Genomic DNA, 288358 nt, shown 5'->3' with positions numbered 1-288358 from the left:
CTGATTAGGATATCAGTCCCTGGTGACGCCCTATTGCTTCTCCAAAAAACCCCAGCTAAAAATAAAAGTTCATAACGGGACGTGACAGTGTGAATAGATTCAGCATTGCTGAATGGGTATGAGTTTTTGCGCACAGAGAGAGAGAGAGCGAGAGAGAGAGCGAGAGAGAGAGAGAGAATGGCTGCGATTTCATTGGGCTACGTGATTGAGAGTGTGTCCTTAAGGAGGGCGGGGAAGGGAGAGAAATCCAAGTGACGTCCTGCTCGACGGCTACGCTTAAAAGCTGCGAGTCGACCTCCTTTACTTTCAGTGGTCAACCAGCCAGCACCGAAGGAGGTAGACAGCGCCAGGCGTCGTAGCTACTGCGCAGACCCGTATCGACAGGCTTCTCAGAGCGGGGACAATAAGCCGAGCGAAAGATGGTCTAGACCGGGATTACTGAGGCAAAAAAATACCGAATGCTGTAACGGTATATTCACCGACGAGAGAGCTCCAGGCTCGCTTAGTTTTCGTCTCCACTCCCGTCTCCTCTTTGAGAGATACGTTCCCATGCGATTCTTCAGACTCACATTTAAGTGTTTCGTGGATTGTTTTTGAAGGTGCTGTCTAGCTCGGTGTTTTTCTTTTCGTGAGCGTGTCTCATTTTATTTCTCATTTTCGTTTCCTTAATTTTATGAGCCGATTCTGAATTCCAGTTGCCCTTTCCCTAACGCGATCCGCGGCAGTCTTTTGTCAGCATTCTCACCGCTGGGCATTTGACTTTAAAAAAAAAATATATATAAAATATATGTATAATTCCGTCGACTAATAAAACCACATACTCATACGAGAGCAAGGATCCAATCGTCTATACATTTGGGGATCGCCGCCCGAAAAACGAAAGGACATTCTGGTGCCCTTTCTTGGGGGTGAAACTGAACTGAGAAAAATTAGAGGACTGTACTATCTGGGATAAAATTTATATTACTAACTGATCTCGTCAGTGGCTTTATCTTTTCCCAGAGTTTTTAAGAACTGTGAGGGTTCTTTGTTTACAAGTGGATGGCTGGGATGGAGAAATCCGCTCTGAATAGCGACTGCTGCGCTGTGAATCTGGTCCTCGGAGAGGAGAAGAAGGGCCACCTCATCCCCAACGGAAATGGGCACCAGGGCGTGAACGGGAACCTGGTTGGAGGTGCAGGGGCTGGCGCAGCTGGGGGTGCACCTGGAGCCATGCCCCCAGTGGACAAAGTTGGGTACCCCGAGCGAGAGACTTGGACCCGGCAGATGGATTTTATCATGTCCTGCGTGGGATTTGCAGTAGGGCTGGGCAACGTGTGGCGTTTCCCCTACCTCTGCTATAAGAACGGTGGCGGTAAGTGTAGTTTTCCCTGCCCGTTTTCACCCAAAACCCCTTTCCATTGGCTGTGTCGCTGTGATAACTAACACGGGTACTAAGCCCGACTTTACGTTTCCATATACGACTTTTGGTAAGCTGCCCGTCCGTCTGTTTCCTTTGGGAGACACGGCGAGGAAAGGAATCCTTGACTTGAGACAGTTTTCAGGTAATTAAGAAGTACCGTGCGGACGTCAGACCGTGTGTTGTGACGTCACGGTAGAGGGTTTAACGCCTTCCTTGGCTGATTTACTCGGGTGGGAAAATAAAGAGCGCAATTTCTGTTGCATCAAGAAATTGGTTGTCAATTTTCATCTAAATCATCGATTTCAAAGAATGATATAGGCAAATAAGAGTGAAACACGGAGCCATATATATATAGGTTCGCTGATTAATTTAAACCTGTTATTCTGCTGTAAACCCTACCAAATATGTATCGCCAAATAGGAAAATCAAAAGTCGACGTAGGCTCTAGCCGGAGGCAATACTGACCGTTTTTACGCACAGGCATTTGCCTTCTGTAGCGGAGAATCACCCCCGTCGCCTAGTTAAGTGCGTACCCGACACCGGCTGCCATTAACTGGTCGTCAACCGCCACTTTATCCCCAGAGGTTGTATTTACTTATTTATGGTCTGCGTTCACGTCCATCTGTGCTTTCGAATCGTCGGTGCATCAGCGCTTGGATGTCAGTCCTTCACTTACGTGTCACCATAGCCCTCCCATTTTTTTTTCCGCTGTTCACAGCCTACTCGCTCATTGCTGCGCAGAAGCGCAAATATAGGCTATATCTTCTCACCATCCTCGCGATTCCGTTTGCGTAAAGCAGTTCTTTAATAATCGAGCTGTCAAAGCTGCAGCAAATACTGAAATATTTTCAATATAAGCGAGCTGCAACGTAAATGCAGTGCCGGTTATTCGCCGGTCATTGTGTGCATAATGCCGGTTGGAAGAGGCGATCAGAACATTACCGGAGCACCAGCAGCAATCACAGTTTTCCATAATAGTTGCTTAAATCTTATTGAGATTTAGTATTTCGGTCGAAAGAGTGGAAACCATTTTGTTCTAAAATATGTTTTTGTCCCTCTGGTAATCTCAATGGCCAAGTCTCTTTCCTACAGCTCTTGCCACTTCAGCCATAGCAGTGGAGTGCAAAACTACATAGCTACATGAGCAATGACTTGTGAACAGGAGGTGTCGCTCACCCTTGCCTCTGTTCTGACCAACCAATCAGAAAATGTTTTAACTTTAACATTATTTTACGATTGACTAGAATAAATACAATTTTATTTGTATAGCGCTTTTTACAAAGGAAGAAGCCTCCGGGCAGGGTGCTGCATGTGCCGCTGGCGGCCAACGGCTAATTGCAAAAAAATCTGATTGCCTAATACATGCGTAGCAAATAAACGGGAGACTGAGAGTAGCCTACGTAGAAGTGTGACGACGCGCGAGGCGTGCTCGCTCCTGGAAGCTTAACTGATATTTCAAATATTGATATTGCCCACCCTGTCAATGCATTCTAGAACCACCCTTGCTCGTGAAGACATACCTCCAAAGTAAACGTTATTCTGACGTTCAGATTTGCGAATCTGAAATGTATATGAACCCGTTAACTCGTGTGCCTCAGTAAGCATCCTAGCGGTGGGGGTAATGCTATACCCTGTTATATAATTACCCTTGGATTGCTGTAGAAACAATAATATTAGAAAATGCAGCATGTTGAAGATGAATGGATGTTTACCACGATTACTTTATGTATTTCATATTCATTTATGTGCATTCATGAGATATATGCAATACTTTATAATGTTGTAGCAACCCGACTGTTTTTTTTAAATTGATTCATTCAAATGAAGTGATCGGTTTTCATATTTGGGTGGTAGCCTATATAGTCAGATGGTTTTGTACAGCTACAACTGAGATTAGTGCATGGTAGCCACATTTTCTCTCTCTCCAGGTGCCGAGCCACATTTAGAAATCAATTGTCTGAGTGTTTTATACAGAAACACTGCTTATACTGCTTATAAATTAATAGTGAGGGGAAATTTAGGAAGTGTTTAAGAAGTTCTTCAAATAACATAAAAGGTTTATGTGATAATAAACCACAGTACCCACCACATGTAGCCTTCATGACTATATCAACAATGAGAAATTTCCAGTTAGTGTAGGAGGGACATAGTCATGGGCAGATGTATTGTGGTATGTGGTAAATGTGACTGTAGATGATATATAAAGGTAGGCTAAATGTCCTCGTGAAGAGGTGTGTTCATGTGTTTTGGTCTATAAAATCCTGTTGAAATTGATTGTCTTACTACCTTTTAGGTGTGTAGCTAACTTTGTGAATTTCCATTCAGCACAATTAATTACTTTCTCATGACGAAATCCGCCAATGCAGCTTTAGTTTAAAATTTCATTGAAAATAGATCATTAGCATTAAAACACAACTGAGAAAACAGGATGTGTTGCTGTTGTTTCATGTCTGCAGATTGGTAGCAGCATGATTTCCTTACATAAATGACCTTGTACAGTTCTGTTTTAAATACAGACATTGGTGGTAATCACCAGCACTAGATTCATTATTATTCACTAATGAGAATGAACACATGTCAATGAATCATTCCTGGTCATCTGATTCTTTATTTATTTATTTAAAATTCCTGCATCAGATTCACGTGTCTCATGAAAGCTTGGAATAGTTTATTGTATGTGGGCGAATGAGGAAGCTGTCTCCTCCAGTGAGGATGAGCAACGGTTAAAACGAACAGGCTGAGTGAGCGTTGATTAGCCTGGCAAAAATCAAAGGTCTTGTACAAATGAAACCACCAGCGAGTACAGCGCTGGATCTTGGTTTAGCAGCAGACTATCTTGGGTGACCTTTTCCACACTTATTCTCCGCGGTGTAGAGTTGCTGTACCAGGACACTGTCCTTGCCAAAAGGTCTGGAATCCCCAAATCTTGGTTCTAAGCACTTGTGACCTTGTGGGAGGCCGCCTTTCACCAGTTCTGTGAAAAGGCAGAAATCCAGTAAGGCCAAACGGTTTTTTATTATATATGGTTTGATCATGATTTATGACCTGCTCAACCATGGTTCAGGTTTCAAGCAGCCTCTTTGGCACTGACAGTTTGTCAGAACCCCAGTAAATCATAGGCAAGCTTAGTTTAAAAAATAAATAAATACATTTATTTTTTAAAAACCTAATAGCTGAAATGTAATACCTGAATAAGGAGCTGGCATGTGTTCTAAACAAATACCCTTTACCGAAGTCCAGCCATATAAACTTGACTCCTACATTGTAAACCTACAACTAAACTCTGTTTGTCATATGATCAAATATTTCTCTGATGAGTGAATGCTGATTGTTAGGTGGTGGATATTTTCACTGAAAACAGCACAGGCTCCTTTTGATAGCTTTCCGATGTATTTGTAGTTATAGCCCATTATATAACTTGCTTATCTATGCTTCTATAAATGGTTAAACAGCGTCCACTATGGAATGATTATTTTTCTAAGGCAACCTAATTTTATGGAGGCCAACAAAGTACCTGTCCATCAAATGTTTGAAAGGAACAATGAACAAAGAAAGCTGCCGTTTATTTATAAAGTTAAGATAAACATAGGTGAAATGCTATATTCCACAGAGTCCCCTGTCTAAAATTTCTGTTGTACCTCGATGCTCTTTCTGTTTTGTTTTATTTGGCCTGAAAACAACATTCTCTCTGCTGTCTGGCTTGCCACGTACGGGGCGCGAGACCGAAATTGCTTTTCTGTCTGTTTGTCTTGACCGGTCATTTGCTGGATTTTCTTTCTGTCCTTAATTCAAGCCAGTTGTGTTAAGCTGAATCATGTTTTTTTTAAAGGTGTACAGTTGTTGTCAGTCAAAAAGGAAAGATTTATATTTTCTAGCATAAGATCTGTTTGTTGCCATTCTGAAATATTGCGCAGTTGATATGTTAGGTTCCCTCAATCTTTTTATAAAGATTTAAATGAATGCAAATGTTAAAATTTTTCGTAACAGATCATTTTGGTGAGTTGGTGTTAAACGGTTTGAAGAAAAAAAAAGGCCTAAAATTAGCATTTAGTTGTAATTCAAAGTTGAGGACATGTGTTTGATTGAATCCAGCCCATTATGTTTAAAATGATATTGCCAGAGAGGGATGGATGGCTTTCGTTTCAGCTAAAGGTCCAGCAGCGGGATACCTGAGCCTGATTTCGGGGGAGATTTTCCTTTCTCTGTGGTGGGCCTGTTGATATAGTCACTGTTCTGGTCGAAAGGAGCCCCTGTTCCCATAATCCAAAATTACACGTCCCCCTTCACTGCGTCGCCCTTGTGTCCCTGGTGAAGCAGAAGAGTGATTTGGCCCAGGTGTGGGGCTTTTAACTGACTCTAACCCTAACCCAACAGCGGGCGAAAAGGGGGCAGGAATGCCAGCTGGTGGGAAACGGTATGAGGCAAACATCAATCCTCTGGAACTCTATCACTTGTTCGCTCAAAAAAAAAAAAAAAAGCTGGTAACCCGGCAACCCCGGCAGGCACTGACCTAACGCCAGAGTTTGACAAGAGGCCTCCGGAGAAGAGCGTCTTCTCCGCGAGAATGCTTGCTTTACCCCCCAGGGAGCGCGGGTCTAAGGTAACACGGAGAGAGAGAGAGAGAGAGAGAGAGAGAGAGAGAGAGAGAGAGAGAGAGAGCGAGAGAGAGAGAGAGGTTTAGGTAACCGGTTCGAGGGAGACGTCTCTGCCGCTCGAGGCTGCCAAGCTCGGTTGGTTGTCCTTTTGTGCGTGTTTGTGTACGTTCCCCAGGGGGTCACCGAGAGAGGCTCGGCCAAATCAAATCAAGTTACCCGGGGGTTGAAAAGGTCCCGTTCGCACAGGGAACAGAGGGACATGACATTGAATCATGCGATGCCCACGGGTGGCGCCCCGCAGTCCTACATTTCTGACCTTATGAAAGTGCAATTCGGCTTCCCCTGGGGCGACCGCCTGTCCCCCTCGCTTTGTCTCGTCGTAATGAAGAGCCTCATTTCCACTGTTCGTGTTGGTCCCTCAGGCGTCTAAGTTTACGGTATTCCAGTTTCGCTCCCTGGACACCATCTTCATAATCGCTGGCAGTGCTGGCATTTAACGGACTCTCTGATCCAGAGCGGCTTACTCATCTGCTGACGTCCAGAGCAACTTACTCACCTGCTGAGGTGCAGAGCAACTTACTCATCTGCTGAGGTCCAGAGCAACTTACTCACCTGCTGGGAACCAGAGCGGCTTGTACAGCTTTTTTACATACTATCCATATACACAGCTGGATGTATGCTGAAGCGCAATGCTGGCTAAGTGCTTCGACTTTGCTCAAGGGCACAACAGCAGTGTCCTACCTGGGAGTCAAACCGGCAACCTTCCAGTTGCTAGTTCCCCAACAATTAAACTGCACTGTTGCCCTTCATAGATTCCCCCTGGCATATTTGGAGCTCATTATGATATGAACCTCCTGATCTTACAGTATGCTGGGCGGTCGGAGGCAAGCTCAAAGCCTGGTCCAGGTCCGTAGTTTTTATATACAGACTGCTACCTTGATAAGCAGGCAGAAAAAACACATAATCTGGCTAAATGAAAATAAAAATAAATAAGCATTAGTCCTGCTCAGTCTCAGCGCAGTTATCAGTCTGTCTCATTTGAGTCCAGCCAACAGTGCCAGTAGAAGATTTTTTTCAGGAAGTTTCTGCGCAGCTAGTTTTCATTCTGAGGGGAAAATGAATGAAGGGGGGAGTCCATGGGTGTAGCTGCCAAACCAGTGCAAATAAAATTAAGCCTACGGTGGACACAATTTCCCAATTCCACTAAAAGGATGTGAGGACTAACGCTCCACAGCAACCTGCCAAGACGTCATGAATTATTCAGCCGAACAGATTAAATATATACACACAAAAAAAAAACCTCTTACTCACTCAAGTGTACTTTCTGTCAACTTGGAACTTTAATGCTAGCCGACAGTTTTTTTTTTTTTTTTTTTTTTTTTTTTTGTCAAGCTTGAGGACAGTTTGCAGACAGGACAGGTGAATCTTCAACTTATTTGACCCCCGCTCAACACCGAAGACCTCTCGTAATTGCATTTAACATAGAAACTAGTCTGCAACCCTTCGACTTCTGTGCCCTTACCTGTACCAACAGGTATGCAAATCAGCCGTACTTTTTGGCATGGCTGATTTGCCTTTTGCCATCCTCTAATAATACCACATTTCTAATGAAATGTTAAAAAGACATTGTGAGTAGTAGTTTGAAATGGTAAATTCAAATGTCACTATGTAAATAATATATATTATTGATGTCTGTAATTGAACACTTTGCCTACCCCTCAACCTACCCCCTATGTAGGTAATATCTTGATATTGACATTGTACAGTTTCCATTTCTCTGTTTGTTTACAGTGGATTTTACTTCTCGTTGCATTTGTTTCAACGCCCTTTATAGATCCGGTTGGTGAACTGTTCATTTCTCTCGTAACTGAACAGCTCGAGCAGCAGGCATGATAACCATGCTTACGACAGGAAGTTGTCACCATAACATCTTCCTGTATAGCAATTACAGCCTGCAGGTAATAGGCAGTAGCAGCTGCATTAGAAACACTGAAAGTCCGATACATTGGCTAAGTGTCACATTGGATTGTAATTAGTGAACCCATGGGTATTGGTCTGTGTGAATTCCTGTGCAGAAGTGCACGTCCATTTATATACTGTTTATATACTGTTTGGCATGCAAGTTTCCAAAGTCTGGCCCCTTAAATTGCACCAACCCGTATTTGGGCCTGAGTTGGGTTAATTTGCATTCATTCTGATTTTTTATGGTGAGCTTTTCAATCAGTCTGGCCACACGATACACCGTTTGACAGTGTTAAAACTCACTGCTCTATCGCTGTAAACTATTTTACGGGTGGGGTATTTGATGAAAACTTCAATCAATGGACCTCAATCAATGAATTAGTAAACTAGTTAGCTAATGTATTTATTTGCCAACAATGCAGAATGCTCATTTTTGGCGGTATTGTCATCAAATTTGGCACTCACTAATATCACTACACTTAAGACAAGTTACTCACACTTTTCAGCCGAACACTTGTAATATAACACTCATGGAAATTGCGGACTTGCTAGTTTCACGCTAGTGAGATAAAAAAATATATAAGCACACGCGTTCACACCAAGACTCCTCAGCTTACCGACCCGAGATACTACCTGTTCTCCTCACCTGCATTCCTCCCTAACTAGCCCTGGGGAAGTGGTGAGCAACGAAACAAACAAACAAACAACCAACAGAAACTAGTCAGCCCATGGAGGCACTCCCAAATTCTTTGGCCTCACATCAGCCAATACGCCCAAAGGGCTAGAAACCACAAACCGTAAAATCAAAACAAAAAAAGGACTAATGAACAGTTCGAGCAGCAGAGGAAATCTGCAAAGCTCCCGGAAAAGAAATACAGACAATAATTAGGCCACCTTATTTAATGCGCACAATAGCAATCAACAAAACATTTCCTTTTAATTTACAAAATATCAAAATGCTCAAGCTTTATGTAATCCATCATTAAAATGAGGCATACCTTAAGCGTGGGGACCAAACAAACACTCCCCCCGCATACACGGACACCCTTCCACACCAGCGCTATTACTGAAAAATGCACGATCAAAACCTAACGATGGTTCTCCGTTCTCCAACAAACATTCACATCTTAAACCCATTCCATCTTGAGTTTGAGATAGGGCGACATAGCTCAGGAGGTAAGACCGATTGTCTGGCAGTCGGAGGGTTGCCGGTTCAAACCCCGCCCTGGGCATGTCGAAGTGTCCTTGAGCAAGACACCTAACCCCTAACTGCTCTGGCGAATGAGAGGCATCAATTGTAAAGCGCTTTGGATAAAAGCGCTATATAAATGCAGTCCATTTACCATAGATTAAAACTTTACAAAACCTTGCTCACCTGTTGTAGCACTGCAATCTTCCGGCTACTACAACAAGACCGCTGCTAGATAGTTTGCTCCTGCACTGAGCAAAACGGCAACGAACAATTTCGATTGTTCACTACACCTTCTTCCAACGCCAACGAGAGTGTGTGCACCTGTCCTCTCGTCCGGGCTGGAACCAAAGTGCTTCCCCCAATGATATGATTCCCCCCCATTCCAATTTATACCGGCCGCTGCATCAGGTGCCACCCGCTACAGAAAATTTTGGTAAAGGACGTGCACCCCCCCCCCCCCCCCCCCCCCTTGGCTCAAAAGCTCAGGTGGACTCTCTCTCTGCAGGTTCAGAGCTGTGTACCTGCGTGGATCCTGCTCTGCAGAGGCAATGCTTCTCTGCTTTTGAGGCCCTTAGTGTCTTAAAATTTGCCCAATAGGTTTGATGCTTGAGGAATTTTATGGGTTTTTTTTTCCCACCTTGCTAGCCTTTGAGGGGGTTGTCTTAAGATCTCTGCAGTTCTTATTAGTTAGGAGCATGTGTACCTCCAGACAGGCGTCACTTGTGTGGCAGTGAAGTCCACCAAAATGCTCATTCAGCTCCTTTTATCAGCCGACATCACAGTGCAAGTTGGGACAGATCCTGGGCCTAGGTCCTACAACAGTATCAGTGACCGAACCACAGGAATAACTTGATTAACCTGTATCAAAGCTATGGCATTTACTCACATTACTTTACAGCCAGCTTCAACAAGAATTAGAGGGAAGTGGTTGGCGATCACAAACACACCAAGAACAATTGGAGAGAAAAAAAACTCCACTATATGGCATATTTAATTGCCTCGGGCAAAAAGAGGCATAAACCATGCCTTATGTCTCTGTGTTTGTATGGTGAACCCACTGGGCAGTGTGTGTGTGTGTGTGTTTGGTCACCTGTCTGAGGTGAAATGCTTTTTTTTTGTTTTTTTGTGTGAGTATCACATGCTCCCCTCCGTCTCTCTGCTTCATTCATCATGGGCAGGATCACAGGCAGCTCCTGCTTCTCTTTTTTTTATTATTTATTTAAAAACTATTTTTAGGGCTTTTTCAGCTTTATTGGACGCTGCAGTGCGTGGAGAGATGGGAGGAACGGGGGATGGAGGGAGGGAGGGAGAGAGAGAGAGAGAGAGAGAGAGATACACACACGTGATGGAGGTTGCGTGGTCGGATTCGTGCTGCCGATGACGTCGCAGCACGTGGACAATGCTCTGCAGGCTACGCCACAAAACAACCCCTCCCCCCCACCCCCCCCACCCCACCCCCCCTCCCCTCCTCCCGGCCCTCGCTTCTCTGAGCTTGTTCGTCGGCCGCAGGTAGAGCGCAGAGCGAGCGCAGGCGCTCTGATTTACGGGCTCTGCAGCGAGAGCGAGAGCGAGAGCGAGCGCGAGCCCTCTGACTGTCATTGGCGGCGGAGGCACCGCAGTGTGCGCCACCGTGCCCCCTGACCACCGCTTCCTGGTCCGGCTCCGCTCGGAGCAAAGCACCATGGGACGCGAGGAGAAATGCTCCCTGTTTTATAATCTGTGCGTTGTACAGTATGTACAGGTATGCGGCCTGTATCATCCAAGAGAACATCTGTGATTTAATTAGCCTTGTACACCATTTAGTAACAGATTGCACTGTGATATGACACGTATGTGCACAGATATGTACACATGTTCTGATCACATATTGATATATAGTGTCCATATGGACCTGACACCAATGATGTTTGACACTTAAAGGCTATCAACCAATTCTGGAGCTGCACTTCTGCTCTGTTTTGTATCAGATTTTTGATTTTTTTGCTCGCTTCTGAGCCGCAGACATGACATCTGTATGGTTATGACAGAAAATATTATTTTTAAAATTTCTGTGTGTGAGTGAGTGGCAGAAAGAGCCAAAAAGAGAGCAAGAGAGAAAGAAACATAGCTAATTATCATCTATGTTCAGTTACAATTTAAAATCGTGAACAGGGTCATCCTATTATGAAGTAATTGCTGTGTATTCATTTTTTCAGTTTTTTACGGTAATTCCCTTGATTGTTTCGCAGGTGATACGATCCTCTCTTCCCCAACCCTCCCACTCTATCTTTATCTGGTCCATCTCCGGGGGCGGACAATGCGGGCATTGTGCACGGTGGCTACACCAGGCCCTGGGCGTGAGAAAGAATGTGGTCCAGGGATTCTGGGGTTAATTTTGGCCCGCTGCCCCGGGTGACATCAGTGCCTCGCCCCCACGTGACTTGCCGATTAAGAAGACCGTCCCGTTAATCTTATAATCTCTGCCCCCCCCCCCCCCCCCAACTCTGGCTGGGACCCAGGGTGCTTCAGGGTTCAGGGAGGAAATAGAGTAACTCAGCCCCCGGGAGAAATCCCTGACTGACTGCCACTTATGATCCACTCAACACAAACTACAGTTTTATTGCCATCTCTTTTTTCCACACACTTATCCCTGATGATGTATGCCGGATGTATGTGTGTGTTTTGACTGCCCAACAGGAAATGAGGTCAGATGAATTGACTTTGCTGGCGCTGGGAAAAGCCACGGCAGTGCATTATCCACTCTATTAGACTCGGATCTGATAGGTCTATCGGCAGAACATCTGCTTCACAGATTCCCCCAGACACACTCCAAATGTCGCACCATAATTATCCTGGCAAATAAATTAAGGGACTTAATTTAAGGGGCATACTTAAATCATCTTTTGTCGCCTCGAATTTTATTGGTCAATTGAGCCTGATTGTTCATTGTCAGCCCGCGGTCCAGTGGTAGCCTAACGGTAACGTCTGGAGGACTAGAGGCGTAACGCCACATCACTTCGTAGTGTACGCGAGGTAAATAAACGAATGGCGGTTTTTTTTTTTCTCCCAGCAGTGGCTGGCACGTGCTGGTTGTGAGGCAGCATCCCCACGTGCGCTAATGCCGGCGGGTGTGTATTTATAGTAACAGCGGCAGAAAGTCTAATCGGGGCCGACCCAGCTTTGACAGCGTTTTCAGGTCGGTTATAGAAAGGCCCAAAAGACTCTGCTGATCGGTTGAGAGGATGATGATGACGATGATGATGATGATGACGATGTCGCTGCTTGAGCCCGCGTCAGCCGCGGAGCACGCTGCCGCTCAGCCTCGGCTGTCGGACCTCCCGTCCATCCAAAACGAACGAGTTTTTACCTCTGACTTGGCCTGAAATAGCGCTCTCAGCGTCTGCCCCAGGTCGCCTGCATCCCAAGATCCGATATTCCCACGAGTTATGGAATTTTTATCCCCCTGCATGAGGTTTCTGATCGTGTCATAACTTTTCAGAAATAATACAAAAAAGTGATTTTCAATCACATTTTACATTGTTATATTATATGTGTCCACTTAATAGTATTGTTTCTAAAATATTTTCAAAATTGCAACCGGTTGATTTTAAAGTTTTTAAATATTTATGTTCTAAACATTTGCTTGTTTTCATTAAATTGTAGGCTACATTATCTGAACTGTGTGTATCAAACATCTAAATGTTCTCTTGTATATAGTATTGTGAAATTGTGACCAGGCTTTTTATCAATGACATGGCTTCCCTGTGTGTTTACATTTTTTTTAATGTTGGGGGGGAGGAGGAATGTTGCAGCTTTGAGAGAACAGCTTGTCAGCCATCTTTTGCTCTTTTCGGAATACCTCGGAGGCAGTGATGTCTACTGATGTTTCACCTCGAAAGGAGGCAAATGATCTGTGTACTGCCGCTGAAATGGAGGGAGTTCTGCCTCCGCAATCTCAGATAACTAGGCTATTTAATTACAAGGTTGAGCAGAGTTCCGGGTAGCGGTAGAGGACGGACTCTCTTTTTCCCTCCGCGCTTCGGTCACGATGCAGCGAGCATCCATCCACTGCGGCGTCTGTGCCAGGGCATCTGACTCACCAGCGTGTCGTCAGCGTGTTTAGTTGTCCATTTACTGTGCGCGGCGGCGGTCATGCGCTCTCTCATACGTCATCTGCGGCGATTGCCACGGTGCATTCTCTCTGTAAATGTAAATGAACCGCAGTTTTTTTTTCTTCTCGTCAGTCCCACAGAACTTTGTACATGTACGCGGTGCTTTTGCTGTAATTAACAGCACTTTCCTAAGTGAGCTATTGATGCTCACAAAGTGATTTACCAGGTTCACTCAGGAAATTACAACACTAGGTTTGCTCGTTTTAATTAGGCCTACCACAGGTTGGTAACTGGGAAAAATAATTGTGCTCATATAGTGTGCAGTACAGGCAATGCACTGAATGTTAATTGCTATTCATGTGTCTTCCAAGTATCTCTCGCTACGTCTCAGGGCATGTCATCCCAGGGCACGATTTTACTGCTTGATTGCTTGAAACAAATTAAACCGTTATTCACTAAATATCCAGGACTTGACCACATCCTTCAGTGGTAAATATTTATTGAAGCTGCCACAATATTTGGTTCTTCATAACAAGAGTAGAGCATAGTAGCATCCCCAAGGTTGGCATGCGCATTGGAATTGAAGATAAGTCTAATTATATTTAACTGCAACGTGGGCTATGTAATCTTGCTTTTTGTACCATTAACTGAACATGTTGACGGTTAAGAAACATTGCATGCTAACGGCTTCACCAAATGCCTTTTCACAGTTGTAGTTACGAGACCCTTTGGTCCTTTTCTTGTTTTATGAGTATAAACGTGTATTTTAATGACACATATGTATAGGTCTCCTACCAGAAAATGTGAAAGAGATTGTTTTCAATCAGCCTTCCATGCTGCAGTCCACTAGTATGTGTGTGTGTGTGTGTGCGCGCGCGCGCGCGCGTGCGTGTGTTGTGGACTATTCTGTGATAGAGAAAATCATGTTCACATAGACATCATATGGATCGCTTATGAATATGAGCATTAGCTCGGTCTTTGTTCCACTCGCCAGACTATTTCAAGCTCGCAGTGCTTTTAAGGAAAAAAAATAATCCAGTTCCGTTCCATCTGAAAGGCATCTTCAAGGTTAGGAGCCTTGTCAGTCCGTCGCCATATATGGCTTAGTGTGCCGTCTATTCAGCTAACAACCGCGATTCACCGGCAGAAAAAATAATCATGCTTCAGTTCCAGCCTCTTAGCAGCAGACGTCCTTGCTGCTGTGCATCCATGTTTTTTTTTCCAGTCTCCTGTTGCAGAGGGACAGGATGCTCCCTCCAGCCTGCAAGAGCCTTTGTTATGCAACGGAAGGGCACTTTGAATAGTCCGGTCTCTTCGCTCTTGGGGGCCATCTTTGCCAGCCCGATGGACGCGGGTGACGTCAACTGGAATTCATTCAGTGCGGCACATTTGTTCACTGGATTATCTGCAAGATTGACGCTGGCCGTCACTAGCGAGAAAAAAAACGATCCTGTCCCCTCCCACCGGCCCGCCCCCCCCCCCCCCCCCCCCCCCCTCCTCCTCCTCCTCCTCCTCCTCCTCCTCCTGTCAGTTTGAAACCGCTCAGCCGCGGAGTTTATCGCCAGCGACGGACAGGGCTCTCTGTGCTTCTCCGAAGCTCGTGCGATGGCGACGGCCATGGCTGTTAGATTGAGTGTTAATAAGGACACGCATCGTTGGGGGCAGGGGAGCATTGGGGAATGCACGTTTTACATAACACAGCCTTGGTGCTGGACGGAAAATACCTACGTTTCTCAGTTCGGATCAGTACCTTCATTTGATTTGAGATTTATTATTATTATTATTATTATTATTATTATTATTTTGGAGAACAGATGTTTGATGTGCTTGCCATCTGAAATGTGGTCTGAATAAGAGGTTAAATAAGAGAAGAAAATAAAATGAAATCATAAATATTTTAACATCTAAAATACTAAAGAACCAAATCTTTGCTATTCCTTAGGGTCAGTGTTTATGTTTTTATACAAGAAGTTTGGTCTCTCTTTTGGCTGTTTGTGTGGCCCTGGCTCTATATATGTTCAAGAATGGCTGAAAACATCACAGGGTCCATATCAAGAGTACTGAGAAAAATGCTTCATTGCCTCAGGCCTAATATTAGCAAAACAACCGAAGTATTCCCCTGATCTTGATTAACAGGAAGAAGATGGGATGGGATATAACACACGGTATGTGTGACGCGAGATCAGTCCGTTTGCTGGTTCTGTTCCCATCTCGCTCGTACCTGTTAATCTCTACATCTCATCACCGACGAACGCTATCGCACTTCCTGTACGCTTGTGTTGTAGGTGAACCGTGCCTTTCCACTGAATTCTTTCCCTCCTTTTTTTTTTTTGTTTTTTCTGTTCCAGGGGTGTTCCTCATTCCCTACATGTTGATCGTGTTCGCGGGGGGCATCCCCATTTTCTTCCTGGAGATTGCCCTGGGGCAGTTCATGAAAGCTGGAAGCATCAACGTGTGGAACATCGCGCCTCTCTTTAAAGGTACTTTAAAGCTTCCCAAAATGTTAAAATGGTGGCCTTGGGTATACATTTGGGGGGGGGGGGGGGGGCTGCTATCTCCGTCTTTCCAGCATTTCCATCTGTTTAAAAAAAAAAAAAAAACTAGCATGGACATATAGAGTAGAAAATGTATGTACATTCTTTTGTGGTTCACTGATCCTCTCGGAAGCTTAACACAACACAACACAATTTTTTTTTTTTTACAGATAATTTGATTGTGCGTGTTTCAGATGTGATAAAAAAATAAAAAATACCGACTTGATTTAGTGACTTTGATGCTTGAGCTGTGTAGAGACAGCCATGCTGCACGTATTGTAATATTCACAGAATTGTATGGGAGCTAATCCACTCTCCACCTGCTTCATCCGACAAATCCAAGCATCATATTCTGAGATATTTCACATCAAAGGGTCACGTCAGCTTTGCTCTCATCCAGACTTGAGGCCTTATGTAATGACTCACTTTTTTCCCACAATCCCCTAAACATTCAATTAATTTCACTACTTCTGTTGCCTCACTGCGAGTACATGGCTTTAACCCTCCTGTTGTCCCACCGGGTCAAAATGACTCCAGCCTGAGTTTTAACAGCAGTGAAATCCCCGCAATGTTTCAGCATGAAAATTGTTTACCTTGCCTGGTGTAACCTTCCTATCTGAAAGTTAAACATTGGCCTTTTTTATATTCTTAAGAATGCGACACACCATCAAGACACAAAGATTGTCTTATGAGCCTTTTCTTTAACCTTGCAGTTATGAAATCATTTGAAATCAAGTGAATAATAATGTGCAATCAAGTCTAACTGGGTAATCATATGATAGCATACAGTATAATTGAGTAACTAGGCAGGAAATGTAATTATATAGAAGAAAACAAAGTGATTTATTGTTTAACAAAATTTCTGCCTGTAAAATTATAAAAACATTGCACAGTAGGTTCCATTTTCTTGCATACATTTTACAGATTCAGTAATGTATTTGCCACTACTACTCTGTCGTGTTAATATGGAGGGCCATCAAACTTATCAAATTTATGATCTCAAACTGCATTTACTGGCATAGTACATTTCATTAGCCATTTGTACAGAAGCAGGTATTTTCTTTAACTACAGAACGCATAATTCAAGGAGTGATACAACATGTCATATAGCAATGTCTTATTCCGCATAAAACAAACACACACATCTGTAATGAAACTGAAACGACACTGTAACCACACAGACAACGTGAGTTCATATTTTAAAAAATCCAGTGTGTGAAACGTGTTCCTGTGTAATTTTTGTCCAATTGTCCTTTTTTGTTGATTTGGCAATGTTGGCGAAAACAAAGAATTCCCCCGTCATGACATTGCACAAGATGGAAATCACAAGTTGTTTTCCGTGTAAATGGGAGTGAACATAACATAATAAGATTCTGATATCCTTATCAGCCAGTGCTGTGAGTCACAGCCATGCTATCAATGAATTATGGGTAAGACTAACTTGGCCGGCATCATGTGACTGAATACTCACACAGTCTTCCATCACATTCAGGTTCACTGCCCTCTTCCATTATATGAGGGAGCACATATAATTATGCATACATGCACACACACACGTACACACATACACACACACACACGCACACACACACGCACACAGTGCTTTTTTAAAATATATAGTCATATGTAGTTAATGATACAAAAATGTACAGCTCAATAATTAGGTGAGCTCAATAAAAATTTTTCGCAGCTAGCTTTGGTATATGATAGGCTACACAATTCCTTATCCCCCTTTGACTTTTAGTTTGCTTCAAGCCACCAATCACAGCTGCAGTCTGAACACCAACAAGTTCTTCCAAAGAAATAAAAATTTCCTGCTCCAAATCTAGGACAATGGAAAGCCACATTGTCCTATTTTCAGTTTTGCAGGAAAAAAAATCTAGCAGAAGTAAATTATACTCTTGACACATTTGAAAAATAAATGAGGCAAGATTTAAACTTCCAGAAATCTTACTGCTAATTCAGTTATTTCTAATTTTATAAAATCTAAATTATTTTGGTAGAAGTAGAATATTAATTGCAGAGGTTGTAATCAGCATAAAACCTAAAGGGATGCATTTAATGGTTAGATTATTGGTGTAATCACTGTAATCTCTTCATTAATTTAATTTTGTTTATTTATTTTTTTTCACTTTCAGGTCTGGGGTATGCCTCGATGGTTATAGTGTTTTTCTGTAACACTTACTATATCATGGTGTTGGCCTGGGGTTTCTACTACTTCATCAAGTCCTTCAATGCGACTCTGCCCTGGTCTACTTGCAACAACCCATGGAACACCGAGAGCTGCATCGAGATCTTCCGGCACGACGACTGCCTGAACGGCACCATCGGCAACTCCAGCTTCGGCAACCTGACCTGCGAGGAGCTGGCCGACGGCCGGTCGCCCATCATCGAGTTCTGGGAGTGAGTAAACTATTCGCACGTCGCTCGCTTCGCACCAAAAATCACCACGTAGCGCGTGGCTGTGGTTTTTTTTTTTTTTGTTCGTTTGTTTTTTTCGTTTCTGTTCTTGTTTCTTTTTGTTCTTAACCAATGGTCATGGACTGGCGCACTTCCAAGTGAAGCAGATGCAGTTATTAGGTCACGGTGCACTTCAAACTGCACTGTGTGTTTCACAAAGTCAATAAGTCTCAACATATAGCCCTGGGGTATCTTATGGTCATTTTATCTGAAAGAGGCATCAGGTCATTAATTGCCTAAATTTGACGAAGTTTTAGCCGCTCTTGGCTTAAAAAAGATACTGGCTGATAATACTGGCCAAATGCCCTCTAACAAAGCAGTGGCATCAGTAGAAACACTGGCATTTAAGTCTTAGTAGCAGAGTAACTTCGTTCATTTTTAGTTTTTCTTTTTTTAGTTGAATCTAGTTCAGCAGTTGTCTGGCATCCGGAAGGTTGTCGGTTCGGTCCCCAGTCTTCTGAGTGTGTCGAAGTGTCCTTGACCTAGACAGCTAACCCCCAATTGCTCCCAACGAGCTGGTCTGCGCCTTGCATGGCTGCCTTGATCTCTGTGAGTGTGTTGAGTGTGTTGAGTGTGTTGAGTGTGTTGAGTGAAAATGGGTGAATGAGAGGCACTGCCTTGATCTCTGTGAGTGTGTTGAGTGTGTTGAGTGAAAATGGGTGAATGAGAGGCACTCTCTTTGTGCAGTTGCACTATGTAAATGCAGTCCATTTACCATTTGAACATTTGTCCTCTTGTCCTTACGAGCCCTGGAGTCTGTTTTAAAATAGCCTGCGTCCAGTCAGGCGTTTCGTCTTAATTGGCGCACGTGATGGCTGGCAGTTAACTTGACCGGCAAAACATCACGGCAGTTTGACCCTTGGTTGTAGTATTGAGCTGCGGGGCTCAGGGGTTGTGGACTGGTGAAGTAAAGCTATCCAAAGCGGTTCTTTAACAGAGCTTTATATATTAACCTTGGTGCACGGTGGTGGAGAACTCAGGGCATTAATGAATGGACTGTGGTTGCAATGTATTGTGGAAAGGATTGCATCATTTGGAAAGGTCGCCATCTCAACTGCACAATGAGTGCAAATGGTTGATCGTTACACTGGACAACCTTCACAAAAAGGGAACCTAAATATATTTAGTATATTTAACGTGTTCTTCTGTATATTCGAGGCCAGCGGTTATACGATGCAATGTGCAAAAGGAATAACCTCACCATCCTAAAACATGTTCCCCTCTTCCCCCCCCCCCCTGCTCCACAGGAATAAGGTTCTGAACATTTCCGACGGGCTGGATCAGCCCGGCGTCATTAACTGGGAGCTGATGCTATGTCTGCTGGCCACCTGGGTTATGGTGTACTTCTGCGTGTGGAAGGGAGTGAAGTCAACAGGCAAGGTAAAATGTCATAACCCCCCCTAACCCCCCCCTCGGCCCCGCCCCACGGCAAGCTTAGCGGAGCTGATCCTTGTCTTGGGGGGGGGTGTGCTATGTGAAAGGTGAAAAGCTGCTCTAGAGTCACATGTGTGCCGAGCAGGTCCTCAAATGTCCCTTCTATAACTGCCTTTACGTTACGTAAGGAGCCGCCCTGGGACTTTCATGTAGCAGAGAGTGACTGCGCGACTGCTATGCGCTTACATACCGACTGCTTAAGGATTCCTCTCCCACGATGGTCAGCCTCATTGGAATTCTCATCTCATTACGTAACTTTTAAATGCGGCTGTCCTTTAATTTAATTTAATTTTTTTCAAGCTAAATTTCTAATGTGCGTAGACGGAAAAAAGAAGGCGGAACAGAGCTGTAGCGTGTAAACATGAGAGAAACGGCGTGGAAAGGCTGCAGCCTTCTGGGCAATGTCACGAGACTGTGGTCGACATCAGACATTACATTACAGGCATTTAGCGGACGCTCTTATCCAGAGCGACATTCGCAGCATTGACCTTGCATCCATTTACGCTGCATCCATTCATACAGCTGGGTATATACTGAAGCAATGCAGGTTAAGTACCTTGCTCAAGGGTACAACCGCAGTGTCCTACCTAGGATTTGAACCGGCAACCTTTTTCGGTTTACAAGACCAGTTCCTCACCCACTGTACTACAGTACACTGCCGCCCACGGTTGACGCCGAGAGTTTTTGAAAAGAGAGAGAGGTTTTTTTTTGTCGAATGCTTTCGAGCGTTGTTTTATTTTATATTTTATGTATTTATTTATTTTAGAATTTTAGATTTTGCCGACAGGCGAGCTCCTGAGGCAGCGTGACTCGCTTAACCTTGCGTGACTCACACTGTGCCTTCTCTCCGCGCTACAGCAGCGGAACAGTGAGGAGGCAGGGGGTAACCATGGCAACGTCGGTTTTAGTGTGTGTGTGTGTGTGTGTGGGGGCGGGGGGGGGGGGGGGAGGTGTGGCCGTAGAGCATTACGCAGTATCCCTGTCACGCTGCTGGACTCTGATTGGTGGGCTGAGGGAGGCGGACTGCAGTGCGACGTGACAGGACGCTCGTTGGAGAAGACAACGGGCCCTTTTTTTTCCCTGCTGTGGAGGCGGAGTTAAAATCCTGGGCCAAAGATATGAGATATCAGTATTTATTCAAAAGCCCTCAGTTATATTTTAGCCATTATAACAAAGGCGATCATAGAAGGAGGCTATAATGGTGAACCGTAGAGATCGTAGGACAGAAATATAATTCAGAAGTGTAACATTCTGTCAGTTTATCTGATTGTGTCTCATTTCTAACCACTTTCACTTATTGAGATAGGAAACGGTCTTAGTCTCTCCAAACAAATTCTTATGCTAAAAAAAATCAAGCAGACATATTTGTTTAAATGTGGTAGTGAAGGTCATCGTGATTCAGATTTAATATATCCCCGATGTTTGAATGCCGGGTCCTTTAGCAGAGGCTAACAGCTTTATCTTAATTCATTCTCTCTGTTAAGTGCTTTGCCCTTGACTTTGACCAAGAGTTTCGACCAAGTGCTTCTATGTCTTGCACAACATGAGTTTGGCAAAAAAAAACAGATTTCCTAGGCCTTTCCCCTTTTTCGTTGTATAAATGGCAACAAGTTTAGATCAAACCACAAAGAATGAGGAAGAGGTCCGTGCGACCCTTCACTGGCGTAACATAACATACTGACAGGAACAGGCCATGCAGCCCAACAATGCTCAACATTTTCCTGACCAAATTAGTGCTCTGATTTACAGCCTAGACATTACATTACATTACATTACATTACAGGCATTTGGCAGACGCTCTTATCCAGAGCGACGTACAACAAAGTGTATAACCATAACCAGGAACAAGTATGACGAAACCCCTAGAGAGAAGTACCGGTCCAAGTACAGTAGACGGTATCTAACACCGCATTAAGCCCGGTCTCAGAAATCCCCAACCGAATGCGCATGCGCAACTGAACATGGAACTGCGCAGTTTCCATACTCTTATTTTGAATCCTCAGCGAGGTCTCTTTCTGCGTAGCCAATCAGCACGCTGTTAACCGTATCGGACGGGATCGTGTAATTCTCACTGCGCGTGATCTGGGAAATTCTGCACGATCGCGGGCAAATGCACGCGCCCCCCCCCCCCCCCCCCCCCCCAGTACGCTGACTTAAAATGGCTTTATTCAAAACGGGAATGAAGAGCAAAATGGCTTCTAAAGTCCTTCTCAGCCGAGAGTATTCATGTCCGTTTGGACCTTGGAAATTGTAATTAATTGCAGTTAATTGTGGTTAATTGTAATGAATCGTAGCTGGTGTCTGTGCGTTGGGGGAGAAAGTCATAAATATTCGAGGGAGGGGGGCGAGCGTGATATTTCATCTCCGGATTCCTCTGTACTCGGTTGAGATTTAATTTCATGCTACACTGCCTTTCTCATGCTCCATTAGATGTAGTTCTATCGCATTATATGTATTTTGTTTTTATTTACTTATTGATTTTGATGGTCGGTGCCCACCCTGTCCCTGTTGGTTTTTTTTATTTTATAAAGTGATGTTTTGTTGACAGTTGTGAGGAAATATATAAGTGATTCATGAACTGTTACTTTATATGTTGGTGAAAAAATACTTGAGGCTGTCTCCACTTACATTTTTTTTTTTCCTCTGAATGTGTCATGTGTCCCCCTCAAGATTGGCATGTGAGAGCTTGGCTTCAAAGACCAGAATGCGTCACTCCGTAGCCGTCAATCAATTTGGGGGATACCGTCAACCGCCCCCCGAAATAGCTCCCCCCCCCCCCCCCCGTTTCATAACAAATTGAGCTAAATAACGGATCAGCTACAACCTGCACTTTGTGTCCAAACGCTTGTTCCAACTGCAGATACTACAGAGCACATGATACCATGAATGCAACTGGAGAAAGGTCACCGTAATATCCACGCGTAGTCCCCCCCCCCCCCAAAAAATGCTTATTGGGCTTACGTCAGTTATTGCCTGAGGACATACTCAGTCTAGTACAAAAATCAAGACATTATCAGCCGTGATTTTTTAAAATGTCTACACATATTACCACCATTTTGATGAAACGGCATTTGCGAAAACAGAGCACTAGGTGTCTCCATTCGTCCTCAGAAAGCTTCATCGTCCTATAATAATATCGGCGCGCAATATGTGTGGTGTTGGGCGTTTTAAACAAAACAAAAAAAAAAAGATGACCTTTTAGTTTGATTTATGTTCTTCCCGTCTAGTTCCCTAGTGTAATCCCGTTTGTGTTGGTATTAATCAGTTTATCCTTCAGGGTCCGAGCTGAACTATGCGGTTGTTCCCTGCACTTGGAACGGTACTTATCTCTAGGGTTTTTCGACACACTTGTCCCTGGTTGTGGTTATACACTTTGTTGTACGTTGCTCTGGATAAGAGCGTCTGCCAAATGCCTGTAATGTAATGTAATGCAATGTAATGTAATCTCTCTCTTTTAACACCACTGTGAGCATAATCAAGGCTAGACGACAGGGTGGGGAAGACGCATATATTACATTACATTACATTACATTACAGGCATTTGGCAGACGCTCTTATCCAGAGCGACGTACAACAAAGTGTATAACCATAACCAGGAACAAGTATGACGAAAACCCCTAGAGAGAAGTACCGTTCCAAGTGCAGGGAACAACCGCATAGTTCAGCTTGGACCCTGAAGGTTAAACTGATTGACACAAACGAGAACAGCAACAACGCAGTCCGTGGAAAAAATACAAGCAGTAGTTAAGACGGGTGCATTAACTAAGTCACCTACGAAACAGCTACCTGGTTACAACCCTGAGCTTGCAGTCACGCAGGTGCAGGACGGCAGAACGATTGCAGAGGAAAGCGGGTCTTAAAGTGCGAACGGGAGGCTTGTAAAGGCAGGTGGATGAGGTTACGGGAGGCGGAGACTCCTTCTGAGGATCACAGGATATGACAACGCTGCCGGGGCATGACTTTGCTCGTGTCACGCTAGGAGGTGTGAATGATGAGAGGAAACCAGAGTAATGAGGCTTTTTTTTTTTTTTTTTTTTTTTTTTGCTTTCCAATTAACGGACGTGGAAAAAGAAAATCGGTGGCCTAGGTTTATCCAGGGCGAAATTTCTGTCTATGTTGAGGAGGCATTGTCCTATTAAAATGTAGAGAGAGAGAGAGTGAAGTCAAGTAAATTAGGTAAATATAAAATCTAGCAATCAAGCTTAAGTCATTCCGTGTTGTTATCTTTGTGGACCAGATTACAAAAGTGCAAAGTTCAATGCTTTGAAATGCTCTGTAGATTAGATTGGGACTTCCATTTTAGTCCTTATCAGTGCCTGTCAGATTATCGCAAGCGTAACAAAGACTTGATGAATAAATAAAGTTGAATATGATGGTGCTCAGTATGTGACTTGCCTGAATACAGCCCTTGTGTTAAATGGGGTAATGCGTGTGTTTGCACGTGTTTGTGTACAAACTCTCGTCTTTTTGCAGATTTTTGCAGCTAAACTGTGTTCTGCGTAACAGAGTTATGTTAAGTGATATATGTTGTGTAAGTGATATACTGTGTGTATGCTGTCCATACACTCTCACACTGATACTGACACGTACACACACACGCACACACATATACGCACCTCACACACACACACACACACTCTTGCACACACACACACACACATACACACACACACACACTCGTGCACACACACACACACACACACACACATATATATACACATACACACACACACACAAACACCTAACCATTGCAGTGGATTGAGAGATTTAATCCCTCTGTCTCCCTCTGTCACCCCCCCCCCACCATCCCTGCCCCCCTCCCCCCACCCCACCCTATCCAGATTGTGTACTTCACCGCCACCTTCCCCTACGTGGTGCTGATTATCCTGTTAGTGAGGGGCGTCACTCTGCCCGGGGCCTATGATGGGATCATGTACTACATTAAGCCCGATTGGTCGAAGCTCGGCGAGGCTCAGGTAGGTTTGCCCGAACGGCACGCTGCTGATGTGGCGTCAGGAGCTCGGACTGGGGCACTGCCTGTTCAGACTGATGAGCCTGGCTGGCAGTGGCCTGCTGCTCCCCTTACACTTTGTGTAACGAGCCCAAGCTCGTCAGCTCGCCAGCACTTTCAATCAGCGAAAAGTTTGCCATCAGCTGCGTTGGAGAAATAAATATCGGATGTGTTTAACGTGTCACAGATGTGTACATTGTCCTGATTGGTCTGGTGCTTAACGTAAGGCACACAGCCACTTGGTAGGGTGCGGTTATTCCCATAGCTCTGCAAGCAGTACAGCTGAATCTATGATTTCCGTTAGCGTGTAACCTTTATGTTTGTGTTTATATGTTAACCACCTAAGACCCAGAAATTCATTTTTGTCCCCTGTAGGGGACATGTGTTTCTGATCTTAATCACCACAACCATATATTGTACTATACTGAAACCTGCACTACAAGGTACATTCAATACAAATAACATAAATTAATATTTTTGAGAAAATATTTTCACAGTAACACGTTTTTGTCATTCAAGACAATTTACAGTTGTATTTTGTATCACTAAATGGAAGCACTCAGAAGGTTAATATGCTGATGCTGTTCTCTTTGTGCTAGGTGTGGATTGATGCCGGCACACAGATTTTCTTCTCATACGCCATTGGTCTTGGCGCCCTCACTGCGCTTGGCAGCTATAACAGATTCAACAATGATTGCTATAAGTAGGTACCGCACTCAGTAACACCTGTCAATCAATGTCTGTTTGCACATCAGGAAATTATAAATAGTGTTATGTCCAGATGATTGTCCATAGAAAAATATTGACTTACACTGCGCAGACTAGTGGGGAATCTGTGATGTGTTCGTTGTACTGCGTGTCACGAACCAACTTGGGGATGGGGGGTGTGAGCTGGCAGTCACTTCATTGTTCTCCCAATCGAAACCATGCCAGTACAGTTGAAAACCGTTGTCTTGACAGAAGTTGTTGGAAAAATGAGGATTTGCAACCCTGCTGAAAATTCCAGTTTAACCCAGCTGAAGCCAGTCAAGCTGGTTTAAGATGTGTTTTCATCACTTCTGGCTGACTTTGTTTCCTGGTTGATGAGCTGTTCACCAGCTGAGTAGCCCATGGTCAGCTAGTCCACAAGTTTGGCCACCAGGTTACTCTACCAGCTATAATCAGCTTTGAGCAGCCACAGACCAGTTATGACCAGTAGCAGATCAGCTGTGAGCAGCTAGAAGTGTCAAAAATACATCTTAAACCATCTTGGAATCCCAGCTGGTCTTAACTGGATTTTTCAGCTGGGAAAGAAACACATCAAAGTTACTTTTACATTCAACAACTCAGGCCAGCACTGTCATGCATATTACTCTTGGTTAACTGAACATTTAACTTGGAACCAAACGCTAGACAGTTTCACAATTCACATTGCAGTATGTTGGAGTTGGGAAAGTCCAGCAGTCGTATGATTTGTTTGCAAAGAAAAAACTATACCTAGCATTCATTTGTAGGTTTTTTTTTTGTTAACAGTTTATTGATTTTAATACCCCAACCCCATCCCTAGAACAGGAAGGGCGAATAGAGGACACACACAAAAAAAAAATCAGCAATCCGTCCCTGCAAACCGACAACTAGCATAATCCAAGCTGCAATTGTGTCACATTGAGCTCTGTGAATTCTCGCTGTGGTTTTATTTATTTATTTATTTATTTATTTATTTATTTATTTATTTATTTATTTATTTTAAATTGTTAAGTTGAATCTGAGGTCAGATGTTGATGGAACCCAGGTCGTTGTGTCTCCTGCTCTGTCCCATCGATTCGTCGCTCACGTTGTTTTAACGCTGTCTCTCCGTAGGGATGCGTTTATGCTAGCTATGATCAACAGCGGCACCAGCTTCTTCGCTGGTTTCGTGGTCTTCGCTATTTTGGGGTTCATGGCATCGGAGCAAGGGGTGGACATCTCCAAAGTGGCCGAATCAGGTAATTGGACGAGCACCTCCCCCGCTACAAATAAACCCCAGGCCTATTGTCTGTAGTGAGGGTATCTTGGAGTGGCGAATGTATCACACATCTCCACCCTAGGTTATCAGTGTCACATGTGTTATCCGGGAAATGTCCCCATTACGTTGGAATAACTTAAAAAATCAAGGTGGACAGATAAAGCATTTATGGTCAGACTGAGGACCCTGAAGTAGCTGATCAATTATTTACAAGATCAGGACGCTACTTGTCCTAATGAACACAAACGATTGTGTAATATATGACGCACAGTCCGTATAAAATGCAAACAGATCAGCTTTTTCCATCACGTTAATTACAGCTAGCTGTAATCTTCTGAAGAAATTCTTACATTGTTATTTTCTGATTGACTAGAACCCAATAGCCCCGAACTCAGAGCAGAGATGTTTCTCTTAAATAATTCAGACGAAATTTTGTTGTACCTGGTCCATATCCATGCGCTCATTTAAGCTGTGTCTGTCCGATGCTGAGCGTAGCCCATTAGCCATCACATGCACTGGAGGAATAGGAAGCCATAAAAATAGCTGGATGTTTGCCACAGAGCGATCTAGCAGTTCGCTTGAGATCAAAATGCATTGCAGTGGCTGCCCGAGATGAGTGTATTTTGAGTAAACATGCTTTTCAATATGTCAATATGTTGCATTGTAATAATATTCTATTTTAGTATTTCAGACCTAAGAGCTGTCCTCAGTGAAATTGATTGAACTGCATGATTTAGCTTTTTGATGATCAAGAGACAATGTTGTTTTTTTTTAAATTGTGTACATCTACACGTTTGTTTTTATAATTGTTCTTAGTATTGTCGCTGCTTTTAATCATTTGCTTTTAGTAAGGTTGATATGATCACTTTACTGTAATAGTATTGGTTGAACGATTGAATGTGTGCATGTGTCAGAAGGTCATACCTGTGAAATTACCCTGATATACTGTATATATATATATATCAGTATCAGACTTGTTTTTGTGCTTGCATAAAAATTCAGGAAATTTCACGGCTCAAAATGTAATGGAGAGAACGTTGAAGAATTTGTGATGCTTTTCTGTTTTCAACTGTAAATGAGCATATATGGAAAGTGTGTGTGTGTGTTTGTGTGTTTATGTGTGTTTGGTGTGTGTGTGTGTATGTATGTATGTGTTTGTTTGTTTGTCTGTCTGTGTGTTTGTGTGTGTGTGTGTGTGTGTGTGTGAGAGAGCGAGAGAGAGAGAGAGAGAGAGAGAGAGCGAGAGAGAGAGAGAGAGAGAGAGAGAGCAAGAGAGCGAGAGAGCGAGAGCGAGCGAGAGTAAGAGAGAGAGAATTGGGTGGGGGTGCTCGTGGTGGTGAAAGCATGAAAATTTAAATATTAACCAGAACTTATATAGAATATGCTAAAATATCTAAATGTCTGTAGTGGACTTGGAATGTTGACGTGAAGTACTTCTACCTTACAAGTATTTTATTTGTAGAAAGAATGTCTGGTAGCATGCATCATAGGCCTGCACCTAATGAATTGCATGATCGAAAGGAGTTTTCTTGCATGAGAATCAATGAGATCTTTCACACATCTCAAATAAAATTATATATATCCTGACACAAAGTAGATACAGCATTTATGAGTAATTTGTAATATTTCGTAAAAAAAAAGGAAAAAAAACGTAACTGATAGTTTGATCTTGGTTTGCATCCACTGGTATTTCAGTTGGCTATGCAAACAGAATTGTGTGCGTTTGTCTTCGTGTAGTTTTGGTTGTTTTGGCAGGTTACTTCTAAACCCTAACGCCAGCTGTGTTTCAAATTTTGCTGTTTACACAAGAGTGCCAAAGTTATTAAAAGGTACTTGAAAGGCAGCGACACAATTGGCCACTCATCTTACTTCATCAGTAAAAGAGAATTCTTCAGGCAAATATCCAGCATTTAACTATTCGCATTAAACCTTGCCTTCGCTAAACTGATAATATAAAGAGATCTACTTCAGAGACAGTTTATATTTAAATATCATTCTATAATCAATAGTTTATATCTCTAGAACTCTTTGGTAAACATTTGCATGAGGCTGGAATGAGCATGTTGTTTTGAGCTAATGTTTGACTTTGTTTGAGGTCCCTGTTTAATACTCCATCCACTTACCCTACCTGTTACACCTTTTCCCCAAGCACATGTACGATGTGTTCACAAACAAATGCACATCTGTTTTTAAACCACAACTTTTATATTTAAGTTAATTTCAAACATAGAGGGGAGGCAGTAATTCACACTGAAAACTCACATTGGATATATAATCCATGCTTAGTGTTTCTGACATGATTCTGAAATTTTAATGACACACATCATGATACGTCTGTAGCCGAACTGTTATTGTTTGTATTTTCCATTATTTTCATTCATTGATTCAGTGAAATACACACGTAGTGTTCCTGCTGAATGCTGAACACAGCATTTTGAGTATTTCTGTGAGTGGGGCCTCAAGGACATTAGGAAATTAGCTTCTAGATTTTAAGGATGCATCTCAGTGGGGAACAAATTTAAGTCATAGGCCTGAATGTCATTAGTATCTGTCATTCATTATGACTTATAATTTTAATGGGTTTTCTTCACAAAGTGGCAGTCACCAAAATTAATGACATTTTTAAGGATAAATAACTAATATATTTTTTTTGCATTTTTTTCTGTGAATTTGAGTTTTGGACAAATGATGATTGAATCCTGGCTATTTTTAAAAACATTCCTTCATGCTGTTGATAGATGTACGGCCATAGAAAAAGCATGCATATATGTGTGTAGGGATTTTATCACAGCCTGAATTTGATGCAAATTTTTCAAATATATATTTTTCAGATTACAATAATATAATAGTTCATACATTAGTATCCTTTCCTCTTGCAAGGTTTGTATTCTTTTGTGTTGATTGTAATGGGAGTATTGGATGTCTCATTTCAAATTAGTCTATTGAAATTATTTGTTTCTGGTTTTATGTTAACTGGGAGCTGCAGTCAGTGCATAAGAATAATTTTAAGGGAACTTGTCCAGTCCATCCTGCGGTGGTCTTCAGTGTAGATCTTATGACCTGGTAACCAATCCGGACTGTCCTGGTGTCAGCAGCCTCACGTGGCAACCAATCAGTGGGCGTAGCAATAACCAGACCTGGGTCAAATACACATTTGTTTTGGATTTTAAACACAATGCTTGACTGAGCTTGTCTGGTGTATTGGAACCTATGAAGTCCTCTCAGAAGCTGCAAACCCCACCTTCTGGTCTGATTGACAGGCTCAGTTTCACCAGGCAAGATCAACGGAGCACAGAAAAGGATTTGAATCCTAAACAAATACCCATTTGGCCCCAGGTCTGGCATTATCTCATGGAAGCAGGGCTTCAGTCTGCAGGGTGTTCCTTGTTTCATTGCGTAAGAGCAACTCCCATGGCCAGTATAAAGGCCTGCAATCTGCCTGCACCAGCCTTGCACGAAACTTGCTCTCTTGATGCGGTGGATGTGCTCAGCTGGTAGATCACAGGATGTTTAAAGGAGCAGCAAACGGCTGCACATGCTCTGTAGGAGAGCATTTGTCTGTTGATGGATGGTGCCATGGCAATGAGACAGGCCTGAGAGATTTGATTGGCTATTTCAAATTGGGAGGAAATCATTTTGGATGTAAAAATTAGTAAATGAATTAATTTGCTATTGCCCAGACTAGTATGAAGTTAATCCAGTTCTGTCATCTCAATAACACGTCAGTCATCCCTATTTTCACAACTAATTCTGCTAAACAAATGTAAAAGAGGAGTCCTGTATGTTTTAGCATCCAGGTTGTATTAATGAGTGAGTGGTGGTTTGTATGTTAATCGTTTATATGAATTTATATGAGTTTGTATGACACCTTGCATTACAAATGAAGCCCCATGATTTCATCTGTGGCTATAAATGAAGGATGTAATAGTGATATATTATATTATGTTATATTATATTATATTATATTATATTATATTATATTATATTATATTATATTATATTATGTATTAATTTCTCAAATATTATGGTATCTTATGGAATATTTTTCATGTGCAAAAATTCTGAGGATCGCTTGAAGCAGATATCAGAAATATCAGTTTGATTCCAATAGTTTGTTTTAGTTAATTGATTTGATTGTCTGACAGGCTCAGAGCAATAGACTATGTGTTATTGGACACATTTCAGTTCAGTTCAATTTCATTTTACTTATGCATATCACTTTAGACAGAGGCACTGTCGCCAAGACGCTTCATAGTGTAAAAACAATTGATAACAGACCGTTTCAGATATTCTTTAGAGCATAAAAGGCATTATAAAATGACAAACCATTATAAAGCAGTATAAAATTGGATATTGGATACAGGCGACAGGGAAACGCAGTGCCATCAGGGATAAAGCATGACAGAAAAATAAATAACATCACTGTGTGTCGAGGCCAGTCAGACCTGGAGGGAAGATTACATTTATGCATTGTCGCTTATGTGAGAATTATTATCACTTGATTCATCTGAATCCTATTGTTTACGTTTGGTAGCATTTCAGTGGCTGGTGCCAGGAAAAAAACAAAAATCGCGTCGAGCAGATTTGCAAGATTGGAGTTTTGGGACAGATTGCTCAGTCATACAGACACAGACCGTTTCCAGAAATCATTGAAATGTGTTCATTTTTTAAAAATTAGTTTTTATTATTGGGATTGAACATATGCAGCACATATATTTTTTTACAAATTGCACTGTGCTCAAAATGATTATGTGGGGGAATTGATGGTTGTGTGTATGTACACGTGTGTGTGTTTGTGTGTGCGGGTGTGTCTGCGTGTGTGGGTGGGTGTGAGTGTGTGAGTGGTGTTTGTGCATCTGCATGAGCCAGCGCATGCAAGTGTGTGCGTTCATGCACACTTATGTGTGTGTGTGTGTGTGTGCGCAGGTGTGTATATCTGTGTGTGTTTGAGTAGTGTGCTTATGTGTAAGGCTTAGTTGTATACAAGGTATGTGTTTGTTTTGAAATACTTGAAGATTACATGGGTGTTCAGTTGTGTGTCTGTGTGTGTGTGTGTGTGTGGTGTGTGCATGTTTGAATGTAGTGGAACAGTGAAATCAAAAAAATTAGGTCTGGTCATTTATTTTATTTCATTTTTTGTAGGCTTCTACAACTATTCTACTTTAACAGACTATTGTTTTTTTTTTAAAATACATTTTTAAAACTTTTTTATATAACAGTAGCATTGTTTAAGGCAAAATTTATTTTGTATTATTTAAGTAGACAGCCTTTTATTTTTCCTTTCAGAGTCAATGCCAAAAAAAAGTCCCCCTGTGACTTCATACAGTTGTTTATCCTTTTAACAGGGTTTTTATGTTCTTCAGTCCTATTTTATACCTGACTTGTGATTCATATCTATTCATTTTATTTAATATCTCTATATATCTATATTTTTAATTTATTTAAATATTAATTTAAGGATTATTTAACCAGGAATTTTGCCTCTTGAGATGTGCACATCTCGCTTGCAAGAGGGGTCCTGGAGCAGACTACTGCAGCAGGTAAACCTCTGTTACCTAATGATGGCATTCACACCTTTAATACAGCCCGAGAACCCTGCATCTATGGACCCACAAAGAGATCAGCGGACAGGCCTTCACAAATATATACATGGGCAAGAATTTAGGATCAGGAGCAGACTCAGACTCAAACTGAAAAGTCTAACGGTACTAAACCACCAAGAATATATATATATATATTTTTTTTAAAACAATAATACATAGAACTAACTCGCGTACTAATATTGCATGCACGCTGCAGAGATACCTCACAGATACTGAACATTTTAAATCCTCGGACCCGGTTTCAGACCGGTTTGGCATACCTGAGCTGGTTATGATGAGGAAAGAGTATGCACATTAATTTTCTAAATGCCTGTGCGGTCTCGCTGTTTTCCTCTTTCAAAGGCCTATCTTTGATTTGTGTGTTAAGTAGAGCGATTTCTGCCAAGTTTTTTTTATTTCATCTTGCTTTACTTACTTTTAACTTAAAAACCTCCTCACTCAAAATTCTGACATCCCCCATACTAAATTAACCTTCCTATGCCTGTAAGCAGTAGACTATCTTTGCTGATTTGGGAATGGTCTCTGCTTCCATAACAAAGGTCACCGATAATAAATCTTTTGGGTGTTCTCTCTCTCATATACCTTCTTGGTGAAACTGTGAAGCATTTAGGTTGTTATAGTAGATTAAACAGTTATGAATTTCTGGGAGTTTTTTTTTGTACATACCTTTTTTTTTGTTTTATTTGAATTTGAATTTAAGTTTGAACTTTGCAGTAATTAGCCTTAAACTACTCTGGCAGTAAACTCATTAATTACATCTGAACTGTTCATCTCTATTGTCCAAACTCTGGCTTCACTGTTCAGTGAGTAAAAAATAAATAAAAATAAAAAATAAAAAAACAGATCAGTGAGTGAAAAAAAAACTGATACGTTTTTTGATATTTAGTTCTTTCCAGAGATCACCAAGCATATAATTTAGTGACAAAGTAGTACTGTATGTTCAAAGGTAATTGTAGTTTAACAAAAAAAGGCATTTTTGTAAGCCATAGATAGAGGACACATTTAGGTGTTGGATTTTTTCCATCCGTGCGAAAGTATTGAAACATGAAATTGAACCTTGTGCCTGTTTCAAATTTAACTGTTGCTAATATCTCAAGTTCTCAAAATTCAAGTTCGGATTGAGTTGAGAAAGTTAAAATACGATAATCTCTCTTCTCCTGCCAAAATGGAGAATATCAGTTTGATAAATTTAAGCTAGCACAGTTTGAACTTGGTCTTCCTCAGACTACTTTCGAGAGCGAACCATAACAGCCTACAATAGGGGTAGGATTATGTTGTGTCATTCAGTTGATTCAATAATTTTTTTTTTTTTTTTTAACTTTTTGTATCTTGGAAACCCCAGATGGTTCCATTTGTTGAAATTCGGTGCTACTCAATAACTGACAATAGTCTGGGCGTCATTGCCTGATTTACTTTACAGACTGAAAATACAAACAATAACAAGTTAGCAGCCAAGTGGGCACACATTTTGAAATTCCAGCACTGCCCACACACACACACACACACAAACACACAAACACACACACACACACACACACACACCTACCCAGTAGCTCACCGATGTACAGGGACAGGTCACACAAGCCCTTAACAATAACTGACTAACCTGCCTGACTCCTGTGTGGGTGAGATGCACAGATTTACATCAGTCACCAAAAAAAAGAAAAAAAAAACGAGCGAAGGGAGGGAAACGAAAAGAAAAGAACATTAAAAAATAAAAATAAAAAAGCGCACAGCCCCCCGTCGCCTGTCACCTCCGCTTCCGCACGATAGGCGCCTCTGGTGCTTCCCCTGTGTCTCTCTCTCTCTCTCTCTCTCTCTATCGTTCTTTCTCACTCTCTCTCGCGCTCTCTCTCTCTCACTCTCTGTCTCTATCTGTGCAGTGCGTATGTGTGTCTGTGTGTGTCTGTGTCCAGGACCCCCCCCCCCCCCCCCCCCTCACACCGTACACACACCCCGCCCTCCGCCCTCCGCCCTCCCCCTCCCCCCCCCTCCCCCCCCCCCCCCCCTTACACCCCCCCGGCCAGGCTGCGACGCTGGCGCCTCTCTCACCCTCGGCTCTCTCCTCCGCAGGACCCGGCTTGGCGTTCATCGCCTACCCCAAAGCCGTGTCGATGATGCCCGTCGCGCCCCTCTGGGCAGCTCTCTTCTTCTTCATGCTCCTCCTCCTGGGGCTCGACAGTCAGGTACCGGACCGCCACGCCCAACACCCTCTTTCGTTTTTTATGTTGATTGATTGATTGATTGATCGATTGATTGATTGATTGACTGACTCAGTGATTGCCCCATGGCCCTGACCAGGATAAGCTGCTTAGATAATGGATGGGATGGGATGGATGGATGGATGATTGATTGATTGATTGATTGATTGATTGATTGATTGACTCAGTGATTGCCCCATGGCCCTGACCAGGATAAGCTGGTTAGATAATGAATGGGATGGGATGGATGGATGGATGATTGATTGATTGATTGATTGATTGATTGATTGATTGATTGATTGATTGATTGATTGATTGATTGATTGATTGATTGATTGATTGATTGATTGATTGACTCAGTGATTGCCCCATGGCCCTGACCAGGATAGGCTGGTTAGATAATGGATGGGATGGGATGGGATGGATGATTGATTGATTTTATCTGACATATTAAAAAAAATATTCATAGGGTTGGTAGCCCCTTAGGCAACAATATACCATATGCATAGTTAAATTATCGAGGAAAGACACAATATTTGTTGTTATTTCCACTGTGGTCCTCCTTGTTATCGGTTCCATTAAAATGTCGCCCTCCTCTCCCGCTCTTTAGAAGGCTTGCAGCCGGATGTCGGTTTTAACTTCTCTCTCTCCTCTCCCTCCTCATCCTCAGTTCGTTGGGGTCGAAGGTTTTGTAACAGGGATCCTGGATCTTTTTCCTGGAAAGTATTACATGCGCTATAGGCGTGAAATCGCCGTGGCGATCTGCTGTTCAATGTGCTTCATTATTGATATTTCCATGGTTACGCAGGTGAGATTTCTTTTTCGTGGACGAATTTTTCTAAAGACTGAATGATTGATTGGTTTTTCTGGTGTTTGTTGTACGGTGACAAAAAGACGTGTATGGTTCAAAGACACAGCACAATGCAAAAATAGGTCAAAACATCTCCATAAATTAAACACTACGTTGTTTAGCAAATATACTTTGCCTCTCATAACTAAACTGTCTTCTGTTTGGAGGGTAACATATTTTCTTTGCATGCTGTGAAACCTGCTTATACCATGCTTATACACCCTTGTGTATATTTCTATCAAAGTTTTTAGGTAGCTGTTCATTCTGACCACTCTTTGTGACCAGCGGCCTCATTTATAAATGGATTTATGGATTTAAACTTAAACATAATTTTAAGATAATTTCCCATGTTGTTATTTATATTTAGTTATTTATAAAAAAATAACTGGGACTGACAAAGACCATTGAGGCCATTTTATGAATGAGGCCCAGTTACTGACCATGCTTTCATTAAATGGACTGGAGTATATTGGACCGTACCATTGTGTTTTCCCAGGGTGGGATGTACGTCTTCCAACTCTTTGACTACTATTCGGCCAGTGGTATGACCCTCCTCTGGCAGACGTTCTGGGAGTGCATGGTGATTTCCTGGGTTTATGGTGCGTGAACTTCTTTTTTTATTTTTTATTTTATCATTTTATCATCTCTTCTAACTCTGACGTTCCCCTCCCCCTAGCAGCCAAATCACGGCGGTAAATGACTTTATTGCAAACGTCGTTTTACGCAGTCATAATTTAATAAGTTGCATTTAAATCATAGTAGGTTCTTCGTTGTCTCATAAACAGCAATAGGCAAACCGTAGGGCCCCATAAGACATTGAAATTCGATTTAAAATGGCTTTGTACTTTATCACACCTGTCTAGTTTATGAAACACGAAGCAATTGCCACTCAATAAAAAAATCCTTCCGAACACCATAAAAACACAATAAAAAAAAAATACTACAGTCTTTCAATAGACCCATCATTGAGCTATCAAACAGAATATCAACATGATCTTTGATCTTAAACATCCTCAAGCTCTGCATAGACTTAACCATCCATCCTTACAACGTGCTAGCTTCGGGCTCCGTACGCCTTCACGGATCGACTGATAAGGACTGGCGTGCGTTGATGCGCTGTTGACTGTGACTGAGGCCGTGCCTGGTGGCGGTCACTCCAATGACTCTCTGGCCATCTTTCTCCAGGTGCTGACAGATTCATGGATGACATTGCTCGCATGATCGGCTACAGGCCATTCCCCTGGATGAAGTGGTGCTGGTCCTTTATCACTCCATGCGTGTGCATGGTGAGCCGCGCTGGCACCACGCGTGTCACTCCTGACGTCTTCTTCGCCGGGCTCGTTTCCAACTTTAAGCTTAAGCTTTTGATCTTTAAATTTAAAAAAATAATAAAATTTGTCCCATTCAACTAGGAGGACATTGACTGCTGTAATGAAGCTTTGAGCCATTTTGGTCCACGATTTTTATTTGATAGGATATTGCACATTAGTCTCCCATTTGATATAGGTGTTCACCACAAACACCGGTTTGGCCTTATATAACAAATAAGAATTCTTCGTTTTTCTTATTTGTTGTTAACATTCAAATGAATAGAAAGACTATTGATTCGTTTGTTTCAGTTGACGCTAAAATGTCAGTTGTCAATGCTGATTTTGTCTCTGAAAAATAGGTTACGATTTAAATTTTTATAGGTTTCCTTTGTGGTTTCAAGGAAACTGAATGTTTTTTTTTTTTCCTGTTTCTTTCCAAAGGGCATCTTCCTGTTTCACCTTATGAACTACAAGCCTCTGACATACAACAACGAGTATGTGTACCCGTGGTGGGGCGAGGTGATTGGCTGGTGCATGGCTCTGTCTTCCATGCTATGTATCCCCGTCAGCCTGGTCTACAAGCTGTTCAGGGCCAAGGGGACCTTCAAAGAGGTCTGTAAACTCCTCCCTCATCAGCCAATCAGATGCACATTACTGTGCTTCATCAGCCAATCAGACACACATTATTGTTCTTCATCAGCCAATCAGAAACACATTTATGTACTTCATCAGCCAATCAGAGACGAATTGTGCACTTCATCAGCCAATCAGACACACCTTTATGTGCTTCATCAGCCAATCAGACACCATCCATCTACCATCCCAGTCTGTTATCGGTTGACCTCCGGTTACTTCTGGTTTAGGGCCACAAAATTCCTGGAGCCAACTCTAAGCATTATAGTGTATTGTTCTGGACCTGCAGTTGTAGCCTAAAGGTTGCATCATACCCTTGAGCAAGGCTCTTAACCTGCACTGCTTCAGTAGATATCCAGCTGTATAAATGGTTACTGTGTAAAAATAGAGAGAGCTGGATAAATGCCTGTAATGTAAAATATTGATCTTCTCTTTGCTACTCAAAGAGAAGGACAAAACCTCTCAGAACAGAAATGATCATTGTAAGAACATACTGACAACCTCCTTCCCTCAAATGGAAGGTCCCTGACAACAATTCTCATGGTCACAGAAGAGACACGGTGGCCCACTAGTTCACACAGGCATGTTAGATTGATACACATTCATTTTACATTTAGGAAACATTTTCATTGAAAACAATTCTATATACAGCTTAACAATTCTGTACAATCGTGTGAACAGATGTGTGTGTATTAAGTAGTGTTCGGGTGAGTATGTAGACTTGCTCTGGCCTGCACCTGTCACAGAAAACAATGGGGATCTGCTATAGGGAAAACAGTGCTTAGCTTTTAAGAGAAACCCTAATGGGATTGCACTGTTCCAAATCCATATGTTGTACTACATAAAACTAGTAGTATAAGTAACTGGGTTATCAGAACTGTTATAAGTATGTTGTCATAAATTTTTTACTAGTTTTTTTTTTTGTAGTACTGCTCTTACAGGAAGTATAATGCAATGTTTTTTTCCCCCATGCATTCCATCTAAAGCTTTGATCCTTGAAGCCATGGTGAATTATTCATGTGTTGATGAGCGTGGTGCGTTCGCCGGTTCGGGTGGTAACGTGGTGTGATTCCAGGCCCTTTTTTTTTTTTCTCGTTTCTCCCCCCACAGCGCTGGGCCCACCTGACCAAGCCGGTGTGGGGTGCTCATCACCTGGAGTACATGGCCCCCGATGCCGACGTCAAGAGTCTGACCTCCCTCACCCCGGGGACCGAAGAGAACAAGGTCATCATCTTCGAGAGCGTTATGTAGGCACGACGGTCTGCAGGAGACTCGGGGTGTCCGCCCCTCCCCCCCCCCGAAACAAGCTGGCTGAGCCCTGGGGCCTAACCCCCCCCCCCCCGTTCCCATTTTCATCTCACGGCCTTCTCTGTGCTGTGGGCCTGTCCATCTCTACAGTCACAAACAGCACATCCTTGTAAATGAACAATTAGTGTGTGGTACCGTTTGAAATGTCATGTAAAGATCAACACCATGGTATCCATCAAATTAAAAAAAAAAATTTTTTTTAATTTTTAAATAATAAAAATGGAAACGAAATGGTTCTCTTGGTGCTGATGCTAGAAAAAGGAATCCAGCTAATGGCAGCAGATGCCCTTGTACTCCCCCCGTGATGAAACTAGAGTAACGACTCCCCCACTTAGCGCCCTACACCTCGACCTCCTGCTGAGCGCCCCCCCCCCCCGGCGCCCCGCCAGCTTGTCTCGGGAGGCGGAAGGCCACGCCACGCCTCGAGTCGGCCGTTGTTCGCTCGGTGGCTCCGCCTCTTCGTCCGACCGGAGCCGAACTAGGTCACCGCAGAATTCCCACAGGCTACCGCAGCGCAGGCTGGCGCAGTCACACATTAGCATGCTGCTCACAACTTTTTAAAGGACAAAAAATAACTTTCAACTACCTAATTTTAAAAAAGTTGTATTTTTACTATCGGCGCATAATAATACCCCATGATGCACTGCTTTTCAAGATCAGTTCTGTTGGCATAGTTTTGAAGAATTACACTCCTTTTTCATAAAATTTTTTTTAAAGTATATATGCAGCTCCATTAGTGCTTTCAGTGACTTGTCGACATCTTTGCAGCAAATCTGTGCGATTTCAAAATCAATTTCAAAATCAATCGTGCGTATGTACTGTACGCGTGTCTGTGTGCAGGTATTGACTTGCATCAGTTGAGCGATCGGTGTGTCAATAAGTTACGATTAGCAGTGTAAACCTCAGGCCTCACCACAATTAGGATATGGGTTTGATTCTTGAGACAATGGTTCCATGTTTGGCAATATCACTCATTTTTGGACGATATGATCTGAAACAATCTGATATGATCCTGCTAACACAATCCGGTTATGGTATACAACCAAAATTCAGTGCAAAAACTTATTGACGTCACACTGAACAGATGGAAAAAGACACTTGTGAGAGTGTCCAGTCGGAACCATAAACAATGAATGTTGGCATGGGGTGATTTTTTATGGATTTAGACATACCATTTATCATTCAAAGAAACTCTAAATAATATTCACAGGCCCACATGCTTTTCAATGAAATACAAAAAAAAAACAAATATTGCATATTACATAAACCATATTGAGGAGTTTTGAGGAGTTGAATAGCTGCCATTCAGTAAACATGAATATACATTGTTTTCCACCACGTGCATCAGGTCTTCATTAGTTATATATATATATATCGCTGATGTAAATATAAATCAGCAGCAATGATGATATAAAATTCAAGCTACACAGAACTGAATGGCAAAGTGTGGCAGTTGACACTCAGGCAAAGTCTATTTTCCAAAACACACTGGATTTAACAGTGAAGGATTACCATCATCCATTCAAATCAAAGTCCAGCTGGATTTTTTTCTATACCCAGTAGCACCCAGCACAAACATTACAATAATAACTTACATTTTGTTTATCACAATCAATATTACTACTCCGTCAAAGGCTATGTACTGGAGTAAGTGGATGGCTCATCAGCGTGCTATTACTTTTACGAGCCAATACAAAAGAAGAAATAGTATGGATAATGTAGTGAACTAATCATGAGCCATTTTGTTTGAGATACAGCCTTCCTTGATTTACATCATCCTTTGGAGGCGTACAGTAATGTAATTTGCTGCAGTATCTGCTGGCTTTTGTCGGATCTCAAACCGACGATATTTCAGTTGCCAAAAAAAAAATTCTGTTGCAGACACTTCTTTTGATGAATATATTTGAATATTGTTTGTCTTTGAATACGACAAACCTTAACGCTCTTGTAGACATAATGACGGTTACTTTCGTGTGCCAAATGGAACATTCCATCTCTGCTATATAAATCTATACCAGAGAAGGGTATTTTGTTGCCATAAAAACGATATATATACTTTAGCTGCCTCGTTTAGCCTCTCCAGTGTATTGCAAACAAATATGGGAGTTTAAAAATAAAAAATAAAATCTATTTTGAAAACAAGCAAGTTCTGGAGTTTAAGGCGGTGGTCCTGAACTGAGAATGAAAGAAAAAAGAAGTTTCATGAAAGAGTGCACTGGATTAAACGTGTGCCTGTCTGATTTGTTTTAACTTCTCTCATCTACCCCCAATGGGAAATGCATAAGAAATTAGTTGACCTGTTAGCCGCACGCATGCTTCTGTCTTTACCCAATTTCCATTTCCCACGGGAACGATCTTGTAATGCATAATCCCAGGTTTTTCAGTCCTCAGATGAATAGATAAATAAATAAATAAATACTCGTGCGTAAATACACGAAGTAGACAGGCGCCGACTTTTGGAAATTAGGGTGACCTTATGAAAAAAGAGGACGGAAACACGTGGGCATTACAAATGTAACACTAGGCTATTTGTTTATTTACATATGGTCTATAGAACGAGCACAGCCAAAGCGGACATTTTGTTTTTTAGTAATTTAGGTATCAACACGGACAGATATTTTCGGTCCTAAAAAAGAGTAAACGTCCAGGGAAAGTTAGGCCGTGTAGTCGGGCTAGATCAGGGGTCTCAAAAACTCCAGTCCTGGAGGGCCGCAATCGACAGCCGATTTAAGCCTTGGAAACAAGGTGTGCGGGAGTCTTTAGCCAATCAAGGGCTTAAACGAAGCGCTTGCGTTACAAGTGCCGGAACACAACGGAAACCAGCGGACGCAGCGTCCCTCCAGGATTTGAGTTTGAGATCCCTGGCCTAGATAAGCTTAAGGTACTTTGAAGGGGACAGTCACAGCCGACCGCACTGTCCTGGGGCAGTGATTTGGCCTGATTGATGAACACTGTAGAAATGGTTCTGTCCCTAACACAGGGTCCATTGTGGGTCCATAGATTTTTCTTTAACAGAACATTCTAGATTATTTTGCATCAACCATGGGCGGTAGATACCGAACTTTGCCTTTTTGTTGTTTTGTCTTAAATGGAACCCATTTGTCAAACAATGAATGGCCAAAAACTTTTACCAGAATACCTGAATACCTAAATATAGCCTGTGGGAATTCTGCCATTCACAGTGACATAGAAAACAGTCATCTCTCATTGTAACGTAGTGGAGAAAAAAAATACAGTTAGAATGTACTAGATCTTAATAACATAATGCTACAAACTACATTTGCACATTGTTGTAAGATAATTGCGCTAGCACTTTTAAAACTGTGTTAGAATATGACATTTCTTTTACTTTTATTTGTAAAATAAATCAGAGATTTATTTTGTGATGGCTTTTATTTCAATTATACACATATATATTATATATAAATGTCTGTGTGTTCTATTGTGAAAGCTGCAGTGTTATTTTGATGAAAATAAGGAAATGCACCATGCATTGCGTTGCAAGGCAGTATCTTAAGAAGGGAAGATTGAATTAACAGCACACTAAAAACCTTGGAATTCTTTCAAATAACAAGTGCTAATATTTTATGGATATTAGATTATTAATCTGTAATCAAGATTGCCTCACACCACCCAGAGCTTTTTTAAAATTATTTATCATGAAAAGATGCTTTACAGTCTGTAATCTACAGGGTTAAACACGTGACAGAAATTTTTACATTTCTGAAGGATATTCTTCCCTATGTTATGTCAGAAGTAATAAAAGTAAAATGGCTTTGACATTTAGTGATTTTGAAATTGTGGGTCCTTTGTTGTTTAAGAGAAAGGGCAACGCGTACATTCCCTCACAGTAACTTAGGGCAGCCTTCATTGTTGTTGTAGTCGTGAAATTCACAACTTAAGTGCCATTCATAAGTTTGATTATGAACCCTAATAACCATTGTGAGACAAGTTTTACAAAAACAAAAAAAAAGTGTTAAAAATATTTGCTGTTTTTACACATTGCAGCTAGGCTTCATGTTCATTTTTTACTGTGTATATTTTTACATACATTGCCCTTGTAGTCCAATCGCATAATAGCCTGGGTCGGTCAGCAGGTGTATGAATAACAGGATATTTTTATTATGTTAAATATATATATATATATAAAATTGTAATGTACATAACAAAAAGCATATGTATTGTGTCATTTTGTGGAGTACTGGCAAAAAATTTCTCAACAGTATGTCTTTCCTACAAAGGCTTGGTCCAATCAGGTTAAAACAAGAAATATACTTTATAACACAGTTATTTACATTTTAAAACTGATGTGGTATATGATCAATAATGTGTTCACAGATGAGACAAAACTGAGTTTGATCGAAACAGAAATTGTAAATGATTATTTTAAAGCTTTTGAAAGTTCTGAAATGTTACTGATTTTTCACTCATGAATGAAAGGTTTTGCAATATATGTTATAAATACAAAATATTTACGGAGATTTTTGATGTGTGCATAGTTTATGGTTTTGGAGCTTATTTTAGCTAGATTTAGTTGTGTTCTTCCACTAATGGTTTCTGCATGGCAATTATTTTAATTGATTGTTCTTATTGGTTAATGCTACTGCAGAAGACAAAGCCTCTACTATATAGAATCAACAGTGAATTTCTTTGTTTCCCCTCATGTAATTCCAGAGTAATGTGCTTATGATATAGTTCCACATAAATTAATTATTCATAAACTTAAGCAAAACACTGCATGTATATTCAAAATTTAGTAAAAAAAAAAAAATACATAAAATAAACTATGCAAGGCACTGTATCAAACACAGTTATAATAATAATCGCTCAGTCAGTTGAATTCTGAAACATGAATACTATTGACAGTTCCATTGCCTGGGAGGTAAAAAAATTAAAATAATATGAGGTTGGTTGCGTTGTGTGAAAATCTACACTGATACAGTAAATCTAAAACAGGTGTACGTCCAACAGCCAAAGCACTTGGGGGGGAAGAGGATACTGTTGAGAAAAGACACATTAACACTGTTGACCTCATACTTAACACACAATTAACTCATCATTGTGCATCAATACTTCTACCTTGTGAGATGTCTTCCATTCAAGCAATTTGGATTAGTGTTTAAGAGTAACAGTGATAGCTACGATTCCGTTGATGACACCAAGGGCTTCATGCTTAACCACCACTGTGTCTGTGTGCTGAAAATCCATTCAGATCAGAGTAACAAATGGCAATAAAGACTCTCAAACAATAACTGCCTGTCCTGTCCAGTGTGTGTGTGGTGTGCCCCTCAATAATCAATCCTGTCACTCACCTCACAACCCCCCCCCCCCTTCCCCCTCAATCACAGTTCTCACATGTAGTCTTAGCCCTTTAAGGTGTAACATCACACGTATGTGATTAGATTGTTTTTAGCCGAACATTCTAATGCTGATGTCACAATCAAAGTTACAAAACACCTACTTCAAATTTTGAAAAAACATAAAACCTACTCTTCAAGTGGTTAAATATTTGTCCTACATTGTGGATGTGAACATTTTCTGCACTTGCAATGGTTTATCTTGTTTATGTGGTACCCCTCCTTAAAAAAAACTTTTTTTTAGAAATACATTCCAAAACATTTTTAAATGCATTTATAAGAACTATTACACAAGGCATTATGTATTTCGAACAGAATGACACCAGGACGCATGGAGACCAATACAAGCCAGTATTTACAAGCAAGGATTCAAGTTACCCGTGTCCACAAGATATTATTAAAGAAAGCAACATCCTAGGGAATGTAGGTATTTATTTTGATATTTTGCACATTAGCTTGTGGGGAAATGTCATAAATGAGCAATTCTTTGTGGAATCAGTGTGGATTTCCAAGGAGTCTTTGGGGCTGGCCACAGTGGCGGTTCAAACCGGTTTTAACGGCAAACGCTCGGCGTGTCGGCGAGATGCAGCTGCCATATTAAGCCAACACTCCAGCATGCAAATGCTCGCTGGCTATGTTTAGCCCGCTCTCTCTCTCTCTCTCTCTCTCTCTCTCTGAGCGGGCCGGGCCGGGTTTATTTCGGTCGGGAGCCTGAGCGTTCGTACCGTATCTCGGCAGGACAGCTGCCTCCGCTCCTCTCGGACGCCTTCGCCAGCACCCGGCCCCATTGGCTTAGCTCCCCAGCGGTGACACGCGATACCATGTGACAAGGAGGGGGGGGCGGGGCTTACGAAACGGTACGAAATCTTCCCTGCAACTGACGCTAGACGCGTAGGTGGGGCTGGTGAACTTTCACCTTTCCTGATCTGGAGAGATGCAAGGTGAGGTTAGGGGTCAGGCCACATCTCAGCGGCGTGAACACGGAGAAGTAGTAAAGCGTTCGTTTATTTTCCCTTTTTTTTTAAAGATTTAGCTTAATGGTAATTAAGGTTACTTAACTTCAAGCAGAGGTTTGTGCTTACCCTCTGTAACGTGTTCAGGAGATTTTAGAAAATCTAATGTTGACATGCTTGTATAATAAATTATTTTATGAGACAATTGTCTAAAGAAAGCAAGAGAGAGAAATGAAATTTTCGGTTGGCAGCTCATTTCAAACGTCAGTTTCATTAGTAACAATGAAATGAAGGGGAATGATTTCACATACTTTGAGGGGATCAAAGAGATCAAAACGTTAAAAAGAAGCTTGATGTTTTGTCTTTTAACACAGCATTTTACAGTATATACAAATGCCTACACAAAAAAGATTTCTGGGTACATCCCTAGGTACACACAGGGTAGCAGGAATTGCAAATGTCCCAGTTTGGGTTCTGTTCCGAAATGGCTTTATATTTTCAGCCATTCTATTTTTAAGTTATTCAGGCCTGTTTTCCATTTTTGGGACTGCATCAGTTCAATGCTTGGGTAAGAGGTATTAATTACATTTTTTGTTTCTTCTGCACTTTTACACTGGAGTGGTTTTTGTATTTAACTTTTTATGGGAAAACACTAGTTTTGTTGTACTGGGGGTACCTTTTTATGCCAATTTTAAATTCAAGGGGTTATATCAGGGCTGCTCAACCATGTTCCTGGAGATGTACCGTCCTGTAGGTTTTCACTCCAGCTTTATCAAAGCCACACCTCATTCAACAGCTAGAGATCTTGAGCTGGTAATCAGTAGAATCAGACCTATCAATCAAATCAGGGCTGAAATGAAAACCTGCAGGATAGCAGATCTCCAGGGACAGGGCTGGGTTATGTTTGCCTTCTTGTCATATGACTCAGCTATGACTTCCATATCACTAAGAGTATACAAGGCGTTGGCCAAATGTGAATTTTTCCAGAGAAGCACAAAATGATTCAGCTTTGGACATCGTAGAATACAGACAAGCTCTATTCCCCCAGGCCAGGAATGGCCAATTCCGGTCAAGGAGTGCCGGTGTGTATGTAGGTTTTTTTGTTTCCACCAAGTACCCTGGTTAAATGAGCTAATTGGCTGTACACACCAACACGGGTTCACTTGTAGATTAGATCACAGTAAATCGCTTCATATAGGGATACAAGAACAGTCTGTGACTGTCATTTATGCGCTTATCAAGAAATGTAGAAGACGTAAATGTTAGGGTTGATTAAGTAATTGAGGCCAGAAGTTGGCATGGAAACCATAAACGGATAAGGCCCTTGTTGCCCAAGTCTGCCCTAGAGGTTACAATCCCAGCATTGCCATTTACATTACTGGAATGTTAGGCTTCTTCGGGAGAAGTCAGTTATACTTTGAAAATTAACTCCAGGAAAAAAAAAAAACAAAGTTGGATGCACCGAGTTCACACAAGGGTGGTTTCCAAGTACAGATACACAACATTTTAGGAAAACACATTCCAATCTCTCTCTGTTTTTACCACCTCACCAGTATTCCTCTGGCTACCATCCAGCTTTTGTGAAAACACTCTCACCTTATGCAATATTTGCAAATGGGAACACATTTGACAGTTACTTATGTTTCCTGGTAAGAAGGGATGTTCAACAGAAGGCCATCAACCCCTATCTGGCAGCACCTTGCATGCCGAGGCTAACACATGGAAACATATCCTTCAGCGCCCTATTGGTTAATTTGTGGACACTGACGCAAACATACACTCTAAATAAGTTTAAGGAAAAAATTATTGACTTAAACACATGTCGCTCTGCAACCCAGGAGAACATTGAGTCACCTCAATCTTTAATTTGAATAGTCAGAAAGGGTACTTTGTCCTACACAGCATGCACAGTTATTTCTGACATAATGTGGCTTCAGAGGGTAAATAATCCCTCTAAACATGAGAAGTAACAGCTTGTTAAAAATTCTATGACTGCAACTGTGGTTGGAACGAAAAGAGCACACACACACACCGGTCCCCCAGGACCGAGGTTGGGAACCAGTCACGTAGACCGTTTGTGGAATGGGCGAGGTGCAATAAGAGAAAACATTCATGGAGCCATAAGGACTGCACATTAACTAACACCCGATCTGTACCAGAGATGACCAAGCACTGGTCCAAGAATGCCGCACGGCACGCTGGTCTTGTTTTTAATCCAGTTTAGGAGAAAGACCATGTCTGAATAAACTTACTTGCCTACTAATAAGTACGCTAGTTGAGTACACTGGATGAACTAGATTTTCTCTGAACGTAGTGTACTTAAAAGTTGTCCAACTTATTAAATAATTTTGGATCATTCAGAAACTATTTGATGAAACATTTGATAAAGAAAGAGAAAGAGATTTGTGAAGGAAAGGAAATTAAAGGAAAATCATGTTTCACAGTCCCGTCAGGGGTGGGTTATTCTGGTTCTGAAGGGCGGGGTGTGTTTGTGTGTGTGTGGGTTTTTGTTCCCACCAGTTACCCTGGCTAAATGAGCCAATTGAGCCGTACACACCAACACTGGTTCACTTACAGATCGGATCAAAGGAAAATGTTTCATATCGGGACACGAACTGTCAATCATGCGCCTATAAAGAAATGCAGCTAAAATGTCAGGCGATGGTGTAAATGTCAGACGGCTAATCCAGTAATTAAGGCCAGAAGTTGAAGGAATGAAAACTCGAAACGGATCAGGCCCCTGCCGCTCACATCCGGGCTGTGTCACGGATAAAAACTTGGGAGACGTCTGGGGAGGGAAAACAATGAAAAGACATTCGCTTGCGTTCGCTTTATTCATTTCCTTTTAACAAACTCGCGTGAGAAGATAGGCCAACGGTGCATGCAACCAGAAAACAGAGATAAGGCCAAATCCAGATGCTCCCGTTATCTTTTTCCGGAAACTCCCCAAGTTGGAATTTTACCCTCACCACAAAAAAAAAAAAAAAAAAAAAAAAAAAAATGACAGGAGTTTGTTTTATGTGAATGATGACCCAGGGGTGAAAGGTCATCAAACACTACGACAGAGTGTACGATAGCCTTTGATTCTATTCAACCATATATATACGATTAGCGTGAACACTGGAGCACGACCAGGAGGAAAAGTAAATAAAAAGTAAAGTACATAAAGTAAAGAAATTACATTTCTAAAGGGGCACCAAAAGTAAGCACACAGTATACCAAAGCAATGCTACAAAACGGTCGAACCTTGGTTTAGCAGATGTAGCCTTTAGCGTCTGGATTTAGCCAATCAGAATCTTTCATTGAAAGGGTCCACTCTTGACTCAAGTGGTTTAGGAAAAAAAATGGGTGTTGGCCAATTCCCAGTTCTGGTATATTGCTGCATTTTAATTACGAAAAAATTCAAAAGATCACAGGTGCAGCAGATATGGCAGTACTGAGGGGGGGGGAGGGGGGGATTGCTGTCATTTATTTTTACTTTTTTCTTTTTTGTAACCAGGTGCTACAATACAATGAAAAATGACTTAACTAAATCCACAGCACTCAAATCAGACCAGGTCAGCCAGGCCCAAGCTTGCCTTCTTCAAGGCAGCTTCCCTAAATCCCAATGGAAATCCCTCAGTCCCCTACAGTGCTCCGCGTTTCGATCTGGATCTAGGAGGAGGAGTAACGCCAACCCCCTCGACCCCACTCCGGAACTCCAGGAGAGTTTTGCCTGTACAAGGTCTTCTGCGCGCTCGCTGCTGCTCCTCAACTGCACGCGCTCTCCGCAAGCCGCCCCATTCGGGTATGTACATAAAACACTCTGCGATACCGCCTGGGGAAGCCAAGGGACTATCGGATTTCAGAGCCGTCCTCCGGCCGTTGTGTGTCAGCCTGGAAGCGTACTTTCGCTTCGGTGCGTTTGTAAGCACAGAAATACCGACATAACCAGCCACCCCCCCCCCCCCCCCCCCCGCCCCCCCCCCCCCCCCCCCCCCCCCCACCCCGCCACCGCGTCCGCAAAGGAAGCGCTTATTGTAATGTTAGGCAACAAATTCACTCAACTCAAATTCACTTTTTTGCTATCCCGGGTTAAATACACCACGTTTTTTTATTTATTTATTTGACATGCAGTGAATCTCAAAACGTAATAGCTGGCTTATCGGCACAAAGTAAACATTCGATTGGAGTCGGTTACATTTCAGAACTTAGCGTGCCAGCTGGAACCAGTAATTGTTTTGAAATGTCAGACACCGAGACCGGTGCTCGTGTTGAGTTTCCTTATCCAGGCGCGGTGATTAAAATTCTGATTTACAGTGTGCCCCCACAGCCCGTATTGGATTATGCAGGCGCAGAGGTTTCAAACCAGAGGTAACCGGTACAAACCCGGTTCGAACGGACGCACAAAACGAGCTTTGGTTTCAGAGTACAATCGGGGCCTCAAACAAGGGACGGGAGAGCAGATCCATTTCAGTTCGGTAAACACCAGCGTCCCGCCGCATTATATACCCAGCTGTATCAATTATTTCACTAATAATGAGGAACTGATGTCAACCACTTTTAAGTAGTACTGTTACACAGAGGCAACCACTTCCTTTCAATTTCATTAAGTCAGTCAGTCAAATCATTTTAACGGAGCAATTAATTTCATACTCTGATATTCTCAACTTTCTGGTACTCAATACGAAAACGTCAAAACGACTGTATATGTCACGTCCAAGATATATATTTTTTTCAATATACACAAGACGACAGAACCAAAAAAAAAAACAAAAAAAACAAAGTGTGGCTTTCAGTGTGGAATAACTCAAAAGCAAACCAAAAACATAACATAAGCATTCAACCACCCCACCAAGGGCATGAACGAGATATATCTGCAAATGCCCCGCCCCCCCCCCATCACTCCCACTGTAAGAAGCTAACATTCTCTACAGTACATTACAGTGCTGAACCTGGAATATTTTCTTTTCTTCTGATGAGCACCCTGATGGTGACAAAATAACAAATTACACAGATCAATGCCCATCATTTCAAGATGTTCAGCAGTCACACACAAACCACAAGACAAATGTTCTACGTACAGAGTGTTCCTCACCAGTCAGAATGAATGCAGTGGCCCCCCCTATGGTCAATTCTGCATGCACTGGATCACATGACTCAGGTTCAGCAAACTCATACATTAAAACTGGACCATAACATCATCTCCGGTCATGAGATGAGTAGGGAAGAGGGTCAACTATGGTCCCTGTGTGGTCACACTTGAAAAATAACCGCGGTTTATACTCATAAACAGAACAAAAAAAAAGAACGAAAAGTCAATTACACACAATTGGTCAAGATACCGAATAAAGAACCTCTCCCAATTTCGAAGCAGATGGACGAAAATTCCGCTCAACTGCAGAATTCTGCTTCTAGTCAAACATGAGCCGAGAGACAATAGTATTCGTGAATTTCTTTTTGAATACCTTGCAAGTTTGACAACTTGGGAAATAAAAGGTGACAAACTTGTAAGGGAAGGGTGATTTACCCTACACATCCTACACCCCCAATTGGAAAATATGCAGAATGGGCCAGAGCCAATGGGAAGTGTGCATAATGGGTCACAGCCAATGGGAAGAGGGGCTTCTCCCGAAAGGCACCAATCAGGAATGAGCGTGTGCGTTGGGGATCCAGGCTTGTGCAGGTGCAGGTCGGCGATCGCTGTGGAGAACTCGGGGTCAGAGAACGATGCGCTTTCCCGCCTCAGTCTGTCTTCTTCTCCCTCGTACTGTCGTCCACGCTCGCCTGGAGAGAGAGGAACAAAAAAAATAAATGTGGATTTTGGAGTGGAGTCCCAAGGATTCTCTAAGGTAATGTACGTTAGTTCCTAAACCTTCGGAGGCCTTTAAAATGCTAAACAGTGCTACTCATAAAAGTTTGTGTTCTTTCGACTCTGCCACGGGGACATAATGTCATCATCCAAATATTGCACTACAAAATGGCCGCCGATGGGAAACATCATAATCAGAGTGAGACACTGAAACAAAGCGATTTCCCCTGGTGGCAGCAAGGCTGAGTACAGCACACGCGCAAACCGACCGGCTTCGCGTTCACCGGCAGACCAATAAAGGCCCGATACCAGACCGGCCATCATCCTGACCGGCCAATCAGGTGGTTCAAGGACCAAGACAGGCTCTCACAAAAACACGTGAGCGTAAATAAGCCAGGAGAACCACAACACAACATCGTCTGGCGTCTCAGCCCGGGCCCCCCGCACCGCCCCCCGTCCCCCCCCCCCGGTACGGGACACGCGGGAACACCACACCCGGCCCGCTGCACACGGCGTGTGCTGAGCGCTAGAAACACAACACCCGCCGTTCCGAGAAATAGTTGGAATAGCGCGCAATATTCCCTTTCAAAGGGCACGGAATGTTCGGCTTCCAAAGGTTCCGTCATGAAGATCCCCCCCCCACTCCCCACCCCACCCGCAACCTGACAGAAAGGGCACCCTAGCATGATTTGTCTGTCCCACGTATTTCATTCATTTAAGGGGATTTAAAGCCACCGCCTGCACTTTGGTTTTTTCGGGACATCCAATTCCCCCCCCCCCCCCCCCCCCCCCCCCCCCCCCCCCCCAAAAAAAAGACCTCTTGGAAATGCCGAAGACACCAAGAGGTGCTTTTGAATATTGGCAAATTTAGTTCTATGAATAACCCGCATGAGCTATCGGCAGGAAAACAAAAAAACAAAAACCTCACATTTGCAATACGAACCAAGAAGCCACACTAAACCAACATGAAGTAAAGCAACATAACCCCAAAATGACTAGAGTACGGAAAAACCTGTCAGTTGGCAGACTGAATTCGGCATAAAAATCCACAACCCTGCGGATGTGGTTATGATACACTGTTCCGGGGGGGGGGGGCGCTTGTCTAGTTGCATTGCACCATGGGAAGGCGCAGGCTACCTCACCTGACAGGTACGTATTCACCGTCCCCTTTTCGGGGCTGACAGATAGCCGAATCATGGAGATACTCGGCAAACACACACACACCGCCGTAATCGCGTGTAATCAGCTGAAGCTCCAAGTCCACATCATCGGCCGCTCGGACACCGCACGCCGAGAACCAACCTACTGAACCCCCAACAAGACACCGCTTCACCCTATTGGCACACGTGACCAGAGAGTGGCCCGCAGCGTTTTTGGATCACACCCTCACACTCGTGTGTGCGAGTGTTCAGCTTTTCCAGTTTCCAGTTTTTCCAGCTTCATTGCGAATAGTATAGCTGACGCTTCAGCGTGGCTGATGTTCTGCATCAGATAACGGGGATCCTAATAAAATCCTAAAAACCCTAGTATACACATCAATAAAAATATTTTCCATTGCAACCTTTTATTTATCTATTTATTTATTTTTTGGTGAAGAAAAACCAAAAATCTGAGCTTCGAGTCCCGGGTTGTACCCTTGAGCAAGGAGCTTAACCTGCATTGCGTCAGTATATATGCTGCTGTATAAATGGATGCAGTGTAAATGTTATGTAAAAGTTGTGTAAGTCGACCTGGATAAGATGCCTGTAATGTAATGTAATGTACAGTCTAAGTACACTGCATCCCCTACTCAATTAGATCTGTCCCCTCCATTGATTCCTTCAAGTCCAGGCTGAAAACATACTTCTATTCTGTAGCGTTCGGATCTTCCTGATGTGATTTCAGTGTGCCTATGCCTGTGATTTGTAGATTTGGGCCTATACGTGTGTTTTGATGCTTTTTACTCTGTGATTTTTACTCTGTGTTTCTGTTTTTATTCTGTGATTTGTTCTTACTTCGTGATTTTACCTGTCCGTACCGCATTTTTTCAATGTGGGTTGTATTTAAACGTGCTTTATTAATAAATTTGATTTGATCTGATTTAAGATTTCAGAGTTGTGTTTGCAGAGTAAGTACAATGTAAGTGTTGTTTGCAGTGTAAGTACAGTGTAAGTGCTGAGAGTTGTAAGTACAGTATAAGTGCTGTTTACAGTGTAAGTGTGGTTTACAGTGTAAGTACAATGTAAGTGTTGTTTACAGTGTAAGTGCAGTGTAAGTGTGGTTTACAGTGTAAGTACAATGTAAGTGTTGTTTACAGTGTAAGTGCAGTATAAGTGTTGTTTACAGTGTAAGTGTGGTTTACAGTGTAAGTACAATGTAAGTGTTGTTTACAGTGTAATTGCAGTGTAAGTGTGGTGTACAGTGTAAGTGTTGTTTACAGTGTAAGTACAGTGTAAGTGCTGAGAGTTGTAAGTGCAGCGTAAGTCTTGTTTACAGTGTAAGTACAGTGTAAGTGTTGTGTAAGTGCTGAGAGTTGTAAGTACAGTGTAAGTGTTGTTTACAGTGTAAGTACAGTGTACGTGCTGAGAGTTGTAAGTGCAGTGTAAGTGTTGTTTACAGTGTAAGTACAGTGTAAGTGCTGAGAGTTGTAAGTGCAGCATAAGTGTTGTTTACAGTGTAAGTGCTGAGAGTTGTAAGTACAGTGTAAGTGTTGTTTACAGTGTAAGTACAGTGTAAGTGTTGTGTAAGTGCTGAGAGTTGTAAGTGCAGCATAAGTGTTGTTTACAGTGTAAGTGCTGAGAGTTGTAAGTGCAGTGTAAGTGTTGTTTACAGTGTAAGTGTTGTGTACAGTGGAAGTACAGTGTAAGTGTTGTTTACAGTGTAAGTACAGTGTAAGTGTTGTGTAAGTGCTGAGAGTTGTAAGTGCAGTGTAAGTGTTGTTTACAGTGGAAGTACAGTGTAAGTGTTGTGTAAGTGCTGAGAGTTGTAAGTGCAGTGTAAGTGTTGTTTACAGTGTAAGTACAGTGTAAGTGTTGAGAGTAGTAAGTGCAGTGTAAGTGTTGTGTACAGTGTAAGTGCAGTGTAAGTGTTGTTTACAGTGTAAGTGTTGTGTAAGTGCTGAGAGTTGTAAGTGCAGTGTAAGTGTTGTGTACAGTGTAAGTGCTGAGAGTTGTAAGTGCAGTGTAAGTATTGTGTACAGTGTAAGTGCAGTGTAAGTGTTGTTTACAGTGTGAGTTGTTTGCGCGGCTGTAGTGGGGGTCTGACCTGCAGTTTGGCGTGCTCATCCAGCAGACGGTCATACTCCACCGTCAGGTTCTCCGCCTGTTTCCTCATGGCCTTCACATCACTGTCAGACTTGTGCAGGACTACAGACAGACAGACAGACAGAAAGACAGTTACAGAGGCAGACAGGCGCACACACACACGCACACATGCACACACACGCACACACGCATCACACACACGAGTACAAACGCATGCACGCACACACATGCACACGCAAGTACAAACACAGGCACGCACACACACACACACACACACACACACAAGCACAGCTAGGAGGAACGGCAGCACGCAGTTTGCCAGAAATAGCTGCGTTAACATTGCATGGCTTATTGCTTACATAAAATGTCCTATTTGTGTCAGACAAAAGCAGGGCAGGGAGAGAACTGCAGCTGCAGTGCTGCTGGGCCATCGTTCAGGGGATACAAATGCCGCATTGAGACTAGCACGGGACTAACACGGAATCCGGTTGTCACCAAGATTGTCCATTTTAGTATTTTTTATATTTTTTTTGTATTATGTAAGATTCTAAATCTTTTCATATTGGCTTCAGATGTCCTCATGGGACACTTGGTCACCTGTGTTTGATTGTAATGCACGTCCCAGGTGCACGGCTTGATTGAAGACCATGATTAGTAAATTCATTTAATCAGGTGTGGTAGTGCCTTTTGGCAAAACAAAACCCCCTGCACCCACACACCGGCCCTTTTCGGGTAAGACAGGACCCCCCCACCCCCTGGCTCTAAACAGTCAGCCCTGAAACTCAGGTCCCACGCTCGTCTTTTTAACAGGCCTAGAAACAGCTCACGGGGAGGGGGGGAGAAGGGGGGGGGGGGTTAAAGTTCACCTTTCTTGGTGGCGTCGAGCTCGTCCTTCAGCTTCTTCACCTCGGTCTTCAGCGTCTTGTTCTCCTCCTCCAGGCTCGCTCCGGGCTTCTTCCCGGCCTCGGGAACGTCGATGCCGGCGTCCCTCAGTTTCTACGGGGAGAGGGAGGGGACATTCCTGTGAGACGGACTCACCGATGACCCGCTGTGTCCACGAGGCTCTGAGTCACCAGGCAAACGAGCGAGCGCAGCCCACTGCGGTTTGGGAATCCAAATTTTTTCTTTCTTTCTTTTATTTTCTTTCCCCACAATTCGCGGTCAGCGTGCTGCGGAACCCGTGAACGTCTCTTAAACGCAATTAGTAATTCCACTAAACTGCAACTGCAATTCACGGTGAACGACGGCAAATAAACGTGTCCAAAATTGATCTGCCGACGGGTTTGCGAAATTAAGACCACAATGAGTCTTCGCTTATTTCCTCCTATTTCCACAAGTTTTGTTTTACAGTGTTACATTATATTGTTTCACAGATGGACATAGCCTGGGATGACAGGAATCTTCTATCACTGAAAAAATAATGACTGTTTGCTTTCAAATCACCCCATGCCTTTGCAACAATATTTGCTGGCCAAAAAAAGAAAAAAAAAGAAAAGGCACTTCCCCCACATGAACCAACTGCGAATAATTCAGAAATGCAGGTTATATACCCCAGAATGAGGGTAATTCGCTTTTTTTTTTGGTAGTTTTTAACATCACATCTGCCTGCAGATACGGAGTAGAGCCAAAAGCCCACTTCTAATTTATCCGTTAATGACTGTATGAAGCAGCAGCAGCAGCACAGTGATGAACTAAATATACTGATGGCAAATATACCGACGGTCCTCCCTAAGGATAAGGATCATGGGAACATGAGTTTGATGTAAGCAGTATATATATATACATATATGTAAATGTGATGCCCCCATAAGCATACGAACAGCCGCAGTCCCGGAAGCTCTACCTTTGAGCTACCCTAAGTCAAAGTCTAAAGGTAAACATGCCCAACCACGAGCGCATCCCACTTGCCACACTGCACGCCGAGTCTTGTACTTTTGGAATCACTGTCAGCATCGCAACCGGCAAACTTCACCCGATACCACCTCCCTCTTATCACGGGGACTTAACCATGACCTCAGCCCTCACGGGGACTTAACCATGACCTCAGCCCTCCGCGCTATCTGTAAGGTCACCAGTAACCGTGGCAACTGCGCTTTATCTTGCACTGTTCCCTGAACCCGGATTGACTACATATATTGCTAATATATGCCTATAGACTGCTTGTATATACTGTTATGCTCTGATGCGCGAGATGACTGCATGTGTTAACACAATATTAAAAAAAACAAAAAAAAAAACAACATATATTACTGTATCAAAGCGCAACATTTCGGGCATTGTCATTGGTTCCATGTATCCTGGCAACCGAGAGGAAAAGTTTCAGATTTCAAATCTACTTTAGTGATTGAAAGTTAAACATCAAATATGTCTATCTGGCTTTAAGGAAAGCAGGAAAATGTCCACCTGCTTTTGTTTTTCCTTGTTTTTTTTTCATTTTTTAATATATATGCCAATTATAAGGGCTGGACAGCCAGAATATCAAACCAGGATGCATTTTAGAATAAGCTGCTGTTCTGTTTCAGCGTGGTCCAGCAGCTCACACAGAAAGCACCTGCAAACACAGGTTGAGCCCCACGGTTCAAGAACTGAGCCGCAATGGTGCCATTACCCAAGCAGGTGCCTTACTTTAGGAGTCACTGCCAGAATCGCAACCTGCAAACTTCACCTGATATCACCTTCTCCTTATCGTGGGACCGAACTATGACCTCAGCACTTCACACTATCTGTAAGGTCACCAGTAACCGTGGCAACTGCGCTTTATCTGGTATTGCTCCCTGAACTTGGACTGACTACATGTTGGGCCTGTACCCTACTTACATATGCTGCAGCTGTATGCTGACAGCAAGTCTGAATACGTGTCCTCACTAAACCACTTCCAAATGTTCCTGAGCAGTGAGATTACTGCATGTGACTTAACACAATTACAAAAAACATAAATAAGAACATATACATATTATATAGCATTGTCTCACAGCACGAGATGTTGGCTATGGTCATTAGTTCATGCAGTTCGGCTGGAGAAGCATTATTTCGGGTCTACTCTAAGGATTGCAATTAAGTTATGAAATAAGTTTGACTGGCTTTAATGAAAGCATTTGTATTTGTTTTTATACACACACGCTTACTTAAAAGGGTTGGACAGCCAGAATATCAAACAAGGATACAAGTTGGAATCAGCAAGTTTGGGCTGATCCAGGTGCTCTTTGGGTAAGGGTACAGGCAAACGTAACCAAGAACAGGTGACGTTACAGAAGCTGATGGAAAAATGTATTTTGCTTCCACGTATCCAAGGCACTATAGATGAAATGGCAGAACTACTTTAAAAAGCCTTCATTATTACATCACGACAAACAACTGAAAAGAAGCATTTGGCACTAGCCCAAATGACTACAACAGCACTTTACAATGAAGGCAAGAACTCAGTCAACTCTTTGCCAGGCCATAAACTTGCGAATGATGTGAGGTCTGGCACGTACTGTAGTAAAAAACACCTTTATTGACATGTACTGCATTATGAAGGTAATGGAAGCGGCTGAACAAGCAAACACCTGAGCCAGCCAGAAGTGACACCGCTATCAGCTCTGGCTCCTGCAGGTAAACACGGAGAGCCAGGTTGGGTTTGATCTGCACCCACACCTGTATTACACACACGTCTCTGCAGGACTTTCAGCTCTGGCCCCTGCAGGTACACACGGACAGCCGGGTTGGGTTTGATCTGCACACACACACCTGTGCTACACACACACACACACGTCTCTGCAGGACTTTCAGCTCTGGCTCCTGCAGGTACACACGGACAGCCGGGTTGGGTTTGATCTGCACACACACACCTGTGCTACACACACACACACACGTCTCTGCAGGACTTTCAGCTCTGGCTCCTGCAGGTACACACGGACAGCCGGGTTGGGTTTGATCTGCACACACACACCTGTGCTACACACACACACACACGTCTCTGCAGGACTTTCAGCTCTCGCTCCTGCAGGTACACACGGACAGCCGGGTTGGGTTTGATCTGCACGCACACAGGTCATTCACGAGACAATTGCTGTCGGTTTAGACAAATCTTCGCTTCCAAATAAAGCGCGCACGTAGGCGTGTGCTCACATAAGCACACACGCGTACGCAGGCACATAAGCACGCACGCAGGCACACACACGCACGCAGGCACACAGGCACGCACGCAGGACTGCAAAGAAGAAAGCGAAGAATCCGCTTCGCAGCTCTCTGGCGTGCTCGGAGAGCTGGGGGCCCAGCGTGTCACATATGGAAATAATGGCGTTTAGATGAGAGGTGGATCGTTGCCTACTGTTAGCCAGATGTGCGGAAGGGCTTGGGACCCAAAGCTCAAATTCCAGAAAATGACAGTGGGCTCTGAAATTCATGAACTCACTGCATTTTCCCAGCAACAGGGAGGGTCTCGTTTCAAAGAAACTTACTGCGTTAACAACATGAATTTAACCAAATGTGCTCCTGAAACGGTGTTTAAACACATTTTGCTTTGCAGATGTTAGACCAGGATAGTGTTCATTGTTCTCGGCTAGAAATAGCTGTACAAAATAAGTAATTGTACCTTACTGAACCCGTGTTCAGCAGTTGTCTACGATCATGAAATGCACTTTTTGTACGTCGCTTTGGATAAAAGCGTCTGCCAAATGAATGTAATGTAATGCTTTGATACAAACATTTCCTTAAAAGCACACATTCTGAGGGTTTTTTTCATGGTATTGCACACTCACACAGCAGTTTCATTCAAGACGTACAAATAGAAAACGAACGTGAGCATGACAAGCGCACAGCCACTTGGGAGAATGGAAATGGGAATTCCGCTATTGCACACAATGGGAAACAACCCTGGCCAAACCTGACCTAATTGCATGTGATCGATCGAAAGTACTGTAATCAAATACATTGAACTGAAATGCAGTTGATATACCCCTTTTTACAACTGCCGGTCAACCAGTGATTCAAATAGATTTTGAAAATGAGAATTTTTTCCCATTTTCCCTCCCCCCCCCAAAACTCAGCTTTTGGAGGGAATCTCCTCGCTCTGGCAACCCTGACTACTACGTGACACTTAGCACTGCACCGCGTCCAAGTAGTTCAGTGTGACTCATCCGAGGTCATCCAGAGTGATATGAAACTGCCTTAGGGCTGCAGACGTCCTGAGGAACTCAGCCAGAACATGGACATGAACTCGCAACAGCACAAAGTAAAGATGCCGTCAGCAAAATGTTTTTATTCATTTTTTTTTTTTTTTTTAAAAGGGGAACGTCTGAGTGTTTGCCTTTCAGAGAAGAACAAAACTGTGGTTTTCCTCCAGGAATTCACACGGTCGTTGTATCTGGGACAGTTGGTGTGTGATTTTCCGGAGGGAGTGTTCTGTAACCAGACAAATACCTTAGCCTACTTAAGAAACAAAGAAGTTTATACAGCAACTGTTAGGCAGAGAACGATTTTCCCTTATCCAAGATCCCAGCAGACACCGTGAAATGTGCTTGCCTGCAACTTTTCTACAAGACGCACACAACTTGTATTTTTCTGCCCAGAAAGAGCACTAGAAGAGCACAGCTAGAGCACACTCAGACTTTGCCTCTCACAACGTTGATTAAGCATCCAAAATTAAACCACGTGCAAATTTACGCAGTCACTGACAGATCAGACTTTGTGACCAAAGTTTGCCACTGGACAAGGGTTTTATAAATATTTGGCCTTACGGTTGGAAAATCACCGTGGCGATGAGGCCGAACCAAAAAAAACAATTTTTATTTTTTTTTTAATCTGTTTTTTTTTTTGTCTTTTTTTTTCTCCAACCCCCAGGAGAATCCCGCCCTGTGACATCAGACAGTTCAGATATTGATTTTGACACGAGCCCTGATGCTTCTCACTGTGAAGCCGAGGGCTTTCGAAAGACCAGTCACCAGCTCCGTCTTCCTCTGAAAAACTGAGCTAATTTGTGTGGCTGCAGATCGACGGCCATCCCGGTCAGCAGGCACACGAGACCGTGCAGGGAATCGATGCCGGTTTTGGACAGCCATCGCTCGAGTGCAGTTAACCAGTCCCGGGCTTCGGGGAGCAGGCGTAAGGACTGGAGGACCCAGGTAACGGAAGACGGATCAACGTTTACGTCTTCAGAGCACACAACCAGACGCCGGCGGCCGGAGGCCTCTTGGTATTTACGGCGACTCAAGACCCACTCGAGCCTGAGTCAGGACCGCTCTCTCGCAGGTCATGTGACACGCGGCCAAGAATAGACTGAGCGGAGCTCGCCAACGCGTATTCCGTCACCAGTGGCACGGATCAATACACTGCAGCAAATAAAACCTCTCGTTATTCATGAAGGTTTCAGCCTACCGATTTATGAGTTCCTTTCAGAACTCCGGTCAGAAAGACGTCAACGTTTTTCTGTGATGACAAAGGGTTCCTTGACTAGTTTGAGGTACCCATCAGGGTTCCCAGACTCATGGGCTAAAGAGCCACAGGGGGTACCGGTTTCGGTCTTTCACCTCTAAATCAACAACCAGAACCATTTCAGACCCAAGAAACCAGGTGAGGAGAGATAACCTTGGTAATCTACCATTTTACCTGAGCAATCAGGTGCTGAGGAAGGTAAACCTGAACACCCAGTGGCTCTCCACAGTTAGGGTTAGTGTTAGACAACCTGCTTAACAGGATGAGGTCCGCCACAAATCAGTACCATCTATACAGAAGCTGCAACTGCACAAACTACTACAGGCCCACCAATCAACTAGGCTAATACCAACCAGTCAGCGGATTCTGAATCAACTTGATGGTCACTATAAAACTAACCACAATAAAGACCCACAATGCATTGCCCAATACCGGTGCCACTGTAGTATTAATCCTCAGTATCCTGCCAATATTATTCAAGAACTCAAGCAGACTTTTGAATAACTGAGTGTAAATAAATATACTTAGGCCTATATATAGATCACTTTTTTTCCCCCAATGTGGAAAGCCCAACTGTAGTCACGGGGCTTTCGTAACCACGGAAACGTCCCCTGCCAACCCGTGACAGAGCACAAAGGCATGTGTAGCTAGGCACCACTGTTCCTCACAACAGGACAGTCCAGCCAGCGGCCATAGCTTGTTTGTTAATGTCAAACTTAAGAATGCTCAACCTTGTTCCATAGCAACAACCCAGCTCTACTGTTTTTTTTTTTTTTTTAATCATTATTGGTGAAGATATCATTTAAACATTAGTCAGAATGACTAAAGTTCCACCCAAACACTTCTGCGGAAAGACAAAGGCTATTCGCTGAATAAAAACATCTGTTTAGTCGCTGGACTACATAGTCCTTCCCATAATCATTCGTTTTAAAACTTAATTACCATTCAACATTTACAAAATACGCCATCCAAAGTCCACTTGTTCACTCAAAGGATTCGTGACAGAGCATCGGCCATTCTGACCCGACCCGAACACAGCAGCATAACGTAGGCCTGGTGGAGGAGAGAATCTCAAATTTGCACGCTAGACGTGCGCAGTTGGCTGGTGTCGGGAGTTACACGCGTACACGCTATCGAGCACACGCGTGAAGCTGCATTAATCCCGTCATACAGTAACCCCTTCATACAGTAACCCTTCATACAGTAATCCCTTCATACAGTAACCCCTTCATACAGTAATCCCTTCATACAGTAACCCTTCATACAGTAATCCCTCCATACAGTAATCCCTCCATACAGTAATCCCTTCATACAGTAATCCCTTCATGCAGTAATCCCTTCATACACTAATCCCTTCATACACTAATCCCTTCATACACTAATCCCTCCATATAGTAATCCCTTCATACAGTAATCCCTCCATACAGTAATCCCTTCATACAGTAATCCCTCCATACAGTAATCCCTTCATACAGTAATCCCTTCATGCTGTAATCCCTTCACAGAACGCGCGAGGCCTTTCGGTCTATGAAGAGTTAAAATGGCCTCAGACCTGCAGAACTCTGCAGGAACCCTGATGGGAGGGTTGGTGTGAAAGAGATGGTTTTTAGAAGGCAGCGTTTGCTGAGCAGAGCGGAGCGAAACTCCGCCCCCCGCCCTTGTCCCTGCCCTCGCCCTCGCCCCGGGCCCTCACCCCCCCACCCAGGCCCTCACCCCCCCCGGGCCCTCACCTCCTGCAGCTTCTCGTTCTCCTCCATGTACCTCTTGGCGGCGTCGCTGGCGCCCTCCGCCTGCTTCCTGAAGGCCTCGTTGGACGCGATCATGGTGGCCTGCTGGGACAGGAGGGTGGCCAGGCGCCTCAGCAGCCTGGGGGGGGTGGGGGGGGGGGGGGGGAGGAGGAGGAAGAGGTCAGGTCTCATGGGTCAACCACTGCTTTGTCACCTCCTCCTTTCAACTTCATTGTCCCGAAGGACTGCCCTCTTCGAACAGAACTGCAAGGCCACTCTGACAGTTATGATAATAAATCAATGCCACTTTCCACACATATAGCTCACAACATACACATCATACGCAGTCCCTGCAAGCTCAGTTACAGACAGCCCACATCGATTACAGCTCCGTATGCATTCTCTGGGTAAAGCACCGAACAACCGTTTTGAGTTACAATGCGCAACAAAAAAATCTCTAATCTCCAGTTACATCATCGGGACGCCAAAGGTTTTTTTTGGCAACAGCTGACGGCAGACCTGCGCTGTAGTGGTGTTTACCAAAGGCCTCGGTGGAGGCCTCGAAGACCCCCTGCACCACCAGGGGTGAGACCGCTACCCCCCCCCCCCCCCCCCCCCCACCCCCAAAGAACACAGAGCTCCTCAGGCCCCTGTACCCCGGCCAAAAAGAGCGGGAAGGTTCGGGGAAGCAGAGCTTCGGTTACAGGCCAGCGCAGCGAGGGAGAGCACATCCCTCTTCCCAGAACTGGAACACCCGCCCTTTCTCCCTTCTCAGGCCAGGGCTGCGACTGGACGGGACAGGACGGGACGGGAGCGGACGCCAAAAAAGATAAATCACACGTGTGTACTCGCAGCCGGAATCACACTTACTTCTCGAAAAACAAGAGGCACGCGTCAGATGTACCGGACAGCAGCGAGGAGGGTACGTTTCGCGTAAACACTGCCAGGAAGGACACGCTGTTTTCGTCGAGCGCGTCCGACACGGCGACGAATGCCGGCCGGGCACACGTCAGGAAGCATCGTAGGACAGGGCGTCAGGGGGAACATTAAACATTAAGCTGAATACTGCAATCGTTTCGCTAGAATATTACCCAACTCGAGTCCTGACGTTGTCCTGTGTGCTGTACGCAGTGTGCTCACCCAGAAACAAACACGCATCCCGGTCTTACGCTTGCTTTGCCATTAACGGCAGAGCGACCGCTCGAAACCACAGCCGGACGTGTTCGGACGGTTCAGTCATTCATGACAGAACAATACGGATTTAACAAAAAAAAAAAAAACAACATGTTTTTAAATGCAGTCCTATAGACAGTATGGGGAGCTAGGAGTGACAGGTCATGTGACCGGCTGAGGAGCCAGGGGCCTGCTGGGGGCGAGTGTGACCCCCCCCGCACAGCTGCAAGGGACAGCGGGCGACAGGGCTCACGCGTGCCTGTGTGGTGACTCACTTGGGTCATTTCGGGGGAGCGGTGTGCTGGACCCGGGACTGCTCCTGCTCCCCCTCCCCCCACCCTCTGCAAGAACTCCTGGTTCCGTACGGGGGAGGGGGTTCCACGGGGTCTTTCGTTGGCGGGTGGCCGAAAAGGAGCCGCGTCTTTTTGGGCGTGGCGCCCACACCGCGAAGCAGCGCGAGCGCATGAGGCAATCAGTCAGCGCGGGCGTGTCACCGTGCATGAGCACACCGCGGGCCCGTAACCAGAGCCCGGAGGAACACGGCCACCTCTGTGGCATCCCCCCCGCGTTAAATATAACCGTCCGTTACCAGCGCCCCCGATCACATGTCAGCCAGGTCCGCTAACGCGCAGCTGTCCCCCTGCACCCCGAACTTGGCAAGGGGGGTTGGGGACAGTGGTAGCGCACGCGGCTATAGTAGCCACCCCGCAAGCTATTAATAAAGGGCCATTGAGAGGAATACGCCAGGGTCCCTGTTCGGAGAACGCAAGCAGGCAGGACACACACCTAGAGCCCGCTACACCCTTCCGCTGGCCTGGGGGGGGGGGGGGGGGGGGGGTGGGGGCTGCCCGCTGTCTTTCCACAGTCCCTGTGGAATCCACTCATTACATTAATGCAGCTTTCCAGTATGTTCCAGGTGACAAAAAAATAAATAAAATTATATCCAGAATAATCTGGGTCACAAAACCCTAATCGCGCCAATGCCAACGGGCCAGTGTTAACCGCGTCGATGCCAAGCAACCCATGCCAAGCGGGCCGATGCTAAGCGGGCTGATGCTAACCAGCCCAATGCTAACCAGGCCAATGCTAACCGGGCCCATGCTAACCGGGCCCATGCTAACCAGCCCAATGCTAACCAGGCCATTGCTAACCAGGCCAATGCTAACCAGGCCCATGCTAACCAGCCCAATGCTAACCGGGCCCATGCTAACCAGGCCAATGCTAACCGGGCCCATGCTAACCAGGCCATTGCTAACCAAGCCCATGCTAACCAGCCCATTGCTAACCGAGCCCATGCTAACCAGCCCAATGCTAACCAGGCCATTGCTAACCGAGCCCATGCTAACCAGCCCATTGCTAACCGAGCCCATGCTAACCAGCCCAATGCTAACCAGGCCATTGCTAACTGAGCCCATGCTAACCAGCCCAATGCTAACCATGCCCATGTTAATTGTGGGATGAAGCCAACACAGCATCACCCAGGGCAGGGTGGATACCCTGCCTCTTCACACCGCAGAAGGCCGTCATGTTCAAACAGGTGCCCGCAGCCTGTTAGCGCCACCTGTGTGCGTAGCGCCGCCGCCGCAGCGAGCGCACAGCTGAAGCGGCAGCTGGCTACCGCCATTCTGGAGGCCGCGCACGTTAGCCAGCGCTTCCACGAAGCCGCAGAGCAACATTAAGCAATCTCAGAATGTGCTGTGAACACAGTTGGGCCTGCCAAATTTAGAGAAGAAGAAATAATAATAAATAAATTAATTTAACTGCGGATGAAGTGGGGCTGTCCTCCTGGAAGCGGGTGATTTACAGTAGCGGGGGCCCCCCCCGGGAATCAGATACACCCCCCCCCCATGCCTGGCCAAGCGCAGAGAGAGGAAGAGCACCTGTCAGACGTTTGACTGGCATCCACTGCTGCGGTCCTGTGACCGTTACTCACGCACTGACACGTAAGAACGGTGTCGGGAATCATGACCCCCGTCCACCCACCCGCCGTGCCTCGCCCTGCTGTTATGTAACCACCCACAACTGGCCACGAGGCCGGAGGAGGGAGGGAGGAGCAGGGAGGAGGGAGGAGGATGGAGGAGGGAGGAGGCAGCAGGGAGGACAGTGGGACAGAGGAGGGAAGACAGAGGAGGCAGGAGAGAGGACAGAGGAGGCAGGAGAGAGAACAGAGGAGGGAGGACAGAGGAGGCAGGAGAGAGGACAGCGAAGGGAAGACAGAGGAGACAGGAGAGAGGACAGAGGAGGGAGCACAGAGGAGGGAGGAGGGAGGACAGAGGAGAGAGGAGGCAGGACAGAGGAGGGAGGAGGGAGGAGGCAGGACAGAGGAGGGAGGAGGGAGGAGGCAGGACAGAGGAGGGAGGAGGGAGGAGGCAGGACAGAGGAGGGAGGAGGGAGGAGGCAGCAGTCACTCACAGGCAGAGCAGCAGGGCGAAGCCAGCGATGTACTCGTTCCTCTGGGCTCTGAACAGCTTCATGTGAATGTGCTCCACGGCTGAGGGGTTGTTGTTCAGGTCCACCGTGTCCGTCACACTGTACTTCCTCACCTCCCTGACCGCATCTGCACAGGAGCACAGAGGCTCAGATACACAGACACAGACACAGACACAGACACGCACACGCACACGCACAGACGCAGGCACACACACAGACGCACGCGCACACACACAGACAGAGACACACACACACACACAGACACAGACACACACACATACACAGACACAGACACACATGCACACACACAGACGCACGCACACACACAAGCGCACACACAGACAGAGACACACACAGACACACACACACACACGGTAGGCCCAGGAGGGAATGGGGGGGTCATTTTGCTGTGCAGGGGAAGCATCTCCACACACTGCAGCATTTTGTCGGGGGGGGGGGGGGGGGGGTTGTTACCTGCACACCCGCAGCATCACACTGCACGATTATCTCTGTGCTTACAGGTGCGTGCCTGTCCTGACTTGCAGGACCGTGGAGGTTTATTAGCACACATTAAAAGTGCACAGCGCAGGAGCGGAGACGGGGTACGGCCTGGAGACGATGCTCAGCGCTAACACGCAAACGCAAGCCCACGCAACAGGGGGCCCCGCTCTCACCAATCAGCAGGAAGACCAGGATCCCCATGGCAACCATGAAGAAGGTGTTTCCGTACGTCCTGATGGCCGTCACCAAGCGAGACTTGAAGATCTTGCTCCATCTGACAAAAAAAAGAGAAAGGAAACGGTCCCGTTGCCGTGACAACGCAGGTACCCCACCCCCCCCCCCCCCCCCCCCCCCCAAAAAAAAAAAAAAAAAAAAAAACGTGCAAAGAACTGCAAGGAACATTTCATCTGAAAGACTCAGGGCTCCAGTGTCAGATGAGTGGAGCATCATTAATGCACAGCCCTGTGTTTATAATCATCCTTCCCAAAGCTGGATATACTGCATTGCCGATTGCGAGTATCAGTGATAAATGCGGCCATATTTTTAGACAGCACAGCCTGGGGCTGATTTATATCAGCCTACACCATAATCGTCAAGCGTGTAACTGGTTCCGCTAGCTTTGCCACAGCAAACGGAGCAGCGTGTTCCGCGCTCCAGCTTTCTATTTTTAACGCCTTACCTGTCGCTAAAAAAAAAACACCCTCAACAAAAACACAAACTGTAATCCAACCGATAATCAACCGATTATCTTTCACTTTCTAATGCCGTGCCGCGAAGGGTGAGCGGGATGAGGGGGGAGGGGTTTGGGGGTGTGGCCTGTGGATGGGCTGGGCGGGGCTGCGGGGGGGGGGGGGCGTGGCCTTACCTCTGGGGGGAGATGAAGGGCACGCAGAGCAGCAGTACGGCGAACACTTCGGCGTACAGGAAGGTGGCCACGGCCGTCCACTGGAGACTCATGCTGACCGTGAGAGGCTCTGTCAGGGAGAAGGCAGAGTACAGTGACGCAGGGCTCACCCACTCCTGCTCTCACGGACTCACACGACTGGCTTAGCCCCTTACATCACAAATGCGTGATCGGAACGTTCGTACCCGAACATTCTCATGCTGACGTCACAATCACTACCGGTAACTGAAAGCAGTGGAGTTCTAGAACACTGACTTAAAAACATTCCAAAAAAAAAAAAAAAACCTACTCTTCAAAGACCAGGAGACCAAAAGACAAAAACGCCATTCCAAAGAGCCACCATCCAACACTGCAAAAGCCTATTCAGTACTCCTTAAAATTAATTTAATACACTATCAAAACGTGTGAAATTGCAGGAGGGGTTGAGACTTCAACTTTTCATGTAGGCCTATATGCTACCACGTACCATCAGCTGCACAGACATAGTGCGATGCAGAATTAGGGCCAGTCTGCCAGTAAGACTACCCTCAATCTTACCATGATGAAAAAATGACATTATTAACCATTACAGTAACCATTAATAAAAACAATCTGGCAGGTTATCCATTGACAGAGAGCCTCCATCCAGTAACCCAAAGTTGAAAGATGAGTAACCAAAAGTGAAGACGCGATTCGCCGTTCTTGCGCAATGACCTCAGGTCAGACCTTACGGGGCACGAGTGAGGCTTCTGAAGGGTCTCAATCTCTCGAGCGTGATAGTGTATCTGCTTTAGACACAGAGAATCAGCTGGGGAACTGGGCGCATAACCGTGATTATACAGTTTCGAGGAGGGACATTTGCACCTTGAGCAAAGGGCATGACCCGACACAGCTTCAGGGGCTAATAATCAAGCTGTACCAACGGCAAATATGTCATATGCAAGCCATGCATGGCAATACATAGTCATTACATGTTTTATTTGCTTAACGGTCCAGGACAGAGGCTGTGTATCTGTTCTACATTACCAATACAAGTTACCAAGAGAATAGCACCTTCTCCTTGTTCGGGTCAACTTAATTCTATTTGTACAGCATGTTTTTATTTTTTATTTATTTTATTTTTTTACAGAGACAGCCACAAAGATGATTTACAAATGAAAAATTGCCAGAATTTGGCAAAAAAAAAACAAAAAACAGCTGTAAGCCCACAAAAAGCGAGTCACTGTTCAAAGAGGCACACAGTAAACTCTATACAGCAAACTCTGTACAGTAAACTCTATACAGCAAACTCTGTACAGTAAACTCTATATAGCAAACTCTGTCCAGTAAACTCTATACAGCAAACTCTGTACACTAAACTTGGTACAGTAAACTCTGTACATTAAACTTAATATAGTACCATGGGTCACCCATCCAGCACTGCGTCATATGGCATGCTGTAGATGAGTGATTATGACACAAGGTCTGTATTCATCATGCTGCTCACAGGCCGGTCAAACTCATCTGGGGTCACTATGTAAAATTCACCTCACCGGCACTCCAGCTGACGGGACTGTAACAGTGATGCAACAGTGCCACCTTCTGGTACTGAGGGGTACATGCACATGTCAAGCCCTAATATAAAAAGCTGCCATTGCATTGTACACTTGGGGAGGGGGGGGGGAGGATTTCACAAAGTAGGATTACTGAGTTACTTGGGTAAATTAGCTGAGTAAAACCCGGAACAGCTCTTTTTACTTCAGTCCATGTTCCAGACTTGGGTGGGTTCTGGATTTCACTCAGTGCCAGTTATCTAGTTTACTCAGTAATCCGGCCAAGTGAAATACCCCCCCAGGTGGAAGAAAAAATAAAAATCCACCTTCCCTCCCAGTCCCAGACCATCAAGCATAACATGAGCAGAGCAAAGAACTGGACCAATAGGCTCCTGCAGTCTACACACTGGCCCAGCCAACATACAGGATGGAGATGGAGGGAAAAATTAATATAAAATTATAATAATTATTATAATATTAATATGATATGATTTTATGAAGTCATATAATAGTCATGTAATATTACCACATAGAAAGCATAACCAAATTTTCCATAAACATACTGAACCTAAATTTTAAGGTGGATATTCATCATTTTGACGTCTAGGTCTGACCTCGTTTCTTGTTGAAAGTCAGTTCTCTTGATTTAGTTGAGTAATTAATTTATTATTATTTTACTATCATTTCGGATCCATAAAATTAAAACACATCTCTTCATTTTATGAAGATGGCAGGACCATTAAAAGTTAATTCCGCATTCAGCATAAACTCAGTAGAATTAGGTTTTTATAAATTAGGTTTTTTAGGCTTTGGGTAGTTTTAGGTTTTTGTATGCAAGTGCAAACCTAGAGGCGCACAAAAAGCAGTGATTAAAAAAGGTCTTGAGCAGGGCTCCCCAACCCTGAAAAACTACACAACGGTAGACCTCCAGGAACAGAGATGGGCAGCGCTGGTCTTCAGTAAAAAGCTCATATATCTCAATCCTGCCATGAAAAACTGGTTTTCAAAATACTAACAATAATTATTATTGTTGTTAGTGTCGTTATTATTATTCATTAATTCAAGGTGGGGCGTCAGACACTTGTTGAGTTTGGCCAGGCTCATTTGCTATACTGAGAACAGCAGGTTGTTAAAACTTGCTTTTTTTTCCAGTCGAGTCTCTGGCTGTGTGGAAAGCAAACATTGATTTTAGTCACTGTTTGCTTCATTTCCAAATGGAGTTTTAGATTATTTGCTTATGACAACAGTTGCATTGCATATGAAGCGTATGACAGTCAGTTGACTGCATTGGCTATTTTTCTATTCAGTCCTTTTTCTTTCTTTTTTTCGGAGACTGCTGTTTGTTAACGTTTCGTTTCAGACGTGGAGACCAGTAGAGTAACGGCTGAGACGGAGTGGAGCTGAGCTGTTTAGCGCGTTTATACCAGCCGCGGTCTCGCGCGGAGCGGCTTCTACAAACGATCTAATCCTTTGTCATGGGCGCCAAAAGGAAATAGCGCCGCACAGCGTCCGCTTCGCTCCTGGTGTAAATCAGGCAGAACAACTCCCTTTGGTCAGTCAGGCACTTTGATCCGTGGCAATCTGACAAAGGCTATAAATGGGAAAGTCCACAAACCCAAGCCTGCGATTGGACGATCCAGACTGAGGTGCAAAATGAAGGAAAATGATGTTGAAAGAGTAAAAAAAAAAAAAAAAAAAAAAAACGAGAATGAAAACTGAATCTGAGGTCATTACTTTCAACATTATAGGCCTCTTGAAAGCACATATTTTGATTTGGCATACTGGCAAAAAAAACAAAAAAAAAACCATGTATGCTGAAATACACTAATCATTTTAGTAAGGACACTGCTGTAATGCTTTCTTTCACATGAGTGCGTGATGATTATTTCCCTTCAAACCTGGGTTTTCAACAGGGGTCCACAGACAGCTGGACGTCCATGCAAAGTACCGCAGGGGGTCCCTCTCCAGAATTAATGTGCAGTGACTACATAACGACTCAATAGGAAAAGTAGAGTGTTGCCAAAGAATATTTTACGCAGATAAACTCCAGGCTGCGCAAACCAAGGAGCTCTTAAGGTAGGGTACTTACAGCGTCGCTGGAGGAATAGCCGAAAAGATATCAAGAATCCGACTTACTAGAAACTTCAGGCACAGTTGCGCGAAAGAAAATATTTTAAAAGCCTTTAATATAGCGACAGGCTATATCTGCAGATATTACGTTTTTTTTTTTTTTTTAAACCAACCGGTTTCAACCTCGCAGGGTCTTCATCAGGGTGTAAACTAAAGAATGACTCAAGATGAAAGGTTCAGGATAGGGATGAGCAAACAATCGATCACACGTGACAGGTAGGCATGGACTGTCAATCAATACCATGTGACAACGTGATGGGATATATAATGGAAAAAATAAATATGTATATAAAGAAAATAAAAGTGCAACTTCGATGTGTGTGACTGAAATATTTCAACAGATAAACCCTTTAACTTGTGGTAGGGTTTTCGCCTCTGCGCCTGGGTGTGGAGTCAGTCAGTCAGTGAATCAGAAAAAAGTTTAAGACCCCTGTTTTAAAGTAATCAATGCACAGGACCCAGTCTCGATAAACTGGACGAGACAACCGTCTGTGGCAACGCGATGCTGAGTCAGTAATCCCGTTTAAACTTCCAATCAGTACACATTCTAAATATATCAGATGCGATCATGCTGACCAGCGCCCACAACACTGCAGATCGGCTAGCCCACAACAAGGTCACAGGATGCTTTCTTTAGTCTTTTCTCCTTAGAAGAGAAACAGTCCTTGGTCGCAGATAAGACGCATGAAAGATCCTGTTAGCCAATCATCATTCCTGCATGACAGGATGACAATTGTTATTGTGTCACCAACAGGCAAAAAAGATGAAAGTAAAATGGTATAAATTTATTTAAAGCGAGATAAAATTCAGACCTTCACTTGCTGCATTAGGTGCGCGAGAAGGCCTATTCACAGCCATCGCTGGGATATGTAACTAGCTAGGCTGTAGAAAGACACGCAAAAATGTGATTGGTGCCAGGCCCCATATCTTCCACTGTAAATTACTTATTCGGCAAAAAAAACCGCATAAGTCAATGTTTCGGCTTTAAGCAGTCTTATTTACAAAGTAAATATTTGAAGAAAAACAGCAGTTGCAAGGAATGGCTGACGTTTAAAACACTGCATGCGCAAGAATGCTCGAACGCACAGCGGAGTTGGGCCGAATTACATTTACAATATTCCTGAAACCACGAACTGACTGCGCCTATGAAGGAATGTTAAATGAATACGCAATGTCCTTATGAGTGTCCTAGCTGTTAATGTTTTCAGTCATCTAGCTTGTCACTTAGCCATGAGTCCGGGATCTCGTTCATGGCTAATATATTAGTTTCCAACACCACCGAACGCATAATATGCATAACAACGCAGTTGAATTATATTTATAATGTTCCTGAAATTTCAAACCAGCCATCTAAGCCAGTCACCGCAAGCAAGTGCTAAATGAATACGCAATGTCCTCGAGACTGTCCAAGATGTTTAATATTTCCAGGAATCTATCTTATAAAGTTCCTTAATTCAAGCAGTGCCCAGATCTTGTTTTTAGATTTTATTTTCCCCAACACCACTGAACGTATAATAATACTGTGTAACGTTAATGTCTTCGGTTTGTAACCTACGCTAGCTAGCCAGTCAGGATAAAACGTGCTGACGCTTTAGCTATGCATTGCAAAGTCTTCCTATAACACACGCACCTATGTTAAAATCTAAACGTTTTCAGTTAGCTAGTCACAAGCTAACATGCATGCACAGCATCAAGCCATTTCTAAAACAATCAGGTATAGCAAGTAATTTAATCGTTAATACATCAGTTGTGGGTTCTAGCTAAACCCTTGTGCTACAAGCTATAAGTAACAGAACACACCCCTTTGAAACACCAATCCAGGCTATTTTAGTTTTAGCTACTTCGTTAAGATTAGCTAAAACAACGTTTGCGTTGAACTTATTGACCATTTGTATCAATTCACTACCACTTACTTTCGTTGCACACAGCAGATTATCCAGAAAAGAGAGCTAGATTGCGAAACCTCAAAATGATATTTCTTTTTCCCTTTCTTCTAGATACACTGTTACTTCCTGTTTTCAAAGCCAACTCATCACTGTCTGAACTTTCACCTCTGAAACCATAGACATATATACATAGACGCCGCATTGCCGCTTCGGCCATAGACACGAAACTACGACACCACAGAAACTAAAAGGGTAACAGTAGGCATATTGTTCAAGTTTCTGATATCAAATGGGGGAAAAAAACATCGGACGTACTTTTGCGGCTTGACCTGTATGAAACGTAGCTAATTTTCTAACGTCAATCTACAGTAGCGAAGAGTTAATAAAACTGGAAATGTAGTACATCATAGTGACCCCGAGGTGTCAAACTCTGTTTAGAAAATCTAGTGACTGAACCTGGAACATAATAATATTGCATGCAAAACCGTTGGTATTAAGATTCGAAGTGAGCAAACTGATCTCAGATCCGCTGACAGAACAACCAGCCATTCATAATCTTGTTCTACCCGGAGGCTCTTTCGTGATGCACAGGGAAAAACAAATTGAAAGGTGTTAGTGCTGCCTCTAAGTGGCCAGGAGGTGCCGGTGTTAAACCTTAAAATTCTCTACAATTCTTCAGAATTGAGACAAAATGTCTGTTTCTAACAACATCAGTTTGCATCTTAATTCGATCAAAATGAGGAATAGTTTTTATAGCTACCTCTCTTTGGTTGATCTCGTGAAAAAATACAGAAATATTTTCCCCATGATGGGGTTATGTTTAGGATTCTGTATGCTCAAGATCAACTCATAAAATGGAATTTTATTTTTTATTTTTACAGCACAGCAAATTTAGCTGATGTCGTACATTTCTGTTTTCTTCCATTACTATTCTGCTGTGTCTTGTGTTTAGTTTGCTAGGAATGCAATTTACTTGACTGGATCTGAGTCTCCATCTCCTGCAAATTAGCAAATTGGCTTAATAAGAGAGCTGTGGCAACATTTCATGGAAGTCACAAGATATTCCAAGAGGAAAATTTAAGTGAAATCTATTTAAAAACAGGAATGCACACACACACATCCCCCACAAAAAACTTCATAAATTATTTCTGCATGACAGAGGCAGGGTTCTGGCCTTCTACCTTGCTGCTACTTTTTTGTGCAAGGAATTTCAATGAAAATTATTTATGCTCATCCAATAATTTTGTGAACAAGTAAATTATTATTTAGGAGATCAGCCCATTTTTACAACTATATATTTTACTACAACAAATTAGGTGAAGTGATTGGCTGGATTGAAAACCTGCATACCCTCAGACCTCCATGGCACGCGACTGAGCACCGCTACTTAACCCAGAGATCTTCAGTCCTGGTCCTGGTGGGCCGCAGGGTCTGCTAGTTTTTATTGTTACTCGACACTTAATTGATCAATTAAAGAAGCTAACCTGGCTTCTTGGGTCCGAATTGGTTGCTGATATTAAGGTGAAAACAAAAAACAGCAGACCCTATGGCCTGCCAGTACCAAAAATGAAGATCACTGGCTAAACAAGTGGTCTTTGCAGATGAAACTATCGCAGGGGTCTGCAACTCCAGTCCTGGAGGGCCACTCCACGTGCTGGTTTTTGTTCCAACCAATTGCCTTAGTTTCAGTTTTCTGACAGCTCTATCAACATCACTGGTTCACTCCTGTACTTGAGCTCAGTGACATCTTTAGGATACACTTGCAGTCTACGGCTGTAGCTGGTGCTTATACAAACGTCCGATCAAAATATGATTGCCCTAATTAAATGATTAAGGGCAGAAGTCGGCACAAAATTGTAAAATGGATTGGTACTTGTTGCACACCCCTGAGCTATAGTTTTTATAAAAAAGTAAAAAATAAAATTAAATAAAAACTCAAGACACGAAACTTAAGGACTACATCCAGGTCAAAGCACAAACAACAGCGAGATTTTTAATGAAAAGTACATTTAATTGCATTATTCTAAACAAAGGTAACATAATAAGTACACTGTGTGAGTAAAGCAGAAGCCTGAAAAATGTTAGTGTGTAAAATTAAAATTCTTTGAACAGTAATGTACAGTACATGTGAAAGGGGGGGGAGGCACTCCTAGAGTTCAACATATCAACTCGACAAGGTAGTAAAGCTGTGAATTTCTGATTTGCAATACATTTTATATAAAAAAGCATTTCGGTCTACATCCTTTTTTAGTACCATATACCAACAGCGCAACTCTAAAATACTGCATATTAGAAAAATACATTTTTTACCTTGTCATTATTAATAAATATATTTGAAATGAAACTATTTTAGGGCTTTTGTAACTACTGTACAAGACCATACAAAAGCACCATACATAGAGCGTATCTGAAACATGTATAAAAACACACTTTTAATGTCTAAAATATAACGTCTATGATAATGTCAAAGACCGTAATCACATCAGCCAGTGCACAGATGCTTTTTACTCCTATCAACCATTTCAATGGAAAGGGAGACCTGACAATGCTGAGGACACACCAGGAACAGTACCGTCTTTAATCAGCCCCAAAATTGCTTGTTTTACCTTTGTTGTACAAATAGCGTTTTAGAAAGCCCTGGGTCAAATACATATTTGTTTTGGATTCAAACACTTTTCCAAGCTCGACTGTGCTTGTCTGGCGTATTGGAACCTATGAAATCCTCTCAAAAAGTGTAAACCCCGCCCCGCCACCTGGTCCTCTCGGCAGGCTCAACTGCACCAGGCAAGATCAATAGAGCACCGAAAAGGTTTTTTTAACAAATATGTATTTGACTCAGGTCTGGTTTAAGATAATGTTTTATCTTGCAGTGGGGTAGCTAGCAGGTAGCTAGAAGCAGCAGTGTTTCCTCAGGTATTGAAATGCATCGTGGTCCAGTGTAATTCACGATAACAACAGTGAAACATGGGACAATTATAGTTACTAGTGAGTAAAAGAAATGTCAAGTAGGCCATCTAATGAGCTTAAAAGTAGGGCTCAATGGACATGTTTACTATTAAAATATAAGCTGAAACCAACCCTAGGTTTGTATTTGTTGTACCTTACATGCAAACTAACTTTATTTACTCTGTAAATAAAAAATAAAAAGATTATATATAGGCCTGTAAATGAATCAGAACACAAAATTATAGCTAAATACTGGCTTGGCTGAATGGTTTACCAATACACTGTCAGTTAAATAACAAATAAGTCATATATAAAGCAATAGCATTTTCTGTAAAAAAAAAAAATTGGAATTCATTATAACACAGACATTACAGTCAACTGTCATTACATATTTTAAAGTGTGTCAGTTCTGTGTCAAAATTCATAAGGCAGCATAAAAATCCAAAAATACTTTTACACCTAAATGGGTTACAAAAGGAGTTTTGTTTTTTTTAAATATGTAAACAAAACAGAGTCCAAGGTCTTACGAAACTCTGTCAATCTCTGGCAGTCAAAACAAACAAGCAAACAAAAAAAAAAAAAATCACATATCAATGGATTCAATGCCTAATTTTGTCCATCTGTGTATTAGAGGTTAGTTATTAAATTATTAGTCACACATAATAATGACAAATTGTTTTTGTTACACCGTCCACGTTACACCGCATGAACCTTGAATGTTGATGTACACATTTGGATTCACAATTACTTAAAAAGGCGGTATGTGACTTCTGATGAATTCCTTTCAACCCTTTGGCGCGGGAGAGGAATGCCGGAGGACGAATCCGGATCCGACGCCACGTTCAGAAAGAACCCCAGAACGGCGTCAACACCCTTTTTCCTTCCCTTGGAACCTACGGAAGAACAAACACAAACACACAAACCGGGCAGTCAGTCGTTACACATCCTGCGCACAATGCGACAGCACAAGAGCAGTTCTCTGAAGTGAAATAAAATCCTGCTAATCCTCTTCATAAATGTGTTGTGTGAGGGAAAAGTGAATCCACCATTAAGCAAGTGTTCGCATTTTCAAACAATGCACAAGCTGTGGTTCAACCCATTCAGCCACAAGGCAGGACCCGACCAGTGTCACCGGCCTGCTAAAATGAAGTCGGCCTACGTTAATAGACTCGTAAAGGTTACTTTCTCGTCTTTCAAGCAAAACTCTCTTTTCCGCGGGTCAAATTCCAAGCTTGTCATGTAGACAATGTGACTGAAACAGGTTTAACTGGACTGGGTAGAAAATTGGGTGTTAGCCGTGTGAAGGAACTGTCAAGTGTTGGAAAACTACGGACGCTCCACATCCACAATAATTCAGCAGGTGCACTTACAGTCTCTGTGCTGTTGGTGGTGAAGCCTTAAATCCTTATAAACCCTCCTGATGATAATGTTTATTTTTTAGGACCAGGACGTGCCTAATTTTTTCCTGACTTGTAAACACTGTTGCTGAAGGTCATAAACATTGTCTAAAGTCTAGAACAGGGGTCCCCCCACCCTGGGCCCCAGTGTCTGCTGGTGTTATTTTTCACCTTAAAATCACCAGTTCAGACCCCAGAAACCAGCAGAGGTGAGTTAACTGTGTAAACAACCAGTCTAACTGAGCAATTTGGTTCTGAAAAGCAAATTAAGTTGGAAGGAACACCCTCTTTGGTTGTATGAATTTCCGAAGCATCCACTGCAAATACAGTCACTTACAAACTGAACATCACACAAAAAAAACAGAGAAATCTTCTTTTCTTCCTAGTAGGTTAACAACATACATACAGTATACTATGATACCAACTATAATAACATCCCACTATTAAAAGTCAGACACACACTTATTTTTTTAAATGAAAAATAAAATATTTAATTTAAAAACATACCAAAGAAATAACATTCGCTCTGTAAATGAAACACATAGAACAGAAAGTACTTAAAAAAAAACAAATCCATTCAGTACAAATAACACCTTGCTTTAGTGTTGAAAATGAGTAAAGAAAAAAGAATAGCCACAGGAATTATCAAATCATCAATAAACACGTGCATTCAAAAATGTAAGCATGGCATTAGGGCTAGCCGTACTATAGATTATGATAGGAAAGTTTAACATTGTTTAGCCAAATTATTTCTAAGACGTAATACCCAGGACATTCTCAGCTGTCTTCAAGATGTTCACAATCACATATTTAACAGAAATGCAGTCAGACAGTTTTTGGGTGTGGAGACACGGTATGCATCCTTACACCTGAGCAGCCCCAACCCTGTTCATCGAGATCAACCTGCCTGCAGGTTTTCACCACAACCATAATGTGGCACACCAGGTCAGGTTATGAAATTAACATTGTGGCTGGTAAGATTTTCTACTCTAGCAGCCATTTTGGCAGGTAACCAACCAGGTTGTGTTATACTGGGAAAGGTGATGTGGCTGGAAAAATGTTGAAAAATTGCCGGTGAACTTTTTTTAGAATCCACATGCCACTCTGGCCAGTGGGTTGTGATAAGTGAATTTCATGCCCTACTCAATTCGACTAATTATCAACTCAAAAACATCTGGCTGTTGACTGAGGTGTGGCTTTGTTAGAGTTGGAGAGAAAACCTACAGGACAGTAGATTTCCAGGAAAAGTTTGGCAGCCCTGCTCTAGTTGCTGAATGAGGTGTGCCTTGCTAGGGCTGGAGTGTAAACATACAGGACAGTAGATTTCCAGGAAGAGTTTGGCAGCCCTGCTCTAGTTGCTGAATGAGATGTACTTTGCTAGAGTTGGAGTGAAAACCTACAGGATGGTAGATCTCCAGACACAGGGTTGGGCAGCCCTGCTCTAGCTGCTGCATGAGATGTTCTTTGCAAGAGCTGGAGTGAAAACCTACAGGATTAGGCAGCGGGGGGGTTACACCACTACTTCCACTGTTTCCCTGCCCTGTGCCTTGACGAGTCACATCTACTTTTTAACCATCTGTCTGAACGTAGCCACCAGCCACCTGGCAGCCAGTCTGTTGTCCATGTCTTACAACTCATCAACCAAAGCTGAGGAAATGGCTTTTTGAGGACTGAACGCTATTTATTAACCATCCGCTGCACCGCTGACACTTTCTGGGCATCACAGAACCTCATTTTCATTCTGTCACGCATCACATTTATCAGTGGAGCAAGTGACTGACACTTGGGCTTCACCCAAGAGAGTATTCAGGTTACTCCTTGGCTGAATGGTGACAGTTACTGCTCAACACCATCAGTGATACGTACATCAGAACCCACAAGCCAGAAGACAACGCTAACGCCCAGCAATCACTGAACACTGATGTCTTTGGGCACTCCGAGTAGACCCCCCCCATCGGGACCAGGAACAGTCGGGCAAGGAGCCAACCAATTTACTGCCAATAAGGACTAATAAACGAAAACGAGTGCAGACTATGCTGTATACAGGGTGATCATTTTCCATTCAAAAGCCTCGCTCCTCCAATAGTTCACTGAAACATTCTTGTTAAACAATGATGTACATGCCACCCCAAAAAAAAAAAGAAAAAACAAAATATAGGATTATAAGCACTTAAATAAGAATTTATGTTAAAATTCTCTTCACATGTTTACCGCACTACATTCAGTTTTTCCACAGAAAATAAGCGTTTGCCTTGAAGTTCGTATAAAAATCTGAAGGCTTTATTATGGTGTGCTACATAAAATCAAGAGAACATCTTTTTCAAAGCCTCAGCTGAATTGAGTAAATAGTCATCATTTTAATTCATATAGATCCTGCTAAACATACATTAAATAGTCCAGTATTTGGTCACATTAATCGATCTCACGACGTCTGCCCGTGGCAGGACGCATCTTTCACACACAGACTACGCATTGCAACCGCTGCCCCATAGCACATCTGCATTACTCCTTCACAACATTATTGTTCAATTTGTGCACTGAAATCAGTTAATCCCACATACAACTTTTTTTTTCTTTTTTTCTTTTTTTAAAAGGAAAACACATATCATTACAAATTACTTAGACCAAAAAAAAAAACAAACAAAAAAAAAACCCAAGAGAAAAGTTGGAAAGTTAAAAACCCCACTCCACGCCACCAACGCACAGCCCAAAAATCACCCCTTCCCCAAATGTTTTTAAGTGCATGACTGTCATGCACTTTCCAAACCCTACAGTAGCGTACACACACACACACACAAAGTACATTCATTCAGTTACTACTTGATTCAATTCCAGTCACGTATCAAAACCTTCTATTAATAAGCCGATTATGTTTGTACAGCAGCTGACTGATATGACATTATTTATGCGTGATGTAAAAATGTACTTTGCCTACGTGAGTTTCCAGTTACTACATAGAACTTTTTTCCCTTTTTTTAAACAACGAGACAGGTGTGAAACCCAGATTGTGTGTTGCTTTACTGTAGATCAGAGCTGAAAACTGTAACACAAAATTGCAAAAGAATCCTTTCAATTACAAATCAAGCCAAAGCATTTTTTCTCCTCCATCTAATATATACTTCTTTGATGTAGCATGTGATTTTAATATTTACAATGATTTTTTTTTAAAAAAAGGTAATTCCTTACACCTTCCTTTTTGTACAATTTTTGGGCACAAACAGCAACATAATGAATTTAATCAGTAAACAATGACTGATTACAGCCAGTAACACCTGTAAGCCGCCAATTACATGGAGACGCTGAATCCCTCCACCAAAAAAATTTAAAAAGTACAAACCGAAAAAATGGCTTTTTGTGAAATTCAAACAAAAACAACAATGACAGAACAGCAGCCTTTCACATATGATAACGCTAAAGCATTTACCAGACGGCAGCCACTCGACACCTCACTGAATTCACTTCACAGCTGAGGCCGTTATCCCAACGCCAGTTCCTCAACTGCCTAACCCACCCAGGGCCCCCAGGCCCTGCTAAAGCCAGAGAGGGAAGCGGATCGGCTTTTAGTTTTAACCGCAGAAGCAAGGAAAGTGAGGGGAAAAAAACAAGTGTCCCATGGTTCCTTCACACCTCCTCCAACCGCAGGCCTGCAATTTATCGATGCCGGGTTTCGCCGTGGATTCAGATACCCCTTCCCAAAAGAGCGTGATCGTACCGGCGCGTACTGCAGCGCTACCACACTAACTTAACATCCAACACCAGAGATCAGTCAGAAGAAAATTAACTGGAGGCCTTTGTGAATTCATACCCGTCACACCGGAGGGGGGGGAAATAAATGAAATATTAAACCGGTCAGTTTTCACCCGAGCAGAACCGTTTGGAATACACAACAGCGCTTGGCGTTATCGCTAATGACAGAGAGAGGCCCAGGGTGACCTGCCTCAGCGTACCGCTTCTGCTGGGATGAATCTTCTCCCATACATTTGGAGAGGGTTCACTTGACCCAACTTTCCATGGCCTGCCCTTGAACAAGTCCTCAGTAAGACTATTTCCACAGAAAGTGACATTTATCTGCCATCAGCCCGGGCTTCAGGGTTTTCCTAGGCTAGTTTTTGAAAGGGTTTCTAATTAATAGCTGCTTGCGTAGGGTGATGTTTAAAAAGACAATTAAAATAGGTACTTTCCCCACACAAATGCACATAAAGTTTTTCAAACCATATGAAAAGAGATCATCTTTTTTATACCTATACGTTTATACCCGTGTACTTTAAGAGTAATCTAATCCTGCAGGAACAATTCAGATTAACATCCGACCATGACAAGGCAAGTGTTACAAACATACAAGCAAAGGTGGATGTGAAATGGCATTGAAAAATTGATTAATAATAATGATGCAAAAGAAAATTGAACACCATTATACATCTATTATACTAGATACCATTTTGCTGTGGATAAACTTTTTATACCATAATCTAATGGACTTCATTCTTAGATGATCAAACAGGCCACTCAGTCCCAGAATATCTCCGGTGAGTTTGACAGGACTTTTTGGTTGAATTACAAAATGACGAATGACTGCAATGAAACTTTTTATTATTTTTTTTTATTTTATTGTTGGCCTCAGATGAATCAGCAGTTATGCTGCCGTTCCTTTAAAGTTATAGTATCCACACACTGCTCTTTCTCACAAAGCCAAAGATGGTGACTATGGGCAGGAATTTAAGATGGGGAATAAAAACCAAACCAAAACCCGATAGGCCTCAGAACACCTTATTGACATTTAAATCCCTCTGAAACTCAGGGCTTCTTACAGCCGAGCATACTTATCTAATCATCCTGTTTCCATAAAATCACCTGTCAGTGTAAATCTCCTTTGAGCACCCCACCACTAATTTAATCGATCCAATATAAAGAAGTAGGCTTCCATAATTTTTTACTTCATGTAAAAGAGTACCTTTCTAACTAAATATGTACTAAACCAAATTCTAAAACACCAATTTTTACATGCAAATACAAAAAAAAAAAAAAACTTTATGGACAAGCATAAACATTTACATACGCCCCTGACACTTTCTTTAAGTCATTAAAGCACTGATTTTAGGAAATACCATTTTTCAGTTACGCACACACCATCGTATGGAAATACATCGGCACAGATTAAACTAGGTTGAGAAAAGGCACAGCAGCATAATCATGTGATCTCCAAGGTCCATTGAGAGGCAGTATAATACTAGCCCCATGAACCTCCATTTTGTCTCCTCTACAGTGTGGATTGGATGCGAGGCAGTATAAAACTAGCCCCATGGACCTCCATTTTGTCTCCTCTACAGTGTGGTTTGGATGTGAGGCAGCATAAAACTAGCCCCATGGACCTCCATTTTGTCTCCTCTACAGTGTAGATTGGATGCGAGACAGTATAAAACTAGCCCCATGGACCTCCATTTTGTCTCCTCTACAGTGTGGTTAGGATGCGAGGCAGTATAAAACTAGCCCCATAGACCTCCATTTTGTGTCCTCCACAGTGTGGATTGGATGAGAGGGAAGTACAACCAAGCTGCCAGGATTAGATTTTCATCATTAAAATGTTAATTGGTGTTTTGTATTGAAGTGCAGTCCAAATTTGGTAACATTCCTAAAAACCCAGCTCCTAAGCGATACGACAATGCAGAAAACATGAGCTTGCAAATATGAGTCAACTGATATTTTTGAGCAATCATGAACACAGAATTTGAGTGTTTTTTTTTTTGTTGTTGTTGTAAATACCACAAAAAACATTATTACAGTGGATTATGTATTACATGGAGATAATAAATGAATGATAAGGAGCAAATGATTTAAAATTATCAGACTTATCTGAAAACTGTACTTGCCACTGAAACGTAGTTTTACCTCAGAGAGTAACAGCAAGAATGCTAAAAAATAACATTCTACTTCCATGAATTTTTGGTTACATGAACTTTACTATTTGATAATGCTGTGTCGACCACACTTCCTTTTTGAACAGAGGTCATGAAGTTAAAGTAAATGCCGGTGTTTTCAATGAAAGACAAATGGCATTTCAATTGATCTGGGCTATAAAATGTTATGTTAAGTTATCTCAGCGAACCAAGGTAATTATTTGCAATGCAAAGCATGTAACGTAATTATAATGACAATAAAATTTAAATGATTAAATCTGTGTATTTTCTTTTTGTATAAATCACTCGCATAATGGCTGTTTCTCACTTGTTCGATAAAGGAATGCCTTTCATTTTTTTTTAAAGTGTATTTTCACATTTTAATGCGACTGGGCTTTAGTCATGTGGGCAATAACTAAATAAATAAATAAACAAACAAAGGCCTAATTAACGGCAACTTGACTCCACAGCGATCACAAACAGCCGCGCCGAAGTTGTTTACGAACTCGTTCCACAGCGAATACCGCCAGAGACGTTTTATTTATACGAGCTGTTTTTTCATTTTTTAAATTTAATTTATTTAAAATTCCTCTCCTGGTAGTGCACCCTTGGGTTTTATCCCAAAAGAGGGTGAGGTGAAGCCCACTGAATATTTAAACACGCTGTCTGTTGCTACGATTTCTCAGTGGCTAGCCATTAAAAAAAAAAAATCAGACTGGAATTCACTAGTTGAAAACAAAAAATGAAAAAAAAAGAACAATTTTATGATATGAACAATCCAAACAGCTGCCTGACACCACTCGTTCTACAGAACACTCACACAGCATGGCGTGCCTCAGAATAAGATACAAGTTGATCCTTCATTAATCATCACACCTTCATCTCAAGTCTGTTTAAAATGTTGCCACGTGACATTCCCGGCCAGCTCTTCGGCATTAAACGTCTCGTTACAGTTAGGAACACATCACGGTGATCTGGAAATGCGGGAAAATATGGCTATTGATGTCATAATTAATATCACGTTAATAAAAGGCTGTCTAAACCAGTTATTCTTGAATATTAAAAAAATATGGTTCCATTTCAACGGCAGCAATAACTAGCTAGAAAGCCAGTTACATGTAGAGAACACCACTTCATTAGGCATCCCTGAATGCAATGCTTTACACAGACAGGACCAGGGGAACCCAAGATGTGCTTTTATATAGATTATCTTTGCTATAGGTCCATTTATGAACTACCCTACACATACTACCTTATGGCTGTAAGTTGAGCTCAAATGGCACAAACTGGAACGGTATCACTTTGCTTTAAATGAGGACTTCTACTCCTAGCAGCCATCTGCAGTTTAGCTATCAATGCAAAAAAATAAAATAAAAGAGGAATCAAGCTTCCACTATTGAGGAATTTGGATTTTTGTCATATATATTCATGCAATATCGGTCTATGGACTTGAGTAAAATAGTCCCCATTTACACACATCCTTCAGCTCTCACGTGCAGTAGCTGCACTGAAGTAGTTCAGTTGGGATTATAAATGTTGTGGCAACTTAGTGTATGTAATGTCTTAAATAGCAATGAAATGAGACAAAAACGGAAAGGGGGGGGGGGGGGGGTACATCATCGATGCAGAAACGCAGAACTGCAGACGACGTTCGGTACGTTGAGTTCTTAATAAGCTCTGATGCGTTTCGTGAAAATTAAGTAAGATATTAATAGCATTAGCAATAAGGCAAAGGATGCCATTTGCAATGATGTTAGTTTCTAGAGACTTACTGTATGTGTTGGTAAGGCATTCCAAAAATAAAAGAAAATAGAACATGTAATATTACTGCTCCCGGTAAGGACAATTTGTTTGACTTGTGTTCTAAATCATCAAACAAATGTGTTAAGGCAATCCTACAGATAAGTGTAGATGTGTGCAGGATCATGCGTTAGAAGAAATATCGAAAACAAAAGGCATTGAGCAGATTATGGTGACATTATGAAGCCACATGACTCGAAGACTTCATTCAGGCCTTCGTCTATGCATCTTCGTCCGATATCCCTCCGTAGAACCTCGTCATGATGCTTCCATTGGTAGTTTTTTTTTCCTTCTCCTTTTTTTTTTGATAATCAAAACTTATTGTGCGAACTTCATTGGCCAAACGCAAAGAAGGCATACAGGCCAAAACGGTGGTCTAGGCGCAGTGAAAAAGGGAGAGGTGCATTCTGGGAACAGTAGTCCAGAGGCTGAGGATCTTTCAATGGCTGTGGCTACAGAAGTGAAATACAAAGTCTCCATACCCTTCCTATTTATTTTCTTTTATATTTATATATATTAAATTAAAAATTGGTTTAGTTCAGAAAATAAAAAAAAGAAATGTTCAAAAGCAAAAAGACAAAGACGAAATGTCGAAAGAGGGGTTAGAATTAGTTCTCTGGGGGGGTGGGGGTGGGGGGGGGGGGGGTTGGGGGCAGGCGACAAGGATTTGAGGGACAGGAGACAGAAAAGACGACAGGCTTGTTCATTTCACCAGGACTGACTTGGGGAGGAAAGCGTCCGTCTCTGAGTCTCCATCACCGTTGGACAAGTGGCTCCGTGTGTGCGAGGAAGAGGAGGAGACGGAGGAGATGGAGGAGGAGGAGGAGGCCGCGAGGGAGGGCGCCGCCGCTTTGGGCAGACTGTACATGTAGACGGCCCCGATCACCATGCCCGCGCCCAGGGTGAACAGCAGGTCCACGTGGAAGCCGAAGAGGTAGACGGACGTCACCGTGGAGACGATGATGGAGAAGGAGGTGGCGAAGCCCTTGAGGATGTTGTCCGCGTACTTGACCACCACCGCCACCAGCAGGCCGCCGAAGGCCTGGTTGAAGATCACGCCCCACACCATGGGCGTGTAGCCGAACAGGAAGCCCTGCTGGGCGACGGCGGCGCCGTCGTTCCACCACAGTCCCAGGAGGCCCAGCAGCGTGCCGAAGAGGCCCAGCTGCACGTTCCGCAGCCAGACCGAGGCGGAGCTCCCCTTCAGGATGCGCTCGAAGTACACACCCGCAAAGCCGGACGACAGGCAGGACACCACCACCGCCACCAGGCCCTTGGCGTAGTTCTGGTTGGTGTTCAGGACGGTGGTCTCCTTCTGCTTGCCCTCCTGCTCCACCTGCACGATGGCCACGCCCGCGAACAGCAGCACCAGCGACACCCACTGCACCCGCGACAGGCTCTTGCGTAGCATGAGCACGGAGAACAGGGCCGTGGTCAGGATCTTCAGCTGGTACGTCACCTGGAGGGGAACAAACACCGCTATCTCACTCTGGAATGGGTGTACCTCACTCTAGAGAGGGTGTATCTCACTCTAGAGCGGGTGTATCTCACTCTAGAGCGGGTGTATCTCACTCTAGAGCGGGTGTATCTCACTCTAGAGCGGGTGTATCTCACTCTAGAGCGGGTGATTATCAGATGAACAGGAACGTGGCTGCAAGGGTCCCACTCCACGTGATGCAGCAAACATTTCTTTTCTCATAAGAGAAACTAGTTTTTATCCCATGATATATTTATCTTCTTTGGGGTAAAAAATTAAAAAAGGTTTTTCTTTTTTATAATTAAAAATTTGCAAACATGGTACATGGTACTTGTGCTCGTACACAAGTAAGAGCAGCCCATTAACCCTTTAACGTGTAAGATAACAAATATGTGATTAGAATGTCCTTAACTGAACGTTCTAATGCTGATGTCACAATCGCTCCTGGTTACTTGAAAGCAGTGGAGTTCTAGAACACCGACTGGCACCCTACAAAAAGGTCCGTTACAGCCTGAGGCGCCTCACCTGGAAGGTGGCAGCCGGTAGGTTGGAGATGGCCACGTACTGGAGATTGTTCTGCAGCGTGTAGATGAGCGACGGGACAGCCAGTTTCAGGGTGTCCCAGTACTGAATCGCGATGGAATCGTACAGCAGTCCAATAAAGTCCCTCACGTTCCCTTCAGTCACACAGGCGGAGAGAGAGAGAGAATCGGGGGATTAATACAGGTATTATCAATGGCAGCCACCGTTTAGGTGTGTGTGTCTGTCTTTGTCATTGTGTGCGAGTGTGTGTGTGTGTGTGTGTGTGTGTGTGCAAGTGTGTGTGTGAGTGTGTGTGTGTATGTGTGCAAGTGTGTGTGTGCATGTGTGTGTGTGTGTGTGTGTGCGCGCAGCCCAGTGTAAGCTGTCATATTGGGACTGCTGGCGTGGATGCTTAGATCAGGGCTGCCCAACCCTGTTCCTGGAGATCTACCATCCTGTAGGTTTTCATTTCAACTTTGGCACACCTGATGCTATCAAATAGCAGCTCAACGGGATCTCTAGCTGTTTAACAAGGTGTGTTTTGTTTTGTTAGGGCTGAATCAATAAATGACTACTTTTACAGTGCTACATAGCTACTTCTGCTACAGCGACTAGCACACAGACTGCGCCATACAGGCCAAAGTTTGACACAAACCAACATAAACCACCGCCAGAGTAAATGCAGCTGCTTGTCTGAGGGTATGCATTTAGGACGTAGTTCACCGCAGTGATGGGTATGAGAGACACTGCTTACAATATCAACACTTCTGGGGCAAACCCAAACATGACATGACAGGTCACGAATACAAAAATATGAAGCCAGAGGCCTGTATCATGAAACAGGATCACAGAGTTAGCTGGATAACTACGGCAAGTAAAACAAAGAACTGCTCTTTTTACTTCAGTTCATGTTCCATATTTGGGAGAGCTCCGGGTTTTCACTCAATGCAGTTATCCAGCTAACTAACTAATCCTGCTTCATGAAACAGGGCCCAGCATGACTGAGTTAGCTGGATAACTCCACTCAGTAACACCCGGAACCACTCTTTTTTACTTCAGTCCATATTCCATATTTGGGAGAGCCCCAGGTTTTAATCCGTGCAATTATGCAGCCAACTCAGTAATCCTGCTTTGTGAAATACCACCCCCCCCCCCCTCCCGCCACCCCACCACACCCCTCCTTCAAGACAGTCTGGATTGTTATTGGTGGGGGGCGTGTGCAATACATTCCAGCAACGCTTCACATTTCGATGCGATTACGCAACACACACCTCTCCTCTGGAGCAGAAGGATGAAGAGGCAGGTGAGCAGCTTGAGCACCTCCGCCATGACGACCGCCGACGTGGTGAAGAAGCGGTCGCCGGGCAACGTGCGCACGTAGCGGATGCTGAGGATGAGCGAGGCATTCTGGACCACCAGCACGGCCAGACTTATGTACTTCAGCTTGGTGTTACCTGTAACCGAGAAACACACCAAATCCCCTGTGAGCTTTGTGTTAACCTGTAGCCGAGAAACTCACCCAATCCCCTGTGAGCTTTGTGTTAACCTGTAGCCAAGAAACGCACCAGATCACTTCTTCTGTGACGCCTCAAAGGCACTCCTAGTTTGGGTGTCAGTGTAGTACAATAATGGGTAAGGAACTGGCTTTGCAACCTAAAGGTCACAGGTTCGATTGCCAGGTAGGACACAGCCGTTGTCCCCTTGAGCAAAGGTGCTTAACCTGCATTGGTTCAGTATATATCCAGCTGCATATATGGATACATGCATTGTAAAAAAATAAATAAAAAATAAAAGGTTTTGTATATTGCTCTGGATTAAAGAGCGCCTGCTGTATGTCAGTAATGTAATGTGCTCAAGAACTGATGTGAACCTTCGGGCCCAATACAGATTCTAATGCTGCTGTGCATCTACGCAAGTGTCAAGCATGAACCTAGCACATATCTGGGGAACTGAAAACTACAGGCTGTCTAAAAGAGCAACTGTGTGCACTCTTTCAAAAGGACACGCTCCTTCAGCTCACCACTCCCTTCGATTCCCACCACATTTCATTAACAAGTTCATCCTTCAGCCACATTCTCTATCCTTTTATTCCTTTATTATGTGCAGTACACCATAAAACCAGGTTACTGTCCTAAAGATCTGCATAAAAATAACAAGTGAATCCTTAAAACAGTTGGAAAACAATGGATCCCCTTATATATTGAGGGTGGGTTCATATCATAGGAAAAAAAACAGCTGTCTTTATTCTGAATTTCACAGGCATTCTACTTTGTATGAGAACAAACAATCACAGCTCGTGCTCCAGTGTTTACTTGAGCAATACCTGTGCCAGGACTACTAAAGGTAGCTTTGAGGCCAAATGCATATTTTGATATTCAATAGTGCACTTAAGATGCATGTAATTGTCAGGGAATACATATGCAAGGCACCATTGCAAGCAGATGACTTATCTTAGGATGAAACCAAAATGTCCAAATAAATCTTTCAGCACAACACGTAGAGCTGACGTTTTGAATACAAAACCTCCATCTCAAGTGAAAGGGCTCCTCGAAAAATCGCAAGATTTCTATTCTTTTAAAAATTCTGCCTGCATCTTTAAAACATGCACACATCTTTATATAGGCTATACTGACCACAGAAAATATATATATATATGGACTCAGTTTATGATGCTATATGAAGAACAAACTAAAGTTGGTCCTTCCGCTTATCAAATAAAACATAAATGATGAAAGCATTCGGAGTACGTTAGACTATAGCAGTTACACCTGTGCTTCGCCTTGGGTAAATATACCTGGCCAAATCATAAAGGTAGGCTCATTTCAGTACACGTCACCACTACCACCCCACATGCAAAATCACGGTGGAAGAAAAACCCCCCAAGGAACCGTTAAAGTCCCTTAAAAAACCACCAATAGCAACTCTGCTTTTACAACTTTCAGTAACTAACGTTAGTACTTGTCGATAAGCCAGTCTGCACTAGGATCTATTGCCAAGTACGCGACACTAGCTATCCTTTTTCCAACGAGCTTGCATTTCACAAATTGGTATCCTAACTTTTTGAACCAACAATCCTCGGGTTAACGATGCAACTGATGTTCCCTCATCCACAAGCATAGACGTTACTCAACACAATCCATCAACTTTAGAGAAATGTTCTCTAACAGGCCTAACGTTAATTTACCTAGGTAAATTAACCTAGCTACAATGAAGGGATAGTTACATATGGGAGATTGCATTTCACTTCATGCTTATTGCTGTCATTTTTATTAAGAGCAAAATGAAGTTGGGTAGCAAAGGATCCTTCTTGATTATTGGTTAGCATAACTAGCTGGCAGTGTATACAGCTCACTTGATCAAGGTGTACCAGTTATCCATCTATTCCCAGCGAATAACATCTAAAGACCCCACAAGCTGCAACGTTTACGCATTTTCTCGTATGGTTTAGCATTCAAAAATCACACCATGTAATGTTATGCATTTTCGTGGAGAGCCCACACAGACAGTAAACGTCAACCCATCCAACGTCAGCTTAGAAACAGCTAGCTATCTCTTGCTAGCCAGCTAGACAACGGTAATTATGTTGAGCAAAATAAAACAGACGATGGGTAAACCCTATCAAGAATTTTCGTTGAAGTTTGCTAAACAGACTGTTATCGAGCCGTCTTCACTTACCTTCACTCTGTCTACGTGCGGGTGTCTTGTCTTCCCCGACCCCCTTTCCTGGGCCTTGACTGCTCGCTGCCATGTTGGCATTAACGTTACGGTGCAGCGAGCAAGCTACCTCCTACCAGTTTCCGGATCTGAAGTAAACTCCCCCCCGAACAACCACGGTCAAGCCTGCATCGTCAGTTAACAGTCCTGTTTTTCGTGTTCTGAATTGCCCTCTACGCCATTCCTGGCTTCGTGGAGCACTGTCGACCGGGATCCAGTTAAGACAGCAGTGAGCTTTTAGATGTGACCAACACAACCATTTCCTTGTTTCGAACAGCTATGTTACACCAATGGCTACGTACAACATTATTGAGATCGGTGGTATAACTCCCAATGTTCCATCAACCCCCTCTAGGGGCGACGAAGCTGTGCGTTCTATTGGTGTAAGGGGGGAGCGCAATGCCATTGGTGGACGCTGTTAGGAATGCAACTCACAATGGGTTCATTGTGACATACATCAGTAAGAATACATTTCTTTTGCCTAGCGTGCCTATAGAAACTGAACTTTACATGTAGATTTCAGAGTAGTCATCTGGTTGAAGCGGTTTATGCCTTTTATTAAGCTGGCGTCATTTTTTATTTATTTTACCCATCTGTTTTGAACCATGCGAAACCAGGGATCCCGATGCATCCATAACTCAAAACCACGGGCGCGGAGTGTTATAAATCTAAAACTGTATGAGCCGAATTGAACGTCCAGCTGCAAAATAAAATGCGATTGTTTTCATTGCGCGCATCTAAGTAACTCAAAGTAAAATACTGTAAACACATTACCTGCTATCTATCCATCACCTCTGTAAGAACAACCACGGTGCTGATACAATTCATTTGAAACACAACTATATAGGGTATAGAAATAGTTAACATACCTATGACACACATGGTATTAATGGTTCTTGTTGATCAAATATGTATCAGTGGCTACATTTGTTTACCACAATCGACGTCTTCCGGAGCTTCTGTTATAAAGTTCAACCGTCCAAATTAAATGCTTGGGATAATTAGCCTTCGGTGAACAGTAGTCCCCACTGAGAAACGGGGACACTTTCGCAATGTTCACCAGCCCACGAAACTTAACGTATTACCTTCGTACTGGGTGTTGAAAAAACTCCACGCCTGCTTTCAGTGAACTGGATTTTCAAGTGTAAATCCTTCCTACGCCCTGTTGCTATTCGTGTCTGTTAATATATATATATAAATCACTTGAAACGTCCTTATCCGGACTACGATCCTATCTTTAATAGAAAAGTTGATTCCTTCTTCCGGAGGTTTAAGATCTTAGAAACATCACAGATGTTATATAACCTAGTTTACTACGCTAGTTTGTGGTTTAGACAGAAGTCAAAAGTTCCCAGGGAACATAACACACTCTCTGCTATATAAAGATAAGTGATTAATCCATTGTTCAAGCATGGTTCACTTAATCGAGCCATCTAATATTATATGTTTGTTTATATCCACACTATTCAAAGTGCATTAACATGTTTATCAATGAACATAATCAATTATTTTCATCCACCCCTCGAAGAAATACTACACCTTTTTCCAAGTTAATATTTCTCACCTTATTCACCACTCTTTCTCTGCTCAGAAGGCTTAGCCAATCATAATGCTATGTTCAAAACGACAAATAAAGTAATTTACCTTGACACAGAACATACTAGGAAAAACATACCAAAGAAATCAAATAAAAACGTTTTAGGCATTATCTTTATTTGTAAAGTGCTTGCTGCTTAATATCTTGCAGAAAATCGCAGTAGTGTAGTAGCTTTCAATGCTCGATAGTGATGTATATCCAGTCCATTTTATGCACATCCATTCCAGTGGGCTTCCACCTTTCATGCTTGAGAGTCTTTGCACGTGCCAAGAAATACTTGGAAATGTTCAGTTTAGTTATTATTTACCTGTAATATGAAGTTGTGTTCTTTGGTTCTTGTTAACCTATTGAGAGTAGAGGGTGGCATTAAGAGAGAAATACTGTTACTTTATTATACTTTGAGCAACAAGAGCGTGTCCTGCTTATTTGTGCTGCTTCCTGATGCTACGTTGTCACTGTGACAAACCAGGGTCAGAACTGCCACAAAAATACTTTCGAATTGTCAAATTTTCCTCATTATTTAGCAGTAACACAAAGTTGTTTGTTCTATGGTTTCATGTTATCGTTTATCCTTTTGAGAGTAGAAAATTACTGGAGATTTGTCATGTTACAAGTGGATACTCAAGGTGATATCTTTGTTTAACGGGAAACCCTGTATGCAATTGCATTGCTGTAGTGGTTTGCAATTAGGCTCCTGGTGTAGCTAATGATATGTATTATACTTTAGCTCATCATTAACAATAATCTCCAAAGAGAGGAGAAGGTAGTGGGGAAAATGTCAAAGAAAAATGAACCACAAAACAGTAGTGGCAGCAGTCTGATATGACCCTCAGGACCACATCCACATATGGCCCTGCCTAAACTGGTTTAAGCTGTGTTTTCAACACTCCTAGCTGATTTTAGCTGGTTGACCAGCTGTTCACCAGCTGACTAGCCTATATGGTCAGCTAGCCCATCAGGTGGACCACCAGCGTACTCTACCTGCTTTGTTGAGCTAGAGACCACTTTTGACCAACCACAGACCAGCTAGCAGTGCAGAAAACACAGCTTAACCCATCTTAAACCTGCTTGGAATCCCAGCTGGTCTTAGCTGGAATTTTCGGTATGGGTCTGCACACGATCCTGCTGCACAGCTCCATGCACAAGTGTGGGAGGGACAGACGTGGTTTGAGATGCACAACTGGTGATGTCACAAACTACACAAAATAATACTACTATTACTACTACTACTACTACTACTAATAATAATAATAATAATAATAAACATGTATACAGACTCTTGACCTGCACAATTCACAAATGTAAAAATGTTTTGCAATAGTGTGTCTATATATACAACTTGAAAGGAAAGAAGGTTCGCACACTCTGTTTACTCCAATGCAGATTTTTATCTCCAACGTTTCAGCAGCAAGCTGCCTTCGTCAGGGCTTCAGCACAGCAGTTCTCACACATACATATAAGTTACTGACATACTGGATGCACCTGTGAGACAGACAATCAAAATAGCGTGGTGTTTAAACACGAATCTACACACAGAGTTGCGAAAGACAGTCTATGGGAAGAAGAGAACAGTAGTAGCTTATTATTACTAGTTGTGTTCTCTTTTGATCACACAATGACATAAATTTTGAAAAACGTGGCTGTTGCATTGATAGCCATTCAGCCAATGACTGAACTCATTGAGAATGCTGTTGCAGGCATTCAAACGCATCATTGTTGTGCTTTCCTTTCTGATCCTGTGGCTATACATTTGCATCCGTCTACCTCTGCTCATATGCCCTTTTTTGGTGTGGTTCAGTCCTAACCTTGTGCAGGTTTGGATTTAGATGTGACCCCGATCACCTGTATGTTTTAAGAACATTTCTGGGATTTTTGCTAACAAGATTATCATTGTTCCTTTCAGAACTGGACATTCTAGTTTCTTAATTTATTACCCTGTGTAGTCAATAGCATTATTTGTAGGGTGTTATTATTATTATTATTATTATTATTATTATTATTTATCCTGAAAGTTCTTATACTGCTCATAGAGGATTTGGTATTGGTCTTCCGGAGACCATTTTACCAATAAGGGTACATTTCAACCAATCAGCAGTGAATCATTTAGTAGGATGCAAATCGCGTAGCGAGCTTGAAATGAATATCCATTGCAGAATGAACACGCCATGTCATCTCAAGCTCTACTGTTCTGAAATGGCATTTCATAAAAAGGAATTTTTTTATTTTAATGTTCATAAATTTTGAAATAAAAGTATGCCTTTTTTGTTGTTGAATGAACACTTTAGATATTAGAAAAACGTGTTTGTTCAGGGTCTTTAAAAACAAATTGTATGACAAGCACTGTTCAAGTGGCGTTATAACATTAATGTCACAAATGCTAAGACCAAGTTAGCAAACATTGTCCCATAAGCACTTGATGAAATTCCAATTCGTATACATCCCACGCGATGGCGCTGTTTAGCTGCGGTCGCACAACTAAAGCGAGGGGACGCAGTAAAATGAATGACTTAGTTATTTTCTGTTGCCGTTTTTTTTTTGCCTCACGTGCGTCCCCCCCGTCCCTCCCGCAATGTAGAGTACAACTTCCTTGGAATTAGTCACGTGAAATGTGGTATGACGCACTTCACTGGCTATAATCCAGGCTCTCGAACATTTCCACTTATCAATGCCCAAGGCACGTATGCCTACGTGCATATTTTCTTTCAACGCACATTCACTGGAAAACTAAAAATTCATTTTTTGCCCCCAGTTTTTTTCAGACATAGGTCACTATATGTGTGGGTCCACTGTTATTGTGGAACAGATAAATTAGCTAATTCTGAAGCGCAAAGAATATAAACTTGTGTTATCCTTTGGGGGTGATAGAAGCAGGAACAGAAATTAATTGAAGAAAAAAATCAATCTTTCAAATATTTTATTGACAAGTAGTTATTTTCTTTGAAACAATATTTTAATAAATAACGTATTCAATTTGTCTTTGCATTTAAATATAACATAAAATGTGACAATTGTCACATTACAACAAAACAATACATAAGTATTTACAACAAATAGAACTGTTCCAACCCTAGTGGGTAACTAGGATTACCTAAAATAGAAGAAGTACTGCAACATCATGTTGTTTTAACCCCATCTCCTTGACAACTGGTCAATATTGAAACGTGTGCAATTGTTTTCTTATTGAACAACAATTCAGGAAATACACTCTGAATAATTCAACCACTTTTCAACAAAAGAACACTTCTTTTTTCCTCCCAAAAAGATGGTATCAAATGGCAGGGTATTAGAAAAGTTATTTTAAGCATGTGTTGAAATCATGAGTGGATATTATAAACTGAACATCCAAACTGTACCTGTTTTAAGTACCTAATGTGGGCACTACAAAGCATTACAGCTAAACCCAGCGTTCAATGCTACTTCCCCACATGATATATTTAAACAGGTAAGTGGCCAGGAGAAAGTGAAAACAGAATTCGGTGAAAAACAGGGTACGTTTGGTCCAAAAGGTTCCTGCTTTCGCCAAAAAAGGAAACAAATAAATAAGCAAACGTAGGAGAGCCGGCTTTCAAAGGCAGACTGTGTTCTGGGGCCTGCTGACGCCGGGCTTCCTGAGGCAGACGAGGTTGTTTTTGGCTCTCTGGGTAAACATTCAGACTTAACCTGAGACACAGATTGAATAACTTGCTCAGTGTAAACAAAAAAAACACAACTAGTTGACTCAACATTTCTGGAGACAATGTACAGTTATGTTCGACTAAAATAAAAATCTGTACTAGGCTTCATTTTCCTGGTTCAGTGTGACTTTCAGAATTCCAGTTCACTGCTCCAGGCAACTTTGACGATTGTATCACCCGAGGATGAGTAGATGTGCCGAAACATGTAAAGTAAAGCACACGCACAAACACACACATCTATACATGTGAGGGACTCAGAAGCCAACTGCACGACCACGTCCCTTGTGAGAGTCCACATGGTTTTCCCCTCCATAACTCCACAGTGGGTGGCTTCAACGTCCCAAGATGCAGTTTGGCAACGACTCGATCTCAGGAGCTCTTTGGAGATGAAGGCTTTTCTGCCGTGTTCCTCTTGTGAGTGGACTTCCACCCATTATCAGGAGCAACGGAAATACGAGTCACTGTTCCCTCATAAAACTGAGGTACCAAACGCCACTGCTTCTAATAACCTGTAAAACCAGGTCTCCACATGGCAACGTACACAGATTCAGCTAATCCATATACCGGCCGTTTTCAGACTTCAGAAAACAGAAGAGAATACGGGAAACTTCAACATGCCCATTGCGCTACCAAGACTTAAATAAATAGATAGACCACCCTTGAAAATAAATAACTGCTCAGCAAATAAATAGAAAATATTAAGATTTAAATCCACAATGATGCATGTGGCCAAAGGAGTATTGTGTAATTCGACAATGGCTTAAACCCTTCAAACCTTTATCTTTAGAGTCTAGTTATTTCTAGTTGTTTTCAGATTTTGCAAAACTGCTGTTACAGTTGCAACTTCACCCCCCTATTCAAACACCACAAAGATCATCAACAGTAACTATTGCTGAAGCTTCAGACACTAAAACGATTTAAATTAAAGTATAAATATGTTCACTCAAGGGGGAGAGATGAGGTGGAGAGAACCAGTGCATTAATAAATCGGAGTTGGCAGTCGTAAATAAGGCATGTGAAGTTTCCCCCAGACCCTTTTCCTAAAAGCCCAAAGTTCACAGGCTCGACTGGCTGGGCATGCCGTCCCCTCCCTGCAGGTCCCCACAGTCGTCCGCTGCGGCCTCCATCCAGGGGTGGAGCAGGATCTGCTCCAGAGACGGCCGATCCTCTGGCCGGTAGGCCAGACACCAGCGAATCAGAGACTGGCATTCTGCGGGAGGAAAGAACAGCAGGGGCTCACTGGTCTGGCTCGTCGTGTGTGCATTATTCAGCAAGGCAAGCACAGGGTCATTCTGAGCAGCACTGTTCCTGCGCGCGCTCTCATAGGCAAAAAACGAAGATAACGAAGTGAAAGAGTCGCTTGAGACTCACCGCTGGAGACGCGCTTGGTGAAGCTGGGCTTGGCTTCCGCGATCTCGCCGTCCCGCTCGAAGGGGATGTCGCCGCACACCATGTCGAAGAGCAGCACGCCCAGCGACCACACCGTCAGCGGCCGCGCGTGGTAGCGGTGGTGCACGATCCACTCCGGGGGACTGTACACTCGAGTGCCTGCGCAGGGACAACAAGCGCGGCAACGTTAAGACACCGCAATGCGTAAGAGCACCGGGAAAACTGAACAGCTACGTTAGACACCGCAATGCGTAAGAGCACCGGGAAAACTGAACAGCCACGTTAGACACCGCAATGCGTAAGAGCACAGTACACAGAAAACTGTACACGCGTCTCTGTTCAATTACACATGAAGAGCACAGGGAGAACTGAACACGCGTCTCTGTTTAATCACACATGAACTGGTGTGAACATACAAACGCTGTTTCCCACTCTTTGGAAATAAGCAATTTAAGGTTTAAATAAATATGAGATGGACCGCTTTTCATGGTGCCCCTGGGCTAAAGATCTCACTCACCCTCAAAGTCTGTGTAGGCGGAGTCTTTGAGCAGAGCGCCGGAGCCAAAATCGATGATCTTGACGTCCCCGGTGCGGGTGTCCACCAGGACGTTCTCATCCTTTATGTCCCTGTGGACCACGCCCCTGGCTTGGCAGAACTGCAGAGCTTCCACTATCTGCCTCATGAACCTGAAAAACACAGCAGTCTGAGTATCACACAAGCTCACATGCTAACAGCACACAGCATCAACATACAACCTTACACCCTCTAACAGCACCAACACACAACCTTACACTCTCACAGCACACAACACAACACACAACCTTACACTCAGTAACAACACGCACCAACACACAACCTTACACTCTCTAACAGGGTTCTGTGCTACCATTTTTCTTTTTTCCTCAAGGGTTGAAAATTTTTTAAGCACCCTAGTAAACCCCAATTAGGAGATGTGCTCCTAAGTTAGCCAGTTTGCCAGTTAGCACACATCAGCTTTCAGGAGCAAATGCTCCTAAAATGGGAGCACTGCAGAGCCCTGTCTAAAATGTACTGCACCACTATTTCACTCTTTCGGGGGTGAAGATTCCCTGTTCCTGCAGGTTCAAGCCCATAGGCCCTAACCTCTGACTGACAGGCTACCGTACCTCTGGGCAAGAGGCTCCTCCAGCGCGCCGCGCTCCGTGATGAAGTCGAAGAGGTCCTGACAGGGCTGCGGCCTCTCGAACACGATCAGGAAGCCCTGGCCGGGGATCTCGAACCAGTCCAGCATCCGGATCACGCCGCGGTGCAGATGGCCAGCTCCCGCCCCGCCCCCCAGCTGCAGCAGCAGCGCGATCTCCATGGGAACCAGGTCGGCCTCGCCAGGCTGCAATAGACACAGGTTGTGTAAACACGATCAGCTGATTCGTTCAGTCTGTGACATTTAAGACGCTCTTTGCAATCTAGCCCGCTCAAACTGATAACATCAAGCTTCAGTGTCTTTTGAACTAGACTGGCTTTTTCCAACGGCGACTGAACTTTGTTTTAAATACCGTCAACAATGTTCTGTAGTACTGCAGTAGTTCAGTATTTGTATGCAAAACAAACTACATTTTAAGGATTTGTCTTCGCCGGATCGACACGAAAGCTACAAGGAAAAAGCCGTCGTGCAAATTTCCAGTTTGTTTTGAAAACCCCGCAACACGTCACTGCCACGTCACCAAGGATAGAAAAAATGGAAGCAGTTGGTATTGTTTTTAGTTTCCAGTAGGGGGGGTACAATGGATTATTATAATAAACCACGCTATTTCTGGGAGGGGGAGGCCCGATGCGGAATTTCCACATCGCTCTTTTTCACCGAGCGTCATCAACATTCTGGCACGTAGCCACGACTCCACGGACAGCTTGTAAACACAGATTAAGCAGCTAGCCAACTTTACGGGCATACAACGACAGATGAAACTGCAACGTTTCTTTAGTTACCATCATTATCATCATTATTAGCAATATTATTACCCCGCCTCCCCGCTAATTAAAATATAATCACTGTTTACGAATGAGCAATAATTTGAATGTTTGGAAGGTAGATAACTGTCTATAGTACGCTACAGTACTGTATACTAGAATAGACTATTAATATTAAAACGCATTTTAAAAATAAGGTGTTAGCTACTGTAGCGACCTATCGTTAGAGATGGCAACAGTCACAAGTAGTAGGCTACAGCAGCTGCAGAGTTCTTTAGCCACAACACAACTTACCAGTCGCGCCCATTGCTGTATCCTGTCACTAGAAATTTTCTTGATGGCCACCTATCAGAAGAAATAAAGTAACGTTAAAATTACAACGTGAACAGCATCTTTAGTATTCTTGTATTCTTTAGTTGATTTTCAAGACAGGTATGTAAAAAAAAACCACAAAGGTTATTCTATTAGTTTGCAATTAGCTACCTGCAAGCCGTCAGCGATGCGTTGTCCAGCGAAAACTGACCCGAAACCACCGCTTCCCAGCAGCGCACCAACATGATATAGTTTCTCAAATGGCTCCTTGGCTACGAAAATGAAAACATTTAGTTAGATACAGTAAATGCAGCTTGCCTGGTATACGCAGCATTAGTTTACCATAGCTAGACTATGTTATCGTTTACAGCAATGCTTGCTAGTTAGCACCCACTACTAGACTAAGTTACTGGTGCCCAGCTGTCCAGTTTGATCGCCAACGTTAGCGATACAGGAGGTTAAACATAACAACTTTCCATTTGGGCTACGGAGAATTGTCCGTTATTACAGTTAACGTAGACGGCTTCTTCTTACCAGGTTTTCCTCTAACGTCGTTAACTTGGTGCAAGTACAGGTCATCCATACGTTTGTCCAACATTTTCAAATCGAAGCTCAAAGAAGATCAATGTTATCCAAGAAAGACAGCAGTGATGTCGCAGTGAAAGCTTCAGTTCAAAATTAATAGTAGTCCATACCGAGGAGACACAAAATCTGTTGGAGAAAAAGCTAGATAAAATCCACACCGCGAATTGTTTCAACTGCGTTAGTAGACAAGCCTTCTCATCTGAACGGAGACTACTCGATTTTCCTTTCGTTCAAAGTTTGTTGGTGTTTTTAAGTTTACATGTGTAATCACGCCCCACTCGCACATCCGCCCAATCACCACTGACTTGCTTTGTGTATTTTGAACTTTATCCAATCAAAACGGAGCATGATTTAAATATTTAATGTTAACACCTACAATAGATACCTTTTCTCAGAATTTAACCGCTCAGTCAACGTTCCAGTAAATGAATGCGCTCTGGCGGGTTACTGCCTTGTGGTTTTTTTTAGCTTCTGCTTTCAACAGTTTCTCAAATAGGCTAACCTGGGTTTCCCGCGTTCGCAAACTGATAAAAATAAATTCACGTTAAACTAACATAAACTGTCGGTTGCATCCCAAAACGAATGTGACATGGCCGCTTTTTTTGGTTGTGTTATACTTTACGCTATTATGGTGGTCTAAATATCAAGTATATGGCTTAACATATCTAAGTCGGTAACATGTACAAGGACATTAGAAATTATAGCTATGGACATCGTGAATTTGCAAACGTGCTATGGACATTGTGAATTTGCAACGTCTGAGAGTTCAGCGTGGATAGAAACGATGGCATTTCAAATGGTTCTGAATCGTTCACTGCATTGAAACAAATTTACTTGCAACAACTTTTTTTTACAAAATCTTTTGACTGAAAACACTCATTCTAGTTTTTGCACCACATCACTTAGGGATTTGAAAATAACTGTATTACACAGTACTGTACCAACCACTTGGAAGGGCAAAGGGCATCACATTTTTTTTCTTCTTTTTTAAAAAAATATCATTTTTGTAACATTTTTGGATTGGCCTCAGTGCGATTTCCTCATAAAGAACAAAAAAAAAAAAAAAAACTGATTTAGACATCTAGATCGTAAGCCCCGTGCTACCCAGGGGTGCCATGGGGGGGGGGGGGGGGGGGGGGGGGGTGATGATAGTCATAGAATCATAGTTAGGATGATTCCAAGGGCCCTGACTGAAGGGGACCCACAGAAAATATTAGAACATAGGCTTTTCTGGGGTGGAGGGGGCCCAATGTGGGCTCTTTTCATGGGGCCCAGAATCCCTGGCGCTACCTCTGACAGTAGCCCAGTGAAATGCTGAAGCATTGCCGACGATGGGCGATCTGGACTGAAACATTGCGTACGAAACATGCCGTTGTACACGAAACACTTAACACGGCACCCGGCAATAAGCAGTCAAAATCTAATCATTCCCGACTGGAATGTTGAGTGATGTTATAATTAGAGTACATGGTGTGCATCCGAAGAAAGTCCTCTGTTCTGGTTCAGGTACATTACGCTCGGGGGAGGGGGAAAAATGTAGTTGGCTCCACAGAGCAAATTCTATGATACATACTATGTTTCAAATGACTGCAGACTACACAGTGACTGAATTATGGGCCTATTCATGTTTAAAAACCTCACAAATACTTACAACCACCACTCTGCACATAGTTCTATATATATATATGTTTTATAGCGTTTCACACAATTAAGAATACAATTTTGGTCAATTATTTACACGACTGGTTTTCTATTAATGGAACAGATTAAACAGGAAAAAGGTAAATAAATGAAAGTATGCATTTTTCTTCAGAAAGTTTTCTTTTTTATTCCAAGAAAAACAAGTATTTTTCATCCCAAAAAAGAGAAAATAAAATAAAACAAAATTATATTAATTAATCATTAAGAAGATAAGTATGACATTATTACAATTTTAATTCTTTCTTTTTTTTTTTTTTTGTATTTTCTATGATGATGTTCGTTGTGTTTATTTTAAACATGCACCTAAATAAGTCCAATGGTGGTCAAGGGTATTATAAAGGAAGGGGCTGGAGAGGCTGATTATGATGGTACTGTATAGACGTCGTGAAGAAGAGTCAGAGATGGAAAGATGGGAAGAGTAAAAGAGAAGATTGGAAGATATTTATGATGACTGAGAAAAAAATGAGTTTTTTTTCTGTTCTGTTACTTCCCAGTTGATTTAAAAAAAAATTTTTTTAAACCAACACCCCCATCCCCAATATCAACTACTGTCTGGGGAAGGTTCTCTGTGCATCGCGTTCTTTTTCATACTGTCGAGGTACTCTTGTTGTGAAACCGCCAAGACGGAAGCCAAAATCTCATCATCCTCCCAGTCCGTTAAGCCTAAAGCAAAGAAGAAGAAAAAAAAAAAGGACACAAATATGATTTCTGCAGTGAAAGAAGTAAACGTGCACATAAATTAGCACACAAAATACAACGATACAAAAGGGCGGGGGGGGGGCTGGTTCCGTTCGATCGAGTTGTGAAGATCGCCACCCACTACATCAACAAGGGATGCCCCCCTTCAAGATCCTTTTTTCCCTCGGCTTGTGTCATATTCAAATACTGGAACTGTTTGCATGCTCTTCGCCGACGCTTCTGCACCTGGCAAGTTTCAACACAAAGTCGGCTGTAATGTTTGAAACCGGCAGTTGTCTAGTGTGAAGCCAAAAAGCATTCCTTTTCACTTTCGCTCCACTTTTTTTTGCCACCGGTGGTCTTTCTTGTATAAAACCTAAATCACCCAATCACCTACTTTTATAGATTTCAACGCAAAGGTAATTGAGACATGTCTGTAGAAGCGATCAGTTCTGTCACGCGGCACTAGCCTACGCCAACATGGCATCCGCCTCCACTGTTAAGAACTGAGAAAATGACTCTCTCATTAGTTGAGCATCAAAGTGCACCTCATGTATTTTCTCAACCGGATTAAAGCAGGTTCAAGACTATAGTCTTACAAGTAACCTCTGATCCATTCCCCTCCGCAAACAGAAGACGACTTCACGTGAGCGCAGGTGTTCAAAATGGCCGACCGTCAGATGTGGTTCTGAAACCTGAAACGGGCAATTTGCCTGCCCTTGTGCGTTCCCGGAGAACGAACCGTCTTACCGAAGGCAGTGGGTGACATTTCCTGCATAATGGCGCGGTACTCCAGAGCGGGGTACAGAGACACGAGGGAAGAGGAAGTGGCTCTGTCCGGCCCCACGCACGACTGGCTGCTGGGACCTGCAAGACAGCGAGAGCACACTGGCGTCGGGCACACTGCAGCCAGCACAAACCCCGGGGTCCGCGCGTTACGCCCAACGTTTCTGCTCGATACGCACGTGATATGCCACTAGCCCTGTAAGGCGCAAGGTCACAAAAATGTGCTTCGAGTGCTCTAAACTGAACACTCTAATGCTGATGTACCAATCACGACTGGTAATTGGCGGCAGTGTAGCGTAATGGCTAAGGTGCTGGTCTTGTAACCGAAAGGTTGCAGGTTCGATTCCCCGGTAGGACGCTGCCGTTGTACCCTTGAGCAAGGTCCTTAACCTGCATTGCTCCAGTATATATCCAGCTGTATAATTGGATACAATGTAAGTCGCTCTGGATAAGAGCGTCTGCTAAATGCCTGTAATGTAATGTAATGCAATGTGATGCCATTGAAATCAACAAAGTTCTAGAACACTGAAATAGAATTATTTTGGGGGGACACCCCAAATCAAAGGGTTAAATGCTATACTTTTAAAACACTTGTTTATTTCCCGAAACTAGACAGACCTGGAGCACAGGGTGACGGGGGCTTGGGCATCATGAGGGCTGCCCCAGCCGGGGAGGGGGGCTTGGCAGCCGTGTCCGAGTGGGGAGGGTCCGGGTGTTCCGGCGAGGGGGCGGAGCTGCGTTGCCGGGGGGAACGGGCGCTCCAGTCCTCCAGACCGCTGGACGCGGCTGCGGTGGCTGAGCTGCAGGTGGCACTGGCCTTCCGGGGCTGAAAAATGGGGGGGGGGGATGGCATTAAGCCAAAGTCATGCTCCATGGCACGACACTTTTGACAAGCGTCGCTTGAAGAAAATGAAGACATCACACAACGTTTATACACTTTAGCCAAGGCCGACGGGGAGGGTTCTGTTGGTTCTATGGCAACAGGACAACAAAATCCTGACCATTTCTTTACATTTGCAAATGTTCCAATTACATAGCGCAACAAAGTACAACGGCACCTGCAATGTAAAACTGTAGAATTGCGCAACATTTTTTCCATTGCCATTTTTGTTGTACGACAGTTGTCGAGAGTGTCATGCGACAAGGTATAAATCCGGCCTAAAACACCCTATTCTACATCTGGGGACCTCAAAATAAGATTATTCAAACAAATACCAATTCCAGACACTTGTCTATGTTTATGTTTGCAAGAAGTAACTTTAAATTGACGTAACGCATGCATGTTATGTCCAAAGGTAAACGTTTATTATTGGGGGGGGGGGGGGGGGGGGGGAGGCTATTTTGACTACGCCTTCATATGCAACTCCAACACTACAGCTTTGGAAAAAGAATCCAGCAATGACTGGTGGAGGTGTTAAAACTGTTTTCCAAATATTATAAACACACGCTTGGACATAAACGCGTGTTCAAACCTCGGTTTATGTTTATTTCCAGCCTGCCCGCTGGTCAGCAGCTGTTGCTTGCGGTTTGTTTTGTATTCTCTCGGTGCATTTAAAAAAAGAAGCCCTGGTTTAAGGAAAGCTCAGCGCACAGTCTGACACACAGCGCGCCTAACTACAAACACAGACTCCCGCATTCACGCTGAGGCACGGGCAGGAAATGCCCAGAGGCACCAGCCCGTCGTGATCTCACTCTCTGCAATGTCTGCCTTTTGTTATTCGCGCTGCGTCTGCACAGCAAGGTACATCACAGCAGGCCTCCACCCAGCGCAGAGTGCCAGTCACCGTGCAGCGCTCCTCTTCCCTTTATTCTTACACTGCGTTTGTGTTCACACACATCTTTCAGTATCGCCTGCAATAAGTGAAGGAAACCAACAGCTTCCCATGTCCCTGGGGAGTGCTGTACATGCTCACTGCTACAGGCAGAATGCTGCTGCCCGCACGCAGCTCCATGTATCTGTATACACAAATATCAGATTTGCCATTTAAGAACGCAGGAAAATCCACGCAGAACCTGTATTCTCAAATTCAGACCAGCTCCGTTGATACCCAACGAGAATGGCTTGGCAGAACAGCTTTTGCTTTCGATAAACTATTTTGCTTTCATTTTCTATTTTGTTAAGATAACAAAATATAAAATGAATTATGTAATAGATTCCAGAGCCAGGACAATGCACTGATCATCACTAATATCTTACACAATATCTTACATAATATCATCACATTCTTTCTTCAGATAAAAGAAAAGGCAAAAAAACAAAGCTACATAGTATTTCTACAGGAATATTTCTGTGATTTGTATTCATCATGTATTAAATATTCAGTGTTAAACCTATAAAGCCAACTTATAAAGAAATAGCCAAACGTGAATATCTGTTGCTGTTTTTTCCCCTCCAAGATCTCAGACATGTACATTTAATTAGTTAAAACATAAAGTAGCTTCACAAACCTACAAACACCTACACTGATTGACTGTATTTATACTGGCAGTTTCTAAGGGCAAAATCTGTGTTGTTCAACTACGTTAACAGATGCCTGACTGTTCCCCGATACTTTGCCAATACTTCACATAACGATCAAAACTGACTTGTTACCAGCTATCTTTATAACATCCAGTCTTCCTTCAGACATTTCTTCTTACGTTTCCCCACCTCGACCGCCATTTTATTCATTTTGACTATCTCAATCGATTAACCATATCGTATTCTACACATGATTCAATTTAACGAGCGCGCAAAATACTACTACGCAAGGCCAACAGGGTCACCTGACCGAATGCCGGGTTCACATAAACTGGTGAGTTATAGGAATACCGCAGACTTCACAACCCTAACCAACACCATCACAGGCGGGCATGGTGACAATGTGCAGGTGTGACAATGTGCAATCTCGCAAAAGACCTGGTAACAGACTGTCAGTTTCTTTTTGATATTTTTTTACGCGCAAAAACGAAAATAAAACTAATATAATAATGAAACAAGGTAGACGAAGAGAACGTCGTTTTTTAACTGAAGTTGTGATATTCTCTGGCTAAATTAATTTCAGAAATTTCTGAAAAAGTGTTTTTTTTTTTTTTTAGTACATCGATGGAATCTTTTAAATGGCAGACATAAATAACTAAATTACAGACACCAAAAAAAAAAAAAGGAAAAAATCCTCAAAGAGGACAAACTTTCTCAGGCGGCAGGCGGAAGTGTCCATTAAAGGGGACGCTCGGGGCGGAGTTACGGGGAACCGGGCAGGCGCCGGAGCGAGCCGGCCGGCGGAACGTTCTGGAAGCCCTCACCTGCCGGGCCTGCTTCTCCTGGTCCTGCAGCCACTGCAGGTAGGACTCGCGCGCCACCTGCTCCTCGATGGCCTCGTTGGTGGCCTCCCAGTCGGTGGCCCTCTTCTTGTCCTCCAGCATCTGCTGCTCGATCCACGACTCCTCCGAGGTCTTGATGGCGTTCTTCATTAGCGACTGGTCTGCATACTGCTGGGAGCGGGAGAAAAAGGGCGGGGAGGGGGGGTCAGAGTGTAGCACAGTGGGTAAGGAACTGGGCTTGTAACCGAAAGGTCGGAGGTTCGATTCCCGGGTAGGACACTGGCGTTGTACCCTTGAGCGACATAGCTCAGGAGGTAAGACCGATTGTCTGGCAGTCGGAGGGTTGCCGGTTCAAACCCCGCCCTGGGCATGTCGAAGTGTCCTTGAGCAAGACACCTAACCCCTAACCCCTAACTGCTCTGGCGAATGAGAGGCATCAATTGTAAAGCGCTTTGGATAAAAGCGCTATATAAATGCAGTCCATTTACCATTTACTTAACCGAAATTGCTTCAGTATATATCCAGCTGTATAAATGGATACAATGTAAAATGCTATGTAAAAAAAGTTGTGTAAGTCGCTCTGGATAAGAGCGTCTGCTAAATGCCTGTAATGTAAAAAATGTAATGGGTCAACATGGAGCACGCGAACCCCGCTATTGGGTCCTCTGCCTTCACCAGTATGTACGCGCTGATGCATGGGGCACGGACACAGGAATGGGTCTGAGGTCATATCAAAAATAAAAAAGCGTCCACACGAACCTCTCCTCAGTGTTCATTCATGGGTAGCACTTTCACACCGATGTTCACATTTTAAAATAAACCCCATTACCCTGAGGTAACGCAGAGAAAGCCACCAGCTACAGACCGAGGACTTCATATAAAGTGTGTTTATGTTCATAGTTTTATGAGTGTGTGTTCTGTCCATAGAGTTTTATAAAGTGTGTGTTCTGTTCATAGGGTTTTACAAAGTGTGTTCTGTCCATAGAGAGTACCGTATAGACACAGAGGGAGATGCATCGCAGTATTCTGCATTCACTTCTTTTTGGAGAACCCATGGCGGTGCCACTGATGTGTCACAGCGAACACAGGAAAATGCTAAGGTCAAGTGAGGTCAGCGGTGTGTCGAAATGACCAGAAGTTGCAGTTCCAGCAGAACACTGAAAATAACATGCATTCCGATCGCTGCACTTCACCCGGTCCAGTGTCCACAGTGTAACAAATATTATTTTATTTTTATTTTTTCCCAAGGTGGAGTTTGTACTTTGGGGATGCTGAGCTTACGTTTTTTTTTTTGTTTTTTTTTATCGGGCCGAAACAGGTGAGCTCACCAGTTCACACGTCAAAATGATTTGGAAGAGAGCTCAACAAAGCAGATTTTTTAAAAATGCCACCGTTCGTCCCGTTGGTTCGTTTGTCTTTTTGTTTGTCCGGTAAGAAGACGACGTGTGAGAAGGAGATGCAGCGTCAGGTGACCGTGCCTCCTGTGCAGAAGCCCCAGCCAGAACGGCCTTGATGTCGTCGAAAGAAGCGGAGCTTCGGAAACGCGAAACACGCGTTGTGGCCCCGCTCCAAGCGCTCGCCTTATAGGTCTGCTTCTGACCTCTCTCAGCACATAAAAACAAGCTCTGTGGGATCATGGTCCAATAGCAGGACCCAAGGTAGGAAAAAAAAAAAAAAAAAAAAAAAAATCCCATATGCACATCCCAGTCTGTCTGTAGGTGCTGGAGTTATAGGGGAATTCACATGTAAAAAGAAGGAAAACCCCGTACACTACTTCAACAGCAGGAACCATCAGCGTCAAGGCCAAATAAAACACACCGTAGTAAGAATACAAAGAGGTGCCCAACCTTCAGGAAACTGAAGACCACATCAGTACTACCTCAACTGTAACCTGCTCAACCTATTTCACTTGCAGTGATAGATCCCCTATTACACTATTGTTACTATCTATTCTACCGCTCCTTTACACCGGGCTGGTCAGTGGAGGACGGGCTTTATAGCCGGGTTCCTCCCAATATATCTTCCCATCGGGGAGTTTTTTTTGTCATCGTCATTTGAGGGTTTTAATTTTTTCCTCAGGTGCTTGCTATTTTGGGGATTACTAATGCAGTGATTACTAGTGCAGTGTGATGTGTGCCTCCATGGTGGTTTTGGGGGCTTGCGTGCCTCCGTGGAGGTTCTGGGGGCTTGTTGAGCTGGTGCAGTGTGTCTCTCTCTCTCTCTCTCTCTCTCTCTCAGGGAACACTGAACGTCCTGGACTCCTGAACACCATGCCCACACAGCCTGTTCACAACGCCCGCCTCCCACTGTCACCAGACAAACAGGGAGCTAGCTACACACAACTGACCCCGATACGCACACACACACACGCAGTAACTCACACACACACACACACACACACACACACACACACAGCGTCACCATCCTTGGCAAACAGGGAGCTACACACAGCTGACCCCGATACACACACACACACACACACACACACACACACAGACAGACACAAACAAACACACACGTACCCAGACACACAGCGCCGCTGTCCTCAATAAGCACAACTCCCCGGCTCCGCAGATAAGATCAGGACTGCATTTCAGGCACAGAAAGTTCCAGAACGGCCACACTGGGACCTTTCTTTTTTGTTTTTTTTTGTTTGTTTTTTATCTTCGTGCCCGTTTTGAGTGCGGCAGCGTATTTGCGTTTTAATTGTTGTTTGCCTTATCGCCCGGACGAGGGACAATCTGTGAATGCTTAGGAAATGTGCTCATATAAAAAAAATAAAAAATAAAAAGGCCCTCGCTGTTCCTGGGCATGAGAGCGATAAGCAGTGGTTCCCTTTATGCCGAAATGACCCCGCCCTTTACGCATTTAAAACACTGCAGCTGTAATGCTGCGGCTGCATGATAAAGATGAATGAAGTCATTCTTTCACAGGGGGTTCTCGCTGTACCCCCGTCAAACAAACGCAGCTTTGGCGAAGCTGCAAAATACTCATGACTGAAGAATAACAGATTAATGGAACAGAATCAGCGGCTGTAAAGAGCCACGAAGAACAGCGACAGATCCATCCTTAAGGCCCCGAATGCTCTTTATAGAGAGTTATACGTAAAGGAGGTAAAGGAGCAGAACACAGCCGCGTGTGAGAGAAGGCCGCAGCGGGAGCGGGGGCAGTGTCCAGCGGCTAACGCTACGCTGAGCAGGAGCGGAGCAGGAGCAGAGCAGAGCAGGAGCGGAGCAGAAGCTGAGCAGGAGCGGAGCAGCAGCTGAGCAGCAGCTGAGCAGGAGCGGAGCAGGAGCGGAGCAGGAGCTGAGCAGGAGCGGAGCAGGAGCTGAGCAGGAGCGGAGCAGGAGCTGAGCAGCGCGTGACTCTGCGCTGGCCCACAGTGACATGCTGCTGCAGAGATAATTACGGAGCTGCCAGTTTGTTTTTCACTTCATTCAGACGATGAGGGATGAGCTGCTGCTGCAGGACAATAGAAGCCTGCTGCCCCAGGGGCCTGCTATACGGCTACAGAGATACACGGCTACACAGCTACACGGCAACTCCACACGGCTATACAGCTACAAGGCTACTCCACGCGGCTATACGGCTACAGAGATACACGGCTACACAGCTACACGGCTACTCCACGCGGCTATACGGCTACACAGCTACAAGGCTACTCCACGCGGCTATACGGCTACACTGCTACAAGGCTACTCCACGCGGCTATACGGCTACACTGCTACAAGGCTACTCCACACGGCTATACGGCTACACTGCTTCAAGGCTACTCTTCGCGGCTATACGGCTACACTGCTACAAGGCTACTCCACATGGCTACACGGCTACACTGCTACAAGGCTACTCCACACGGCTACACGGCTACAAGGCCACTCCACACGGCTACATGGCTACAGAGATACACGGCTACACGGCTACAAGGCTACTCCACACAGCTACAGAGATACACGGCTACAAGGCTACTCCACACGGCTACAGAGATACACGGCTACAAGGCCACTCCACATGGCTACAGAGATACACGGCTACAAGGCTACTCCACACGGCTACACAGCTACAGAGATAAACGGCTGCACAGCTACTCTACACAGCTACACGCCCACTCCACACGTCTGCTCTACACTAGGATTGTCACAATACTAGAATTTCTAACTTCGATACCAATACCCAGGAAAATATCGATATTCGATACCGTTTTCGATACCACGGGGAAAAAAATGACAACACACTAAGAGGCATAAAAAATATTTTTAATAAACACGGGAACAATATTTAAAAGTTGTCTGAGTCTGTGCGTTGTTAACAAACCAACTAGCCAACAGTTCGCAAGGCCGGGGTAGAGATGCATGCACAAAAGTAAAGCCCACATTTCTGGTCGGAAGGAGAAACACAGCTACTTTTAAACATTGTGAAAGGCTTGGATATCAACAGGTTATTGGATATGCGCAAATATCGCAACGCCGACGTTTTCAAGAAGGTGGTTGAACGAAAAAAAGGGGGAGGCTGTGTTCGCACGGTCGAACAAGTCCGCCACCGGTGGAAAACTGAAAAAATCCTATTTTGACGTGTAAAAATAGCCATGTAAACAGCTTAGTAGGAATATTGTCTTTTTCGGAATGAGGGCAAAAACCGGAATATTTTGTGCATGTAAACGTAGTCAGTGATGTTGAAACGGAAGCTGTCACTAACCTCTCGAAATTCCATATCGAGACTGGGGTGTCGGTCCTTCAGGTGCTTCGCCAAGTTTGATGTGCTACCGTGCTTCGTCGTCACCACTTCGTAGCACTGTTTGCATACAGGCCTATCGATATCCTTAAGCCTTTCCTTGTTCGTTTGCCTCATATGCAAAATGCTTCCAAACGGCACTTCCGCCGTTTTCCTTTTCGACCAAAACTGGTCGTGGAGGCTCTGCAGCACTTGCCATGTTGACAAGGCCCTTCCACACTGTTTTACTGACGACAACGCCGCTGACGGCTGCTGACTGTGCCGGTTTGCAGGGGTGCGGGGTGTGTATGTGTGTGCGGCTAGTGGAGGAGGCGGAGAAAGCGCCGTTGGTATCGACAGATTCGATACTGTTGCAAACGAGCATTGTACCCGTTTCAAATTTTTGGCATCGAGTAAGTATCGAAGTGTCGGTATTTTTGACAACCCTACTCTACACGGCTACACACCTACTCTACGCATTTATATGGCTACACAGCTGCATGTCTACTCCACACGTTTACAAGGCTACAGAGCAACATGGCTACACGTCTACTCTACATGGCTACACAGCTACAAGTCTCCATGGTTACACGCCGACACAGATACTCAGCTACGTGCCCACGAGGCCGCATGGCTACAGCACACACACACAAGGACAGGGGCCAGGCGACACCCTGACTGATTCGAGAAGAATGTCATTACACTCCGTTAACCTGACGCAGACTTATTTTAACTAGGCCTGAATAGTTTTGAAGTACATAGGCAATTACTGTGTGATGTATTCCAAATACGCGGAATACACGAAAGCCAAGGCAAATAACATTAAGAAGACGATTCACAGCTGCAAGTGCATGAAATGGTCTCATATATGTTTAAAAGCGTTCAAATCGAAGCTGAAATTTGACCACCAGTTTGACCGAATGAAGACAGATTCCTGAATGAAAGGAGGAGCAGAACGTAGAGATACAGAGTTCTCCGACTCTCGAGGGGCACCTCTAACATCTGCTGGGCTGCGTGTGGACCGTCACAGTGTGGTCATTAGGCACCTCCAGCACAAACAGGACAGATCGCCGCTAATGGGATCCTCCCGGGAGTCAGGGACGTGTGGAATGTTTCTCCTCTCCCAAGCCCCGCCCCCTGGCCCTTTGATGTCGGCCTGTCCTGGAAGGGGGACAGTCCAGGCCACGCTTTCCAGCCTTTCTGGCCTTTGATTGGACTAACAACTGTCGGCCTCTCTGCTAAACAAAAGCCACGGGCCCCTGAAGCTGAGCTCACAGACAACGGGGGGTATCCCGAAGGTGAGCTCACAGACAACGCAGGACCGTCCGAAGCTGAGCTCACAGACAGACAACGTGGGACCGTCCCGACTGGCTCCTTCTAAAGCCGCCAATCCAGAAGTCTGGGCGAAGCTGTCGCAGAGAAAAATACATGCTCCGTGCTACAGACAAAACATCGGAGCCACGCGATTTAAAAATGTACCCTTAAACGTCATAATCAAGGCTGGCATTCCGTCCTGAAAGCCCAGGCCTCAGACACGGTGTTTGGGCTGTTCTGCCTGGTGCACAGCTGCCCTTACACGTCATAATCAAGGCTGGCATTCCTCCTGAAGCCCAGGCCTCAGACGCGGTGTTTGGGCTGTCCTGCCCGGAGCACAGCTGCACATTAGTGATCCCAGCACCAGATTAACATCGGGCCTGTTCATAGGGCGAATGCAGAAACGATGCCCGGATGATGGTTACTGGGCTCGCTACGTCCATCGCTTAAACAGCTCCTCTCCGGTGACAGGCATTTCAGACCCGCAGCGCTAATGACAATACAGCCACCAGCTTCCACTGAACTGCCACTGAGCTGAGTGCTGTGAGCAGGGTGCTGTGAGCTGAGTGCTGTGAGCTGAGTGCTGTGAGCTGTGAGCTGTGTGCTGTGAGCTCCTGTGGGCTGTGAGCTGTGTGCTGTGAGCTCCTGTGGGCTGTGAGCTGTGTGCTGTGAGCTCCTGTGGGCTGTGAGCTGCGTGCTATGAGCTGTGAGCTGTGTGCTGTGAGCTGTTTGTGTGAGCTGTGAGCTGTGTGCTGTGAGCTGTGTGCTGTTTGTGTGAGCTGTGTGCTGTGAGCAGTGAGCTGTGAGCTGTGTGCTGTGTGCTGTGTGCTGTGAGCTGTGAGCTGTGAGCTATGAGCTGTGAGCTATGAGCTGTGTGATGAGTGCTGTGAGCTGTGTGCTCTGTACTGTGAGCTGTGTGCTGTGAGCTGTAGGCTGTGAGCTGTGTGCTGTGTGTGAGCTGTGTGCTGTGAGCTGAGAGCTGTGTGCTGAGAGCTGTGAGCTCCTGTGTGCTGTGTGCTGTGAGCTGTGTGCTGTGTGCTGTGTACTGAGTGCTGTGTGCTGTGTACTGTGAGCTGTGTGCTGTGAGCTGAGTGCTGTGTGCTCCTGTGAGCTGTGAGCTGAGAGCTGTGTGCTGTGTGCTGAGAGCTGTATGCTGTGTGCTCCTGTGGGCTGTGAGCTGTGTGCTGTGAGCTCCTGTGGGCTGTGAGCTGTGTGCTGTGAGCTCCTGTGGGCTGTGAGCTGCGTGCTATGAGCTGTGAGCTGTGTGCTGTGAGCTGTTTGTGTGAGCTGTGAGCTGTGTGCTGTGAGCTGTGTGCTGTTTGTGTGAGCTGTGTGCTGTGAGCAGTGAGCTGTGAGCTGTGTGCTGTGTGCTGTGTGCTGTGAGCTGTGAGCTATGAGCTGTGTGATGAGTGCTGTGAGCTGTGTGCTCTGTACTGTGAGCTGTGTGCTGTGAGCTGTAGGCTGTGAGCTGTGTGCTGTGTGTGAGCTGTGTGCTGTGAGCTGAGAGCTGTGTGCTGAGAGCTGTGAGCTCCTGTGTGCTGTGTGCTGTGAGCTGTGTGCTGTGTGCTGTGTACTGAGTGCTGTGTGCTGTGTACTGTGAGCTGTGTGCTGTGAGCTGAGTGCTGTGTGCTCCTGTGAGCTGTGAGCTGAGAGCTGTGTGCTGTGTGCTGAGAGCTGTATGCTGTGTGCTCCTGTGGGCTGTGAGCTGTGTGCTGTGAGCTCCTGTGGGCTGTGAGCTGTGTGCTGTGAGCTCCTGTGGGCTGTGAGCTGCGTGCTATGAGCTGTGAGCTGTGTGCTGTGAGCTGTTTGTGTGAGCTGTGAGCTGTGTGCTGTGAGCTGTGTGCTGTTTGTGTGAGCTGTGTGCTGTGTGCTGTGTGCTGTGAGCTGTGAGCTGTGAGCTATGAGCTGTGAGCTATGAGCTGTGTGATGAGTGCTGTGAGCTGTGTGCTCTGTACTGTGAGCTGTGTGCTGTGAGCTGTAGGCTGTGAGCTGTGTGCTGTGTGTGAGCTGTGTGCTGTGAGCTGAGAGCTGTGTGCTGAGAGCTCCTGTGTGCTGTGTGCTGTGAGCTGTGTGCTGTGTGCTGTGTACTGAGTGCTGTGTGCTGTGTACTGTGAGCTGTGTGCTGTGAGCTGAGTGCTGTGTGCTCCTGTGAGCTGTGAGCTGAGAGCTGTGTGCTGTGTGCTGAGAGCTGTATGCTGTGTGCTGAGAGCTATGTGCGTGCTCCTGTGTGCATGTCTCCCAGGTCCAGCTGGCTGACAGTGAAACGTGCTTGTGTACACAGTCGGGGCCACAATTACACACCACCGCTACACTTCAATCAGACAGACAGACAGGGGGTTAATGGGGTCGGATTAGTTTCTTTCACACCAAGTCACCAACCGCAACATCATAACAAATGGCCTCAGTCCTTCGCTTCAGCCTCCCTGCGTTGTCCCAGAGAGAAAAGGCCTCACATCTAACTCCACGAGGAGACTGCACTGTGTTATTAAGACGCTAGCCCATAGCTCTGAACCATTGTGTTTCTGTTTGGGTTCGCAGTCGTGTTGTGGACGTGCGTCCTGATGTAACGATTGTGTTTTTGTTTGGGTTCACAGTCGTGCTGTGGAAATGCATCCTGGTGTAACCATTGTGTTTTTGTTTGGGTTCACAGTCGTGCTGTGGAAATGCGTCCTGCTGTAACGACTGTGTTTGTGTTTGGGCTCTCACTCGTGTTATGGAAGTGTGTCCTGGCGTAGCGTGTTTTTGCAGGACGTCCCGTTCATGGTACCCACCCCTGGTTTGAAGGCCGGTAGTCCCAGCCCGACCCCGATGGTGGCTTTATTGGGGTTCACCACGGAGTTGTAGTGAATGTTGCGGTGGTAGCTGACCCTGATTGGCTCGTCGTTGTTCTGGTGGATGCCATGGAACGTGTTGATTGGTTCTGGAACATTTAAGACAGGAGGAAGGGGGTAATTGCAGATTTATAAACATCAAAAATGCTACTTTTCAGTTGTCTTGAAGAATAGACACAGTTACTGTTTTCAAGTTTTGAACTTGAGGCAGGATATTTGTTGAAACGTTTTATAAATTAATTAATTTAAATGTTATTGGCTTAAGCATGCTTTTGAATGCTTTAAGCTACTACTGTAAATTTTGCTCATGGCCAAAATAAAGGCCCATCTTCTGCTTTTTCTATTTGCTCTGCGAATTTAATGAACTTCACTACCTAGGGTACTCTAGGGTGAACACAAAAGCAATCCCTATTGGTCCAAAACTTCTGTACTTCAGTATTATTTAGGCAATTAATGTCTCAGTCAAAGGCTTCTCCATTACGAATTGGATGTACTTAAAAAATTGTATGTATTTAAAAGTGACTTCACCATTTTGCTTTTGACTATTTTGGGGGCATTTTATCGATCAGTCTGAAGACCCCTCCGCTCCTCTAACGGCGGGCAAAGTTCCCCGGGTGCCACACACCTGTACCGTACTGGTAAACCTCCACAGGCCGATTGTACATCTCAGCCATCGCCTGCATCTCAATGTGGTTCCCGTGACAGTTGTTTTTCCTCTTCCTGTTGATATATGTGGTGAAGTCTTCCGTCACATAATTTGAGAAGTAATCTGCGTTCTTCATCTGCGAATGAAACACACGTCCATGTTGTTTTCAGTCTGTTGTTGGCGTTGCTTTTCGGTCTTAAACAGCCAGGGAGCATTATTACTCTGGGCACAGGTCCCGAGGTTTCATAGCTGACTTTCGTTTTGATTGGCAGACGTAGAGAGATGACTCACCAGGTAATCCATACAGTGCTTTCGCACCACTTCGTGCATATCTTGGTCTCCATACACTTGATCGGCTGTGAACAGAACAAAGGAGGAAGAAGAATGAGGTCTTCAGTGCAAATTCTTACAACTGTCCAAAAACAAAGCTTTTCTTCAGTTTAAGGATATACAAGAGAGCAAGAGAGCAGTCATGGCATCTAATCATGGCAAGTCTGCACTTTGCAGTTTATGCATTTCAAAGTTTGCCACACGCTTGAAAATAGAGACTTCTGCAATGACTCTTCTTGATCTGACTGAGCAAAACATTTCCCTTATTAGGTCAACACCAAAAAGAAAGATGCAAAAACATTCACTGCCAAAGCTGTTCCTTGTAATATTTTTATTGAACCTTTATTTACCCAGGGTAGGTTCGCTGAGCACGGATGCTCTTTTGCGGGAACGCCCTGCTTCACACTCATACACATTCACACCTGGGAGCTGCCCAGCACAACCATAATCCTCTATTGTTGGCCACTGAGCAGCTCCACTGGAGGGAGAGAACATTTTTTAGCCAATTAAATCAGGGGATGAGATTAGGTGGCAAGTTTTTACCTGTAACTGTTGAGAACAATTCCATTCATGACAACACAGTTTCATTCTTTTCATTATTTATTTAATTTGTGCATCTGCCACTGCGGTTCAGTTGGATGCACTGTCCCTCTGTCCCACTGCCCCTCTGTCCCACTGTCCCCCTGCCCCCCTGCCCCTCTGCCCCTCTGTCCCTCTGTCCCCCTGCCCCTCTGCCCCTCTGTCCCTCTGTCCCTCTGCCCCTCAGCCCCTCTGCCCCTCTGTCCCCCTGCCCCTCAGCCCCTCTGTCCCCCTGCCCCTCAGCCCCTCTGCCCCTCTGTCCCCCTGCCCCTCTGCCCCTCTGTCCTCCTGCCCCTCTGTCCCCCTGCCCCTCTGTCCCCCTGCCCCTCAGCCCCTCTGTCCCCCTGCCCCTCAGCCCCTCTGCCCCTCTGTCCCCCTGCCCCTCTGCCCCTCTGTCCTCCTGCCCCTCTGTCCCCCTGTCCCTCTGTCCCACTGCCCCTCTGTCCCACTGTCCCCCTGCCCCTCTGTCCCTCAGCCCCTCTGTCCCCCTGCCCCTCTATCCGGCCCCTGTTTTTGTTTTCGGCCAATGAGTGGGTCACACTGACACGCATCGTGTCATCCAGGTGTGTTGCCGGGATACGCACCCTGATCCACATGTGGCCACTGAGCACAGGCCTGAGGCCACTGCTGCTGTGATGTTTACAGGGCTGCCGGAACAAAGGGCTGAGGCTGCCTGCCATTACACACTTCCTCTAACAGTCTACTGTCCAGTACAGTAAAACAAGGGATTCCGTTTAAAAAATTAAAGTGCAGTGTTATTTTTCCTTCTTTTATTTCTTTCCAATTATTATGTTTTCCATTTATTTCACCCAAATAAGTCAAATGAAACGGTGTAAAAATGTCTGCTTGTGTCTTTTTAATGCGTCAGGTCTTTTAGTGCCATGCATCATTGATCTGAGCTTGCCGTGGAGACTGTGAAACCGACGTTTCATTGCTGGAGTGGGTGCGAACCCAATGCCTCTTTGGTGACAACCACACGCACCATCTACACCGGTCCCTCTGTTGAGTCACCGACGATAACCGCAGATGTAAACAAGACCCGGCTCTGGCCCCTCCCTATTCTCTTCTGCCTCGGCCCCCACCTTCCTGAATCTGATATGCAAATGAGCGCCAACCTCAGCGCTCGGTTCCAGCAAGTCACATGATGCGGCAGCAACATCTTCTTAGAATTTCTTAGTCAATTTCCTCTTCTGCAGTATCGCCCAAACGTAGCGAGAAGAGTTAAAACGGAGGCCACAGAAGAAGAAAAAGAAAAAAAAACAAGCTTATCAACTGAGGACAGAAACCTCCACATTCTGTTTAGTTTTAAAACTCTCACTGTTGGGCTACTATGAATTTATTGACATGTGAATTTTAATTGACAATTTAAATTGAATTTTAATGAATTTAATTGTCTCCATGATCATAATGTGCCAGATATCAATCCCTTGAATGGGAACATTCCTATGTTAATTAATATACTACACGATTCTTTCACTGCAGACTGTTGGTGCCGCAGCAGCATTGTGAAAATTGAACATGCCCTACAGGTTCTGTTTGAACGAGCGCTGTGGGTGGCAACTTTCTCAGCTGTCCCGGGACCATGGCTCAGATATGGTTTGGGTTTCTCATGCAAATAGGGGAAAAGCCCCCGTGGCCGTCCAAGGGTGGGGTGGGGGGGTGCCGAAAATTCCAGCTTGTGCTTTTGCATTGGTATCACACTTCCATGCAAAAATGAAACTATAGGCACAAAGACAAGCGATGCAGTCACAGTATAATTAAAGTATAATTAGTATAATTAAATAACAAATGCACACAGGTACATTGGATTTTACTGAAAATAAGACTCTGTAGTTTGACACAAGGTGACAAGCGACACAATGGCAAGCTTGACTAATGGCTAACAGCATAAAGTACAGGTCTTATCATATATAACTTAACACAACAATTGTTTTCCACCAAGTAGTATATCAGTTAATTGACACAGACATATTTAGCATAATGACACACGTAATGACCATATTTTCACACAGTTAATGAGGATGACATGTAGGCAGAGTTTCTGTTCTGTGCGCTGATGTTGTTTTCATTCGACAGGTTCACCAGATGTGTGTTTGCCCAGGGACAAGAGGTGGGTTTTTCTCGGTCAGAAATTCCCCTTCTCTTTTTCACATCACTTTGACTCATCTGTTATTCTCATCCCTCTCTCTTCCCCCCCCGCCCTCCCCTGCCCTTTTCTGCCCAGGCTGCACACACCTGAAAGCCTGCACCTGTTCCGAGTGAAGTCATTTATGATCATAACGCGCATCAAGTCATCGCAGCAGAGACGCATGACCGACAGCTGCCTTTTTCCACAAATAAAGGTCAGCATTCACACGCGCTCCTGCTCCCGCTGGTGGGCTGCCACACTGCCACATCGGGCATCCGAGGCACAGCGAGCCTGATCAGAGCCGCTAGCCCTTCAGCGCGCCCGGGGAGAAAGAGGAAGAGGAAGAGGAAGGACTACTTTAAGCGCGACACGGCCAAGGCGTCAGCTTACCGCAGAAAAAAAAAAGAAAGGGTTTTCACGAGAAAAGAGAAGTGCAGAAGGCCACATGCCTGGAAAAGAGTCAACCGCAAGCTGCATCTACGACAGGGGAGAGACGGCGCCAAATAAAATGTCACTGATAAGCAGTAATCAAGTTTCTAAGAAAAGGGGCGGGGCCTTAGAGCTCCGCTGACGCAGGCAGTGAGCCAGAGTTCCGCCCGGTTGGCCTGCTCAAGGCTGATAAACAGGCCCAGCATCGGCCCACTGCAGCTCCGCTGTGGGGCTCAGTTACAGTCCACTGCAGCTCCGCCGTGGGGCTCGGTTACAGGCCCAGCATCGGCCCACTGCAGCTCCGCTGTGGGGCTCGGTTACAGGCCCAGCATTGGCCCACTGCAGCTCTGCCGTGGGGCTCGGTTACAGGCCCAGCATTGGCCCACTGCAGCTCCGCTGTGGGGCTCGTTTATAGCCCACTGCAGCTCTGCTGTGGGGCTCGGTTACAGGCCCAGCATCGGCCCACTGCAGCTCCGCTGTGGGGCTCGTTTATAGCCCACTGCAGCTCTGCTGTGGGGCTCGGTTACAGGCCACTGCAGCTCCGCTGTGGGGCTCGGTTACAGGCCATTGCAGCTCTGCCATGGGGCTCGGTTACAGGCAAAGCATCAGCTCCTCTCCAGCATTTTACGGCTTCTCCTTCGCTCTCCCAGGGCCTGTCCTAAAACCCTGCAACCCCCATTCACAAGTCACACACGACCCTTTCACCCTCTTTCTGAAATTCCAGACAACGTACTCCACTTCAATAGCAGAGCAAAGGAACACTGAAATACACTGCTTCGCATCAGACGTTATAATTCCCCATTGTGTGTGTGAGTGCGTGTGTGAGTGCGCGTGTGAGTGTGCGTGTGTGAGTGCGTGTGCGTGTGTGAGTGCGTGTGTGTGCGTGTCGGCTCCTTGGCCTGATAAAGTGATAAGAGAGGCAGCTTCCTTACTCTGGAAAGCACGCGGTTTAAGAACTCAGGGCCACGTGGAAACGCGTGGAGGCTCCCAGACTAACGTGCCCCCCCCACCCCCAGCACCTCTCCCCCCCAGTGAGACGGCAGACCGCGCCGGATGCAGGCTAGCTGCGCGAGGGCTACGCTCGGCTCCGTCGCCCTGCCACGCTGCGGTTTCTGAGCGACAGCCGTCGACTCGCGGGGTTGCCAGGGAGACGGCAGGAAGCGCTCTGTCGGCTGCCCATCCTGCCGGGTGCCCGTGACCCACATCTCACTGGCGCTCCACGAGCCGGTCCCCAAAACGAAAACAAAACGCGATATTCCCCGTGAACGCGCGGTCCCCTCCGCACTCTCCTCAGACCGGTCACAGTCCCCTCAGCTGTGCGGCAGCTCCTCCGCCGATGAACGCTGTCTGCCTTCCCGTCCGCACCTTCACCAGGAGACGACACGCTACGGTCACATCATTGCACTGCAGGGTCAAACTGATCCTGTCCTCCAGTCATTTTGCATGCTGTAGTAAGCACGTAATCCAATTTAAATACATGTAAGCCGCTACGTTCTCCAATTGCGTCCCATAACTTTGTCAGGAAGTGATAAGCTAGCATTTCTAGTTCTGGTTGCGGTTTTTACCCTTAAACTGATTGTTTTGTGTGCTGTAATAACTACGGGATTCAGGATTTGAATGCGTTTTTAGGCCTTTATGTAGCCGCTGCTCTCCAACTGTGTGCATGAATGGGTGAGCGCGACCGACGGGCTAGCTGCTATGTCACAGATCACCCCCTGACCTGGCCCGGTCCCCTACAGCCCAGACAGCGCCCGCCTCCCTGCAGCCGGTTTCAGCCGGCGTCATGGAAACCATCTTACGACAGCGCCAGACAGCGTGCCAGCACTGAACGAGACCAGCGGCAGGTCAGTGCGGTGAAAGGCCGAGCCAGACTAGGCCCGGGGCCCGTCAGCCAATCGGCACTCAGCCCTGCCCAGACGCGGGACGCCAGGGCAGAACGGAGAGAAAAAAAAAAACGCCGGCGGAAAGTCACCCAGGAGGCCGGGAGCCTGGGACCCTGACGCAGCCTGGAGCTCCAGATCCACCGCCCGGCTCCTCTAAACTGCTCTATACTCAATCACACCATATCAGTCCTCTGTTAGTCCTGTTTGCTTTCACCTCTGCTGTAACCTGCTTGACCCATTCTGTTTGCTGTGATAGATCCCTTGAAGCATTTCTGCCACATTCCATTCCACCGCTAACTTTACACCAGGCTGGCCAGTGGAGGATGGGCTCCCCCTCTATAGCCGGGTTCCTCTCCAGATTTCTTCCCATCGCCACCGTTTGAGGGTTTTCACCCCACTGGGAGTTTTTTTTTTTTACCTCATGTACCTGCTATTTGGGGATTCAGGCCTGGTGTTCGCTCTGTTCTTTTTGCTCTGATTCTTGTCTTGCTGCTCTGTAAAGCATCTGTGTGACAGTTCTCTATAAAAACGCTATACAAATAAAACAGAATGGAAATGAACTGAAAATAGTAAGACCGTGAAGGTACAAATCGATAAAAGTCATTGAGAGGTCCACATTCATTTCGAATTCATGTCTAGATAATGCTTCCAAAAAAAAAAATTTTTTTTTAAAAACCCCACAGCTTTTACACAAAAGTGTGTGAAAGGTCATTTACGCATTTCATAAGAGTGCCCGGCTTTTTTCACAATGAGACAGGGGTGACCGTCAGGATTTCTCAATGGGAGCGTTTGCACTGCCGTCTGTGTTTACAGGGGGGACCTTGGACAACCCAAACTGTTGTTCCCCCCAGCCCAGGCCGGGGCGAGACGAGGCCGTGGACTCGGGGGGGTATGTGGGTGAAAGGGAACTGGTTCAGTCACTCCCGGGACACAGTTCAAAATGCCGTCGCGTCTCAAAGCCCTTTGGCCAACTTCGGACCTGGCCACGGAGGGACCTGCTAAAAATACCCGTGTCTCTCTCATAGATTATTTCGAAGGTTTCAGAGATTATGGATTTACAGACAAGCCGGCCGCAACGCGATTGGCCGAAATATTCCGACGTTCTCCGTGAACGTTTGGTTCATCCCCCTCGATGACGTGGACCCGTTGGTAAGAGTTTGCTCTCCGCGTGTAATCCGGCGCAAAAACGCGGCAGGTCGAAGGTCGCGTTCGGCTTCGTCTCGAGGCGCTCGCGTCGGTTGGCGGTCAGCGTCGTTTGAGAAAGCCACGGCGCCGTGGCATTCCGGCCCGGGCGGATCGATTGGACGACGGCCCTCCTCGGAATGCGCTGACCGCCGCCGCCGACTCCGCCACCGGCCTCACAGCTCCGCTCTGCGTTTGCGAAACGCGACGCGACGCCCTGTTCTCTCCGCAGGTACACCGTTGTGCAAGAACGGGCAAAAAAAAAAAAAAAAAAGAAGCTTGCCGGTAAATACTAATTCAGTACGGCACACCACCATTAGCAGCTCTATCCTGCGCTGCACAGAGGCCTGTTTTATTTGAAAGCCAACTGTAGGCGTTAAAATTTGTTTCATGGATTTACGTTGAAACTGACGAGAACAGTTACGTGAACTCAAGTACTGTTTCCAAAAAAAAAAACAGCTAAACGGTGCCTTTTATTCGCTTCTGCTTCAAATGAGCAAATATTTTCCCATGTTTTTTTGGTTTTTTTTTGCTGTTGTTACCTAGTTTTTCCACATTTGACTGTGGAGTGATTCTCTTCAGAACACAAATGAAATCATTTAGTATTGCTGGAGGACCGTTCTGTCTCCACGCCTCACAGAAAGCGTTTTGTTTCGACTTAAGACCCCACAGCGTTCTGAGCACGCGGTGAGCTCACTTTTCAGTCCCTGGAGCTGCCCCCTACCCCCCCCCCCCCCCCCCACCCCACACCCCCCACCCCCTCCCCGTGCCTCCACAGCCGAGGAGCCAGAGAGACTCTGGTCGGGGTCGGGGGGGTTATGGGGGGGGGGGGATTAGGCAGGAGAATTCCCCTCTGTGAGAGTGCACGTGTGCCTGGGGATCAGCTGCTCTGACCACATGTGCACCCCCGTCCCCCCATACACACCGACCCCCCCCCCCCCCCGTCCCCCCCGTTTGGGTGGAGAGAGGCACAGGAGAACGTGTGGAGTTGTGTAGTCATCCACACACAACATGCTCCCCCTCACGTACGCTGGCTTCAGCCCAAAACTCACCACCAGGCCACGTATTCTGATCAAACTGATGATAAATATGCAGGAAACTAGTTTAAAATAAAGTCCCTAAAAGAAGATGACGGAAATAATTCTTGACTTTTCTTGTGTGTCATCAAAACTGTACTTTCAGATCATCTCTAAGTAAACCATGTGATAATGTGGATATATGCATATTTAAAACAATCAAACGCTACACAAAAAAATCACTTAATAAAATGTATGTAATAAAATAAAAAATTGCGCTTCTTTATGATACAGCACTAAGAAGGTGAACACATTTAGTTTGATATGACACTCAGCCCAGCAGCTCAGTGCACTGGCAGAAATCCAACAATAACTTAAAAAATAAATAAATAAAAAAATCAGTTTCGTTTTCCAATGTTGTTCATATCCACAGCCGCAGACAGAGCCAGAGGAGCGCTGTAGAGGAGCAAACAGCAGCTCTGATTGGCCGGGTGGAAAACATGAGCACCGCCCCGGAGTTTTCCCCTCCTGAAGCCTGCCTTAGCCTGCCCTAATGGGTAAATGGGGAAAGTGTTCTTCCAGCGCTGTGGAGAGCAATCCAGCAAAACCTCAACCTGCAAACATCAGCGCAGTATCCATTCTACACTGAGTGGAGAGGCACTTAAACAGTAGCAATGGAACCTGTATTGAGTAGTGGAGAAGGATGTTTGGGGGGGGGGGCTGGTAAAAGGGAGGTTTGGGGGGGGGGGGCTGGTAAAAGGGGGGTTTGGGAGGGGGGGTTGGGGGCGGTAAAAGGGAGGTTCGGGGGGGGGGGGGGGCTGGTAAAAGAGAGGTTAATACGAGCACATTCACACTGCCGCCCCCCCCCCCCCTCCCCCGGTCTTCATATAAGCAGCATTCTCTTTGTGGTGTGGGTGCACAGATTCTTCCCTGTGCCGTGTGTTTGTGTGTACGGGCTGCAATTATAATAATTAGCCTTCTTTAAGGTGGCAGTACAGAGATTCCCTTCAGAGAGAGAACTTTCCAGAAGGGGGCGTTCCCACGATGGCGAGGGAGGGGAGGGGAGAGGGGCAGACGGGCAGGAAAACACCCTGCGCCGCTCTGTCTCCACACTCCTCCGCCCGCCAGAAAAGAAAGGATGGAGCTCAGGAGTGTGTGATCCGGCGTGTGACCCAGCATGCATTGGGCCAGGCTCGCCGAATGCATTTGCTTTCTTTTTCCCTGCTCAGACAACACAGTTCATGTGTATTTTAACCCCGTGAAGAGGATTCTTATTTAGATTTAGAATGCTTTTTCAAAATTCCAAGTCAGTGTTCTAGAACGCCGCTGCTTTCAGTCACCAGTGGTGATGGTTAAGTCAGCTTCGGAATGTTAACAACATTCTAATTACATATCTGTGACCTCACACCTTAAAGGGTTAAAGGCACAGCCAGTGTATTGTAAATAAAAATACGATTCCGGTAAGGTAAAACGCATAATGAAACCAGCTGGGAACGAGAACGTGAATTCCTCATTCCAAGCAGTTTGTGACGAAACATTTTTGTTTACAGCAGATGAAGCTACGCGCACGTGCGAGAACAGGACCGCGCATTTACTGGACTGAACAAAGCGGTCGTTCCGTCATTAGCCTGCACCTTTGTTTCGCCTCAGAAAAGCCCTGTGAGAAAACTTCCTGGGGGAAAACAAAACAACACGGCCCCGTTTTATTTAAATGCAGCCCTGCTGGTTTTTGAGCGTCTGTAAACAAGGGTTATTGAATGCCGCTGGACTAGGAGAGAGTAATTATAGCATCACAGTGTGCTAACTGGTGTTTCACGTAAAATAAACAATACGTTAAAAAAACACCTTTAAACTAACTGAGCGGAGGACGATTCCCAAGGACTGTGGAATTTCCTCAAAGTCAGTCTGAGTTTCACACAACCATTATATTCAATGACCCCCCCCCCCCCCCCCCCCCAGGGCAGGAAACTAACTTTTTCATCCACCGGCCACTGTGACTCGGTGCGTCACAAAACACTGCAGCCAATTTCACCGTTTTACCAGACGGCATGATATTTAGAATAGAACAAGTCCTCTAAGTGATGGGTGGGTTACCTGCCAAAGCAGCTGGTAGAGCAGACAAACTCACCAGCCACAGGCAAAAATGCACCAGCACTCAGCTGGAGGCTGGTGCTCATTACCACCACCCCCCCCCCGCCCCCACCCCCACCCCCCCGGGACCCTCGGTAAATAACAACAGACAGTTTACGAAACCCAAAGGTGCTGCAGAAGAGTCTGTGCTGGGGAGGGGGCGGAGCCCATTCCAGCACGTCAGCGAGCCAATCAGACGCTTCGAAAGCAGCGAACGGGGCGGGGCCAAAGCGGTTCACTGCGCTGCGTTCCTGCAGACTCACGCGGGCGAAACCGGAACGAAGCGTCGCCGGGCTTCCGCCAGGCGCTCTCAGCCACCCCCGCGAGCGCCCAGGGGGGCAATCCTTCAGAGCGGAGAGTCCACATTCCGGCATACCGCGCGCGGGAACGAAGGGAGCGTAGAGAGACGCGCGAAAGAATGTCGGCCGCACCTTCGACCCTTCCGTGCGGCTCGCCTCCATTCCATCGCCCATTCCGGTCGTTCACCGGGAAGTGCGTCTGTTGACTTCGCGCTCGCAACCGTGCTTTTGTTATGACTGGGTGTGTGTCGTGCCAAAAAAAAACCAAAAAAAAAACTACCTTCAGTTTCCGCCTGCTGTTAACTCCAGTTTCGCTGGGTTTTAATCCAGTATCTCTAGGGGGATATACTTCGTAGAATTTACCAAAAGGAAAAAAAAGTGATATATATCGTATGACGTATTTTGGGTGATACAGAATATGTGTTTTGGGTAAAAAAACAGCCTTGGGGGAGTTTTTTTTTTTTTGACACTGATAAAGACGCACTTTAGTGGAAATGTAAAATTTGATATGCCGTATTTGTACGCAACGTACATTCCTTTATTCAACAAGGATGCTTCGGCTTGCCCGGGGCAGTGTCCTTACTGGTGACAACGATGTGGTGACAGGAACTTATTATCCAAAAAAACAAAAAAAAAACAAAAAAATGTGCGGGCCACACAGAGTGTAAACTGCACACTCATACGCAGAATGAACACACCCATCCCGTTTGGTGTGTTTTTACAGGAAGAAGACGAGCTCTGGTGAACATATTCCCACTTCCCCCTACTGTGTCACAGCGAGAGCTGAGTTTCCTTTAGCCACAGTTACATCACCAGCAGATCAGAGGAGCTTCCTCCCCAGGCCCACTGCACTGTGGCCGTGACATATGCCACGTACAACGCTACATACTAAATTACAGACGCATTCATCCATCTGCCTATCCATCTATTTATCTATCTGTCTATCAAATCAGATGCATTTATATATCTATCGATCCATCGATCTATCTGTTTATCTATTTACCAAATTACAGATGCATTTATTGATCCATTTATCTGTCTGTCTGTCTGTCCATCCATCTATCCATCTTCCTTCCATCCATCCATCCATCCATCCATCCATCATCCTGGCTCAAACAGACTTTTTGTTCCTAGAGAAGTACACCGTTTCTCTTTGCTTCCATTCTCTTCCACAGGTTGAAACCTCTCTGCAGCTTGCTACAGGGCAACTTTAATGATTTCTGCTTTCTCTCTTTCTGAAACAGTTTTTTTTTTTTGGAGTACAGTACTCTGGGGCCAGAGGGTCCATATGAACACACGTGCATGTCTTTCTTCAAGAGGATAATTGGCTGCTTCAAAGAGCTCAAAACACTAATGTCAGAAAGGTTAGGGCATCATGTTGCAGCAATGGTTAAAATTTTAGTTGGAGCCAGAATAAAACTGTAATTCACAACCAAGCGGACACATCAACTGGAGAGTATTGGAAACCGAGAGGGAGATTGCTGTATTGTATGTTTACTGTTTGAGGAGGTTACAAACGGGTTTGGTGATAACTGGAAGTTGTGGGATAAAAATATGGAATACTGAGATGGGCGATATTCGTTTTTTCATTCATGTTTTATGCTCAAAAGAAGAACTACTCATCAGATTATCTATCAATCCATCAATCCCCAGTAATCAGAGCAGACAGGCTATACGTTTGGAGAGAGGCTCAGGAATTCAAAGAAGCCGAAATCCTGTGAATCCTGTGACATTTCATAACAATGCAGTTACAAAACGAACTCCCACATGACACATGACTTGTGCAGAAGAGGATCACATGCAGCTCGCTGGAGTAACTAGTACTTACTCAACAGGGCGGAGAGCAGACAGAGGACTGGTTCGGCTCAACCCTTTACAACCATTCAGGAAACATGGTTATGCTGAAACTCTGAAACACCCGGTGTTAAGTAAGAGCGGGGGCCGGTATGGGCGGGAACACTCTCCGCAGTGTTAATTTTCTCCGCATACTTATTTCTGGATGATGTGACAGTGTTTCAGGGGAGAGTGCCGGAGCATTAGGAACGCAAGCTCACGTAAGGAGCACAAGCAGCACAGGCACACCCCCTGCTCCTGGCACAAGACCAAGACCAGCAGCTTCAGAGGCTACAGAGGGCCCCCCTCAGCACCTCAATACTTCCAACACTCAGTACCATAGCACAGCACCCACTCAGTACTGTCTACACACTCAGTACCTCAGTACAGCACCCACTCAGTACTGTCTACACACTCAGTACCTTAGTACAGCACCCACTCAGTACTGTCTACACACTCAGTACCTTAGTACAGCACCCACTCAGTACTGTCTACACACTCAGTGCCATAGTACAGCACCCACTCAGTACTGTCTACACACTCAGTACAGCACCCACTCAGTACTGCCTACACACTCAGTACCTCAGTATTGTCTACACTTAGTACCTTAATAATGTACCCACTCAGTACTGTCTACACACTCAGTACCTTAGTACAGCACCCACTCAGTACTGTCTACACACTCAGTACCTCAGTATTGTCTACACTTAGTACCTTAATAATGTACCCACTCAGTACTGTCTACACACTCAGTACCTTAGTACAGCACCCACTCAGTACTGTCTACACACTCAGTACCTCAGTATTGTCTACACTTAGTACCTTAATAATGTACCCACTCAGTACTGTCTACACGCTAGATATTTACCTAATAATAGTCTTCAGTCAAGACCTCAACAAGCGGAACCAGGTGTCCTAGTGCTGGGACAGGTGCTGGTACTGCATCCACACCGGCCCTTTATGGGATAAGGCTGGATAACCCTGCTCTGGGGGCAGCTCCAGACGGGACGAACACCGCACTCATCGGACAGCCAGAGCACTGACGCCTGCCGAGAACCCCCCAATCCACATCCCCCAGTGTCCACGGCGTGTGTGAAAGGAACATCACTCACTTCACAACTGGTTTGACTCTGGGTTTTTATGAGCGCCGATCAGAATGTCTTATCAGCAATAAGTGCTACAAAAAACAAATCTGTAGTCAGTGTTGTGATCTTACAACTAAGAAAATGGAAGCAAACTAAAGTTTGTTTTGCCATCTTAAAAATATATCTTGACTGGTTCAATGCTTAAGCTTAATAGGTTGTTAAATTAGCTGCGCACTTCAACCTGACCTAAATAGCCAAACCCAGGACATTATGACCGAAACCCAGCGTAGGGGGTGGATCCCCAAACCGGGACTCAGGAACGCGATTCAGGTCATTTGCACCGCGCTTCCTCTGCTTTTGCACGAGAGCCTGTTTGTTATTGGGGCTCACTTCCACCCGCGACCCAGAGCGGTGTAGCTCTGTGAACCAATGAGGAGACGGCGTTCTCCACAGAGACGCCGCAGAGGGCCCGGGTGGAGTAAACAGCGCGGGTTTGTGTCGTAGCGGGGCTGGGCGCTCGTACCTGGGTCAGGGCACTCCGCTCCCACGCCTGACCTTGTGTACGCAGCGCCGCGGCGGTCGGCGCGGCAACGACCCCAGCCCTGAACGCCATGCCACGCCACGCCGCCGTTTCCACGGCGACGGAGCGGCTCCCGATGCCGTCTCCCGCGCAGCGCGAGCGGAAGGGAACAGGGCCGGCCCGCCCCCGCCGCGGGCCGTACAGACGCGCCGCTGCGCCGCTTGTTTGTTTACACGGGGAGCCGCGCGCCTTTGAATGATTTTTGAATGATTTTTGAATGCGTTTAATGGTCCACACGCCTGGCCTCAGGCGACCGCACGAACCCGGCTCAACCTGCGCTGCCCAGGAACACCCGCTACCCGCTGCCTGCTGCCCAGGAACACATACCCGCTGCCCACTGCCCGCTGCCCAGGAACACATACCCACTGCCCACTGCCCGCTGCCCAGGAACACATACCCACTGCCCACTGCCCGCTGCCCAGGAACACATACCCACTGCCCAGGAACACATACCCGCTGCCTGCTGCCCAGGAACAGATACCCACTGCCCAGGAACACATACCCACTGCCCGCTGCCCGCTGCCCAGGAACACATACCTGCTGCCCAGGAACACATACCCGCTGCCCGCTGCCCAGGAACACATACCCACTGCCCGCTACCCGCTGCCCAGGAACACATACCCGCTGCCCGCTGCCCAGGAACAGATACCCGCTGCCCAGGAACACATACCCGCTACCTGCTGCCCGCTACCCGCTGCCTGCTGCCCAGGAACAGTCACCCGCTACCCGCTGCCCGGGAACACATACCCGCTACCCGCTGCCCAGGAACACATACCCGCTGCCCAGGAACACATACCCGCTGCCCGGGAACACATACCCGCTGCCCGCTACCCGCTGCCCAGGAACTGATACCTGCTGCCCGCTGCCCAGGAACAGATACCCGCTGCCCAGGAACACATACCCGCTACCCGCTGCCCAGGAACAGATACCCGCTACCCACTACCCCTCACTACACAGGGCTCACAGCCTCTCCTGCCCAAGAGCAGATACCCACTGCCCGCTGCCCACAGCCCACTGCCTGCTACCCACTGCCCCTCACTATGCACAGCTCACGCGAGTCTACACAGGGCCATCTGTACACTACTGGAGGCCTGAGGAAAAAGCCTTTTCCAGTCGAGCTGCATCCCACACAGGCGTGAGGGGGCCTGTGACAGGGGACCATGGGGGTTCTGATTAGGGACCAAGGGGGGGCTCTCGTGGTGGTTACATGAGGGTAACATGAGGGTTCTCATGGAGGTCGTGATTATGGACCACACCCCCCCAGGCAATCCTCTATGTCGCCTAAAACCGGCTCTGGGCCTACATCCGACTATTTCCATATGCGCTGCCTGTGACCCGCTGACCGGGCCGAGCCCAATGTAAATGACCCAGACCCGAAGAAAAAAAACGCATCACTTCACTTCCTGCCATCCCACCCCGCCTCCCACACCAATAACACACACAAATACGCCCTGCCTCCAAATCACCAAGTAACACACCAATAACAAAACACACAAACACACACTGCCGGGCCAGCTGCCCAGCCACACCTCCTCTGTGATCCTGAGCATTACACGCAATGCCGCCATTTCCTCACCATCAGGATCTCAACGAGCAACGAGGCTCCCTGTATACACGCACGCCTCATGTGCACGCGCACAGACCTTCTGTGCATTGGCCTGTGCTTACTGTGCGTACGAGACTCGATGTCCATGGCTGCGGATAACTGCTACGTAAAGACGACTGCCCCTTATCTGACCTGTGTTCTGCTTTTGTTCCACTGACCTTCGGTACGCACTTGCTGTACCTCGCTTTGGATCAAAGCGTCTGCCACATGAAATGTAATAATAACAACGTGCACGTACACATACGTAGCCTATAATTACATACATAACTGTGCCTGTATACAGTGTATATTATGTGCATGTATGAAGTGCTCTTGTAAGAGAGATAGCCACCCCCACCCCCGCACATATACATACATAGCCTACATACATGCATACGTATGTGAGCGTATATGTGCATGTATGTAGGGCTCTCGTAAGAGAGATAACCACCCCCACCCCCGCACATATACATACATAGCCTACATACATGCATACGTATGTGAGCGTATATGTGCATGTATATAGGGCTCTCGTAAGAGAGATAGTGCCCCCCCACCCCTGATGCCCCCCCCTCACCCCCCCCCCCCCACGGGCTGTTTTTCGGCGGAAATACGAAGGAAACGCAGGCCCCCCGGGAGGAAGGTGAGACCGCCACAGAGTGTGATGAGTAAAACTCAACGGCGGCCGACAGCCGGCAAAACCACAGCGGTGTCGCTGAAACTAAACTACCCACAATGCACCTCACCGCACTGCAGGGAAACTTACGGGAAATTAGCAGCCCTCCAAAACCCCGCCCCCCTGCGCCCCCCTCCCCCCCCCCCCCCACCACCACCACCACCACCACCATACCGCGTGTAAAATGACTATTCTCCTCAATGACCCCGCTGACATTTTCTCTGAAAAAATTCCACCGAAAAGACCACCGCATTTGCAAAAAAAAAAAAAAAAAAAAAAGAACAAAAAAAGAGAAGAAAGAGAGCGGTCTTAGGGGAAAAGGAGGAGATTGTTTGGTTTGTTCTTTTCGAGGCACTCGGTCGCACCGCCCTGACCTGCTGGAACCGGGCCGGGGCGTCAATGAATGACCAGGGCGAATAGACCCAGGGGAGTGTCAGAGTCCCCTTCGTGTCACACACTTGCCCCGATGCCAACTACCCCCCCCCCCCCCGCCCCCCAAAAAACGGCGTTTCATTCACAGAGCAGCCAGGTCCCTGGAGAAACACAACAGCCCCCAGTGTCTGCACGTGTGTGCCACAGCTTCAAAGCAAATGAAGCAAGCTTAACTAGCTGCCACCACCATTACTTACTCCACCAACAGAGATATCAGTACAGGACCAGTACTTTGACATTAGCACTGAATAGCCTATATGCTATTATACACTATTCATTATATTACCAAGTGACAAAATAAAACACTTTACTCAAAACATTTGGCATAAAGCTAACGTAACACTGTCATACAAGTGACGTCACAAGATGGCATAACAGATAATGTCAGTTTATATGTCAAACGACATAAAGCTTGTTGTATTTTCATCGGCAAAATGTCACGCAGTGCGTGTTATGTCGACATCATGTCAAAGGGTGAACTACAGTGTTACCAAATAAAACAATCGGCTCTTTGAAATTCACAGTCGAGTCCTCCGACAGACGCTTCCAGGCAAAGGGACTTTACAGAAACTCAGCTCTGGCTCGAGGCCTGTTTCTAAGCGCACGTGGCCCGTTCGACGGCAGCACGCGTTGGATTCGAACCCAAATCCCCCTCTGCGAAACGGGGTGCAGCGTTGCGGCGTACGAGCTCCCGCGCTCCGCGGGCAGACAGGTGCGGATTAAGGCGAGAGGGGCTCGGCTCCGGCGTCGCTACTGAAGGGCCGGGAAAAGGCCGATGCAAAGCGACACGATCCCCATGCAAACGGCTCCGGACCGGCCGAGAGAGCATGCAAATACTCTGCCTGCCTTCAATGCCCACGCCCGTCAGCTTTTCATTCATACAGCCTGTCTGCAGAATGAGCTGTCACCAGAGGCGCGTGCTTCACGTGAGAGAGTTCGTTTGTAGCCGTGTGTGTGTGTGTATATGGTGTGTGTGCGTGCGTGTGTGTATATAGTGTGTGTGTGTACTGTGTACAGCATGTGTGTGCGCATGTGTGTGTGTGTGTGCATGGGTGTGTGTATATATAGCGTGCGTGTGTGTATGTGTGAATAGTGTGTGTGCACATGCGTGTGTGTGTGCGCGGGTGTGTGTATATATAGTGTGTGTGTGTGTGTGTATAGTGTGCGTGTGTGTATGTGTGAATAGTGTGCGTGTGTGTATGTGTGAATAGTGTGTATGTATATAGTTTTGTGCGCGGGTGTGTGTATATATAGTGTGTGTGTGTATAGTGTGCGTGTGTGTATGTGTGAATAGTGTGTGTGTATATATAGTGTGTGTGCGTGTGTAGAGTCTGTGTGTGTGTGTGTGTGTGTGTAGAGTCTGTGTGTGTGTGTGTGTGTGTGTGGGTAGTGTGTGTATGTAGAGTCTGTGTGTGTGTGTGTGTGTGTGTAGAGTCTGTGTGTGTGTGTGTGTGTGTGTAGAGTCTGTGTGTGTGTGTGTGTGTGTGTATGTAGAGTCTGTGTGTGTGTGTGTGTGTGTGTGGGTAGTGTGTGTGCGCGTGCGTGTGTGTGTGCGCGCGGGTGTGTGTGTGGGTAGTGTGTGTGTGTTTTCACAGTGTTGTGAGACAGCCCCCTCAGGGAAAGGAAACCTGAGCGCACAGCGGAAAGTCCTCGCTGGCCTCCCTCCTGCGGAGCAGCCACGCTGCAGAGCTGATCGCCGCAGCCCAGGAGCAGCGCGAACGCCCCGCAGAACGGGAGCAGCTCGTCTCCCATTGGCCGAGGGGACGCGCGCGCCCTCTCTCACGGGCGTTCTGTGCCGACCCCGCCAGCAGAGCTTCCCCCACTTCCCCTCCTCTTCTGACCCCACGCTTTTTAAACACGTGTGTGTGTGTGGTCCTGGGAGTGGAACAAAACCCTTTGGAAGCCGGCTGTCTTTCACAAATAAGTTTCTTTTTTTGTTTTAGACTTCCTCAATACTCTGTACTCTACAGCCATGACACTGACATTGTAAAACACAGTAACATAAAACACATGGATGATGATGCCAGCTAAAGGAAAGGTGTTAGAAACGCAACAGAGGACCATTTAGAACATGAACTCTAACCTTCAATCGTGTGTTAGAGGCATTTCAGACATTTCAAAATGGCGCAGGTGGTCAGGCCAGGCACTGGGGGAGGATGGACCAGGCAGGTGACCTGCACACCTGGGTATGGAGGATTGAGGACCAGTCAGGTGGCCTACACACCTGACTATGGAGGACCAGGGACCAGGCAGGTGAGCTGCACACCTGGTTATGGAGGACCAGGGACCAGGCAGGTGAGCTGCACACCTGGTTATGGAGGACCAGGGACCAGGCAGGTGAGCTGCACACCTGGTTATGGAGGACCAGGGACCAGGCAGGTGAGCTGCACACCTGGTTATGGAGGACCAGAGACCAGGCAGGTGACCTGCACACCTGGTTATGGAGGACCAGGGACCAGGCAGGTGGCCTGCACACCTGGTTATGGAGGACCAGAGACCAGGCAGGTGACCTGCACACCTGGTTATGGAGGTCCAGGCACCAGGCAGGTGACCTGCACACCTGGGTATGGAGGTCTAGGCACCAGGCAGGTGGCCTGCACACCTGGTTATGGAGGACCAGAGACCAGGCAGGTGGCCTGCACACCTGGGTATGGAGGACCAGAGACCAGGCAGGTGACCTGCACACCTGGTTATGGAGGTCCAGGCACCAGGCCTCCTCCCCCGTCCAGCTCTTGCGTAACTCGGCCCTGGGCTGGCATTTCCGATTGTTACCGTGCAGATCGATTTCACGCCCTGGGAACCGAGAATGCGCCGGGTGCTGTTTCCACTGGGAACTGATGAAAGTGGGGCGCAGTAAATGGCACTCGCGTCCCCCGGGGGGGAAGGAGGGAGAACAGGGAGAGCCTGAAATGAGAAGCCGTTCTCACAGCCCCCCCCCCCCCCCCCACCCGTGTCCTGGGACAGAGGGGTGGGGGGGGAAGCTCGGCCACTATTGTCCCCAGACTGCATTCTCCAAACCAGGCCACCTCACAGCACATTAACCGCCTCAGGACTCAGGCTGTGGCAGAGGACTATGCTGGATAGAGAGCACAGAGGCTATGAGATGCCCTGCTGTAACCACAGGAAATGGCGCCATCTAGTGTGATTTTGCTGACATTACTGGTTGACTGAATTTTGAACAAAGAGGACATTTTAAAGGCACAGTACACCATACACAATGCCACCCAAGTACATGTTCGTTGCTTAAGAGCCAAGTACGTTAATTCCATAATTTGACTACGGTTTCCATGAAATCACTTTAAAGGGAAATTACACCCTCGATGAAATAATGAAACATTTTAATCCATGCTATTTCAACATTTCTGAAATACTATCATTCTGCAGAAAAAACTGGTAGAAAACATCTTTGTTGTTGCCCTCTAACGTTTGAAAAAGGATTTCTGCATCACGCTCTGGCCCCGCCCCAATTCTGATATCAGAGTACCACCTTGGAGGTACTAGTATGTCATGCAGATGTCATTCAAGACAGCCAGCCAGAGAATTGTTGCCGCCCAGAAAAATATGTCAGTTTACTTTTTAATGCGATGGAACACTGCCGAAACACGGCGGCCCCGTTCATAAACATTGTCATATTCCACCTCAACAGTCCACAAACAATATGTTCATGAAAACATTTGAGGTGAGAGGTGGCGAATCCCAATTCACGCGTGACGTGCAACGCCTAGTTCGATTGTGTTTCACGAGCCGGGTGCAGCTATGCCGTACAAATTCATTTGCATAACAGAATGCTTTATGCAAATGAGATGGACACACCCACTCCACCCAACCCAGTGTGCATTTTTCAAAACTGCAAAGTAGGCGGAGCCAAGCTGAAACAGTAAGTGCAATTACTCTTTAAAAAGTGTCCTGTAAGTTTAATTCTGGGCCTTGCTAAATGCTAAGTAGTTACTGATATTTCTGCTGCTATACATGGAGTATCTATCCATAAAACGCATCAATTTAAGCAAAAGTTCACAACATCACGTGTATATATTCGAGTGTAGCCAGGCCGCTAACCCAGGAGAGAAGGTCTTCACTCGTTTACTGACAGCTCAGAAAATACCCCCCCGACTCGGGGATTTCCTGAGAGGCATTCCAGAAAGGCAGGGGGAGACAACTCCGGTCCTGGAGGGCTAGTCCGTGTGCTGTTTTTTGTTCCAACCAATTACCTTAGTTTTAGTTTTCTGACGGCTCTGCAAACCATGCTGGTGCGCTCCTGTTCTTCAGTTCACAGTAAAATCATTAGGATACACTAGCAATCTGCATCTGTAGCTGGGACTTATACAAATATCAGATCAATATATAATTACGCCAATTAAATAATTAAGAGCAGAAGTTGGCACAAAATCCCGAAACGGACCGGCCCTTGTTGTGCAGCCCTGCAGTAAGGAAGCCCTGGGTCAGTGCTTGAAGCACTGACTGCAGTCGTCCAGTAGAGGGCGCTGTGTTTAAAAGCAGCGTGAAGTGCAGAGTGAGTTCACTGTGACACGGGCAGGCAGAGACAGCCCTGACCCCCCCCCCCTCGTGTCCGGAGTGTGAGAGCACGGCGAGCCCACCTACCGACTGCTCGGAAGAGGCACGCTCCGTCTTCTTTCATCTTCTTGATCACAAAGCCTTTCTTCTCCCCCAGGGCTTTCTCGAACCAGTGTTCCTGCTGCGGGAAAACAAAATGGCGCTTTAGAAAGAGGAGGAGGAGATGGGTGCGCAGGGAGGGGGGACGGGTTCACAGACCTCGGGGGGGCTCAGGTTACCCATTCATTCAGGCCGGGGCCGAGGGCAACGGGACGGACATTCTTCACTCAAATAACAGGCTTCTTTTACAGGACGTCCCATTAGAAACCCGCGCCCTAAAAAAAAAAAACCCCCTTCCACTCAAATTACACTTCAGTTTCACACAAAGGGCGTACAAATAAATAAAATACAATCATGTTATCAACATAATAACGTAATTTAGGATATTCCGTGTGGATGTGGATTTAAAAAATTCTCTTGACGTCTCCTGAATTTCCTGAAATTTCCCACAAAGAAACTCCATATGGAGGAAGGACACTGATGCAAATTTGAGACCTGGGTCACAAATACGTTTTGAGAAACATGCAACTTAAGTGCTCGTTTTGGGAATTCATGGCCAAGTGGGTGATTTTGAGCCATACGCTACTCCAATAACATTCTGCCATTATTATATTGCTCACAGGATGTTCAACACTATTATTAGCCTACATTGAAAGTCATTTTTATAGTCATTTATTAATCTTGTACACATTCTATGTATATAGTAAATATTTCAGAAATACTATTTTTAATGTTACTCATCTTTTCATCTGCTGTTCTATACCCTACACTGTGTAATGTTTAATTAAGCAGGATCACTAGCACTGCTAGCTACAGTCCATTTTGCGGGGAGGAAGGGGAGGTGAGTCAGGTGAAGCCCAGGGAGGGGTTGTTGGTGTGCTGGACACAGCGAATGAAGACACCCAGCCCCCCCCCCGCCCCAAGAAGAATGGCACCATAGGCGATGGTGTGGCCTATGCCCTGAACCAGCTCTGAGTGAAGAAAACCAATCACGTTTCTAAATGTAACATCACTCCCATTTTCTATTTTCTCTTGTACTGTTTTATGCTTTAAATTTTGTTACATTTAAAACAGATTTTATTTGCATTATCTGACGGCCCCCCCTCCCCACATAAAGTGGACTTATCTCAAAAAGTAACACAAACTCCACTCTGTGTCAGTACAAGAGCTCATAAAACATGTCAAATGATCAAAAATGGCACCAAGATGTTGTCGGTTACAGCGTACAGTTACAAAACGTACAGGCTCTTAATGGAGGTACGTGAAGAGCCAAAAAACGATTTACAAATTGGCACGTAGACTGCATGCTTCTCAGAAAACGTTCATATCCCAAATCTCAAATATGCATCAATATCCTTGCTCTATAGAAAGTTCATTCCTGGAAAATTCCACAAATGTCTGAGGCAGGGGAATTTTGCATCCCAATTCACACGCAACGCCCTGCAAATAAAATCCAATTATATGCAAAACATTTTTTAAGTTCCCAAATAATTACCAGAAAAACACCACGTCATGCACAATACAGTTGCAGTTCAGACTGGATAAGGCAGTAGAGTAACATGGTGGGTAAGCAACTGTGCTTGTAACCGAAAGGTCAAAGGTTCAATTCCTGGTAACGTAAATGCTAATGTAAAAGTTGTGTAAGTCGCCCTGGATACGAGCGTCTGCTAAATGCCTGTAATGTAACGTAGTGTAATGGATAAAAACACATAACACGGCTGTGAGTGTGAACGTATTCCCTTCCATAATGAATGCACAACTGCTGGACACCAAGCTCCCCGGTGATGTGCAGACAGACAGACAGACAGACAGACAGACAGACAGACAGCTCCCTCTCATTATCGAACCGCGAATGGAATCCATAACTGCGGCCCTATTCTGTTTCACAGGGTTCACACAGAAGGTATCGCCTCATAATTGCCCATGAAGGAGAAAAACTGCCATCGAGATGGCCTCAGCTGAGAGGCTGATGTTGTGGTGAAGAAGCCTTGGGCCACAGGGACCCTCCATCAGCCCCAGAAACAGGTCTCCTGGGCCACATAAAACCCTGAGCACCGTGGGTAAATTGCAGCCCTTCAAAGGCAACGCCTCCTCCTGTCACCAACACTGACCGGCGTGCGGAACACTTCAAAAGAACCTTATTTGATACTTTGCAGAGCACTGGTCATCGCAGTCTACTTTTTTTTTTTTTAATCTGAAATGCAAAGCGGACAGAATAAACCCCGCCCCCCCTTCATTCAAGAAACAGAAAGACACATGACATCTAGGCCAGTACAGAAAATGAGAGTGCTAGTAGCCAGAACACGGGGCATGGCTGCAGCTGGCGCTGCAGCTAGCCACCACACCAGCGTAGCATGCGTGGTCACCCGCTGCTGCGTGTCAACCACAAGAGCGCTGAAATGCACTGTAACGTTCTAAACTAGGCCAGCCGGCTAAATACGGCTTCCCTGGACCGTCAAGCAAGGTCAGAGACGGCAAATTGACTTAACTTAACAGTGAACGAGCTCATCTGATGGACAATGTTTGTGAATGTGACGTGAACAACTGCAACGCATCAGTCTGGGAAAAAGAACATTTTATTTGCTAACCAAAATATTTTTCTCAGAGTAATTGTATTAGATGAAAAGAACAGAGCTACTAGTCGTCCAACATTTTCTGAGCATACAATAGGTCGCATTTAGGGTTTTTTTTTTGTTTGTTTGTTTTTTTTGTTTTGTTTACTGCTCATCTTTATCAAGAGTGTGAATAACATTGCAGCGCATTAAATATACACATTATTACATCTTAGATTGGGAGCCTCAGTTCAGGCTCTCTCGAAGTTCATCAGAGAACGCACAGATGCATTGTCTAAATGAGAGGACTGGGCCGTTTTGCAGGGAATTTTCCCTGGACAGGATGTGTAGCATCAACTACTAGCACTTCACAGCCAATAGGGCCTGAGCCTTTGGATCAGCCTACCAGAGGCCCTGAGTACTGCAGAAAGTGTGGATATTTTACATTACAATACATTACATTACAGGCATTTAGCAGACGCTCTTATCCAGAGTGACTTACACAACTTTTACGTAGCATTTTTTTTTACATTGTATCCATTTATACAGCTGGATATATACTGAAGCAATTTCGGTTAAGTACCTTGCTCAAGGGTACAACGGCAGTGTCCTACCCGGGAATCGAACCTGCGACCTTTCGGTTACAAGCCCAGTTCCTTACCCACTGTGCTACACTCCGTTCCATTTTAAGAGAAAACTCACAGCGCACCTTTTTCAGTTAGGTTGCTTTTACTTAATCAACTTATTTATCTACTGTTTTTTTTTTGTGTTCATCTTGTTTTATTGTTTCTATCCTATCTTGTTATAACCTACAGAAATAATCTGCAAGTATGCCACAGCACATGTGCTGTTGACAGCAGACCTGTAACGTCGTACACACATACTCTTTCAACATCTTGCATTTTATCTTGATTTTACATTAAGCACTGTGAATTGCATCTTACACATGAATTGAACTATATAAATAAAGTTTTACTGATTTGACTGAGCTCTGTGTGGGCCTGCCAGGCAGACCTCATGCTTTCCCATTACAGTCAAAGTACATCTCCACACAGCCGCCCAGCAATCCTCTCACCACAGAGGCGTTTGAACATCGTACTGCATCGGGGGGGGAAAAATTTAGCAAGGCGGCTAAACGAGTGCCCGAGTGAGTGACTAAAAGGTTCCATTCCTCGGGTTACGATGGCATAAGTGCCCCCCAAAAACTGCAGCAGTTTACCAGCTGCCATCAGGACGAGAATCACTTTCCTCCAATCGGAGCTCTCCGTCCCGCAGTACTGTGAGAGGCTAAGCAGTGTGGAAACAGGAACAGACTTACAGAAGGTGTACCGGTGGAGGGGGGGACACCAGAAATGTACAAGAACATGCGAACGGCAGCTCCAAAAATGAGAGGAAGAACAGAAGGTATAAAAAAAAAAAAAAAAGTAGGCTAATAAAAACAATTACATGTCCCTGACCGAGGAATGACATTCGCCAGCGGGTTTTTTTGTACCGATTAAGGAAACAGAAACAGCGCCATCTTTTTTGGGCGCTTTCTGAGAGTAGATACAGAAGGCAGAACATGTGCGCAGGCCAACTCTACCCCGGCTGCTCTGGTGACTTACTACCGAAAGAGGAAAGATAAATGACTGCCCATACCAGTGTGCCGGTGTTCCTTTCCCCAAGCGAAATCAAATCTGGGTCTACATATTCAGCGCAGCGCCCATCTCTCACTGACGTGTACAGCTGTGCATTAAGGAGAAAGTCAGCACACAGTTACCCTACAGTTAAAAACAACGCAGTACTCCTCATTGTAAAACTAAAAACTTCAAAACCCAATTTCCATTGGTATTAAGCCTACGAAATGTAACACTAAATTCTCAACATAGGCCACAACATTTTTGATGTCAAAATGACAGGGTATAACAAATACAGAGCTGAAATATTTTAACACTAAGAGTAAAAAAAATAATTAAAAAAAAAACTTCCTCCTAAAAATAATAACTTTTATATCAGGCTGTTCTTAATACTAAACAGCATGATTTTATTCACCTAATTCACACAAGTCAAGTGGGCCTGTTTACACGCAACTCAACACTACATATAGCCTACCAGAAGACACTGCTAGAAGCTGCTTGTACTGACAGCCAGTAGATGAATATAAATGGGTTGTCTTATTGTGCGGAAAACAGCTCCTCACCCAAGCATCTGTTTTCAGACTGGCGGAATGTCAGGCCAAATATTCAAAGATAATGTTTATGGCTGTTATATTAAAAGAAGAAGAAAAAAAAAAAAACACTTTGCAGGGGCTTTTTAAATATCTTCCAGATGCTCGTGCACAAGTGCCTGTCAGTCTTCTTGTCTGTTGGGATATGCAAGCAGCCTCACACACACACATGATTGCCTGCTGACAGACTTCAGAATGGGGCAAATTAAAATAGATGCTGAACATTTTGAGACCTGGGTGTTGGCCTACAGAACATAGGATAACTTTTGAATGTGAGTTCAGGTCTAAATAGTCACAGCGAGTGGCCTGTTCGTCTTATGGGAACCTACAGGAACTGAATGGTGAAGCTTATGCACTCAACATTTTGTAGCATCTGATTTTGGTGCAATTAACAAAAAAAAAACAAAAAAAACCTAAACATGACTCCCCACTGTTAAGGAAGTGAGTCCTTTCATTGGGGTTTGGTGTATATCTGCTCAAATAAATGTCTTGAGGGAGGTGGGCACAGCATCACACCCTGAACAATATTAAAAAATGAAAAGTGGCCATTCAGTCATAACGCAGTATGGAGTGGAGGAGGGCGGTTATGGTGATGGGCATGAGCAGGTGGAGGATGTGTAAATTACAGAAGATCCAGTAGAGTTCTGAGCAATGTGGGTGTGCCAAGGAGAGTTAAGGAAGAGCTGTACCCAGCGTATACCTGGATTGGAAGGGATCATAGTCCTCTACAAAAATCAACTTGAATACATTTGACTGACATACTTTCGGACAAGCAAACTGCCGTGTTAATTCAGTCATTTCTCACTGAATGCTTAGAAGTGCTTTCATTTGACATGTGGCCACAGAGTGGCTTAATTATGAATTCTGAAAATATTGGGACACCATGATGAAGACTCCATGACGACATTTTAAAGGAATTTTTTTTTTCTGGAAACAAAGGATACAACTAAATCTCTGTAAAATGGGAACTCAAATGACACCCAATAAACTGTACTATATAGCCTGCTGAAAATTCCAATTTAAACCAATTTAAGCTGGTCAAGCTGGTTTAAGCTATGTTTTCGACACTTTTAACTGGCCAACCAGTTGTTCACCAGCTGTTCTCCAGCTGACTAGCCTGTATAGTCACCAACCTATATTGTCCACCAGTTAGACCACCAGCTTACTCTACCAGCTTAAACAACTTTGACCAGCATTGTCCAGCTAGAGACCAGCTCTGACCAGTCACAGAACAAATATGACCTGCAAGAAGTGTCAAAAACACATCTTAAACCAGTTTAGAATCCCTGCTGGCTTTAGCTGGAATTTTCAGCAGGGTACAGTTTTGCAGTACTTCATCGTACTGCAAATAGTATCCAAACGAGAAGTCATCCATTTTATGTAGGAACGAGGCGCTTCGTTTGCTCCTAATTTCGAAATTCTGAGAGCGATGATTCATTCAGCCCATGAATCGGATCCTGTACATCTGGTTCACGGCGTGAAAGTTCACATTGTCTAACTGCAGCTAGCGGTAGATGCCATGAACAAACAGGAACCGTCCAGCACCACGAGATGGTAACAGCTGGCGTAACTCAATATGCTGTGTAATAGTTTTCAGTTCACAGCTACAGTATGAAATCAATTCGACGAAGTCAGGGAATAACTAATGTTTGCTAACTAACTACCCAAGAAAGACTCTCTAGTCCGTGCACAATCAGAAAATCATAACATGACATGCTTTCTTCAAATCAGCCTGCTAGCCAGATTACCTTACGACAGGCAGATGACTGTTAGCTATATAATGGGCATCACTGTAATGTTAGCTAGTTATCCTATATACCAGAAGAGAACATTTGAATGAGGAAGTTACAAATGACTAGCCAGACTATTCGCCCTCGTAGAAATTCATTGACAGGTGACAACAGCTAGCTAGCTAGCTAGCGAGCTAGCTTGCTACACAGCTAAGTGTCAACGTTTTGCTTAGCGGTAGCTAGTTATGCCAGCTTGCGATCTAGCAACGTTTTCATAAGCTTTTTTTTCATGATAGCTAGCCAACGTTAGCGTTACTTTACCTGTTCGACTGTTGCTGGGTCCATTGACTGCAGTCTAGATGCATTCTCGTACTCGTCTTCACTGTTGTAACCAGCCCCTTCCTCTGTGTCAGGACTGGGACCCCCACCACCGCCCCCAGTTACACCGACTGCCCCTCCACCGGCCACTCCACCGGCGCAAGGCGCCTGTCGTCGCCTTTTACTGAGACCGGGCCCAGAACAACAACTTCCGATCCCCCCACCGCAGCCTACACCACCTGACAGTTCCCCACGTCCTCCGGCGACACATGGTACCCCACCACTTCCACTTCCATCCACTGGCCCGACGGGCGATCCCGATCCTACAGGCGGAGGGGAGGCCTGTTGTGGCCGGGAGCTAGCTTCATTCCGTCTGTCCTCCCTTGACGAGGGTGGCGCGGCCTGGTACGGCCAGGGTGGCGGAGAGGCCCTAGGCCTCGTTCCTGCCCGACCCCCGTGTGGATGCTGATGTGGGTCAGAACCGCTCCTCCGATCTGCTTCGTCCGGATGGTCCGACACTCCGACTGTCGAGCTCGGTTTCTTCTTCGGAAGAATCGTCATGATTGTGTCTGTTATTAGGGAGGGGGGTCAGAGGGGTGACGATTCCTCCTTTTCAGCGAATGATTTTGCTAGCTAATTGTGTTGGTTAGTTGTTAAACTTTTATAAATCGTATGTTATCCTTGAAACTATTTACGAGAAAATTTGAAAGTAAATATTCCAAGTCGCTCTGAGCTCTTACGCTCGGAGAACAAAAACAAACGGTCTCTCTCTTTCCGTCCTCCAGGCTTTCCAGCTTCTACAAAACATCAACACACAGACCTGACGACAGGCAACGTCACTTCCCTTTGCCGGTAGTTACTGACAGTACCCTCCCTGGACCGTCATTCTGCCTAGCAACCACGATACCGGTGGTCTTTGCTGGGTACTTCTACACATGTCCGCGGTTGTTATTTCTATCTATTTAAATAACGGTGGAATAGCTAATCAAACACTTGTGAAAATCCGCAAAATAGGACATGCGCACTACGTAGTAATTTCACCCAGGCAAGAACGTTACCAAGACTGTTTTTTTGCACTGACAAAATATGCTCTTCGTGAACCGTTCCGTTTTTTTCTTCTTGACTTGAGCAGCAGTTGTCATCCCGGTTGACTCTGTGGCTGTTTTTGCGTCCTTGCTGTCAAAGGAAGGCCAGAGTAGCGCGTTCACATGAAGTCAATGGCCAAATAGTACTGTGAAACAAACTCAGCTTTCACTCATAAGGACGTTAAAAGAGCTGCATATGACAATCTGTCGCAGATTTAATGAATTATTCATTTATTAAATACAAACCATATACATAAATGGTACAAACATGACGACAATTAATGCAAAGGGCTTTGCGTCTATATATAACACTAAGCGGTGTGTGTGTGGCATAAATCTAACACTGCATATCAGCCAGGTAACACCATCCTCATTGTGAAGTGTGGTGGTGGTAGCATCATGTTATGGGGATGCTGTTCAGCAACAGGGACTGGTAATCTGGTCATGATTGATGGGAAGATGAATGTGGGACAATGCAGAGAGATCCTGGATAAAAAGCCATACCACCATACAACCGAATGGCTGAAGCTAACCAAGTGTGGGCTTGGTTAGTACTTGGTATGGGAGACCACCAGCGAATACCGAGTTGCTGTTGGAAGTGGTGTTGGTGGGCCAGCAGGGGGCAATCTTCCCTGTGTTCCAAATAAACTGCAAAAGTCCCAGCACAGTGACGGGAACACTGTGCTGTAGGAGATGCTATCTTTCGGATGAGACGTTCAACCGAGGTCCTGACTCACTGTGGTCATTAAAGATCCCATGACACTTGTCTGAAAGAGTTAGGGGTTCTCCGGTGTCCTGGCTAAATTCCCAATATGGCTTTCTCAAACTTGCCACCTAATCATCCCCTGATTTAATTGGCAAAAAAAAAAATGTTCTCTCTCCACCTTAGCTAATGTGTGGTGAGCGTTCTGGCGCAATATGGCTGCCTTGCATCACCCAGATGGGGGCTACACATTGGTGGTGGGTGAGGTGAGTTCCCACTCATCACTGTTAAGCACTTTGAGCGTTCAGAAAAGTGCAGTATAAATGTAATGATTCATTCAAAAAAAAAATCTGCTCCCCTCTGCCAGGAAGCTTAAACTGGGGAGGAAGTTTGTCTTTCAGCAGGACAACGACCCAAAGCACACTGCCAGAGCAACACTGGAGCGGCTTAAAAGGAAGAAAATTGATGTCCTTGAGCGGCCCAGTCAGAGTCTTCTTGACCCTAACCCCATCGAACATCTGTGGCGAGACCTCAAAATGTCTGACCACCTGCTGCTCCTCAGCTAATCTGGTATGTTCAGCTATTTTGCAAGGAGGAATGGGCAAACACTGCTCCCTCACATTTTGTGCAAAATTAATAGAGACTTACCCAAGAAGACCACTGGCAGTAAATGGCTGCAAGAGGTGGTTCGGCCAAGCACTCAACAAGAGGGATGAATACTAATGAACTGTTGATATTTAAATTTTTGAATTTGTATTTTTTTAACGGTTTATATATATATATTTTTTTTTACAGTGGTGCAGTAGGTAGCACTGTCACCTCGCAGCAAGTGGGTCCCGGGTTCGAGTTCCGTCCCGGCTCGGGCCTGTCTGTGTGGAGCTTGCGTGTTCTCCCCGTGTTCGTGTGGGTTTCCTCCGGGTGTCTCGGTTTCCTCTCCCAGTCCAACGACATGCAGGTTAGGCCAATCGGAGACTCTAAATTGCCCACAGGTATGAGTGCACTTTTTTGTACGTCGCTTTGGATAAAAGCGTCTGCCAAATGAATGTAATGTAATGAGTGCGTGAGTGAATGGTGTGTGTGTCCTGCGATAGGTTGGCGGCCTGTCCAGGGTGTATTCCTGCCTCTCGCCCAATGCATGGTGGGATACACTCCAGCACCCCCCGCAACCCTGACCAGAATAAGCAGGCATAGATAATGGATGGGATACATTATAATTTTTTTCTTCTGCACTGTGAAAAAGAGTGTGTGATTCGCAAATTTATAAAAATCCCAGGATGTGACAATAATTTCTGTGAATTTATGTGAAAAAAAAGTAATGGGCGCTGAGTGCTTTTTCAAGGCACTGTACATATGTGATAGAAAAAACTACAACAGAAAAATTGTGTGAAAAATCTTGTGAAGTTTCCCAGATCACGCAGATTTTGAAGTCTTGTGACGAAGACAGTGCTTGGGGATGCTGATGTTCTGGGGACCAGACTATAGTCTTTAGTCAGCTTTTTGTTCTGATCACTGAATGGGTATACCCCAGTTAATGTAGCCGACCTGTTGGGACAGATATGGGAGAGAAAACAATTCTTTGCAAATGATTCAAATGCTTACTGTATATTCTATATATAGAATATTATTGCACTGTACAGAAATATTGTCAGTCATTGTTGTGGTTCTCTTTCCCTGTTTGTTTCCATAAACAGTGTTACACATTAGATATGCATTTCACATTTGAGATCACCTAGGCTGACCAGACCAGTCCTCTTTTTCTCAGACATTTCTTCTTTTGGGGAATGAAAATATTCATCCAGGTGGGATTTCTAAATTCCTAAAAATGTCTTGGTTAGGTTTTGCTCACTCAATAGACTGTATATGAACAAATAGCCTCGTATTACAGTATGCCCGCTCCTGTCCTTTTTAAAAAAAATCTATGGTCACCCTCGTCTTGTATTTTACCATTGAAATGCTCTGTGCCATGCTATCTGAGTCCAGATGGATCAATTGATTGCTAAACCTAATTTTACATAATTAAAAAAAACCCTTTCCCTCAGGTTCCCGCACTAATATTTTCTCAAAAGGCAGCAAAATTGTAGCTCTAGTTTTACTTAGCCTCAGTAGGACTACTCTGAAAGCCCATCTGTAACATTACATTGTTGGTATTTAGCTGACAATACTTACAGTGCAAACACAAGTGCAAAGATCTAGGGTTGGAGAGAAGTAATTGTATAAAATGGCGGTTATAATCCCAAGAGAGACAGTAAATTCAAGAAGAGCAGACTTAATTGACAACTTAACTCGACACCCTTATTTAACATTAAACTTGAAAGCTATACAAAACAAGAATAAAACAAGCATTAGACCAGTGGTTCTCAACTCGGGCCAGAAAGGGCCGGTGTGGGTGCAGGCTTTTGTTCCAACCAAGCAGTTACACACCTGATTCTACTAATCAACCTTTGGAGTCTTTACTAAGGACCTTGATTAGTAGAATCAGGTGTGTAACTGCTTGGTTGGAACAAAAGCCTGCACCTACACCGGCCCTTTCTGGCCCGAGTTGAGAACCACTGCATTAGACTATAATATACAAATAGGAACAAGAAACGACAGGCTCTGAAAACAGAAAAAGAAGTCACGCTTAATCACGTGCTGGGGCAAGGTGAAAGTGTTAGATAGGGCTGAGTCAGAGGAACTAAAGTTCAGTCTGAAGGGGTGGGTCTTAGGTCTGTATCTAAAGATTTCCAACATCTCTGCTGTTCTGAATCAGCGGTGGAAAATCCAGGTTCAGAAAGTGAAAATCCTCCCCAGTATTTTTTTCCCCCCACAATTCCCTGGTTTTGCTAATCAGCACAGCCCTTCACCCAGTAGTCAGAACTAATTAGTGTAATCAGCTGGCTGAGTTCATTGGTGGAAGAAACACATGGCAGGACTTTTACTTTCTGACCCCTGGACTTTCCACCTCTGGTTCTGCCAGTCACAGGTAGCCATCATCGAGGAGCCGGAACAGACATCAGGTTTGGGATGGGGGGGGAAGGGGGTGAGTCCAATGTCCCATGGTTGCAGGTGTCTGGCGTCTGATGATGTTTTCAAGGTGTGAAAAAGCAGCCCCCTTAGCACCAAGGCTTTTAAATTTGGGCAGAGAATGACGGTCACATGGGAACATTTTGGGTGGTTGTAAGTGTTCTGGATGAGCCCAAGGAGTCAGAGAGGCCAACCAGGACAGAGCTGGAGTCATAAAGACATTTACATTGTTGTTCACAGACACAACTGCATGACTAGAGTCAGTAAAACTCATATCTCTTTGGTGTTAATTTGCTCCAGTATAACAGGAGCTAACTTTCTTTTCTTGGGAAAATGTGCGATTTCAGTTAACATACTTTGGATTCACTTACCTTGTAGTCCAAGGTAAAGGCCTTCACAATGCTGAAAAGAGGCAAACCTAACTATCTCTTTTCATTACTTAATGATATTTTAAGACATATCCCTATCAATGCCAGGTTGCATTCTTAGCCTTTGTATTTTTCTCCTGACATAAAACTATAGTGTATACACCACAACCACCTTATATATTTGGATACAACAAACGCATTCACAAAAACAACAAATACAACAACAACGTATTCTAGGATTTGTGATTCTGTTGTTTATTACCATTTCGGAATAATTTACATGTTTCTTACAGCAACAATTCAAGTTATTTCCAACTGAGTTATTTCTATATAAAATATATACTACAGAGACACATATCTTTACAGCATTTTGTATGATTGGTCATTCATTTAATTAAAATACAATAATATGTCTTAAACTTTATAAAAAATACCCTGCTATTCACTGATAAATGGAATCCATAAAGAACAATGTTTCTTCATAATCTTCCACTAGGGGGCGTATTTTGATCTCACAACATTTTTATACATTATTCTCAGGTAATATCTCTAAAACAATGTGCTAAAATCTTTTAAATAAAGAAATTCTGAATATTTACACTTTAAACGTACATATAAATAATTACTCTAAAGTTAACATGAATAATATGTGATCCATGGCGGTGTCCATAAAGTCATGCTGGACTGCTAAATATTGAGCATTTTAATGTAAATATGAAGTAATAAAAAAAAGACTAAATGCAAACTCTCTGCTGGGATTCTGTTCTAAGTACAGTGCATTTCAGTCACAGCATATTTAACCCAGAGCATTTATTTTACTTGTATTCTTTCTTTTAAACTTATTCAAAAGCATACAGATACATATCACCAGTAAATGAAACTGTTACAATTTGTTTTAAATATACATCGCTGTGGCTCCATACAGTCATATTCATTATTATAACACACTATTTATGTAGCTTAAAAATAAAAAAAATGTAATATGTCTATTATCACAACAAGCATTATTAGGTGTTGATATTCTTCCAGAGATATTGTCAGTGAATACATGCGTTTTTTAGAAAAAATATTAATTTTCTCCGCCAAATACACTTGAGTGCTAACAGGACATTCAGAGTGCTATAATTATTCTGTTTGTAAATGATCTACGTGAAGACTGAAATTAATACATTCTGACATCAAGAGTCACTCCGAACGAATCCATGGTTTATTACAAGAATTTACCCCACACAATACACATTGTAACTGTATCTGTGCAGCAGTCAAAGCACTGGTTTGAGCTCGACTGAGCTTAGTGTGCACCATCTGCACCGACTACCATCTTAATTTAAACATACAACATTCCCTTGACATGTCTAACACAACTGGCAGGGACTAGGTTTAGCATTACTATTAATTATATGTGCAAACAAGTACATCACAACTGCCTCACTCCCTAACCGCAATTTAGCTGTTTTGTAATTTTTGTAATAGATATTTCTTATTGTTCTTTTTTTTTTTTTTTTGGTAATATAAAGACTACAAATCCCACCATGTATTCATGAAAATGTAAGGTATCCATAGAAAAATTTGATGATTAGGGTCACTAACTTCTCAAACTCTAATAATCGATATACTAAATACGTTTCACAAATATTTGGCAGGACTCCAGGAAAAACATTAACAGGTCTGGCTTAAAACCTATTTAAGGTTTCTCTTGTCTTGGATGTATGGCCAAAATGGGCAAACAATGGATATGACAGACTTCAAGTATCCATTCAGGAATATGCAGGTAAGCTTTATTTGTAAATAATGGCTGAACATGCGAATCACCACCCACTCCATCCAAATGTCGCTGATCTCCCAGTTCGGCTCCTGCAACTCCACTGAGTGGACTCTACTGGCTACCAGGTGTAAATGTAGCCCAAATCCATTAAAAATGGCCATACAATGTTCCTTAAACAGTTCAGAGTGAGACTCAGAATCAGGAACAGAACCAGAACCAGAACCAGAACCAGAACCAGGATCAGGATCAGAATCAGAATCAGAATCAGAATTAGAATCAGAATGGAGATCAGAATCAGAATCAGTACATCCTTTGGCCCTCATCCCTCTCCACATTCCTGGCTGCTAACTCAACTCCTCTGAAGCCATTTGGCTTTTTTCCCCCTCCTCCCCCCTACCACCACTGCCCCATACCCCCCTCAGAGTTGTAAAATAACTTTGGCCCCATCTCAAAATACTCACCTTTTCAGAACAGACCTGGAAACCCAACTAATCTGTCACAAATATACCACTATAACTGAATCCACATTTTTCTCAGACAATGGTTCTGCTGACCACAGTCTGACTTCATATTGATTGCTATAGATCACAGTAATGGCTATCTGATATCCGGATAAATTGTTTCCTATGTTTATAGTTGTACAATGTTTATTTTTGCTATCTAGTTTTCTCTAAATTATTCACTCATATGTGCATCAGATCAATAAATAGAAATACACAGATAAATAAAATATAAAAAATAAATTATACACGGTCACAAATCCACTAATGAAGCCTCGGGAAGCAGCCATTCCCAAAACTGTCACGTGAGCAAATTTTGGCACTCAAATTAACCACTGATTTACATCCAAGCAGAAAAGAAAGCAAAGGGTAACGTCCCATTCCAACCTAAGGTGGAAGGGTTTGGGAAGTTTGTGAGGTAACTGGACAAGCTGGAATTTGGAACCCGGAATGCGCATACACATTCCATACGGGCCTCTCCAGGCATCTAAACCAGGAGACCGGAATGACAAGACATGGTCGTGTATTGAAGAGCTTGAAACCTCTCTCGCCTCATTGTTTTACTTATATAAACAATATAATGATATATATTCATCATAAACAGCTTGAATTTTGTGCAGCTCAATTACTCAAGGCTGAGACCATTCTGTACCTGTCACTTCTTAAGACCGCAAAAACATTTATATTCCTGCTAAGTGCAAGAGAAATCAAAGTGTGGGCCTAACAGAAAGAATGTGATATTTACACATTTAAAAATACATCTAACTTTCACCATCACGTTGTTCTGTTATTTTTAGATGGCAAACGAGAGCAAAAAAAAAACCATAAAGTCAGATTATACTACAGTTTTGAAAGTCTTTTTTTTTTTTCGTGTTTCAACAAACTTGCTTGCTTCCGACTACCACATGTATGTCTTCGACGTGTCTATCTGTGAGTTCTGGGGATCGACCGGGCCCTCCTTCTCCTTCTCCGCCTCGCTCTCCCACAGGTTGATGAGGGGCGGGTAGAGGTCGTTCAAGGGGATGGACGTGGCGTGCTGCATGTACTTCTTCAGTGAGTGGTGGCAGGACTTCTGCTTCACGCGGCGGCCCATGTAGAAGACCAGCAGGGCCATGATGCAGATGGCGAACAGGGAGCCCATGACGGCCGCCAGGGCCACGTTGGTGGGCTGCGCCACCATCTCCACGGCGAAGCTGGCCTCCTTGGTGGTCACGTTGATGCAGGACCGCTGCACGGGCTGCTCCGAGGCGGACATGGTCAGGCAGACCTGGTACTCCGTGGAGGGCAGCAGGTGCGTCAGGTTGTACTCCTGGACGTCGGCGGGGACGTTGGCCGTGTAGCTGATCTGGGGGTTGTCGATCTTCATGACGGCGCTGGCCCACTTGGGCTGGCCGACCTCGTGGGCGGAGGACGCGGACGGGAAGACCTTCCACTCGAGCACCACCGACTGGGAGTGGATGATCTTGGCCAGAACGACCAAGGCCCCCGTGGAGTTTCCCGAGCCATCCCCCGCGCCACGCCCGCCGCCGCCGCCGCGCCAGTCGCTCCTGTCCACGTAAACGGTGACGCTGCGCGTGTCGGCGCCGTCGGCGTTCCACGCCACGCACGTGTAGAGGCCGGCGTCCTCCGCGCCCACGTGCCGGATCTCCAGGGCTCCTTGGTCCTGCAGCCTGTGCTTCTTCTTGGCGCCGCCGCTGTCGTTCAGGGCTGGCGAGACGACCTCTGAGGTGACCTTGTCGCCCGTCGGTGTCACCCAGTAGAACTGAGGGGCGGGGTCCGCCCCGGCCCAGCAGTGCAGGGTCAGGGGCTCCCCCGCCGAGACGTTCAGATGAGGCGGGAAAGTGTGGAGGGAGATGAGGGGAAGGCAGGTGTTGCTGGCGAAATTCCAGCTCGTGGCGACGACCTCCTGGAGCGGGCGGCCAGCCAGGTGGGGCGGGAAGGCACAGAGGGTGGTCTGAGACTCCAGCAGCCTCAGGGTAGACTGGTTCCCCAGCACCGGCCACCAGGTGGAGAGGCAGTCGCACCTGAGCGGGTTGCTATGGAGACTGAGCTCGTCGAGTCTGGGGAAGGAGGCGAAGAGTTCGCGGGGCAGGAGGCTGAGGTCATTGTTGCTGACCAGTAAGGTGCGCAGGGCACTCACGTCCATGAACGCAGCGCGGTCGATGTAGGACAGGTGAGGGTTGCTGCGAATCTCCAGCTTGGCCATTTCTGGCAGGTTTGCGAATGCTCCCCTCTCCACAGCCACCAGTTCATCCATGTTGTTCAGACTTAGTTCCTCCAAGTGGAGGAAGTCCTGGAAGTCCCCCTCCTGCACTCGACTGATGGGGTTCTTGTTGAGGTCCAAAAACTTGAGGTTGGGCAGTTCGCGGAGGGCGTCCTTGGGCACGGACATCAGCCTGTTGTCGAAGAAGGAGAGGCTCTCAAGGTAGTCAAGGCCCTGAAATGCCCCTGGAGGAACCTCCTTGAGCCCCATGCCAGCCAGCACCAGGCTATGCAACTTAGAGAGGGGATGGAAGTTCATGTCCTGCAAGCCCAGAATGGGGTTCTCCCCAATCATTAGGATCTCAAGGTTGGGGAGGGATTCAAACCAATGACTGTCTATGGCCACCAGCTTGTTGGAGTTAAGATGAAGCCTCAGCAGGTTACTTAAGCCTGAGAAGGCCTTTGGGCCGATGGAAGAGATCTGGTTGTGGTTGATGTACAGTTCCTCAAGGTTGGCTAGGTCCTTCAGGCAGAAATCGGGAAGCTCCTTCACCTGGTTCTCCTCCAGGTAGAGGGTGATGAGCTGGGTGAAGTTATTGAGTCCAATGTCCCGGATCTGCGTGAAGTGGTTCTGGGAGAGGTCCAGCTCCGTGAGGTTGACCAGACTCTGGAGCTCCACGGTGACGTGGGAGATGTTATTACTCTGGAGAAGCAGCACCTGAGTGTCGCCTGAGATATTCGGGGGTACCCTGCTCAGATGCAGCTCATTGCAGTCCACGGTCCTGGCCTGATGATACACGGACTGAGGGGTGTACCACGGACGAGTTTCGCACACGCACTGCGCCGGGCAGGAGGAACCGGCCAATGAGCAGTGACACAGCACCAACAGGAGGCCACAAGACTGCAACAGCGCGCAAAGGATTGTTCTCTCCATGGTTTTTTTTTTTTTTTTTTTTTTACGATGTGCAGCAACCCGGGTGAAGCTTAGACCTTGGAACGTTTGAAGGATGGACAGGGCAGGGTGGATCACAGTGATTCCTGCACCAGATTTCTGCTGAAGAAAAAAGGAAGACGTCATTAGTACACCGCAGAACCGATTATTAACCACGAACTGATATTTCACATAAATATTACACAATCTCATTTCATCCCATTTCAAATGAATCCAAACATTAATAATTAAATATACAGGAGAATAGCAGGGGCCATAGTCATTATTCCATTAATAGAAGGGATGATAGTCATTACTAGGAAAATAGTCATATTCCTCTATAGACAGAAGTAGGGCATCTCGTTTTTATTTAGTGATTTTCATTTAGTTGCTACACTTCATTCCGCAGTTAAAATAGTCACTGCAACTTTTAAAAGCTATGGACTCTTAAACCAAGAGACATATCGATTGTGGGCATTTTTTAAAAATCCTCGAGTAATTATTTATTTATACATACATTGTCCACTCTAACAAATGCAAACGTGAACATATTTGTTTATTGTCCGAGCTCTGCTCCGGCACGGAAATAAAAGCACGGACAGAATGAAAAAATCCCTGTAACGGCAGAACGAGAACACTTCTCGGAAGATGAATAGGGTGATGAATAATGACTGCTGTGATATCAAGCTTAATGCTCCCATGAATTACTGCCGCAGAGGAAAATGAGTTGCCATTGGACATACGCTGTGTATAAAACACCAGAGAGCCGCGACTGTAAAGCACAAACAGCCGTAAGAGAAAACCCAGGCCATAAAAATGATGCAGAGCTTTCGCGGCGCGATAAATCTCCCAAAGCTGTGAAAACATCGCAGGACCAAAGACAGCAAACTGTCTCCCTCTCCGCCTCAGCCGAGACTTCATAAGGCACTTCTGTTCGGTTATAGCCCAGGAAGTACAACGTTTATGACCCCCCCCCCCCACCCCACCCCGCCCCACCCCACCCACCAAGAGAAGGCAAGGTTAACGAAAGGGCGTCGTCATGGCAATTGGCAAAATTCTAATGGCGGCCATTTCCTCAGTTCCTGTTAATTAACGTAATTTTAATTGATCTACATCTTCCAGCACACATCTCCGGTGAAGCTCCCCCCCCCCATACCCCCATACCCCCCCACCCCCACCCCCCCACCACCCCCCCCCCCCCCCCCCCCCTTTGTTTCCTGCGTTGCCACGACGTTCCCTTCCCGCTTTCGCTCGCGGCAGACGCCGGATAATGAGCCCAGGGTTTCCAGGGTGGGTGTGGAAAGCCGGTGGGAGGCCGGTGACAGCTAACAGGCATCGCCGCACACCGAATCACCGGCGGCCTAAACTGTTGCCTCCGCAGCTGGGCTCTGCTTTTGTTTTTCTGGAACAGCCCGGGGTAAGGCAATCCCGCGCCTAATGAAGAGCGAGCCAACCGTTTCACCGATTTACTGACAGAGAATTTACGCGTTTGTCGAGACTTTGCGTGGGATCCTCCGGCGCCCCCACCTATTGCCAAGTGGGCCGTCTTCCGAGTACAAAACACTGCGTTTACTGTATCTTGTACTACCCTTTGTTTGGAAACTTTAGCCTGTCAATTTTTATCTTAACAAGACCAACTGAACTCTGCTTCAGTCAATAAATTTATCACCGACTATAAAACCTCGCTCTCCTGAAGGCCTCTCCTGGTGGGTGTACTGATACTGTATCCTCCACTGCCCGGCCCTACAGAAATGTGTCAGGAATGCAGCTGATTCACCAGCACGTCAGCAAATCACAGCAAAAGAGGCCGACTGATGGAAGCGAACAGGCAACAGGTACAACCAGACAGCCGCAATAAAAACTGGCCCTTAATGGACACCGTACAACTGGGTGCTGCAGAAAAACAAGGAACATTTACATTACATTACAGGCATTTAGCAGACGCTCTTATCCAGAGCGACTTACACAACTTTCACATAGCATTTTACATTGTATCCATTTATACAGCTGGATATATACTGAAGCAATTCCGGTTAAGTACCTTGCTCAAGGGTTACAACGGCAGTGTCCCACCCGGGAATCGAACCTGCGACCTTTCAGTTACGAGCCCAGTTCCTTACCCACTGTGCTACACTCCGTGTTTGAATAAACCGTTTGAGTACAAACAGTACGCACTGTGCTCAAGCGGGTCACAATACACACCTCCGCCACCTACGATTTTGAATAAGATAAGAAGAGCTGTTTGGGTTCACTGAAAGACTAAACAGGTTGAGCAAGAGAGTCGGAGTCTCGGCCATCAGAGATACGAGATCAAAGCTTCGCTTGTCGCGCCCGGCGTCCTTAGCCTCCGCTCACGTTTACAACGCCAAGTTTCACCGCGTTTATTCAAAGTTACATCACCGCGAAGGAGCTTTGTGCACTTTGGCATGGCGCCTACTTAAGTGTGTACACCCTTTTTTTAAGGACACAAGGACAGAGGACTCTATGATGTAATATCCTGTAATTCCTTGAGCCACCAAATGGCTGGCACTGGCACATGCCGCGTCTTCAGTGTAGGAAAAAATGTCTTTAAAGTTTTGCGGCACAGGGGGTCCGATCTATCTGTATAATCAAAATAGCTCTTCTGAATTAAGCAATAAATGTTAAACTAGCCTGTTGGCAGGGCTATAACTACCACTGAGGACACTGAGGTCGTGTCCTCTGTATATTTTTTATGTCCATTTCTAAAGCCTCTATTTAATTTCATTTTTAGTGAGAGCATCACTTGTAATTCATTTAGCAGGGGAATGAACGGTCTTTAATGTTCTATCAAAATTAAGCATAATTTAGAGACGTGCTGCATTTACACCCTAAAATGCCTCAATGAAATGACTAAATTAAAAGGGAAAAAATAGCGTACCCCACCCAACCCCAACCCCGCTGAGTCTCTTAACCTTTTTAAGGACCTGGTAATGCCCATGTCTAAGTGTTCCTATGTATTAATATATTTAAACTGGGATGTAAATCGAATTTACGCTCCTTTAATAGATGTGCACTAAACCATTCCAGGAAGTTTCAGGGAGGCCGTGACAATTCCCCCCCCCCCCCTCCAACCCCCATCAATGTTGTTCCTCAATCAGTCTGCCCAAAATAATTATTCTCCCCATGTGGATAAACGCATGTGTATGATGCAGAAGACTGCAGAATCACTGCACATGAAAAGGAATGCAGAATTACTGCAGAATCACTGCACATGCAGAACATTGCAGAATCACTGCACATGCAGAAGACTGCAGAATCACTGCACATGCAGAACATTACAGAATCACTGCACATGCACAAGAATGCAGAATTACTGCAGAATCACTGCACATTCAGAGGATTGCAGAATCACTGCACATGCAGAACATTGCAGAAGCTTGCAGAATCACTGCGCATGCAGAAGCTTGCAGAATCACTTCAGAATCACTGCGCATGCAGAAGCTTGCAGAATCACTTCAGAATCACTGCGCATGCAGAAGCTTGCAGAATCACTTCAGAATCACTGCGCATGCAGAAGACTGCAGAAGCTTGCAGAATCACTGCACATGCAAAAGACTGCAGCATCACTGTGCTGGCACGTCGTCCCCGCATCCCCGCACCGAATTTAATCTGCGCAGCGTTCCGAAGCGCTCACATGACGAATCCCGCGACGAAGCCGAGCGGGTACACCGCGAGGCGCGCGGAGCGTGCAGAGCTCCGACACCCCGAGCGCTCGCCAGAGAAGGGAGAGAAACGAAAACGAACTCAAAAGGCGGGAATAATTACCCCCCCTTTCCTTTCAAGCTCCGCACACAAATTGAGTCCCCGGGGAGCCGCACCAGAGCGAGGGGGAAGCCGCGAGCGGCAGAACGGGGGCTGCCTGGAGCGCCGGGGGGAGTGCCGGGGGGGGGGGAGGGGGGGGGAGCGCTTTTAAAGGCCTGCGGAGGACTAGGGCTACAGCGGCGAGGAGCACCTGCCCTGCTCTGCCCTGCCCTGCTCTGCCCTGCTCTGCTCTGCTCTGCTCTGTACTGTGCTGCTCTGCTCTGCCCTGCTCTGCCCTGCTCTGCCCTGCCCTGCTCTGCCCTGCTCTGCTCTGCTCTGCTCTGCTCTGCTCTGCCCTGCTCTGCCCTGCCCTGCTCTGCCCTGCCCTGCTCTGCCCTGCCCTACTCTGCCCTGCTCTGTACTGTGCTGCTCTGCCCTGCCCCACCTGCCGCTATGAGACCTTTTTCAGAGAGACAGAGATTGTTCCCGCAGCACGATGAATCTGGCGGCAAGTCCCCCACCACCCCACACCCCCCCCCGCCCTCCCCCCCCCCCCGAGCCGCGCCCTCGCTTCGCGTTCAGTTAGGCCCCCGGCCTGCCCGGTAAGTGTGACAGTGCCCACCACGCCTGTCCGATCACATTAGAGAGCGGGCGGCCTGCTCAGGACCTAACCCCTGCAGGCCCCCCCCCCCCCCTCTCCGCGACAGGAAATGGGGCCACCTTGCCACGGCGCCATGGCAACCTGAGAGGAAGTGGCTGCGGCGGGACCCCAGCCTTCCCCCAGGCAACCATCGGCGACGAGGCGTCCTCTGGGGTCGCCTGGGCCCCCCCGCCCCCCGCGCCAAACCCCCCCCCCCCCCCCCCCGTACTCACGCGCGGGACCGCGGGGTGGAAAACAGCAGGAAAGTGCAGCTGGATCACAGGGAGCAGAGAGCCACTCCAGAGGAGCGCGCAGTCAAAATCAGCTAAATAATTTACACACGGAAATCAAAAGAGGCGACCGAAATAGAACAAGAAAAAAAAAAAAAGTTATGGGGACTCTGATAAAACACTTCATGCAGCACGATTCAGTTTAAAAATGTTAATATACGTACAAAATGTAAACACACATAGGCACACATATGCATGTGCACATATGTGTACATACCGTGTGTGTGTGTGTGTGTGCGTGTGCGTGTGAGTGGGAGAGGGGAGTATGAAGAGATTCTACATTAAACTATAAAATATTAAGAGAAACTATATTAAATAAATATTTTTTTGAAGAAAGAAAGTTCCTCTTGTAGATAAATATTTCAAGCACTGATACCCTAAGGAAAATAAAATCTTAATCTGATCTTTCCTAATGTCTTTTTAAAATTCAATTACTCCAAATCAAAGTATTACACAGTGCTCTGTACACTTAACATAAACTCATTATAGATTCCGATATATGCAAGCACTGCAGCACAAACAATGTAAGGCCTACTTACTCCACAACCTCTAACCCCTTTGCCCAGTAGATTTATAGAAATATGTTACTAAATTATAAAAACACTGTCTGTGTCTTCTAGAGTACCTTACTAGTACTATACTAAACCACTAACAGATTAATCAATAAAAAATAAAATGCCGTAATCATATTTTTTCCAGAAAGCTGGATCCTATTCATACATTTCATGTTTTTAAGAATGCATGCATCTGAATCCAGTATAATTCCATCCAAATTATTTGCTTGTTTACAAGTTTAATTAATGGCCATTCCTATTGTTAATTTCTATAGATGCATGCGTACGTTACGTGTATATGGATATTTGTACATGTATAAAGTAATATTTCTGTATAAATTCAAATGTAGTTTCCCGAATAGTAAATTTTCTATTTTACACAGTATGTTTTTGTTCTCTTCCTTTCTGGCACACAGTCTCTGTATTTTAAGTTATTTTGTCAGCTTTAATATACAAATTTGTTATTCGATCAAACTGAATATTTTATTTTAACCACTGAAACTGAAAAAAAAAATGTGTTTACTAGCTTTCTCTCTGATGAAACACACTAAGATATTGCCCCTGAATTTTGCTGGCTATAAATAATTCTATCTGAGCTTTTGAGTGCTTCAAGAGCTACTCCTCCATTACAAAAATAATAGACGGCAAATGTCTCTTCTCATTACGGATATCGAAATCAGAAGCACTCAGCCCGGACGAGCACCCCTCGCGTCACAATCTTTCGGGCTCAGCGATGGAAAGTCTATTTTCTGAGAACCCTAAGGAGCCAAATAAATAAATAAATAAAACAAGAGCATTACCCTGTTTCTGACTTAGCTGTTCCAAAAATGTTGACGACAACAGAGTGAATGCATGTAATGTACTATTTACACATTTTTAACCACATCCTAAATGGATGAGACTGAGAGGCACAGAGCCTCCGTTTTTTTTTTTTTTGGATGGATTGTTCACAAACAAGCTGACAGAAGCAAGAATTGTATTCTGAGACAGAAAGCACCGTCGTTGTTTTTTTTTTTTTCTGCAACCGTGAAGCCACGTGCGGGGATCATTACCGTAAGAATGTATGACTAAGACCAAAAGCGCCGTTCGAACGACCATGAAATCACGCGCAAGATCGGAACAGGTAAACAGAGCGGCTCAAAGGACTTTCGCGAGTCACACATTCAGCAGTTAGAGACACACACACACACTCGCCCTGACACGGGCTACAGGACCTAGCGCTGTCAGCTGATGTGATGGGGAAGGGGAGCTATCCTCAGGGATCAGAACAGGCCTAGCAGAAGAAAAAAAATGTTAGCAATAAACATCGGCCTCAATTAAGGGACGCTGCAATCTGCTTCCCGGAGGTATGTCAATAACAACCGGCGGATATGAACACGTATAAGGTAATCCGACCTGGAGTGACACCGCTAGCCACAGAATCTCCAGGCCTCGTTTTGCTCTCTGCCACAGTTGAGATTTTTCAAACAATTAGCTACAATAATGAACGTCGGTTTAATGTATATGGCTGTCACACACTAAAATCAGAAGCATTAAATGTCTCGCAATAAACTAAACTCTGGTGACATTTTAAGTGCTTTTTTAATTGTGCCAATTGCTTTCTTTTTGTCTCCATGAATCAATCAATAAATTGGTCTACAGAGATTTGGTCGTGAGTGCCAATTTGAAAGCCGTTCCCTGTGTTCACATTGGAACCACACATCGGCGCATGCGGACACACACGTACATTTCTGTCCGGATAAGCGTTGACACTCAACCCAAATTTCTAAGTCCCTGATTGGCTGATCAGCACAGGCAACCACTGCATAAAAATAAGTGCATGTAAATGCAGCCTCAGAAAATCCAAGCAGTTCTAACTCTGCGCTATCTGACCGGTTAAAGATTTCACTGCACTGTAGCCTTGCGGCTAAGCCATGCCATAATCCCCACATTTATCTAAATAGCCACATGGTTCACCTTCTCCCCGCGTAAACCGTAATCTTCAACCCCACTCTTTTGTCACTAATTATCCGGAGCGCTATATACGAACAGCTGTGAACTCATGCTGCCTTTTGAATGTCTTTGTCTCCCTTCCGTGCCACCGGGGAATGCCGTTTTTTTCATTTTTTCTTTTTTTTTTGTGTTTGAGATAGCCTGACAGGGAGAGTGCCCTGGAAAAAGACATTCCCAGAAAGGCCCCTTTGCCAGGCTGAGAACACTCGCATCCACTTCCTGTGCGTGCGCGCGTCCATGTCAGAAAGAGTTCCCGTCTGAAAGTGACAGAATCTCTCTCCGCCAAGGTCAGACTCCTCCGTCGTGACCCAATGAGATCTTGCCCTCGTGCGCTCAGTTGACGCTGACTGTCGACAGTGCTCAGTGGAAGGTGCTCTCCGCTCACCCCTCTCACTATCCGTTCCTCTGATCTTGCGGATTGTTGAAAGAAACACCTAAGTAACTGCCAAACCTCTCTTCTTGGCGAGCTGCATCAGTCCGGTGAGACCACAGATACGAGATTTAATCCACCACACGGCTGAGAAGGCTCATTCAGAAATGTAAGTCAATCCACACAAGGCCAGCTTTTTTTTTTTTGACTCACAGATAGAGCTGAATTTATCTTCTTTCTTTCTTTTTTTTTTTGGCCAAGCATTTCACAGGTCCTTCTTTTGATTGGCAGGTCTCGGCCTGCCCGCCGGTCCCCCCACCTGACACACCCCGATCCCACTTTGTCACCACGTTCAGTAACCCTAGCAACCGAAGGTCCCAATACTCACGACATCAACAAAGATCTTTCAGTCTCCTTTCCTTTTTTTTTTTGTCTTTGTCACTCTCCTCTCTTTATCTTTATCACTCCCCCCTCCCTCTCTCTCTCTCTCTCTCCTTCTCTCTCTCTCTCTCTCTCTCTCTCTCTCTCTCTCTACTGCAATCAAAGATATTACCACGCATTTTGTTTCAGCATGTATGCAGAGAGCGCTGATGCGGTTTCTATTTCTGCCTCTCGCTGGCTCTCTCCCTTGGGGCGCGGTGTTGATGCCGCTGTCTATTTTATGCCTTTGAGCACACAGCCTTCAAAGTGCTCACAGACTCCGACAGCGCTCTTCTACTAGCGCCCGCATCGCTTTACAACCGAGCTAGCAGGCCGCACCGTTTAGCCCTCGGTCATCGTACAGGGGACCAAACATCTCGATTTTTTTTTTTCTACCGCTGGAACAGAATGCATTTGCATTTTTTTTGGCCATTAGACATGCCGACTGGTATTGTTGCTAGAGGGATGATTATCGTTTAGATTTTGCTGATACTGATGCAAAAATGGTACTTTTAAAATGGTGCCGGTGCCTGAACCCATTTCTTCTTTAAAATAAAGAGCAAACAACAAACTTAAAGAACGTCCATTTAATTGCCAAACTTATATGTGTAATTTACACCCTTTCGCCTTTCGGGCATTTCGACCGAGTTTAACGTCAGCTAACGTGCTAGCGTGCTAATGGTACTAACGGCTGCTGTCACTGAGTCGACAGAGCGAGTGTATCATCGGAAATAATTCCACAATTTCCCATGCATTATTACATTTTTTTCCTCTGAAGAGTCTGCAGAGTGAGGAGCATCAGCACGTGTAAACACAGAAATGGAGCAAAACTCATCCTTGTTCATACGGTGAGTCACACAAAACAAGCCTCCAAGAGCATTACGTTAACATTAGCATCTGGCGGTGTTGTTCTCGAGCATACTCACTTAATCTACTGTTGCAGCGCTGACAACTCCGCAGGTCTAACAGGTTGGGGGAAACCTAATCTATTTCAGAAGAATGAAAAGAGATTGGGTTGGACATCTTAGACACGCCCTTTCAGTGAATAATATGCAGATGGGCTCTGACTCCGTGATTAAATTACTGACCCACATGTGGCACGCGGAAGGCTTAAGCAAGCCTAATGCATAAAGACACGTACTAAAACCAGTAATATTAATAAACGTTTCCTTTGCACACAGATGCACTGTATCAAGTACAATGTCACATATGCAATGTAAAACATTAAAGCCAAATTGGCACATGATAGTAGCAACAGGAAGAAAAGAAAAAAAAACACTGGCACATATTAAATACAGAGAGCTTCAACAGCTGTTGGGCGAATTTATTTAATAAAGAGTTAAGCTAGTCCACTCCCCTGACAAGGCAAAGCACTCCACAGAGTTTGTGTTTTCATTTACAGGAGATTACACAGCCAGATGTTCAAACTACCTCAGAAAAGTTCTGTTGCTAATGCTGTACCTTAAAGCAATCCTAAATCATGCTTAACTTATTCAGACGTTGGCATTCACGTTTCACATAGTTATTATTATTTGCCCTTTGTATCCTTAAACAAACAAAATCTAAAGGCCACATTCTATATAACTGCCATGCACACAGTGCTTGAACACTGATAGGTTTTTTTTGTCAATTATTAAACCAGATTTTGTTATGCATGCAGAATTACAAATGCCTGTTATTACGCAGGTACAAAAAATTTAGCTACACTGAGTAAACTTCATCAAGTGCTATGCAGTAAGACTAACATGCTCAACCCTTTAAGATGTAAGATAACAAATAGGCCTATGTGATTAGAATGTTCTCAACTAAACATTCTAATGCTGATGTCACAATCACTACTGGTAACCAAAACAAAGGGTATTCAAAACTCTTTGACCAAAAGCAATGGAGTTCTAGAACACTGACTTAAGTAAGTAATGGTAAGTGCAGGGAATATATACTGCTAGTGCTGTGACCTCACAGCACGTAGGTACCCAGTTCAAATCCCAACCGAGGGCCTTTCTGTGTGGAGTCTGCATGTCCTCCCTGTGTCCGGGCGGATTTGCTCCTGGTACTCCGATTCCCTCCCACTGTCCATACCCCAATTCATGCCTCACGATCAGTCAAAATTGCCCTTGGGGTATGAATGTGCAAGTGAATGGTGCGTGGGCCTCTGCAATGAATGGGTGTATACGTGCCTTTCACCCAGGGTATGCTGGGATAGACTCCGACCCCCACCACCCCCCGAGCCTGAACAGGACTAATCGGTTTAGAAAATGGATGGATGAGCATTGTGTGAACCAACTGATCTGGCCAATCAAAAGCTCACAGTGGACTAGTAGTGCAGCACCATACGTATATCAATGCCTGACAATGATATTTCCCTTACAGAAATGTTTTTAATCCAGCCCAGAGGATATTACACTTGCCTCGATACCTCCAAATATCAGCGCATCATTATTTGGTTTGACTACAAGATGGCACGAAACTGTACTCAACTTGTTAGAGCATGTTCTCCCCCCCCCCCCCCCCCCAAGTCCTCAACGGTTTTAACATCTCCTGCATCCCACATTTCCCCCACATTTGCAGCCCGTATTGAAGTCGATGAAAAATTCATGGGCGCTTTATTAATTATTAAGCGAGCTGCCGGCAGGTTTTTAATTTTCATCCCTGCCTTTTAGGATGGAACCAGAAGCATCTGTTAATTGGCCTGAGCGGAGTGCTTTGCTCCAGGAGTTTTACGGGACGTCAACACCTTTTGAAACCTTCCCCCCTGTGACTCCCCCCCTTCTTATCGTCAGGGTCACTCTCTTTAGAAATCTGCATTGATAGATGTTCTTTGACGAAAGCTGCTTTCCTTTCCTTTTTTTTAAAAATAAAATAATTCCCAAACACCCCCCGTGGTTTGCCTTCCAAGATGGACCATGCACGGGGATTTCTCATCTGTTCGTTACCAATGCCCAATTGGCTGCCATAAGCATGATCTCTTTCTTCCTGAAAGAGGTGGAAATACACTCAGCTGGCATCGTTTCTCTGACCACCCTCTTCCAGCACCGAGTCTCAGGCACCCCCCCACCCCCACCCCACCCCACCCACCCCCTCAAAATCAGTTAGCCCCTAACATGTTAGATTTCTTCCCTCCCTGCTGTAGTCATTATCTTGATGGGTGTCCATCAAGGCACAGTACTTGGGTCATTGTTGTTCTCTGCCTATACACTAGCTCCTTATTGGATGATAAACATGCAGAGTTAATGATATTACATGTATTTTCCCTGACAACCTCTGACAAAGATTGTGATTGGGCTGGGGAAACAAAACATGGCTTCAGCCAGGTCTTACCACGGGGACTTAAAAATAAAAAATTACTTATGATATTAACACTGCAATATAATCATGCATATAATCACTGCCTGCAAAGTGGGAATTAACTTGGTTTCTTTGTTATCTGAGTACTTAATGCAAAGCGTATGACTGCAGTGGCTATTGGTGGAACAAAGCCATACTTAAAATGGAATTCATAAGCAAGAGTTCAGCACAGAAGCACAAGAATAAGCACTTTTTCCTGCAAACACCAGAATTTACATTTCTGAAAACATTTCTCTTGCCCTTTCTATAAATGCAAATTGAAATACCTCCAAGTTATTGAAACGCATTTAAAACAGATGGCTTTCAAAGCTACTGGCAGTAAAATTGCAATGAAGTATTCAAGGGCATAGCCTATAAAAGCAATCAAACCTAAAATTATTGCTTCAATAATCGTCATCAACCACTATCACTAGTGTTTGAATAATAATAATAATACTAATAAAAATGGTGTTAAAATATTACAATTATTATTGCTGTTGACTTTCTAAGAACCCATTCCAGATATTGTAACATTATAAGAAAAGAATAGCAAAAAGCTTCTTTTTTTTTCAAAATGAAATTACAATCATAAAAGACAGCCCAATTGAGAAACACATAAATGCACCAACCCAGTGCTCCACGTGCAGCAAAAAAAGCCTTTAAAACAATCAAACAACAAAAGGCTTTTAATTACTAAAGCTTGAGCAAGTTGTGACAGCTTTGCTACGTCTATGTGGGTGGTGCACGAAGGTCAAAAGAGACTGAGGATGGACATGAAATAAAGAGGAAGAGCCTGGGCTTGTCAGGCCAGACACTAAAAATAAATAAGTTTATGCCAGGCCACTGCTGTAAAGAAGCACGGCACTGAATGGAAGAGGTTTGCAGAGTCAGGCGATATAAAGCCTGAATGGCGAGAACTACTTAATGGAGTGAAAGGAGCCTTCTTTCTCCGAGTCTGAGCCCTAAGTACTGTGTGTAAACACGCTAAATTTCCCTGTACACATGGGACAGGGCAGTCTACGATCAGTTGACAGTGGTAGGTCCACTTTAACTAACTTTAACTAACTATGACTCTGCACTTCATGTATTACGAGATAGATAGATGATAGATAGATAGATAGATAGATAGATAGATAGATAGATAGATAGATAGATAGATAGATAGATAGATAGATAGATAGATAGATAGATAGATAGATAGATAGATAGATAGATAGATAGATAGATAGATAGATAGATAGATTAAAATGAATTAAAAATGCATCACTGCAGGGGAACGACAGATGGATGGATATATAAATAGACAGATAGATAGATAAATGGAAGAATGGATAGATAAATAGATATATAGATAGATGTATAATAGATAGATGGATATATGAATAGACAGAATTAAAATGCATCTGCAGGGGAATGATAGATAGATAGATAGATAGATAGATAGATCGACAGATAGATCGACAGATAGATCGACAGATATATAAATAGACTGATAGATAGATGGATATATGGATAGATAGATAGATAGATAGACTGATAGATAGATGGATATATAGATAGATAGATAGATAGACTGATAGATAGATGATGAATGGATAGATAGATAGATAGATAAATAGACTGATAGATAGATGATAGATAGATAGATAGATAGATAAATAGACTGATAGATAGATGGATGAATGGATAGATGGATAGATAGATAGATAGATAGATAAACTGATAGATAGATGGATATATGGGTAGATAGATAGATAGATAGATAAATAGACTGATAGATAGATGGATATATGGATAGATAGATAGATAGACTGATAGATAAATAGATAGATAGATAGATAGATAGATAGATAGATGGATAGATAGATGGATAGATGGATATATGGATAGACAGAATTAAAATGCACTACTGCGGGGGAATGAGGCTTGCTCAAGGACATGCCTTACAGCTTGTTCATGTGCATTTGTTCTGGGACATAAAAAGCTCCAACGCACTCTCCTCCCACAGAATCCCTCGCTTTGAATGATAAAATCTCTCAAGTTCACTTATTAGCTCTGCAAATTAAAGCATAAATCTGATCCTCAAGCAAAGTGTGTCAGTGCATTATGCAAAGCAACGACAGCCTTTTTTTTTTTTTTTTTTCAATTTCGTTGCGGGCTTAAATAATAAAAAGACGTGCCTGGTACACGAGAGAGCGGGTCATTTCTCGCTAAATCACACAATCACACTGCGCCAGCGGCTCAGCTCGGTCAACATATGGTGGACATTTTTCTCATTGCTGTTGGAAATGATTTGAATTCCTGCAACATTTTGTTTGCACACTGGGCCTAGTCACCTTGAGCACGCCCACTGGACAGTTTAAGGGCTGCCTGCTCTTGCTCAGGCTTTTAAGCTTTGGTAATTCAAAACGTATCAAAAAGTACAAATAGTATCCCAGCCCACCTGTTTATTTTGGCTGCACCATCACACCCAGTTGTGAATCCTAATCTAGGTAGTCCCAGCCCACCTACTGTAGTTGTATCCAGGCCCAACTACTGTATATATATATATATAAACATTTCTGGCGACACTGCTGGATTCAGCACTGTGCTGTTAATCCACTGCAGACCCACAGCTGAATCCTGCAGTTATTCCTCAGACTCTGCCCCTTTGCCAGAAATAAACGCAGGAGGCTTTGATTAAGATTAATTTACACATCAGAAGTAATTCGATATGCGGCGCGCACCGAGGAGAGGCGTGACCGCCGCGCGGGACATGGCGCTAACACAGAGAGCACCATGGGAGATATTCCGTAGACAACGAAGACAAGAATCTGCATTTCGCTTCATTCTGCACTTGAATTCTGTAATGCAGGATTATCTGTTGCTTAGGCGACGCCCGTGTCAAGGGGGGAAATTAAATCAGGAATCAGTTTATTCAGCTGGGGGTGGGGGGGCTGGGGGGCTGGTTTGGCCGCAACATTCAAAATAAAGAACCACGAGGGAATCGTAGAGGGGGGATATAGTCTGTCTTTCGGGTGAGACTTCAAACCGAGGTCCTGACTCACTGTGGGTCATTATGGATCCCATGACACTTACTGCAAAGAGTAAAGGGGGGGGGGCTCCCCGGTGTCCTGGCTAAAATTCTCAACCTGCCACCTAATCATCCCCCCCCTCCCCCCCCAGTTTAATTGGCTAAAAAACCCGCTCTCTCTCTCTCCCTCGCCACCTCCTGCTGATGCGTGGCGAGCGCTTTGGCACAAAATGGCCGCCGCGCATCACCCAGGTGGGTGCTACACACTGCTGGCGGTTGCGGAGATTTTCCCCTCTTAATTACCGTGAAGCGCACTGAGTGTGAGAAAAGTGCGGTATAAACGCAAGCCATCGTTATTATTATTAGTCCACGAGGTGGTACACAAGGCTTTCTGGTCACGAGCCACACGACTGTGTCCATATTCACTAACACGATGATTCACCAAGATCTCCAAAATGATGGGAATTCTAATATAAATTTGGGTTTATATAGGCAGGGTTAGTAGATATCATTTTTGGCTATAAAGGCATGTGGCTTCTTAACTACACACAGTGGTGCAGAATGTTGCTTGTAGCCATTTCCTTAGTGTCATCCTTGTCTAGGTGAACGTGGGAATTAAAAAGATCATTGAAAATTCAAATTATACACCAATATAGTGAGGAAAGAGATTTGGTCTGGCTAACAAAATGGTGGAACAAAATGCAAAAGGAAGATCGGAGAAATTACCATTCCCCACAGTCCCTGGCCTGGTGTAAGGAGCTGCTTTATACATTTTTCTGATTCAGGGCCAGAGTACATTCAAATGTTCAAATGGTAAGTGGACGAGTGATAAAAATAAAATTATTACCATTCATGCACTCCAGATGTTAAACTGTTATTGCACACTTGTGCATCTGAAAATTTGTATTTATTTAGCAAGACAATGTTTACAAATAACTGACATGTGAAATTAATAATTACTGTTGGTTCATAAACATTGCTTCAAACAGAGCACTACTTTATTCATAAGGAACAAACATTTCGATCTGGTGACCTTCATCAGAATATACGAACCCAAGGGACAGATTAAATCCAAGAGAAATTAATCACTGTCAATCAAGATTGATCTTCAGATTTAACCTGAAGATTCATCTTAAGATTCAACTCATTATTGATAATACAAAAAAATATATATCAACTAGAACTCATTTTTAAAATGTGTTTGCCGACTGGAAATATTTTAATATACTAATATAATCAAATGAAGTTAATTCAAAGTTAATTCAGAAGACCTACAGCAGCATGCATTTAATTGTGCTTAAAGGCTGATGTTTTTCATACTTTCTTCCCAGTAAATTCCACACTAGAGATCTTCGTGGGCCAACTGGGACCAGAACACCTGATACCTGACCCATGACCGGATAGGTTCTAGTCCAGAATTTTATCTCACCATTTTAGGTCATGGTCAGACGCACACAACATCTCACATATGCACTAGAGACTTTAATATTATGGGTATGGGTTGATAGACCCGAAAGTCTCTAACAGTCCATGCTGTCACTGAAGCTGCTACTTCCTGTGCTCATGCACCCAGGAGGGCGGGTCTTGCACACGGCAATCAACCAATCACTGCGGTGCACGGATGCGCCCGACAAATCAAATTGGGACCGTGCCAGCGCCAGCTCCAAAGGGCAGAACACAATTCCGGGAATTGGGATGGGGGATCTAGCGACCCCTACTGGTCGACAGGATGCACGTTATAAGCCAGCATATGAAAGGTCTTCCTCTGACTCTTCTCTATGTGAGCTTAGCAGTAGCCTGTTATGTGAGGGGGGAAAAAGCAGCTTGTGACACCACGTGTTTTGGAGAATGCGTCCACACACTCTCCCGAATCTCCAGTGGGGTTACTGCGACTCTTCAAGTCTTCAATTCTGGTCAGGCCCCCCTGTCACCACTACCCGCACCCTTCTCCCCTCCCCCCCCCCCACCAAAAAGGTCTTATGAACTTCTGCTTCTCTTGCTCCATTGCCTGATGCAAAATTTGTGACACTGCCAAATATCGAACCATTGCTTCCAGAATCAAAACTGCATCCTGTCGTGGGGAAACCTAAAGTTCAGTCCCCTGCAGCTTTGACCCTTGACCTTATTGAGAGCGGTGACATTTGTCACTTCCTTAGCCACAACACAGAAATGCACAATCCACAAATTACTGGCCGCATTTAAAATACGCTGCACAGCACGTACTGACCACAGTGGTCCACATGTGCTGTCCTGTCCTGTACCTCCAGTGGAGGACTGATCCACGCAGGTGTACTTCCAGGTAAAAAAAGACGGCAGTGCCGAGAGGCACATTCCGCACAGTCACGCTACGGCCATAAAACAGAAGACGAACGTCGAGGTGCCTCTGAGCGGTCACACGGCACTCCGTGTAGAACTATCACCCCCCCCACCACCCCCCCACCCCCCCAGCCCCCCACCCGCGCTACTTCCACTGAAGTCTGAACACGGGAGGAAACAAATCAGCTTTATTGATTCCCCCGTTTGGAAAGCTGTGTCACTGAAGGTAACCGTGAGGGGGGGAAATGAGGAGGAAGGTGTGGCGTACTGGGCGTACGCACTGTAAACACATGTTTGCACTGTGTCTGCTGTCACTTCAGTCGTCCACATACTATGGAATATGGCACTTTTATATTACTTATATTTATGAGGGGAAAACAATACTCAGACATGAAATAATGTTTTTTTTTTTTTTGCATCTTGGGCAATGTTGATGCTGTTGCATTCATAAGTCAGAACATATTTAAAAGTATCCTCTTGTCTCAAAGGCACACAACAAACTATGGAGGAAAAATAATTAGAAGATAGCAGTGCCACTCGCAATAAGCAGTCTGTTTGTTTTTTTTTCCATTTCAATAAACATTTCGCAACTGACGTTATGAGCGATCAGCCTGAATGCATTCAGCGTTCCAAGTGAGTGGGCACAGTTCACTAAGAAAGAATCCCATCTGTTTACATGGTCCTGTCTTCAACACACAGTCAAGCAATATGTTGCCATGTTACAGAAGTGTGAAGTATAGGAAGACAAAGCCATGTATGAAGTAGCAAAAAAAAAAAAAAAAAAAGATAAATGCAGTTATCTGAGCCGCTTTGAAAATTACCATTGAAATATAAAAAAATATATATTTTTTAAATTTTTTAAATAAATGCATCCTGGAGCAGCTGTTCAGGCAGATTCTTACACAATGAGATCAGACAACCCTGTGTAGTTAGATATGAATAAAACATGGCAAAGGTTATACATTATTAATGATTTTCTTTCAATTTGGAAGCATGCATTTGTGAATGTTGCCTAATATAGCATAACAACAGAACAGAACTGTTGTGTGAAAAAAGTTTTTGGGACTTGACCATGCAATATTTTATCCACCATTTATTTCCTTTTTTAAAATATTTGTCAGATGCTTTTATGGACTGTGCACTTAAGTACATTTTTTCAGTCACCTGACAATGTTTATTCTTCCAGTGTCTTGGATTTTCTACATCATATCTCAAGTAATTTGGTTTTTTAAATTATGTGCAGTACATGGACAACAAGGGAAAGATTTCAGTTGGGAAAGGACTTAAATTCCTCTCACCTGCAAGTCTGCTGTTTTCCCAATTCCATCTACTACCTAAATTATATTATTATACAGCCTATTTGAAAAAGATGTGGATGGCGATTAGATACATCAGTCCAATTTAACTTGAATTGTAGGACTGTTAAAACAGAATTTCCTAATATAGCTTATTAATCCAACAAAAGTAAAAAATAAATAAATAAAAACCCTGTAAACTTGTGCCAGCACATTAACCTTATGTCCGGGCACACATCATCATACCCACATATATACACTCCCCCACCCATCCACCCTCCACACACGCACGGATTTGGACAGAGATCGTACCCACCACGCCAGCCGGTCAATAAAAATGCGGAAAACTTGTGGGTGTCTTTACATCTAACTTTAAATACACTAACACGGAAAAAGGTCAGCGCGAACTGGAATCAGTGAGCCGCGTAAAGTAACGCCCTTACCTCCAGCAATATCAGGCGGACTCCAGTTGAGAAGATGCACTTGCGTTGCACTCACTGTAATTTTCAACGTATCCCTGAAAATAATCTTGCCAAAACGAACATAACGTTCGCTCACTGCAACGTATTTTTTTCAAATTAAACGGTTTTCGCTATTTAAAAGCTAATTTCTTCTCTTTCACTCCGCATGTGTTCGCCGTTCAACCGCCTCAAACATCTCCCTCGCATCGGCGCATAATAGCCTGTCTCCTTCTGTCTTTCACTGTATTTGAAGGACCGTACGCGCCCTGAAGTACACGCCTCTTACATCCGCGAGATACATTGTCATTAACCAATAATATTGTTAGGCCACGTGGCTCCTCCAATGAAATCGAGGAGGCGGTCGTTCTCTCTTCATAGAATGATGTAATGGTCCAGTTTGGGTTCTATGCTAACACTTACCACACATGCAGCAGTAGCGGGATGATTTAATGCTCTGGACTTCTTATTGTCATAGTTGTCTCGGGTGACTCGAGTCATCATTTCTTGCTGATAACTTGGACCTACGTAATACCTTGGCGCAAGCATTCGTGTACAGTCGGCAGCACATATGCCAGCTACATCAAAAAATATATTATCTTTACAATTCAATGACAAGAACAACAACAATAATGCTAATAGTAATAATAATTGTAATAATCTTGTGTACTTTGTTTAAAAAAACATGCCAGTGGCTGTGTTAAATAAACAAACTGACACACTCGGTGCTGCAGATGCTTATTGCTGCTAAAATAATGAATCGGCCGCTGGTTTGAATTCATTTACTGAAAAAGATGAAGAGCTCCATGATTTCCAATCCCCACCAGAAGTGTCATTTTGACTGCCTATGGAGAAAATGATTTAATCTGAGACCAGGGCCACACCGCTCCACCTTAATTTAAACCCTACAAAGCAGTTGTAGTGATGATGTTGACAGAGTGAGTCCCATTGTTCCGGCCAGCCTCACCAAAAACGCTCGGTGTGTTAAATGCGCCGGTTTTCTCACATGTGACGCAGTCTCCGTATGTATTTTCAAGCCTCGCACGGTGAAGACACAGGGCCTTACAGTATTCAATAAGCAGAACGCTCGGTGACGCTTTACAATAAGGGCACGTGAACTGGCATTAAATAATGTAGTTGTCAACTCCTAACTGCTAAGAAGTTAATCTAGTACAGCTTTGCTAATGTATTTCTACATCATTGATTAATGTTAACAACTGCATTAGTTAATTCCAGTTCATATTGGGATTTTAAAAAATTGTTCGTGTAGCCCATGTGTTAATGTATAGCTAATAATAAGTTTATGTTTTGATAATGTATAAATAATCATGTAACTGATACATTAATGCATTTGTTAACTACTAACTAGATGTTATGCTGAATTAACATATTGGTACATCATTAATTCATGTTAACACCTACATTAGTTCATGCCAATTCACGTGACCTTATTGTAAAGTGTTGCTGAACCTTCTGTTATGTTTGAACACTCCTTGCATTCCGTGCTTGGTACATTTTGGAACATTCTTCAGAGGTTGTCTCATGGGCATGTTTTGGGAGAGAAGTGTTTGCTCCACTAGGCTGGTGGTGTGGGGCTAGATATTGCAGTGAGTTAAAGTATGTGATTGAATGTAGTATAAAAGCTGCCATATGCATAAAAAAAGACTTTTCTTCCACCATATCTGCAATGTTCTGCTACTGTACATTCAGTTCAATCCAATTTCAATTAAAAAAAAAAACTAAAAACAAGCACTTGCAAATCCAGTTCCATTTGCCATTACATATTTGCTAATTATGACATATTTTTACAAACACACATGCACACATACACAGACACATGGACGGACACACACACACACACACATATATATATATATAATATAAATATTACATATTCGTGAATTTTATGTATTTCCCACATATGGGCAGTAATATAACTCCATATGGAAGTAATGCTGGAGCTATTTGTTCAGTAGTCTGATTATCTGAAGATTTAATCCATCTCACATTTCGTGGGCCTCACAATGGCAAATGAGTAGGACATGAAACAGGTGTAAAAGCATTAGGAGTCGGTTAAAGACGCAGTGCTCATTTTAAAATTGGCAAGCGTTAGCAAATGATGTACAGCGCGATGTACGGATCCAGCGCATAATTTGAATTGAAGAGAGCGCTTGGCTATCCCCCTAGGTACACTGAAAAAAACTGCAAACACAGGTGACTTCTATCTTCCTCTTTTGTTGCTATTTCTGAATCTCTGCTTTTCTGTGCTATGAATTTCATTTCAGAGGAGTTTGTTCAGCAGGGAGAACATGCGCTGCTGCCAATTTCGCTGAATTCAAGCGCACCATCAAACGCAACTTCAGTGAATTTTTTTATTTTATTTTATTTTATTTTTTTGAGAAAGTTGAGGCATAGATTCCGTATATAGGGCAAGTCTGTGAATACTGTACTCGAGTGAACTTGAGTGGGGGAAAAAAGTGAAAACCTTCATGTGTTGGCAGGGGGGAGAGAGAGAGGGGGGAAAAAAAAGAAGCTCAAACTTCCCAACAAACTATATGTCGCATTGTGTCGCATTGTGTCTTGAGAATTATAGACTATTGAAACAACGGTAAAGTAGTTAAGCTTATGTCAGGTCATTGTTTATTTATAAATAAATAAATAAATAAATAGGTGAATATTGCGACATAGCTCAGGAGGTAAGAGCGGTTGCCTGGCAGTCGGAGGGTTGCCGGTTCGAACCCCGCCCTGGGCGTGTCGAAGTGTCCCTGAGCAAGACACCTAACCCCTAACTGCTCCGGTGAATGAGAGGCATCAGTTGTAAAAGCGCTCTGGATAAAAGCGCTATATAAATGCAGTCCATTTACCATTGCACGTAAGAGTATTGATAACACTCGGGAACCTCTGCAGTTTCAGGTAAAAAGCAAGCATCACCTTGTCTAAAGCCACGATGACGTCCATCACTTTTGGTGAACAGGTAGTTACAGGCCCAGTGAATACATCACTTTAAAAGCCCGCTCCTGACCTCCCACTTACATCTCAACGGGGCGTCTGCAGCCTCGTTACCGGAACAGAAGAATAATAATAAGCCACTTTATGATTGTGATTTTTAACCCTCTCCGACTGCGCTCTCTGTTTGACTGCAGAAAGTGCTCCAAGTGGGAGAAGAACCGAGAAATGATGAAGAAAATAATATGGTGTGAGATTTCTCTTACAGCCAAATCTGAAGTTTAATGGCAGGGATTAATAGTTAGTTACCATAAATGATATATTGTGTATCCCAGCTTTATTTCATTTTCTTACTTCTATAAAATACATTGTGTTCCAGACTTGTATAAAAAGTGCTAAATAAATAAGAAAAAAAATAAGTTACCAACTGTCATTATCACTGTTTTTATTTATTTGTTTTGAAACACTCACACAGAAGAATTTACAGATTTATTCAGAACAGCTAGATTTTATTTAGTGATTTCCTAAAAGACAGCTGCTGTTCTCGGTTTGTATAAAGGGAGACCATGCATCAGCAAGCAATGTTTAAAACAAAAATCAAAATGAATGGATTGCAAAGATTAGGATTAGAGTAAATTAAATACTCTATTTTCAACCCTGTCAACTTCCACAGCCTTTTAACTTCATTTCTCTTTGTCATTTTGCTGACACTTATTTAGGCTTAGTTGATTTTCACAAAGTTATTGCTTGTCTGGAAAATAATATTAAAGCCAAAATGTTTGATAGGATTGTTGTGGCAGTAATTCTTCACATGTGACAGAGTCTTCTTATCTTGCAGATGCAAACTTTCATTCAATATAGTTTTAAAACCTATGGATTGCTTTTAAAAAGTCAATTCTTATATCATAGCATCGCATAGTGTTGCATTTACATAGGTGTTAGCATGTAATTAGGCAGTCATTTCAGGTAAGCTGTTGTATATTACCGCAAAAGTTTGTAGTTTTCACCTACCCTAGCGCTTGCTGGTTTCCTTCAATATATGTTTTCTTTTTTGCCTAGTTCGATTATTTCTTCTCGATTTCGTAGTCTCAATTTTGTAACTCACTCAATTCGAGCTTCCTTTGACTCAACACTTGATTATAGTTCTCTATGTGGATCAGCTGCTGATCAGTGTCTTGGAGCCAGGCAGTTAATTGGTCAATGAGAGCAGCTGTGGTGCATTTTCTCTTGTCCAATGAGGACGCCCTTCCTGTTGGCATTAAAAGAGGCAGGAAATGGCACAGTCAGGTTGATTTCTGCTCCTGTCCTTTCTACGCAAGATATGTCAGCTGCAGTATTTTAGCTGGGAACTTGGCCAGTCTGCAGCTTTCCTGTTGCAGTTTTCATTGCTTCACTTGTCATACCTATGGAGGATATTCTGTAAAAAGAATTTGGAAGCCTGGCTATTTTTGAGGTGTTGTATTTAAAAAAACTGGACCTATTTTGGGTTTCCTGTGCTATGGCGACAAGCAAATCTAGACTTTTCTAATCATTGCAAGTGTCTATGCCACTTGCCCTGCAGGCTTTACTATTGGTTTTGTTTATTTTATTACAGTTAAGTGCTCAAGACCTTCCTCCCATCCACACAATTTCTTTTATTTGCTGTTCAATAGAAAATAAAGGATTGTAAGTTCTAAAGGGAAAGGGAGGGAGGGGGGGGGGACCCTCAATTTTAGTTCTCTTTGCTTATGGTGTATTGAAGGGGCCTTTATTGCATAAAGAGTCATTTGATGCATCATAACTTATAAAGTGAATTTATTCTTTATTTTTTATGTGGTTGGGACTAGTATTCAGACTCCTTCCTGATCTGCTGGGGTTCAGGGATAGCCATACTGCCATAAGCAAAAGTAATAAATATAAACAAAGAGTGTTATATTGACTTAGTTTAGTTTAGTTTATTTGACGATTCACTTTAAAAGGACAATTACATGGTTGCAAACACCAATGTACATGCACAATTAAAAAACATCAAGCATAACACAAAAAAGTCATAAGACATTTCCATTGTGGTCCTCATTGTTGCTTACTATAAGAGAAGTTACTTTTGAGATGAAGGTCTGACAGAACCTAGTAATTCTAATCTCTGACAAAACAAAACATGTCATTTCCCCTCACCAATGCACAAAGACACACCCAGGTCCTAACGCCAGGGCCCTACAGTGTATCAAAAAGCAAGCTTACTGAGTTATCTGTAAAACCCGGAACCCTCCCAGATCTGGAACATGGACTGAAGTAAAAACAGCTGTTCCAGGTTTTTTTTTTATACAGAGCAGTTATCCAGCTGATCCTGAGTTACTCAGCAATCCTGTTTCGTCATACAGGCCCCTGATTAGGTGCAACTTGTTTCAGAACCCGTAGTTCCTTGCTACTGTTCATTCAATGCTCAAGAGTAGTTTTGCTCTAGTCTGTACGATTTCGTTTTTTTGTTCAGTAGGGTAGTTGACAAGTTCGTGCACTGCCTTTCTCTCCTCGGTCTATACTGCTTATGTGGGGAATTAATTGACTTTGATGCCTGAACTTTACACTTGTGAGTCAATCTGGGTAAGGGAAAAATGGCAGAACAGTAAAGACCAATCACATGACATACGCATGGTGAGTGTATCTAGCTTGATTAACCTGAGGACACTGACACTGTAGTGAAACAATCGTAAGTGTGTATACTGAACGTGTCGTATTGGGGGTATGGCAGGCTCGGCACTGGTGACACACAGGCGACTGTAATAGAACACTCAGATGAATTTGCCCCCTGAACTGCGGCAACAAATATAAAATGGGTGGGTCATATTTTGAGACAAACCGATTTCTCGGCAGTCGAACTGTAGCACAGTACCGACAAGCAATATGTTGACACATAGAAAGGGCGACATAGCTCAGGGGGTAAGAATGGTTGTCTGGCAGTCATAGGGTTGTCGGTTCGTTCCCCCGCCCTGGGCGTGTCGAAGTATCCCTGAGCAGGACACCTAACCCCTAATTGCTCCCAACGAGCTGATTGGTACCTTGCATGGCAGCCTTTCACCGTTTGTGTGTGTGTGTGTGTGTGTGTGTGTGTGTGTGTGTGTGTGAGAGTGTGTGTGTGAGAGTGTGAGTGTGAGTGTGAGTGTGAATGGGTGAATGAGAGGCATCAATTGTAAAACGCTTTGGACAAAAGCGCTATATAAACGCAGTCCATTTAGTCCATTTACATGTATGCACATGATGTAGTCAGATTTTCCACAGCTATTTTAATAATTGTAACTTTCCACGGTCCGTGCAGGCCAATTAGAGTAAAGGTTAGCGAAAAGGCAATTGGGCAAAGCCTCCTGAGTCGGTGCACATAACTGCAGTGTGTAACCTTGAGCTTTATGGTTGGGACATGGCAGGTTCTCCATGAGCGGGAAACATTATGTTGCCGTGGGACTGCAGTGGAGGGAGGGGAGGCTGCTCTGCCGGAACAGCGGCAGATGTTGAGAACGAGCCGTCCAAAAATCGCTGCTGCTCGCCCCCGAGACCGAGGGGTAGAACTTGCGGACGCGACAGCGCCGAAAAAAGAAAAAAAAGTGACATGTATTTGTGAGTTTAAGTGCCCCCCCGTGCGTATTTTTGGCAGTTTAATGCGTGGGATTCGTGCGCCTATCGAGGCGTTCTGCCACGCCTAGACGGAAAAACAATCACGTCCCACGAAAAATCCGGGATTAAGCTGGATTAGGCAGGCAAATGTTAATTCTCCCGGGTTTGTGCATGGGGCTTCACTGTACTTGTCCGGGCTTGGTCTCTCGCTTGGGGGGGGGGGGGGGGGGAGGAGTCACGTTGCTGTTGGCACGGTAACACCCACAGCCAACAGGTCCATAGCGGTATGGCGGGACATGTTAGCAGGCAATATTCCAGCGCGTTTCTGCGTTAAATGACGCAAAAGCATTCGAGTCTGGTGCTCCCAAGCTAGTGGAACACAACCAAACCATGTGCTCGTAATAAATATTATCCAGTTTGCTTTGACCTTCATTGTGGGTGCAATGGCAAACTGTTTTCATTGGTAATGAACTCACAAGAAGCTGTGATTCCCCCCCCCCCCCCCTTTCTCTTCTTATAAATATACTCAAAGGTCATTTTCGAAAGCAAGTATTTCCTAAATACCATATCATCGTGTTGTCCTATTACGGGCACGGAAGATGTGTTTTTCTCACAAATAATGAGGAAGGGAGTTTGCGTCGTAGCTCGGCAGCGTTGTTGAAATCGTTACTGTTTACGGTCGATGGGATCCATTGATCCGGTGTTGGGTCACAGCGCTGAATCATCATCAGGCCGGTAAAGTGCCACGGTGTTCCAGGATATACCTCCCCCCTCCCTTCCTCTTAAACAGGAACCTCAGTCACAGAGAAGTTGCGCGTTAAAAGCAGCCCCACAGCCACTCAAACTGTAGCCTGACTCACAGAAAGTTTACTCAAATATTCTGTGTGTTTTATATATACGTATATATGCAGTATGTAAAGTGTACCGCTATTGCTTCACGTAGTAACGGTTCATTCCTGTTGTCTTGAAGCAGAATACTGTAGGGGGGTAAAATATTACGTCTCTTGATTAAAATCAAGTGAAATAACTCTTTCATATGAAGTCATAATTTTTTTATTTTTTTATTTTTTTAGATAGGACTGACATCATTTGCCTTCATAACGTAACGTGAGGACATCTGAGTGGTTGTGAGGACATCTGAGTGGTTGTGAGTACATTTCGGAGGCTGATGTAATCTGCGTATCGGGCACTGACTGACTCAGCCTCTGAGCGCATGGTCGAGCACAGGCGTTACTCTAATGGCTGTCTGGCCACTGGGGCCCCCAGTGCACCACCCAATTAGGGCAGGGCATCGATAGAACAGGTAATTGCAATTCAATATGGACTTGAGAATGATGGATGGCTGAAATGCTTATGTTTGCATGTAATGGGCAAAGTGTGGTGTGGGGTTTTTTTTTTTTTTTTTTCTTAACATCTCCTCACGGTCTACTGTCATCAGCTACTATATTACTTCCTAATAATCATTATTATGCTTTAGAATGTTTCCAGAATGCGTCGCAAGGTCTACCTAATTTTGTAATTGAATTCACTAGTACTTATTGATAGCCTTGAGGTCATTTGTATGCATGCGTCTAGAATTAAAATTATTAATTTTTTTGTGTAGCTTACTGATAGTAAATCAATGGACAGAATGTGACCAATGTAATCTGCACTTTCCAAGCCTAACCAACCAAGCTTATGGCAATTTTGACATTATTTGTGATGCACTGATTTCAAATGATCTTTTTCTTTATGAAGAAAATGAAAAGTGATTCATATGCAAAGGACCAGTATTGAAATATAATCATTTCACAAGTGTGCATGCAGCCTTATGATATTGGCATCATAGTCTGTCATTCATTTGTATGATTATAATTAGAAAACATCCATGCACTTAGAACAGTACCACTTCATATCTTCCAATAAGATCCCAGCTGCAGTTATTTTTAATGGCCTAACATTATGTATGCCTGTAAATTCTACACCAGTCCTCAAGTATGAGCATGCTAGACATTATGCCAAATTATAAATAGCCTGTAATGGATTTTTCAACAACCAAGATCAATACCTTTTCATGTAGAAAATATTGTTCAGTTTAAATCTTAAATTTATAATTGCAAATGTTTAGTAAATGAATTATGAGTATCTTGTTCAAGTGACAAGTTTTAATTTTACGTTTTAATTTTTTTTTGGCAATGTATACAGTGCATGGAGGAATTATGATAAACCTAAAACATTAATTGCAGGCTCTCTTCCTGCGTGTTGCCGTGGAGATGCAGTGAGCCACAGGGAGACCTTGGGAGTATTTGGGGGCAAATCCCTGGGGGCAGGTCAGGTGCTGATTAAGTCAAAAAGGCCCAATTAAAAGCTATAGAGGAGACAGAGGAGAGAGCGCCATTTTATATTATGACTATTACATTCATCTACATTCGAGTTTCATTTTTTAAATATGATTTTAATAATCCCAGTGTATGGCGTTATGTTGCGGTTTATAGGCACAGGTTAAGGTGCATGATGTAATCCTAACGCTGTTCCTCATTGATATTCATATTCACCTTGTGGCCAGTTAGAGGACAGCCAGGAGAGACTGGGTGAATTAATAAACAAACAAGGAGAACATTTTTAGTAAATAGAATCCTGATGCACAAGACTACAAACGCTGCGACGACGTGGGTAACCATTCCAGCCGCCGTATGAACGTGTTTGACTTCCTGGTCAAACGCGTGCGAGAGGAACGCAGGATTTGACCGCAGCGGCAAAAACAAAACAAACCAAACCAAACCAAAGACGCTACGGGTGGTGCATCTCGCTGAGGGAGGGCGGCAGCACGCGTCTCGAGCGGCGCTCCGGGTGAATAGCATGTCTAATTAAACAGCAACGCGCTGAAAGGCCAATCAATTCGGGGAAATGAAGCGTTTGGCGTCTCCGTGATCCATTACCGCGGTTGCTACGGTGCCACCTGCTATAGTCCCCACACAAACGGCCGGCGCAGACAACCCAGACACCCCGGGCCCTCCGGTCTCCAAGCATCATCAACCGCTCATCTGTCCACAATAAACAAATCGCCTCGTCATTTCTCCATTAAGCTCCTAAGTTCATCTTGAAGAAAATTTTAGCTAACCTGTTATTAATCAGCGGATGTAGATGGACGTTTATTTATTTATTTATTTTAGCATTTTCCGCCATACGCGTAGGTTTGCGGACAGACAGGGGGACATTTCACCCCCAATATTTTCATGTGAATTAACTGTTCGTAGGCTTGAGACTTGACATTTCACTATGCGAGACTAGGTGGTCTAGCAGTGTGCCTCGCCCAAAATTGAAATGAAACCAATACCTACGAATTCAGCATGTTTCCACCTCTTTAAATATCATGCACAGATTCCAGGTCTCCACCACTAGAGGGTGGGTGCAGTCTTTGTTAGTAATTCTAAATATTACAATATTACATACAGTAGAGTTCTTGCATGGAGATAATCTGTTAAACATTTAATAATTTAAATTAATCAGGTGCATGAGCAGAATGAGGAGGCAAGGTTAATTAGTTGACACTTATCATGTGTTAAAAATAATGGCTTTTTATAGCATATTAGACACAGCAACAATGAAGTAAAAGAATACATAAAAACTGTTTCTTGGAGGAGGTTGGAAGTGTTGGTTTTAAAATGAGAAACCTCAGGTAAAGAAAAACAAAACAGAAAAGTGAATTTGTAACATTACATTTACAGGCATTAAGCAGACGCTCTTATCCAGAGCGACGTACAACAAGTGCATTAGTTCAAGGTGCAGAGGTGCAAAAGAAACACACTAGAGTTTGTCAGTAACAACTGACAAGCTAGATTTGGTCTTCCTGGATAAACGTAAAAATATTTTTATCCCCCCCCCCCCCCCCCACAACTGTACTCCATTGATCCACCAATATGCGGAAGCAATATTCCTCAGCACGTTGTTCGTAATTGTAGCCCAGAGCAACATCGCTGCTCAAGTCTGGCGCAGAATCGAGTGAGGGCCGTTCCATATCCACACAACAAATTTGCTGAGGGTAAACAAAAGCCTTTCAGCTAGTTGGCTGAAAATTGTTTTCCTTTTCAGTTGATTAAGGCAGTAATATCCTGTGAGCGTTTCCTGTTACCTCGTTGAATGTCTTAATATATTGGCAGTTTGCTGTGCCGTTTTGTGCAGTGTCTCCATTATAAATAAATCGTGAATGAAACCGCGCTGCACCTCACTGCTCTTATGCTTTTTGACAGCCGATTCTCCCCTCGCCTGTGTCTGGCACAAATTGCTGGTTGTTTTTTTTCTTCCCGCATTTATGCATCTTTAAGTGGCAGTCCACTGCAATCTTCTCTTCTCCTCTGCTTTTAAAGATCAGTTGCAAATTGTGAAAAACAAATAAAATCTGTCTGCATACATCCATGACCAGCGGGATATTGGTTTACTCCCATCAGTCAAAGTTTCTGTGTCCACATTTCACTTCCTCCATAATTATCTGTAAGTGTAATTTTATCAATTTTTTTAAATCAAATGCACACTCCACAATTGGTCCCTAATTGCATAATTGGCCATGTCTGTGCTGATGGCCTAACAATCGCAGGACACATAATGCCTACAGGAACACTTGGAGGACAACTGCTGCAATTTTTCAAGTGCATGAGATTTAGAGAGTCCTCAAATTTAGTAACCAAAACACACCTACCCCGGGTAGATTTGCAAAGACAACAGCAAGCTCATACATATTGTATATACCCTATCCATGCAGATGTTTTTTCTTCTCTCTCCTCTCTCTCACACTCACTCACTCTTTCTCTTTATCTCTCACACACACACACACACATAAACAAACAAAAATATAATGAAGTCTCAGTTGACACACACATTTACCCCTCTCTCTTCGATACAGTACAGAAACAGAACGGAATCTCACTTGACAGCATCTAATTTCGGGAGGATTAAGTGGGAAGCCTAGCTTTCTATCAACAAACAAACTGAGGTGGTGATTTTCTCAATTACTTAGTTGGCCCCAGACTCTGTGTTGCGGCAGTGGTTAATAATATGCAAAACTGCAATGGATTATTATATGACGGCCACTTTTAACATCGAGATACTAAACACGCGTCTTTCTCCAGATTGGCCTAATCACACTCAGTACCATGGTGAAATCTGGGTCTGAATGAGAAGCAATGCTCGGACGCGCGGCAGGTCCCCACCACTATTTATAGGGACCAGGTCAGTGCGCAGCAAGACCTTTAGGCCATGGACACAGAAATCAATGCTTCCTTACCCTTTCACCAGCCTGCATTTGCAATTGTAACATTTAACCACCTCACAGCAGTGAACATAACCACGAGTTGCCATGACAACGTCTTGCTTTCTTTTCTTTTTTAAATTTTTTTTTTTTTACAAACTTTCCCCAGAACTACACTAATAAGGAAACAACATCAGAGCAATTTTAAAGAACAAAATAGGATTTTATTTAATTTTTTTTTAATGTCAGTTCCAGTTTTTTTTATATATATATTTTCTTTTTTTTTAGAAAACAATATTCATGTTTTTAACATATATAAACAAAGTAGACAGTGCAGATTAAAAATAGTTTTGTCTCTTTTTCAGTAGGTACAATATATTGAGAAATCATTAAAAAATAAAAGCGACCCCTCCCTTTTGTAAATAAATCCCCAGAGGTCATGGTACGACTGGGAAAGGGAGGAGACCGTATGCACATCTGCAAAGTTATGCAACAGAAAATAATGTTTAATCAAACTGTCATTTTACTCATTGAAGCCAGAATTATTGGACATATTTGCACAGACGTTTACATCAAGTTTCTCCACACACAGAAAAAATACATTCTTAATATACAAAGCCATACAATATAGATTCTATTACATAATATAAAGCCTAAGAAGAAGAAGAAAAAATCAGTCAGTCTCCTTAGATTCAGCGCGTTTTGTGTGAAGAATATGCATGTACTTACAAAAAGAAAAAACAGATACTATAGCTCATAATTCAGTTATTTTGACATGAGGTGTCTGACCAAAGCCTTCTGTGTAATAATAGACATAAACTAATTGAAATTTCAAATGTGTGATATCCCAAAAGAATGATTCATTATGCATTCCACCTCCGGTGACTATAATGGAATGTTAGAAAGCAAATCCAGTGTTTGGTGAATGAGGCCAGTCTAAAAATAAAAAACAAATACAAATAAAAATCATATAAAGCGTCCATTTAGATTTGGCCCGGGTCCATAATGATAAGCTTCACTCTACGTTATTCTACTGCTAATGTGCTCAACAGTACACAGGGAAAATACCGCATCAGTATATACAAGACTTACATGCTGAAACAACACGTTGTGCTGGCTGTTAGACCACAAACAATCAAAGTTAGTATCAACACAAGCTCTCTGTGTAGGAAGGAAAGCTTTTAAACAAACAAATTTAAGTGTATTTTCTTGTTTCCAAAAATCTTAGCTGGTGATCTATACAATGGTGCTTCTACAAGTCCTCCATTAGAGTCGTTTACCATTGCTGTGGTATTTGCTACTGAATGTAGAGACCGTGAAAATGTAATTTAGCATGTAATAATTCAATGAGCCAAGATCCCCCCCCCACCCAAAAAAAAGATTAAAAAACATAGCAACTGTCATGTGATCAGGACCTTAAATATTGATATGGTTCATTTACATGAGTAAGCTATATGTTTACAATTATAATTCATTCTGTCTAAAACCAAAACAGACACTGGAATACAAATTGGGAGACCCAAGGATAGATCTGTATAACAAACCATAATTGTATGACCAATCTTGCCACCTTGAAGAACAGTGAACAGTTTTTAAAATTTTTTTTTTTTGAGGCCACTTTTGTCCAGCTGTTCATGTACAATGGTCTGTCAACAGAAGTGTTTCAGTGTGGTCTTACTAGTTGTGCAGGGTCATTAAAGTCTAAATTATTTAACATAAAAAAAAGATTTTCATCTACCATTTTTAACACAGCAACCCTCCATCTAACTTTAGGTAGAAGTCAAATTCCTGTGTTTACAATTAAACCACTACAGAGTTTTTAAAATTTTGCATATATTAAAAATAAATGTACACATTTTTAATTCCGATTCTTTCAAACAGTATTTTTGAAAAATGCCAACATCATAACTTTACTTGTGTGGACAATACTTAGTTTACTGTCCTCAACTCCTTTTGAATTGTGGCCTTTTATGTAATTAAAATACTCTAATAAGTTGAGTGAGTGGACAATTATACATTTAAAAAATATATGAAGAAAAACGTCACTTTTTTCCACCCAAGGACAAAAAAAACAATCAAACATCAACAAAATATTATTCTCCAATCATTAAGGCTTTGGTTTCATCTTTTGAATGGCGGCTTACAATAGTGATATAAGTATTTTAACAGTCTTGAAAAGGGCTTCAGTATAACCTGACAATTGATTGTACTGTATTTACAGAAAGCAGCCACTAGTGCTGAAAGGACCAAATTGCATTGACGCCAATTGGGATACGGGGTTCCTGGCTTGCCTGCAATACCTGCTAACCTTTAAGCAGCAACAACAGTCAACTGTTAATACGGTATAATGACGTGACATCCCGTTCCAGACTCCTTTTACAGTTAAAACACTGCTCGGGCCTATTACAGAGAACAGAGCGCATGTAAATAATGGAAAACAGGAGGACACAGTAATGCTTGCCATTAAAGAAGTGTCACCTGCTTATAAAGGGGGTAGAGGACAGAGGAGAGTTTGCAGCAATATTACAGTGAAAAATGCTGATTTGAAGGGCTACTCGTTTTTAAATCCAGGGGTTAAGAACCAGAACTAGAGATAAATCTATACTTGTTCTCCTCCCAATATTGGCTGTACTGTACAACATGCATCTTAGTCTTACTCACAATAGCTTTGTTTTAGTGTACTTCAAAAAAAACTCCTGAAGCTTTTCCCTTGAAATAAATTATACAGTACACCGTTCAAAGCCACAATCTCAGACCCAGTATTTAATGGCAAGTGTCAAATGTTAATTATCTGACCTCCGAGGCATGAGGAAGGGCTGCCTAATTATAGGCTAAAAATAGATCTTTACTCATTCCTACTAGAGAAGGGATTTTATAAATAACTATGTAAAATACACTTACAGTACTTACATCAAAGATCAGGTGCTAAAAAAAGGACATTTTACAAACTCTGGAACAGAAAGAGTCACATGCTCCTGTTACACAAAGCACAACAGCGGTAACAATGCATCGTGTGTCAAAGCAAGGCTTTTATCAGAGAGAAAAATAAAGCAACTTCACGAGCATACATATAAACATTTAAGTTTAAGGATTACAGGATTTCTGAATTCAGATTTCATTTGTGAATGGCTAGAATAATTTTAAATTTAAAGGTCACAGTGAGCAGGCTCGCTATCGTAGGTCATGTGACACCAAAGCTATCTTCCATAGTAAGGGCCCTACCTTTAAAAAAAATTAAATTAAAAATAAAAACATAATTTTTCCCATTTCAATTTGTTGCCCCTCAACAGCATTTAAGCAACCGTACCTGCATATGAACAAAGGACTTCGGTGTGAAAAACCTCAATCGTTTTGAACTCAACCAATCAAGCTCCACAACCAATCAATGATCGAGTTACGGGTGACTGCTCAGCAGTGAACAGACGCTTTACATACTTTGCAGGACATGCACGTCAGATAAAAGCAATGCTACTGACAGGTCATCATCACCTTGAAAATGCAGATTTATCATTATCCTCCAATGGCCTTGTGTATTTCAATGGTCTTGGGATCCATGAAAAGTAAAAGTATATATCACATCTGATAATAGTCGGATTATGAGATTTCTTTTTTCTGCAACTCTCCAATAATGTGGGGGAAAAACGTACATTTAACAAGAAGGCCTGCAGAGATAACCGCATACGTGGAACATAAATAAAAATGTAAGACTACTTTTCAGTGGCTCAAATATGGCATGTCACTGTTTTCTCTTCACCATAAATGCAGTCTCCTCTGACTCAGTTACATTTGCCATGTGGTATATTTCGGCCAATCGGGGCCAAGGGCACATTAATGTGTGTGTGTGTGTGTGTGTGCGCGTGTGTGAAAAGCCTTATGTTAACACACATGAACAGCCTGAGATTCTCTGGCACCTCATTAGAAGGTGGGAAAACATCCTGAAGGTGAGCACAATGTTACTTGATATGAATGGACACGGCAGTTCACAATGCCCAAAATGACAGGAGCAGTTTTAAAAGTGCAGCCATTTCAATAAATGTTTTCTTTTTTAAAAATGATTATTAAAATATTTTTGTTATATACACATGATGTTATGGCTTTGAGTCCAGACATCAACTTGGCTTTAGTATATGACCCTACTGCTTTCATCTATCTTTAGGTGCTGCTTTAACCTTTTTAACCATTTGAAGTTTTTGTGTGGATCCAACCTGATCCTAAGCCTCCTTCGTCAAAATCACACGAGGGTCTGCAAAATAACAAAAAATAAATAAATAAAAAATAAATATCTGCAAGACCTGATTTCGATTTGGTCTGATGCCGTTAGGAAACTTTTACATTTCTTTGCTAACAGGGCCTTGGTACTTAACAACAGATATATTTTCGGGCTGTTGTAGCATTAAAGTTTTTCTTGCAAATCAATTTATTTACGAAACGGGCAATGTTTACATGCATACAGTATTCCAGATGGTCCTTCCCCTGGTGGGTCATATTCTGAATGAGCCGTTTACAAACACCATGAAATATTACGGCGACTAGTATTTCTTCATACTTGACAGTAAGTAGAACCAAACTTCACACTCGCAAGACTTTTGCTTTTGTGCTACACCGTGCCATTTTTTGCACTTAAAATAACTTGCTTCAAATAACTGGTATCATCAATATTTTCAACAACGCTTTCATAAACATTTTAAAACGAAACATTCAAGACGAGAGCATTTCCAGGAAGGTATTATCTCGATTAGGGGGTTTACATAACCCCTTATTCTGATGAATTGAACAATGTCCTACACAGGTTAGTCATTAACCAGGATACCTGGTTATTCCAGCTAAGGTTATTTAAATATGGTGTTCGCATGTCTTGCGTCGTGGAGTACTTGAATATGTCGGTTAACATCAGAATACTAGTGTGCTTGTAAACTTAACATTTAAGAACAGCAAAGTCTCATAAGAAAAACACATTTGCAATTTACAGTAAGAATTTGCCCTAAACTCCCAACAAGTTAAACAGAACGCGATCAGGATATAAGAGAGAATTCTTACACCAGTAACCATTTAGTTGTCATTTTAAAACACTGTCAATGAACACTCCAAGAATCTCTTTAGAAATATCAGATTTAGAAATTGATTTTCTTTTAACCTTCCGTTCTTTATTTTACAGTTTGCTGGTGCAAGAATGAAATGATCATTAGGTTAATAACGGATGCTTCCACCTTATACGATGGACAGGATATTCAGCGTTGGAGCAAACCCAGCTCCTCTTGCATCTGTACTTTTATGATAAGAACAAAATTGACATTTTCGAGTGTACAGGCTTCAAAATGCATGGAGCGAAGTGTGGTTAAATTAAACTGGACTACTGCTAGCATTCATATGATGGTTGTATTAACGGCATACAACGATTCCAACTGGGATGGTCAAATCCTGGACTGAAATCTCTCCAGGGCAACTCCTCTTTCTTTAAAGATCCGATGGAGTTGATTTGATGAGTAAAGTGCAATACGATGAATCACTGGTTCCTCTCAGTATGGCCATGTTTATACTCCAGATAAGGTGAGAGGAGCAAGATGAGGGGGGGGGAAAAAAAAAAAAAAAAAAAGACTGGATGGTCACATGACCAGAAGTGCCAAAACTGTCTACAATTCTGTAAGTGCTGCTTCGTAGGCAATGACATCATTTCAGCTGAAGATTAATAAAGATCAAAACATTTCTTTGGATGTGCATCTGTAACCAGTGTCAGCGCGGGTTCACAGACAGGGTAATACAAACAGTCAAACACTACTTTTGGATTGGTGGTCACCTTGCGTTGAGTACATGTATCGCAAGACAGTGATTCAATCAAAGCACAAGGGCCATAGCCTTAGCTTGCAAATTAAAACTGTGTCACTTTTCCTGTTTCATTCGGCTACAGGTATGACAAAATGGGGATTTCGTGTAAAAAATAAATAAATAAAAAAAGTTAAGGTAAAAACTTTGCACTTTGAATGGAATCCCCGCCCAAAAAATTACAATTACTCAGATATTCTCCATAATCACATAGACACAGTCACATGACCAAGTAACAACGGCAACAATTAATCATCACTGTCCTCAATGTGCAGATTGGCAGCTCAAAGTGTGAAACACAAACTCTGAAACATTATCGCCGCGCACCTAGAAGGAAATGCTGCCTTGGATTTGTACACTAAGAAACCGTCAACATCCATGTGTTTCAACAGGCTATTCTGCTCCAGTTTACATTTTGGAAAGGTCATTACATTAGATGCTGGACCAATCACCAAGTGCTCAGAACATGTGTTAAATACCCATGTTAAACGGAGGGGCATGTATCTGAAGCTCTGAACACCGATTGCATTTGTCACGGTGGTATCTGCAACCGATTCTGTACAACAAGTGCATCTAGCAAGCCCCAAACCAGGAATGTAAGCTTAGAAAAACAATTAAATTCACATACTTGGAAAAATCTGCATAATTTTTTAACGCTGAAAATATTCATTCAGTACTTCCATGGATATACAAATATTTGTTTTTAAAAAAGCAACAGGCATTTCTTTACTAATAGCAACCAATTACAATTTTTTTTTTTAACATAGATAATAATGATAATTGGTATTATTTGCAAATTTCACAATATTAGGACTGCAACCAAGTCAAACAATTCAACTATATGTCTTGTGTGAATGAAAAATATTAAATAGCTATCATCCACTATCCGCCATTGCAAATATTTGCATATCCAGTGGAGATACCATAAATATACAATTAACATTTTTTTAAAACATTCAAATTATGTAAATTCAGTCAGTACAGTCAGGTTTTTTTTTTTGTTTGTTTGTTTGGGTGTATATATATATATATATATATATATATATATATTTTTTTTTTTTTTTACACAATACCCTCTTCTAAAATATAGTTTCAACAATATATATCATTCTATGCTTACATCCAATGAAAGTACAACCCAGAACCCAGAGATTTCTTTTCTCTAATGCACTACTCAAGTAAACTCTGGATTTTCAAATTTCAGCATTTGGTAGAATACAAGAATAAAGAGTATTATAGCCCTTTTTTTCGTGAATGACAGCAAACAGTGTAGCTTTTAAAAATAAACATTGTTTTAAGATTTCATCAAAACAGCTGGCTTTGGTCTCCTCTAAGTATTCATAAAAACATAAAACTAGAAAAGTTTCACGTGTACGGGACACTCCATAGACCCAACTCCATCCAGGAAATGAGCACACATTGTTGTCCAAGTGCTTTCTTTAACACACGGTCATACGAGCGAGGAATAATTAAAGAAAGACTGGAATGAAACCCGGACACACGCAGAATGGAAAAATTCAAATTTCGGAACGCGATCCCATGTAGTTTTCCTTAAAAAATAAACTATCAATTCTTTCATTGCAGCTTCGAAAAACATCCACGTGCTGTAGAACGCACCCCGCTAGGCAGTTTCCAGGAAAACATGACTCCTTCCACATCGTTCAAAAAAGAAAAAGAAAAAAGAAAGTAAAAAAAAAAAAAAAAAATTGCGTGATTGCAAAAAAATGCTGTAACTACCCAGGAACAGAACGTCACGACCGAGAAAGAGACGAGGTTCTTTTAGTCCTGCGTGGCGTTTCGAAAACGTGACTTTCGGGAAAAAGGAATGGGCACACGGGTGCACTGTGCGGAATGGCATCGCCACGGTCGTCCGTATTTCACCTGTAAATTTCGTCTCTCTCGTGGCTCGCAGAGTTACTCCAAACGCACCCCGCTCGACATCTGAATACCATCAAAGAAACAAAATGGCAGAAACGATGGAATGGGCGAGAACTGTCAGAATAAAAGCATTCCATGTTAATACTCCTCCAAAAATATATATGTATATATATATATATATACTTTTTTTTTTTTAAACAAAACAGAAAAAAGCTGGTAAAGACACCGTTTTCAAGGTCGATCAGAGCCCCGGAGGATGATAAAACCCAGCAGTTTCAATAACAAAGAGAGAGAGAGAGAGAGAAGGACGCATTTACATATCTACTGCTTAGATATAAAAAAAAGAAAAAAAGAAATAATAAATAATAAGAAATGCCGCAGAGGACATAGAGCAGGTAAGACCGCCAGTGGGACGCAGTGCCGTAAAAGCCCCCGGTGTGCCCCTCTTCCACCACTCAGGCACAGGAGGTGGGCACCAGCAGGGGGGGGGGGCACAATGTGCCAGCGGGCACACGGGCCTTTCAGACGGCGGCACTGGACGCATCGCCCCCCGCTCCGAACGCTCCAGCGGCGACGCGTGCCGCCCGTCCGTCTACTCTGACAGTCCCTAGGCTACTTCCTGTCTGGCAGTCCCTAGGCTACTTCCTGTCTGACGGTCCCTAGGCTGAGCTGGGAAGTGACCATAACCCACCCACCCCCCCACGCCTTCGCCTCCCCCCCCCCCCATGGGGCAGGGAGAATGAAGAAGGCCATGGCCTAGGGCTTCTGTGGGCCAGGAGACAACACGACCGGAGTGGACAGCCCATCCACGCTGAGAGCTGGGATATGGATCTGATTGCTTCCGTTGGAGGGGAACTGGGAAAGGGGGAAAAAAAGAACAAATAAAAACACCCTTTTCATAAGAATCCAAAAAATATGGACTGAATGTCAGAAATTTCTTAATGAAAAAGACTTGCATGTGACACAATGTTCTACCTGAGTGAACCGGATAGACAAAGACATCCGCAACACGTCTGCGGCAAATACAAAAGCGATTTACCGACTACAGATTGACTTGTCGCCAGATTTTTCAAGCTTAAACTCAGAGCTTTACATAAATCAGACTGCGAAAAGCCAAGATCTTAGGCTTCCCGCTGCAATGCCACTTCAGCGCAGCAGGGGGAGCTGTGGCTCCGATCACACAGGGTGAAGTGTGAAGTGCAGTGCAGTGCAGCAGACGGTGCCGTACCTGGAAGGAGAGCTTGGCCGGGCTGCGGGGAGCGATGGGACTGAGCGTGCTCCAGAAGTGGATGGTGGACGGGAGGGGGCTGGGCGTCAGCAGGACAGGGGTCTGATGGGAATGTACAGCGCGAGATTAAAACAAAAACCATCCCTTGAGCCCAGAAACAATGTCACTGTTCATTCATTTCTGTTCATGTCCCTTACAAAGAAGTTGACAAAAGTGACAAAAACAGTGAGCTTCAAGTTGCCCCACACATCAGCAGGCTGTAGCTGATATACACACTGCAAGCACTCAGATTCATCTTGGGACCACAGCAGTGGGCTGTGCTGTAGATACAGATATGTTCCAAGGACTTGCTTTGCCCATAGATTTTGGTCTGGAGAGAGATCTGTATCCTCTAATTTGACTGTGCTGGGAAATATCTGAAGAAATATCTGCACTTGACTTTATTACTTACTTCAAGTATACTATTTTATAAGAAGGTGTTACAGAGGTATAATGGCAGTTTTTTTGTACTTAAAGTATGCTGATGTACACTTGAAGTATATTATTTTATACTGGAGATTCATTGAAGTATAAGTAAAGTTTATTCTATGCCACTGACTGAGATGAAGTCAAGTCAGATTTTATTTATATAGCACAACTTGTATGCAATGAAACTCAGTGCACTTTACATTAAAATCAGTAGCACTGAAAAGCTCACAGCGCACTGAAAAGCTCACAGCACACTGAAAAGCTCACAGCGCACTGAAAAGCTCACAGCACACCAAACAGCTCACAGCACACTGAACAGCTCACAGCGCGCTGAACAGCTCACAGCACACTGAAAAGCTCACAGCGTGCTGAAAAGCTCACAGCGTGCTGAAGCTCTGAAAGGCCACGGTGAGCGCGTGCCGCAGTGCTCCTCGCGGTCGGTGCGTTTGAGCGGGAAACCCCTCTCTCTCTCTCACCAGCGCGTGCGAGGTGATGACCGTGGGCGTCAGCGTGTTGGTGGCGCTGCCCGGCGCCAGCAGGCTGTTGACCATGGCGTTGGCCTTGTCCAGCGACAGGCCCGGGGGTAGAAGGGTGGGCGACGAGGGCAGCTCCAGCACTTTGGGCTTCTTGGCTTTTGGCGGCTGAGCTTCCTGCGGGGTGGTGGCGGCGGGAAGGGCGACTGCTGGGGTCACGGAGTTCTCTGCGGGAGAGGGGGGAAAAAATAAAAGCGCATTTTAAATCCGATTAGCATAACGCTGTACCGTCCTCCTCCAATCAGCCACCTCTGCGCTATGTGAACACCTGTGATGTCAACTTTTCATGACTGTTCAGTCTGGATTAACTTCTATGTATTTCATGGGGTTTATGACTTTTTGTTGTCTCTTAACTTTTATGTTTTTTTTTTTTCGTAGTGTCAGATTGTACAGCACTTCGGTCGACAGCAGTTGTTTTTAAATGTGCTCTCAATGAAAGTGACTTGACTTGGCTTAGCAGGATGTGCCAACTGAGTCCCGGTCCTCTTGGTAAAATGGTTCTGATGTTCTGTGCTGAAACCTACAGGCAAATCAGGCAGGCTACTAAAGGCCAAGATGATATTAAAGCATATCTCAGACCTCATAGAAATTTTATTTTTCCCCCCCCATAAACGTAAATTTTACGTTGAAGTCAATAATGCGTTACCAGCCCTTCCACGAGGCACAAAATAAGCAAAGACTCCCGTTTCAACTGAGCGGCCAAAACCGGGCCGCGTTTTTTAAAGCTCACGTCCTGGTCTTTGTTGAGAGACGTCGCTCACTAGCGCCAGTAGCAGTAGGCTCCAGCATAGATCAGCCACCCGTTTCAGTGCAATCAGTGGCACCAATGCGATCAAAACACAAAGTCAATTTCTTTTCCCCACCAGGAAATGTAGTCGCAGTAGGTGTTTTATTTTTCTCCATCTAATGTCTCCCCATGTGCGGATTGCTCAAGTCATGGTGTCATTTGGACAAGAGTGTAATATTTTGTGGATGAATCAGGGACAGTTTGCGTCACTGTATCTCACGCGCTTAGTGGACGACCGGACTCCATGCCCATATAAGGGTCCCCCCCTTTTCCCTACTGCGCAGTCTCTGGCTCCAGTTTGTACAACATGGCGGCGCCCACGAACTACATTTCCCAGGCTTCTAAACACTTTTCACCAAGCCCATGGACAGTCAGTGTGGGTGACGTGACAGTGACTTCGTTCATATTTTTCTACAGTCTACACTTTACCCCAGATTATACCTACAACAGTTGATTCACATTACACAGCCTCTTGAAGCCCCTGCATAGATTTCTTGACATAATAAGTGTCTTGGATGACAAAAACGTTGCAGTCAAAAATATTTTCAAAAATATATTTTTAAAATTATTTTACTGAATGTCCCTTGAGTGTAGGTGTCAGCATAGTAAAATATAAATAAGAAACCAGAGACTCATATCCCCCACAGGGGACAGAAACGAATTGCCAGGTCTTGGGAGGATAGCGTATCGCTCTGAGGCAGATTTTCGGTTTACCTGGTAGCTCTGCTTTGTCTTTCCCGTCCCCTTCCCCCTCCCCCACGGGCTGGGTGGCAGGTTCAACGCAGGGGGGAGGAATTTCCTCCGAGGGGGGAACTTCACCCCCCGCTGGCACAATGGTGGCCTCAGGTACCTGCCAGAGAGGTCAAAGGTCAGTGCTGACATCTATAAAAGTTTTTTTTTTTTTTTTTTTTCATAATTAAATGCAGAGTAACAACAAAAACCAGCAGACCCTGTCAGACCAGGATTGGAGACCACTGGCTTAAACATTCGACTGGGCTTTCCAAAATGGCGGAAAGGGAGAACATGCGGCTTGAAAAGCATGCGACACACCTCTTCCACTCGCTTGTTCTCCAGGCCCACGAACTCGAGCAGCTCCTCCTCCGACGGCAGGCCGGGCTCCTTGGCCGCGGGTGGCTTGATGACCACGAACACCTGGTGGCTCTGGGACGGGGAGACCACGCAGTCGCCGGACGCCCCCGGGTTGGCCACGGGCGCCAGCGGGATGAGGGGCGTGAGGGAGCCGGGGTCGGACACGCTGGTCAGGTAGATCTGAGGGGGGTCTCCCGCGCTCGGGACCTTCTGTACCTGAGCGCCCTACGAAATATAGGATATATGCTCACACACAATATTTTAGTTGGTTCTGAACAAGACAGCTCACAATATAGCAGTTAGTCTAGCTACAGTACTACCCATGAACATCAAAGAAAATAAATTACTCCCACAATGTTTTATTGTGCTGAACAAGAGAGAGCTCACAATATATAGCAGTTAGCCTAGCTACAGTGGTACCCATGAAAATTACTTGCACACAAGGTTTCAGCACGTGCAGAACCAGACAGCTCACAATATAGCAGTTAGCCCAGCTACAGTACCACCCATGAACATCAAAGCAAAATATATTACTCCCACACAGTGTTTAATAGTGCTGAACAAGAGAGAGCTCACAAAATATAGCAGTTAGCCCAGCTAATGTACTACCCATGAACATCAGAGTAGGATATATTTAACACACACAATGCTTTATTGTGCTGAACAAGATGTAGCTAACAATATAGCAGTTAGCCTCTGCAAAAAGACTACATTTTTAAGCAAACAAGTACATGCAAAGAAGTGTAAGCAGAGAGCTCTGATAAGGAGCGTCTGCCCTTCTGCCCATGTGCAAAACCTGCCTTTGTGTCTTCCTTTTAGAGGAAACTACGGTAACCTGCAGAGCAAGGCTGATGGAGGTTAATGAAGTCCCACTGGCATACTGATTAGGCCAGAGATGCTCAAATGTGATCCTCGAGGCCAGTAGTGCTGCTGGTTTTCTTTTTTTACCTGATAGTTAAGCGACTGATTACAAGCCACTGATTGGCCAGGGACTTCACTCACCTGGCGACCTGGGTTTTAAATCAGGCCCTCGATTAGAGGGGAAGAATGGAAACCAGCAGCAGTACGACTAGCCTGGGGGGTCAGATTTAAGTACCCCTGGACCCAGCCTACTGCAGAGGGGACAGAGGATAGAGGAGAAGGAGGAGGAGGAGGAGGAGGGGGAAGGAGGGGGAGGGGGAGAGGAGCATCTTTTTCACGGCGACGCGAAGGGGAACTCACGGAGCTTCCTGTGGCCGAGCCCGAGGGCGTCTGGGGGCTGAGGGCGGGCGTGGCGCAGGGCGAGGGCTGGGTGACGATCACCTGCAGGCTGTTCTCCATGCAGCCACGCCCCAGCAGAGAGCTCCGCCCCTCCACCGGGCACACGCGCATCTGAGGGAGAGGGGAGAGAGCCACGTTAGGGGGTCAGCAGGTGTGTGGGGGGGGGTACGTCATTAGCCCGATACGGCGGAGTCCACGGTAGGGTCCCCCCTCTCAGGGGTGAGATGGGCTCGGACTGGCGCTAGTGCTCATGTGCTACACCGTGCAGTTTCGTAGCACAGAAACGGCTGGGCGAATGCACTTCAGCTGCAGGAGTCAATGCATGTGTGATGTCACATAGAGGCGACATAAGCACACCACACAGAGGTGACATAAGCATGTCGCATAGAAGAGACGTAAGCACGTAGCATAGAGGCAATATAAGCTTGCAGCATAGAGGCGACATAAGCGTGTGGCATAGAGGTGACATAAGCGTGTGGCATAGAGGTGACATAAGCGTGTGGCATAGAGGTGACATAAGTGTGCGGCACAGAGGCAATATAAGCTTGCAGCATAGAGGCAACATAAGCGTGTGGCATAGAGGCGAAATAAGTGTGTGGCACATAGGCAATATAAGCGTGTGGCACATAGGCAATATAAGCGTGTGGCACAGAGGCGACATAAGCGTGTGGCATAGAGGTGACATAAGTGTGTGGCACATAGGCAATATAAGCGTGTGGCACAGAGGCGACATAAGCGTGTGGCATAGAGGCAACATAAGTGTGTGGCATAGAGGCAACATAAGTGTGTGGCATAGAGCAGACATAAGTGTGGTATAGAGGCAACAAAAGCGCGTGGTACAATTAGTGATTCAATAAGGAGTGCAATGAGGGAAGTGGTGGTGGGGAGGGGGGAAATGAACCAGGCATAAAACAAAAGCTCAGGCGCATTTCGCACAAACGGAAATAGACTTGATTTATCTGGCTCTCATTATAAGATCACATGGGGCCTCTCACTTCCAGCAAGTTTTCTCCACGTTTGCCTAAACTTCATCTTGACAAAAGGGTGTGTGTGGGGGGCGGGGGGGGGTGGGGGGGAGCTTTTGAGACGGGACTAGAGATTCATTACGAACATTATGCTAATTACAGTGCTATTTCTGCAGGCCAAGTGTGAAAAACAAATCCATTATTACAAGCGTTCCTCCGAAAAGCCATGGCTTGTCCATTAATATAAAAGCAACTGAGTACTGCAGGTCTCCGTGTCACCATGTTCCAGCAAGCAATATCTTTCCTAATACAGCTCATGAAACATTAGATTAAGTCTCTATGGTTAGCCTATAGATCCATGCATTGATTACATACATGCATTGATCAGCACCAAAGTATCTATGGTACGTGGCAATGGCACTCGCATAATTTAAGGCTGAAACATTAGTTTAAGTATCCATAGTTGGCCTTGTATTGATTACATACAGTAGCTCAGTATCTATGGTAAGCATCTATGGCGATGATTGCATCCTTTTAAGGCTGAAACCAGGGGTGTGTCCCATTTCTCTTCCCTCCTCCCCTCCTTTCCTCCACTCCCCCACTACCCACTCCTCTCCTACCCGGAGGTATGTGGAGGAGAGCAGGGGAGGAGACAGGTTCGAAGCCGCTTGAACCCAATACAGTTCGGTGCGATTCGCTCGTCTCCTCCAATATTAGGACACTGGAGGGAGGGAGGGACACAACGATCGGTTTCCAAGGCATGGAGGAGAGGTGGTAGTGGAGGAAAGGAAGTGCTGCATTTTTTTGAATACTGGAATAAGCCCCCAGGTGAACTCGCTGAGGTGTTGGACAGGCGTAGGACTCCTACCTCAGGTAGAGCCTTCTCAGCGCTGCTCATTTTGGGGAGCCCGTCCAGGGGCAGCGAGAGCTCGGTCTTAATGGGCTTCTGGGCCTTGGGCGTCTGCAGGGACTGGATGGTGAAGGTGGAGTAGAGCCCCGACTTCATGTAGTCGTTTCGGGAGCTGCGCTGGACGCAGCTGGGGGAGGAGCGCTGCACCTGCAGGCTCTTCGATAGGCTGGCCGGAGCCCCGCCCCCAGCGGGCTTGCCCAGGTTGGCGTCCGCCGATTGGCTCTCTTGCCGCTGTGACTCCTCCCCCACCCGCACCCCATCCACGGCCGTCGGGTCGGGGTAGGTGACGAACTTGTACACAAACTTTTGGCCGCTCACTTTCTTGATAATGTTCTGTGGAAACATTAGGGGGTTTGTGAATTAGATGGAAGTATCACAAAAAAAAACGTGTCACGTACTTACCACCAATTTGAGCAAAGGAGAAATCTTTCATGAGTTTACATACCCAAAGCAAGTACCTTTTTTTTACTTTAAGTGTTCATTATGCCATATAATAAATACATAGATAATTTATAATTTATCCAATTTATAAATGGGAAAATTAATAAAATTTCATTTTCACAAAGTGGCCCAATTCTGAAAAGTAGAGCTAGAAGACTAATGGAACATTGTCAGTAATTATTACTGATTAATATACAGAAGGTTAAAAGGTTAACAATGGCTCTATTGACCATGGTAATAACTCTACAACAAGATGGAACCCCTTATTCAAACTGGTTTTAAGTGTTTCACAAGAGCCCTGATCACGCTGCTCTGAAAATGCATCATCCCAGAATAACTACCAAGACTGAATATAACACCCCTCTATACCACTAAATAAGCTTTAACACTACATATGCAAATTTACCAGGCTCAGCCAAGGGCACCAACACACGGCCCCTTCTTTCTGCCACGCCTACGGGAGGGTGCGAGCCGAGTCCCCTCCCAGGCTCCTGAGCGGGGGGGGGGCGGGGGGGTACCTTGTCGTAGTAGTAGCGGAGCGCCCGGCTGAGCTTGTCGTAGTTCATGTTGGTCTTGTTTTTGCGGAGCCCCCACAGTCTGGCCACCTCCTCGGCATCCAGCAGCTTGAACTCGCCGTCGCTGGACGTCCAGGAAATGAGGTGCCGGTGGCTGTGGTCCTCCAGCAGGTGCAGCAGGAACTGCCAGAGCGTGATGGACGGGTCCATGGCTGCTGAGACGGAGACGGAGGGAGATGCCCCCCCCCAACAAAACGGTGAGGCCTCGCCCCGAACCAGGAGCCCGGCGGGGCAGCGAAGGTCGCAGGGGGAGAGCTCCAATGGCGTTTCATCGTTCACAACCAAAAAAATAAAAAACTACCAAAAAAAAGTGATCACCTATTAGGCAATCCGTTTCAGTTGGGAAATCAAAGATTAAGTAACCATGACAACAGCTGTATGTCACATGTCAGCCCAGAGAATAATGGTTGTGGGCGCAAACATTCTACCCAGCAAAAAAAAAAAAAACGTGTTCTCACAATGTTGCTGCAACGCTGTGGTAACGTTACAATATTGACAAAACATTCCAGTAACGTTGTGAGAACGTTTTTGCATTTGCTGGGTTTACGTTTTCCCGGCTCATTGGGGGGGGGGGGGCGGGTAGTGTGGTCACTGAGGGCAAAACACACCGAAGCTTACTAGCGAACCCACAGAAAAGACTGGCCACAGCACACAACTTAAGGAAGGCCGCGTTAAGCATGCAAATCGACCCCATTACCATTTACCACCCCAATTACGCAGCTCCCACCTGACACCTTGGAAACCATCACCGTGGCAATAAGCATATAGGCAACTGTTACTAAGGGAGAGGAAGGCATTGTTGTGTTAATATCCTCTGACGTCCAGCGTGAAAAACTGCGAATGAATAAGTGTGGATGCGTGACGACAGAGTGTAGAATGTGCGATGATATTAATGTTTGAACGGGGTTCCAACCGCCGCTGCTGTCCGCCAGTTGGCAATACGCAGAACTATTCCAAAAGTTTTCACAGATGAAGGATGACGACCGAGAGAAAAGGGTGTCATTGTTCTGGCAAGAACGAATAAGTAGGCAGCTGCTTGAAAGACTCGGACACACTGTGTATGACTCAACATCACGCTGAAACAAAACACAGCACAGCACAGCCGTCTTCATATCAACATTAGAAAAAGGGTTAAACTCCCACACTCCCAAATAACCACCCCTCCCCCAAAACGAAACTGGTCACGGATCCTAACTGCCGAGTGACACGCAACTTGCGAGCCTAAATGTTAAGGGCTGACACGGTGACCCAAACAGACAAAACAAAACAACAACAAACAAAAAAAACATCGCTGAATTGTGGGAGCAATTAAACCCGTTTCACGCGCAGACACAGAAGGACAGTCTCATTTCGTAACATCTGAGAGGAGCGGCTCTGACATGTGTCAGCGACAAGTGCATCAAACCGCATAAAAGTGAAAGTAACCCAGCATGGAGTGCACGAGTGTGCACGTCTCCAACGCTTGAATGCTCGCGTGCGTGTCTGTGGGCGTGTGGGCGCGTGTGTGTATATGTAGCATAGCCAATAACTATTTAACTAATTGTTCAACTTATTATTTTATTTTTTTACAAGTGGGATGTAGTTTGTTGAAAAAACAACAATCGCAGATTCTGATACCCCTGACGCGACACCTAAATGATGTTAATATGTAGGCAAATAGATTTTATTTAACGGAGGTGTTAAGACGCTAAAACCTACGGGTCTTTCGAAACTCTGGAAAAACTGATCGATCCGACTGAAATGCCTGTCAGCTTACGTCATCCTCGCCTTAAAAATGCATTTCCTGCGAAACTACAATATGAGAGCACTTCCAGGAAACAGATGTTGTTGTTGTTGTTGTTAGAACACTTCAGGCAGCACCGTTTTAAAACTATGACAAGTATCCAATATTATTGGTCAACTTCTAAAAAATAAACCCATCTGCTGGAACATGTTTTTCACGAACATTTATCGATAAATCTCCCTCTCCTGGTTTATCCTTATCTTTTCCATTCAAGGTCTCTTACTCCCTCAAATCTGCTAGTAGTCTTACCTGGGTACTCCTATAGTACCAATGTGTGGATAACCGTTCCCTCAAAAGCGAGAATACAACTGATTATCATTATTACTGAGAACTAGGCCTCAAAGTTAACCTAGTGGTGAATGACAGCAATGCTTACTGAAGCGGACAACGCAAGCCAAGTTTAGACGGGCTTGCGTAATCGGAGGTGCGACACAATACTGATAACGGCGTCGGTTTACACGCGTACTCCGCCCTTAAGCCGCAGAAGAATCTGTAGTTTGGATTTTTCGGCAGCGATCCAAGCATCTTACTTGGAGAACACTGCCAGTATCCACAAAAGCCTAATTTATACTTCGTTGCGCGACACCTTCTACAAGTGTCGTATGACAAAAATGAGGTATTTTCAACTGACAAAAGCGTGACACGACACTGTTTCTCAAGCCTAATTTATAGTTCGTCGCACGACACTTTCGGCAAGTGTAATATGGCAAAAAAAAGATATTTTGAACTGACAAAAGCGTCCCACAGCACACTTTCTCAAGCCTAATTCATAGCCTGTCGCCCGACACTTGATAAATGTCATATAGGAAAAATGAGGTATTTTCCACAGACAAAAGCGTGGTGCGACACTGCTTCTCAAGCCTATTATAGTTTGTCGCGCGACACTTTCGACAAGCGTCGTATGACAAAGTACAAATCAGGATCGAGAGATGAGCGTGGATAACCCCTATGACTACCAGCCAATCACGTGTTCTAAATTCATTACTGTGTTACAAGTGCATCGTGATATCTATCATGTCATAGAATATTTACACGGGTAATGTCTTGCCCTGACAAGTTTCCAGTTTATTATACAACAAAGCCTCCTCAAGAACCTAATTTATATTTCATTTCAAAACTAGCATTTAAATATAGGCACTTGACTTATTGGTAAATGAAAATATGCTGAAATGTTGGTTTTGTCTGTGCTAAAATAATTATTTTATGCTAATTTTATGCTAATAAATCTTATCAACCGGTTTCAAATTAAAATAAATACTTCCATTTTGGCAAAGTGTTTATTGTGTTCCATTACGTTTTCTCTGAGCTCATTAAACTACGAAAAAGAAAAGGCGTGTAGGGGGTTCATACCCATGAATTTAGCGCGACGAGACAGAATTTGGACGCACAAAATTGAGAGTTTAAAAAAAAACAAAAGTGTCAACGTTCCAGCTCCAGATTTACAACAGATACTGAAAAAGGTAGCCTACACCCTATTATTGCTAAAACAGCAGCATAACGGTCTGTTAAAACAGGCGCATAACGCACTGGGGTTTCTTTAGTGTCCGCGGCACTCTCGCGTCACCGCGCCTGCTGCTTTTACACAGAATCCCGGATGTTTGTTCCCATTAACGAGGTCGCTATTGTTGAGTCGTGAGTAAGTGGACAGCTACCAGGGTCCAGTTTCTAAAGCTGAATGAAACTATCTGTCATACCCTGGGCCAATGAGGGACTCACACGCTGTTTTTCAGTCTGGCTTCAACAATGGTGGGCATTAAGCAGGCATGAAGACAAAAATACTCTGAGATAAGCAGAGTGTTTTTCACTGATTGAATGGTCCACATCACCTAATCTGTGCTCTAAAACATAACATTTTAGTTTACATCACAGGGCTTTTTCAGACAGCCTTAAATTTTGCACTTTTTACATAGTATCAATTTATACATCTGGAGATATACTGAAGCAATGCATGTTAAGTACCTTGCTCAAGGGTACGACAACAGTGTCCAACCTGGGAAACCAACTTGCAACCTTTTGGTTACAAGCCCAGTTCCACTGCCACCAAGCTTGGGGCAGCAAATTGACTGTACGTCGGGCTGGCCTTAAACCAAAGAACTGCTGTAGGTTCTAGAACAGCACATCGGAAGCATGTTAGAATTAAAGGAAACATCCACATTGTTTTGAAGTCCATTCAGAAAATTTCCTTGAAAAAGCCGTTTTGCACTCTGAGGTCCCCCCCCCCCCCCCCCCCCCCCCCCGCACTCTGTACCATTACAGCATCAATCCTGCTCCCAAGGCAACGCAATTCCGAAGAAATTTTCCTGCATATCTTTCTGCAGTGGCAACCCCAGTAACCACTGCTACTTAAGTAAAATCCCCCACAGGGAGCAACACTTTACCTGCACTTAACCCCTGAAATTTCTAAGATCACGTGACTGCAATGTTCTTAACTGAACATTCTAATGCTGGTGTCACAATCACTGCTGATAACTGAAAGCAGTGGAGTTCTGGAACACTGATTTGGAATTTTTAGGGGAAGAAAAAACGTTTCAAAAAACCTGCTCTTCAAATGGTTAAAGAGAATGGAAAATGGTCACTCATAGTAGGCTTAATTGTAATAGTGGGTTTCCAGCAAACCTCCCTTCTCTTAATTTTCCTACCGCTCCTTTCTCTGGGCAGTACACTGCAGGTCACTGGCTTCCCTGGGCCCGATGCAGCATATCATGAATTATCTCATTATACAGAGGAGCAGCATAAATCCCTATTGCTTAAATAAGTGTTTCTGCCTCCAGGGCCAGTGGGGAATCTGATCTTTACTAGCCAGATATCATTATTACAATTTATTACACACCACTACAACACATTCCCTTTAAGGATGAAAAGGAACAATATGTGGGATTCAGTGGATTAACAGCCTCAAATTTATTCAATATCAGGACACAATAGATTACAAATCAATGGACGTTCTTGTGAAATACACTGTTGCTCTCAAGATAGAGATCTCAAGATTCCATCTCCTTGTTCCCACACCTGAGAGCTGCCAGTTACTGCCACCATAGTTCAAAAGGGAGAGGAGTGAGTGACATTTAAAATTTCATTAATTACATTAACACAACTGAAAACACCAGAATGCTCAGAACATACACTTTTGAAAAATTTCAGGGAATCCAGTAAATAAATCATAAACCAGGCATTGGTGTGATGAATCTGAAAACACCTATAAAAGCTGAAGGGGCTGCACAGTCCAGCAATTGCTGCAGGATGGGCAGAAAGCCATCTGGAGATCCCCTGGACTCCAGCTCCACTGTACACAACAACGTTCTGAATCCCAGGTGAGCTATCCAGGTGTCCTTTACCGACACGACGAGGCTATCTAATTTCAGTTATAATGCAGATAAAAAGGCGGCTGGACACACCCAACAAACATCTAAAACCGCCCGGACCAAAAAGAAAATGTATATCCTCACCTGAGCATAACCCTGAACCTCAGTAGCCTACCCTTAGCAACAAGGACAGTGCGTCACTCATTGAAAGGTGCATTTACTGTTTGGCAAAGCAAATGCAGTGGCTGACATTTGCCTCGCGTTGTGGGTCGGTAGTGTCTGAAAGTTTGCCAGCAAGCTGCGGCTGTACGGCGACACGTTAGGCCCGGGGTTCTGTGGGATGCCAGCTTTGCATTGCAAATCCTGCACACTACAGTACTTACATATTAACAGGACTTTTCTCAAAACATTTACACATTCCAGCTCCCCAGCTCAAACAGTCCCGTCTCCTAAGGCACCGCTTCATTCCTTACACTTCTCAAAGCTTTAAAAAAAAAAAAAAAAAAAAAACCCCTACCACTTTCTGTAGCTTGTATAAATAAATAAATAGATAAATAAAAAGACAGGAGTTCAGCACACCATGTCATTTCAGGTCTTCATTCATATGAATTCATGACATGGACAGCTGAAACACAATCATGTTGTGGCTCACCTATTTCCTGTGAACAACCCGAGAAGCGTAATTGCGCGTTCAACGCTTGTGCACCAGACCCGTCCCATTTCAAATACAGCACTTAAGTACTCGTCTCGACCCCTTGAAAGCACATGCAATTTATTCCTGTGCAGAAGTCCTTTGGTAACAAATACCCCGCACATTTACAATCAGCAGTAGCGGTTATGTGAGAAATTTACCGTATGGGGCGTATCCGAACCCAAAGACCCTACTGGAAAATGCACAGATAATGGGCTATATACAAATATTTTTTTCTTCCCAAAGTTGCAAAAAAATTACTGAGAGAAATCAGCATTACACAGAAAATGAAACGAGGGAATTTCTTGCACATGATAAAAATGCATGAAAATGCATCTCTAGACACAATGACAGATACAGCATGAATACAGAGGTCTCTGCATGCCCATACTATACAGTAGTGTCTGTAAAACTATGAATAACAATAATACCCTGAATAATCTGTAAAGCAAGTGGCCAGACTATGACCTGGATTTTAAATTACTTTGAAGACATTCATTTAAAATGTGTAATTTTAAGAAGGGCTAATATGTTTCAAACATGACTGCAAGCACACGAATGTCACAGAGGCCTGTCGAATTAACCAACCACAGACTACCTAATGCACACGCAGTAAGATCCGTTTTTACACATCATGCACTTGTGTCAGAGCTCTAGCTGCGACAAAACCACCCCTTGCAAACTTCTCTGCATGCGTTTTCAGTAAGCGCTGCCTGTACATCACCCAACAGCCACACAGCACACCTAAGAGAGATGACAGAAACCCCCCCTGCAGTGCACTGAAACCCACAAACATTAAAAAACTGAGCATCTAAAGAAGCGTCTGTAATGTCAGGATACATGGCTGAGTAACAGGTGGCACTACAAAACACTCATGAACAGAGCCAGAAATTAAAATAAAATCCCCTGGCCATCAAGCATAGTCTTGGGTTTTCCTCTTCAAAAAAAAAAAAAAAAAAGCTGACAGTTCAGTTAACCATCGGGTTTCTTTTACCATAAGCAGGACCCTATATTTCGAAACTTGTTTTATAGAACCTGCAATTCGGTCCTCCAGTGGACAGGTGCCAGTATAGTGCTTTCATGGTGCCATCTGTTGAGCCATCATTCACAATCATCTCATTGTGACACCCGAGTCATCTCAGTTGATAATTTAATTATGACTGATTGTGAGTAATTGCATGTTGATTAGCACTTTTGAAACTTTGATCCAAAGTTTCAAACCATTTTCCATTTTGTTTGAAAGGTCAAGAGTGACTCAATCAACCAAAAGGCACAAAGCGCTGAGAAGGGCCATGTAAAGCACCGTGGTAACGGATCGTGTCATTAGAAGACTATGACTGGGAGTCAAAACCTGGTCTTTATACCACCAGGAACAGGGTGGATTTAAGATGACCAAGCAAGGATGGGTCTGACCTAGTTGACCTAGGCCAGGGGTGCACAACTCCAGTCCTGGAGGGCCAGTGGGTGTCCTGGTTTTTGTTCCAACCAATGACATTATTTTCAGTTTTCTGAAAGCTCTATAAACTACACTGGTTCACTCCTGTACTTGAGCTCAGTAAAATCATTAGGATGCACCTGCAGTCTGTGCAGTAGCTGATATTAATTCAAATGTCTGTTCACGATACACTATGTGTATGGGGCTGTTTTTCATGGTTTGGGCTATGCCCCTTAGTTCCAGTGAAGGCAAATCTGAAGCTACAGCATACAATCACATTCTAGAAGATTCTGTGTTTCCCCAACAGTTTGGGGACGGCCCTTTCCTGTTTCAGCATGACAGTGACCCCAGGCACACAGCGAGGTCCATATAGAACTGGTTTTCACTGAGAACAGTGTGGAAGAACTTGACTTGACTGGCCTGCACAGAGCCCTGACCTCAACCCCATCCAACACCTTTGTGAACAATTGGAAAGCCAACTGCGAGCCAGGCCTAATTGCCCAATCAGTGCTCGACCTCACTAATGCTCTTCTGGCCGAATGGAAGCAAATCCCAGAAGCAATGCCCCAACATCTAGTATAAAGCCTTCACAGAAGAACGGAGGTTATTATAGCAGCAAAGGATGGACCAACTCCATATTAATGCCCATAAGTGGATGAGATGTTGGATGTCAGGTGTTCACATATCTTTGGCCATGTAGTGTATGATTTAACCAATTAAATAATTAAGAGCAGAAGTCGGAGCAAAATCCTGAAACGGATCATCCTTCATTGCGCACCCCTGACCTGTGCCTTAGGGTACTGCCACAAAAGTTCCTTCCAACCATGCTCTAGACCCCAAAGACTGTCAGTGAGAGAGAAAGCTTGATCCAGTCAGCAGGACACCGTGGCCCACAGTGTGGAGAACAGAGAACGTCACGAGGGACGTGCGTCAGAAAAGCACAATGCACTTCAGTTAAAATGGTGCTTTTATTTCAGTTTATTATTGATGAGGGTGAGGCCCCACATGAGCCCTTCCGGGCTTCTAGTCACGTCCTGTGTTCATATTTACTGTTTTCAACACCATGTCCTCTGTTTTTAAAACAACGTGCCAATAAAATAAACTAAACTACTTTGTACAGAAATGGGGAGCACGGGCGTCGACTCGAGACGTAAAACTAATTTTAAAAAGCTACAAATTATATAAAAACATGTCAAGACAAAAATATTCATGTTGTATTTGGTGTGATGCTTACCCTGACCGGGGGGGGGGGGGGTATTCCATGAAGCAGGATTACAGAGTTAGCTGGATAACTGCACTGAATAAAACCCGGAACCCTCCCAAATCTGGAACATGGACTGAAGCAAAGAGAGCTGTTCCGGGTTTTACTCTGCGCAGTTATCCAGCTAACTCTGTAATTCTGCCTCATGGAATACCCCCCAGGATTGCAAAGTTTTTAAAAAAAAATGTAAATGTTAAATGTGTTCAGCATTTAATGAAATGCCCACTGCAAAATTAATGGTAAGAAGCTGTGAGGAATGAGAGAGAAGGACTCCACAAAAACAGTGCGATTGGGCCTTAGCTAGGCAGCAGGAGCATCAATGACAACGTCGGGCCTTTCAGTAACAGCATCACTCTGAACAACAACATAAAGTGGACGATACAAGCTGCAATTAAACAAGAACACCACTTTCATCAGTACAAAACAACTGACTGTGTCAAACCTCACTTTCTGATCGCGTTTTGAGGTACTACAAATCAAAAACCTCAGCACAGGTTGTCTGAATGTCTCCATGGTTTGTTCTAATCCAATCATGTTCACTCCTTGCGAGAGATTGCGGCGTTTCATGTAAATTGCCATCTGTACGTTCTGCTGCAGCTAATTTGCATGATGATGTGCCTCAGTACGGCTTCTCCTCACTGTAATCCTTAGAAAGGTATTCAAATGATTTTGAACAGGAAAGCCTGTTGCTTAATGCAGTTTCAAAACAGTGAAATAAAAGGAATTTTCTCGTCATGTTTCGGTTTCTAGACCCAGAATTTGTTGCAAGTATTTAAAAAATAATTAAAAGCCGTTCCCGTAATATTGCTGTCATCTCTCAGTTAATTCGTCAGTTTTTGTTCTTGTCAAGGAGGTGTTAGGCCAACAGATATGACTCCACTCTGATTTTGAACAGAGTTGATATCTTGTAGCTGGAGGGCAAGGAAACAAATCCGTTATTGAGTTTAAAGGGGAAGCAGTTTAAAAAGTACAGCTTGAAAACCTCCCGTTTCTTACTGGGCTACAAAATTAACCACTAGCGCATTTTGAGATGTGGGCTCTTCGTTCCGGCCTTTGGCTATATATCAACCTGGATTTTTTACATTTAGGTTACCTGTAGGTACAGGCTTTACCTGAGCCCAGCCCAGGAGTCTTAGCTCAGTGTCTGATGTGATACTCATCATGTCAGGTATGTCTATCGCAATGCTGCTAGAAATAAAACCTAGTAACAAAGCACTTTGATTCTTTTTTTTCTTTTGGCGGGGGGTGGGGAGGGGGGTTAAGGAGGATGGTTAAATGGCCACATCCTGCATTTGTACTATCTGACTGATGTGAAGACCCGTGTATAAAATCCCCATTCCCCTGTCCTGCGTCATGTCATTATGACACCACTTTCCAAAATGGCAGATTTGTGAATATCGCCATGCTCTCACATGCACTCATAGCAGTGGAAATGTGTATTATTTTCAAAGTTGAGACACCAATTCCCTTTCCACTTTGCCATTCCTCAAATATTCAAAAGCAATCCTGCCACAATTTATTACTTTACAGACAGCCGCTGTGTTATTAACTGAAACTGAAAGACAACCAGGGGGGCTGATAAAAACCCACAGGAACTGTGAAACAACCAAAACTTCAGCAATAAAACAACAAGAAGGAAGGTCAGGTAAGGTTTACAAACTGAAAATATTTTGCCAATAGTTTACAATGACCAAATTCCATTTTTCTACAGAGGACATCAATTAAAGTCAAGAAGTATTGGTTAAATGACTTTGAACATAAAATAATTAAACTAATTCACACCCCGTCTTTGACGATAATTGGCGGCTTGCCTTGACCAGTTTCACAAAAAACGTTTATGCCATCGCCATTTCCAATTTCACTCACAAGGGGGGGGGGGGGGGGTCCCGGATGAGATTCGCGTACAACATTGTCCCCATTTTGAGAGCCGCTCCAGTCCACGCGAGGACAACAAAGGGAAGCATCAGTAGCTCCTTAAGCATGAATGTTTTCTCACTGGCGGGCCGGGAAATCTCACAAACTGAACAAACCCCCACCCCGGGCAGTACCCACGGGCAATTATGTGCCACCCTGCCCGTCACGTACGGCCACTGGCACAGCCAGGTCTCGGCTACACATCGCCACACTGGAGACCTGGCATCCCCCCTCACGCGCTACCTGCCGATGACTGCCCGAGCACACACCAAACAGCCAGAAAAGAGCTGCAACCGACAGACATTCAAATTCAAACCAGTGCCTGTTTAACACCACTTTGCTGCGTATCTATTAAGAGACCATCAACAGAATTGTTGCAATGAATCTTTAATTCATGTTTGTCGGTTTGCCTTTTGTATTTATATGCTGTGTGTTTTGTGTTGGACCTCAAGGAGGCCAACTGTCATTTTGGTGTCAATTAATGGGGGACCCTAATAAACTAAACTAAAGTGTAAAGTACGATGTCCGATATGTCTACATGTACGATATCCTTGAGAATACAGGGTGAACTTGCTGCATGTTTTTTTTCCCTTTGTGAGAGGTTAGGAGGCAATCAAATAATCAGTTTCTGAAAACTGCAGTTGCTTTAAACTTAGTTTACTTATTATTTGCTTCAGTTCTGGCTTGTCCTTTTATTTCCTTTTGTCTATTCTGTTATTGTCCTTCCAGTATGTTACACTTATAATTCAATGTATCTAAATCTTTAATTATCTTCAGTGTGTGCTATTCTTTTGAAAACAGATTTATATGACTCTTTCGTCCTTGTGGTTGTTTTAAATAGCTGCTACATTTTAAAGAGTATTAACGTTACTTAAGCTTACCACTGGTGGTGGTCAAGTATTTCAAGAAATCGAGCTGCTTCCGCTAACTTGGTTAGGTATCAGTTATGGTTGGATCGAAGATGCAGTGGCCAATGCAGCAGGTAAGACAGACCCATCAAACTGAACTGATGCCCCGGAGTGTACCTTTGGACATGCGTGCTTCGTTTTGTGTGAATGGCTACAGTAAACTGTTTACAATTTCTGCAACATTTACTATTACGTTGGTTATAGCTAATATGTCGACACATTGTGACTACCAAGTAAACAAACTATTGGCAAACAGAGGCACACTAACCTACCTAGGAAACTTGTATTGGTTCGCAGTCAGGTGATACATGGCTGACTGGCTGGCTAGAGAACTGTACACTAGCGCAGACCGCATAACTAACCAATTGACAGTAACAGTTAGCCAGGTATAGACTGAAAATCTTACCACTTATAAGAGGATTCGAATCCATGTTTTTCGACGTCGCTTACTCTCTCTCTGTTGCTGCATCCATTCTGGTTATTGGTCAATGAAGACGTCAAAAGTCGATGTGAGTGGAAAGAGAAACAGCGTGATGCGATCGAGGTTCTGGAATTATGTAACAGTACTCGGATAATAACAGATACATCCCCACCATGTTAGCTATTCAGCTAGCTAGCTGTGATAGCTAGTTAGCTAGCTAGCGGTCTAGCTAATATTGTTTGCTTATCGAATTGTTCTCTTCTCGCTACAGGGTTACTAGCTACCTGGTCAGCTATCAGCACAAGAACACCTGATAATGCCGTCGCTAGTTTATTCCAAGAGTCCCTCGATAGCCAGCTAGCTAGCTAAATTGTAGAATTTACACCCTATCGTGGTCCCTTTCAGTCACTCCCCTTCGTTCGCACACTGTCAATTTTAAGACACTACGTTAGCTTGCTGGCTGGTTAATTCGAGACCAAATTACTCTTTACGAAGCACTGAAAATGTGTTCTTGTTCCTCTCGCAGTAAAAGCGATCTTCCATGGTGGTCCATGATACTCATCGGTCACTAAACAGAGCGCCCTTTACTGTCCGACTGCAGGCGGTCTCAATCCTTTGCTTTTCCTCTTTGCTTCCTGTTTCCACAAACGTCTCGGCTACTTTCGCGTTCCGCTCTCGCTCTCAGCCGCCTTGGTCTCTAGCTGTCTGCAAAGCTGCAAATCGAACAAACGTCACGAAGTCCATGACGTTTACGGATTCCAGAAAAACACAGCGTCAGGGGATAAGGGGGTTATCTTTGATGTTTGAACTGATACCACTAAATCCTACACATTACACACTCCTTCGAGTATTGCTGAAATACAGCTCAATGAATTGCCTTATCATCAAACTACTTAGTCAATTTTGTTTGCTTTTCCAAATCTTAAATAAATCAGGTTGCAACAGGCACCGTGAGCCTTATTGACCTTCTGTGTTATATCTTGTACTACGATCTTTCAAGTCAGACACACACACACACACACACTAAACAAACAAAACGGGAAAGTGGTGTTAAGCTTCTTCTTCTTTTTTTTCCCTTTTTCTTTTTAAAATGTTTTTTAAAAATCTCTGTACATGTAATAGCGGCATCGGCAGGGTACTTGAACTCGTTGGTCAGTCCACATATGATATAAGAAGTTCCATAGGGTAGAATTGAAAAACGTTATGAAGTTTTGAAACTAATCGAAAAAGAATGCAGCATATGTGAATGCTTACATCTACATACGTAGATGTGTTCTTCAATCGAAATAAGTGAGAGTAATTTACAGTAGTGATTTTTGAATAGAAAGCATTAAACCGAATTGTGTCGATGCAATTCATTAATTCCCAGTTTTACTGATGAAGTTCGCCTTTGGCTGTATTTTTGTCCAGAATAATTTACAATATGATGTTATTCAGGGTTTTGCACTGCACATCTAAATGTGTTTTAACCAGATCATTCAAGATTTTTGCTTTCTCATTTTTCCTTTTCAGACAGAACATCTCTGAGGCATCTGTACCCGCTGTAAAATCGTGTTTACTGTGAGTAGCCTATGTGTTTTTACAGTGCATGTGTTCATGTGTCCATTTACGCCAGCGCGTGTCTGCTGGTACCAATCAGAAAAATAATGCTATTTTTGGGAGGCAGGTCTTATATTCCCGCAGCAATTCAACATCCAGTTTCCATGGCAACTGTTACTAGTGTAATGGGGACTCCATCATGAAACACTAATCATACTACATAGGGTATCATGGAAAGTAGAAAACAGCTTAGAGTTTTTATGGGTTATGTTATGGGTTTCTCAAATCAGAATTATTTGGGGATCTGCCAAAAGAAGGATGAGAGAAAACATGTTAACTCGTAAGCAACATTGAAACTCACTTCATTTCAGAAAAACAGTTTCATAACATACTTTCATTGGCCCCAATACAATCGGGACTGTTGTCTAGGTTTTACAGTGCGACTAACTGCTTCACTGTGTCTTGTACCACATATTGTAAGGTTAAGAAACATGCTTGCTAGACGTGCCACAGCATTCAGCTAATGAAATTGTCATGAGTACAAAAAGATCAATCAACATAAATTTCATTGCATGTTTTGTGTACTAAGAAACATAAGCAAGTATCAACTTTTAGTCAGTTCTATGCCCAGTTGATATTGTAAACTGATTATTCTAGCATGGTAAGCATCAGACTTCGTGTGAATGGACCATTCAATAAATACATTTATTGAAACAATATATATTGCAAATAAATATCCTATATATATATAGCATAATTATATATATATACACAGTGGCCACTTTATTAGGTACACGTACCTAGCACTGGATAGAACCACATTTTTTTGCATCCAGAACAGCTTGAATTCTTCGCAACCGATTCAACAAGGTGCTGGAAACATTGCTTATAGACTCAAATGCATGATGCAAACCACCTGTTACACCTCATCCCAAAGGTGCTCTATTGGATTGAGACCCGGAGACTGTGTGGGCCATTTGAGTAAACTGAAGTCACCGTCATGTCCGTGGAACCAGCTTCAGATTATTCACCTTTATTTAACCAAGAAGTCTCATTGACTTCAGTGGAACCAGCTTCAGATTATTCACCTTTATTTAACCAGGAAGTCTCAGTGACTTCAGTGGAACCAGCTTCAGACTATTCACCTTTATTTAACCAGGAAGTCTCAGTGACTTCAGTGGAACCAGCTTCAGACTATTCACCTTTATTTAACCAGTTTATTTAAAGTCTCATTGAGATTAAAACCTCTTTTTCAAGAGAGGCCAGGACAAGGTAGCAGCAGTAGGCCTACACAATAGTTCCAGACGGTACAACAGTCAACTGAACATACAACAATACACAAAGACAGCTATTCAGTCTTGAGGAAGACATAGCATCTCAAATACACTTACATTCCTCAGTTGCAGTATTTTGTATGAGGTGGCACGTGGTATTCTCTGACACAGTGCCTCATCCTGCTGGAGGTGTCCATTTGGAAAAAGGGTAGACGTGGCCATAAAGGGGATGCACACGGTCAGCAACAATGTTCAGGTATACTGTGCCGTACAAAAGATGCTCAATTGGTATTAACAGGCCTAATGTGTGCCAAGAAAACGTTCCCCACGTGATTACACCACCGCCTGTAGCCTGCACCATAGAAACAAGTCAGGGCGGGTGTGTGGATTTATGCCGTTTAGCAAATTCTGTTCCTGCCATCTGCACATTCTGCAAGCAGAGATCCAGAATCGTCAGACCAGGTGATGTTTTCACGGGCACCTTATGCCAAAGACTGCAACACATTACCATTCGGCCAAACCGGTTCAGTGAGATTACTTGGAATTGTCTTTCCTCTCCCCGTTCCCATTTTGTTCGCAGGTAATTATGGGATGATGACATTCAGAGCTGCATTTCTTTCAGTTTAATTATGGTTTAATCTACAACCTGGAATTGCGACTGTACAGTGAGCATGTGATCCCATGACAGTAAGTGCAGGCTCTGGGTTTCTCTGGCATCCTAGAAAATTCCAAAGTACACCCTTTTTAAAAAAATGTAACAATTTAATCACGCTCCCCATTCATTGGCTAAGTTCCATGCCCCTTCACCTCAGCTGGTGTGTGGTTGGTGTTCTGGCACAAAATGGGGCATCCTACCTCATCAAGATGGGTGCTACACATTAGCGCTGCTGAGCAGTCTCTCTCACTTCGCTTTAATATGTTTTTGAAATTCATGAAAGGAGCAGTTCCTTTCTTCCATCCTGCTAAAGCCTTGAATTAATTCCTGACCACTTCACTCTCTCCCTTTCACACAGCATGCCCCCACCCCCCCCCCCCCCAAAAAAAAAACATTACAGTGAATTTAGTAAATCAAATGATAAAACAAAAAAAAACCATGTATGTGTTATGCCGTCAAAATACTGCATGACATGTTCCTACTGAATAATATATTCCTCGACATGACCTGGCCACTGAGTATATTCCAGACAAATAGGAACAAAAACACGGTAACTAAGACGTCAAGATGAACGAATTCATAAAGACAAACGAGAAACTTGATTTGTCCGAATAAAACTGAGAAGAATCCCCCCACCCCCAGACTGTGGTTTTCAGTTCCTCTTGTGACTGCTCTGCCTTTCACTGCTCTGTTTGAAGCCGAGGGTGTGTAGACAGCGGGCTTTTCAGAAATGACAAGCGCTTACAGCAGATTAGTACTTTCACTTAATCTTCCTAGCGCATGCACCATGCGTGTTCACACACATCCTCGGGCTTGCACGTGAAAATGAACTGAACGAGTGGAATTTTGCGCGCGCTAGTTTAAGGTGAACAAGGAGTCAGAGTGGATTTAATTCTTCATTTGTACATGGTTTGCCTATTATGTTTATGTTTACACCTAGGCATATCAATCAATCTTTATTCCGGACTGAATGTCCATATATATATATATATATATATATATATATACACAAACAGGTTAAAAAAAAATAAAACAAACAGACAAAAAAGACAGGTCATAAGTTATAAAAAAATTAGAATAAAACGTACAGACTCTTGTGCCAGTGTTTCCAGATTTTCGACTGGTATCTCATAGCTACGTGCAGGGTTTACGGTCACCTGTATGATAGCATTCTCAGAGGCGTTTAGACGACACACACATTTATACATAAGGTTTCACAAGACACGAAGGCATGAGGGAACTCTAGTATTAACAAACATTTCAGAGGCACTAGACCATCTTGGTATTCTTACTAAAAGTCCCAAAGAATCATTATGAGCAACTTGTAGCTTCTGTAAGCTTGATTTTCTATAGCTACACCATAAATGTGCACTATATAGTGGAGTGTCATCTGTACACATTTTAAACTTTCGCATCAACATGTTGGCTCGTGCATATAGATCACGACACTGACGAGAAATATCCTCATCATCAGACAAGTCATCAGTGATGCAGTAACCCAAGTATTTTACCTTATTAGAGACACGTAAGACATTTTCAGACAGATAAAAGTTAGGAAAAATTTAATTGTTCTAAATGTCATGACAATGCTCTTCTTGGCGTTGTATTTAATGTCAAAATCGGCCCCGTACTTAGTACATACGCCCAGCAGTCGTTGCAGGCCAGCACTGTATGGGCAGAATATAACCAAGTCATCCACATACATACAAGATGATTAATCAACGTATCACCCATCATACAGCCTGTCCTACAATCGTTTAACCGTCTTGAGAGATCATTCATATACAAGTTAAAGAGAAAGGGGGATAAAATCCCCCCTTGTCTGATGCCATTCAAGACCCTAAAGGGGGAGGATCCATTGTTTCCCCATTTAACCTGCATGGTTTGTTGAGCATACCAATATGCAAAAATTCTAATAGTAAATTGAGGAACCCCATACTCACATAATTTTCTATGATTTACACAATCAAATGCCTTAGATGCATCAATAAAACACATGACGATTGTGGAGTTCTGACTCCTATATTTCAAAACAATTTCCTTCATATATGCACATGTCCATGCTATGTTTGCTTTCGAACCCAAACTGATTGTCAGTGGTTAGAATACACATTTGTAACCTATCTAAAATAATACTTTCTACAACTTTGGAAAGAATGCTGGCTAAGGCTATGGGTCTGTAGTTATCCATACTACTTATTTTGCTTAATAACAGGCACTAGAAGGACAGACAGCATAGAATCTGGAAGGACACCATGCATCAAAAACCCAGTAAAACAAAGAGCTAAGAGAGGAGTTAGCCTCTGGCTTGCAAATTTTAAGTGCTCAGCAGTAATGTGGGCTGTTCCACACGTCTCGTTATCAGCTAGCTTCACGATAGCATCGTGCGTTTCTGTTGGTCTGACCACCACTCTATCACTGCTCACAACATCATCACACTTAAATCTGTCATCTCTGACACAGTTGAAAAGTTCACTGTAGTGCTGACGCCATAGTTCTGCAATCTTCTCTGACTCTGTCACACCGTCAACACTAGAGGGTAAAGATGTTTTGCTGTTGTTGATAACTTTCACTTTCTTCCAGAAGTCATGTACATTATTGTTTCTGAGCTTTCTTGCCACGGCACCAGCCCTCAGTGCCTGTTCATTTCTATTCACAAAGCGTAAAGCATACCTGAATCTTGCATTGGCAAGCTTCTTATTGTCAAACGGTGGTCCATGCCTAGCTCTACCAGACTCAGCCCAAGCTTCTCTGGAAGGAGCATACACAGCATAGAGAGCATAACGTATAAAGGCAGCTGCATAACCGAAGGTGGGACATATTAATACACAAGCTTTTTAAGTTTTTCTTTTCTTTTTTAATAAAGGTGGGAGACGCATTAACTCACAAGTTTAAGATTTTTGCTCATGTTGCTTTACAGAATGTACACTCTTTTATCTGTGGTTTGTTTTTATTAAGCGTATACGGCGTGTCTATTCTCCATCATACAGGTACGTGCTCCACACAGCATCTGCTGCAGGAGAACGATGGGAAAACTCAACACAGCTGAAAGGCTCCAATGTAAAACAGGCTGCATTCTGGTCCGCACAACATGTAGAATGCAAACAAATCAAAAGCAAAACGTTTCATTTTCAAATGTACAAATTCAATTTTGCACGTGCCCACAACCAAAGAAATATGAAGCTTGCTTAAATATGCAGGATATCGTACATTTCCAGTCAACTTGAAAAATGAGCCAGAAGTTTTTTTGCAAGTACTGTACAATTAGAGAAGCTACCACAAATGAACTATTCTCACAGGAGACATCAATGTAAAACTTAAATGATGGTACTGAGCCATATCAGTTTTAAAACATGTTCAAAAATGTTATATAATTTTTTTTTTTTTAAACCCAACAATACATTCAAGTTCCAGTCAACTCCTATACCTCTGCCGATGGCTTAATTACATCTAAAACGTATAGAGTAAAATAAAAATCAAATATTTATGTCCATATCAAAAAAAATACCAAGGTTATTGTCCAGCTTTCCTGGAGACCTCTGGATGTGCAACTAGTACACCTCCCTCCTCGTCTCCTCTGGAAGATCTGCCAGTCCCTGAAGCTCTCTCAACCCCTGTTAATTAAGAACAAATTAAAAAATACTGTGACCACCCATTTCTTAAATGTTCTACAATACACCAAGTACCATACGAACAAGAAATAAAACCGTTTTAAATGGAGAACTCTTAGTACCATACAAACGAAAAATATGAGTTTCAAATCAATCAATCAAACTTTATTTATAAAGCACATTTCCGACAGCGGGTGCAACTCAATGTGCTGTACATAAAAAGACAGAGAAAAACAGGGTGATTGAAGGATATACATTTTTAAAAATTTAAGAACGAAGGACAAAACTAAAATCAAGATAAAAATGAGGGTAAACGGCAGCAGTAGAGAAAGTGGTGCAACAGCAAACACAGCAGACAAACAAGGTCGGTTAAATAACAGAGTAAATAGTTTAAAATAAATAAAAACATTTTTTTTTTAATGTATAAAAACAGAAGTAGTACAAGTAAAAATAAAAGTATAAAAGGTAAATCAGGGAGGGTAAAAACCAAATGCAGAACTCTTGCAGAATGGTATAAATATTTAAAAGCAACGAAAAGTAGTTACATACCTCCAATACCATGCGAATGTTAGCTTTGATCTTTGCTGCATCTTTGGTGAATGCATCTGTGTATCTATAAACATACAAATACAGGAACACTAGGGTTTTCTACAATACGAAAATAATACATAACATAAACAAAAAAGGCCCATGTTGAATCCATTTTGTGTGTGCACATTCTGAATGAATCCAGTCAATTACACATTAATGACTGCTTTACTTTTATTGTGGTTAGGCTCACCTGCTACGTGCTACAACGGAAATCTACAGTACTAGAGTCACTGTTCGATCACATGGATTTATTTACTCCGAGAGGAAACCATGCAGAAATACACCATGTTGAACAGTGCATAGTTAATGCTGTCAAAATTACAATTCTTTCACTGTATTGTGTCATGGCTTACACTGGAAAAACTACAGTGCCATGTTATCAAATCTGACAATGTACTGCCGCTGTGGCAAGTTGCTGAAAAATGGGTTTTCAAAGAAGAAATATTTCTGACTGTATTTTCTCCCATCATATTTTATTATCAAACATTATTTAACTCATTCACCGCAACTGTGCAAGCTCAATCTCGTTTCATTACGATGAACTTGCAGAGCTGAAATGCACCCAGGCAAACAGAAATGACAACAGAAACCGCCGCAACAAATATTCGATTGACCCAACACAACACTTACGTAGTCAGCTGGCTTGTTTTCTTCTCAATGAATTTCAGAGCTTCTGGCAAAGTGAGCTCCACGAAAAAGCCGTAACCAACAGCGACAAAGATCCTGGAAGAGTCCTGACTGACAGAATTAAAAAAAAAACTTGAAATTCACAACCCGCTACTTATGGTATTACAATTTTGACAGAACTCAGGACATAGTTTCAATGGGAATGACTCACACATGAGCTTGTACATAGAAATTACATCCCAGGTCCACTTCAGTCTTAAGATCCTTACATCCAGATTCCTGGAGGAGAAATGATGCCAAATCAAAGCTCAATAATAATAAATAAAAATAAAAGTAATCAGTAAATACAAATAATATGAATGTAACTTTATAGAACTGTATTGGTCAGAGTGCATAGTCTTCAGTGTATCAAAATTTGATTCCTAACTGATGGGAAACATTACAAAGAGCTACCACAGTGTAACAGACTTGTTAATCACGGGACACTACCTGGAGACTTTCAATGGTGTTCTTCAGTTGCAGGTATTGAGCAATCTTCTCATACACACCATCTCTCTGCTCCAACACTCTTCTGTCAAAACACCCAACGTCAGCTCGAATAGGTGCTCACAATAAGTGCCATTAAAATATGAGATATCTGCAGGTGCCTAGCAACTGACTGACATTTTAATCATACAACCCGTGTGGGCGGTCTGATAAAATAAAAACAGACGCTGTCTGCCCTACAAAAACAACACTGAGGTCCAGCGAAATAATCCATCAATTCACGTGCTGATAGTGCTCAAGTGAACAACTAAAACCGAAAAATTCAACGTGTCAACGGATAGCATGATGCTGACAACGTGTTTGTATCCAGACGTTGGTTACACAAGAAAATACCCACTGAATAAATATATATTAAAATTGAATTTTACGTAACTCCCGAGCATTTGAAAGGATACGCTTAAAAAACCAGTCGACAGCAAGCATGCCAAAAATATTTAAGACCAAGTACAAAGCGATAGTAGGTAACCAACTATGGCATTACTCAGTTGAATCGCGAGCACGTGTAGTTCAGCGAGCAACCTATTCGGAAAGAGCGTTATATTGGTAGTTAGGTAGCGTTACTTACTGTAAATCTCGCTTCAACACCTCGTCGATGAACGTTTCGTACTGCAGTACCTTTTCATTGATGTCGGACTTTCCTGAAGTCATCGTGTTGGCAACACATTCAACTCATTCGTACGTGTAACTGAAGCCTAACTGGATGTGGAAAAGGGAGACAGAAATGTTCATATATAAACCGACAATGAATAAATGCAAAAATTAATAAATAATTTCTCTAATTTGTCAGATAGCCCGTATGTTTCATAGCTGCACAAGGTCATTCTTGCAAGCATTTAGCAGCTAGGCGCTAATAAATCGCCGTAATGAGACAGAACGTGTACCTCTTGAAACAGTACGTCTTAAAGAAAGAAAATACTGCTATATGGCATATAGTGTTTCTCTGTTTTTATTTTTTATCTTTCCTTGTTGCTACATTTGTTGGTATAAATCCGGATTTTAAGGGGGGGACCGTCTCAGAATCACTGTTTCCATTGGTCCTCTTACAGGAAGTTAACGTTTTTATTTCATTTGTCGTCCTGAAACAATTTGTGGTGCTTCATTGGTTCTCTGACGGCGGCGTGATAAATCTTCTTAGAATGCCCACTGACTACACTTTAAAAAAAATGAACCAGTTCACCTAAAACTAGTATTATTCGCTTACAATGTGATTGGGATAAACGATAATAACTTGAAGTAAACCGTAGGACTTCCTAAAAGCTGTGGTATCACAATATTGCGTCCGTGTCGATATTCTCAGTAAATATTGAATAGTTCAGAAAAGCGTTTTGGAATGTGAGAGCGCCAGTTATGTTCATATGAATTAAACTAAAGACGTCTGTATATGAAAACCAATTACCAATGTGCGGTTGTTTCTTCCCCTGTACAGTCGTGTGTCCTATCTCTCTTGTATGTCCAAACTTAAACTGAGGTGGTCTAATGAACTAGCCTAAATATGATCATGTTAACGTAAACCGGCCAAGACCATCTCATCCCCTAATGACAATACGTGCTTTTTTTTAGGCTACACAAGCGGTGCATTGTACGGCCAATCAGATGAGCTCTATGTGAGGCTGAACCACAAATTAAACACAGGAAGTGACCAAGTATAGTCTTTTTAACGCGAATAATAGATTCTAAAACATTGCCGCAAGTGCAGCTTTTTGAACGATCTACTGATAATTCCTAGGTGACCCACATGAGATTTGACATTGATTCTGGCGTTTTACTTTTACCGACCAATTCATTCATTATAGGAGTGTGACAAGGTTGGATAAAATCCCATGCACTCATATTCAAAACAGCGTGATAGCCTACCAAATGCGCGATATTGTAGATGCACCACAGTTCTGATCATAGATGGCAGGAAATCGTAATCTGCAACACTGCGCCGCCTATTCCCATATCTATGACGTCACCGTTGGGCGACATCGGAAAATAATTTGTTCCTTTTAAAAACGAGTAACAAATACAACAAATGCACTTGCGACTGTGTTTTATAGTTCTTCTGCCGACACAATGATGTTTGCATCGTGGAGATCAGAATTTCCATAAATTAAAAAAATACCAAAAAAGGTCATACAGACCAAAGTTCACAGGTCACGTAGGGGGTCATTTACTTCTAACGTGAGTGTTGTTTGTAGTTTTGATAGCGTGCTTATACTGAATCATTTGTGAGTACAATTAATTACTTGCTAGTTGCAATTTAACTCGAATGATAGCGTGCTAGGAGCTGATTACGTATTTTAAAGTTTGCTGAAAAATGGCTGGACCAGAGTTATTCCTGGATTCTAGTATCCGAATGTGGGTCGTCTTACCCATCGTGTTCATTACATTCTTCGTTGGGGTCATTCGACACTACGTCACTCAACTTCTGCACAGTGACAAGAAAGTAGAACTCGAACAGGTGTCTGACAGGTAACCTGAGACCTTCCTAAGTTTTATTATGAATGTCTTGCCTACCCTACATATTGGAGTGCTTTAATTCGGTCCTCTGTATGTTCATTTACGCAGTCAAGTCTTGCTACGGAGCCGGATATTGAGGGAAAATGGAAAATACCTTCCGAAACAGGTAGCTATCTAACCAGCTAGCCGTGATATTTTGTTTATTAGATGGAATGTACTCTTTTCTAAATCTAAACACTGCTACTGCTCTTTCTCAATTTCAGTCCTTTGCCATGCGCAAACACTACTTTAATAACACTGAAACTGGGTTTTTCAAGAAAGTCAAGAGGAGGGTCGTCCCTAAAAACCCAATGACTGGTAAGATAACGTATTCCTGTTCTTACACCCTGATCTTCAAAGTTTCCTTGTGTTGAATCGTGGCTGACGACCGTAATTTTCCATTCACGAGCAAGTATCCGAGTACACCTCTCCTGTCGTGAGTTCACTGGCTTATCCAGAAATCAAATAACGTAATATTGGGTCAAAATACAGTAACTCATGTGGTTTGAATGGACACGGTATATAGACACGTTTTAGAGGGTTGTTTGAAAAAAAGAATCTGCCCAACAATGGTATTCTGAGATCTGTCACTTATAAAATTCGATCACACTGCGATACTGCGTTTTTGACCACATTCCGCCAAAATATACGACAAAATAAACGACAAGCTTGAAAAATGTTAGTCATGACTGACATTCTTGGCTTTGCGTCTTCAGATACCAGCATGGTGACCGATATGATGAAAGGAAACCTGACGAATGTGCTTCCCATGATTGTAATCGGTGGATGGATCAACTGGGCCTTTTCTGGCTTTGTCACTAGTGAGTATGATTGGAAAAATCATATTTCAGCGCAAAGTCAATGCATCAAGACTAAGAAATTGCTCCACACAATTTACTGTGCTATATAATCGTGTTATTTTCTGTTTTAAACGCGTTTTCCTGTTTCAGAAAGCTAATGTTTGCACTGTGGTGCAGACGCAACATATTCAATGTTTTGCTCATTTTTACACAGCCAAGGTTCCATTCCCCCTGACTTTGAGATTTAAGCCCATGCTTCAACGAGGAATTGAGTTACTTTCCCTTGATGCATCCTGGTAAAGTACAGTATCTCATAGCTTAACACTGTTGCCTGCTTATTCCCGTTTGCTTGATTTGAGCACTTATATTTAGTTTAAAAAAAGACCTGTTTTGTTTTGTTTTTTCCCCAAATCCCATGCCCTGGAAAGTTATTTATTTATTTATTTTTTTCCTCCATAATTGATACTTGGTAATTGCATGCAATTGACTGATTAACAAAGCAGTTTGTTTATGTGAAGTGAAATCTTTATAGCTGTGTTTTTTGTAAGGTTCCCATTTATTTCTCCAGCTGAAAACTATGTTTGGGAAATGTTTGTGTGATTAGTTATGTTAAATAAAGGCTGAGTAATAATTCATTTAAAAAAAAAACACTTAAAACATCTTAATCTTTTTAAAAAAATGTATTTTTAGGGTGAGTTCGGCATCTTGGTACTTTCTGAATGTCTTCGGGCTCCGCAGTATGTATAATCTTATCCTGGGACAGGACAATGGTAAGTGTCTCTCGTACTGGCACGTGTCTTTATAATACTAGATTCTTCCAGGGAATATACATTGAAATGAGGACGGCTGTAGTATTAGTTGAGCTGTGTGTGACGCCAGTTGCAGTTTCTGGTGTTTGATTGGGTCTGCCTGTGTTGCACCATCATGCACAGACTGACGATGTAAGTGAGACCCACTGAAATATGAATGAAAGATCGTGCCAACCTTGCCTGAGTAGGCCAGTGCATTGGACAACCGGACACACATACCGTTTACATATGTGCTTTTAATGTTGTACTATGGCTTCTAGTCTGGTCTGATTGTTATTAACGTGTTCAGCCCAGGGACAGCAGATGGAAGTTAGCGATCTGGCTAAATCTGGCACATTTACATCACAGAATAGTGATGTTGATCAATGTATATTGTCCCTGTCAAAATAAATAAATAAAATAAAATGCACTACCTCCTCCCCATTCAGCTGCCGATCAGTCGCGGATCATGCAGGACCAAATGACAGGGGCCGCCATGGCTATGCCTCCTGATCCCAACAAGGCCTTCAAGGTAACGTACTCCATGCTCGGCTTTCAACAGGAATTCCTTGTGTCATGTCAAGTCATGGGAGGAGTGGTTCATCTAAGAAACAGAGCCCTTACATATGCGTATGTCCAGATTTAAGAAATAGCGACATACTGCATGCTTGCCGGTAATCGCTACTTCTTAACACGTACACTTATACTTAATACACTTCTTAATCCTCCATACACCTGCCCATCCTGGCAGCGCTGCATCCACACACACACACTGCTAGCACGGGAGTGTAATAAAAATTCATAAATATGTAGGCAGGCAGTAGCATAGCGGTTGACTAACGGTTGACGCTTATGAAATGGGGCCCAATGGAGAGGCACAGGTGGTGCAGGAGCGTTTGAGACTGAGATGATGGTGATGATGATGATGATGGTGAGGAGGAGGGGGGCGGGAAGATGAGTCAGTCAGCCGAATTTCATACGCTGAAGAGGATGACTGGCCAAAGTAAGGCTCAGATCAGGACAGAACTGCAGTCCCCCAAATTGAAGAATTGATGAAGAGCCGCACAAGCATTCATACAAATTGCTAGAAAAGGGGAGTACTCCGCGTGTTGTTTTACGAGTGTAGGGAGGGGGAAAGAAGGCTGGAGGAGAATCAGTGTGTCTTTTATGCACAAATAAGATGTGTGACGGAGTGTAGCACAGTGAGTAAGGAACTGGGCTTGTAACCGAAAGGGCGCAGGTTCGATTCCCGGGTAGGACACTGCCGTTGTACCCTTGAGCAAGGTACTTAACCAAAATTGCTTCAGTATATATCCAGCTGTATAAATGGATACAATGTAAAATGCTATGTAAAAGTTGTGTAAGTCGCTCTGGATAAGAGCGTCTGCTAAATACCTGTAATGTAATGTGTTAAGGACTCAAGTGTTTATTGTAGCATTTATTTTATTTTATTTATTTTTTGGTCCTTCCTGAAGTGTACTGTAGAGACTGATCATGCGGCCGGGGAGGCTTAGAGCATGTATGATAGTACGCCGTTGTGAACCTTTGTGTTTATTTTATTTATTATATTTTTTTTGTAGAGTGAATGGGAAGCTCTGGAGATCGTGGAGCACCGGTGGGCCCTAGAGAATGTTGAGGAAGAGCTCATGTCGCGGGACCTCAATTTTGGCGGGTTGTTCAGGCGGGAACTCACAACCGCTATTTTTTGATTATAACAAAAAAAAAAAAAAAAAAAAAAAAAAAAAACGCATGACCAGCTGTAAAACAACGGGAGGTTTGCCCAACTTTCCCGTTATGTGCGTTCTTCTTTTCTCAACGGATATTTTCTACGCTGATCTTCCAGTTGTCTGAAGTCTTGTTTTTAACAGTAAAATGTCCAGCTGCATGAGATTTCCTCCTCTTTAACCTTGTCATTTTTTATTAAAAAAAAAAAACCAAAACATTTAATTCATTTAATTTATTCTCCGAATATAATTTTGCTGATGGAAAAAGGCCATTCACTCCTATTCACTTTTCTTTAATGCTGATCTCTTGCAGTGTTCAGTTGTATTTAGTTGGCATATTGACCTTGCTTCCTCATGCTATTACTGCATTTCATTTGGTCTCCATTATTAAGATGCCTATGCACATAAAGTATGCTTTGTATGTCTGTAGTAATTATGAATGTACCAGTGCATGGAATCAATTTAGAGGACTGCAGTTTTTTGGTTTGCCAGTCTAACCAAATTTGCTCCCTTTAGCTCTGAGCGGTAGTGGTTATGTTATGGATGGATGTAAAAAATGGGTTAAGTAAGCCTTATTGTTACCTTTGATTCCACATAATCACTGCCATCTTTGAAAGCTAGTGAACACTAAGGCAATGTCAAAAAGCTGGCAGTTAGCTTATGACTTATGACATTAAACCTACATGTTGTAAAGATAATTTTTAATCCGAGGAGGAGGGCGGCGGGGTGGGGGGGGAGTTGGAGTCAAGCAATATGTACTGGTTTTTGGCTCAAATACTTTAGTTTTGATAAGCTGTTGAATGAGAAATGATCTGTATTAAAAATTTCACTTGGTAATTCATGAGATGTGTGTGAAGAATGTTGTATAATGTACAATTGTACTAATGGGTTAAAAAAAGGTGTTTATTGTTCAAAGTTTCTAATATCTACCACTTAAGTAAATTTGAAGATTTCCCAGTGAAACAATTGCTTTTTTTCCCCAGTTGTTCTCAATCATAAAACGGTTAATTGACTTAAGCCATATTATTGCATCAAGCTGAGTAGCAACCTCAGTAACAATTTGTTGGAGAAAAAAAAAAGTAAAAATTGAGAAATAAAAAAAATTCAGTTGACAACTCAAGCAAACCTAAGACAGCAGAAACTCATATTTGAACATAAACATCATCACAAACTGGATCGCATGTGAAAAGCACCTAGGGGAAAAAAAAGTATATATAAAGGTTGTATGTTTTAAATGCTTGCGCTGCCTGTTCAGAGTGCTTCGTTGAGTGCCAAACGTTTTGTTTCCTTCCAAATGTCGAAAATTCAGAGTAATTATCTCTCTCAGCTTGACTTCAAGGGAGAGGACTACTCTTCATTTGCAGGTGCTACATTTTGAATGAGATGTGTTCACATCGTTATGTTTATATACCACGTCAGAACAAACCGTTTTCTGCATGCAGTTGCAGCAGACAGCCGTTTTATTGAAAGAAGAAATGCTGATATTTAATTTGACTGTCTGAATGCCTGTTGAGATTTTGAAATAAATTAGGTATTTATTTGAAATTCTTTGTCTGGTCCTTTCTCCACCCTGGCTGCTTCAGGCTTGGGTGTGAACGGTTTGTGGAACCCCTACAACATACCCACTGAAATTTCAAAGTTGGCATTTCATAACACAAGACGACTGAAAGGGAAACATCAAAATTTCCAGTCACTGGCTGATAAAGATAACTAGCTGGGGGGCTTCTCGGAAGGATCCTTGAATTAAATGCATCTTGGAACAACTTTACAGTTACAGATTAAATTTGATTAAAGGAAATGATATCAACAGAAAATAACAGCATTTGATGTCATGTGAAGTCTAAGCCCCGATCTGGTGAAGCATTTGAACCTGCTACCGGCTACTATATTGTTCATACAAGCACAGCTGTATTGGAATACTTTAGCAATGATGGTTTATCTAGAAATGCTTGGTAAAATAAAGAAGCACACTTTATTTCCCATGTGTGTCAGGACTGGGCCCACTTCACAGGAGAGAACGTGTACAAAATTCTACATGAAAATGGATGAAAACTGGCGAATGTATTAACAAAACAGCATTAATGAGACCACTCCCAGCCATTTTGGACATAGTTCAGAGCTTTTTTTTAAATAGCATTTTATTTACATTTTCTTACAGCATGCAAGAAAAATAACTCCCTCTACAATAATTTCAACTGTGAAAATTGGCAAATTTATGAAAAGTCAATGTATTTGTTTATATACAGACATCTTGTATGTATCAACATTAAGTACATATTATTTGGTACATTGTGTCTTACATGGATTTAAATGAACAGCACTAACCCTCTCTGGAAGTCTAAAAGTGAATCACATTAAAATTGAAGATAATACAAATACAGAATTCCGTTTCATTATTCTGTACGGGATTTCCACATGTACAGGAGGATGAATTCATAATCCATGTTTTTAAAAATTAAGCAGTATTGACTGACTGTTGGCACAAATGAACAGATTAATCCCTTCAACTGGAGCTTGCACATTTCTAACCAATGCATTTGTGAATGTCTGGTTTACTAAGTGACTGATTCTAAGGAGGAAAAATTTAATATCGCTACTCTTTGTTAAAGCTGGCAAAATATCCACATTACATTAATTAAACCCTGAAATTAGAATATAATTAAAAACCAGCAACAAATAAAATGCGGTTGTTTCAATATTCCAATATGCCTTTTGACCTAATATATAACACTGCATTTTCATGAATTTTTAAACCTGCAAGCATTTCTGTTGCTATTTAAAACCAGATCGTAAGACAATCTGGTCATACTTAAACTACATACACTTACATTAACTAATCAATTTGCCATATTTTAAATGAACAATCTTAAGAAATCCCTTATCCATAGCTATACTGCAGTAAGGTGCACTTGTGTTTCATTTGCTGTTGACGACACTACCATCAAACTTGTCTTAATTGTGGGCGCGAATGCGTGCCTGGAAAATACCCTCCCACCCCCATCCTTGTAGTCCCATTTCTGCAGACGTAAAGAAAACCAAAAAGTAGACGATCAACATCTTAATTGCACAGTGTAATTACGTGGACTCCAACAGAGTGAATTCTGGGAATATACGACCGGCAGGAGACCTTGGCTCAGAGGCGACGACAATTCTCGTACGTGTGAAAATGAAAATTCGGGGATCGTTTGCATCCTCTCCACCTGCTGCAGCAGGCTACACCATTTAAGGCAGTGACTGATGTCAGCGCATTAGAACTGCTTTGTGCAAGAGGGAACGCTTGTCCATCCCCGTTTCAACCAGAAAAAACGAAACGAAACGGAAAAAAAGACGGAAGCTGAACATTTTACACTTGTTTGCTGGCTGTGTGTCAAATTGTACGCTAAAAACAAACACGAGACTGAAATATACAGACAGAGAAGTTCAGAGGAAACATCACAGATTAGAGATATTGCGTTGCATTGTGGACAGTCACCAGCAGTGTCTACAATGAGGAACAGCAAACAGGTCTTGCCGTTGGCTGAGGAGGAGCCACTTAACCTTGTGTGCACCCTGAATGCCCATTACATCTGCAAATAAAGTAAACTCCATTTTGATTCTGAAAATCTGCAGCAATCCAAACACACAACAAACCAGTTAATGACTTCAGTGACGATTGTTCTCATCAGAGAATATAGCTTCAGAGAGTATCATATATATATATATATATATGGTTTTTAACATTAGACAATTGACAATTCAAATGCAGTGGCACAGTCATTATTGCTAAGAGGACTAGTAATGGGAGCAGGGGAAAATAGAAAACTCTCCATGTTTCCTGTCGTGAACACTGCGGTGTTCTGTTCTGGCCTCTCCCTGAGCAGACTGTATGTGAATGAAGGCTGGTCAAGAGCCACTACAGCCACAGGTGCATTGTGGGATGCTAGTGATGGCAGAAGGGGTACCCACTCTAGGGAAGTCCCGTTTGTACGTGCGCGCAAAACCGCCGAAAACTGAAATCCAATGTCCACCGAGGAATATAAAATGTAAGAGATTAAAAAAAAAAAAATTTAAAAAAAAAACTTCAATTTTATTTCCTCCTGAATTAACAGATGCTAGTTTTAAAAACATAAAGCCTGAACGACTGAGCTGTAGTCATGGGAGGTTACGTCAGGCTTCGACCCAGAGGAACACGCAAGTTCGATAAGCTCCCCTTCTCTGAAAGAAACCGCTTCGGCTTCTGATTGGAGGAGAGCTGCGGGACCGTGGCCAGCCAAACACACACAGCGAATGGATTAGCAGCACTCTCAGCCTGCTCAAAAAAAAAAAAAAAAAAAAAAAAAAAACACATGACCTGGATTCCCATTGGTTCATAGGCTAAAAACAGGCTGGGAGCTATGGTGTTCCACACAAAGTGTAAAATCTACCCCAAACGTAGCATTGTCATTTATTCATATCAAAAGACGAGTATACAATAAAATATTCCATCTATTATTAACAAAATAAAATGAAAGGACACCCAGCCCCAGTTCATCTGATGCAGAAGACCAAAGATAATACAACAGTAATTACAATACAAAAATACTGTACAACTGCGCTTTAAAAATCAGTATGTAAAGAGCTCTATTCAAAGCAGTTCTCCGCAAGAAAATTTCTCATTTGCTCATAATAATAATAATTATTTAGAAATTGAACAGGAATAAAAGAAAATGAAATATTTAAACTGCCATGTGCCATATTTTACCATGATAAAAAATACAAATTCTAATCTGAATTTGAAAAATATACTTTTCAGAAGAGGAAAAAAAAACAAATAAACAAAAAAAAAACGCAAACATTTGCCAATTAAGTAGTACGACCTAAATGCAAGACCAGCTATGAACGAAGTTTGATTTTTTAAAAATAAATAATTGATCACGCGACTGAAAGAAAGCTATTATTTTCCCTGTTACTGCCTGCAACCAAAATGAGTATGTTCGAATGCTACGGAGCTTAATGTCCACAACATTCATATTGCAACATCTGACACGTAATATTTCTGTTCAATTAGTCCCTGGAAGCAGGGGGGGGGGGGGGGGGGGGGGAGCAGTTGAGGCTGAACACTGCGAACCCACTGAGTTTCCCAACTTCTGGGTTCACCAGAAACATGCTCCTCCTGATTTTTTTTTTTTAACAACTGCTGGTTTAGCATTACCAGCTACAAAACCCATTCTTTAAAACTGAACAACGAAGAGCTCTCAGAACGCTCAGCAATTGGATCAAACCCCAGAAACGGCAAAAAGTGGTTCGTCCTCAATACTTAACAAAAATTAAGTAACCTATGCTTCATTTTGTTAAGTTCTTTTTTTTTGTTGTTGTTGTTAATCCCACCGTCTGCTTGCTCAGTGTCGGCTGAAACCGGAGCTACGGAGTTCCTCACTTTGCTATGTGCGCAGCTGCTGATAGGAGGGATGCACAGACTTGTCCTGACCGACAAGTTCATTTGTGATCAGATCTTCTATCAATAATACACACACACACACACGAGGGCGTATCAGAATAGGAGCCCCGTGCAACCTCTCCACAATGGACTGTGTAAGGAAAGAACCGAGCTCCGCCCTCCTGCATCAAAGCAGCGCGTGTGACGCCTCAGCTCACGGCCACCGACTGCAGCCTCATCCCAACTCAACCTGTCGCGGCTCGACTCACTTTTCCTATTCAGGAATGTTTTTTCCCTCACACGGGGAAAAAAAAAAAAGAGAGAGAGCGATCGCTGCGTGTCCTGGCTGATCCGCAGACTCCCCAGGATAGAGCAGGAACGCCATCCGGGATTCAGTGTGTCTTCCAATTAGAAATTAGCATTCGTCTAGTTCGCCTAAGTTGTTGTTTCTGTTTACGCACCGCCCTCCCCGTATTCCCCCCAACTGGCCCCCCCCCCCACCCCCAAACCCCCCCCGCCCCCGCCCCGTGCACCAGCCTGAGAATTTTGCCTCCACCCCCTCACTCCTCATTCACTGCAGAAACAGAGAAACAGAGGCAGTAGGTTCAAGTTTTTGAAGTAAACACAAAAAAGGAAAAAAACAAACAAACAAAAAAAAAAACAACCAAACTGCCCCACCAAAATACAAAAAACAAAAGGGGAAGGAAGGATTAGAAATGAAAAACACAAAACAAAATAAAAAAAACTTAAAATTAAAAATTAAAAAAAAAAACAAGACGGCTGCTTCAATCCGTTTCCATGTTTACACAGGAAGTGGCTCCATCTACTCCGTCCTGGGGAGGGGAAGTGACCTCATTGGCAGACTGGGAGGGAGAGGACGAACCGTCCCGGGGGGTGGGGAGGGTAGGCTGGCGAATCTTGTCTTGTCGTTGGTAGAACAAGAGGTAGGCAGCATTGGTCTTGGGAGGGAGGTAAAGAAAGGAGAAATTTTGTAGTTAGACGCAATTTAAAATAATGAAAATTACAGGTCACATGTATGCATCTGGGAGAGCTGGGCCTTGACTGGCAACACTGGCTCCTCAATTTCACCAGGTGATAATACGGGTTCATTTCCCCTGAATCAGTTAAATAATATTTTCTGGAGTTCACAGTTACGGTCACGGCACACAGATGGTCCTCAAAATTCTCTGAAACCCCAGAAATACTTTCCATTTCTCCTCCTGCCTCACTCATATATACCCCCCCGCATTCTAAGTCAGTGTTCTAGAACTCCACTGCTTTCAGTTACCAGCAGTGATTGTGACATCAGCATTAGAACGTTCAGTTAAGAACATTCTGATCACGTATTTGTGATCTTATACCTAAAGGGCTAAAGCTCCTAGTCAAAATACAAAATACTTTCCTTTTGTTCAAGTTCCTCCATTGCATTTAATCATGTTTCTCCCTGATTGGAGCAAGCCTCTCTTCAGGGCCTCATTACCACCCTGGAGGCTCTAAATGTTCTCTCCTTATCCTTATCGGTGTCTCCCTGAATCTGTGAACTCTAGCACTGGTCTGGCTTCCCTGCTTCCAGTGCACCCACATCATTTCCTGCCTTAACCACAGTCCACATGGATCATTTCCTGCCTTAACCACAGTCCACATGGATCATTTCCTGCCTGCACCACAGTCCACCTGCATCATTTCCTGCCTGTACCACAGTCCACCTGCATCATTTCCTGCCTGTACCACAGTCCACCTGCATCATTTCCTGCCTGTACCACAGTCCACCTGCATCATTTCCTGCCTTTACCACAGTCCACCAGCATCACTTCCTGCCTTAACGTCAGAGCCATTCTACTCCTGGTCAGTCCAGACTGTTTCCATTGCCTTCCTCCCTGAGTTTCCTTAAATTATAATTTTTTTTAAAGCCATGTAATAAAAGAGAGAACATTTTAAAACTGGATGGACAACTCGCATGACGCAAAGCATCAAGATCCCATCATGATTTTATCATTTCAAACATTTTTTTAGAACAAATGTGACGTAAATGTTTTTACTTTGATGATTAAGTCCTGCTCCTTCCGTCTTAAGTTCCATGAGAATTACACCATGAACTACACACGTGTTTACACTCACCGGCCACTTCATTGGGTACACCTGTTGAACTGCAAACTGCACCCGTTAACGCAAATATCTAATCAGCCAATCACGTGGCAGCAACTCAATGCATTTAGGCATGACATAGTCAAGACGATCTGCTGAAGTTCAAACCAAGCATCAGAATGGGGAAGAAAGGTGATTTAAGTGACTTTGAACGTGACATGGTTGTTGGTGCCAGACGGGCTGGTTTGAGTATTTCAGAAACTGTTGATCTACTGGGATTTTCACGCACAACCATCTCTAGGGTTTACAGAGAATGGTCCGAAAAAGATAAAATATCCAGTGAGCGGCAGTTCTCTGGGCGAAAATGCCATGTTGATGAGGAGAATGAGAATGGCCAGAAAGGCAACAGTAACTCAAATAACCACTCGTTACAACCGAGGCATGCAGAAGAGCATCTCTGAACGCACACCACGTCAAAACCTTGAAGCAGACGGGCTACAGCAGCAGAAGACCACACCGGGTGCCACTCCTGTCACCTAATGAAGTGGCCGGTGAATGTATACTTATTGTCAATATAATTTACGCTGGAAGAGCGTGCGATTTTTACGGTTTCGATCATTGAATTTACCATGATTTGTTCCTCTCTTGCATAAGTCACCTTGCTGTCGTCAAAGTAGTACCACTGACCGTTATCCTTGTTTCTTGCATAACTGGTATCTGCAGAAGAGAAGCAAACAGAAAGCATAGTCTAAAATTCTGCTATGCACTTTCAAAACACCTCAGCTTTGCTGCAAATCATAACGCTATATTTATTTATTTTTTTATTTAAATGCTTGTGTGTGTGAGTGTGTGTGTGTGTGTGTTTTCAGGATGAACCGCCCAGCAGCCCACCAAACAGGATTTCACAGAGCGAAAAAACTTTCAACTGAACTCCGACTGAGTATGCGAGAAGTGTTCTAGAATGCCTTCAACAGCGCTGGATTTCTGTGATCGTGTTTTCCAGCAGTGAGAGAGAGAGAGGGAGTGAGAGAGGGAGAGAGAGAAAGAGAAGAGTACTTGCTGCTCTATGTCCTTTTCCTGGAATATCAAAATAGTTTTGTGGAAGCACTTCAGGTTTTTTTACAGCAGAGGTGGGCGGAATCCGTTTCTGGTTTTCATGCACAACGTCTGCTCTTAATAACGTAATCAGCCCCGTCTCCATTTCTCGACAAGCCCATGAATGGCAGTCACAGACTGTCCCTGTGTCCCGATATGAAACGTTTTACAGTGATATAATCTACGAGTGAACCTATGTTGGGCGCGCACAGCCAATCGGCTCATTTAACCAGGGTAACCGGTGGAAACGAAAACCCGCACAGACAGACACCGGCCCACCAGGACCGGGAGCCGCACACGCCCAGGGTCTCCAGGGGTGACAAAGCCAGCGGGGCGGGACTCACAGTGTCCGTCTCGGAGGCCGCCGTAGTGGTTCGAAACGGCGATCAGGTCGTATCGGCTCGGGGGCTCCCCGTCCGTCCCCGTCTTCTTCAGCAGGCAGCCGGAGAAGTCCAGTTCCCTGAGAGGCAGAGAGTGTGAACGAGCGTGAACGGTGAGCATCTACAGTACGGCGGCGGCGTCTGTCTCTACAGCTCCACCTGATCCCATCTCACAATGAGCGCAATGACACACATCAGAGTGCGACATCAGCATCCTTCCTACTGCATATCAACAGGCGCGTCTCTTCCCACTCTCTAAGTGATATGTAAATATTACTGGCGTGTAGAAATAAAAATAGCTCAAACTGTATAGCAGGTTCAGACAGTTTTTCTTCCTCTACATTTTCATGAGCAAATAGTTATTACATTATTATGCAACGTAAATACGACAGCCAACCAAATGGCTATGTGGCTCTCAAACCAGCTAACTTTTTACAACTTAATTTGCTTTACTGGCTAGAAAGCACATACTGTATGCATGAACATGAGAACAAAAAAACCCAATACATTTCTAGTAATAATAGCAAAAATAATCACCACGGTAATATTTGAGTACGTTTAAGTTTTTTACCCTTCCATTTTTTCAGCAGTAAGGACAACCGCTAACAGACGCTAACTTGTTTGTCCTTGCTGGAATGGACTGCTTGGTTGGCCAATCACGACGCAACAACTCAACGTCTTAGGCCTGGACGTAGGGACAGATTTCACTTTCGTTCCTAACCGTGAACGCGCCGGGACACGCGCAGCGTAAGAACTCTGTGCGTGCGTGCGTGCGTGCGTGCGTGCGTCTGTCTGTCTGTGTGTGTGTGTGTGTGTGTGTGTGTGTGTGTGTGTGCTGAGCATAGCGCACCTGAGGGGGAAGTCCACTATGGTGTCCAGCTTCTCGCGGGAGTACTTGGTGTAGGAGAAGCGCTTGAGATGGATGATGAGAACCTCAGGCAAAGACCACAGGTCCAGCTTCTTGGTGGCCAGCTGGTGCTTCTTACAGGTCGGGCAGTACCTGCCACACACACACACACACAGACAGACATATTTTAGGACACGCTTTCAGAAACACAAGACTCTGATCTTTGCCACCGTTTACAGCATTTAAACTACATTTGTTTTTTAAAGGCAGAGCTGTGGCTTTAGTCCTTGCACTGTCTCTCAGTCAGTCTCATCTCGCACCACACATCTCTCACAGGGCTGTAGGTTCCTCTCATTTCAGGAGCATTTTGCTACTGACGAGAATGCGTCTGTGTGCTCCTAAATTTTTCCAAGTTGGGACAACACATGATACTCCTTGGGGGAAAAAAAGTTAGGTGTAGCGCTCTGTCTCAGTAGAAGCTGGACTCTATGTAGAGACGCAACACCAGTTGCCATGGTAATATGAGTGTGGGGTGACTGCACGGGGGTTACCAGGGGTTCTCCTCTTCCAGGGTCTCCACGGTGGTGAAGAGCTCTATGCACTGCTGCAGCTGCACCGTCGTCTGCTTGTGCGGCACCTCCATGCTCTGGTGCTTCACGTACTTCTGCAGAGACCAGAGCCAGACCGAGAGAGAGCAGCGCGTAAGAACCCACCACACAGAGCGCTTCCCATTGGTCAGACCGCTAAGGCATCAGCATAGGACCAGTCTACCACACAGAGGACTTCCCATTGGTCAGATCACTAAAGCATCAGCATACGACCAGTCTACCACACAGAGGACTTCCCATTGGTCAGATCACTAAGGCATCAGCATAGGACCAGTCTACCACACAGAGGACTTCCCATTGGTCAGATCACTGAAGCATCTGCATCTAGCACACAGCGCGCTTCCCATTGGTCAGATCAGTGAAGCGTCACCACTAGGCCCGTACCTCAGCCTCGTTCTCATTGTAATACTTCTTCTTCATGTCAGGATCCCAGTCGATGGCCACGTAGGGTTGTGCTGTGGAGGACACACAAAACAGCAGTCACACGCACTCAAAGGCTTCTGCTAATACCTCAAATATGAAATACAGTCACACTCTCTGAAAGGCTTCTATAAATACCTCAAATACGAAATACAGTTACACACTCTCTGAAAGGCTTCTGCTAATACCTCAATTATGAAATACAGTCACACACACTCTGAAAGGCTTCTACAAATACCTCAAATATGAAATACAGTCACACACTCTCCAAAAGGTGACTGTCAGTACCGCAAATATCAAACGCAGTCACACACACACTCTGAAAGGCTTCCAACCATAGCTCAAATATTAAAATACAGTCACGCATTTTCTGCACTTGCTTAAATAACAGGAACGGTTATAGGTAATTAAGATTTTCTCATTATGACAAGCACAAATGGGAGGGGAAGTGAAATGAGAATTAGGTTCCCATCAAACCAAACTAGAAAGGCGAAAGACCACAAGGCTCCCCATTGGACACAATGATGATGACATCACACCTTCCGCTGCAAGACCATCTGGTTGGACGCCTACTGCATGAATATGCTGCTCACAGGCACGTTCTGCACCGGGCTGAGACGCCTGGAGCAGACTCTCTGAGCCCTTCTGCAGCTCACCAGCGGGGAAGGTGATAATTAAATCCCGTCTCCGACACCGGAGCCCACGGAGACCACCTAACACATCTGTTAAACCGTGCAAGAGGTTTCCGTAGCGCACCCAGCGATCACTCGTCAATACTTCCACAGACGGGTCATATTGTCATCCGTAAGACATCTACTCCTTCTACTTCATCACTTGGTTTTCCCCCAGGTACTAAGAGTGGAGGTGCTGCACCTCCACAACAGAAAAATCAATAAACCCTCAGATCTCAGATCTTCACAGGGAGGGGGGGGGGGTTGTTATGAAGTCAGGTGTGGGCTACATCGTGCGAACACCACTGCTCACCACTACACACCAGCGCTGCTGACCCTCTGAGGCACCTCCCCCTCCACTAACTATTCTCCTGAGGGAAACCCTGCCTCATATATCCGCAAGTAACTTTAGTCTAAAGGGGAGCGATGATGTCAAAGGTAGCACTTTGTGTGGTGTGCACTTCCTCTGTGGAGGTTAGTGTGTGTGTGACTCCTCTTTGGAAAAGAATGTTCTCTATGAAAGACGGTCATTGCTCTCTGTGAAAGTCAGTCACTGCTCTCTGTGAAAGTCAGTCACTGCTCTCTGTGAAAGTTGATCACTGCTCTCTGCGAAAGATGGTCACTGCTCTCTGTGAAAGTTGGTCACTGCTCTCTGTGATAGACGGTCACTGCTCTCTGTGAAAGTCAGTCACTGCTCTCTGTGATAGACGGTCACTGCTCTCTGTGAAAGTCAGTCACTGCTCTCTGTGAAAGACGGTCACTGCTCTCTGTGAAAGACAGTCACTGCTCTCTGTGAAAGTTGATCACTGCTCTCCGTGAAAGACAGTCACTGCTCTGTGAAAGGAAGTCACTGCTCTCTGTGAAACACTGCCACTGCTCTCTGCTCTCTGTGAAAGTCAGTCACTGCTCTCTGAAAGTTGATCACTGCTCTCTGTGAAACACTGCCACTGCTCTCTGCTCTCTGTGAAAGACGATCACTCACAGGTGAAGGAGAAGGCGCAGCCTCCTTCCCCCATCCCCCTCTCGGTGGTGCCGTTGGAGTTCACCGCCTGGATGGCGAACAGCTGCTTCCTGCGCTTGGCGTGGCAGCACTTCCTCTTGGGGAGTCGCTCGTTGGGCTGAGGGCTGTGGGGCGTGGTCTGCTCCTTCTCTTCCTCCCCATCTTCCCCATCTTCCTCCTCCTCCTCCTCTTCCTCGTCTTCGTCCGAGGGCTGCCGTCCGGCCGCCAGCGTCCCGTCGGCTGCGTTCGGAACGTCTGCGTCCGCGTCGACGACGCCGTCGCCTGCCGAGGGGGGCGGGGCATCCTCTCGGCTGCACCCCGCCTTCCCGACGCTGTTGGTGGCGCCCGCTTCTGCCGGCTCCGTCGAGTCGTTGGATTGGTTCACCTCGGATGCAGACCCCTCCCCCTGCCCCTGACCCTCCCCCTCCCCCTCTCTCTTGGAAGGTCCTGGTTTCTCATCCTCGTCTTCACCCTCATCTGGGTAAGACGACAGGAGAAACAGCGGTTTAAAATCACCAATTTAAAAAATAACACCACTCAATTCTGACACTATATTGGATTGTACATCAGCGCAGAGATACTGCTGGTGATGAATGGGACATATAAAATAAACACATACCTACAAAACCTGTGCTAAGAAAAAACCCACAACCCATCACATTCAGTCAGATTGTGTACAGCGACACAAACCATCGGCTCAAAAGCGAAAGGAGCCATTACCGTCGCTCACGCCGTTGGTTTGCGTCTTGTACAGTTCTTCCTCCTCGTCATCCGCCTCCTCCTCTTCCTCCACCTCCTCCGAGGGATCGAGCGGTCGGACGTAGCGCCTGAAAGACAGACGGACAGGTGACATCTTGCCTCCTGCGACCACGCCTGCACAACGATGCAATCACAAACCCATACGCTTTCAAACAGCTTCACTGAGCTTCATACAGCTTCAGACAGCATCATACCGCTTCAGATTCATTCAGCTTCAGCCTGCTTCATATAGCTTCACACTGCTTCAAACAGCTTCAGAGAGCTTCATATGGCTTCAAACAGATTAATTCAGCTTCAGACTGCTTCATATAGCTTCAAACAGCTTTACACTGCTTCAAACAGCTTCAGAGAGCTTCATACTGCTTCAAACAGATTAATTCAGCTTCAGACTGCTTCATATAGCTTCAAACAGCTTCAAATGGCGTCAAACAGCTTCAAATGGCTTCATACAGCTTTAAACATCTTCAAGCAGTTTATTTGTAGATGCATTCTTGTATTTATTTATGTACATACTGTGTTGTATTGAGGCATGTGCGATGTATGGAACGTGGTGATAAAAGTTCCTCTATAAGGACAAGGAGGAACCTAACAGCCCCACTTTGCACACGGCCGACACGTTGGGGCGTGTGACCCTGTCATTACTTCCCCTACGCGGTTTCCCGTTTCCCGCGGTTACAGATGTTACGCGTGGCGGCGGCGGCGGCGGCGAGGCGAAGGGAAGCGTGACTCACGCCAGACGCTGCAGGAACAGCTGGTACAGGCTCTCCTGGGAGCACTGGCCGCGCGGGGTGGAGATGAGCAGGGGGTGGCCGAACAGGGACGTCCCGTAGCTGCTGCTGCCGGAGCCGTAGTCCCTGTAGTGGGAGCGCTCCCGCAGGTAGAGGGCCAGCACCACCTCGTCCCCGTCCTCCTCCACCGAGCCCCGGCTCAGCTCGTACCTGCAGGGAATGCACGCAGCAGCGGGAGGGGTCAGGCGTGTCACGGGGTCTCGAACTCAACACACTTACCGCTCTTACCTCCTGAGCTATGTCAGCAAGGGGGCGCCGTAGCTCAGGAGGTAAGAGCGGTTGTCTGGCAGTCGGAGGGGTTGCCGGTTTGAACCCCGCCCTGGGCGTGTCGAAGTGTCCCTGAGCAAGACACCTAACCCCTAACTGCTCTGGCGAATGAGAGGCATCAATTGTAAAGCGCTTTGGATAAAAGCGCCATATAAATGCAGTCCATTTACCATTTTTACCATCCTTACTGCTGAACACTCAAATCTCATGCATCATACCGATACTCATGTGCAGGGGTGGGCAGCTGCAGGACCTGGAGGGCCGGTGCGTTCGCAGGTTTCTGTTTCCACCGGTTACCCCGGCTGAATGAGCCGATTGGCTGTACAGACCAACGCTGGATCACTCGCAGATTAGATCACAGTAAAGCGTTTCACAAAGGGACACAAGAACAGCCCTCAGCTGTCATTCATGCGCTTATCAAAAAGGACATAAATGTTTGGGCTAAGTCAGTAATTCAGGCCAGAAGTTGGCATGAAAACCATGTACACACATGACCTTCGCTGCCCACCTCTGCTCAAATAGGTACAGCACATAGCCAAGTACAATACTATGGCAAAGGCTATTCTGGATTAATATCACACCAGAAACTCCAGTCATTAGGAAAGTACAGAGGATGAAAGACATCAGGACTACAGAATCTGCAGTCTCAACTTGCACAAATGACACTAGTAAAAAAAAAAAAAAAAACCTCACTGTTACTAGACTGAAAACCCGACTCTGTCGGGTCAAACACTTACACAAAGATATCGTCTCGGTCCAGGATGCAGCTGAGGTATTCGTCTGCTTGGTAGATCTTATAAAATCGATGATTGAACACGTCAGCCACCACCATCTGAAACAGGAACCACACAGACTACGTCAGACACCAGACCGATGAAGCAGGAACCACACAGACTACGTCGGACACCAGACCGATGAAGCAGGAACCACACAGACTACGTCGGACACCAGCCCGATGAAACATTGATGGTGCTGGAAAATGTACAGAGGGCGCTCATAAAGCTGAATATTTCAGCTGACAGCCCTCAGAGCATTAAGATCATTGCTAATTCATCACCATCATATGGGGAGTGGGGGGGGGGTGACCTTCGTGCCATAGAGCCTGGTCTCACCTGATTGGCTGGGATATCTGTTGCTAGAGAGAGCGCAGCACACAGATCAGACACTTTGCCAGCCTTGGGCACAACCAAGCGATGCTGGAGCAGAGGGGAAGAAAGACGATGGATTGAGTCAAACGATGTCAAAGGCTTCAGTTAAAAATGGCGGAAGGAGCGGAGCCAAAATGGCCGACAGCGGGGGCCCGGGTTACCTGCACGGGCTTTGCCGCAGGGTCGAGAGAGACGAAGAACACCTCCATCACCCTCTCCTTGCTGACGGGCAGGGGCACGCTCAGGTAGCAGAAGGGGTCAAAGGTGACGGACACCTTGTGGCACTCGGGACAGACCAGCGTGGACTTGAACAGGCCGTGGAAGGTGTCCACGATCACGGAGTCGTTCCGCCGTCGGTGGTTACGCCACGCCTCCTCGGCCACCTCCTGGCAATCCAAAAACGACAGAAGTCACGACACCGACAGAAGCACCCGATTCAGAGGTCGCGGTGATGCAGCACGTTTCCATACAAGTTTCCATTTTTCCACACAGAAAAAAAAACACATTTTATGCATGAAAGCGCTGCGCTTAGCTTTTTTTTTTTTTTTTTTTTTTTAAAGATGGAAAATGATGATCTGTTAATCCTCCTTCATCTCTTACGAAAGACCAGGAAGTGAAACCAGGGGACTCGTTTTCCCAGAACGCTCATAAGGCCTAGCAGAGCGCTCGGGGAAGGGGAGTGACGGACAGCGCGCGCGCGCGCGGGCGAAGCCCCGCCCCCCCGGCTCCCGGAGGCGGTACCTGGTCGGGCCGGCCGTCGGCGTCCCGCAGCTCGATGTACTCCTTGTTCTTGACGCGGTTGAGGTCCTCGTGCAGGCCGTCCAGCAGGAAGGACAGCAGCTCCTGGGAGTCGTGCTGCTGGTACCCCAGGAACTGCGAGGCAAAGTGGCCCACCTTGGTCTGCGCGCAAAACACACATGAGCGCAATGTTACAAAACTACAACAGTACATATACTACAACTATACCACAACTATACAACAGTGCTGTGGAGGGGTGGTGTGGTTAGGGCACCAAGGACTGCAACACTTGTTACAAGCACATATACTGCTATACAGCTACACAACTACCCAACAGCACATATACTGCTACACAACTACACAACAGCACATATACTGCTACGCAACTACACAACAGCACATATACTGCTACACAACTACACAACAGCACATATACTGCTACACAACTACAGAACAGCACATATACTGCTACACAACTACACAACAGCACACATAATGCTACACAACTACACAAAAGTTGGCTCTTCGCCAGGCTGTGAATGTTGATTAGAAACTGACAATAACATTTAAGCTGGACAATCAGGAAAGGTTGCTTGTGCGGAAATTCTCTGTACTACTTTTTGTTTATCTTTAGCCGAAATTGGGGAGGAACAAAAACTTACAGCAGCCGTGCAAAAAAAAAAAGTGAGAATTTTAAATCAAGAATTCCTGCCGGACTTCCCCGTGCGGCGTTGGCGGTACCTTGAAGATGCGGGGCACCACGGAGTAGTGCCTCCCCGACCACATCTGCTTGACGACGTCGGCGTAGGCCTCGGCGATCTCGCCCTTCATGCCCAGCGGGTTGGTGAAGTTGAGCTCGTCCAGGTACGCGCTACGCAGGAAGTACTCCGTCAGGGGGGGCGTGTTGCTCAGGCACTGGGGGGGGGGGGGAAGCGCCATAAAAAAAAGACGTTTAAAAAAAAAAAAAAAAGAACAGCCCACACCAGCGTTTTGTTTTTTTACATCAGGGGGTCAGGACCTAAAATGGGTCACAGGGGAGTATGAGGTGGGTCCTGGAACGAGTCTGTAGTCCACTAGGCTATGCGAGAATGTGTTGACGGTTCCCTGAAAGGTACTAAATTTCAAATTTGGGTCCCGATGTTAAAAGAACCAGCATCTAAGAACTAGAGTTCTGGCCGGTTAGACCTGCCACCCAGTTACGAAGCCGCGTTTGTTGTCCTCACTGAGAGTAACCCAGTAAGTGCTCAACAGCATTTTACAAATCCGGGAGTCTGAGCGAAAAATGTCTGCACGGCACATACACCTGCGTGTGAAGTATGCTCCCTTAAGCTTCTCACCTGCAGAGCGGAGTTCATGAAGCACGTGTTCCCCAGATTAGTGAGCCCACAAACGCCAGGCTGGCCCTTATAAGAGTCCTGCTCCTCTACAGAGTTCCTCCTGGTAACACCAAAAAAAATAAAAAATAAAAAATCAGTCATCATAAGAAACACTATATGACCAAAAGTATCTCAACGCCCCTTGGTCCCAGTCTGTTTTTCATGTTTTGGGCTCAGCCCCTTAGCTATAGTGCAGGCAAAATCTTCCACTCAAAACAACATTCAGTGTTCACTTAACTCTTAACAGATACATGTCCTAATGGGACCATGCAGGATGTACTAGGAGTTGATTTAACACTAAACATTTTACTGTGCATGTAACAGAAATTTTCACTGCCAATGACTTCAACCTGGCTAATGAATGCCATCAATGCAATGTTACCAATGTAGTGTCTATTCACAGCATGTTTTCGATATTCAAATAAGATTATATGATGATATACAGGGATGTGCGTGTGTGCATGCATGTGTGCGCGCATGTGTTTGTGTGCCATCTGTTGCATGTTATCAAAGGTAGGAATAAAATTTCTTAGCGGGGGTACAGAGCAAAGAGATCAAAATTGTAATTGCAAAGCAGGGCAATTAACACTTCCCCCAGAAGGCAAAGGACTGACTCACATGATCTGGGGCCTGGAGCTCGGCCAGGTACCGTCTGCGTTCCTCAGCTCCATGATAACAGTCTGCAACACAAGAGAAACAGCTCACAGCACCCAAAAAAAATAAATGCAACAAAGATGGTATAGCACGGCAAAGATTCCGCAGTAGTAGAGGGAAAAACTAAATGCAACAAAGATGACACGGCACATAAAGATGAAGGTGTAGTAGTGCAAAAAAAAAAAATTCAACAAAGATGATATAGTAGAGCAAAGATGCAGCTGCAGTACAGCAAAAAAAAAAAATAAACAAAGATGATAAAGCACAGCAAAGATGCAGCTCTAGTAAAGCAAAGGCCGTACCATGCCAGAGCTGAGGCAGGAGTCCAGGACGGTCATGTGGACGTTGCGGAGCCTCTCGCAGCTCGTCTCCGAGCTCTTCATCCACAGCCGAGTCTCCGCGCTCTCCGGCACCTCGAACTGCTTCCGCATCGTCTTCTGGATCACATCTGTCAGGGGCAACGACGTGCGGCGATAAACGATTCTGACGCAGACGGACGGCCGGACACGCGCGTGTGCCAGCTAACGCATACAGACAGCCCACCCTGTGAGTCGGCAGCCGTCCGTCCAACAGCAGACACCGCACGCGGCGAGGGGAAGCGTACGGGGAAACGGCGCGACGGAGAGCGCTTACTTATCGAGTCCACTCGGCTGAACTGTGCGGTCAGGACGTTCTCCATGTCGCTGTGGAGACACAGGAAGATCTCCACCGGGTACACCTCCACTTTGACGGTGCTGGGCAGGTCCACCACCTGAGACACGCCAAGGAACAGTCAACAACACAGCCTCACCGAATCCTCTGTTCCGCCGTTCAGCAATCATCGCAGTTCTAGTTAATATAATATAATAAATGCGCATCCTAATCACATATTCAGATGTTAATGCCGATTCAGAAGACGTTTCGACGCGCTGTATGGCACGTGAGGACGGAGTGTAGCACAGTGGGTAAGGAACTGGGCTTGTAACCGAAAGGTCGCAGGTTCGATTCCCGGGTAAGGACACTGCCGTTGTACCCTTGAGCAAGGTACTTAACCGAATTGCTTCTGTATATATATCCAGCTGTATAAATGGATACAACGTAAAATGCTATGTAAAAAGTTGTGTAAGTCGCTCTGGATAAGAGCGTCTGCTAAATGCCTGTAATGTAATGTAATGTAATGTGTTCAGGGTGATGCCCAGCCACTCACCTTGCGCTCCAGGGCAGGCTGATCTGCCACGACGCCGTACCAGGCCAGCAGCTTGTGCCACGCCTCGGCCGGTATCAGCACGAAGTCCTCGTTCTCCACCAGGCGCTCCTTCAAGCGGTACGACTCCAGCTCTGCGTTCATCACCACAAAAACCCAAATTACAGCCGGCTCACACAACCTTTTTTTCCCTCACAGCACTGCGGTTCTTAAGGTGTAAGATCACAAATATGTTCTCAACTAAACATTCTAATGCTGATGTAACAATCACTACTGGTAACTGAAAGCAGTGGAGTTCTAGAACACAGTCTGAAAAAAAACATCCCAAAAAAAACCTACTCTTGAGGGTTAATGTTCATTATATTAGGTGACAAGTTCTCAATCTTCTGCATTTCTTTATCTTGTTGTCTCTCATGGGATTATACTTTCCCCCTCTAGGGAATTACTGTACTGAGATCCCTGATCTTTCAACTAGTTTTTGCATCCTAAGTCACCCTGGATGAGAGCATCTGCTAAATGGCAGTAAAGTGTAATAACATTCCCACAATAGCAGACATATTCCATCCCAAGTCACTGACTCATATTCAGTTTCAATAGTTAACAGCAGCAATACAGTTTTCACCTGTTTAAATAAAAACTTAATTTAATTTTTCTTTAATGTTCCATAAAGATATATTTATTCATCCATAATTATTTGCGTAATTCTTCTTTCCATCAATACTTTTATTGTTCTTTATCCATTTCCACCATATTTCTAACAACTGTTATAATGTGTCAGCAGGCACAATAATATTATATTAAATTCTTACAAAAGACACAGAACAAGCAGTTCCCCAGCTAATACAGTTCCATCACTCAGCTGCTATTTCCGAAACAAACACTCAGTGGAACCAGTACATCAATTTAACTCGTGCCGTATAAACTACTCATGCAGTAAATGCCAGCCATTACCACCTGCTTCCTGATGAGACCTGTATATCACGGTCAGACAATATATTTACAAAATGGAGAAAGACAGCTGGATAATCAAAGGTTGTGAAAGAACAGAGGAAAAATAGAAACATTTTTTATTATGTTTTTTTGCACTAGACTAGGATCGAGGCAGCATGGCTTGGCTGAACTCACCCTCGAAGAGCTCCGTATTGTCGATCTGCCCGGGGAAGGAGGAGGAGTTCTGGTCTCCAGTTTCCACGTACTCCTTCCACTGCTCAAACCACCGTCTTTCCAGGAGATACCTGCGCCAGAGCCGGGGAGACATTTTGTTTCAGCTTCAAAATACAGAGCCAACCTCCCTGTCGTATCTCTCTGTACCCTTCACTGCTCCTGGTGCGGAAAATGCTTATTTCCATCTCCTCAGTGCCTTCCATCCAAAATCTGGTTTATCGCTGACTGAGTGCAAATACTAGGCCTTGAAGAGGCGATAGTCATATGTGGTGTGTCATTAAGCAGTTATTGTATAAGCAAGCAAACTGGCACACACACTCCCCCAAATTTTCGATTATTAGCACATCAACAGACTGCTGCTGGACCCCCAGTTCTATAGCTAGTGCAGTTAAGTGATTCCTCACCTGAGGCGAATATGTGGATTTTTCAGAGAAAGTATGGTTAGTTAATATAATAGTTATACGTATAGCCCTATTTGCTAATGAGGACTCCAGCCATCATGCACGACCGCAGCCCCCCGATCAGCTCTGAGAACGTTTGCCGACACCCCTCAGCCCTAAAATCCATTTAGAGGATCCGCGTCAACTTTAAATGAGAAGAATGAACTTGCTCAAAGCAGGAGGTCTCACGAAAAACAGCTTGACCACTTTCGCACTCAATTTAGTCTCAGTGAAGCTGAATGCCACATGGTCCTGTGAGTATTCCACATTTTGCATATTTATCCAAATTAATTAAGTCATCAACTCACAACAGCCTTTTATAATAATATGGATAGGAAATAGAAATATTGTAAATTCCAAACAATAAGTGTTAAAGATATACAGTACACAAATAAATATCAGTAATTTGTTTTAAACACAGGGGCAATTCCCAGTGAAATGCACATGGAACTGGTGTTACCTTTTGAGAAAGAGAAAGAAGTAGGCTTTTTATTACCGAGAAATATGAAGCCTACTGACTCACCTGTGGTGACTGAGTGAGAGGACTCCCTTGTCCTTTTATGACTTACAGATATATATTTTTTCTCTTGGATAGCACAAGCTAATCAAAACCCTTTGTAGGTTACATCTACTACTTAAGTCAATGCAGCGATGCATGACCTCCGTCACTATGATTTTAGCCTAATTTCTAACAAAATAAGAGCTTAAAATAATTGCCATATTAAGCATTTATATTTCCTCGCAAGGAGTACAGCCGTTTCTTACTGGCAGGTCTGTTTCTATGGGAATATAATTAGTCGACGGTTACCCATAGTACTGTATGTCACCGAGCTAGAGGTTGAACATTTCTGAGCCTTTATGTAACCACGGTACGGTTATAACCATGGCCGTTAATAGTCTGAAACACAGTGTAGCTTTGACATAGCTGCAGAGTCCTGAGGTGGTAACACAGTGTAAATATGTTTGCATATTTATTAGCATCCCCAACCCACAGATTCTGCCATTATCCAGCTGTTGCATCATCACCCCCTTCATTCTCCGTTTACTCAAGAGGCAATTTTCATTTAGTGCGTATCATTGCGGTACCTTACAGGCATTCATCAGATGCTGCTTTAAAAAAAATCCTTTCATGCCTCGCTATGTTTTTGAAACAGGCACTCACAACTTAGTACTTTTTTTAAATTTATTCGTCGTGTAAAGGCTATAGTGGCCATTTGTATTTGTCACACAACACTAAAAATAAGGAATACAAAGATCGGTTAACCTGCGCTGCTTTCATTCAGGCTAAACCGAAAGCCCAGCAGGAACCATTTGCATTGAGTCGAAGTTGCAGTGAGTGCAGCTTATAGTTGAAGCACCAGCCAGTCGGTCGGTCAGTTTCCAAAATGTTAAGTGTGAAAAAAGAAACCACAGTTAGAGGATCCTCCGACATAGTTTAAGTCTGCTGTTTGGAAATTTTATGGATTTTGTGTTAACATCGGTAGTAATGGGGGAAAAAGTGGTGGATAAAATAACATCTGTGAGAACGCATTGCGTTGCAAGTGTGCCATATGCTAGAGTGGAAACACTTCTAACATGATGGCCCATTTACATCAACATCACCCCGGTGTGTGTCCCACACAAGCAAAAGAAGCACAAATTTAACAAAGCGGTGCTTTACCTCTTGAGAGAGAACCACTTGAGTTGCAACCACTTTCTATTAATTTTGATACAGTAAAATACTGCATTTCAAGCGGAAAAACATATTCTTTTAAAGAATTGGCTGTTGAATCTGAGATTCCAATTAATGAATGCATTCTTTTTTGTTATGTTTACATAACATACAGAACTGAACCAAAAACCATGACACCAAAACCTTGAACAGAACCATACCGTGAATTTTGTGCACCCCCACTACAAATCTATCAAAAGGTCAGATTATGAAAGTTGCACATTTGCTATGTTTTCACATTTTGCCCCAGTAATCACAATCTGAACCCAGCGTGGGTGGCCATATGAATACTGACGGCACAAATTTAACAAACACTCATACACAGCCTTCTCAGAATTAAGGCCTATTTTACTGGTATCGGTCATGTACAATCTAATTCTCCATTTACTAAGTCAAATTTTTTTATGTTCTAAAACAAAATAAATAAATAAGACTTTAAATTGTAATGTACAGTATTAATTTATTTGTCAATCTAGAGCATTGTAAATTCATATTTTGTTTTCTGTTTCTGTTCCTAGATATCCACGTCCCTTTCCAGTTTTCATTTTCATTTCTGACACGGTTTCATTTCCCTGATCCTCACCAGCATTCTTCACATTGCACAGTAGTCTGGAAAAAATGAGGTGACAGTGACAGGCCAAGGCCCAAGGTGTGGACAGAGCGACACTGTACAACAGATGTCAAAAGTTACTCGATGAACGCTTGACATTTGTGAAGCAAATAATAACCCAAAATACCACATCAAAGACCGGCATGAAAATTAAACAAAATAGGCAAAGAGGGCATGCAAAAAATAGTTCATAATTTGTTGAAGCGTGCTAAACTGACACACAGTTCAACATTTTACCGAGTCATATCAAGGGTGGGTCCATTAAACAAAGTGTTAATAGTTGACAAGAAAAAAGAAAGAAAAGAAAAGATCTCACTCATGTTAGAAAAATGGGGCTCCATAGTCTATGATATATGGGCCCATCATGTAAGTAATAAAAAACTTCCATCAGCTTCTGAAAAGGAATAAGCCAATCATTTTAGGGGCACGTGATCTCCCGTTCTGCACTGCAACTACGTTTCCTCGGCTGACCCCCCCAATGGCCAATTTTAGCAACCGGAGAGCAGGGGTGCACAACGTTTTAGTTTTCTGACAGCTCTATAAACTATGCCGGTTCATTCCTGTACTTGGGCACAGTGAAATTTTTAGCACATACTTGCAGTCAGCAGCTATGACTGGTGCTTATACATATGTCAGATCAAGACATGATTAAGCCAATTAAACAATTAAGAGCAGAAGTTGGCAAAAAAATCCTGAAACGGATCGACGCTTGTCGTACACCGCTGACCTAGAGCATTTCAGGAGAATTACGACTTGTAGGGATAATTCATTTTAGTGCTTTGCTAAATACAAATGCCATTAAAAACGTGTAAAAACGCCTGTTAAAGAGACTAATTTAGCCACCGGCAGCTACTATTTTCATTTTAAAGTAACTGATCTGAAGCACTAGCATTACATGCCCAGATGAGCCAAGAACACAGATTGATGTCAAGGCAGACTGAAATGCATAGCTATCTATATGACTAAGCAATCTAAACGAATTCCATTACATCCTGCAGTAAATTATTTCGGAGACAACCCTGCCATGTCATTAACTTTAACGAGTCTCATCATTAACATTAACTTACTTTTCGGGGCGAAAAAATCCAAACAAATACGAAAATTAACGTCAACCTCCCCAAAAGAGTTACCTTAGTCTACTGAAATTATTTGTAGCAGCTAACTCATTAGGCAATTCAAGTTACGGCAATGAAGCAAACATCACCGATCATGTCGAAACTTTAACAGGCTAGCTAGCTGGCTATTTGAAGCAAGCTAAAATACAGTAATTATTTGGGATGCTGATAGTCTAATACTGAAAACATTATTTGATTGTTTTGACGTCCACTTCCGTCATGAGTTTCTGGCTATATAGCTAGCCAGCTATATAAAGGTTGAGTGAAAATGAAACTGATCGTCGGCAGCCGACTGACTGCTTTCAGGTAAATGTAAGTTGCCCTACCTAGTCTATAGCTAATTTAACCACGTTACACTAAGTACACTAACATTAATAAATCAGTCAACTCGACAACAAAATGTTAAAAACTATTTTACTCATTGGTAGCCGGCCAACGAAACAATAAATTCACAGATCGCACAACCAATTTCCCGAAAATTGTATAACGTCAGCGATTGGCTATCGTTAGCTATAAAGAACCATAAGGAGAAAAGTCCACATTTCGACCTGACATCTCAGTGGACCACACAGAATAAGTATACTAAAGCTGGCGACAGATAAATCTAGCGGATGAAATTTATATAACGTTAGCAAATCAAATTAAGACGAGCAGTGTTAACAACTGGAGACAAATTATAAATACAGCAGGTGATATAACATAGCTAGCTAGCGACCTAGCAATACAGGCAGCCTTTACAGCTAGCTAACCGGTGATGTACTAATATCTCTGGCTGGCTAGCTACCTGGATTAATGTTGGGTCGTTTTGAATACGCTAAGCGAGCGTCTTCATTTATTAAAACAGACAACTAGCTAGTTAGTCAGTGAAACCGACTGGCATATCACAAGTGAGACACAGCTAGTGTGGATGTTGGCTAGCAAGGATCCACCTTCCGTGCAGCCAACATTACTAGCTAGCTGCAGCTTGCGGTGACCCGTGGGTCTCAGAGCGCGGCAAGAGTCTTACCAACTGTCGCCTGCGCGGAGATCATGATTCTGGAGAAGAGCTTCAATTTCTCTGTGTTGGGTTTCTAATCCAGGAGGTTCTGCAGCTCCAGCCGTAGTTGCAGCCATGATAAATCATATATGTCTGAGTCTGTAAAGAAAGCATTCAACTCATCCACAGCAAAGAAGAAAACCGGAACACCGGAGTCCAGGCAGGAAGCAGGAAGTGATCGAGTGATGACAACGTCCTAGGGCAGGGTAGGGCGTGTTGTGTGGGTGTGTGAAACTGAGAAGTTGCTTGGTGGTATGCATTTTCCCTTTTGACCGTATTAAAGAAAAAACAATTTTTTAAATACAAAAACATAAGCGATATAAGGATGAGCTGCAATTGTATTCAGACCTAACGACTGCTAATTGCAGTATATCAGTGAGTGCACATTTTCAACCTACCAACGGAGTAATTGTAGTCCAGCCAATATCCACAAGCAGTTGGTCATATCATTGGAAGAGGTCAGAATGCCGATGATTTGTACAATTGAAATAAGCTAAATTTAATCTGAAGACTCGCCTCTTCAGGCTGCACCTCTCCCCATCCCTCCCTACCCCCTGTAAATGACTGTAAGCTTAGGGTTGTAACTAGGCAGCTGTTTCGTAGGTGACTTAGGTACCTTAACTGTCTTAACTACTGCTTGTATTTTTTCCATAGACTGCGTTGTTGCCGTTCTCGTTGTTAGTGTTAATCAGTTTAACCTTCAGGGTCCAAGTTGAACTGTGCGGTTGTTCCCTGCACTTGGACCGGTACTTCTCTCTAGGGGTTTCGTCATACATGTTCCTGGTTATGGTTATACACTTTGTTGTACGTCGCTCTGGATAAGAGCGTCTGCCAAATGCCTGTAATGTAATGTAATCATGAGGTTAATCTAATTTCTATGGCATATTGGTAAAACGTACGCACGTTGGAGTTTTTATCTCACTTCTTGAGGCAATCTTGTTATCACACACTGCCCAGCCACAAAATGTCAGTGGCCCATTTTCCCCCAACACCATGATCAATAGTAAAGCTATACTGTGGCTGTAGGTATGCAGCCATGTAATGAGAGAGCATCTAATTGCATAGTTAAGCCCTATGCAAGATAAAAAACAAAAAAGCTAGAAGGTGAACCTTTCCAATGAGTATGATTACCTTGTTAAAGCTCCCTTGTTACAGATGAGGAACAATAATTATATCATACTAGAATTCTGTATTTTTTGTAAATGTATTTATTCTTTGATTTATAATTAAATATATATTTATTCAAATGTTATACATATATTTTGTTGATTGTATTTGTTATTTTACAATAAAATAATCATATATTATATGTTTATTTTATTGTTACATAATGTATCTAATGTATAATTTTATAAAGCTTGTATTTATTTTTTGTTACGAGCCTTGATGGCCATATTTTCATATTTGATGAGCATGAGTTGTCTGATTTAATTTATTTATTCAAGAAGACTGACTGAGATTAATATTTCTTGGTGACAGTTGATATGAATGCATACCAACAGTCTGGCATGTTTACTAGTCCAGTATGGAGAGAGTGATGAACTGTATCAGAAGGTTTAGAAGTAACTATAAAAACAACAGTCATAGTGTTAATTGGTTGATTAATTTTGAGCATTGGTGATGACTTTTATTGCTGCAAATGTGACACTGTGATTAGCATGTAATCCTGATTATACATGTGTTCAAATGTTATTGTTATTCTGGCAGAGTTTTAGCTGGGCATTTAACTATATTTCCCAGGATTTGGGTGTGGTGGATAATTAGGAAATTGTAACTGTCTAGGTTTGAAGAAACCCCTCCTTTCAAAAAGGGGCAATATAAGCTGTTTCTAGATAATGATAAGTGAAATATGTGGATAAATAAAGTAGCAGTAACGTCCATGCCCTTGCTGAGGCAAAAGAGGTCCTATACATGTAAGGTTGGAGATTTTCTGGTGTTCATCAATTTGAGAAGTATCTTCTTGTCGTATTACTTTAATTTGGTTATCCGAAGAATTCAAACTATTCTGTGAGATGCATCTATGAAACCATTATTTTGAGAAATGTGATTGAAGAAATATTCATTACACAGGTTTATGTTAGATCTTGTACTTTCCCTATTTATTTTTCTCTTTTTGCAAAATGCACTGTATATAATTTAGTAATAAAATGAACAAGATATTTAGCAATGGTAAGAAAGCGACAGGTTGGCTAATTCTAGCAGGTGTGAGAGTAACTGTGGGAGTTTTAATGTAATTTTCTATTTAGTAATAGGGTAAATTATGAAGGTTTATTTTAGGATGAATTGCTGCAATAGGGCTTCACTGTTAAATGATGCGTGAAGTAACTACATCCTAAGTGCTAAGGCATGACTGAGTGCATGATATTATAATCTCAATTTACCTAAATTTACCTGTAGATGAAAGAAAGAAGATAATTACACCGCTATGTAGTCATGTTATCAGCACTTAACCGATCAATTAAAGCAAACGAGCACATGGTTCATTGAAAGTTATTGATCCACAGCAGGAAAATACACCTCAGGTAACACTAGAGCAGCTTGTGTAGCTAGTGACCCCACAAAAAGTGTTGCAGGAGCAGGGAGCAGTGATCCAGCTCCAGGTGTTGGATGGTACATTCAGCATCTCAGGTGTTTTGGGGTACCTGGGGGTGCTGCAGGACCTCGGACAGTACCGGGCCCAGTCAGGGCTGCGGCAATGCTGTGGCGCTTTGCCAATCTTTACTGCGTCTTCCCCTAACCTAATTAATGAGCTATATAAAGGCCTGCCCAGAGAGAGAGAGAGCCGCCATATGTTCCTGACTGTGAACCTTCTAATCCTTTTGTGTTATTATTTTTGGAAGCGGTGCCTTTTGGAATTGTTGTTTCGTGACATTTATTTTCATTGTTCTGCGTTCCTCACCCTGAAGGGTTTGCTAAAAGGTGGCGAGTTCCCGTAATGTCCTGTGTGTTTCGCCTCTATATCAACCTGACGCAGTCACCACCCCCAACATTGTCATAAGCCACAGAATTTCTCCAGAGGCTGTGCATATGAACAGATAAATTTTATAGCTAACAAAACTGTCCACCTAATCCTGGCAATGTAAGCTTGCTTGCTGGTTCATAAACTCATATTTAAAACTAGTATGCTATTTGTTAAATGTTCAGTGTAATAGCATGAATGCACATTATGACTAGAATTCAAAAGTTACAATCTTCCAGTCGCCGCCATTTACGTGTTTTCCATCTTTGGCCGCTTTTACTACAGTTGAGTAATATCGGTTAAATCCACTGTGGACTGGTATTATTGAAGTGTGCTTGATTGCCACATTAGCACTTAATGGACTTTAACCGCACGTGTGGTTCAGTTTAATAAAAACGTCAGTTACAGTAGCTTTAAACAAAGGTCAAAGTCGTGCTGATTTGTTTACGGTTACGATCATAGATGGATCTGCTTCTCTTCGCGTGTAGTAACCATAGACCGTATCGTAGAGTTTAGCGGTAGTAACGGCGATACAGGAGGCTGTGCCATGGTGGTAGGCTATCAAGCTGCCGGTTCCATAGGAAAAAGTTCCAAAGGTAAGACTGCACTTAATTTCTTGAAGAAAAATCTGGTATTACACACACCTTCAACTTCTGGGGCTGTGACGCATGCTATAAGCTACCTGTATAAGTTACTCGACGTGTGTGAAAATTAGCCTCTCTGGCTAGCTGTGGCACATTTGCAGAAATGTTATTCATGTGCTGCATGGCTATTTCAGCCACACCCATTGCAAGCAGGCGCATACAATCAAGCACACAGCCATGCGATCTTCATTGGCAAATATTGACAGTAGAATGGGTCGTGCTGAAGAGTTCAGTGACATTCAGTGCGGCACTGTCATAGGATGCCACCTTTCCAACAAATCAGTTCATCAAATGTCTGCCCTGCTAGAGCTGCCCCAGTCAACTGTAAGTGTTGTTGTTATGAAGTGGAAACACATAGGAACAACAACTGCTCAGCTGTAAAGTGGTAGGCCACACAAGCTTACAGAAGGGGAACACCGAGTGCTGAACGTGTAGCATGTAAAAACCATCTGTCCTCGGTTGCAAAACTCACTGCAGAGTTGCAACACGCACTGCAGAGTGTTGCAACACTCACTACAGACTCCAGACTACCTCTGGAAACAACGTTGCCACAAGAACTGTTCGTTAAGAGCTTCATGAAACGGGTTTCCGTGGTCGAGCAGCCGTACACAAGCCTAAGATCACCATGCCAAGTGTTGGCTGGAGTGGTGTAAAACACACCGCCATTGGACTCTGGATGAGTGGAAACATGTTCCCTGGAGTGATGAATCACACTTCACTATCTGGCAGTCTGATGGACGGATCGGGGTTAAGCGGAATACATAATGCCAACAGTAATGTTTTGTTGGAGGAGGAATAAGGGTCAAGGGCTATTTGTCATGGTTTGGGATAGGCCCCTTAGTTCCAGTGAAGGGAAATTTTAATGTTACAGCATATAATGTCAATCTAGAGAATTATGTGCTTCCAACTATGTGGCAAGAGCTTGGGGAAGGAAGAGCTTGGAACAACTTGACTGGCCTGCACAGGGCCCTGACCTCTACCCCATCAAATGCCTTTGGTATGAACTGGAATGCCGACTGTGAGCCAGGCCTTACGCCCGACATCAGTGCCCGACCTCACTAATGCTCTTGTGGCTGAATGGAAGCAAATCCCTGTAGCCATGTTTCAAAATCTATTGGAAAGCCTTCCCAGAAGAGCGGAGGCTGTTACAGCAGCAAAGGAGGGTCGAAATTCATATTAATGTCCATGGTTTTAGAATGAGATGTTCAACAAGTGCACATGCGTACAATGTTCAGGTGTCCACATACTTTTGGAAATGTAGTGTATCTCTTTGAGGGAACAGCGTTCATATATCCAACCACTAGATGGCGATGCTTACTGATGTTTTTTGTAGGAAGCTTGGCTGCCGTTCTGTCGCTTGACAACAGCTTTTCCACTTCAAGTCTTGTCTGGAAACCATGAGGATGTTCCCTCTTGTTACTGTAACTTATTAATATTTTCAACCCTTTACAAAAATATCCTAAGCAATGAAACTCTTCCCAAAGATATTTAATTCATTTCATTTTACAATTCCACTGTCATTTGCAAGATTGTGGTTGCAACTTTACTGATTTATGAAAACATTGGGCAGTTTAACAGGAAAATTTAATAAGTTGTATTTTTGAAGATGCACTTCTGTATGTGTGCCGTGATACTTTTATGCCGTATTGAAGCTGGCTTTGTTTTTCTGCAAAAACATTCAGATATGTCCTGGTTTAGATGGCAGTACAACCTATTATTTAAACAATTGGATGTATAAAATGTGAGCTACATAAATCAGCATGGGTGATTAACAAATTATGTTGATCATAATTGTCATAATATGCATTACCTGCATATCATTTCAATGTATAAATTAATGCACAATTAATTCATGCAATTAATTCTATTTGCAATTTGTTAGCATGCAGTTCTCGAGAACGACATACGAGGACTATCTTTGCACTGCATGTATATCCTCTCAGTACAGAGTCATTGTGGACGTAATGTCTCTTCATCGAACAACCTCACACAGAATCCAAGTGAATTCGCAATGAATTATGTAAAATGACCAGAATGCAATTCCCTTTAACGTTCATTAATATTAATCCCTAAGCAATACGACTTGTGCCTTTCATGTGACAGTGTAATACTGCACAGCACCATGCGAAACATTCATAAATAAAATATCTCGTCTTTAAATCATTGAATTTCCATTTTATAATGGATAACGCTACCTGCTGATTTAAACGTCAGCGTTTCTTTGATTTGAAATGCCCGTGGTCCTGTACGATCTCTGCGGCCTGTACATTTGAACTCGCTTGGGAATCAATGTAAAGCACTGGCGAAACCTACAGCACAAGCAACTGCATTATTAAAAAATCCCCTCAAAGAGCTCGATTATGCCGCATTTAGGATGGATTATGAGTCATTATTTCATACCACGCCCCATTGGTCAGGAGGGAAGAATGAAAACACCAGAGATGGAAAGCCCAAGGGGTCAGAAAGTTAAAGTCCTGCCATGTGTCTCTTCCATCCGTGAACTCAGCCAGCTGATTTCACTCATTAGTTCTACCTCCTGGCTAAAGAATTGTCGCTAATATGTAAATCCTAGGGACTGGAGCAAAATCCTGGGGAGGATTTTTACTTTCTGAACCTAGATTGTCCATCCTCTGGACTACACTGCGTGCGCATCTGTTGCAGACATACTGCAGGCTCATGGTTAACCAGAGGAGAGCTGATTGAAAATAATGCTGATTGGGGGTGATGCTGCAGCCAGTTACTACCAACCTACAGGGTTTACCAGCCTCAATAAATGTGTCTCAGCCAAGAGTTGGTAGCAGACTACTGGGTGATTCTCTGCACCAGGGGTGACCAACCCTGGTCCTGGGGAGCCGCAGGGTCTGCTAGATTTTGTTTTCGCCTTAAATACAACAACCGCTTAGGCCTAAGAAACCAGGTGATGTGAGTTAACTGTGTTATCAACTGCTTTTAATTGATCAATTAAGTGCTGAGAAAAACAAATACCAGCAGGCCCTGTGTCTCTCCAGGACCTGGGTTGGCCGCCCCTGAAATAGTGCTACTGTTTGACCAGACCCCCAGATAGAGAGAGGGTGGAAAACCAGCAGTTCTTAGACCGCGAGGGCCATGATTTGAGTTACAGGGCTCTACAGCACAGATGTCAAACTCCACTCCTGGAGGGTTTCTGCTAGATTCCACGGTGCTTTTGGCACCAGTGGTTCATTTTAGTCAGGGGTGTCCAATCTTGACCGAATAAAGCTGGTGTGGGTGCAGGTTTTTGTTAGTGCTCAGTGCTCTCACACCTGATTCTACTTGTCAAGGTCTTGATTGAAGACCATGATTAGTTAATTAGTTGAATCAGGTGTTGCAGTTGCTGGGCTAAAACAAAAACCTGCACCCACACCGGCCCTTTTCGGATAAGATTGGACACCCCCGGTCTAAATTATTGATCGGCTAAGGCAGTGGTGTCAAACTCGTGCCATGGAGGGCCGTGTGTATGCAGGTTTTCATTCCAACCAATTAATGCTGCCTTAATTGAGTCCAATTACTCATTCAACCATATGCGTTTAACTGCATTGAAGCACAGAATATAAGAAAATTTTTATTTAGACAATGCGGGTCACCATAGACGTCGGGTCACCATTGTGCACAAACCTGCATCCCTAATTCAGCAAATAATTTAACTAATTATATAATCAAGATCTGAGGCTGGAATGAAAACCTGCATACACACGGCCCTCCATGGCACGAGTTTGACACCACTGGGCTAAGGAATCCACACGCCTTGTTCTCAGGGCCTTAATTGGCAGCTGATTGAAAGGAAATTACAAAAACCCACAGACACTGCGGCCCCCCTGGGGTTCGGTTTGACACCCCAGTCATCTGGCAAATGGGCAGGACAGACTGCATGAGGGCTCTGCATGAGCATTTCTTGATGAAAGTGGTTTTTTTATTTTTTATTTTGCTTGCTGCAAGTTTGGGCCTTGGTCTTATCGTGGAAAATCAGCCTTGACAGTGCTTTTGCTTTGTAGTCACTACGGCTTACACATCATATGCAGTCGATTTTATGGATGAGTCTTAAATCTCTGAGTTTTAAGTCTCGTATCATTTTTGCCTGGGGTTTAAGTAAAAGTAAAGAATGAGTAGTTTTGAAACAGAAGGCTGTGGTAGTTCTCTTTTAGTGCTTAATTGCATTGTGCCCACATTTGCATATGGAGGAGTCAAACATTTCGATGTTCCAAAGGAGGATTATCCATTGGTCCAAACACTTGAGTTGGAAAACACAATTAAGCTCATTCCAGATTACTTCATGAATATGTTGCTTACTGCATGTAATACATAATATACCTTTATGTACAGTACCTGTATGTCCAGAGCTTAGTATTATGGAATGCACATTTAATTTAATATTTTATGTTAAATATCATTTGTTATCTTGGAAGAATTTTGTATTGATGGTCAATTACCTTTTCCCACATAAATCTCTGAACTAGCTTGTGTATATTTGTGGGGTGGGGGTGGCGGGGGGATATCAATATAATAGGGATTTATGACAGCAAAAAAGAAAGCACATTTTTTCTGAGGAAAAAAAAAAAGAAACTGAAAAATACCCATTGAGAATAAATAATCTATAATATTGGTATACTATTGCTAAGAGATTGTTATTCTATAGAGTAAAGTAATGACTTGTCCATAAAAAAAAACATGGTCATGCCTTTAAACTGAAGGTTATACTTTTGCTGGACCAGTATAGATGCCGGTCTGCCTAATACACACTTTAGTACTGATACTGTACAAGATAAAGCGTAAAAGTGAACTGGTTTTGCAGTATGCCAATCAGTTACGAACAAACGGAAAGTTAAGCAAAGAGCAACAGGACGATATGCTGAAGTAAAGCTCCTGTTCAGTGCCTTGGCGCACGTGTGTGTGTCAGTGGCCGGGCTGGTGTTATGTTATACTGTGAATCAAAGGCATTATCCGAAGAGCGGAGAGAATTCCCCCAGGCACTTATTCTATGAATGGCCATGTAACAGAAAGACAATGCTAATGTGCCTGAATCCGAGGCAGCATCCTTGAAATGAAAAGGAGAGATTATGTAAGACAGCTATTCAGTTGAGTCCAGTCCAGTTTTTTTTATTATTAAAACATTTATTCTAACATGCACAGTTAGGCGTACTTTGAACATAATGCACATACACCCAATTTTTGCCCCCCACCAGAGACCTGGCTTCCTTTTTAAAGCAAAAAAAAAAAAAAAAAATGTTCATATAAAATGTGGAGCCCGCAACGAGAGAGCATATTTTATTTATATACACAACATAAACCTGAGTTTCATATAAAAGAAAGAAAATGAAAAACCGAAATGACGGTGTTTGCACATACCCATAGAGAAACTTTCCATCTTTTTGTCCTCAATCTTGGAAAGCATTAGATTCTGAAATAACTAAAACTTAAATATATACACAGTGCCCTCCAGAATTATTCACACCATTGATGAAGATCAAAGAAGAGTCTATAAAATAACCAATACAGGTAATGAGCTATATTTGCGTGCTTTTAAAATGTAGGTATCATATTTTTCATATTAATACAGTTGCATAGAGAAAACAATTTGACAAGTCCTTTTTTGAAAAATGCCATAATTATTCACACCCCAAATAATTTTTTTTATAAGATCCAATGACAATAAGTATGCAAGACAAATGCCTGCACCAGGTGCAAGATTTCATCTCTGTACTGTGGCCTCCTATGGCTTTCAGATTCTCTGTTGAAGTTGGAAATTGTGCCAGGAAAGCTTCTGAAAAACAGCATTCCAGAACAGCTTTCATCCTGTCTTTATTAGGGGGGGTGGGGGGGGGGGGGGGAATTTTGCGTGCTGCTAATATTGGGGAGATATACCCCCACTTATACCCCCAAATTAGCATCTGGACCCTGCTCAATGGTGCTGGAACTTTGATTGGAACAGTAGGTTATGATGATGCTTTTGAATTCATAAAGGGGTTCAACAAAGTGAACTACAAGAGATTCTTTGGGTTGAGTTCTGTTAGTAGAACGAGGGGACATTAAAAAAATGGAAATTAGTGAAAAGTTAATTCCGTACAGACATTAGGAAATAAATTTTCACGCACAGAGTAGTCAATGTGTGGAATAGCCAGCCAGGTCATGCAGTAGAGGCAGAAACTCTGGGGATTTTCTAGACTAGGCTTGATACGGTGTTAGATACTATCTAGTCTAATAATTTAGTCAGGAAAATGGCGGGCGTTGTTGGGCTGAATGGCCTGCTTTTATCATTATGTTATGTTATGTTATATATCAGATGAGGCTAAATTTAATCTCTTTGGCCACGCACACCGGCAGCAAGTTTGGTATTTGAGGAATGGATTCTTCTGCCAAATAGAACATGACACCAATGTAGAAATATTGTGGTTCAAATTTGACGTTGATGCTGCTGTTTTGTATCCACTGGTCCTTGGGCAGTGAAATCCAAGGCATTTGGGTCCAAAATCTGGATCCATCTGCTACGTACCTCAAAATCTTTCAATAAGACAATGACTTCCGGACTCCAGACTCCGTTCACGTGAAAAATGAGAATAATTTTTTAAAGATCTGTTAAAAAGAACTGTAGGATCAGAAGAATCTTGAAAAATTCTGTAGAGAGGGATGGAGATCACCACACCACCCCCAAGAAATGGAGAAAATAGTTATTTTGGTTGATTCGAGTCATTGCAGTTAAAGTAGAACTTTAATCATGTTCCACACACGTTTGAAAATTAAAGTATAGTTCAGTACTTGTGTTGTTTATTGTATTCTGTACACAAATATTTGTCTTTCATTTCATTCATCTTTATTGTTAAGGGTGTGAATAATGGTGGGCACAGTTGAATAGTTATAATCGGAGGACACTGTATATAAGTCAGAATGCTAAGAATCCATTGCTTTTCATTAGACCTTTACATCGCACCTCTCCTGAACATTAGCAGCATTTTAACAACTATTCAGCCAGGGTTTCATCTTTATTCAACCAAGTTCCATTTTCTATGACAACTAAATGCTAAAAAAAAACGGTCAGGTTCACTATATTTAGCCAGTCTCTAACACAACATGGATTCATCGGTCACTACTGAAACTCACGAAAGAGTAATTGCCTCAGATGAGTTTTTTTTATTATTATTCATCTTTTTCATTTTATGAAAAACTTTGCCTTTGTAATAAAAGCTAATGGATTGAATATACAAGTACAATTACATAAAAAGAGTTACAGCTCTAAGATGGTCAGATATGAGCAAAATAAGTGTCAAATAATAAATTAAACATATAAAAAATAAATAATAATTTCGAAACGAGGGAACAATGTTCACAGAATCGTACAATTTTTCTTTTTTTTGCACTGACCCTTTTTTTACATTCCCACTGTACATTGTTGGATAAAGAGACACAAGTGCTACCTTTAATTGTTTTTAACAAAAAGACGGATTATTCCGGCCTGGGTGTGGGATTTTTCCACATGCAGCAACACCCAAAAAAAAAAAAAAAAAAAAAAAAGTTAACATCAGAGTCCACAAACCAATAAAAAATATCAAGTAACATACCACTATTTGTGCTCAACAAGCAGTACACCATTCCGTTGGATTTCTCGGACCACACCTGCATACTGGAAATTGACACATGGTTCACACGTGCCTGCTCAACTCATAGACAAACAACACCAAAGTGGGGGCCAGTGAAGGTTTGAAACAGCACAACGGGTAAAACTGTAACTTTAATGAGCTACTGCTGCAGGGGACGCTCAGTGGTTTCTACCCTTGGTGAATCCACGTATTTTTCTAATTGAACGTAGTCTTGTAATGAAAGTAACAAAATGTGTTTAGGGAAGAAGTCTAATCAATTTTCAATGTGCTTTAGCATGATATCAGATTGTATCTAAGGCAAAATACATTTATATGGTGTATTCTAATTCTTAAGGACACATCACATGGGAGATCTTACTTCATTTTTACGCAGGTGTTTCACATAATTTTAATTTTTTTTAAAACTTGTGTACAAAGTGCTACTTGATGCTTGCATGCAATTCCACCTGTTACACAACCCCGTCAGGACTATGATCAAACGAACAGCCAGAACTAATTCAGGTCTGTATAAGGTGTTACACCCCAGAATTTTAACAACCTGGTGGAGGGAGTGTCAGGTAAAACCACCTGGAGCGTTAGTGTTTACCTGTAGAATGCCTTCTGCTTTTCTTTATATTTTTCTTTACTTGTACTGCAAATGACTGTTCATATTTCAGGTTATACTGAGAAATGCATTATTTGCAATGAATGTAGCAAGGTCAGTGCAGTGATCAAAGGCAGCAATGCTGAAGATAAATATAATTGTTTTTATTAAATGTGAAGTGTGCTCTATTATATACCTCTGGAATTGGCATGTTTGAGGACCCTATGGGATTCAACCCCAGCAGGACTGGCCATAAGGAATTCCATGCTGATTAGCAAATGTCTAGATAATTGAAATCTAATTAAAATCTTTTCTACAGATTTATCTGAGTCACAGTTACACCCTTATCTGGGCTTGTTTTCATAGTATTTCTTTTTGATACATACCATAGAAATATAACCACTCCTAACATATTGCATAACGTTATTTCATGACAGTTATTGGGTCTCATTCACAAAACCTTTCTTAAATTATTCTTAGTTTAGTTCTTAAAAATGTTCCCACGAAAAAAAAAAAACAAAAAAAAAAACAATATTTATAATTCGTGACACATGTGCAGACCTTTGTTTTTGTGCATATCCCAGGTGTATGAGATGATGAATTCTGGCTGTCTGTAAATTTTATGCGCAATCCTGTTCATGTGATTAGCATAAGGAAACAGCCGTGAACAAATATAGATAAGAAAAAAATGAGGAACGACGAAATGTCCTTGGAAACGTTCTCACAAGCAGTTTACGATCAAATATGATCGTACGCATGTTTCGTGAATGAGGCCCAATGTCTTTTCCTTTGTGTACATGCAATTTGCCCTGGATGCTGGTGTTTTGTGATCAAAACAAGAACATTTTAAAACAGTGATATGTTTCCAGCTGGTTCCTCTTTGTACAAAAGTAATAGTAAATCTTGTGATATACTTACAGACTAAAGGGGGTGAAATCTGCAACTGAAGATAAACAGTATGGACACACTGGAAAAAGGTTGAGCCTTTGGACTGTTGTGGCTCTAAGATTCCGAGAGCAATGTTATTTCTTTTTCTTTTTTTTTTGTTCTGGCTTGTATCCTGAAATGTGTTTCTTTTTAGTTTCTACTGGATCATTGCTGGATCATTGTGCGTGAGAATCCACAGTATATCTCTACTAAACAGTAGCAAGAAATGTCCTCAAGTTTGGTTTGATCTACAGCGCAGTAGTGGCTACTATGATGTGTAACAGTGGTTAGGTTTATTTCATTTCATTGTCATTGTGGTTATAATTAAAACTGAAGCAGACATTTTGTGCTTTGCAAACACACAGTTCCCCACTTTAAGCACAGTTCAATAAGGAGTCATTGCCTGACAAAAGAACTTCAGTAAATGCTATAAGGAACCATTTCTCCCGAATACTTATGTTTTGGAGCTCTTCATGCTTTGGGGGAAAATAATTCTGTTCTGGCACTCCCAAGATAGCACAATTCATTGAGGGGTTGATTAAATCCAAAGTATTTTGTCCTTTACCTCCAAGTAACGCATTCAAAATTCACTCTTTTGCTAATCCAGTGTGGTTTAACTGAATTACCCCGTGTCACTTTCCTCCATAGTTTTTTTTTTCTGTATTATTAATGTACTCTCCTAATTTACAAAAAAAATAAAATAAATAATAATAATAATAATAATAATAATAAAGGAATGTTTTCTCGTGTAATCACATTTAACATACGCGCACGCGTACACACAGACAGACAAATCCATGCTGAAATGTTGGTGATCCAAGCACACAAAGGAAACTGCACGCTACGCTAAATTGTTCTCAGGATCACGCCTGTGCTCCTCTGTCTCAGAGGAGCCACGTTTGTTCTTTTCTTTTTTTCAAGGAATTAGTTTATCAACTAAAGGGCAAGGAAAAAAGGAGAACATCAAAGGGATTTAGAAAATTCTTTTCTTTTCTTTTTTTCTTCTTCTTCCCAGGAAAGTATTTTGATATATAAAAGCAAAGATTCATGTTCTGTCCAGCGGTGTCAACACTTATCCTGTTGTAAAATGGCGATCATCAAAAAGAATGTCACATCCCATTTGAGATGGAGTAATTCACCAAACACCCATTACTTACTTTAGGACCATTTGGAGCATTTCATGTTTGGTGGAACAGAGACATTTTTACATCCTCTTTTGTTTGTGATTTGTTAATCATTTAAAATGTCATTGTTCCAGTTCCATTAGATTTACATCCCACGTTGTTTTCCTGCAGTCCGTATGACTGCATGGGAATTTGATTATATCCTGTATTTGCTGGGATATCCAGCTCAATGTTGGGGCTCCTTTGATTGGTGTAGGCTGGAGTTACCTGAAAAAATAAAGTAAAATAAATGAGAAACACCTCTGAAAGATACAGGCGCTCAAACAATCATATAAAATAAAATGATCTCATCCTCTCTGTCACTATTTGGTGTTTCAGTGCATTTCCACAAGCTATAATGTATTGTAGTCTTTAAAATACTTAAGTGTGCACCATTCATGAATATACAGGTAACTGCCAAAATAAAGGAATCGCTTGAGTACACGAGGGATACAAATATACTGAAAGCATGTGCTTTTCTTGCACAGAGGTATGATTCCTGAGTCTACCTAAGCAAATATCATCCCAGAATGCTCATGGTTGTGTTTAAAAATGCTGAGCAGGCTCAGTTGCCCGTTATTTCAGCCACCATAGACAGAAAAAGAGATCTCAGTGACTTTGGAAGAGCACGGTTGTTGCGGCATGTTCGACAGGAGCTTCGGTGATGAAGATGAAGATGAAGACTTGCTGATTTTTCATGAGGAACAGTGGCTTAGATGGTATTGGCATGGAAGTCTGAGGGAAAGGCACCAACTTTGAACTTGGGCCAACTATGATCGAAAGCAAAAAGTACTTGATCATGATGTCTGTGGATTGGTTTGAGACCAAAAAAAAGAACTCTACAAACCTCAAACAAGGGCGTGAACCAGCAGTTTCACCAAGAACATTCCATCGAGATTGTCGCACAGATGGATACTGTAGTTGTGTAGTTGGTGTTTCCTTTAGTTTGGCAGTAGCTTGGGGTCTTAATCATTTTTGATTTACACACCATACAGCCTAATAGGTGCAGTTGGGTGGGTCGAGAGTGGGTAGAGTAATTCAGTTCCCAACAGGGAGTCCAACAGGGACCATATGCACTCTGTAAGAGCTAATTTAACACTGAACATTTAATTGTGCAACTGTTGGAGTGGCTCACCCTAGCTCCCCTGTGGTGGAAGGAACTCCCCATTCCTCTACAAACCGTGCAGTCCCTGCCAATTTTCCACCATGGTTTGAAGACCCTTCTCCTCAAACTGTACCTTGACTAACTTTAACACTACTCTCTTCTGCAGGGCTACTACCCCCCAAGCAAGTATCATTTTCATGTAACAGTTGTGTAGTATGTTGATCTTCTAGAATGTTCATGTTGTACTTGTATCTTCATCTTGACGTCTTAGCTTTTCATCATATCTCTTGTCACAATGCCTCACTTCTAGTTTATGACTTGCCATAACTTTACTGATTGGCCAATGCTTTACTGTGTGAACTAGACTCGATGTCCATGGCTATGGATAACTGATGCTTAGGTGGGAATTGTGCCTTATCTGACCTGTATTCTGCATACACTAGTATGTGGTTTTGGATGAATGCATCTGCTAAATGTAACGTAATGACAGTCTGAAAATGTAAGTTGCTTTGAATAGAGTGTCTAACAGGAAAATAAATTTGTATCAAACCTCATTTTCCCCAGGCACATAAATTGAATATTAATTTTTTAACATTCACAATTATGTTGATAGGATTTGATTCGCATTTTGAAATGTTGGTAATGACCGTTTCAAGTCAACAGCAACATGCTGTTATAAATATAAAATCTTGTTGAAGTTCCCTGGAAATAACTGAGAATTTTATGAAGGCCAAATGACAAAGGTTACCATTATTATTTTATTTTCCCGAGTTAGAAAAGAAAATCTCATCTTGGCAGGCTGACTAATTCCACACAAAATGAAATGGTTTACACACAACACTGTGATCAGTCCTGTTGGGTCAGCTGCTATAAGCAGCGAACTGGGCTGCAATGCATGATGGGAAAGGATGAGCCTCAGCATGGTCTGGCCTCAGCTGATTCTGGCAAAGTGAGTAACAGCTGTCATTGGAGGTCACGTAATATTTCCATTTAGAGGGCACAGATGTCATTAGTCAAGACCCCTTTGGAGCTCTGGGATGAGTCACCGTTAAGTAGCGGAGAATGCTATTGTGTGAGAATACTGTAATCCAGTTCTGCAGGATGGGCCTTCTTAATTAAACTGGATAAATTAAAGGACGTGAAGGACAGTCATGGTCTGTGTTCCCGTTTCACAATATTGTGTGCCTCTGTTTGCCTTGATGCAAACAATAAGTAGGCATGTACCACAGCATGCTATGTTTTCTTGCTGGTGGTAGTACATGCCTCACAAATGGTTTAAGATTAAGATTAAGATATACTTTATTGAACCCCGTGGGGTAATTTGTCTTCTGCATTTGATCCATCCTTAGTTACCTAGGAGCAGTGGGCAGCCACAGGGCAGTACCCGGGGACCAACTCCAGTTCTGAGGCAAGTGCCTTGGTCAAGGGCAACTGCAGGAGCGCACCTAGCATGCATGTCTTTGAGTGTGGGAGGAAACGGAAATACCTGTCATGTGCCTAATTCTTGTGTGAGATGTGAGTGTCGCAAAGGAAAGTAAATCCATTTCAGAAGCTGTTGACTTTATCTCTTGTGGTTGGCTCAATGCATGCAAAATCCACAGAATGCAATTTCAATATCCTGTTTCAAAATGGAAATGAGAATAATTTCTCTCCCAATAACTGCTTTTACTAAATCTTGGAGCTGACTTTCATGACAGATATTGTCATAAAAATGTACATATAGACCTGTGAAATGCAAAACCTTCACCACCTCTAATTTCCTCTCCAGTACCTCCAGTGTTGCAGGGCAATAGATGAACAAAAATGTATTTTTAACCGCTTATTTATGGAACTGATTTATGGCTTTGGTCTTTCAGCGATTGTAGATGTCACCTGGAAGGATAACAGTAAAGGATCCCAGAGGTAAAGAAATGGAATTCTTGAAAATGAGCGATGTTTGTTGTGAAATGGATGGGTTTTCAATTCCACAAGATTTATATCTTGTAAAAGAGAGGACTTTAAAATGCTTAATAAAACATAATTATAGAATTTATAATAAGAGTGACCAACTATCCAGCATCACCTGTGTCTGAATCGGAGTTTGCCCTTGTGGCTGGCGATTAAAATTAATTAAGATTTCCTCAGTAACAGTGACTGAGTCAGTCATGGTCACATGACCGGAACCATCTTTAGTAATAAAGATTTTAGCGCAATGAAGCGCAATTTGTGAATTTGTGTAATCAACACTGTCAGTCTGTCAAGACATTTAGTCCTAACGTCTTCAACCATTAAGTCTGCAATATCAATTTGGATATAAACACAAGTAATAGCCTGATTGTCCTTTAAAATTACATGGGAAACGAACGATTGTAAATACTTTCATGTAAGATCGTTCACCTAATATCTGTCTGCAGGTCCAGTACACTGTCACAATGTTTTGTAATTCACTCAAACTGCTTTTGAGCTATACAGACTTTGGCAGACTTAACTTAACCGTCTGCTACTGTTGTGATATGTGGGTTTGTGTCTACGTGGAGGAGGGGCATTGGTGAGTTGGTGAGTTACTGAAGGACCAAACGCAGCTCTACTTTTGGTGGGAGATGAAGATGTCGGCTCATACTGGTGGCATCGCCTACTGTGTATGTATAGTTTTATACTATAATACTGTTGTGATATGCGGGTTTGTGTCTATATGGAGGAGGGAACACTGATAAGTTATTGAGCCGCTCAGCGAGTCGCTGAGCAAACAGAGCTCAACTTTTGGCGGGAGAGATATATATACAGATGGCAGGGCTCGTACCCGTGTCCGCGCGCCTCCCCTACTGCGTCCGGTCGGGCTCGATCTTGGTCTCGCCGTTCTGCTTGTCGTTGGACTTCTGGGACAGGCGGGTGGACATGGTGGCCGCCTGCACCACGGCCTTGAAGCTGCGCTTGCGCTTCTGCACGTTCTGCTCCGGGTGGAAGATGATGACGTACACCTTGGGGACGTAGAGCATGCCCAGGGAAACCGAGGCGCTCAGGCTCATCGACACCGTCAGGGTGGTCGTCTGGATGTACATCTAGACCGGGGAGGGAGGGGGGGGGAGCGGGGAAAAATAATAATAATTAGGCCACACGTATACATACAGATCAGATGTAGCAGTCGCTGTAGAGCGTGTTAAGCAATTCCCCTTTCTGGAAGTTTGAATTGAGAAATTAGAATTGTAACTGTGACAAATCTTTTTTGCCACACTTATCCATATAGATCAGATGTGGCATTCGCTATTGAGTGTGTTAAGCAACTGTCCTTTCCTGAAGTTTGAACTGTAAGTGCGACAAATGCTTTTTGCCACATGCATCCATATAGATCAGATGTAGCATTCGTTATGGAGTGCGTTAAGCAACTCCCCTTTCTGGAAGTTCGGATTGTAACTGTGACTTATCATCCCATGCTCGGGATGATCACAAGAAAAACTAAAAAGCTAACTCAGAATGCTATACATAAAAAAATTAAACAAACTTTTGAGGGGACAGCCCAAGTGGCAAAACATATACAGTAGCTATTATTAAATTGTAGTTAGAATAAAGTTACATGATGGCATGGGATTAAGAAGAACAATTTAGCCATTCAGAATTCTTTGAATTGAGGAAGATTTGAATTAAACCAAGTTTTTAATCTAAATGTGAATATGGAGTTTGTCCATTGGCTGTATTTTAGGATATAACTCACATTTTTGCCCTTATATGATTTTTAAGTCCAAGCCAAACTTTGAGTTCTTTGCAACACATTTTCCTGTGAATAAATGTATCAGGTCAGGTTGCAGGAGGACAGAAGCTTATTTATGTATGGAGAGCAAGCCTTCCGGTCCTATTTTACAACACATTACAGATATACAAATTCAGTTTTGCTTTTTAATAACCGTACTGCACCATCTTTATAGCAGTATATACTCCCAACGACTCCTCATTTTGCCACATTTGAAAGGCGCTTCGATGCTTTGAAATGCTCGAGCATGATAAGGCTGTTGATCGCGCATATTTTGTATTTTTCAATTTGTGCAAATTGAAGAGGATTCCGTTTAATGGAGTGTGGTGGCGCACAGGGATCTATTCTGGAATTCATTACACTCTACTTTTGTGTATGCTATACTTCAGAGTTTTATTTATATACATCAGTGCCATGCAGGGACCTTTTGAAGGACAGGAGCTCAGACAGAGAAAAGGGCACAGCACTCTAGATAAACTTTTGGGCAACATGTTTTTCCTATCTTTACTTTTTCCTAATTTCTTGGTTAAAGATAGGCACTAAAATGAATGATGGCAATAATAATGCTAATATAATTTTTTAAATATTCAAATCAAAGGGGTATACCGGGCACTTAGGGCAAAAGGGGTGGGGGCACTGCCCCCCCCCCCCTCCACCCGCCCCCTCCCCAGCATGAGCCTGATAGACATAGTCTAACTTTCTGCCACTGTGGTGATATGTGGGTTGGAGTCCATATTTGTCTATACGACTGTGTGGTCCTGTTGTTTTAAGGGGAGCATTAAGGGGACGTTCAAAATGCTTAATTTAGTGTAATTTGCTGCTTTTACTATTTATGGGAAAAATCTGAAAAGCTGTTGACCATTTGCTAACCAGGTTTAATTTTTAATTTTAACACTTAAGACTTTTATTCCAAATGATAGCTTTTCACCATCTTTACTAAATAGACTTTTTACACAAAAAAATGAAATTAATTGTACAGGGTGCAATTCTGTCTAAAAAAGGTCATGAAAACAAACAAATAAATAAATATATAAATAGAATGACCCAGAAGGTAAAAAAAAATTTTTTTTTTTAAAATTATTTTTTCCATCCTATTTCCCTTGCTTGCTGAGGTTTTTTCTTTTGTTCATTTCAGTTCTCAGTAAACCATTATGCTTTAAGAGCCCGTGCATGGTCTTACACATGAGTGACCTGAAAGCCATGGTAATGTAGGTAGGTCACGCGGAAGGTATTTCAGTGCATGATGCACGATGGAGGCATCTCAGACCATCTCTGCCACACAGGCTGGATACAGTCAAACCCGCTGGATGCAGTCAGCCAATGCCACGGCATAGTTTCCTTGAGTGGCAGGTGGGTTATCCAATGGCAGTTTGCACTGTTGTAATTGGCTGCATGGAATTAATTATTTAATTTATCAATTAACAGAGAATTTCTGAACCTTCAGAAGCTGTGCTCAACATTGAAGCCATACCCCATGAATATATAAAAACACTTTTTGTTCTATGCAGTGCAGAGTTAAAAGTAATTCCAATGCCTAGTCTAATTGTCAATGTGTCTAACACATTAGCCTTTTCAGTTTAGGAATGGAAGTCATATAATTCAGATATTAATTTGTAATGTGGACTCAGGAAGTGGCTTGTGAAATATAACTGCTGTGTAAAAAATGCCTTTTTCATTTTTAAAGGTATGTTTTTTCTATCAGCAGTTGTATGTATCTTAGTGGAATACACGTCGTGTCTTAGTCTAGAGCGACTATTCTATTTGGAATAAAATCAGTTAACAGGAAAACAACAAACTTTCACAAAGTTATTAACTATGAGGAAAAAAAGCTTTTTACTTTCCCTCTCTAGAGCTTTTCTACTGTAGAACATTTTCATCGTCCTAACATGGCCTACATTACACTAAGAGATCAATAAAAAGCGATCAATTGAGATTAAAAAAAAAAACCATCTGTAAGTTGTAGTTGTAAGGAAATACTACCCTACTTACAAAACTGCAAAAGTTGTTCTTTATAGATGACGCAACATAATGGCTATTGACTGTCTCTTGACGACCACCTTCTTCCATTTCCTTTTGTTTCTGTCCTCTTCTATGAGAAAAGAACGACCTGGAAGAACACGACCGAGGGCACAAATATATCCGGCTGACTGCCTCTCAATGTTAGCCTTTATTAGACAAGAAAACACGTCTATTTTTGATGCTCTCTCCATCATCAAAGGACTCATTTGTCAGAGAATTTTTTTTTCTTTTTTTTTTTTTACCCAAAGGCTGAATATTATGTCATTTGATGAAAAAGATGGGTTGGCTTTGAAATGGCTTCTTTTTTTCTTTAAAAAAAAAATGCTTTCAACGGCTGCGCCATGTGCATGCATACCTGCGTACTTGTCACAGCGTAGTCATTTCACTAGTCAGTCAACACTCGCAGCAATCCGCCGATAGTAAAGATTGTTGTTGATTTGTAATCGCCCAAAGAATTTTTTAGCGATTTTTATTATTTCGTGAAAAACGTATATTCGTAGGAAAGATACCATGCTACCGTAGCAACAGTGCATCCCAGGGTTTATCCTGATCATTCCTACCTTGTTTCTTTTTTTCCCAACGTGTTCAGGAGCAGGTTTAAGGGACCAGGAGACTGACACACAAGGGTCCTCCAAACCAGAAGTGGAACCCTATGCTGAAACTCAGTGCCAATTAATATATCACCCATTCAGTATTTTGTATAGGAAGGCTCGATTTTTTTATGGGAATGCCGATTTTCTTTTAAAATGTAATTTAGTTTTTTTTTTTTTTTTTTTTTTTTTGTTCCAGACAAATATGCAGGCATTATGGTGTGTTCTTTTCAGTCAAAGTCCCTGTGGTTTTATCATTGTGGTATTTACAAGGGATTGATTCAGTTAATGCTTTGTACTGAGAACAACATCCCTGTGATGCTTTCTGAATGAAAGAACACAAAAGAGAAATGGCTATATCACATTTGGGGGGAGCATGTTTGGGGGCAGATGGTGGGTTTCTGAGGGAGAAATGGGTGTTTTTGAGGGGCAAATGGGTAGTTTTGAGGGGGGAAATTGGTGTTTTTGAGGGGAGAAATTCGTGTTTTTGAGGGGGGAAATGGGTGTTTTTGAGGAGGGAAATTGGTGTTTTTGAGGGGAGAGATGGGTGTTTTTGAGGGGGGAAATGGGTGTTTGTTTTTGAGGGTGCTATTGGCTGTTTTTGAGGGGGAAACAGGTGTTTTTGAGCGAGAAATGGGTGTTTTTGAGGGGAGAAATTGGTGTTTTGAGGGGGGAAATGGGTGTTTGTTTTTGAGAGTGCTAATGGCTGTTTTTGAGGGGGAAACAGGTGTTTTGAGTGAGAAATTGGTGTTTTTGAGGGGAGAAATTGGTGTTTTTGAGGGGAGAAATTGGTGTTTTGAGGGGGGAAATGGGTGTTTGTTTTTGAGAGTGCTAATGGCTATTTTTGAGGGGGAAATGGGTGTTTTTGAGGGGAGAAATGGGTGTTTTTGAGGGGGAAATGGGTGTTTTTGAGGGGGAAATGGCTGTTTTTGAGGGGGAAACAGGTGTTTTTGAGGGGGAAATGGGTGTTTTTGAGGGGGAAACAGGTGTTTTTGAGGGTGCTAATGGGTGTTTTTGAGGGGGAAACAGGTGTTTTTGAGGGTGCTAATGGCTGTTTTTGCAGGAGAAATTGATGTTTTTGAGGGAGAAATGAGTGTTTTGAGGGAGAAATGGGTGTTTTTGAGGGAGAAATGGGTGTTTTTGAGGGGGAAATTGGTGTTTTTGAGGGAGAAATGGGTGTTTTTGAGGGGGAAATTGGTGTTTTTGAGGGAGAAATTGGTGTTTTTGAGGGAGAAATGGGTGTTTTTGAGGGGAGAAATGGGTGTTTTTGAGGGGGAAACAGGTGTTTTTGACTGGAGAAATAGCTGTTTTTGAGGGGGGAAATTGCTGTTTTTGAGGGAGAAATGGGTGTTTTTGAGGGATAAATGGGTGTTTTTGAGGGATAAATGGGTGTTTTTGAGGGGGAAATGGGTGTTTTTGAGGGAGAAATGGGTGTTTTTGAGGGGGGAAACGGGTGTTTTTGAGGGGGAAACAGGTGTTTTTGAGGGGGAAACAGGTGTTTTTGAGGGGGAAATGGGTGTTTTTGAGGGGGGAAATGGGTGTTTGTTTTTGAGAGTGCTAATGGCTATTTTTGAGGGGGAAATGGGTGTTTTTGAGGGGAGAAATGGGTGTTTTTGAGGGGGAAATGGCTGTTTTTGAGGGGGAAATGGCTGTTTTTGAGGGGGAAACAGGTGTTTTTGAGGGGGAAATGGGTGTTTTTGAGGGGGAAACAGGTGTTTTTGAGGGTGCTAATGGGTGTTTTTGAGGGGGAAACAGGTGTTTTTGAGGGTGCTAATGGCTGTTTTTGCAGGAGAAATTGATGTTTTTGAGGGAGAAATTAGTGTTTTGAGGGAGAAATGGGTGTTTTTGAGGGAGAAATGGGTGTTTTTGAGGGGGAAATTGGTGTTTTTGAGGGAGAAATGGGTGTTTTTGAGGGAGAAATTGGTGTTTTTGAGGGAGAAATGGGTGTTTTTGAGGGGAGAAATGGGTGTTTTTGAGGGGGAAACAGGTGTTTTTGACTGGAGAAATAGCTGTTTTTGAGGGGGGAAATGGGTGTTTTTGAGGGAGAAATGGGTGTTTTTGAGGGAGAAATGGGTGTTTTTGAGGGGGGAAATTGCTGTTTTTGAGGGGGAAATGGGTGTTTTTGAGGGAGAAATGGGTGTTTTTGAGGGGGGAAACGGGTGTTTTTGAGGGGGAAACAGGTGTTTTTGAGGGGGGAATGGGTGTTTTTGAGGGGGAAACGGGTGTTTTTGAGGGTGCTAATGGCTGTTTTTGCGGGAGAAATTGATGTTTCTGAGGGGGAAATGGGTGTTTTTGAGGGGGGAAATGGGTGTTTTTGAGGGAGAAATGGGTGTTTTTGAGGGAGAAATGGGTGTTTTGAGGGGGAAATGGGTGTTTTTGAGGGGGAAACAGGTGTTTTTGAGGGTGCTAATGGGTGTTTTTGAGGGGGAAACAGGTGTTTTTGAGGGTGCTAATGGCTGTTTTTGCGGGAGAAATTGATGTTTCTGAGGGGGAAACTGGCGTTTTTTTTGTCGAGAGGCCGCACCGCCGGTTGTTTCTCTCTCTCAGACGGCTGCTCCCTCTCCCGCTCCTAATTCCCCTGCAGCGCTGCTCAGGTTTAGTGCGGCGGTTGGAGCCATTGTTCTCCCTCTTATCTCCTTCCTCCCACAATTAAAAAACCCACGGCGTGCGCCGCGAAAATGGAAAATGCGCGGACGTCCTTTGTCTCTGTGTCACGGTGTGCGTCTTAGCCCAGATAAAACAGAGGAATGAAATTCTCTTCTCGTCCTGTTTCTCATCCCCCCCTCCTTTTTCCCCCCCGCCTCATTCCCACATCAAAGCTCCTTTCTAAAGAGAAATCTCCTAGCCGTTAAAAAAAAAAAAAAAAAAAAAACGGTTGCCTGTCGTCAAGTTTTGGGCAGGCTGTTTCTTGCTTTGATTTTCGCTTTAAATACACTGTTTTTTTTTTTAAACGCATAGATTTGTATTGGTGGTGCTCATTTCCAACCCAAACCGCATTTTTTACATTCCTTGCCTTTGTCCACTGAGCGTCGTATTTTCTGAGCGCAGGAAAAACGTGCAAAACAACTTCACGTCCACCCCGAGATTCAAAACCGAGACATTTTATTATTATTATTATTATTATTATTATTTATTATTATTAATTACATTTATATAGCACTTTTCCAAATGCTCAAAGTGCTTTACAGTGAAGGGAAACTCACCTCACCCACCACCAATGTGTAGCCCCCACCTGGGTGATGCACGGCAGCCAATTTGCGCCAGAACGCTCACCACACATTAGCGAAGGTGGAGAGGGAGAGAACATTTATTTAGCCAATTAAGTCTCGGGATGATTTTAGTGGCAAGTGTTGCGAGAGCCAGACCTGGGATTTGGCCGTTTTAACCCGAAAGGCTTGCAGAACAGCGGCGGCGGCGTCCCCCTCGGCCCCCCCACCCCTCTCCCTCGCTCGCTCGCCCTCGCTCTCGCTCACCTTCTCGGTGGACTGCGCGGTGCCGAAGAAGATGGGGACGAAGGCCAGCCAGACGATGCAGGTGGTGTACATGGTGAAGCCGATGGGCTTGGCCTCGTTGAAGGTCTCGGGCACGCCGCGGCTCTTGACGGCGTAGACGGTGCAGGTGACCATCAGCACCAGGCTGTAGCTCAGGCAGGAGATGAGCGACAGGTCCGACATGTCGCACTTCAGGATGCCCCGCGCCAGCTCCGGGTTCGGCGGGCGCAGCTCCTCGTAGTCGATGATGGTGTGGGGGGGCACCACGCCGAACCAGACGAACACCCCCAGCACCTGGGAGGGGGGGGAGAGGGAGGGGGAGAGGGGGAAGGGGAGGGGGAGAGGGTGGGAGAGAGAGTAGGAAAGAGAGAGAGAGAGAGAGAGATAGAGAGAGAGGGAGGGAGGGAGAGAGAGAGAGAGAGAGGGAGAGAGGGGGAGAGAGGAGGAGAGAGAGAGAGGGAGGGAGAGAGTAGAGAGAGACAGAGAGAGAGAGAGTAGATAAAGAGAGTTGATGAGAGGGAAGGGAAAAACAGATAATATAAACATAAAAAATATGACATGAGAAACACAGTGAGCATGAAGGAAAAACAGAAGACATCAATATGTAAATGTATATATTGAGAGAGAGAGAGAGTGCGGGACAAAATGCAACAGTGCTGGTCGGGACTGCAGAGTCATGGGTCAATGAACCAAAATTGAGCGCATGAGAAGGTTCTTGGGCAGGGTTGTTCAAATTATGCTTTCTGGCTGATGTTATCATGCAGAGTAATTCAAATAGTCACTCGTTCCATGCAGTGCTGGCCCCTAGGCTTTGAGGGGCCCTAAGCCCAACAGTATAAATAAAATATAAATTATAGAATAATATTGAAGGGGGTAAGAAAGTCCATGCATTGCGTTCATGATAGTTGGTGAACCCCGCCCCCCCCCCCCCACTTCCATCACCACTACCTCCACCCCACCCCACAACCTGCAATTGCTAACCCTAACCCCCCCCCCCCCCCCCCCCAAGGGTCTGTGACTGCTGCCGTCATTCCCCATCTCACCATGGGTGGCTCAAAGGTTTGAGCCATCCCTGGTCTTAGCCACATATACTGTACAGCTAGTGAGCAGTTGTAGAATCGAGGTAAAATTGGCTGCTATGCAGGGACTTAGCATAAGGCTTACACTGTTGTGTGCCCTACCTCACCGCATCTTCTCAAACAGACACTTAACTTCTACCATTCATTATTTATGGGAAAAAAACTTTACGGGAAAGTTTCCTTGGCGGGTGGCGGGGGGTGGGGGGGGGGGGGGGGGGGGGGGGTGGGGGGGGGGCAGGACGGGGGGGGCTCAGTGGAGATGAATAGCTGAAAGAGCAGATGTTCTTGCTAGCGTCACCGGGAGACTTGGGGGTCCCCAGCTCAGACTCCCACAGATCTTCTAGTGTGCGCGTGTGGTAGCGGAGAAGCACGAATGTTCCTCCTCTAGCTGGGCCTGTCTTTACTTCCTCTTCTCCAATCACAAAACATCTGCATGAGGTTTCTGCTTCACTTTGACTGGAGATTAATCATCGTGCAAGGTGTTGGTGTCCTAGTGCGCCTCACATAAAAAATAAATTTTCTTTGACCCATTTCATTGATTCCATTGAAGTATTTTTAGTTCGCAGCTGTTGTTGTTTTTGTTGTTGTTGTTAGTTGCTATTTTTGGCAAATTGCCAGGGATTGCACACAGATGAAGTGTAAGGGTGTATAATAGGTATATTTCATAAGTATATATGAGAATAAATGTGAAATGCGTGTATTACATAAAGTTAATTTTTTTATATTAAATCTTCAGTAATTTTAAGTAACATCAGAGCAAGGTTAGATAACACTGGTGTTTCAGGAATGAAGAAACAAATCTGCTGCACTATGCATACTAATGTACTAATGTACTATAATGTATCTCCCAGTACAGTAAAGTCTCTACATTATTTGAGGACTGCTTGCTGCGTGTCATGATTCACTAGCACTGGTTCACTGGTTTGATGTCCTGACTCAAGTGAAATGCAAAACACGGTCATGTACAGTGTGTCAACAGTAATCATTCCCTCCCCCCAGTGTGGCCTATGAACTGTGAACCAGGGCAAGGGATCTTAGGCTCCGTGAAAAGATCTCACATTGGGTTTCACCACCCGAAAAATGCCAATTTTTGAATATTTTTTGAGGGCCCTCGTCAGTCAGGGCCCCCTTAGAACCCTCCTAACGTACCCACCCCATTACAGCACCCCAGCCTGTGGACTCACCTGCACAGAGATGAGGCCTACAGACTCACCTGCACAGAGATGAAGTCTACAGACTCACCTGCACAGAGACATAGTCTACAGACTCACCTGCACAGAGATGAAGTCTACCGACTCACCTGCACAGAGATGAAGCCTACAGTCTCACCTGAATAGAGATGAAGTCTACAAACTCACCTGCACAGAGACATAGTCTACAGACTCACCTGAACAGAGACAAAGTTCACAGACTCACCTGCACAGAGATGAAGCCTACAGTCTCACCTGAATAGAGATGAAGTCTACAAACTCACCTGCACAGAGACAAGGCCTACAGACTCACCTGCACGGAGATGAGGATGAAGGTGATGACCAGCTGCGAGGTGGGGCTGATGAACTTGGGCGGCGTGACGGACTTCTTGCCCTGCTCGAAGATGCGGTAGATGCGGTTGGTCTTGGTGAGCATGGCGGAGTAGCTGATGCACATGCCCAGGCCCAGCAGCAGCCTGCGGAAGGCGCACACCACGGGCCCCGGCTCGGCGATCATGAGGAAGGTGATGAGGTAGATGAGGAAGATGCCCGTCAGCAGCACGTAGCTGAGCTCGCGGCCCGAGGCCCGCACCATGGGCGTGTCGTTGAAGCGGATGAAGGTGACCACCACGGACAGGGTGGCCAGGATGCCCAGGATGGCCAGGAAGACGGGGATGATGGCCCAGGGCGAGTGCCACTCCAGCTTGATGATGGGCGTGGGCCGGCAGCCCGTGCGGTTCTCCGTGGGGCGCATGTCGAAGGGGCACGTCTCGCAGGTGAACTCGTCCGCCTGGAACTGGTAGCCGTCGCAGAGCTCGCAGTGCCAGCAGCACGGCACGCCCTTCACCATCTTCTTCCTCTCGCCCGGGTTGCAGGGGAAGCTGCACACGGAGTCCGGGACCTGCCGCTCCCCGCCGGACCACTGCATCTCCTCAATCTGAGAGGGAAGGCAAATGGTAAATAAATGGTAAATGGACTGCATTTATATAGCGCTTTTATCCAAAGCGCTTTACAATTGATGCCTCTAATTCACCCATTCACACACACACACTCACACGCTAACAGTGAAAGGCTGCCATGCAAGGTACCAATCAGCTCGTTGGGAGCAATTAGGGGTTAGGTGTCTTGCTCAGGGACACTTCGACATGCCCAAGGTGTGCCCATAAACCGTCAATCAATCAATAAATCAATCAATCAATCAAATCTATCAAAAAAATCAATACAGCAACTAGTCGCCATGTCAAATAGCACTCCCAATGCTCAACTGACCAAAGTCAAGATTGTTACATTGGAAGGCTGTTGTGAACCTTTGAGTGTGACAATGTAGAGGCACAGGCACCCTGACAAACGAACACGAAGGGCTATCCTGGGTCTTTCAACAAAAACGCTTTGAATTCTTGATAAAATACAGATGGTGTAAAACGTCATGTGACCATTTTGAGTAACCGCGCCAAAGAGGAAAGACAAGCCTGCGGAGGCTTACACTGAGTCGCAGGTGATTGGTCCACTGGCCGATGACCCTGTAGCCCGGGGAGGTGGTATTGGACATCTGGAACTGGAAGATGTCATAACGTCCCGGAGCGTCTCCGTTCTCGTTGAAGAGGACACCGGTCCCCGCGCTGCCTGTAGGCACAAACACCAGTACTTATTATTATTACTAACCCTTTAAGGCGTGAGATCACAAGTATGCGATTAGAATGTTTTTACTGTAACGGAACGTTCTAATGCTGAAGTAACAATCGCTACTGGCAACTGAAAGCAACAAAGCTCTGGAATGCTGAATTAAAAACATTCCATAGAATAATAACCACTCTTCAAAGGGTCTGCTCTGCAGCTGATTTTCTTGCATGTTGTCATGGCAATACTCTCTCTCTCTCTGGGTTGGTTATAATTTCAACTGGGCACAATATGTGATGAACCACTATAGAAGTCTACAATAGTACTTGCCTCCATTCGCATACATTTCATTTCAACTTTGGGGGAGACACACTGCTGGACCACCTAGAGTCACATAGTCAAACTCTCACAAGCAATACTAGCTGGTCTAGCAATGAATTCATGTGAAAATATTTGGGGGTGACATGTGTCCCTGTCTCCACCCAAACCTACACATATTCTTTCCTCCCTACATTTAAAAAGTCTTTGAGGCTCATCTCTTTGCATCATTCCCTTGTGATACTACATGTTCAACTTTTCTGTCTTTACAGCTCATCTTAGATGTTAGCTCAGCTTAGATGTTATCAAGATTTGGTCTATACGAAACATACAGGTCCTAAAATCATCAGATACCAAAATCATGTGGTATACCTTTTTTGAAAATTTCACTTTCTTATGAATAATCCAATTTCTTTTCTCTTTTTTTTAAACAAAACAAGTTCCACCACGACCCCACGGTGATCAGTGCAGGGGGCAGGATCAGATCTATCTATCTGAGATAAAAAAATGAACCTTTTTTGCATTTTTTTTTTCATCTGCATATTCACGGCAGATGTGACAGGACGGTTTGGGCCCCACGATGTGATGCCCCGTGACCGTGAGGAGCCGGTCCCAGTCAGTCAGGTCCCGAAGGGCTCTGAACAGCAGGCTTAGCCCCCCGCCCCCCCCCCCCCCCCATACACTCCCCCCCCCCCCCGCAGCCCCCCCCACCCATCACGCAGCACAGCCTTATTTCCTATGCCTGCATTAAGAGACGGTCCCAGCGTGCTGTAATGCATATTGCGTGTTCAGGTCCATCCCTTCAGGCGCCCACTCTGGAGTGAGCTTTTTCTATAACAGACACTCGGCACAGAGGGGCCAAACTGAAATGTGTGGGGGGGGGGGGGGGGGGGGCGGGGGTGTAGGGGTTGGGGGGGGGGGTGGAAGCTTTTCATAGAAAGCTTCTTACCCACAAAAGCAGCGAGAAACAGGCAGCAGGGGGAAAAAATAACTTAGAGGGACGAAGTAGAAGAAGAAGAAGAAAGAAAAAAAAGAAGAAGAAGACGCAGAAGATGGCTTTTTGAAAAGAAGAGAGAGTGTCTCCTGACTGCGGAGGGGAGGCCCTGGGGAGAGGGGAGCTGAGTGATGGGACGCTTTTTGTGAGCCGCCCCGCCCCTCGTGTTAGCCCCGAGCCACCGCGGGGCGAGTGCAGCGTGACGTCCCGGGACCCCTCCCCCCCCCACCCCTCCCCCACACTGCCCTCAGCCAGGGGAAATGGCTCTCCTCCGTCCTGCTGCTTCTTATACATCCACACGAGCGGTCCCAGCGGTGGAGGATCATTGACTTATCATTGGCTGTTCATTATACAACAGCATTTATTTCCCTTCCTACTACGAACAGCCAATGATAATCCAATGATGACCCAACGATCTTCCACCAGTACCACCCTCAGCCAGGGAAATGGCTCTCCTCTGTCATGCTGCTTCTTATACATCCACACAAGTGGTACAAATGGTGGAAGATCATTGGCTCATTATTGGCTGTTCATTGACTTATTGTTGGCGTGTCATTGGCTGTTCATCATACAACAGCAATTATTTCCCTTTAGTATAATGAACAGCCAATGATCTTCCACCAGCACCACACTCAGCCAGGAAAACAGCTCTCCTCAGTGCTGCTGCTCCATTTAAATGTATGTGGTGGCTGGTGAGGGACATACAGGAGGCAGAGAACACGCCTTCATTTGAGAATCATCCTGACACAAGCAGGGCAGTGTAAAATGACACCCAATGGTGACTGATCCCTATTCACTTGGTGACATATAAAATGATAGCTCTGCCTTTTATTTGAAAAAAAACTGTATAAGTAAAAAAAAAAAAATTAAAAAAAGACCATGACCTCTTAGTCATAATCAAAATGATTCATTGTAACCTGATCTCTTTGTAATGAAAATTATTTCATGTGCTCAGCAGTAATACTACTACATTAAACGCTAAGTCAAATGGACTCCAGCAGCTGGGGGGGTGGGGGGGCTGCGGGGGGGGGGGGGGGGGGTGGGGGGGGGGGTGGGGGGGGGGGGTATGGGTGTAGTGCTTCTTTTTTCAAAGTACTGATAAGCTTGTTAATTTATTCCTCTATTTGCGGTTTACTGTGTCAACCACCGCTCTTGGAAGAGGTCATGACAATGCAAACTGGGGATTACATGACTGCCGGACCAAATGGAATCAAATTTAATATGTAATTTCTGTAACCTAGTTATAGTTCCCATATTCACAAAAATTATACAAGAACATTATGTTCCACAGAGCTTTTAGCCTGAAAAAAAAAAGTTTTAGTTGATATACAGCTAGACCCCCACCCCTTTTCTGGGGAGAAAGACATTAATGTTCCTGATTTTTAAATGTATGGACAGGTGTGAAACTCCACAGGCAGGGGGGGGAGCCCAGAAGAAGCCACGGTGATGACATATTCATAATTCAGATTCAGTTAATAATGCATGCGCTTCCTTCCACATCCATCCAGCCGAACATACTCACAGCTCACAGCTCTGTCGGGGAGGCTGTCACAGAAGCTTCCCAGAGATCATTAAATGAGTTCAGTGTGTGGAATTCGCCACCTTTTCAGACTCTATACCACCACTGGCTTCATTGCTCCTATTGTTGCATACAACATGGCCAAAAATAAAATATGCTTTTCTGAAGCTTTATTGTCCATTCAGTGAGAAACAATATCTCACACACTGGAAAATGTAAGCATCTTTTCATTGACTGGTGTCTATACTAGAGTGTGTTCTGTACCCCTCTAAGCAGGAGATTTATTGACCAACTGTTTACCGGTGATTCCATTAACAAAATCTTGAAACCAGACCAAACTGAATGCGGTCTGCATTTTCAGATAGATGTGCTGTACAGTATTCACCATGGACCCTCCCACCCATACGCGTAGGTTTGGGGGGAGACACGGAGACACCCCCAATATTTTCACATGAATTCATTGTTGGACTACCTCCCATGCTTGTGAGACTTCACATTTGACTAGGTGAGACTAGGTGGTCCAGCAGTGTGTGTGTGTGTGTCTCCCCAAAACCTCCCCAAAACAAAATGTCTGTGGTCTTGCCAAAAAGGGCATTGCTGCAACGTAGTGCAACAGTTACAGAACTGGCCTTCCATAACGATTCTGTAACCTGAAGGTCACAGGTTCGAATCCCAGGTAGGACATAGAGTGCCATAGTACTCTTGCGCAAGCTACGTAGCCCGAATTGCTTCTGTACATATCCAGCTGTATAAATGGGTTCACTATGCTATAAAAAACAATGCAACAGCTGCGTTATTAGAGCGTCTGCTAAATGCCTGAGATGTACTGTAAAGCCGCTGGTTTTTCTTTTGGTCTTTTTTTGCCGGGCCAGGCCGTGAGCTCACCGTTGAAGCTGACGGCGCGGATGTACTTGAGCAGCATCCGGCCCTCCACGGGGTCCATCTTGTCGCAGACGCCGGCGGCCCCGGCGCACAGGTCCAGGTGCATGCTGTGCAGGGCGTGCGCCATGGCGTACACCGCGTCGATCACGAACTGCACCTTCCCCTCCTGCTCGTACGGGGAGTGGCGGCTGATCCGCTCCTCGCCTGTGGGGCCCGAGCGAGAGAGTGGGGGGGGGGAGAGAGAGAGGGAGGGAGGGGGAGAGAGAGAGAGAGAGAGAGAGAGGGAGAGAGAGAGAGAGAGAGAGAGGGAGAGAGAGAGAGAGAGAGATAGAGAGAGAGAGAGAGAGAGAGGGAGGGAGAGAGAGAGAGAGAGGGAGATGGAGGGAGGGGGAGAGAGGGAGAGAGAGAGAGGGTGAGAGATGTGCAGCACATTTGTTTGAATTCATTTATGCACCCAAAACCGCAGGCTTTTAGCCTTGCTAGTTCTGTTTTATGACACCCAGTTATTGTACAGAATGTATCTTAACAAATTGAATGAATGAAAATGAATGACAGCAACAATAATAATACAAATGTTAAAAAAAAAAAAATCAATTCAAAGGGCCACAAATAAATAAATAAATAAACAAATAAATAAATAAATGTAGTGTGTGTTCGTACCTGTGCATTTCTTCTTATCGCTGTCTAATTTGATGCCTGGCCTCGTCAGTTTGCACCTGAAATCGTCCTCCCAGAACTCGGCAAACCAGATGTTCCTTCGGTTGTTCTCCAGAGATCTTGAGGTAAAGTACTGGTCAAACCCTGAGCCAAAGCCACAGAACATTCATCGTTCATCACTCTCGTGTGCCAACCTCTTCTTTTTCATCGGTTTAAGACTGTGCTCTCAGTCTTATCCAGAAACGGCCGGTGTGGGTGCAGGCTTTTATTCCATCAAAGCAGTTACACACCTGCTCCTACTAATCAACCACTAGAGTCTTTACTAAGAACCTTGATTAGTGGAATCAGGTGCGTAAACTGCTTGGTTGGAAAGCCTGAACCCACACCGGCCATTTCTGGATAAGACTGAGGACCCCTGTCTTAGATGATACATTGAAGACGTGGCCAAAGTGACAAAGTGTAATCCCACAATCATAGAACTGTGTACGAAGTTTCATGGCGTTCCTAACCCTAACCCTAATTATCCCCCAGTTTTGTTCCCTCTCTCTTCCCCAAAGATAAGGTGGAGTGAGTTTTCTGGTACAAAGTAGTTGTCTTATGTCCCCCATCTGGGTGCTACAGTACACACTAATGATGGGTGAGTTGAGTGCCCCCCCTTCACAATAATGTTCTTCTTCTTCTTCTTCTTCTTCTTCTTCTTATTATTATTATTATTATTGTTATTATTATTATAGAAACAAAGATAATAATAACACTTAATGTTCTAACAATAAAAAAAGTAGTGACTGACCATTCTGTGTTTTGCTTTATATTCAGGGATTCATGAATATGCATGAGTAGTACCCTTATTCATAATGATTTTTTTAATTTTTAAAAGCAGTATAAACAAGACCAGGTCAAAACCTAGTATACGGCTGGACCTAACAGACTTCACCCGGCCGACCAACGGTGTAACTTCATAACTCGACTGACCAATGGTGTAACTTCATCACTCAGTCACTCAGTCACAGACGTTCGCGTTTATAGGGCTGGCCCCACTGTTGCAGTCCAGCCAAAAACTGGGTTGAGAATGTTGGCTGTACCGTCAATCGAAGCCCTTTTGGGCAGGATGGTCACGGCCCCCTCAGCCACATCCTCCTGGTCCAGAATTGGGGAGTTTTTCGCGCCCCAACTGTCGGAGCCCACAAACAGGAAGTGACCCGTCAGGTTGGCCTTCTTCGCTGCCTCTAGGACACGCCTAAACGGAGAGATGAGATTGAGCAGCTGGTCAGTTATTTTGGACAAAAAACTTAAAGATTACAAAAAACTATTTAAAACTGCTTAACAACCTAATATTGACCACATACATCAGCAATTACAGCCTACCTGCTTGTATAAAAAGGTTGATCTGTTAGTATTTTCAAATCGGAATCCCTGTGCTGTTTAAAAAATTGTTCATATTTTCGAACTGAAAAGCTAAAAATAGCATAATTTCGCTCACAGCCATACCACAGCCATGTCGCAGTTCCCTGCTGCACGGCTCAAGCTACATTAAGCTAGCCGCTGTGCTGTTGAGAGTTACGGCACGTTTCAAACGAAGCATTAAATCCAGGTCCTGAATCACCGCGGTCATTAAATGTCTCATCGTGCTCATCAGAAAGAACAGAGGGTTTCCCGGCGTCCTGGAAAAATGTACAATCTGGCCTATCTTAGTCTGGCGGCCATCTAATCATCCCCCAATTTAAAAACGGCCAAATAAATCTCTAGCCCCGTCCACCTCAGCAGATGTGTTTTGAGCGTCTGGCACAAAATGGCCGCCGTAAATCAAACAGGTGGGAGCGCTCCATATCGGTGACAGTTGATGTAGGTCACCCCTCCCTCCCTCCCTCCCTGTAGTGCACTAAAGGCACTATATCAATGTAATGAATTATTAAGTGTAATTATGCTTAAGTCAAGCTGGAGGCAGAATTTTGATTCAATGGCATGTGCTCAATCTTGTTATCTTTGATGGATCATTCATTATAAATACTTGTCTTGTGGATTTTGAATGACAGCATTTAGACGTATAAAATATTCAAACGTGATGAAAACAAATATTTAATTTATAATAGGTTTGTCAAACGGTAAATCAAACCCTTCCATTCTGGAAGAAAATGACAGAACTACAGTTACCCATGTTTGATGAACATGGGTGGCCAGAATGGTTTTTAATTTACTGGGTCTTTGAAGCAGTTTGCTGAAATCCCACAGAACAATAAGAATGAGAGGTGGGTGTGTCTAAACAGGAAAATAAAGTATGGTTTGAAAAGAAATTAAATATGCTTCTTCATTTAAACAGAATAGGACAGTTAGTTAAAAGTGTACTCTGTTTTGTAACACCAATGCACATACGTCACACTTTGCGAGACTAGAGTCAATAGAGTCTATAGTCTATAGTCCATCTTTTGGAGTAATAATCCTCTACTTTGAAAAGCGGCTATTGAATCTAGTTCAGTCTGTACTATCGCTTTTCACCTAAACACACGACCTCTACATGTTGCATAAGAATCAAGAAATAATGTATTCCTAACATTTAAAAAAATGTTTTTAAAATGACTGCAGTTGCTCATATAATCATAGCTGTCGTTGCTGCAATGCTGACTACGCCTCCTCCCCGAGGAATTACACTGTATGTTATACATCATTGAAGGCTTCGTCGAGTCCAGATTTATCACGTATCAAAGGCGGTTCTCACAGACACCGAGCCCCAGTGATAATCCACAAAGGAGTGCTTCCAGCCCTGGACTGGAATCCGTGTCGTAGTCAGTCAGAACACGGTGATCAGACAACAGATAATGAGCGCAAAATATGGGTCACTGGATACATTACTTGACCTAATTGTGTTTCGCTAATCTATGATTATTTAAAAGTTACAGACGGCCCGGCCTCAGATAAAATGTTCTCCGGTTTATTTTAGGAGTAAATTCCCCTGCTTTTAATCTGTAATGAAAATTAGTTGGGGTCTTTTGCAGTTTATTTTTCCACAAAATTTCCCTTCCCGTACAGATCAGCTAAAAAAGAACGTTAAACGTATTCAGAAGCACATTTTCAGAATAACAAATGAACCTGGTTTGAATTCCTACATTTGATGGTTCTTAACCCGTTGAAGTGTGAAAAAACGAATATGTGATTACAACATCCTTAACTGAACATTCTAATGTTGATGTAACACCCAATACTGAAAGCAACGGAGTTCTAGAACACAAAATTTTGAAGAAAATTCCTAGAAAATGACTCTTTAAAGGGTTCAGTCCAGTTACAGTGGTCTCAATAATGTTTGGGACATTCCCCAGTGGGGGAGGGGAAGCCAGACACTACAGAAAAATAGTGAAATAATTAA

The 288358-nt window shown here is 43.8% G+C and overlaps 11 protein-coding genes across 25 annotated transcripts in view; 2 read left to right on the top strand and 9 right to left on the bottom strand.

Annotated features, from left to right (window-relative positions):
• Positions 1-43822, top strand: part of slc6a8 (solute carrier family 6 member 8) — a 94511-nt gene extending 50689 nt beyond the window's left edge. The window contains exons 1-13 of one of the 2 annotated variants that reach the window (XM_035383535.1): positions 198-1354; positions 15591-15722; positions 17915-18179; positions 19484-19616; positions 24512-24646; positions 25281-25384; positions 26521-26645; positions 34342-34454; positions 35140-35277; positions 35816-35918; positions 36505-36605; positions 37071-37241; positions 38373-43822. In XM_035383535.1, coding sequence (XP_035239426.1) covers positions 1042-1354; positions 15591-15722; positions 17915-18179; positions 19484-19616; positions 24512-24646; positions 25281-25384; positions 26521-26645; positions 34342-34454; positions 35140-35277; positions 35816-35918; positions 36505-36605; positions 37071-37241; positions 38373-38513 — 1974 coding nt within the window. In that variant the 5' untranslated portion in view covers positions 198-1041 and the 3' untranslated portion in view covers positions 38514-43822. Of the gene's footprint in view, positions 1-197; positions 1355-15590; positions 15723-17914; positions 18180-19483; positions 19617-24511; positions 24647-25280; positions 25385-26520; positions 26646-34341; positions 34455-35139; positions 35278-35815; positions 35919-36504; positions 36606-37070; positions 37242-38372 lie in introns of those variants that run through there. The other variant, XM_035383536.1, reaches the window with a different exon arrangement.
• A 5110-nt stretch (positions 43823-48932) lies between these two features.
• Positions 48933-72752, bottom strand: bcap31 (B cell receptor associated protein 31). The gene is made up of 8 exons (XM_035382711.1): positions 72617-72752; positions 67024-67132; positions 66332-66432; positions 65640-65784; positions 62058-62193; positions 54780-54909; positions 53915-54015; positions 48933-50646 (listed from the first exon to the last, which is right to left on the bottom strand). The coding sequence occupies exons 2-8, from the start codon at positions 67113-67115 to the stop codon at positions 50605-50607; spliced, it is 747 nt and encodes a 248-aa protein (XP_035238602.1). The 5' UTR covers positions 67116-67132; positions 72617-72752; the 3' UTR covers positions 48933-50604.
• A 1827-nt stretch (positions 72753-74579) lies between these two features.
• Positions 74580-90689, bottom strand: slc35a2 (solute carrier family 35 member 2). Its single transcript, XM_035381850.1, has 5 exons — positions 90301-90689; positions 87897-88079; positions 86629-86780; positions 85349-86085; positions 74580-76428 (listed from the first exon to the last, which is right to left on the bottom strand). Exons 1-5 carry the CDS (start codon positions 90371-90373, stop codon positions 76401-76403), a joined length of 1173 nt encoding a protein of 390 aa, XP_035237741.1. The 5' UTR covers positions 90374-90689; the 3' UTR covers positions 74580-76400.
• A 4178-nt stretch (positions 90690-94867) lies between these two features.
• Positions 94868-100805, bottom strand: pim2 (Pim-2 proto-oncogene, serine/threonine kinase). Its single transcript, XM_035381475.1, has 7 exons — positions 99791-100805; positions 99428-99528; positions 99239-99289; positions 98146-98366; positions 97517-97686; positions 96982-97158; positions 94868-96820 (listed from the first exon to the last, which is right to left on the bottom strand). Exons 1-7 carry the CDS (start codon positions 99852-99854, stop codon positions 96666-96668), a joined length of 939 nt encoding a protein of 312 aa, XP_035237366.1. The 5' UTR covers positions 99855-100805; the 3' UTR covers positions 94868-96665.
• Positions 100806-101781: 976 nt separating this feature from the next.
• Positions 101782-144224, bottom strand: otud5a (OTU deubiquitinase 5a). Of its 4 annotated transcripts, none has more exons than XM_035381473.1 (9): positions 143395-144224; positions 136574-136664; positions 116099-116163; positions 115787-115943; positions 115102-115250; positions 106292-106480; positions 103625-103832; positions 102971-103087; positions 101782-102205 (listed from the first exon to the last, which is right to left on the bottom strand). In XM_035381473.1, exons 1-9 carry the CDS (start codon positions 143950-143952, stop codon positions 102084-102086), a joined length of 1656 nt encoding a protein of 551 aa, XP_035237364.1. In that variant the 5' UTR covers positions 143953-144224; the 3' UTR covers positions 101782-102083. The 4 variants fall into 4 exon arrangements, with proteins under 4 accessions (XP_035237364.1, XP_035237362.1, XP_035237363.1 ...); XM_035381471.1 differs by having other exon boundaries at positions 136574-136667; positions 143395-144223; XM_035381472.1 differs by having other exon boundaries at positions 106292-106477; positions 136574-136667; positions 143395-144222.
• A 4557-nt stretch (positions 144225-148781) lies between these two features.
• Positions 148782-176360, bottom strand: si:ch211-180f4.1 (leucine-rich repeat neuronal protein 1). Of its 8 annotated transcripts, none has more exons than XM_035380515.1 (3): positions 172368-172636; positions 162903-162962; positions 148782-154071 (listed from the first exon to the last, which is right to left on the bottom strand). In XM_035380515.1, the coding sequence occupies exon 3, from the start codon at positions 153949-153951 to the stop codon at positions 151714-151716; it is 2238 nt and encodes a 745-aa protein (XP_035236406.1). In that variant the 5' UTR covers positions 153952-154071; positions 162903-162962; positions 172368-172636; the 3' UTR covers positions 148782-151713. The 8 variants fall into 8 exon arrangements, with proteins under 8 accessions (XP_035236406.1, XP_035236407.1, XP_035236411.1 ...); XM_035380516.1 differs by having other exon boundaries at positions 148782-154068; XM_035380520.1 differs by lacking the exons at positions 162903-162962; positions 172368-172636 and adding an exon at positions 176340-176360 and having other exon boundaries at positions 148782-154068.
• An 8267-nt stretch (positions 176361-184627) lies between these two features.
• On the bottom strand, positions 184628-211926 carry elk1 (ETS transcription factor ELK1). Of its 2 annotated transcripts, none has more exons than XM_035382605.1 (9): positions 211792-211926; positions 200035-200243; positions 199034-199408; positions 197162-197311; positions 195902-196165; positions 195566-195701; positions 194008-194231; positions 193064-193165; positions 184628-192690 (listed from the first exon to the last, which is right to left on the bottom strand). In XM_035382605.1, exons 1-9 carry the CDS (start codon positions 211814-211816, stop codon positions 192592-192594), a joined length of 1584 nt encoding a protein of 527 aa, XP_035238496.1. In that variant the 5' UTR covers positions 211817-211926; the 3' UTR covers positions 184628-192591. The 2 variants fall into 2 exon arrangements, with proteins under 2 accessions (XP_035238496.1, XP_035238495.1); XM_035382604.1 differs by having other exon boundaries at positions 200035-200246; positions 211792-211870.
• A 6182-nt stretch (positions 211927-218108) lies between these two features.
• On the bottom strand, positions 218109-222630 carry uxt (ubiquitously-expressed, prefoldin-like chaperone). 3 transcript variants are annotated; one of them, XM_035382844.1, is made up of 7 exons: positions 222504-222630; positions 221215-221345; positions 220593-220674; positions 220315-220382; positions 220107-220214; positions 219435-219498; positions 218109-218888 (listed from the first exon to the last, which is right to left on the bottom strand). In XM_035382844.1, the coding sequence occupies exons 2-7, from the start codon at positions 221295-221297 to the stop codon at positions 218826-218828; spliced, it is 468 nt and encodes a 155-aa protein (XP_035238735.1). In that variant the 5' UTR covers positions 221298-221345; positions 222504-222630; the 3' UTR covers positions 218109-218825. The 3 variants fall into 3 exon arrangements, with proteins under 3 accessions (XP_035238735.1, XP_035238737.1, XP_035238736.1); XM_035382846.1 differs by lacking the exon at positions 222504-222630 and adding an exon at positions 222046-222191; XM_035382845.1 differs by lacking the exon at positions 222504-222630 and adding an exon at positions 221531-221701.
• Positions 222631-222753: 123 nt separating this feature from the next.
• zgc:86609 (TMCO1/EMC3 family protein) lies at positions 222754-227987 on the top strand. Its single transcript, XM_035382842.1, has 8 exons — positions 222754-223103; positions 223200-223257; positions 223355-223448; positions 223847-223951; positions 224145-224226; positions 224621-224700; positions 225168-225250; positions 226299-227987. The coding sequence occupies exons 1-8, from the start codon at positions 222949-222951 to the stop codon at positions 226425-226427; spliced, it is 786 nt and encodes a 261-aa protein (XP_035238733.1). The 5' UTR covers positions 222754-222948; the 3' UTR covers positions 226428-227987.
• A 4532-nt stretch (positions 227988-232519) lies between these two features.
• On the bottom strand, positions 232520-252100 carry usp11 (ubiquitin specific peptidase 11). The gene is made up of 21 exons (XM_035380954.1): positions 251903-252100; positions 246982-247091; positions 245860-245990; positions 245307-245424; positions 244976-245121; positions 244638-244699; positions 243981-244080; positions 243385-243558; positions 242647-242805; positions 242067-242291; positions 241870-241953; positions 241495-241589; positions 240434-240640; positions 239664-239770; positions 238926-239420; positions 237237-237307; positions 236796-236908; positions 236248-236397; positions 235362-235477; positions 234551-234639; positions 232520-232796 (listed from the first exon to the last, which is right to left on the bottom strand). The coding sequence occupies exons 1-21, from the start codon at positions 252007-252009 to the stop codon at positions 232623-232625; spliced, it is 3033 nt and encodes a 1010-aa protein (XP_035236845.1). The 5' UTR covers positions 252010-252100; the 3' UTR covers positions 232520-232622.
• A 13805-nt stretch (positions 252101-265905) lies between these two features.
• grm6a (glutamate receptor, metabotropic 6a) overlaps positions 265906-288358 on the bottom strand; it is a 64970-nt gene continuing 42517 nt past the window's right edge. The window contains exons 5-12 of the mRNA XM_035381087.1: positions 286083-286237; positions 285004-285144; positions 284347-284547; positions 280497-280636; positions 279327-279950; positions 276727-277038; positions 269700-269958; positions 265906-266043 (exon numbers count right to left, since the gene is read on the bottom strand). Coding sequence (XP_035236978.1) covers positions 269719-269958; positions 276727-277038; positions 279327-279950; positions 280497-280636; positions 284347-284547; positions 285004-285144; positions 286083-286237 — 1813 coding nt within the window. The 3' untranslated portion in view covers positions 265906-266043; positions 269700-269718. The remainder of the gene's footprint in view (positions 266044-269699; positions 269959-276726; positions 277039-279326; positions 279951-280496; positions 280637-284346; positions 284548-285003; positions 285145-286082; positions 286238-288358) is intronic.

The sequence above is a fragment of the Anguilla anguilla genome, chromosome 11 (assembly GCF_013347855.1).
Source record: "Anguilla anguilla isolate fAngAng1 chromosome 11, fAngAng1.pri, whole genome shotgun sequence".
Classification (NCBI taxonomy): domain Eukaryota; kingdom Metazoa; phylum Chordata; class Actinopteri; order Anguilliformes; family Anguillidae; genus Anguilla; species Anguilla anguilla.
The sequence above is the reverse complement of the archived record's forward strand: the minus strand, read 5'-3'. Positions and strand labels throughout refer to the sequence as shown.

Bases quoted from the DNA above. Each gene is read 5' to 3' on its own strand.
- bcap31 (XM_035382711.1), bottom strand. From the start codon at position 67,115: ATGAGTCTCCAGTGGACGGCCGTGGCCACCTTCCTGTACGCCGAAGTG. The intron at 54,016-54,779 runs GTGAACTTTAAC...GTCTGTCTGTAG, and splicing joins GCTCGACGCCACCAAGAAAG to TCCTGCACAAGTCTGACAGT. The intron at 50,647-53,914 runs GTCAGACCCCCA...CTCTCTCTCCAG, and splicing joins ATGAGCACGCCAAACTGCAG to GCGAGCGTGGACGACAGTAC.
- slc35a2 (XM_035381850.1), bottom strand. From the start codon at position 90,373: ATGGCAGCGAGCAGTCAAGGCCCAGGAAAGGGGGTCGGGGAAGACAAG. The intron at 86,781-87,896 runs GTGTGTGTTGCG...GTGTGACTGAAG, and splicing joins CCTTCTGCTCCAGAGGAGAG to GGAACGTGAGGGACTTTATT. The intron at 76,429-85,348 runs GTCAGTCCTGGT...GTTCTTCCGTAG, and splicing joins ACGGACGCTTTCCTCCCCAA to GTTCCAAGGGAAGGAAAAAG.
- pim2 (XM_035381475.1), bottom strand. From the start codon at position 99,854: ATGTTGGACAAACGTATGGATGACCTGTACTTGCACCAAGTTAACGAC. The intron at 99,290-99,427 runs GTAGCTAATTGC...TTCTTCTGATAG, and splicing joins GCATCGCTGACGGCTTGCAG to GTGGCCATCAAGAAAATTTC. The intron at 98,367-99,238 runs GTAAGTTGTGTT...TGTCTATTGCAG, and splicing joins TACAGCAATGGGCGCGACTG to CCTGGCGAGGCCGACCTGGT.
- otud5a (XM_035381471.1), bottom strand. From the start codon at position 143,952: ATGACGATTCTTCCGAAGAAGAAACCGAGCTCGACAGTCGGAGTGTCG. The intron at 103,088-103,624 runs GTCTGTCTAGTT...GCTGTCTTGCAG, and splicing joins CCCGTCACCCTGTGCTCCAG to GTCCCAGCAGCCAGTCGTGC. The intron at 102,206-102,970 runs GTAAGACGGTTC...TCTTTGCTTTAG, and splicing joins AATGTCACCCACTGCCTTCG to GCTTAACGGACTGGGAGGAT.
- si:ch211-180f4.1 (XM_035380512.1), bottom strand. From the start codon at position 161,820: ATGCTTGGCCAAAAAAAAAAAGAAAGAAAGAAGATAAATTCAGCTCTA. The intron at 154,069-161,769 runs GTGAGTCAAAAA...TTTCTTCAGCAG, and splicing joins AGATAAATTCAGCTCTATCT to AAATCTGGTGCAGGAATCAC.
- elk1 (XM_035382604.1), bottom strand. From the start codon at position 211,816: ATGGATTCGAATCCTCTTATAAGTG. The intron at 197,312-199,033 runs GTAGGAGTCCTA...CCTCTCCCTCAG, and splicing joins CTGAGAAGGCTCTACCTGAG to ATGCGCGTGTGCCCGGTGGA. The intron at 192,691-193,063 runs GTACGGCACCGT...CCCCTTTCCCAG, and splicing joins CGGCCAAGCTCTCCTTCCAG to TTCCCCTCCAACGGAAGCAA.
- uxt (XM_035382844.1), bottom strand. From the start codon at position 221,297: ATGACTTCAGGAAAGTCCGACATCAATGAAAAGGTACTGCAGTACGAA. The intron at 220,383-220,592 runs GTAGTGTCCCGT...TTTCTCCTCCAG, and splicing joins ACACCATTGAAAGTCTCCAG to GAATCTGGATGTAAGGATCT. The intron at 220,215-220,314 runs GTGAGTCATTCC...TAATTCTGTCAG, and splicing joins TTCTATGTACAAGCTCATGT to TCAGGACTCTTCCAGGATCT.
- zgc:86609 (XM_035382842.1), top strand. From the start codon at position 222,949: ATGGCTGGACCAGAGTTATTCCTGGATTCTAGTATCCGAATGTGGGTC. The intron at 223,449-223,846 runs GTAAGATAACGT...TTGCGTCTTCAG, and splicing joins CCCTAAAAACCCAATGACTG to ATACCAGCATGGTGACCGAT. The intron at 224,227-224,620 runs GTAAAGTACAGT...ATGTATTTTTAG, and splicing joins CTTTCCCTTGATGCATCCTG to GGTGAGTTCGGCATCTTGGT.
- usp11 (XM_035380954.1), bottom strand. From the start codon at position 252,009: ATGGCTGCAACTACGGCTGGAGCTGCAGAACCTCCTGGATTAGAAACC. The intron at 245,991-246,981 runs GTGAGTTCAGCC...TGATGAACGCAG, and splicing joins CAATACGGAGCTCTTCGAGG to AGCTGGAGTCGTACCGCTTG. The intron at 240,641-241,494 runs GTAAGTGTTTGA...CATTCCCTGCAG, and splicing joins GACCGAGACGATATCTTTGT to GTACGAGCTGAGCCGGGGCT.